Genomic DNA, 271424 nt, shown 5'->3' with positions numbered 1-271424 from the left:
TCACAGCCAGCAGCCCCGTAACTCACACCTGATGAAGCTCATCTCACACATGCATCTCCTCCAAGAGGCGTGTCACAGCCTTCTCGCGCCCAGGAACTCTGGACGGCACCTCGCCACGACGCCTGGGGGCCGTTTACACAGCAAAATCACCCACAAAAACCCCCAAAATGAAAAAACATGGCACCCAATAAGCTGCAAAAAGGACGCTGGTTTCCAGTCTGAGCTGAAACCAGAAGGCGAAGCGTCGCCTGGTCCCGCCTCAGCCACAGTGGGCGCATCGGGAGACCCACACTTTTTGCTGCTCTGCCCACGGCCGCCAATTTCCACAAAAGCGACACAGTATCAATTTATGATACATTGTGCAAATGTGTAAATACATTTCACAAATAAATTGACAAATAGATACAAATAAACTTCAACTTGTAGGCGAATTCGCAAATACGGAATCGGCGAATAACGAGAATCTGCTGTCATTTGAATCTGCACCAATACAGTGGTCCCTGGCCCCGTGTGGCTGTCTAAATTTACGTTGGTTTCAATGAAATGAAACCAAAGGTCAGATTCCCGGTCACGCGGCCAGATCTGAAGTGCTCAGCAGACGCACCCGGCCTGCGGCCGGCCACTCCACCACGAGGCCCAGAGGGCGTTTTGTGGCTGCAGGAAGTTCCCTGGGCCAGGCCGGGGGGACAGCTGTTTGTGTGCATTTCGTTTTGCTGGACTTCTTCGCAGGAGCCGGAGGCTGGCCTCCCCGGATCGAATGCCCCTTGCCGCTTCTTGAGTCCCCACGTGCGCAGGCGGCTGGGTGGCGTCAGCGCAGAGCTGAGATGCGGCCACACCGTGGGCATCTGGCTGCTGTTGGACGTGTGTGTCGGCGAGACGGGGCGGAGGACAGAGCAGGGCCCCGCAGGGGCTGCAGAGGGGACCAGGGAGGGCTTCCCGGCGGAGGTGTGTCCACGTGGTCCCGAAGAGGTAAGCAGAGGGAATAGCAGCCTGGGGCAGGAGAGGGTCTTAGAGGCCTGGCCAGGGCTGGTGGGGCTGGACAAAGGGGTGGGCGGCCACACAGCGGGACATTGACAGTAAGACTCTCGGGGGCGCCCTACGTCCCAGAAGCCACCCCTGGGCGGGGGAACGTCCCAGGGCGGTGCAGGGCACTGAAGACAGCCCAGGCTCAGCAGCCTATATTGTAAAATTCAATGGTTTCTAGTATCTTCACAAGCTGTGCAACATCACCAAAGTGAATTCTAGAACATTCCATCACTCCAAAAAGAAGCCCTGTCCCCGTGAGCAGTCACTCCCATCCCCTCCCCAGCCCCTGACAACCACGAACCCACGTTCTGTCTGTGGATCTGCCTGTTCTGGACATTTCACATCAGTGGACTCACACACCGTGTGTCCTTCTGTGTCTGGTTGTCTCACTGAGCGTCGTGTGTTCAGGTCCGTCCACAGTGTGGCTGTGTCAGGGCCTCACTCCTCTTCATGGCTGCGTCATATTCCAGTGTGTGGGTGGACACGCTGTGTGGATCCGTTCATCTGTGGATGGACACTCAGGTTGTGTCCACTTTTCGGCTGCTGTGGACATGCGTGTGCAGCTTTTTGTGTGGACGTGCGTTCTCATTTCTCCTGGATCAATGCTGTCATTACTTTCCTGTGGCGACCGTATCGAATGACCACAGACGGGGGTGGCTGAAACAACAGAAATTTACTCCCTCTCGGTACTGGGGGCTGGAGGTCCGAGATCCAGGTGCCGGCAGGGCCGGTTCCTCTGAGCCTCTCTCCTTGGGTATAGACAGCCGCCCGCCCCCCAACCCTGTGTCCTCACAGGGTCGTCCCTGTGCCCGTCTGTGTCCTTATCTCCCCTTTTTGTAAGGACACCGGGCGTATGGGACTAGGTCGACCCCATGACCTCGTTCTAACAGATCACCCCTGTAAAGGCTGTTTCCAGGTCCCATTCACGGGCCCCGGGGGTGGGACTTCAGCATATTGTATTTTTTGGGGGGGGGAGTGACACAATCGGCCCATGACAGACCCTGAGCAGTGGAGTCACCGGGGCAAACGGAAGCTCCATGTTTCACCTTTTGAGGAGCCACCAGCCCGTCGTCCGTTCACGCTCCCTCCAGCCGTGTCCAGGACTCCGATTTCTCCCCGTCCTGCCACGTCTGTCTGTGTTGCGGAATTCCCTCAGTTTCCCCTGTCGTCCCTCTCTGTCCCGGGACCCCACATGACACTCAGTCGTCACGTCCCCCGGGCCCCTCGGGGCCGAGACGCTTTCTCTATCTCTCCTCATGTGGATGCCCGGGGCCGTCGTGGGCCGCACCAGCCGGCGTCCTGCGGGACGTCCCCAGCCTGGTTTCCTCAGGTCACACTGAGGGACGTGCCCTGCTCATCACGTCCCATCAGGGGCCTCACTGCCGACGGGGACCTGACCTCCCGGTGGGGGGCTGCTCGGCCCCTGCACTGCGGTCCCTCCTCCCACACCGTCCTCTCGGGTAGGGTCGCCATGTGCAGCCCACGAGGACAGGTGGACCGGGGTCTGTCTATCGATTGGTGGCAGATACACAGGCCACAGGCCCTAAAGGTCCCCGGTCATGTCAGGACTCCGGCCGGGCCCTGGGGTGCGGGCGCCCAGGCCGAGGGGATGACGGACATGAATGCATACACGAGGGCAGCGGCCGTGGCAGCTGTAGTGGGCTCGACAGGAAACGGCCACGGGACAGAAAGGCAGGAAGGGCCGGGGGCAGTGAGGCGACCTCGCTGGGGGGTGGGACGCCGCTTGAACCTCAATGGTGGAGGAGGGCACCGCACAGGCCTCGCTGTGGGTCGAGTCATGTCCCCAAAAGATGCGTCCACGTCCCGACCCCTGGCACCGGGAACACAACCTTATTTGGAAATGGGGTCTTTGCCGATGTGACCAGCTAAGAGGAGGCCACGGTGGAGTGGGTGGCCCTAATGCCGTGGCTGGCGTCCTTATAAGAAGAAAATGTGGACATGGATGCACAGGGAGGCGGGGAACGCTGGAGTGATGCGGCCATACGCTGAGGGACACCGGGGTTGCCGTCCACACCAGAAGGATGCTCCCCTGGAACCTCCAGGAGGAACTAGCAGGCTGACCCCTATGTCTTGGACGTCAACCCTCCCCAGCTGTGTGAGGATGCGTTTGTGTGGTTTGAAGTCACCGTTTGTGGCTCTTGGGGACGGCAGCCGCGGGGACGCGTGGGTGGCGGTGTCAGGTCCTGACCGCTGCCCGGTGACAGGCCACAGCTGGCTGCCTCCACGGCCTTGCAAAGTTGATGAGGGGGCAGACTCTCGAGCTGGCCGGGGAACGTGAGCCGGGTATAAGTGATCTCGCCGCCATCTGCTCAGCCGCGGCCGCCATCCACGGGGTCACGGGCCCGGGACACGGCCGGGACGGGGCGGGCAGGGGTTCCGGGCTCCTGGCCAGGGTGGGGGTGCAGAGGGGACCACAGACCCAACTCCTCGTTCACCGGGGAGTGGACACCCCGGACCCAGCCTGGTTCACTGAGACCCTCCATCCCGCCTCATCCAGACGTGGTGTCTGAGTCCCCGGGTGTCAGGTCTACTCTGAAAATGTGACACAAATCGAAGCCCAGCATCTATGACAATAAAGCAGCCATTCTCACTGGGGGCGATTCTTTCTGCCCCCAGGGGACACTGGGTGGCGTCTGGGGACATCTGTGGTCGTCACACGGTAGGAGCTCCTGGCATCAAGTGGTGGGGCCAGGGATGCTGCTCAACCCCCCACAGCTCCCAGGACGGCCCCACAGAGAGTGACCGGCCCTGAGTGTCCGCTGAGTTAAAGTCCCTGGGGTCGTCTGCAGTTGAGCCCCTGGAGGTCGGGCCTCCACTGCGGGAGGACGTGGGGTCCTGGTAGGAAGTGAGTTCTGGAAGGATCCAGGCACAGAGGAAGGAACGTGCCCCCCGGAGGGCCCTATGGGATGGGGACAGAGGGCCCTCGGGTTTCATGATGCAAAACAGGCCACCTATGGAACCCGAGACGCGAGCCGTGCGGCGGGGACACCGCGGCATCAATAGTTTATAGCGGGAACCGGACACTGGATCTCGAGTCGCGGGCAGCTGGCTCGGGTGGCCTCAGGGCCACTGCCAGGCGAGGCTCCTGGTGACCCACTCAGGGGACTGGACGGGCCCTGTCCCTTCTCTCGGTCTGAACACACCAGCGGGTGTCTGGTGCCCCGGTTTCAGGGAAGCCGCCCCTTCCCAGAATGGAGACACCATGTCACCAACTTGTCCTTGTTTCCACGGGCCGAGGGGTGAGGGCTGCTTGGGCTTGTCCAGAGGGCGGTTTGGACGAAGGCCTGTCTGGCACCGGCCGGGGGTTGGTGACATCTGCTTGGGGCCGCCCAGGAGTACGGGAGGGAGAGGAGAGGGATGGGCCGAGGCCACCGGCTCCAAATCCCTTTGTGGTTCTGGGTAGACATTTCCTCAGAGAAGATGGACAGATGCCCAACAAGCCATGAAAAAATGCTTGACATGATGGATCATCAGGGAAATGTGAATCGAAACCACCCACAAGGATGCCATCGTCCACACAGCAGGCACCAGTGTGGATGAGGACACAGAGAGGTTGGGGCCCCGGCCATGGCTGGAGGGATGTGAAATGGGGCAGCCGCTGTGGGCAACACTGGCCGTTCCTCTAAGGGCAAAGGTAGAGCCCAGATGTCGTCTGGCGTTCGTCTGGAGGGTGGACGGTGGGCATCCCACCCCCTGAAGTGGGCAGCCTGACTACGCCCGGGGACTGGACGGTGCCTGGGAGGACCTGACACGGGCTCCCTGACTCCGAGCCCGGACGGGGCGGTGGGGCCACGACCCCCCACCGGCGCCCGCACACTCGCCCTATTTATAACAGGAACCATGGAAAGTTCTCTGGTTCCACGGAGCGGTTCTCATCAATAAGTCATCGCAGGATAATTATTCCTCCCCCGGGAAAAGCTGAGAGGTGGCCGCCTCACCCTCTTCACGCCCTGGATGCACCTCATCGTGACGTCAGAATTGCTGGTCGGCCGACCCTCAATAGGTCAGACATGGAATCACCGTGTGGCCCAGAAATTCCCCTCCCAGGTGGAAATGGAGGAAAAAACTGAAAATCTATGTTCACACAAAAACCTGTTCACACGTATCCACAGCAGCACAATTCACAACAGGCACAAGGTGGGCACAACCCCGGTGTCCATTGATGGATGAATGACACACACAATGTGGTCCATCCACGCACTGGAATATGACGCAGCCATGAAGAGGAGTGAAGCCCTGACACAGCCACACCGTGGATGGACCCTGAACACACGACGCTCAGTGAGAGAACCAGACACAGAGGGACACACGGTGTGTGATCCCACTGATGGGAAATGTCCAGAACAGGCAGACCCACAGACAGACAGCGGGTCAGTGGTTGTCAGGGAGGGGGTGGGGAGTGACTGCTGATGGGGACGGGGTGGCTTTTTCTCCCTGAGGCTTTTGTACATATTCTTTTTCTTTCTGTGTTTAAAATTTCTATATATGCATACATATATAGAAAATGTTCATTGTACACATTTAGAAAATGTAAAACGTTCATTGTACACAATTAGATAACCACACAGAAGAAAACTAAAAATCGCCTGTAAACCGCACCCGCCCAAGTCAGTGATAACCACATTTAACGTCAGAGGTCTTCCTTTCAGAATATTTCCTGTACTTATTTATCTCGTATGGAAAATAGGCAGGTATGCAAATATAGCTATGTGTACATGTGTATCCACACGTATATATGTATGTATATATAGAGAGATGTATGCTGTATCCATATGCATATCTAGAGATATATACTGTATCCATATGAAAATATGTGTGTATATATACAGATGTATACTGTATCCATATGAATTTATGTATGCATATGTACAGACGTATATTGGATCTATTTGAACATATGTATGCATATATAGAGATATATACTGTATCCATGTGCATATATGTATGTATATAGACAGATGTATACTGTATCCGTATGTATATATATAGAGATACATACTGTATCCATATGAAAATATGTATGTGTATATGGACATATATACTATATATGAATATATGTATGTATATATACAGATGTATACTGTATCCATATGTACATATAGAGATATAAACTGTATCCATATGAAGATACGTATGTATATATACAGATGTATATTGGATCTATTTGAATATATGTATGCATATATAGAGATACATACTGTATCCATATGAATACATGTATGTACATATAGAGATGTATGCTGTATCCATATGAATACATGTATGTCTATAGACAGACATATACTATATACACCTGTCTATATACATATACAAAATACATAACTGGGATCATGCCAACACTTCCTACACGTTGGCTGGAAGTTACTAAGTATCATCGTGACAAATCCGCACGGCCCCAGGACAAGGCAAAATAAACGTGCGAGGCTCCTCTGTCCCGTCCTCGCAGAGCCCTGCTGTTCCACCACGTTTGTCCCGCTTCCAGGCATTTTCCGAGGCCTGTCTTCAACCCTGGAGTCTGTGGGGATAATACAGTCGTCTCTGAGTTTTATCAGGTGCCAGGATGCTCCTAACTGTTACACATCGTCCATGTTTGGTTTTAAATGATCCCCGGGCCTGTTGTAACCATTCTTCCTTAAGAACCGTCCCCGTCTCCCAGGCTCGTGTAGAAAAATGTTTACAAACCGAGCTGAGGGCGGAGGGGAGGCAGACACCGAGCAGCCCCGACCCCGGACACCGGCTGCGCGTTTGGGCCGTTGCGACACTGAGCAGGTTTCTGAACTTTATTTCGTAGCTTTGTCGTGTTAACCAAAGCGAGACGCGTTTCCTGGTCAAGCAGATTCTCGCTTCTCCTTTCCCCTCGTTTTATAAGCTGAAACTTTCCGGGTGATATTAACATTTCTTCTGAAACATCATTTTTAAAAAGTTGTGGTAAAATACACAAAACATAAAATTTACCCTTTTAACCGTTTTGTGCACAGCTCAGGGGCGTGAGGCGCCGTCTCAGTCTTGGGCGCCCGTCCCCGCCGTCTGTCCCCAGAGCTCTCTCATCGCCCCAGACAGAAGCTCCCAGATCATCGTCTCTAACACGTGAGGGGCAGCTGCACGTCCCGCTCCCAGTCAGCCTGGGCCATGGGAGCCGGTGGCCGAGGCCCCATGTCCCCATCACGCCGCCCCCAGCCCCACATGCCTGCCACCCGACCTGGCTTCTCTGAACTCACTCAGGCTCTGCTGGGGACACGGGCGCCCCGTCAGCGTGCACGGGCGTTTCCGGGCATTTCTATCTGGCCCCAACCCCACATTCCAGGAGAGCTGGAGCCTCCCCATCAGCTGCCCAGGACCTGCCGCCTCTCTTGGTCTCGACCTCTGACCCCTGGCTCCTGTGACCTGCCCAATGCCCCCGGGCTTTCCTATGAGAATAGCAGAGCTCAACAAACAACAAGAAAACCCCAGGAAGGCCGAGGCCACACTTTTTCTTTCCCTAAAGTCCAGCATCCTTATCCTTTTAAAGAAAGCCACATATGGCCTTCCCGCGCCCACCCCACGCGTCTCTGTCCGGCCAACAGGGTCTGAATTCCAGGCCATTATCCTGGTGGAAAGTTCTAGAATGAGGGGGGCACCCGCAGGCCCACCCCTTGTTTTCTGGGCGACTTCCCTTTTCTGAAGATAAAACAGGGCCAACAATGAAAACAAACATACCGGGATGCTGTATTTATCTGCAAAGCACGGCCTCTGGGCTCCGGAATGTTCTGGGGTCATTTCCACGTATTGTGCAGGGTTCCGGCCAGGCGGCGGGGGCACGGCCGGGATAGGCCCAGGCCAAGGCTTCCAGCACCCCACCACGTTCACGGTTCTTTCTCCCTGTGAAACTTTCGTTTCCAGAACCTTCCATGGTGTTAACTTTACGCCCTGGACCTGGAAGGATTCCACCTACGAGGGCCACCCCAGACCCCCGACTGGCCCTGACGGGCAGTGGCCGGAGAGCAGGGACTGTTGACCGCAGTCCTGGAAGCAGGATGCCTCGGGCCAGCCCGGCCTCTGATGTCCTCCCCCCTTTCACCGCGCAGCCCGAGACTGGGGGACGCCGGGGGCACTTTCGGTGGAAGCATTTTCCTCATCCCCGTGGAGCCGGGGAGGCCGGAGGCCCAGGTGGCCTCCCATTTCCCTGGTCGCGGCCCCACCCGGCGCGTTCCCGGCATTCCTGCCCTCAGCGTCATTGTTTGTTTGTTTGTTTAAATTCACCGCCAGGAATTCCTGTCCCCGTTGGATTCCGCTGGCCGCCAGCATCTGGGGACGGTCAGCACGTCCTGGAAGCCAGGGAACACTCTGGCACCTCCTCGCCCCGAGCCCCCACCAGGGGCACCCACACTGCGAGACCCCACGGTGCGCCCACGGCTGCCCCGTTGGACACCCAGCTTCCCGCCGTCGGGGCAGGAGGGTGGAGATTTCTGTTCCCGCAGGTCAGGCTGCGTCCTGCTGGACACGAGGCCTGGACCCGGTGGAGGGGACGGAACTGGGGACCGGGTCAGACAGTGACCGGCCAGGCCTCCCCGTGAGGAAACCAAGGGGGTAAAGTCGCCCCGGAGGTCCTCGCCGACCCCACAGCCCCCACCCGTCGTAACCGCGAGTCTGTGCTTCTGTCCCCAGCATCGGGCACACTGTCGCCTCGGAGATGGACAGACTGACCAGGGAGGGTCGGAGGGCGGGCAATTGTGGGGGCTGTCTCACCGCCCCGAGTCTCGAGGGCGTCGTCTCAAAGCGGGGGCCGGGGTGGCCCCTTGAGAAGGTGAGGTGCCCTGGAGATGCCGCCTCGGGCGGAGCCCCTCCTGTGACCTCTGGACGGCTGCGAGCCCTAGCGGGCGCCCGGGACACAGGCACCGTCAGCCACCTCAGCCCCCAACCTCGAGATGAGGTGTTCTCAGGGAATTGGGGATGTGGGGTCGGGGTCAGGCATGCAGTAGGTGCTCAGGCTTCAGGCCTTTATAGTGGGGATGGAGGGGACACAGTAGGGATGGGGGGACACAAAGGGGATGGAGGGGACACGACAGGGATGGAGGGGACACAGAGGGGATGGAGGGGACACGGCAGGGATGGAGGAGACATGGTGGAGATGGGGGGACACAGTGGGGATGGAGGGGACACAGCAGGGATGGAGGGGACACAGTGGGGATGGAGGGGACACAGAGGGGATAGAGGGGACACGGTGGGGATGGAGGGGACATGGTGGAGACGGGGGGACACAGTGGGGATGGGGGGACACAGAGGGGATGGAGGGGACACGGCAGGGATGGAGGGGACATGGTGGAGACGGGGGGACACAGCGGGGATGGGGGACACAGAGGGGATGGAGGGGACACAGCAGAGATGGGGACACAAGGGGGATGGAGGGGACGTGGTGGGGACAGAGGGGACACAGCGGGGACAGGGGGACACAGAGAGGCTATCCCAGCCAATGAACAATGGGCGAGGTCTCATCTGGGGGCACAGCGCTTTGATTCCTTTTCTTTTTTTAATTGAAGTAAAATTCATATAACACAGAATTTACCATTTTTAACTGCACAGTAGCATTTAGTACATTTGCCATGCTGTGCAACCATCGCTTCTACATAATTCCAGAACTTTCCATCACCCTAAGGGAAATCCCGTCCCCATCAGCAGTCACTCCCCAGCCCCTCCCCAGCCCCTGACAACCATGACCCCACGTTCTGTCTGTGGATGCGCCTGTTCTGGACATTTCACATCAATGTACTCACACACCGTGTGTCCTTCTGTGTCTGGTTCTCTCACTGAGCGTCGTGTGTTCAGGTCCGTCCACGGTGTGGCTGTGTCAGGACCTCGCTCCTCTTCACGGCTGCGTCATATTCCAGTGTGTGGGTGGACACATTGTGTGGCTCTGTTCACCTGTCGGCGGGCATCTGGGCTGTTTCCACTCTTGGGCTGTTGTGAACGCGTGCTTGCATTTTCGTGTGAACGCCTATCTTCAGCTCTCTGGGGTGTAGACCTGGGAGGAGACGCTGGCGCGGGTGTGACTTTATCTGATGGTTGAGGACCTGCTGTTCCCGCAGCGGTGGCCCCGTTTTACCTCATTCCCGCCGACAGCAGGATTCTTCCCCGTCTGGATGGAACGCGGAGCCCGGGTTCGAAGCCGCCACGTGGCCTCGAGTCGGGGCGTCTCGAGGGTTCGCGTGGGACCACACGGTGCGTGTTGGTTGTTGGAGAGCCGGGAGCACGGCAGGGAAACTGGGAAGTATGGACGAGTCCGGGCAGCCCCAGGGGGAGTTACCACCCAGGACTCACAGCTGGAAAAACCTGCCGGGGATGTTTGGTGCCGCACCTTCCTGCGTCGGGGCTGATGTCCCTGCAGAGTGAGGAGCCAGGGGGCCGGGACTGTCCATCTGTGGCCGCCCCTGGTGGCTGCTCTCCAGCACTTTCTGCCTGGAGTAGAAGAGGAGGTGGAGGGAAGAGGAGAGGCCTGTACTGGGCCCCGGCTCCCTGCCGTGACTGCAGGAGCAATGGCAGCCTCTTTAGCCCTCCCCTCCAGGCCTCACTGCAGCTGGGGAAACTGAAGCTCAGGGTCAGTCTCCGAGGTCACTTGGCTTGGAGGTGATGGTTCTTGAGTGGGGTCTGCCCGACCCCAACCTCCAGCCGCTCTCGGGGTCAGATCTGGACACAATGGGAGCAGGGAGGCCACTATCCCTGCCTTCCCAGGGTCCCTGGTGGGATGGATGGTCCTGGGGGCGCAGGATTCAGTCAGGGCCCTGCAGCGAGAGGCCCGGGCTCTGAAGAGGTAAAGGCTGGTGGTGTCCACACACGATCCTGCACGCGGACGTGCACAGCGGCTTCATTCGTAACCGCCCAGCCTGGAGCCGCCGAGACGCCCTGCCGTGGGGGATGGACAAACAGACTGTGGTCCGTCCAGACGATGGGACGTTATTCAGCGCTAGAGAGAAATGAGCCTTCAAGCCACGAACAGACACGGAGGAGCCTTAAATGCACGTGACTGAGTGAAGGAAGCCAGGCTGAAAAGGCTGCACTGTGTGATTCCAGCTACGGAACGTTCTGGAAAAGACAAAACTACGGAGACAGAGGAGGATCTGTGGTCCCAGGGGTGGGGGGGATGAATAGTGGGGCACAGGGAATGTTTGGGGCAGTGACACTGCTCTGTGTGACACTGTGACGGTGGACACGTGTCATTACACTTTTGTCCAAACCTGCGGAACGTCCAACACCAGGAGGCGACCCCAGTGTCAACCGTGGACTTTGGTTACTGACAATGTATCATTATCGGCTCATCAGTTGTAACAACATAACACGTAACAACATAACACGCTCGTTGATGCAATGTATTAACAACCGGGAGAAAATAGTGGGGAAGCCACGTGAGGGTCTAGGGAACCTCTGTGCCTTCTGCTCGGCTGTTTTGTGAACCTAAAATGGCTCAAAAAAATAAAATTTATTAAGAAAAAAAAAAGAATGCTGAGGAGGACAGAGCAAGGCCCTCCCAACAGCGAGGTCCAGGTGTGATATCAGGATAATGGACAAGCCAGTCAACAAAAGGGCAGAGGGCACGAACAGACATCTTTCCACAGAAGACACACAGACGGCCAACAGGTGCATGAAAAGATGCTGAACATCACAATCTCCAGGGAAACGCAAATCAGAACCACAGTGAGATATCACCTCACGCCTGTCAGAACGGCTGGTATCAAAAAGACGAGGGAGAACAGGTGTTGGAGAGGACGCGGAGAGAAGGGAACCCATACCCTGTTGGTGGGAGTGCAAACTGGTGCAGCCCCTATGGAAAACAGTACGGAGATTCCTCAAAAAATTAAGAATAGAGATACCATAGGATCCAGCTATCCCACTGCTGGGTATTTATCCAAAGAATATGAAAACACTAATTTCAAGAGATATCTGCACCCACACGTTCACTGCAGCATTATTCACAACAGCCAAGACATGGAAACAACCTAAGGACCCGTTGATGGAAGAATAGATAAAGAAGATGAGCTATATACATACTATGGAATACTACACAGCCAGGAAAAAGAAGGAAATCCTGCTATTTGTGACAACGTGGATGGACCTGGAGGGCATGGTGCTCAGTGAATGTCAGACAGAGAAAGACAAACCGTATGATCTCGCTCATATGTGGAATCTGAAATGTTGGGCTTGTGGGACCAGAGAGGAGAATGGTGGTTCCAGGGCTGGGGAGGGGGAGACGGGGACACTGTCAAAGGCACAGACTTCCAGTTATAGGAGAATAAGTCCTGGGATCTGACGTGCAGCCTGGTGACCGTGGTTCGGACCGTACACTAGAAATGTGCCGGGAGCAGATCTTCAACGTTCTCTCCACGGGAAACGAAGGTCCTACCTGAGGGGACGGGTGTGTTAATAACTTCATTGTGGGGATCATTTCACAATGTGTACATACACTAAACCATCACATTCTTTTCTTTTTTTTTTTTTTTGCTGAGGAAGACTGGCCCTGGGCTAACATCCGTGCCCATCTTCCTCCACTTCATATGGGACGCCGCCACAGCATGGCTTGATGAGCAGTGCATCAGTGCACGCCCGGGATTCCAACCCACAAACCCCGGGCTGCCGAAGCGGAGCGCGCGCACTTAACCGCTGAGCCACCAGCTGGCCCCTGGGCCGGCCTTGACGCCACTCCCAGGTGGCACCCACGTCCCCTCGGTGGCTCCTGGCCAGGGAGCAAGAGATGTTTCTGGGACCAGGCAGCCGAGGCCACTGCCACCCTGGACCCCAAGGGCGCCTCTATGGCCTCAGCTCCTTCCATGAGGCCCGGCCGGCCGGCTCCGCCATCCTGCGGTAATAGGGGCCCTTCCCGCCCGGGGACCACCGCGCTGGCCCCGCATCCCGCAGGTTGACCTTCCGACATAACCGTCCGGCCACACGCCCGCCACCCGGGAGAGCCCAGGCTGGGAGCAGGCGGGAGCGGACTCAGGGTCCAGGGCAGCCGAGGGCCCTGCTCCAACTGGACCTTCTGTCACCTGTCACTGATTTATTTTCTCGCAAATAGAGATATTTTCTGTCCTTGAAAACGAAACAACCAGGGGAAAATGAATGACTTTTTCTCACCAGAACAGTCAGCCTGGGGCCGAGCACAAGTGGATCCCCAAGCTCCCAGAGACTCGGTCTCCCCACCTGCCGCACGGGGTCCGGCGTCACCACCGCCACACGTGGACAGTCCGGTGAGGACGCAATGCGCCAGCATCCTCCGGGTTCTGAGACGCCTCCCTCCACCCCTCCCCCCGGCACAGCGTCCTGCCTCGGTTTCCCCGGGACACACACGTGTATCCAGCGTCCAGTGATGGGCACTCAGGTGGTGTCCACCTTTCGGCCGTGGTGAATCGTGCTGCCGTGGACGCTCACGTCCAGGTTTTTGTGTGGACGCCTAATTTCAGTTCTTTGGGTCATAAACCCAGGAGGACAATTTCGAGACCTCGAATATTTCAGGCCCAGAACGGCCAGCTCTGGTCACCCAGGATGGACGTCCCGCTGCCCACTCAGGCACCTGCCAGTACGCTGCCCCTGGGGAGGACCTAGGAGGACCCGGGAGTGGACGGAGTGGACAGAGGGGCCCGGGGTCAGGGTGCGGCCCGGCGGACGGGACCTCGGGAGCCCCCGCGGGTGGCCGCGTCCTCACTCCACGCCATGTGGTGACAAATGACTGACCCAGTGAGGCAGCCGGCCAGCAGGGACGAGACATAAACAGTGGCCTCCTCGTCCCCAGCCTCTTCCACTGGACTTGGCAGGAAATGAGGTTTTGTAACTCGAAATTGAGGCTTTCATGCCAAATCTGCAGATCTGCCCAGAAACACTCGAATGCGGGCCAGGGGCTGCGTCTTCCCAAACATCTCCCCCAGGCTTCTACCCAAATCTGGGGCAGGAGCACAGAGCCAGGGCTGCCGCCTCAGGTGACCCCAGGACAAGTCAGGGTGCCTCTGGGAACCTCGTTCTCTTTATCTGTGAACGCAGCCAATCTCCTTCCCTCTGCCCTCTTCGAGGGAAAGCTGATGCTGCCGTTGGCAAACTCTCTCCTCGGTGACTCAGATGCCGAGCCTCCCTGCCTGTAAAATTTATTTCCAATTAAAACATTTAGTATTTTGTTTTAAACAAATTGGTTTGTCCAAATACACCACGGGGAGAGTCAAAAGGCAAAGCACAGACTGGGAGAAGATGCCTGCAGCACATAATCCGACAAAGCACTCAGGTCCAGAATATGTAAAGAAGGCTCACAAATCAATGACAAGAAAAAAAAAAAACAGTTTAAGAAAATGGGCCAAAGACTTGATCGGGCAGGTCCCGAAGAAAGACGCCCAATAGCTAATGAAAACATACTCGACGCTCGACGTTGCCAGTCCACGAGGAGGTGCAGATTAAAACCCTGGTGAGGAGCGACCGAGCACCACAAGAACGGCCAAAACCAGAATTAGCAACCACGCCACGTGTCGGCCAGGACCCAGAGCAACGGGGACTCCCCGACATTGCTGACAAGAAGGCAAATTGGGGCAGCCAGTTTTGAGAAAGTTCTGGAAGCATCTTCTTTTAATTGAGATGAAATCACACATCGTACAATTCACGGTTTTAAAGTGGACCACCCAGTGGTTTTTGGTGTATTCACCGAGTTGTGCAACCATCAGCACCATCTGATTCCAGAACATTCTCATCACCCCCAAAAGAAGCACGGTCCCCATCAGCTGTCACTCCCATCCCCTCCCCCAGCCCCTGACAACCACGCACTCACGTTCTGTCTGTGGATGGGCCTGTTCTGGACATTTCACGTCAATGGAATCACACGCCGTGTGTCCTTCTGTGTCTGGTTCTCTCACTGAGCGTCGTGTGTTCAGGGTCCGTCCACGGTGTGGCTGTGTCAGGGCCTCACTCCTCTTCACGGCTGCATTGTATTCCATTGCACGGATGGTCCACACTGCGTTCATTCATTCACATTGGTGGACATTCGGGCATGTCCACCTTCGGCTGTTGTGAGTCCCACTGCCATGAACGTGCGAGCACGAGGGTTGTCCCCACGCCTGTTCTCAGTTCTTTGGGGTGTAGACCTGGAGTGGGATTGCCGGATCGATGGTAACTCATAACTTTGAGGAGACACCGGACAGTTTCCTATCGTCCCCTCTTTACAGAAGAGGAAACCGCAGCTCAGAGAGGCCACGAGATGCCCGGTGGGAACACGGCCCAGGACCCCAGGCCCCTCCGTCTCTGTTGCTGTGCTGATTTGTACCTCGGCCACTGGATGCCCGAAGGCCGGAACGTGGCCCCGACAGGGAACCTGAGGGTGAGGGAGACCACCGAGGAAGGAGGAGCCCTCACCCGGTCCCGCTCGCCTCCCCAGCGGAGGCTTGGTTTTGTAAGAAGCTCCCAGTGGAGAAAGCGACCCCTCGTCCACAGCCCGTGGGACGTAAAATGGCACAGCTGCCGTGGAAAAGAAAGTTACACACAGAATTACCAGATGACCCGGCATTTCACTCCTAGTTATGTGCCTGGGAGACACGCAACACACGTCCACGCAGAAAACCTGTACACACGTGTCCACAGCAGCAGGATCCATGACAGCCAGAGCAGAAACAGCTCCAGTGTCCATCAGTGGGTGATGGATCCACAATGTGCCCACCCACACACTGGAATACGACGCAGCCATGAAGAGGAGTGAAGCCCTGACACAGCCACACCGTGGACGGACCTTGAAGACACGACGCTCAGTGAGAGAACCAGACACAGAAGGACACACGGTGTGTGATCCCATTGATGTGAAACGTCCAGAACAGGCACATCCACAGACAGAAAGTGAGTTCGTGGGTGTCAGGGGCTGGGGAGGGCGGTGGGGGGTGACTGCTGATGGGGACGGGGCTTCCTTTAGGAGTGACAGAATGTTCTGGAACTAGATAGAGATGCTGGTTGCACACCCTGTGAATACACTAAAAACCACTGAATTGTGCACTTTGAGATGGCGAGTGGAGAGTTTTATGTTATGTGAACTTTACGACAATTTTTCTTACTGGGGACGATGAGGTGTCTTGTCAACGGCTGTCAGGACCCCGAGAGCCAGGCTTGTGAACGGGAAGTGCGGGGTTCTCGGCGAGATCTTCCTGGGGGCTGGCAACTCCAGCGTCCTCGTCAGGGTTATGGGGTCGAGGGGGGAGGGAAGGACCCTCATCACTCTCACATCACGGTCGCCCACCCCCTTCCGGGATGAGGAGGCACAGAGAGGCCGAGAGACTTGCCCCGAGCGATCAGCTCATCGGGAGACTCTCGGCTGGAGCCCATGTCCGGGGGTTCACAGAACTTGTCTGCAGAGTGGCTTCCAGGCCCCACCTGGCCGGCTCCGGGGGCAGTGCTGGGTCACCCTGGACCCCGCCAGCCAGGCGTGCAGGGACCCGCCCCGCAGGCTTCACAGGAGCCCCCGCCCTGCCCCCGCTCGGGCTGGAGACCTGGCCCCTGTACACACACCGGGAGGGCAGCCCTTCTCTCCTCCTCCTCACCCGGCCCAGGCAGAGAGGCGGCCCTGGGGAGCCCCCTCCACGCTCCACCCAGCAAACACTTATTCAGCACCTGCTGTGTGCCGGGCCCTGGGCCGGCACGAGATGGGGTGACCTCGTTTTACCAGTGAGGTCGGTGCTGGAGGACCCTGAGCTCAGAGAGGGGCCCCTCCCCGGGTGTCATCCCGATTCGTGAACCATGGGCCCTAGCAGGGTGACACCCATGGCTGCGAGACCTGGGTCCTGCAGGGGCCTCTCTGGGGAACAGGGTGCCACGCAGCGGGCACAGCCTGTGCAAAGGCCCTGGGGCAGGACCGTGCCCAGCGAGTGGGGGGGCAGAGCGAGGAGGGGACAGAGGGGACAGGGCGGCCGTGTAGGGCCCCGCCGGGCGAGGGGACGCGGGCTTCCCCCCCGGGGGACGTGGGAGCCACGCCGGGCGGCGGGCAGAGCAGTGACGGCGACTCGGTGCCCACGGCGCCCTCTGGCGGCCGCGAGGAGAACAGACCGAGGGCGGCGCCGGAGACCCGGGCGAGGAGGGGACGGCGCTGGTCCAGGAGGGACGGTGGGGGGATGGATGGGGGGATGCTGGGGAGGGATGGTGGTGGAGGGATGGCGGGGAGGGGGAGGGGCTGTGGGGGGGAATGGGGACAAAATTACACATTCTGTTTGCAGTATAAATAAAATATATATATTTAGACCTAAAATAAGGCTCTGAGTTTTAATACACTTCCTTTTCAATTTTTTGATTTTTTTCAGCTACTTTATTGTTCTGGAAAAAAACACGTGAAAAGATGTTTAGATCCATGAAAACATGTAGAGAGGGCTTTCCTCTGTCTCATGCGGCTCCGTGAGGCTCTGCCCACCACCGCCCCCCGTTTGTCGCCTCCCCCAGCCTAGGGGCGCTTTGTGGGCCTGGGGCTGCGTTTGCTCCTCTCTGGGCCTCGGGGCTCGGGGGGACCCCGTCTGCCCGTTAGAGAACCGGGAGCCTGGGAGAGGAGGCAGGCAGGTGCTCCGGCCGGAGCGGGAGCTGGTGCCGGGTTGTTGGTGCTCTGCCGCCCTCTGGTGGCAGCGTGCGTGTGTTCTCTTGGCCTCAGTCCAGGACGTTGCCGGCAAGCCCGGGGTCGTCTGGGGAGGATTCATTTCTTTACTTGGTCGATAGTGACAAGAACCAACATCTTTTCAGCATTGACTGTGCACCAGGGGCTTGGGAACCCTCATCATGCTCCCTCTCCCCTGGGGTGGGGTCCGCAAGGCCACCTCTACTTACAGATGAGGAAACTGAGGCTGGGTGAAGGGATCAGCCTTGCCCGTGGTCACTCAGGGGTTAGTGGCAGAGCTCGGACTTGAACCCAGGGCCCTCAACGGTGAAGAGGGACTTGAATATCTTGTGTGGCGCCTGGAACCAGCTGAGCCTGAAGCCAATCCTACTTCGACTGTTCAGTTACTCGAACCAGCAAATTCTGGTTTTGCCAAAGCCGGTTTGAGTTGAGTTTGCTTCAGTCGTTTTTTTCTTGCAATTGAGAGACGCTTGGCCACTGTCGAGTCCAGCTTCTGTCCTAAACCTGGTCTCCCACTGACCGGTCGTATGATCCTTGGTGACTTATTTAACCTCTCTGATCTCTCGTAGCCTCATCGGAGACGTGCCTGATGGAGTGTAGATGGATGAAAAGTGACATCGACCTTCACCAGAGCGAAGTTCTCACGGATTATAAGACCCACCAAAGTTTTAAGCTCTGGGACAAAGCTTTCTTATCACTTAGGATATTCATTTTACGTGAATTGTCCCCTGAGACAATTCACGGGACTGAGACAGCATCCGGGACTATCCGGGTGGCCCTAAATGCCGCCTGAGGGTCCTTATGGGAGTGGAGGGAGACCTGACACACGTGGAGGAAAAGGCTGGTGACCACGGGGCCAAGATGGAGCGATGGGGCCACAACGAGCCCAGGACGCTGGCAGAGGCCGGAAGGACCCTTCCGGGATCCCCCGGAGGGAGCAGCCTGGCCACCGTGGCCTCAGCCCAGGGGTGCCGACCACGGAAGCCTGGCCCCCTTCTGCAGACCCAGAGGCAGGGGGAGGAGTAGGGTGATGAGGGCTCGAATTTTAAAAAGAGGCAAAGGAGGATTATTTTTTTAAAAACGCTCTCAGCAAGGCCCTCACTGATTGTTATCCTATTACGGCGTCCTCTCTCTTTAGGAGGGAACGTGGAGCAACAGGGCTTCCCCCCGAGGATCTGCTCGGAACCCCCCGACTGCGGGGGGCGGCTCTCGACTCGAGGGCCCGCGGGGCCCCGGGGCCTGTTCGAAGGGGTGGACGCTGCTCCTCTCTGCCCAGTGCGGCTCCGTCAGAGCCGGTCCGGCCTGGCCGGGGAATGAGAATTCTCAGGAGACACAAGAAATCCAGATTTTTATAAAGATTTTTAAATGTTGGTAAATTCTTCAAAAGCATTTTTTTAAAAATTTAAAACACGGATCGCCAAGTGAGAGAAGTCTGTGTTCTGAATTTGGCCCCCTGGCCTCCGGTGTGAGACCCCCAGGGCGGGGAACCCTCGTCCCCTTGTTTCAGATGCTCATCAGTCCCGTGGGTGAATGGGTCGTCTCCCCGTTACTCACAGGGAGACTGAGGCTCAGAGGCAGGTTAACTTAAGGTAACCCAATGAGCGGGAGCTGGTCATGAGGTTAGAACCCAGTCTCTCCCACCAGAGCCCATGCCCTAAACCCCACTTTAGGTCCCCCCAAAATGGCCAGAATTCTGAAGTAGCCCCCAGATTCCTGCCCTTGTAGGCATCCTGTGTAACCCCCTTGAGTGCATGGGGGACGTTATTTGGTAAAGGTGAAGAGATTTTTCAGATGTAATTAAGGTCCTCAAATCAGTCGACTTTGAGTTAATCAAAAGGGAGATGGGTGGGCCTGACCTAATCAGGCTGGGTTTTTTCTAAAGGCCCAGGGAGCAGCAAATAGCCGTGTCATAAACTGCTTGTGGAGGGGACTACGTGGCAAGGACCTGGGGGCGGCCGGCAAGAAAACGGGCACCTCCGTCCTATAAGCGTAAGAAAATAATTCCACAAACACCCAAAGGAGCTTGGAAGCAGATCCTTCCCCAGCTGAGCCTTCGGATGAGAGCGCAGCCCAGCTGACACCCAGGCTGCAGCCCTGTGGGGCCCTGAGCAGAGGACCTGGCTACACTGCCCAGACTTCTGACCCTCGGAAACTGGGAGACGATAAACGGGCATCATCGTACACAGCTGAGTGTGTTAATTTGTTACGCAGCGATAGGCGACTGATACAGCCAATTTGTCAATTTTCTGTGATCCTAAATGTCCACTTCTTCAGCGACACACGAACATGTCCTAACTGGTGAAGACTAAATGTCCAGGTCATGCCAAAGAGCCGCTCATCCTTCCCCCTCTCTGAGCTTGGTGGGACTTCAGATACAGTGAGTGATCTTTTTATGTCCCCCATTTTGCGTGGGACAGACTTATACTAAAAAGTCATCCATTGTTTGCTGAAACTCAGATTTAACTGGGCGTCTAGAATTCTGTCTCCCAGCCCTGCCCCTGCACCCCAGCCGACAGCAGCCCTGACTTCAGATGTGTGAGAGGGGTCCCCCCAGACTGAACAGTGTCCCCCATAAATGACCACAGCTGCACGAGCGGGCCCAGCAGAGCCCACAGGACAGCGAGCCCATCAGCAGCTGCCGTCTGGAGCCCGAACGGCCGGGCTGTTGTTACGCAGCTGAAGCTGACGGATGCACACGGCTAGTGGGCAGTCCAGCCTCCGAGGCGTCCCCCCCAAAACCCCACAATCCTGCGGGAGTTCATTAAACAGGAGGGAGGCTCACGGAGGAGGTGGGGGCACCGAGAGATGCTGAGGGGCAGACCTGGGAGGGGGACGGATTCTGGCTTTTTAGCTGGAAACTCGGTTTTTATTTCAGCCTCTTGAATGGCCTGGAAGACAACATTCCTCCCTCCCCAGATCATGATACATGCAGCTTGGAGGAGACCGGGAAAGAACGTCCATGTCCTCACACAGAAGAATGAGCTCCCACAGAGATGGGAGCTAAGGCGTGTGTGCGCCTGGGTCACGTCCGTCTCCCTTTCACCATAAAAGCCAGGTCACGTCCGTCTCCCTTTCACCATAAAAGCCAGGTCACGTCCGTCTCCCTTTCATCCTAAGAGTGTGCTCCGGAGTCCCTCCCCTTCCCAGGCAGACCCTCCCTCCTCGGGGAATTCTCCTAAGAATTCACTTAAACCTCTCACTGAATGCCTTCCCGATGCCTCAGCCTGGCAGGTGGAGAGAAGTCTGTCTCTGTTCCCCGAGGGGACCGCCCCATGGACGGAATTGAACCAAAAGTGACTCATGAAAACGAAACGTCTCCCATGGTCCTGCTCTGACGTCACGAGAACACGCCAGTCAGGGTGAGTCAAGGGTTTCAAAGAGGACATTGCAGTTTTTAGGGCATTTCTAATATTTTTAAGCCGGGAAAATGTAGCCTCCCCTGAATGGTCCCCAAGGGCCTTCCAGAGAATGAGTACTTATTCTCTTTTTTTTTTTTAATTGTGTAATTTTATTGTGTAAAACACACATCACGTAAATTCATCATCTTCACCATTTTAAGCTCACAGCTCAGTGGCATGAAGCACATTCACACTGTTGTGCAACCATCCCCTCCATCCGTCTCCAGGACTTTCTCATCCTCCCAAACTGAGACTCTGTCCCCATGAAACACTGACTCCCCGTCCCCTCCCCCAGCCCCTGGCCCCATCGTCTACTTTCTGTCTCTGTGGATGTGACTCCTCTAGGGGCCTCCTGTGAGGGGATCACACAGTGTCTGTCCTTCTGTGTCTGGCTCATGTCGCTGAGCATCGTGTCCTCAGGGTCCATCCACGCTGGAGCAGGTGTCAGGATTTCCTTCCTTTTCAAGGCTGCGTAATATTCCAGTGTGTGCATGGACCACGTTGTGTTTATCCATCACCCCTCCATGGACACTGGGGGTGTTTCCACTTTTGTCTGTTGTGAGTCAGGCTGCTGTGAACGTGGGTGCTTTCAATTCTTTCAGGTCTATACCCAGAGGGGGGATTACAGGATCACATGGTGACTCTATGTTGAACTCTTTGAGGAATCTCTCTTGGTTTTGTGAAGGTCAGTTAGGGTGAAAACGCAAAGCTGTGCTTTCCCCACCTACATTTAGAGACCCTACACCCAGGCTCGGCCTGGTGAGAGTGGGGGCCGGGGCGGGGGAAGGAGCGAGATGGAGGGGGGTTGCTCAGGGCAGGAGCAGGAGACCAGGGGGGCAGAGGGACCGTGATGGAAGAGGCATCAGAGAAGGGGCTTGCCCTGGAGTCGGGGTCTTGGTGGAGGGAGTCACGGGACCCCATATCTGTGCCTCGTCTCCTCGTCTGGATGGCGGGTGACGGTGGGGTCACGCTGTGGGGCGGGGAGCTCGGACGTGACCTGCGGGCCCTTCTCCCCGAGGCCGCGGCCAGGCAGCTGGGCCAGAGCAGGGCAAGTGTTCCCTGTGCCTGAGGATTCTGTGTGGGGGCAGACGAGAAAATCACGACGGGGCCAGAGCAGGACTGTAGGACGGAGAGGAGCATGGGGGGACAGAGAGACAGCGAGAGACAGAGACAGAGAGACGGAGACGGCAGGAAAAGGAGAGCTGGGTCGGGAGGACCTGCTCCCTTAAGCTCTCTGCCAGCTGGGCTCCAGCCTGGGGTGACCCCGTGTTGGGTGTGGGGTGTGTGGGGGCGTCGTGGTCTCTGAGACGGGACTGGCTCGTGGGGATCGAGGCCATGGCCCAAGCTGGGAGTGGACATGGCTTCTTTGCACTTACTTGTTTTGGGGGAACGTTCAGAAGCTGGTGCCAAGGGGCGTTATGGGGTCAGGGGAGAGTCTACCGAGGCCCCAAGAGTTGGACCCACTATGGCAGGGGGGTGTCTTCCAAACTAGGTGACACCTGAGTTGCCACTGGGTGACGCAGTCCGTCTGGCTAAGAAGAGTGGCCGGGGAAGCTAGAGAAGGGCTGGCCATGGAGGGAGGCTGGCCCTGTGCACCTCGGCCGGGTGTCTGGTGCAGCCCACGACCGGTGCAACAGTCCTGGGCAGCCCTGAGCAGAGGTGACAGAAGATTAATTGAGAAAAGGGACAAGGCCCTCTGTGGTCGGGAGAATAACGGCCTCAGAGACATCCCCGTCCTGGTCCCGGGACCTGAGGACATGTCACCTCACGTGGCAGAGGGGACTTTGCAGATGGATTAACTTGAGGCCCCTGGGATGGGGGTGACCCTGGATCCCCGGAGCCCAGTGTCATCACAGGGTCCTCATCAGAGGGAGGAGGAGGGTCAGAGGCTGTGCGCTGGCTGCGGGCTGTGCAGACGGAGGAAGGGGCCCCGAGCCCAGGACGCGGCCTCTAGAAGCTGGAAAAGGCAGGAGACGGTTCTCCCTGGAGCCTCCGGGAGGACAGCCCTGCCCACACCCGGGTTTAGGACTCCTGACCCCAGAACGTGAGATGACAAGTGTGTGTGGTTGGAAGCCACCAAGTTTGGTGACTTGTCACAGCAGCCACGGGAGACTCGCAGGTCCTGGGAGCAGTGGATGGAGGGACGGTGGTCGGCCTCGGGGAGGATGTGTTGGGAGACGGCAGAGGAGCCACGAGACTCATCACGGGGTTGTGTTTGAGGCCCTGAAGCCGCCTTCCCAGAGCGGGTGTGGGGACCCGCATATGGTTCTCGGGGCTGGGACAGAATTGCCAGAACCCCAGAGAAGAGGTGATTGCAGCCACGAGGGGCCAACTGCAGGCCCAGGCTCTCCCTGTGGACACGGGCCCCACCTCCCGCCTCGGACCCGGGTGTCCTGCGGACCGGGCCCGCCTCCCCGCTCAGACTGTCTCTGTTCCCCGATGCAGCCCCCCACCCCCTCCCTTGGGGACCCTGCTATTTCGGGCCACACCGCCTCCTGAGCACGGCATGGGCCATCTTCAAGATGATTTCCTAAAATAGTGGGTTTTCCCTGCAGCAGCCGTGGATGGAGGGGCTGCGAGGAGGCGACAGGCCTGGGGGCGGCAGGGGCCCGGCCCCCCGGGGTGGTGAGCGGGGCTGCGGGCCCAGAGGCCGAGGCCGGCTGGGCGTCCATCATCGGGTCCTGGACCAGTGCCGGACCTCATTTGCCCGCCCCAGGGGCTTGCCCTATGGTGACCCCGTGTGTGTGGAGGGGAAACTGAGGCACGGGCGGGCGAGGACCCCGCGGCCCGACACGGGCGGCAGCAGAGCTGGGGTTCGGGTCCAGCGCTCTCACCTCTGACAAGAATGACCTCATCGGCCCGGTGCAAGCCTGGTGGACACATGGAGCCCAGTTAACAGGCCTCCAGCCCCTCCTGAGACCATTGGCCAGACCCCGCACGCGCCGACCGGGGGCTCCGAGGACGACGGGGGAACCACATGGCCAGGGCGGTGGGACGGGCTCTGTGGCAGCAGGATGGGGCTGGCCCTACCAAAGACGGCCACTCGCTCACTGGACAAGCATCGAGTGAGCACTGACTGCATACCACATGCCGGGAATGGATGTGAACCCCACAGCCTGGGGGGCGGGGGACAGCGACCAAGAGAAGCAGAAGAGACAGAGGGCGAGGCCAGGGTGGCCCCGCCAGTTTATTTCAGGACACGTGGACAGGCAGTGTGGAGGGGGTGTGGCAGGGGGACCCCCTTAAGCCCCCGAATCGAGCCTTTTTCTCTGCCAGGTGGGGGCCGTGCCCGGAGACCCCAAAACGTGGGAGCCTTGCTGAGTGGCCACGGAGGGGGCCCCAGGGCGGCACAGGGCCCTCAGACCGGGAGGTCCCCTGGGGGTCGGTGTGGGGCAGGTCCCCCCTCACTCTGGGACTTCTCAGACCCGCAGCCCCTCCCGGTCCCAGGACCCCGCCTGCCTCCCTCCCCACCCGCCCCTCCGCCCTCAGACTAGGGGGAACCACTGCATTCGGAGCCGGGGGAGGCGGGGAGCCGGCCTCCCTCTTTCTCGGACCCGACAGCGTTTGGCAAAGTCTCAGAAGCGGAAAGAATCGACAGGGGTCCGTGTCAGCCCCAGCTTTGGACCCAAAAAGCAGAACGATTTCCCAGGAAAATGAAAACAGAAGAGAAAGCCGATGAGTCAGGAAGCATGTCCGCTGGGGGTTGTCGGCCCGGATCCGTGGCTCTTGGTCTGCGGGTTTGAACGGGAACCTATCCTCTAAGGGGGGGGGGCTCGGGGAAGGTCTTGGCAGCTCCCACAGAGTCAGAGCCGGGCGGGGGTGGCGCCCTGTCCCCAGGCTCAGTCCTCGTCCTCACTGGTGTAGATGCCGGCCTCCCAGCGCTCCGCCCTGGCGCTCTTGTGGCGGGTCACCCTCGTGGCTTCCAGGATCTGCAAGAGGGAGGCAGGGGGTCCCCGTCAGGGTCCTAACCCGCCCCCAGGTGTCCCCCCCACTGCCAACTCACAGGAGAGGCCTTGTTCAGGGGTAAAGCAGGACCACCCCCTCCTCTGCTTCAGACCCTATACTCCTCGTGATGGTGCCAGGAATCTAACCCACGCCGAGCAGGGGCCATGCCTGCATCTGGCCTTCTGGACTCAGCTCAGGGAGGCCACAAACGAATTCCACAAACCCACCAAGGTCACTGGCCTTCTGCTCACTCTCAGATGGACCCTGCCCCCCAAAGAAAATGCCCTTGTCTTGGGCCCAATCTGCCACAACCCTTCCCTATCTGGTGAAGAGGTGGCACACGGACCCCTTTCCACAGTCTGTGCCCGTGGTAGGCATCACCAGCCGATCACAGCAAAATCCACCACCATCAATGGAGAAGATACCCAGTGAGGTCCCCATGCCCAGGAGAAGGGCTTCTGGTGGCCAACACCACAAGGCAGGGGACACAGATGGGGGAGGAAGACTCTGGCCCTCTCCCCAGTAGCCGCTCACCTCTGAGTTGACTTCATCGGCGGGGTTGATGCCTGCGTACTGCGAAAAGGAACATACGTCAGCCCCGGGCCCTTCCCGCCCTGCCCAGCCCACAGCCCGCCTGGAACTCAATGCACAGCCCGCTCAGCCACCGTGTGGGGCAGAAGGGAAGGCGACCCTGCCCACAGTGGTCCCCTGAATGCCCCTCGGTCACCTCAACCTCAAAGCCACCCCCCATGCTGTCCCCTCATGCTGTTCCCCTCAGTGAAGCCTCAGTCTGTCCTTTGCAATTTTTTTTTTCTTATAAACGTCATCCAAACAAAGGGGGTTACATTTCTGGAGCTGGGCCTGGCTCTAAGGCTCAGAGGGGGCTGTTCTTACTCTCATGCTCACTTCACAGAGGAAGAGACCAAGGGTCAGAGTCGGGCAGGGACTCGCCCAACATCACACGGCCAGCAAGGGGCAGGGTTGGGACTTGAACCTGGGTCACTGGGCTTCACTCTGTGCCCCAAACTCCTGGGCAGGGCTGCGAGCGCCAGGTGTGAGAGGTTGCGTGGGTGTGATTGTCCCTGACGTCCCCAGTGCCCCACCCAGGGAGGAGCTGGCTTCACAGTTACAAACGTGGGTGTGGGGCCAGGCCTGGGTTCAGGTCGCGGCTCAAGAGGTCACGAGCCTGGTGCCCTTGGGTGTGATAAGATGACCCTCCCAGGCCTGGTGCCTGCAGAGTCCTGGGCACATCACACACAATCATAAATGACAATGACAATAAGCACATTAAATAATAGCGATGATGGGGGCCAGCCCCGTCGCATAGCAGTTAAGTGTGTGTGCTCCGCTGCTGGCGGCCCAGGTTCGGATCCCGGGCGCGCACCGATGCACCGCTTGTCAGGCCATGCTGTGGTGGCGTCCCATATAAAGTGGAGGAAGATGGGCACAGATGTTAGCCCAGGGCCAGTCTTCCTCAGCAAAAAGAGGAGGATTGGCAGATGTTAGCACAGGGCTGATCTTCCTCACAAAAAATAAATAAATAAATAAATAAATAAATAAAAATAAATAATAGCGATGACGATAAGTTTCCTCCTCCAAGCAGAGGTTGTCTGTTAGCCTATGATTGGGGGGACGACCTTGTAGGGGGGCCCTGCGGACGTGGCCTCTGAGAGCAGACCCCCGATGTGAAGAGACGCCTGGTGTGTCCAGTCTACACCTCACATGTTGGGGAGACCGAGGCACAGCCACTCGAGGGGCAGTGAGGGAGACGGGACTCGAAACCGGGTCACACTTGAGTCTCGCTCTCCCCTCGCGGCCCTGACGGGGGTGTCAGACCCCCGGGGGACAGGCTGGGCTCTAGACTCACCCACTGCTCCTTTCTCTTCCTCTGCACAGGGGCGGCCCCGGCTGGGGCCTCCACCGTCCACACCAGGCCCGAGTTCAGGTGGGTGGGGGAGACGTGCACCTCAGACACCGAGTAGCTGCCCGTGATGCCTGTGGGGGCGGGGGGAGGAAGGAGCCTCAGGGAGCGTCCCAGAGTCCCTTGAGGGCAGGACATCTGTCAGACCCCAGCCCTGGAGACACGGAGTCACTGGCCAAGTGGCTGGACCAGGTAAGGGGACGGGCGAATGGACACGCAGACCACTGACAGACAGATTGACCAAAATAGCCAGAAAAAACTGGACGGACACATGCGCCGACTATGCGAGGTGAAAAACATTAAAAGTGACACAGGGCATATTTCAGATTGATGAGAAGGAGCCATCTGCCAAGAGGACACATCTATAAACTTTATGCGCCTAATAACAACCTGTCCAAATCCGTAAAGCAAAAAGCCCCAGGCAAACTTGCGTCTCTCTCCAAAGTCTACAGCCTAAGCAGACAGGCAAACAGACCAGCCAGCTGGGCTCGTGGACGAAAGCCCCCAGATGTGCCCCCACCCTCAGCCCCCCTGACACCCCCAAACTCCACCTCCCCACCCTCCTCCATCCCATCTCTAAGACCTGGAGCAGAGCAGCCATTCCCGGGACCTCTCCTCACCGGATGCCTGGGAGGAGCCCCTGGAGCCGTGGTCACGGTCCTGGTTTGGCGACGTCGGGGAGAAGACCTCGGGGAAGAGAGCGCTCCTCCGCTCCTCGGCCACCTCCCGCTCCCGCCTCAGCACGCTCTCCATCTCCTTCTCCAGCATCTCAGACGACTGGGACTTTTGGAGCCTCAAGGGGGGGGCCCCAGACACCTCCCAGCCCCAGACCCGGGAAACCTCGGCCTTCTGGGGGGCATCCGGGACCCCGAAGCGCAGGGGACGGAGGTGGAAGTTCTCCACTCGCACGACGCCCCCGTTGGCTTGCAGGCATCCCTGCGGGGGCTTCGAGTGTTCCTGCTGTGTGCCTGAGGGTTTTCCAGAGGATTCCAGCAGATGCCTCTGATACCCTACCACCTTCGGGGAGCCCACAGCCTTTGCCTCATCTGCAGAGGGACCGCTGGGCCTGCCGTATGCGTGGAAGGCTGGGAACTCCGGCCGGGGGGTCCCGGAGCCCAGGTACGGCTGGTAAGCATCAGGCGGGATGCGGTTCACCTTCCTCACCTCGGGGGCAGGGTCGGCCGCCCTGGCATCTGGGGCCGGGCCGAGGATGGAGTCCGAGCTGAGTGCTCTCCGGAGCCCGGCCGCCGGGACGCCCTCAGAGGCCCAGTCGGGGGTGGCCGCCCGGCCCACCTGCAGGCCCTCCCGCCGGTGCTCCTGCTCACGCTGCGTCTCCTGCACCAGGTCGCGCTGCACGTAGAGCGACGGGCGCCCCCTCTCCCGCCGCGGCGCCTCGGCCAGGCTCACCTTGGTGAGCAGCGGCCGGGTGAGGACCTCCACCAGCTCCTGGTGGCCGGCCGCCCCCCGCAGCCCCCGCTGCTCCCGCAGGGCGGCCTCGCGCTCCTGGGCCAGCCGGATCTCCCGCTCGATGGGCGTCTCCTTGGGAGCCTCCGGGGCCTCCACTTGGGACCAGGAATCACGCTCGTCCACAGCTTGGACCCCAAACCCGGCGGGCAGACCGCGGACGCTCTTCTCTTCCAGGATCACCTCCTTCACCTGTGGCTTGACTGCGACTACATACCCATTGGCCAGGGGGGGCCTGCTCAAGACCTGGGGGGCCTGGCCGACCCCGGGTGGGGGACGCGTGGGGGCCACCCTGGCCGGGGGTCTCCGAGGGGCCACTGCGTTTGCCTGCTCCAGGTTCAAGAACTGCCTCCTGGCTGCCAGGAAGTCGATCTGCTCCCTGTCGACCGCATCTTCCTCCCAGGGCACGGGCTGAGGTCGGCCGGGGCTCCCCCGCCCCCCGTGGTCAGGGGTGCCATGGAACGTGGCCACCGTGCCACTCTTCTTCACCGCCTGGCCCTGGATGACCACCCAGGGCTCCTGCTCCAGGTCCCGTGGCCGCCTGGGCGGGGCGTCCGTGGCACCCAGGCGGTAGGCCTTCACCTCCTCATCCTCGTCATCCTCCACGTAGAGGGACCGCAGGGACAGCTGGCCCGGGACAGCCTTCGTGTTGGAGGACACTGCCGTCCGCACCACGTTCACCCGCGCCTTGTGGTCAGCGGGCCACCCCTGCAGCTCGTCCCGGTTCCAGCCGCTGGCCAGGGGCCCCACGGTCACCAGCTCGTAGGTATAGCTGTTGTCACCGTCGAAGGCGGGGCCGGTCAAGCGGGGCGGGTGGGGGATGCTCAAGATGGGGTATCTCGTCACACGGTCCATTTTCTGGGGTCTCAGCCTGCCACGGGCTCCCAGGTGAAGAGGTGCTGGGCTCACTGAGGGAGGAGAAGGAAATGACAGCCACCAGGTCAGAGGACGTGGGGACAGGCATAATTTCTAGTCCCTTAAAGGGCAAAGTCTTGGCCACATGATTGGCTGTGATGGGCTCAGGGATGAGTAAGGGACCCAGCCCTGCCAATCAAAGCATTCCATTCCCCTGGCCTCTCTGATTGGTTCTGGGATGGGTAAGGGATCCAGCCCTGCCAATCAAAGCATTCCATTCCCCTGGCCTCTCTGATTGGTTCTGGGATGGGCAAGGGACCCAGCCCTGCCAATCAAAGCATTCCATTCCCCTGGCCTCTCTGATTGGTTCAGGGATGGGTAAGGGACCCAGCCCTGCCAATCAAAGCATTCCATCCCCTGGCCTCTCTGATTGGTTCTGGGATGAGTAAGGGACCCAGCCCTGCCAATCAAAGCATTCCATCCCCTGGCCTCTCTGATTGGTTCAGGGATGGGTACGGGACCCAGCCCTGCCAATCAGAGCATTCCATCCTCTGGCCTGGGTGATTGGTTCAGGGATGGACATGTGACCCAATCTGGCCAATGATGTGAAACCCTGAGACTTTGCAATGAACGTGGAAAATTGGACCTTTTTCCCGCTGGGCTTGTTAGGCTGATGAGATGAGGTTAAGAACTGCTGGAGGCCAGATGCGTCCCCTTGTGGACACAACCTGCTCGAGACCAACACCAACCCCAGCTCAGCATCCTAAAAATGTTTGAGCTCCTGGATCCAGCCACACCTGATTCCCTGGGTACCTCTGTACTGACCCAACAACTCCCCCCTTGTGTGTCTGACATTTGCAGGCGCCTCATCTCCCAGACACCGTGCACCCTGCCTCGGTCAGCCCCCTGCTGCCCATTCCTTCTCCTACTCCTCTCTCCCACCCAGCTTGCCACGTCCAGACCCAACGCCACCCCCTGACAGCCTCCCTGGGCCCCTGCAGTGTGTGTGTCTGCCTCTCTCCCGGGCACGCACATTCTGAGGTCCCTTCTGTGATATTTTTCATCCAACGTTCACAGATGGCCCCAGGGGGCCTGCTCCTCACTGAGGGATGTCAAGTGGGGAAAGTGAGGCCCAGCAAGGGGTGGTGACTTGCAGAGACCCCCGCTTCCCGGCTTCCTGGTTCTCTCCCCTGCACCTGCCCAGCGGGACACCTTGTCCCACCCCAGACAACCGCCCCCGCCCCATCTCAGTGCCGTAAAGCCAGGACGGGCAGGGAACGCCTTGGGCCTTGTCCCGCAGAACCAGGAGACACCTTGACCCAGTGCCCCAGGCGGGCCTGGCCCCCCACCCCGAGTGTCCCAGTTCCCACTGAGCACGGCTCCAGGAGCCTCCTCGAAGGTCACTCCTGACAGCTCCGGGATGCCGTTCCTATGCCCCGCCCCGGGCCCTCAAGGTCCACATCTGGCCTCAGCACAGACCCCCAGACTCTCCCTACCCCGAACCCGACCCTCCTCCTCCTCACACAGCTCCCTCTGCCCACAGCACTCTCCTTTCTGCTCCTCCACAGCCTCCTGAGCTGCAGCCCACAGGACACCTCCTCCAGGGAGTCCCCAGATTGCCCCGCCCTTGGCGCCCGTCGTCTGAGCATCTCCTGTTACGCCAGGAGAGTCGGGCATCTCCTTTTGACAGCTGAGGAAAAGAAGAGGGCTGTCCCTCGGCCTCGGCCTCGGCCCCCTGGTTCCATCGGAGTAACTGCCCACTCACTGCCTTTACGCCAACTTGCTTATAAAAGCTCAACGTGGTTCTAACGAGGAAATCGCAGCCCCGACTGCGGAGGCAGCATCTGGCCACATAAAACCCATCGTGGCAACAATGTCACAGCCGACACGTCATGTATCACACGGTCTCTCGTGTGTATCCAACATTAAAACCAGACTCAGGGAAACAATCTTTAAAAACAAGCAGGATTGGTTAACAGACCCCAGCTGAGTGGGCTGAGCCACCGTCCCGGTGACCACACGGCCCCCGCGAAGACTCTCCGCACAAGTCACTGGCGGGGGTGGAGGGGTGGGACACGTCTCTGGAAGGGGACTGAGCTCACTTAAGGCCTGTCTCCTCCCTCCTGAAGCCATCAGCCCAAGACCTTCTCCTGGGGGCCCAGGTGAGCACCCCCTCCCGCAGCCCTAGAGCCTCGTATACAACAAGCGCTTAATAAAGGCCACTGAACAAGGCACGGCGTCTGCAAACAGCACTCACTGGGGACTAGAGGTGTGAGGGTCGGGCTCGTGTCACCCACAGACCCGGCCCCCCCCCATCCTGAGCCCGCTCTCTGGCGGGGCGCTGACCCCGCCGCTGGGCAGGCCAGTCCGCCTCCGTGCCCACACCCTGGGGCTCCCCGGGGAGGGCGGGCGCGGCCCGGCTGACGCAGGTGTGTTTGCAGAGTGAGTGACCAGCGGGATTTATAAGCCACATGAGACATCAACTCCGGGAAGAAGACCCGCCTGCCCTGGGGGGGGGGGGGACACCGCTTCCTGCTCTGCGGTTCCTCCCGCGTGATTCACGGGGCCAGGGTTTCGAGTCAAGGCTCCGGAGTCCCACTTGCCTGTGGCCTTGAGCGAGTGTTGGCTCCCCTCTGACCTCAGTGTTCACACCCAACCGTAGTGGAGTCCAGAGCACAGAGCTCCACCCTAAAGGGCTGCCATTGCAGATCAGTGCCCTGTGCCTGGTATACAGTAGGCGCTAGATAAATGCTTCCAGTGGTCGTTGCTATTATTATTTAAACCCTGGATCCACCGCTGATCTCAGGGTGACTCTGAGGCAGGCGTGCCCTCTTGCAGAGCCTCAGTCTCCCCATCTGTAACGTGGGTGCCGCTGCTTCCCCAGGGGGCCTGGGGAGGGGCCTGAGTGGAGTGCCTGGCGTGGAGAAACCCCAAGAAGGAAAATCGCTCTCTTCGAGGCCTCAGAGGCTCTGAGCAAACGAGTCACCGTAACAGCCCCAGAGCCTCTCGCCTTCCCAGATGGCTCCTCGTGCACCGAGGACCGAGGACCAGCATCTCATTCTCGTCTCCTAAGAGCCTGTGACGAGGGGACTATTCCTGTACCCAGTTTACAGTGGAGGAAACTGAGGCTCAGAGAGGGGAAGGTGCTCCCCCGAGGTCACACAGTGAGTGCAGAGCAACTGGTTCTGAAGCCTGAGCCCTCCTCCTCCTCCTCCTCCAGGAAGCCCCCTGGATTGCTCCTCCCAGCCCCGCCCTGTAGCATGCAGACACCAAAGTGAAACTGGGTTTATGGCCCCCCGATGCCACACACCTGTGTCCTTGTCATCTGCAAGTGGCCTCCTGCCCTTGGGGCAAAGGCCTGCTGGACGGGCCCGGGGCTGACTGCGTAGGTCACACCGCAGGGAGGGCCTCCTGGGTTCCCCTTCGGTTACTCAGGCTACCGCCCGTCCCCCTGACCCTTGACACATCTGGACACGTCTGAGTCTCTACCCCGGCCCCAAGGGACCCGGGCTGACCTCCGGGGACTGGACAGAGCCTTCGTCCCCACACCCCCACACGCTGAGGCTGTCCAGCCCCACGCCCCTCCTCTGCGCCCCAGCCGGGCCTGGGACCCAGTGGGGGTGTCGTGTGCTGTCTGAGACCCCCGAACAAGGCTCTGGCTGGCACTCAGAAGCATCTTCCCGGAAGCCTCCAGAGTTCCTGGAACCACTGGGGGGGCCTCTCCGGCCTCTGGTCACAGGGGTGCCGATCAGGCCCCTCCCTCGGATGGCCAGGGCCCAAGGTCCCTAGACTTGGGGGCCCAAAGCCCAGAGTCGGGACCGAGGCCCCAGCAAGGATCAGGGACGGGCCTCTGCTCCCCCGGTGGGGACGGGGCGGGAAGGACACAGGCCCCAAAGTAAGAGCCAGCCTGAGGGTGCACAGCGAAAGGAAGCCCCCCAGCCTGAGACCCCAGCAGGGCCTGGAGGGGGACAGGGTGCAGATGAGGGGCTCCCTCCCCGCTCCCCAAGGGCCCCACAGGTGAGCAGACAGTGCCCACCGGCACACGAACCCCCACTCCGAGAACTGACCCCCTACGCGGGAACCCCGCCAGCCTCACCCGCGGCTCCCGGCCCCCAGCAGCCTCCGGGCCCGGCTGCGGCTCCGGCGATGGCACAGAGGCCTCCTGGCGCCGCCCTGCCCGCGGGTTGCCAGGGGACAGGCCCCACCCGGGGGAAGCAGGTGCACCCCTCCTCCCCGGCCCCTCCCGGGCTCAGGAAACAAAGTCCAGAGCAGGAGAGAGAAAGACGGCACCCGACACCCAGGCGGGGCAGAGGGCGGGCGCCAGGGCTTCCAGCCCGGCGCAACCAGAACTCACCCCGAAAACCCCCCCAGCTGCCGTCTGGCTCTCCCGCCACCTCTCAGCAGCGCTCAGAGAGGGGACAGCGCCTGCCCGGGGTCACACAGCAAGGTCACGGACCAGCCATCTGTTTCTCGGTGGGAAGTCTGCGTCCAAGACCCTCACCGTGTCACCTGGCTTGGCCCACCCTTTGGGGCTACCCACCCCCGAGATCCCCTTTCTGGGACAAGCCTGGCTCGCCCAGGGGGTTTCGGCCGGGCTTGGGTTCAAATCCCACTTGATCTCTCTGAACCTCTGTTTCCTCCTCCATGAAGTGGAGCCACCACAGAACTGGGAGAATTCCGCAGGCCACTTCGACGTAAAGGACCTAACGAGGAAGTCAAAAGCGCCAGAAAACGCGGCAGGATGAACAAGGCCCGGCCCCGCTGAGGCTCGAGACGGGCGGCAGGTCCCCCCAGGCACTCGGCTGTCCTGCCCGATTCTTGGTCGAGGTGCAGAGAACCCGCAGGGCCACTGGGCCCAGCTGTCAGTCTATAAGGAAGGGACACAGTGGATCAGGCCTCCACCCCCCAGGCTGGGGCTCTGTCCTGACCTGCCCCTTGGCTGACTGTGGGGTGCCTCTGAACCTCAGTCGCTTCTTTTTGTTTTGTTTTGTTTTGTTTTTTCGGTGGGGATGATCAGCCCTGAGCTAACATCCAATGCCAATCCTTCTCTTTTTTTTTTTTTTTTGCCAAGGAGGATTGGCCTTGGGCTAACATCCGTGCCCATCTTCCTCTACTTTACATGGGATGCCGCCACAGCATGGCTTGACAAGCGGTGCGTCGATGCACACCTGGGCTCCGAACCTGTGAAGCCCGGGCTGCCACAGCGGAGCACGCTCACTTAACCGCTTGCGCCACCGGGCCTGCCCCCTCAGTCTCTTCTTCCATCAAATAGGCCCCCAGCCCTGAATCTGGCTAGGCTGCCCGAGAGGAGGGGACTTAAGACAGGTCTGGATAAAGGACCCAGCCCCGAATCACAGCTTGAGTGTGTAACATGTGCCAGGTCTGTCAAAACCGGGGGTGCACGGCCTCTCCATCTCCTCCCATCACCCCATAGCCCCCGTCTTGCAGATATGGAAACTGAGGCAAAGGAAGCTTCGAGACCTGAGGGCCGAGTATCGGGGGTGGGGCTGAGATCTGAACCTGAGCCCCTACCTTATGCACACACCCTACTCACCAGCCTATTGCTCATGCGGGGAAACTGAGGCCCCAAAAGGGCAGAGAGGGGACCGCCCAGCGTGCTGGGGGCACCGTGGAGACGATGGCCTGACTGTTCTGGCTGCTGAAGCCCATCACACAGATGGGCAAACCGAGGCCCAGAGGGGCAGTGACTTCTCCAGGATCACACAATGGGATGGAAGCAGGCGGGTGGCAGCCCCTGTAGATGCTTCCTCCCCTGTGGTCCCACCATTTCCCAGGGACCAGCTTTTGTGCAGAGCTAGGGGGTGTCTGGGGGGCCCCTCCCATCCACGGGGGGCTGTGAGCCCAGCACAGGGCAGCCTCACAGCCTGAGGGGGGTGGGCTCCACCGGACACAGGAAGTGAGTCCCACCATGGGCGCTGCCCCTTACCTGCTCAGGTGTGCTCAGGTGCAGGTGGGACTCCACCAACTCCCCCACTCACGGCACCAGGGTGAGCCCGAGGGGTGCAGGGTCCACAGGCAAGAGAGGCCAGCTCCCCAGGCCCTGCCTGGCCTCCCTTTATGGCCCAGGTGGGGCCACACCCCCTGGCCGGCCACGCCCTCCCCACCCCGTGAAGTCCAAGAACTCTGGGACCTGGGGCCGTTCACACTGTTTATTTGCTTCTCCGGGAAAGTCAAGAACATCGGGGCCTCGTCACACATCGAAAGCAGAGGGGGCGGCGGTGGCTCACAGCTCGAGGACTCAGGGGACTCGAGGATGGAGAGGGGGCTCCACGGCCACTGCCCAGGGTCACCTCGGGGAGGGCCTCTCCTCCCAGCCACTGAGGGGCAGAGCTGGGATGGGGACCCAGGCTGTGGTCCGAGGTGGCCCCTGGACCTGCCCCGCTGAGGTGGGGGTGGCCTGGGCACCAGGCGGGAGGCCCCTGGGGAGGGGCCGAGATTGGGCCTGGTTGTCCTCCTCCTGCCTGTTAGAGGGTCTGTGAGCACGTGCGCGAATGTGCCTCTGGGGACGAGTGTGGCTGCACCCAGGGGATGTGAGTGCACGTCTGGGTGTTGGCCGCCCCCAAGAGGGCAGCACCCCACCCCTCACCTCTCCTAGCAAGAGGGGGGCAGGCTCACGTTGGGCTGGGTGCCAATGGGGGTCTTCTGGCTTCAACCCTGGAAAAGCTCCCCAGCCCGGGCTGTGTGTCCCCCTCTGCTGCCCAGACATGACACGCCCTGCAGAGCCGGCGGTGGGCCGGATCTCTGGGGTGTGGTGGGGGGGACCCAGGATCCTGGACCCAGCAGGCTGGAGAGGTGGCTGGGGGCAGCCCCTCAGGGTCCCCAATTAGCACCAGGAGGAAGGAGGGCCCAGTGGGGGCAAGAGCTCAGAACCAGAAGGGGCTCACGTGGCCCTGCCTTGTGCAGGGGCAGCTCTGAGACCCCCGTCTGCCCCATCCAGAAGACAGTGCAGTGTTCAAAACCCCTCCCCGGTAGGGGGCGTATCCCCAGGGCTCCCCCTGTCCCAGGTTCCACCCAGAGAGGGCATGCGGGGTGGGACCCATTGGGCTGGAGGTGTCCAGAGGGGCCCAAGCTCAATCCAAGACCTCGACTGAGGTCCCCCCAAGAGACACAGCCTCACCCCGCTGCCCGAGACCCAGATGCCAGCACTTCGGCTGGGAAACCTTGAGGAATCAGCTTCCAGGGGCGGGCGGGGACAGAGCAGGTCCCCCGGACCCAGTGGCTCCCGGGTCTCTCTCTGACAGGACATCCCCTCGGGGACCTCATTGGAGGTGGCAGGAAGGCACAGGCAGGAGGCCCAGAGGGTGGTGGGCTGGCCTGGGGCTGCCCCGAGCCCGAGTCACACCAGCCGGGGCGCTGTGGGTGGGGCCGCGTCTGTGGAGCTGCTGCGACACGGGGGATCCTCGATTCGGGTAGAATGGGTCTGTCGTGTGTCTCTCCGACCAGGTGCACGGCTCAGTGGTTTGGGGCTTGTCGGGGGTGCTGATGGGGTGGGGGACCCCGTCCCTCTCTTTCCAGTGAGAGAAGATTCGGAAGGAACATGTGACAACACGGCGTGTCCAGGGGCCCGTGGCTGTGGGTGGAGGGTGGGCGGGCGCCGGGGGCTGGGCGTGGGTGTCTGGTACTGAGGATGGGGCCGGGGTCTGGGGGCCGGGCGGCTCACATGATGGAGCAGCATTTACAACGCTGCTTCTTCATGTCGAGGTCCTGGGAGCCACTGGTGGGGGCCTCGGGCCCCACCTGATTCTCTTCCCTGGAGCCCGCGGTGGCCGGGGGCTCGGCGGCGCTGCCGTTGGGCGGGGCAGGCTCCTTGGGCTCGGCTGCATCCTCGATGACCACCAGCTCCGCTGTGATGGTGTCCTGTAGCCCCAACACCTTCTGGGTCTCAGCCTCGTCCTCCACGTTCTGGTAGCCCATGAAGATCATGGTCACGGGGGGCTCCTGGCCAGGCTGGATGCCTGGGGGGCCCGAGGTGGCCTCGCCTGGCTGCGCCTGCACTCCGGTGATCTCCCGCCTGGAGGGCGTGGTCCGCACGGCCTCCTCTGAAACCCCCTGGGTTTCTGCTGCCCCAGCTGTAGACCCTGCCTCACTCAGCGTGACCTCGTCTGCCTTGTGGATGAGTTCGTCCACCTCGGAGGAGCTCAGCGGGTGGATCCCATTCATGGCAGTGCCGTCCACGGCATGGACCACTGGCAGGGGCAGGGAGAGAGAGAGGGTGAGTGAGCTGGTTCTCGGACAGGAGGGCAGCCTGGCAAGGCTGCAAGCCACCCTCCAGGCCAACGAGGAAATCATAAAGTAAATTACACACTTAGAACCACTGACAGTCAAGCTCCCTATTGGGATCTGTGGATGCAGCCAATTTGGTGCACAGAGGAAAAGTCATAGCCACCAAAGCATTTGTTAGAAACCAAGAAAGACACGAATCGAATGAACTAGGATTTTACTGTCTTGCATTTTTGAAGCATTTCCATATTCCCCAGGTGACTGACTTCAGTGAGATCACCTTGCAAAGCAGGTGTTTTTTGCCATTGCAAGGATGGTGAAGCTCAGAGAACGGAAGTAACTAGCCCACGGTCACACAGCTGGACCCTGCTCTTTCTCCCAGTCTAGGCCTGTTTCCCTCACACGAGGACTCAGAAGGATCCAGATTTCTTCCTTCCTTGGGTTGCTAGGGTTGATTTTGAATTAAAGTTTAGTTCATTCATTCAATATTTTTTGTTTCCTAATAAACGCCCCAAAGGCTATACATTTTCCCCTGAGTTCTGCTTTGGCTGCATCCCCTGGATTACATTGTGTCCTTCTCTTTTCAAGTGTAAATAGCTTATAATTCCCATTCTGATTGATTGCCTCTTTAAGCCAAGATTTATTTAGAAGGGTGTGTTTAAATTTCAGGGTGTGGGGGGCTGTGGTCCGGGAACACACAGCCTAAGATATAAACTCTGTAATAGTCCTTACAACCCCCTGAGCAGCCCAGGACATGGTCACTTTCTGGAAACGCTCTACCTGTGTTTGAAAAGAATGTGCACTCTCCATTGGGCAGAGTTTTATACGTGCAATCAATTTTCTTAAATGTATTTTCCAAATCTCTCCAGCGTTCCTCATCTGGGTCTCTCTGACCTGTCATTTTCTGAGCTGTGCTGCGGTCTCTAAGGACCAGACTTCAGCACCCGGGAGGAGGCCCAGCCATGGTCTGAGGCCAGCTGCAGATAACAGCCGGGCAAACTCCTTCTAGAAAGACAGCTGCTGGCTGCCTGGGGAGCAGGGAGGGACACTCTGGGCGCCCTGGGACTCGCTTCCTCCCAGGCCAAGGGTCAGGGTTCTGTTCCTGGCTCCTGGCCAGAAGAAAAGTGCTTTCTACTCTCAGTTTCCAAAGCCCCAGGGAGGGGCATCCACTCTTCAAGGCCTGGCAGTGACTCTGGGCGGGAGGCCCAGAGGGTGGGGTGTGTCCCTGTCACGAAGATTCCAGGGAGTATTTCCCAAGATAGGAATCTGAGCCCTCCGTCGCCATGGAAATGGATCACCTTCCCATTGCTAAGCAACCAGAGTCCAGCTTGGCAGGTCCCAGATTCCCAGGGGCTGGGCCAGGCTGGGCGGAGTGGCCGAGCTGAGGGCCCTCTGAGAGGATCTGCCAGGACCACACAGCTGGTGAGAGCTGGAGCTGGCATCCCCCGGGCCGACGCCCCCGATCACGGCAGAGTGGGGTTGCGATGGGACCCCTTTAAACAACCTGAACAACCTTGTGGGAGATCAGGATCTGGCCACCCTGAAATATATCTCTTTACCTTGATTGTTTTCTCTGACGGACATTTGACCTCCCCCACTAACTGCCTAAAGAATTTGACATAGTAACTCCTTCCTGGAACAGATCTTCTATCTGAGGGCTGTAATATAACGTAAAATAGATGTTATAATAGGAAAGGCACCAACAACCCCATCTTATCAGAAGTTCTGTCTCTCTGGCCACATTCTCTGGATGGCCCTGCGAGGAGTTGCCAGACAGACATTTACATTTATAAGGGAAATCTCCATTTGTAAAGGTGTCTCCCTCTCTGTATTGGGAAGAGGGGAGATGACCTCATTTCTAGAAATTTATCAGTGTGGAAGGTGAGGCCTTAAATCTGCATAATAACCTTACTCTTGTTTACTGTGCTTTAGTGGTAATCTCCTGTAACTGACTCCCCCCACCCCCAACATCCTCTTTTGTCTTTAGCTGAAGATGGTATTTAAGACGAGAATTTCTGCTATTGTGTTGAGAAACGCAGTGTCCCGGTTTCTCCCATGTATACATGTTATTAAACTTGGTATTATTTTCTCCTGCTAACCTGTCTTGTTGATTATTTGGCCAGCCAGAAGAACCTCAAGGGAAAGGGCAGAGGGGGATTCTCCCTCTTCCCCCAACAACCTCAAGAACATGAGGCCGCGGGAAACCACAGTGAGACACCACTTCACATCCACCAGGACGGCTATAACACTAATAACAATAAAGTGGATGATAACAAGCGTCGAGGATGCGGAGAAACTGGAACCCTCACACACGGCTGGTGGGAAAGTCACATGGTGCCGCTGCTGCGAAAAACACCCCAGCAGGTCCTCAGAAGGTTAAACAGAGTTACCCTCTGACCCAGCGATTCCACTCCTGGGTGTCGCCCAAGAGGAGTGAAAACATACGCCCACACAAAAACTTATATGGCATTATAAACCAAAGGGTGGAAAAAAACCCAAACGCCCATCAACTGAGGATGGATAAACACAATGTGGTCCGTACAGACAATGGAATCTTATTCGGCCATAAAATATGAACGTGGATGGACCTTGAACACATGACGCTCAGTGAGAGAACCGGACACAGAAGGACACACGGTGTGTGATTCCACTGATGTGAAATGTCCAGAACAGGCCCATCCACAGACAGGAAGTGGGTTTGTGGTTGTCAGGGGCTGGGGAGGGGGTGGGGAGTGACTGCTCATGGGGATGGGGTTAGTTTTGGGGGAACAAAAATGTTCTAGAACTAGACAGTGAGGGTGTACAACATGGTGAATACACCAAACCCCCTGAATCATACACTGAGTTGCCTAGAATTTCCCCCTCCCCAAGGTCACTTATATACCGTCCTAGAGGTCAGGCCCAAAGTAGATAAATTTAAATGCCTAAATGTTTATGAAACTGCTCCCTCGATACCGATGGATTGCACAGTCTAAATAAAAGTTTTCCGTAGTCAAAAGAAAAAAGTACATTTTAAGGTATGTGAATTATATCAAGGAAGAAAGAGAGACTGGACGCCCCCTGGGTTCCCAGCTTCCTTGCGGGTATCCCCCATAGTCCATTCCCCTCCTGGCCGCCAGAGGGAACCCCAAAAACCACACCGGAAATCATTGCAACACCCCTGCCCCCTGGTCCCATCAACTCCCTCCACTCGTCGCTGGCCCCGCAGGCTCCTCTCAGTTCCTCCAGCCCAGCAAACTCCTCCCATCTCAGGGCCTTTGCACGTGCTGTGGCCTCTGCTGCGTGCCCTGTCCCCTGCACCTCGCGGTGTATCCCATGGGCTCCTGCTCATCCGGCCCCTCCCCACCCCGCTAGACCCTCTCACGCCCCCCTCTGCGTCTCTGGAGTTTTTTGTAGCCTTGATCACAGCAGTAACTAATTAAACCGATTATTTGTGAGGTCGGGACTCAAAAGGCTGGCCGGGGGAATCCCACCTGGGACCTGCCAGGCTTCAAGGCAGGTCCCGGAGGGAAGGAGGATCGGGCCACGGCATCCGGTCAGCTCTGGCGCGGAAGGGTCCGGGGCGGGGCGGGGTCGCGTACCTTTGGTCTCGTCCTCGTACACCTTGATGCCCTGGGGGAGCAGCTCCCGGGGGAGCGAGGTGGTGCTGGACAGCACTCGGGTCTCCCCTGTCACCTTGTCCTTCTCCACCGTGATCTCCACGGAGTACATGGCTGGCACGAGATGGACGGGTCACCCGCCGCCCGCCCCGCACCCCCCGGGCGCAGCCAAGCCAGGGAGGGAGCCGGCAGCGCGGAACCAGGCAGCAGGCGCCCCCGCAGCAGCCCCCGGGCAGCTCTGAACCCCTTGCTTGGCCTTCGAGGCCCACCCCTGCCGTCCCGCCCCGTCTGGAAAGCCCTAAACTGTCCCGTGTCCTCAGAGCAGGGGAGGCCGTGCCTCGTCCACGGTCGCCGCCGAGACTCGCACTCCCGCCGGACCCCAGCCGGGCCTGTCTGTGCACCTGCCACTCTGTGCCTCTGTCTCTTTTCAGTCGACTGAACTCACCCTCGTCTATGTCCCGTGCAGAACGCACAATTCCTCCTGGAAATAAATGCACGCCGTCGCCCGCGAGGCCGCAGTTAGGAGCCGCGTCTCGCCTGCCCCGTAGAAATCACCACCACGGAACCACACGGGAGACAGATCCTACCAGCGGCCCCCAGGCGCTGACCCGGCCTCCAGGGCCTCGCCCCCAATTCTAGGATCCCACCCCCTCCTCCACGCCGCCCTGTGGGAGCCCCCGAGTCACCACGTCCCAGACCCCCTCCCGATCTGTCCCTGCACCTGCCCCTCCTGGGTCCCCCCATTTCTCACAGGGACGTCCCCCTTCTCCCTCCTTTGTTTCCCTCTCTCCCCAGGTCTGTCCATCTGCAGATCCTACGAGTTCTGCCCTCAGAACATCCGGAACCTGCCCACTGCTTGGCCCTTTGCAGCCCACCATCCAGGGAGGGGGACCAGCGTCCCTCCCCCACCATCCCTCCCCCCCACCATTCCCCCACTGTCCCCCCGACCAGCGCCCTCCCCTCCTCACCAGGGTCTCCGGCGCCGCCCTCGGTCTGTTTTCCCCGCGGCTGCCAGAGGGCGCCATCGGCACCGAGTCGCCGTCCCTGCTCTGCCCGCCACCTGGCGTGGCTCCCACGTCCCCCGGGGTGGGGGCAGCCCATCTCCCCTCGCCCCGTGGGGCCCTGCGCGGCCGCCCTGTCCCTTCCGTCCTTTCCTCACTCTGCCCCTCACTTTGCTCCGACCATCACAGCCTCCCCACTGCTCCTCCAACCAGCGAGGCACGGTCCAGCCTCAGGGCCTTTGCACGTGCTGTGCCCTCCGCCTGAACACCCTCCCCTAGGTGTCTGCACTCCCTGCTCCCTCACTTCCTTTGGGTCTTTGCTCAAACGTCACCTCCTAACTCAGGCCTCCCCTGAGCTATCTCATTAAAACTGTCCCCCCTCCAGCTCCCCATTCTCTGCCTCATTTTCTCCATAAGTTAACTGTGCAGGCTGTCGCCCCGTCAGGACGTCGGCTCCCCCAGGCTGCGGCCCTCATGCCCGGCTCAACAAGCACTTGAATGAATGAAGGAGTGTTATTTAATCCCACGTCCCTACCCAGCCTGACACCCCCGCCTCCAGACATCTCCGTCCAGGGCTGACCCTGCACAGCTGGGAAGGTCGTGCACTGCACGAGGTCACCGGCTGAGGGGACACGTGGGGGATGTGGCCTCGGTGCTGCTGGGGCTGGTGTAACCGGCACAGAGGCCCTGAAGCACCTCGCCTCTGGGAAACGCCCCTGGGACATGCCGGAGACCCTGGGCCTCCCCGTCTGGCCGCCCCGCCTGAGACGGCCCTCGCCTCCCCCTTCGGTTTCGGGCCTTCCCCCCTCTCTCCAGCAACAGCGGCAGCAGCGATAAGGTCTGCTCTTTGTTAGGACTTGTCATCACTCAGTCTCGGCTTTGTGCCATGAGGTCACTCCAATCTCGCCCTTCCGGCGGGCGGAGGCTCGAGGCCCAGTTGTCAGCAGGGATTTGACCCCTGACCTCAGAGAACACCTAGCACTAACCCCGTCTCCCTGCTTCCTAGAAGCACAGAAATGCCCGAGACCCGGCTTAGTGACCTCCAGGGATGGGGCGCTCACTCCCTCGCCCGAGGCAGCTGAGGAGGGGAGGAGGATGTGCAGCGAGCGTGTGCGGGCGTGTGCGCCGCCCCCATGGGGCCAGGAGTGGGTAGCGAGGCTAAGGCGGTGGAAGCCATGGGGGGTGTCGGGTTAGAGCCGCCATGCGGGGGACCCGTCTTCTCGGGGAAGCTGGGCCAGCGTGGGACGAGGAGCCAAAGCAGAGGGGTGCCCGGGCCCCACCCCAGGCCCACAGCACGACTTCGGTCCAGCCGCCACCCCATGACCACGGCCCCTGCTGAGGGCACAGGGCATGTGACCTCGCCCTGTCCCCCCAGGCCCAGGACAGTGGCTGGACACGGCCCGAGCCTGGGGACCGACCCACCTGCCTTCATCATGGTGGAGCCTTCGAGTGTCCTCACGGGCGTGTGGGAGATGCGCTTCTCTGCGCAGCCGGCGGAGGGTGGAGAGAGAGACAGGGTCAGAGGAGAGATCACACAGACCCCCAGACACCCCCCAGATGCCCGGACCCTTCAAACACACAAGGACACCCCTCCCCCAAAGAGAAAACACAGTTGGCCCCACAATCCATTTCCCGTCTCTTGGCCCCAATGCTTTTCACAAAATCCCTGAGAGGCCTGCGAGGATTTTATTTAATTATTAATTTTTAATTTCACGGTCAGACAAGGAGACACTCTCCCTATAAATAATTAACACACGCAAATCAGGCCACAGATACTTCTGCATCCCAGCCAGGCTGGCCACTCTGCTGCCAGGCTTCCGTTGCAGAAATAGACAAGTTTAATCTGCATTTTTAAAACACAATTTATATTAAATTTTGTATTTATTTATTTATTTATTTTGCGAGGAGGATCAGCCCTGAGCTAACATCCGTGCCAACCCTCCTCATTTTGCTGAGGAAGACCGGCCCTGAGCTAACATCCGTGCCCATCTTCCTCCACTTTATGTGGGACGCCACAGCGTGGCCTGACAAGCGGTGTGTCGGTGCGCGCCCGGGATCCGAACCCAGGCCGCCGGTAGCGGAGCGCGTGTGCTTAACTGGTACGCCACAGGGCCGGCCCCTAATTTATACTAAATTTAATATACTTAATAATAGATTTCATAAACCCGTACATTTACAGCTAAATGTATATATTTAAATGTCATATATAGGTGTGAAATATTTGCAAACGTGTATATTATCGACCTCTAATACTTTTTGGGGGAGGGGCATAAAACGGGTCCCAGAGTTCAGACTTGTTTTTTTTCTTTCTTTTTTTTTTTTTCTGTGACGAAGACTGGCCCTGGGCTAACATCCGTGCCCATCTTCCTCCACTTTATATGGGACGCCGCCACAGCATGGCTTGACTAGCGGTGCATCGTCCATGCTGGGGATCCGAACCTGCGAACCTTCGGCCACTAAGCGGAGCCTGCGCACTTAACCGCTGCGCCACCGGGCCGGCCCCCAGACTTGTTTTTTTTCCTGTTTTCCGGGCGGCAGTCTCCCGCACCTGTGCACCTGGGACCCTCGTCCTTTCAATGGCTGGCGCCCAATCCCCAGAGCGGCCGGGACCCTGATTTCCCGCCCCCCACAGACCCCACTTCACAGACATGAAAACCCGGAGGCCCAGGAGCTCCGAGCAGCTGGGCGTGGGGCAGAGGCGGCCGAGGCCTGGCAGCCCCCAGAGGACATGGACGGACCCCGAGCCTGGGGACTCGGGCAAGACCTCAGCCAGGCGCCATCCCAAGCCTCAGTTTCCCCAGCTGTAACGGGGGGCGGGGCTGCAGAAGCCCCCCAAGGGATGTTGTGAAAATCAAGTGAAACGCGAGGACACTGGGCAGGCTCAAGGAGAAAGTAACAAAGAGAAAGTAACAAGAAGGAGTCATTGTTGCTACTTCCTTCCTTATTAGCAACAATGTTACCCTTCGGGCAACTCCCCACGCCCGCCATCCCCGCTCTGGCCACCAGAGGGCGCCAAGGCCCCGCCCGTCCCTTCCGGAAGCCTACCTTTGGGCGTGCCCACCGGGGTCTGCAAGAGAGAACAGAGGGGTCAGGGGGGCCAGCGTCCCCTCCCAGTGACCGTGCCCACCCGAGGGCGCTGGAGCCTGGGGAGGGCCCGGGGCAGCGGTGACCCCACTGCAGGTGCCATCTCCTCCCGGTGGGTCCCCCCGCCCCGTCCTAGCCTGTGACAGCCAGACCCGCCCCCGCCCTGCTCAGGGCCTCCTGTGGCGCCCAGTGCTCCCAGAGCAAGTCTAGCCCTTCTTGCTGACGTCCAGGGCTGTCAGCAGACCCCTGCCCCCCCGGCCTCTCCTTCCTCCCCGTCTGGCCAGCCTCCTTGCTGTTCCTCCAACTCGTTCCGGTCCCAGGGCCTTTGTGTGCTATGTCCCCTCCACCCGGAAGGCTTTTCCCGGATTTCCACTTGGCTGGCTCCTTGCTCAGCGACTTGACTCCCAATCCAAGGTGGTCCCCCCTCAACATGTCGCTGTCCCTCAAGCTACTATATCATTTACCCAGCCAGTTTCCCTGTGTCCCCCAGGATGTGGGCATCGTGAAGGCAGGGACCACACCAGCACACCGTCTGTGCTCAGTCACCTCACTGAAGGGCCCCTCTCATCTCCCGTGTGCACCTGGAGAACTCCTACTCAACCTTCAAAACCCACCTCCCAGCCTGCCCAGCCGTCCCATAAGTCAGATGCCTCCTTGAGAACTGCACAGTGCCCTGGGCATCCCCACCACCCCCTCTGTGTGCACACGTCCATGTACCCCTCCACGGGAGCTCTGTGAGGCCCGGGCTCTGGTCCACAGCCTCCTGTCTGCCCCAACCAGGCCTGAGCGAGCAGTGAGGGCAGGTCTGCTGGGGTCCTGCAGACGGTACCAGAGGAGCCGTCGGGGGGACCCGGACACACAGCAGGATGCTGGCTTTCCGAGGGCCCTGCCCCCAGGTGGGGGCCGTCTCCCCACTGCAGGTCATGGGGGGGCACAAGGATAGGCAGGGGGATGAGAGGCGTGTCCCACAGGCCCCTTGAGCCCTGGACACAACAAACGTGGCTGGGAGCCTCCTGAATCTGCGTTAACACATTGTGGCGACCACGAGCTTGGGGGCCAGGGTTCCTGGTCATCAGGGCCTGGGGTAGACACCAGACCCTCGAGTCACGGCCGAGTCCAGTGAAGACTACTCCTCAGCTGTGTGGCCTGGAGGCAGCATCTCAACCTCTCTGGGCCTCAGTTTTTGTCTTCCATCAAACGGAGACACCGTTCCCACCCTCAAGGGCGGCCATGAGGTTCAGCCGGGTGAGGCTGGAAACGAGCTCAAGAAACCACCATAACGAGAGGGTGGGGTCGTGGGAAGTTCCCCACGTGTCAGGTCTCGTGTCAGGTGCCCGTCGTCCACGGATCCATTTAACCCCCGTGGACGTCCCCAGCACGCGGCTGCTCACACAGGTGGGGAAACTGAGGCCTGGAGAGCCGAGCCACGTGGTGGGTCACTGGGCTGGGAGGCGGCGGGCTGGGATTCGGATGCAAGTGCCGGCTCTAACGTCTGGGCTGGGATCTGCGGCCGTGGGGACGCTGAGGGGTGGGGCCCGGCTCTGGGGCTGCGGGGACCCGGCCCCTCCTTACCTGCTGGGAATTCACCATCACCTCCGCCTTCCCCTCCTCTGGGGCCGGGCTTGGGGCCGCCGCGTTCTCCCGGGCGGCTGTCGGGAGCGTGTCTGCGTTCTCTAGTGCCTCGATCTCCTTCTCCAGCCTGGGGAGGGCATGGGGGTCCCTTTACCGCCGGCCACTGTGTCCCGCCCGGCCGCCTCCACCCACCCTCTGCTCTTACACTCAAATAGGTTTGTTTTTACGGGAAGCGTTATCTCTCCAGGGAAACTGGAAAAACCGCGTCACTTTCCAAGTTTTAGGAGACGATGGTCCACACAACCCCAGGGAAAACGTCACCAGCGGACGAAATCCCACCCCGGCCGGTGCCCGCCTGAGGCTCGGGGCTGCGGGCGTCCGGGGCACGCTGCACCGCAGGGGACACTCCCCTTGAAGGGTTAGGACAGACGGGGGTGAGTCTGCGGCCCCCCAACAAAGCAAGCCCATGTTGGCAGGCTGGATGTAGCCGGGGGTGGCCTGGGGGGCTTCCCCGAGGAGGTGCCTGGGGGGGCAGCGAGCCAGCAAAATGTGGGCACTGGGGCCACCGAAGGGTGGGGGGCCCCGGAAGAACGCCAGGACCCCCAAGAGCACTCGACATGGGCAGGACACACAGTGGGGATCAAACGAGGCCCCCCATCCAGGCACCCCTCCCCAGAGCTGCCCCCGGCAGGAGGATGAAGAGAAGCCCCCCTCATGCAGCCTTGATGGCTGGTAATTCCCACCCGCCTGTGCCCCCTGCGGGGTCAGTCCCGACCGTCTCCCCGCAGACCTGCCTCCGTCTGAGCCCCCAGCTCCTGCAGGCACACAGTCGGTGCCTAATATCTGTTGGAATCAAGATGCACAAGGAGATTCCAGCCTCCCGGTTCACAGGCCCGGAGAGAAAAATGCCCTCCAAGCCAAACACACCAGGACGAGGTCCCGAGGTCCCCACGGGGGGGCGGGGGGCGGGGGCCGTGCGCTCCGGGACCCAGGCCGGCCTCACGCCTCCGGGCCTCTCTGCGGCCAAGTGCACATCTGGAATTCAGGCCGTCACTTCCCTCCGCCCGGAGCCTGCCGCTGAGCAGAGCTGGGCCTCCCGCCCGCCCGGAAACTCCCGGCCTTTTGTCCCAGCCCCTGGGGACGGTCACTCTCCCTGCCTGCCCCTCCCCCGCTTCCTGCGGACCCAGCTGCCGGCCTCCGCGGCCTCCATCCTCCGTCCGTCCTCCATCAGCACCGGGCGTCCGGCGGGAGGAGCTGGCCAGCTGGGCGGCCGCCAGGAGGCCCCGGGGGAGCCGCTGCCGGCAACTCCCATCCTCAGAGACTCGGGAGCCGCCCGGCTCACATCCCTCACGCACCTGCTCGGCCGGGGTGTCGGGGAGGAAAGGTCACGGGGCCCTCTGTCCCCGCTGCCCGTGTCACCTCTCGCCCAGTTATCGTTCACACCCGCCGGCGCCCCCCGTTAAAGCTCGTTCGGTCCCATCATCCCCATAGAAGCACGAGGAGGGACGGGGAGGGGCAGGGCTCTAGGACCCCCTGGGGCGCCCCCCAGACCACGCGGGCCCCACCTGGAGACGGACTCCTCCAGGAGCCGTGTTCTCTGCTCATCCTCCTGCATCTGCCTCCGCAGAGCCTCGTCCCCCTCCGACGCCGAGGACGGCGTCCCCTCCAGCAGCCAGCGCTCCCGCAGCGCCTTGGACTAGGGGTGGAGGGACCAGGGTCAGAGCAGCATCGGGGTCGGGGTCAGGTCGGGGTCAGGGTTGAGGCTGGGGTCAGGGTCGGGGTTGGGTCATGATCAGGGTCGGGGGTGAGGTTGGGGTTGGGTCATGATCAGGGTCAGGGACGAGCTCAGGGTTGAGGCTGGGATTGAGGTCGGGCTCGGGGTCAGGTCAGGGTCAGGTCGGGGTCAGGGTTGAGGCTGGGGTCAGGGTCGGGGTTGAGGCTGCGATTGAGGTTGGGCTCGGGCTCAGGGTCAGGTCAGGGTCAGGTTGGGGTCAGGGTTGAGGCTGGGGTCAGGTCGGGGTTGAGGCTGGGGTCAGGTCGGGGTCAGGGGTGAGGCTGGGGTCAGGTTGGGGTCAGGGGTGAGGCTGGGGTCAGGTCGGGGTTGGCTCATGATCAGGGTGGGGGTTGAGGCTGGGACTGAGGTCGGGCTCGGGGCCGGGGTGAGATCAGGGGCGCCCCCGTGTCCGGCTGGAACCTTCAGGTGCTGCAGCTGCCGCCGGGCATCCTCCAGCTGCCGCCGCTTGTTCTCCATCTCCGCCTGCCTCTTCCGCTTCTCCTGACGGATGGACGGACGGGTCAGGACCATGCGGGGGGCTGAAACCCCACCAGACCCACGAGGCTGGGCCCCCGTCCCCTCCCCCGGCCTTGGTTTGAAGGGGACACACGACCATGGGGCTCCCGGGGTGGGGGCTCCACCCGCAGAGCCCGTTAGCACAGTGAGGGTGGGGTTCTAGTGAGTGCTGGCCTCAGTTTCCCCCTGCAGAGGGTCCGAGAGCCCACACTCTAAGGACACAGGGGTCTCTCATTCTCAGCTGTGGGGAAGAGCCACCAGACACTCAATTTCCCAGAAAGCATTCGCCCCTCGCCGCCCCCTGGTTCTGAGTCCCAGGGGCCCTGGGCCGGGTGGGGGGACCCGAGACCCCATGCCCCCATCCTCCCCTAACTGGCCACGCCGTCCGAGGGGCGGGGAGGAACTCACTGCGATGGCCTGGAGTCGTTCCTGCTGGGACGTGGTCTCTGCCACCAGGACCCTGGGGGGACAGACAAGGTCAAGCTGGGGTCTACCCCACCAGGGTTCAAATCCCCGCCCTGCAGCTTCCCGCTAGGTGACCTCGGCAAGGCGATTTTGTGTCCTGGGTTTCCCTTCTGTAAAGTGGGGCCCTTCCCTGCCCCCGAGGCCACACCGTCCTCTCCATCCAGCCTTATTAGCTCATTAATTCTCCCAACAGACCCTCCTGCCACCCCTCAGGGCAGGGCCAAGGGACGGGAGGGGTGAGGCTGTCTAAAGACCCGGGAAAGGAGGTTTGGGGAGGAGAGGGCACTGAGGCTGGGCCGTGAAGGATGCATAGGAGTTCGCCGGAAAGCAAAAGCTGAAGAGGAGTTTTCAGGAAGAGCCGTATCACCCCCTTGACCTCCTGGGAGCCTGATTAGGACAGCCCCCCGCTCTCTGCCCCCCAAGCACCTCTTCTCCAGACCGGGAGGGATACACAGAGGACGAAGGACCCGCCAGCCCCACCTCCCAACCCTCGGGCCTGCAAAGTTGACGACGCTGTCCTGGGCCTTCTCGTGCTACTCACACCAACCTCCCCCAGAGTCTCCCAGGAGCCCAAAGGCCCAGAGAGGGCTGTGGGCCTCCCAAGGACACAGAGCAAAGTAGCAAAGCTGGGATTCAACCCGACTCCCTTTCTCATCCAGTCACTGCTTTCTGAGAGCCCATCCAGTGCAGTCTTAGCCTCACACTGGTATGCAGTAGGAGCTGGATAAATGTCAGTGTTGCCAGAAACACTCAAAGGGACAGGGCTTCATGCTGTCAGGGTCGGGCCTTCCATGGAGGGAGCAGGAGGCTCAGGACCCGGAGGACACGTCCTGCCGCCTCGTGTCCCCTCCCCACCTGGCAGGCGGGGTAGGAGCCCCCACACCAGACCCCTCCCTCCCGTCTCTCACTGGGTCCCTTGAAGCTGTACACAGTAGGCGTCAATTAGATGCTCAGACCAGCAAAGCCCTGGACCACGCCTGCAGTGGGCCCGGTGACAACCTCCTGCCTCCACGGCTGTTGTGACAACGCAGGGTGGGGGTGCCTCCCCATTCTCTGCCCCAAACCCCAACGCCCCCTACAGCCACTCGGGGAGGGACGGACAGGCTGGAGGCGGGGCGGGGGGGGCTCTGAGCCAGGGAGCCAGACCCCCCCAGCTGCCCCCCAGCCGCCCCGAGCCCCTTATCTTCACAGGGACTGAAATTACAGACCGTCTGCTGGGTCCACGGCCACCCCACATCCCTGGCCTGGGATCAGGAGCCACCTGGTGGCCTCCGAAGATCCTCCGCCCCTCTGGGCCTCAGTTTCCCGTCCCCGCAAACAGCTGGAGGGGACGCCCGTCTCTAAACCCTCCTGTTACGTGCTCCCTCCCCCTGTGGCTCAGAAGGGAAACAGAGGCCCAAGGTCACACAGCGCTGGGTCCACCCCCAGCCAGAGCCAGAGCCCTGCCCCCACCCAGGAGGCTGCTCGCGGTCAGACCAACACCGGGCTGCCGGGCCCCATCCACCCACCCCGCTCAGGTTAAGTTTCCTGGCCTCCCTGAGACCTGTGAAGTCATGTGGCTCCCACGCCCCAGTCAGGCAACCCCGCCCTGCTCTTCCCTTCCTGCTGGCAGCATCTGCCCCCGCTGTGGCTCCCAGGGGTTCAGCAGCACCAGCCACACCCTCTGCGGCTCCCCTCTCTCCTTCCTCTGGGAGGCTGGGCTCAGGTGGGCAGAGTTCAGGAAAGGCTTGATCCAGCTATCTGGCTGGGATACACTGAATGGCCAGATCAGCTAGAGTTCTGGGTCTGCCCGCTTGCCCTTCGTGATGCAGGCACAGTGCCACCCCGTATGCTCCCCACGTAGGCCCATCCCCTCACTTCCTGCAAACCCCACATTCTCCCTGACCCCAGCCCAGGCTTCTACCATCAGCCCACCACCTCCCTGGCCCCTGACAGCCCTCTCTCCACCCCACAACCAGAGGCAGCTTCTCAAAAGGAGAATCAGACCCTGTCACTCTCCTGCTCTCAAGTCTCTGTGTTTCCCATCACCCCTTTAAAGAAACCACAAGGCCGGCGTAGCCCAGCCCCCATCCACTTCTCTGCACTTCCTCTCGCTCTCTCTGTTCCAGCCACCAGGACCCTCTGGCTGCGCCTCAGCTGCACCAAGCTCATTCCTACCTCGTGGCCTTTGCACCGGCCGTTCCCTCTGCCTGGTAAGCTCTTCCTATGGCTAGAAACGGAGGCCCAGAGGGGGCAAGTCACTTGCCCAAAGTCACACAGCTAGGAAGTGGCAGAGCTGGCAACTGCCCAGCGTGGGCCTCATCCCACGCCTTCCCTGTTCCCAGCTCTAATGCGGCCTGCACGGACCCGCGCAGGAAGGAAGCAGAGCTGGAGGAGGGGACACACACAGCAGAGACCCCAGGGCACCAGGGCCACCGGTGCAGAGGAAACAGCCGGCCGCCGGCTGCCAGGTCCCCACTCCTGCGGGCAGGTGGCCTTGCAGGCCGGACACAGGGACGCTGTGTGGTCAGCCCGCCAGGCTGGAGACAAGGCGGGCAGTGTCCTCGCTAGGGCGGCCTGTCCCCGCCGGGACCAGCCAGGGCAGGGGAAGGTCAGGCGGGCACAGCGAGGAGAGGCGCGGGGCCCAGGAAGAGAATTTCCGTCCCTCCCCATCCGCGTCCCTGTCACAGCCCGAGGGGCGCAGGGCGCGCGCCCCTCCCCAGGCCTGGGGGCCCGAGCCGCCCCGCCCCGGGCGCCACCGCCTCGGGTGATGGATGGCGGGGCCCGCGGGAGGCGGTCGCCCAGGCAACCGCGCCGTCCCCATGGCAACGCGGCCGGCACGCGGGGGCGGGGCCGGCGCCGAGCATCTCCCGCCCCCAGCCCGGAGCTGGGGGGCTGGGGGGCTTCCCATCCCGGGCCTCAGGGGCTGCCTGGAGATGGGGACGCGGAGGGGTCAGGGCGTCTACCCTGCCCCCGCTGCTGGTCTCAGGGGCGCCCACCCGGGGACGGGGACGGGCTCCTCTCGGGAAGGGTCTGGACCCGCCCCTGGCGCGAGGGAGCCAAGATCGAGCCGAGATAACGCTCAACGTCATAAATCCGAAAAACAAAACAAAGTAGGACCACAGAACCCTCACGAAACGGCCATAAAATAAGAACAGCTGCCCCCGCGCTCACCGCCTTCCACGGGCCGCGCTACAGGAGGGGAAACTGAGGCTGGGAAGGAGCGGGGTCCCTCCTCGGGATGGTCCTGCGAGGCACGTGGGGTGACTGCGCCCGTTTTATCAATGAACGGAAGCTGCTCAACGGTGACGCTGGGACCCGGACCCAGGCGGACGGCCCCGGAGCGCGGGGTCTCCCCGAGGTCTGGCGGGGGAGGGGGAGGGAGGGTCCGCGGGGTGATTGACATGCTCACTCGCGCTCAGTCAGGGAACCAGGGGCCAGATCACAAAAGATCTTACACGCTGGGCCGAGAAGCAGAGTTTCTGCTCAAAGGCCTGCGGAGGGGTCAGAGCCGCCCCCGCTGGCTGTGTGACCCCAGGCCAGTCACCCGCGTCTCTGAGCCTCCCCTGGCTCGCTGGGCGATGGGCCACAGCTCGCGGCTGCCCTGCAGGGACACGCCCTCGGCCCGGACGCCCACCCTCCGCGCGATTCTTTTTACGGCGCTCGGCGCTCGGAGCGGATGCCGGGCTCGAGCCGCGAGGTGGGCGGCTCGGGACTCGGCTGTGCGAGCGCGAGATAATCGGGGCTGCAGGAGATGAGCTAATGGGGCCCAACGCCGCGAGCCCCGCAGGGGCCTCGGCCTGGTGGGGCGTTTATTTCTTAAAAGCCCAGAGAGGTTACGCAACCAGCCCAAGGTCACCCAGCGGGCAGGCCGGGGGCGGAGGGGTGGGGTCCGCGCTTGTCCCTCCAGAGCCCCCGCCCGGGCAGCTCCAGCCGGAATGAGGGGGTCCCAGCCCAGGCAGGCGCGGAGCCCAGGGCCGAACATTCCTGCGCTAATTGAAAGGAAACAGCTGACTCGGGCCCTTGGGGTGGGAGTCACGCGGGTGGCGGGGGGAGCAGGGAGCCCGTTGGGCGGGGATGGAGTCGGGGCGGGTCCCCGTTCCACCCGCTGGTTCCCGGCTCCCTGGGGGGCTCCGTCTCCCGGATCCAGCACCTTCCCCGCTCCAGCCCTCCCGCAGCTGGTCACCCCAGTAAACCTCCCTCTCAGTCTCCGGCCTTCCCCTCCCTCCTCCCCCTCCCAGCTCAGCTCCGGCCCAGCTGCCTCTTCCAGGAAGCCCTCCTAGGTCTCCTCCCCTCACCGGGAAGGAATTCTCCTCCTCCAGCCCTCAACGCTGGGCACAGGTGCCCCCCCACCCCCCACCACCAGTACTGTCACAGTGCGATTAACAGTCCCCGAGGCCTGGGCTTTCTAGAAGGTTCAGGGCAGAGAGGCATCCCCTCCTCGGTGGAGACGGAGGTCAGAGGAGGCCACGGACCCACAGGAGCAAATGTGTTGCCTATTAACCGGGGCTGGGGAGGGGAGGAGCTGGACCCTGCCCAGGGGCCCAGGACACGAGGGGCAGTGGGGCACGGACCGTGGCACCATGGGCAGAGGCTTCCTCCAGCCCCAGGCAAGCAGGGTCTTGAGGCAGATCCAGCTGCGGAGACAGGCCCCCCAGACCCAGGGTCCCTCCCACCCCTCACCCTGCTCTGGCCCCAGTCCCCAAACGTTCCACCCCAGGGCCTTTGCACTGGCTGTGCCCCCCGCCTGGTGTGCTCTCTCCCAGGTCTCCACAGCCTCGCTAGCTCCCTCAGGTCTTTCTTCCCATGTCACCTCCTCATCTAGGCCTCCTTTGACCTCCCTAATTAAGTTTCACCCCAAACACCCTCCAGCCCTCAGCACCAGGTGACACCCCGATCATTTCACTTATTGTATTTCTTATTCCCCACGAGGACAGTAACTGTCTCTTTTTGTCCCCGCCACGTCCTCAGCACCCAGTACACAGCAGGTACTCAATGAATGCTCACTGGACCAGCGAGTCAATTAGGGTCTTTCCATCTTCAGAGGAGGCCCCACCCAAGGGTGCCCCCGTTTCCTGCCATACCAAGCACCTGTCCTCCGACCATTTCGCCTTTCTTCTTGTTAAAGAAACACGAGGCCTCAGCTCACATTGATCTAAACCAGGACTAGGGCGCACACATCCGACGGAGGACAAGGGATGAGCCCCAAGCACCTCGAGGCGACTGTACAAATTCATATATAAGACCCCCAAGTGTCCACCAAGGATGAACAGATCCACACAGCGCGTCCACCCACACACTGGAATATGACGCAGCCATGAAGAGGAGTGAGGCCCTGACACAGCCACACCGTGGACGGACCCTCAACACACGATGCTCAGTGAGAGAACCAGACACAGAAGGACACACGGTGTGTGATTCCATTGATGTGAAATGTCCAGAACAGGCGCATCCACAGACAGAAAGCGGGTTCATGGTTGTCAGGGGCTGGAGGAGGGTATGAGGGGTGACTGTTGATGGAACGGGGTTTATTTGGGGAGATGGAATGTTCCGGAACTAGACTGTGGTGCTGGCTGCACAACTCTGTGAATGCACTGAAAACCACTGACTTGTGCACTTTAAAGGGGTGGATTGTGTGGTGGGTGAATTACGTCTCCAAAAAGCTAATCAGAATAAACATACACGCGGACAGCAGAAACGCTGGCCCCCTCTCCACAGGCCAGGCCGGGCTGGGGCCAGAGCTGGGTCCTGTCCACCCCGTAGGGCATTGTGAGGTCCAGCTGGCCCAGCCCGGGGACCCTGCTCTGTCAGAAGGATTTGAACACAAACCAACCGGGGCTTCACCTGCTCGCTCCCTGACCAGTGTTACTAGAAGCCCCCACCCCTCACACAGCCTGAAGCCCCCGCATTGCTGGCCCCCCCCACGCCCTCTGCTCACTAGGCCCGGCCCTGTCCCCCGTCCCACTTCCGTCCATGCAGGGAGTCCCGCCCAGCCTGCCCTGGCTCGGCCTCACCCGCAACCACAAGGCCTGGCCTGGGCTCCCCGTCCTGACTTCCAGCCCAATGCAGACCGTCCCAGGCACGGGATCTGACATCTCTGAACTCCTGCTCTGAGCCCTTGGGACAGGAGACAGCCACCCCCCCCACTTCAGGCCCTCACACACCAAGACCTCGCCCAGCCACCCATCTGCCGGGAGACCCCTGTGCAGTGCAGCCCGGGCGCCCTCCGGCCTCCCCGTGCATCCAGGGACCTGACCGGCCCATCCCGTCCCTGTGGGCAGCTGTGACCACCCCAAAGCTCTGAAGTCAGGTCTACACCCACCCAGACCCTGGGTCCTGCCCCCTCCCTGGCTCTGGCTCTTCTCTCCAGCTCTTCAAGGCCCCCCTCCATGGCCCCTGTCTGTGCTGAACCCTGGCTGGCTCCTCCCTGGTCTGGCATCTCTGCTCCCAGAGCCTCTTGCCAGTGCCCAGGGTCGGCCCTCGCTCCTCTCCTGCTCAGACACCATCCACGGCTCCCCAGGCCCGACAGGACCCAGCCCCACGAGCACAAACCAAACAGTGCTCCCTTCTCCCGACACTTTTCCACCTCCGGGCCTTTGCACAGGCCCGTCTCTCCACCAGGTGCGCCCTTCTGCCTGCCTGAGTAAACCCTTCAACATCTCTCACAGAAAAGGTCTGTGATGGGATGGACCAGGAAACCTCGCCTGCACCTGCAAGAAGACCCTCCAGGGGCTCCCCCGGACCCCTTGGATCCTGCATGGGGCTCCCACCATCAGATGGGAGTGTTTTTTAAATGAACAGACAACAGGCTTCCTGGATGGAAGAAAACAGGATTCCAGACTTGAAAAAGGTGATGTGACTTTTTTAAGATCATCAACCAATTCCCAGCATCAAAATCTGAGACCCTTGAGGACGGGCCTCACCATAGGATGGGGCAGAAGCTCTGTGTGTGGTACTCACGGGTCCAAGTCGGGCAGCACCCACCCCTCCCCTAGTTGTGCCCTGCCCAGGAGGGGTCTGGGTGGGCTCGTGTCCCTGTCACCAGATGAGATGGTGACAGACAGGGACACACTCAAAGTCTCATGGGGACTCAGGACCCCCTCTCCATGCCCCACTGCCAGACCAGCAGTCATGGAGGGCTCCCTGGGAGTCAATGCAGGGCAGATGCCCCCAGGGGGTGCAGACCACGGCCAAGGCCACCTTCTGTGTGGCCCACTAGACAAAGAGGGGTGAAAAGCTGACGTCAGGACACCTCGGAGCCCCCCAGACCACAGCACCTGGGACACAGGAAGGTACAAGACCTCCACGCCCCACCCTGGTGGCTGAGAGAACCGCCAGGAGCAAATCCCAGCCCCGCCCTTTCCACCTGTCTGGCCTTGGGCATGTCATGTCCCCTCTCTGTGCCTCAGTTTCCCCACATCACCAGGCTGCTGTAGGGACAAGCGAGTTCACAGAGAAAAAGCACTCAGAACGGGGCGCCGTATACAGCAAGTGCTCACTAAGTGACTGTTACTTGCATAAGTGACGCTCAGACTTCTCGAGCCCCCTTTCCCTGTTCCTCCACCACCTCCAGCGCTATCGGCACGTTCCCTCCCTTCAGATCCACTCACTTAAAACCAGAGCCGTTTTAGAAGGAATCGTTACATTGTTACCAAGACTGAAAACCAGAAGCCACTGCTGCCGGCAGCGGAGAAATAGTTTCAAAAAAATAGATACAATAAAAACAAAATCTTGTTATTAAATTCAATTATCACTAGCTACTGTAGCCTCTTAACCAGCTCTGCTCTCATTAAAAAGGGAGATTAGCAAGTGCGAACAAGGCGTTAAGGACCGAGTTAGCACCCAATGGAGACTTTCTCCCTGGGGGCGAAAAGACTGGGAAGATCCCGACCCCACTCTGCTCCCCTGCTCCCATCCCAGGGTCCCAGGGTCCCAGCCTCGGCCTCACCCAGGACAGGGTCTGGGCATCTGAGAATGGCCGCTCCCACCTAAAGTTTCCTTATTCTCCCAGCCAGACTCGGAGGTCCACGGAGTCACACAGCAAATCCTCCCTGAGCATGAGTGTCCCCCCAGTGTCTCATCATCCTCCATCCCCCATCCTTGTCCCCCTCTGCAGCGTCACCCAACTCCCCCACCGCCTCGCTGGTTACTTACTCACCAGTTTTTGCTAAACCCTTAAATTCTTAAATTCACGAAGATTAGCTTAATCTTTAAATTAAGGAAATTTTGTCACACTCTTAAATGTATTTTTAAAAGAAACTTCCCAGCACCCCCGTGGGCTGCCACCATCTCCCGCGACTCTGGTGGCAAACTCCATGGAAACGGAAGGAGGGGAGCGAGGCCCCGGCCCTGGAGTGGGCTCTGCCCTAGAGGAAAAGGGCGATGAGTGGGGGGCAGGTGTTCACGCCGGGACGGCACCAGAGGGGGCCTCTCCCTGCCCGTCATCCACCCAAGCTCTGGGGACAGAGCTTTCTTCTCAGGGCTACTTGGGCCAGGAACCACCAAGTCCGTGTCCCACATCTGCACCCGGAAAAGCCAGTGATCCACCTAATGGGTGCCCGTGGGCCCTCCCTGTGCTGTGTGACCCTGGGACAGCAACTGCCCCTCTCTGGGCCTCAGAGCCCCCCCTGAGAATGAAAGGGGTGGCGGGGAAGAAAACAATAGCTCCAACCAGAATATCCCTTCTTTCCTCGCTCTGGGTGGGCGTCTTCCTGGCTTCCCACTCCTCATCCCCCCTGCCCAGAGGCAGCCCCTTCCCCACGGCCACACCCTGCCCGGGGCCTGCTGTCAGGAGGCCCAGAGGCTCCCCTTGGGCCTGGGAGCAGAGCAGATAAACAAGTGGGGGGAACGCGGCGCAGACAAGTCTGGGCCCTGGCTCCCCTGAGCCCCTGGCTGGGCTCCCGGGGCGGGTGGGGGAGCGGCCGGGCCTTTGTCTGGGTTTTCAAAAGCAGAGGACAGCGGGCGTCACCTTCCCGGGGAGGGCGTGGTGCGTCACGGGTGGATCCCCGGAGGAAAGTTGTCAGCTCAGAAAACACACCCAGTGGGAAGGGCAGGGGAGCCAGCCGGACCTCCGTGTCCAGGCCTCGGGCCACGGTGGGGACCTGGCCCAGCGAGGGGCGGCCACCAGCCCTGGCACAGCGGGTCGGCTGCCGGGACCCCAGACTCCCACTTGCCAACCCACTGCCCACATCCACACACCCACAGCCTCCCTGTGCCCACCTGTGGGAGTGGGGGCATGGGGGGCTGTGAGGCCCCGGAAGAGGGGACCCTGTGTCTAGAACGACCGTGCACACTCACTGTGGCACCTGCTCGAGCAGGAACCCTTGCTGCCCACCAGCTCCCCTAACCCCACACAGACCCAGCCGCCCACTCCATTGGCACCCGGCCCCCGGCCCCCGGACTTGGCTACACCATTTGGGGCCCCATGTTGGGGGCACCGTCCCTGGGAGGGGGATCAGACCCCAGGTCCCCCGTTGGACAGCGCCGGGACCTCCCTCCGGTCTCCCATCCCAGACCCGGAAGCCGGGAGGGAAGCCCCCTCCCTCCGGCGGTGACTCGGGACAACATCTGGCGGCTGGACCGCGGCCGGAGCAGGGGCTCTGGACGGCCCTGGAGGCCCCTGCGGAGGGCGGCCTGGCGGGAAGAGGACTGGCCGGTGCGCGCGTCCAGGGCGTAGGGAGCGGCGAGCTCAGGCTGGGAACGGGGGTGGGGTGAGCTCCAGGCCGGCCGGTGCAATAGGAGGGGTCGCCCCATCACCCCGGGGCGCCCACTCGGGGGCCCACAGGTGGCCGAGACCAGCGCAGGGGGCGCGGGTGGAGACTCGGCCTCCCCCTCCCGGCGTCCCGGGCTGCCTCCCGAGTCCCATCAGCGCGTGGGCCGCCGGGTCTGGGAGGGGGAGGCCTCCGGGCGGGCGCGGCCCAGCCCAGTCCTTCCCCGGTCGAGCTGGGGGTCCCGGAAGCCCCTCGCCGCCCCCCTCTCCACGCGGGGACTGCGGCGCCCCTCATGCGGGGCGGGAGTGGGGGCCCCCGCCCTCCGAGCCCCCCGCCCGCGCCCGAGCGCGCCTACTCACTCCATCTCCCCGCCGAGTCCGGGTGGGTCCGCGCTGCGGGGCGGGGGCGCGCGGGCGGGGGGGCCCGGCGGGCTAAGGCCTGGCGGCCGGGGCTGCGCGGCGCGGGGGCGGCGGCACCGGCTCGGGCATCGCCCCGCGCGCGGCTGTTTATTGTCCGGGCGGCGGCGGGCGCGGGGGGGTGGGCTGGGCGCGCGCGTCGCCGCCGCCGCGTTTCTCCTGCGCTCGGCTCCCCGCCCCGCGCCTCCCCCGCCCGCGCCGGCCCGCGCGCGCCTCCTGCCGGCCGCCTCCCACCGCCAGTGCGCCCTCCCCGCGCCCCCGCCGGGCCTGAACCCCGCGCGCCCCCCGCGCCCCAGGGCCCCCGCGCCCCCGCCCGAGTCCTTCACTGATGCTGGCTCCCCGGGCCAGGCGAGGGGTGGGCGCCGGGCTGAGGACACAAGTCCGTCCTTCCCCAGCTCCAGGTCCGAGGGGACAGGGTGGGGACAGATAAGCCAGGCGGAGGGCGAGTGGGACCCCGGGGCAGAAGCCGTTTGTCGAGTATCTGGGAGAAGAGCGTCCAGGTGGGGGACGCCGGGCGCGGAGGCCGGGGACCGGCCAGGCCTGACTGAGGAGCAGCCATAACAACAGAGCGGCTGCTTCTGGGTCCCGGCTGGGCGCCGGCCGGCGCTCCGGGGCCTCCGGGTGCACGAGGGTTGATGGATTTACTCCGCCCGCAGCTCCCCTGGGGCGGACACCGCAGGCCCTGTGGCCGGAGGGAGCAGGCTGTGTCCCGAGCGCGCTGGGGAGCCACAGCGGAGCTTAGAGCTGGGCAGGGGCCAACTCGGGTTGATTCTGTGAGGGCCTCTGGGCCGCCCGGTGGGGAGTGGATAAAGGAGACGTGGAGACTGGGACCCCCTGGGACATGGCGGAGGCTGGACCAGGTTGAGAGGCAGGTGGATTCTGGATCCACCAGGGGGGAGCCGACAGGGTTGCCCTCCTGGGGATGTGGGACAGCAGGCGCCGGGGTCCCCCGTCTGCAGCCTGAGCTCCTGGAAGGACACGCTGACATGGCCAGGGTGACATGGCCAGGGTGGGGGGGACGATACGGGGGAACATGGGTGGGCAGCTGGACGCCCAGGTTTGAGTTGAGGGTGAGGCCTGTCCTGTGGCGTGGGGAAGCCTGGACGAGGCCCCGTGGGGAGCGGGCACAGGCGGATGAGGCAGCACAGTCCCCTGCGGCCCCTCGACTCCCGAGGTCCATCTGGAGTCCTTCACGATGCGTGTGTCACCACGTGGACCCCAGGCCGGGAGTGAGGCAACACGTGGACGGGGGCCCTGACTCCCCGGTTCTTCCTGGCCCCGAGCACACTCACTCACCAGGGTCGGGGGCTCGGAGGTCAGGGGGCGGAGAGGAGATTTGTCCAGACACCTTCGTTTTGTCGTGTTTCTTCTCAGCAGGTGCGCAATAAGGGGGCGCATAAGGGACACGGCCTCTGCTGCGCTCTGGAGGAAGACGCGGCAGGATGCACCGGCCTGGGCAGGGACCCTGCTGCCTTCCTGCCTCTGACAACGAAACACGTGCGTTCATTTAACATTAAAACAATGAGATCAATTAGCAAACAAACAACAAAAAGACCCAGAGACATATCAGGGGCCTGGGTTCAGGGTCCCGGGTCAGCTCCACCTGTGCTGTGTGCCTCTGAGTCTGTTTCTTAACCTCTCTGGGCCTCACGTCCCCGCCTCCCAGGGCCGCTGGGAGGGCGAGCAGGTGAATCCACACGAAGGGCTTGGAAGAGGGCCCGGCACGCGCTGCCTTGGGGTTTGGCAAACTTTTTCTGTCAAGCGCCAGAGAATCAATATTTTCGGCATTGCCGGCCGGACACTGCAGCGCGAAGCAGCCGGAGACAGTTCTGGTCCTCGTCCACGTGGCCGTGTGCCAATAAAACTTTATTTACAAAACAGTTGGTGGGCCGGATCTGACCTGAGGGCCGCGTTTGCCGACCCCACGCCAGCCGCTCACCAGAAGTGAACTCTGGGCAGTTTCATTGTCGCCTCTCGGCCTCTGTGTCCGTTCAGTCCAAAAACATTTATTGAGCGCCTGCTGTGTGCCTGGCCCTGTCAGGCGCCAGGATGCAGAAGACTTGTCCTCAGACAGATGGCGCATTTTGTCTACCAAACGAATGATCCGAGGTTTGAAGGACGGTGGATGCATCTTGTTTAAAAATAGGAGGCAGAGGAGGAGGGTGTGGGAGCCTCCGTCCCCGTCCCCGTAAACCATTCACGTCCTTTCCCACCCTAAGCTCCCCTGGGCGCCTGCCTCCCTCAGATCAGAAGCCAGAGTCCGCCCCGCGGCTCTCAAGGCCCCCACATCCGCACCCCAGCACATACAGGCGGCCGCTTCCAGGGGACCAGCCTGGAGGTGGCGCCACGTGAGCTGGGGAAACGGGGCCGGGCGGAGATGGTGGGTGGTAGGAAGAGCCTGGGCAAAGGCCTGGAGCGGGGGACACGCGGGCGGGGGGTGTAACGGACTCTGACGTAGAGTGGGCTCGAGCTGACCTCTCTCCCTCCCCCAGGGGCGGCCACGCCACCCACGTCCCCCTCCTCTGCCCAGCAGTCTGCGGCTCCATCCCATCTGGGAGGGGCGTCCACTCCCTCGGCCCCGCCCCCTCCTGGACCACCCTCACCCACCGTTTCCATGACGACGACTCTGCTCACCCTGGACGTCCCCGTCCCCAGGGCCCTGCCCAGCACCCCGGCCCCGTCCCAGCCCACCTCGAGGCTCCGGCCGCCCCCCACATCCTGTGGGGCCCTCGGACTCCAGAGGGGTCTCACCCTGGGCTCTGCGTGGACCCCCAAACCCACTCCTCCCCTGTCCCTGAGTCAGAGCCCCCCTTGCCTCCGCCAGCCCCGACTCCAGCTCTGGCCTGTGTCCCCCGCCTCCTGGCCCTCAGCCTCCCGGGTCTCCCCACCCCTCTTTCTCCAGAGGGATCTGCCAGCCTGCCCTGCTCACTCGCCTGCTATGGCTCCCCAGCACCCCAGGCCTGGCCCTCGGGTCCAGCTGAGCCCGGCCGGGCCCGGCCCTGCCTCCATGTCCCCACCCACAGCACAGCCGTCCAGATGTCCAGCTTGGCACCCGCTGTGCCCTCCTCCGGGGACACCCACCCCACTTCCACGTTGTTGGGTCTCCTCGTTGCCCCGTTTTAAAATCCACCCCCTTCCCTCTCCTTCTTTCAAGGCTGGTCGCTCTTTGCCCACTTGGTTCTTGGGGTGGACGATGGCCGCTTATCGTGTGGTCCCCTGCCCACCTCTCCCGCTGCTGCGGCCCCAGGACGGTGCCTGCATACAGCAGGTGCTCAATAAACGCTCATGGGATGAGTGACTTCACATCTCCTGCTGCTTCTCTGACTTTCCCCGCGGGAAGGACGGCGCCAGCGTCCCATGTGCAGAGGAGCAAACAGGCTCTGCCAGGGGCACCCGGGGCACCCAGCACCCTCAGAGGTGCCTTGGGGTCGCTCGTCCCCAGAGGGGGGAGACCGAGGCTCAGAGCCGTGGGGCAGCTCCGGGTACCCCAACAGTGGCCAGGCCGCTTCCCCCTTGACTGTCCCCGGGCGGAAATCCCAGAGGCCGCGAGGGAGGAGGAGGTGGGAGGGGCCGCGAGGCGCTGGTCTGCCGACCTCGGTGTACCTCTCGCTGCAATGGGCCTGCTCAGAGACCCGTCCCTCCTAGGTTCTCCCCGTCCCTCTGACGCGGGTGCAGGAGAGAGTCTGCGAGGGGTGGTCGTGCCATCACGGCCCTGCACTGACCTGGGCGGCGTCCGGTGGTCTGGCTGGGGTGCGGATGGCGCTGGACCGGCCGTGTTTGCTCTGAGGCAGCACCCTCTGTTTGGGGCAAAAGAAGCGGTTTCCCGGGGCGGGCCCCCTGGCTTAGCGGTTGAGTGCGCGCGCTCTGCTACTGGCAGCCAGAGTTCAGATCCCGGGCGCGCACCGACGCGCCGCTTCTCCAGCCTGCTGAGGCCGCGTCCCACATACAGCAACTAGAAGGATGTGCAGCTATGACATACAACTATCTACTGGGGCTTTGGGGGAAAAATAAATAAATAAATAAAATCTTTAAAAAAATGTTCAGGACCTTGTGTTCCCCACCTCCCCTCACTGCTTGAACCTCTGCTGCTGCAGGAGGGGCTATGCACCTACTGAGCGCCGACTGTATACCCCGCGCCAGGCTGAGAGATGAGCGCCGACTGCATGTACTCAGGGCTGGATCCAATGGGACCTGGATAGACACCCTCCGAGCTGCAGTTTCTGCAGCAACAACTGTTTATCCGGGACCCCGGGGCCTGACTCACAGAGTCGCTCAACAAGCATCGTGAGTGAGGAAGAGCTTCAGCAGTGGCACGAGCTGTGTGACCCCAGGAAGGTCACCGGCTTCTCTGTGCCTGTTCCTTCACCTGTCCGGGGGACGATAGCAGCCCCCGTGCTGTGGGGGAGGGTCGGGGAGGCGAGAATCAGTAACAACAAGAATCGTTACTGTTATTGTTATTTACGTCGACACCGCAGGGCGAGCCGGAGCTGACCCATTTCTCAGAAGGGCTGCGAGGGCTCCCCTTCCCGACACCCAAGTGGCCCCGGCTCCCCCACCATGGCCGGCCCCTCGGGAACCGTTGGTGCCGTTACCTCGTGTTTCACAAGCCCCCAGGGGGGCCGGGAAGGACGCCCCGGATGCACAGGGAGCGTATCCCAGAGGGAAGGGACCCCCCAGCCTCATAACCCACAGCCACGGGCCCAGCTCTGTCGGGCCCCGACGGAGCACCATGCCTGGAGCCACCACACCTGCCATCCTCTTGGCCTGCGCCATGGCCCTGGGAGCCCCCGCTTTTGCAGGTAAGGGGGACGGGGACCATTCGGGGTCTGATGGAGCCGTCCAGCTCTGGCTGGATCAGCACTGGGTCCCATGGCCGACCCTCAGAATCCAAACACACTCCCAGGGGGGCTGTGTCCTCTGCACCTGACAGTTGCTCAGGAAAAGAAATTCATATGACCATGAGGTCACGTCCTCAATATGTAAAGAGCTCCAGTAAATCAATAACAAGAGTAATGTTTAGTAAAGAGAGTTACTATTATTCTCATCATTGTGGTCACTGTTCTTGTTGTCCAGTGTTGTCTGACTGGCCCCTGGGGACAAGGAAGCCACCCAAAGCCCCCATGGAGACACCCTTCAAGGATGCAGTCTGGGAGTCCTGGGTTCAGGACTCTCCGCTCTGCAGCCCCAGACAAGCCTGGCTGCCCTCTCTGGGCCTCAGTTGGGGAAGCAGAATCCCAACCCCCACTCGGCCCCTCCTCCCTTCAAAGCTCCACCGTGGGGAGTTGGGTTATTTGGGACCATGATGACGGTTATTGGTTTCACAACTGCTCCCCAGACGGGAAGGAAGCAAGCCTGGCTGTGGGTAGAATCGGCCCCCAGCAGAGGCAATGGGAACGTCCCAGGGCCACAGCCCTGGCTCCACCACTTCCTCGCTGTGCCACCCTGGCCAAGGCACTTAACCTCTCTGTGCCTCAGTTTCCCCATCAGCAACGGGGATAGAAACAATATTGCCATCTTTAGGTATCTCTGCGGCTTTGGGTAATCCTCGTACCAACCCCCAGGGGCGTGTAGCTGGGGACACAGCTGTGACAGGACAGCCCTGGGGGTCCAGAGCAGACAGGAGCCTGCAGAGTCTCCCAGGGGAATGTCCACTACCAGCTGCGACCGGGCTCCAAGTGGCCCTGTGGGGTCCAGCCCAGGCCGAGACCCCAGATTGGATTTTCACGCTGACCTCACGGTTTGCGTTTTCCTCGGGGCCACGTTGGTTTCCCACGGCTGCTACATCGTCACACACTTAGTGACTTAGAATGACGCTCACTGGTCATCTGATCCGCAGGCCTCCCTGGGCTGAAGTCCAGGTGTCGGCGCGTGGGCTGGGCCAGTTCCCTCCACACCAGCTGGTTCCACCTGACCCTGCCACTTTGAGGCTCTGGGCCTCAGTTTCCTCATCTGTAAAATGGGGACGATGACAACACAGTGACCTAATTAACACAGGGAACTGTGGCTGGCTAAATACGGCCCCAGAGATGTCCCCGTCCTGGTCCAGGGATCTGTGAACGTGTCACCTCACATGGCAGAGGGGACTTTGCAGGTGGATTAAGTCGAGGCCCCTGAGATGGGGGATGACCCTGGATCCCTGGGGCCCAGTGTCATCGCAGGGTCCTCATCAGAGGGAGGAGGAGGGTGAGAGGCAGAGAGAGACGGGAGATGCTGTGCTGCGGGCTGTGCAGACGGAGGAAGGGGCCCCAAGCCCAGGACGCGGCCTCTAGAAGCTGGGAAAGGCAGGAGACGGTTCTCCCTGGAGCCTCCGGGAGGACAGCCCTGCCCGAACCTGGATTCAGGACTTCTGACCCCAGAACGTGAGAAGACGAGCGTGTGTGGTCTGAAGCCACATGTTTGTGGCAGTTCCTTGCAGGAGACTCAGGGTCACTAGAAATGCCAGGCACGTGGGGACGGGCAACGTCTGGCGGCACGACCGCAGGCCCCTCACCCGGCTTTGCCCACAGGGACCCTGCGAGCAGCATTGTTGGGGGGCATGAGGTGGTGCCCCACTCGCGGCCCTTCATGGCATCCCTGCAGCTGGGCGGGAAGCACTTCTGCGGGGCTGTGCTGGTGCGGCCACGCTGGGTGCTGACTGCCGCCCACTGCGAGGTGACCTGGTGAGCGGCCGGGGCTGCGCCGGGGGGCAGGCGGGCTGCAGGTCCGGCGTGCTCCACCCTCAGTGCCCCATCCCCGTCCCTCTGAGGCAGGAACCTCAGCGACTTCTGGGTGGTCCTGGGGGCCCACAACCTGCGGGTGCCAGAGCCCACCCGGCAGGTCTTCAACATCACACGGGCCGTGCCCTACCCACTCTACGACACCCAGAGGGACACCTATGACATCCAGCTCCTCAAGGTGGCCGGGCAGGTGGGGCCGGGAGGGGCAGCCCCCCGGGGGGCGGGGGAAGAGTCCACACTCTCGCAGGGGCCGGGACGGAGCCCGCAGCCCGGGGAGGTATCATCACCGTCATCCTCATCGTTATTCTGTTTCTCCCTGTCCCCCCCGTCTCTGTCTCTCTGTCTCTCCCTGTCTCTGCGTCTCCTCCATGTCTCTGCCCCCCGGGTCTCTCCCCGCCTCCAGCTCCACACTGCAGCCAGACGCACTGGCTCCGTCCGCCTCACGCTCCTGCCTGGCCGGAACAGTGATCTGCCCCCTGGGTTGCGATGCCGCGTGTTGGGCTGGGGCGAGACCACGGGCTGCGCCGACCCCTCGGCTGCGCTGCTGGAGGCCCCCGTGGTGGTCCAGCCCCGGGACACCTGCAACGCGTCCTGGAGAGGGGCCCTCATGCGGGACATGCTCTGCGCCTCCACGGGGACCAGGGAGCGCCGCGGCGTGTGCGCGGTGAGCGGGCACCCCGAGGCCCCGTCCCCCTGGGGTGACACGACACGGGGGCGCCGGCCACCAGGCCTCGGTTCCCCCGCCTGCCCGTGACGCCCAGCCGCGCCCGTCCACAGGGCAACTCGGGCGGCCCCCTGCTCTGCCGGGGCCGTCTGCACGGCGTGGTGTCCTTCTCCTCTGCCGTGTGTGGGAGCCCCCACTTCCTGGACGTCTACACCCGCGTGTCCGCCTTCGTGTCCTGGATCAGGGACGTGCTGCAGCACTACTGACGGGGTGGGCGGGGGTCCGACCTCAATAAAGGCTCTCGAAGGCGTCACCGGGCCTCGACTCTGTCCCTGTGGCTCCCCGGTGCCCCCCGGGGGCGCCCCCGCCTCTTGGCCCCTGGTTCACGGCCCTGAACCCAGGTTGCCAGATCCGTGCCCCCCGACCCCGAGAACGTCATCACCTTTGTCACCGTCACGCTCTATCTCCAGCTCCTGCCAGGGGCTGGTATACAGTAGGCGCTCAATAAATGCAGCAATAATCACAGGGCTTTCCAGAAGCCCGGCCCTTATCACCATCCTCACAGCCCTGAGGCCGGTGCTGGGGTTGCAGGTGGGGAAACTGAGGCTCGAGTCAGCGGCAGGCAGGGCCGGGGCTGGACCCCGCTGGGTGAGAGCCGGCACCACGACCCCAGAGAGGCAGCCGCGGGCACCCTGCACATCAGCCGTGTCCCGGCTCCTGAGGGAAGCTCCCTGCACATGGTCCTGGGCAGATGCTGGGTAAACCGAGGCACAGAGAGGGTCGGTGACCTCTGGGGTCACACGGCCTGGCAGAGCCCAGGCAGGCGGCCCCGGGAGCCCTCGTTTCCTGGCCTCTTGTGCAATCGGGGTCCTGACCACCGACCCCGGGCAGGCGGGTCTCCGCTTCCGAGAAGCAGTGGCTCAGGACGAGGCGGGGCCTCCGGCCACAGGCCGCGGCCGGTTCCCCCTTTCGGGGCCGTTGGGTGGGGGTGGGGCCATGGCCGGCAGAGCCCTCGAGGGAGCCGCCAGCCCGTGACACCATGGGGCCCAGGGCAGGGGGCCCAGACCGCCTGCTGCTGGCCGTGGCGACTGCCCTGATGCTGACCTCAAGGCCCCCAGGTGAGGACCCTCGGGTGCCCCGCCCGAGCCTGGTGGACCCCACACAGGCCCCCCAGCACTCGGGGCCTCATCGGGGTCCCGGCCGCCATCTCCTCTCTGCGTCTCTCCATCTGTCTCTCTGCATCTCTCCGTCTCTCTGCATCTCTCCGTCTCTCTACATCTCTGTGTCTCTCTGTCTCTCCTTCCCTCTGCATCTCTCTGTCTCTCTGCATCTCTCTCTGTCTCTCTGCATCTCTCTGTCTCTGTCTCTGTGTTTCTCTGTCTCTCTGCATCTCTCCATTTCTCTGTCTCTCTGTGTCTCTGTCTCTCCGTTTCTGTCTCTCTGTCTCTCTCCATCTCTCTGTCTCTCTGCATCTCTCTGTCTCTCTGTGTCTCTCTGTCTCTCTGCATCTCTGTCTCTGTCCATCTCTGCCTCCTCCTCCCCGCCCCCAACCCTCACCCCGTCAGGTGCCCCGTTAGCCCTTCCTCCCACCCGGCCCCTGACACGGCCCCCACCCTCCTGCAGGCACCTGCGGGGTCCGGATCATCGGGGGCCACGAGGTGAGACCCCACTCCCGGCCCTACATGGCATCCGTGAGGTTCGAGGGCCAGCACCTCTGCGGGGGCTTCCTGCTCCGTGCACGCTGGGTGGTCTCAGCGGCCCACTGCTTCAGCGACAGGTGAGCCCCCGGGAGATGTCACAATCCTCACGTCCGTTCTGAGAACGTCGTTATAACAACGAGCGTGAATATTGACATTACTGCAGTTAACAGTCTAATTCAGGGGGGATTTATAATAAACACAGTCAGTGTGATATTCACTCTCCGTATACTTTTATAATAATTATTAAAATTAATATCACAGCCGTGGGGGGTAATACTCTAATCAGGTGGGAACAGGCATCCGGGGCCAGCGGGAGGCTGGAAGGGGGTTTCGCAGACGGGGAGATCGAGGCTACGACGGCGGCCTCACCCCACTCCCCCCCGCAGAGACCCCCGCACGGGCCTGGTGGTGCTGGGGGCCCATGCCCTGCGCACCTCGGAGACCACACAGCAGGTGCTGGGCATCTCGACCGCCGTCTGTCACCCCGACTATCACCCCACGACCCACGCCAATGACATCTGCCTTCTGCGGGTGAGCGGGGGCCGGGTTGCTGGCCACAGGTCTGGGCTGTCCCCGCCACCCCCGGAATGACCCGCCGGGTCCCCCCAAGTGCGGCAAAATTCAAAACGGAGAGAGCGGGCACGACAGAAACGGGCCCCCGGGAACGGGAGGGTTTGGGGCGCCGTGTTCTGGGTGATGTGCACGGGGGGCAGCGAATGTCCACAGCCAAAGCTCGCCTGTGGAAGTGACTCATCTGTGAGACCCCGAAGCCCGGAACCCGCTGCTCTGGTTCACCCATCGCATCACGCAGACGGGGAAACTGAGGCTGAGGGTGGTCAGGGATGCGCCCGAGCTCAGGGAGCGAGTTCCAAGCCAGGGGCCTGAGTCATTCATTCCACGACCACTGATGGAGCGCCAGCAGCGTGCCATGGACATCAGCCTGGGCTGCCCTCTTAGAGCCCCGGGTCTAATGGGGTGGCAGCTGGGTAAACCCGCCTTGACAGGGGCACACGGGAGCCCAGGGGAGGCACCCGTCCTAGCCTGGGAGTGTGGGAAGGCTTCCAGGAGGAGGCGACGTCCGAGCTGAGACCTGAAGGCTGGGTAGGACAGGTGCTCCGGGCGGGGGCACAGGTGGACCCAGGGTGGGAGTCAGTTCATTCTGGCTGGGGGGAATGGGGATGGCCGAATGGTGACCCAAGGAGTTTTACCCCGAGCGCAGTGGGGAACCGCGGGAGGAACAGGGAAGGAGATGCTGGTGAGAAAGACCCTTTGGGCAGCGGGGGAGGTGAGGCTGGAGGCTGGGGGTCGGGGGAGGCTGGAGTCCTGGTCCGAGGGCCTGAGGCCCGATGGGTGGGGGGCGTGTGGTGGCGAGACCAGCAGGGCCTTCTGACAGCCTCATGTTGGCTGCTGTTGGTTTCTCTCCCCGAGGCCAAGGGGTGGCCAGGGGTCACAGACGGGTAAACCGAGGCAGGCGTGGTGGTGGGTGCTGGGGGCAGTCCTGAACTCTGCCCTCCCCGCAGCTGAACAGCTCTGCCGCCCTGGGTCCGGCCGTGGGGCTGCTGAGGCTGCCGCGGGCGGGCGCCAGGCCACCCAAGGCTGGGACGCTGTGCTACGTGGACGGCTGGGGCTCCACGTCCAACTTTGAGGAGCAGCCCCCGGGGCTGATGGAGGCTGAGGTCTATGTGCTGGCCCTGGACATCTGCAACAGCTCCTGGAAGGGCCAGCTGAGCCCCGCCATGCTCTGCACCCACAGCGGGGACAGCCATCGGCATGGCTTCTGCTCGGTAAGACCCTCACTCTCCGCCCCACCCACTTACTGCGTGGGGAAACCAAGGCCCACAGAGAGGGTCAGACTGGGCAGAGCCTCAGGAACTAAGTCCCAGCTCACCTTCAACCAGAAGGGTTGCACCTGAGGCCCTGGAAGGGCAAGGAGTTGCCCAGGGTCACAGGGCTGCCATGTACAGCTGGGCAGGTTGCTCACTGCACAGAGCTACACATTTGTGCATTTCTAAGCGGTGTCCAGTAGGGAGCAGTAACAGATCTCAAGGAAGGAACTTCTGCTCCTATGACCTTGTAGAGACTAACAGCAACCCAGGCCGTGGTGCCGAGGGAGGAACTTAGCCCAGGGGGACTCTTGTTCCAGGCGAGAGAGTTCAGTGGTTCAGAACATAAATGCAGACGGTGCCACTTCCCAGATGTGTGGCCTTCAAATAGTCACGTTGCTTCTCTGGACCCCACTTTCTCCATCTGTCAAACTGCCAGTTCATAGGGTCAGAGCTGATTTCAGATGATAATTTGGGTAATAGAACCAGGGAGGGGAGGGGAGGAGGGGAGAGAGCAGGAATTTTCGGGGAGTATTCAGGGAGGCCTCTCTGAGGAGAGCACCTCTGAGCCGAGGCTTGAAGTAGCCTTGAAAAGATGCGAGGGAAGGCATGCCAGCCGAGGGACTGGTCGCAGGCGCCGTGTACAGCTGCGCAGGCCGTGCACTGCACAAAAGGCAGCTGACTTGTGTATCTATACGAGTCACGTCCAGTAGGGGACAGTAACAAGTCTCAAGAATATGCAAAGGCCTACAGGCTGGAGCAAGGTTGGTTTGATCCAGGAACAGCAAGGAGGCTGGTGCAGCTGGAACCAGGTGAGTGAAGGGGAGAGGAGGGCAGACAGGTGGGCAGGGGCTGGAGCCTCAGGGCCTTGAAGGCTGAGGTGAGGGGTTTAGTCTTTGCTGTAGGAGCACTAGGGAGCCACGGAGGGGTTCAGAGGCAGAGAGGGTCCCGGTCGGATTTACATGAGAAGCAACTTCGGGGAAAGCGAGGCTCCAGAGAGGGACCCCCGACCTCGCCTTTCCCCCCACCCCCAGGCGGACTCCGGGGGGCCCCTGGTGTGCAAGAACCGGGCCCACGGCCTCGTCTCCTTCTCGGGCCTCTGGTGCGGCGACCCCAAGACCCCCGACGTGTACACGCAGGTGTCCGCCTTCGTGAGCTGGATCTGGGACGTGGTTCGGCGGCGACCCCACCCCGGCCCCCCACCCGGGACCCCTGGGGCCCCTGCGGGAGCTGCCTGAGCCGCGGGAGCGCCGGGTACACAAGGGAGACGGAGAAAGATGAAGATGGGCTGGGGCCTGGAAAGTTCTGCGGCCAGGCAGGAGCTCCAGGGGCCCCCAAACCGGGAGGCCTGGTGTGTGTGGGGTGGGGGGACATCACTTCCAAACAAAAAGGGCCAAAATAACTGAATAAAATGCTGACTGGCTAACCAGACGGGATGGTCCACCTGCAGGGCCCACCCACATTCCTTCCAGCCACTCCTCGGCCCCACCGCGGCCGAGGGTCCCACTCTGCCACTCGCTCCCCGGTGACCCTGGCCACTGTCTCGCTCCCTCTGCTGCAGGACCTCTCCACTTTCCCCCTGCTGACCCCTCTGGATTCACCTACCCCCCACCCGACACTCAGGACGGCCTCCCGGCCTTCGCACCTGCTGTGCCCCCGGCTGGAACGCCATTCCTCCAGTAACGACACCCGCAGACAGACAGAACCGTATGGACGGAACCGAGGCTGGGAGGGGATGGGGTCTCCCGGCCCCCAGTGTGGGGTCTCGGGTGGGCCGGGCTCCTCGCCTCTGAACGGTGCCTGGAGCAGACGGCGCCCGGCCCGCACCATGAGCCAAGTGGGTCCCAGCTGGCGTTACTGCTGCAGTACTATTATTTATAGTGTTATTGCTGTTATTGCACCCCCGAGCCTTCCAGGCCAGGCCTTTGCATCTGGACCCTCAACCAGGTGGCTTCTTGGGGTTGCCCTAAGCCATCTCGACGCCCCTTCCCTCCCCTGCCCCGTAGAGGCCTCCTTTCTCTCCAGCCGCCCCCAGCCCATCTGCCTCAGCCCTCCCCTGCTGCCCAGTGCCCGGAGGTGGACACTGGGACCCAGAGATGGACGGAGGCTGCCCCGAGGACATACGTCCGTGTCAGCCCGCCGGACACCTCCAGAGCCCCCCACTCACCACCCTCACGGCACCCCGGCCCCGGGCTAGTACCTCCTACCAAAAGGGGGTGGCACAGAAAGAGGGGGGCAAACCGAGGCCTGGATGCCCCATGGTGGCTTCTTATACTCTTTATTTCTTTGGTGAGCAGGACCCCAGGGTGGCAGAGGGTGCCTTGTCGGGGGGCTGGGGCGAGCCCACCTCCCCCAGGGCACTTTTCTGGGGGTCACGGGTAAGGCACTTCCTGGGGCTGGAGACGGTGACCACAACGGCCCCTTCGCTCCTCGCCCAAACTCAGGGAAGCTGGGCTCCTGCCCACTGGGCCCCCCTTGGCTGGTCTGAGCCTCTGGTCTGCATGCAGGGACCCGGAGGTGACACTGAGTGACAGCCCAGACGGAATGGAGGGAATCGGCCGAGGCCCCATCTGGCTGGTGTTGAGACCCCCGAGCTGGGCAGGCGGGCGAGGAGGGTCCACCCGGGAACTGGGCCGAGAGGCCTGGCCAGGGATACAGGGGTCCTGCGTCTGGACCTCCCCTGTGCACGGGCAGCAGGCGCCACGGTGTGGCTCAGACACACGGCTCCAGGAGGCCAGGTGTGCAGGGGGCCTTGGGTCTACACCCCACCCTGGGCCAATGGGTGAGCAGGGGCTCCTGAGCCCACCGGGTCCCCACGTAAGTGGACTGGTCACCACTGGACGTGGTGCCCTGTTCTGGGCCGAGGCTGGCCGCTCCATGCCTGAGGCCTGTGTCAGATGATACAGATAGTGTCCCCGCTCCCCGGGGACAAGCTGCTATTTCTCGGAGGTACCTGGGAAATGGAGGCCATGGGGAGGGTAGGCCCTGGAGTTCTCGGGCTGGTAGGAGACAGTGGCTGTTTCCTTGGCCTGTCTGGGTCTGGGCACGTTTTGAGGCTCATCTATACACTCCAGACAGTGGCCTCCCCCATCACCCCCTGTTCCCTGTTCTTGAAGGCGGGGATTCCTCTTAACTAACTGCTCCCCAGCCCTCCTGGTGGCGGCGATAATGCAGAGTTATCCCCCAGGGAGCAGAAACGTGGGGTCCTCCTGGGCAGTAGGGTGGCTAGGGTGGCGTCCCAGGGCTCCTTCCCCCAGTCCTTCCAAGCCATCGTCTGGGCACTCCGGGGCTCCCGAGTGGTCCCGGTCCAGGCTCTGGGGAGTGTCCGTGGGACATAAATTAAACTCTGCTGGGGCAATAAATAACACGGGGAGGCCTTGAACGCCAGGCCCAGGCCACCCCGCAGGCTCACACGAAGTTCTCCTCTTCTGCCTCCTCCTCCTCCTCCTCGTCCTCCTCCTGCTCCGACTCAGCATCTGACGGCTCGGGGGTGCCTGCAGAGGGGGAGGCACGGAAGGAAAGATAAGGGCGCGAAGAGGGGCCGGGGGCTGGACCCCGCCGCTGCCCCCGCCCCGCGCCGCACCTGTGCAGCTGCCCGGGTGGCGCACGCCGATGGAGCGGCCCAGGAAGCAGGTGGCCTGGCGGAGGTGGCACGAGGACATGTAGGTGACGTTGTTGTTGCCGCAGAGCTCCTGGCCGGGGCTGGAGGGCGTGGGGCAGGGCGCCGCGCGACACACCACGCAGTGCGCGCTGCCCGTCTGGTCCACCACGCACGACTGCGGCCGCGGGCACACCACGTGCGCGCACGACTCTGCGGGAAGGCGGGAGGCGGGGGTCAGGGTGGGCGGGGCGCCGCGGCCCAAGACCCGCCCCCGCCGCGAGCCCGCCCAATCCATGCTCTACCCTCCGGCCCCGCCCCACCGCGAGCCCCGCCCACACCTGGGTTCCACCCTCAAGCCCTGCCCCTGCCACGAGCCCCGCCCAACCCATGCCCTACCCTCAGGCCCCGCCTCACGCGAGCCCCGCCCACACCTGGGCTCCACCCTCAAGCCCCACCCCGCCATGAGCCCCACCCACACCCGGGCACCACCGTCAGGCCCCGCCCCTGCCGTGAGCCCCGACCAATCCATGCTCTACCCTCAGGCCCCGCCCCACGCGAGCCCCGCCCACACCTGGGCTCCACCCTCAAGCCCCACCCCACCATGAGCCCCGCCCACACTGGGCTCCACCCTCACGGCGCACCCACGCCCTTGATTCCACCCTCGAGCCACACCCCTCCACAAGCCCCGCCCACGACACCGACTGCACCCTCGAGCTCCGCCCATCTGATTGCACCCACAGGCCCCTCTGAATCACACAACCATCTCTCTCGCCCCACGTGAGCCCCAGAACCTCCCTTTTCGAAACCTCCACTCCACTCCTCATTCTCGACACCACAAAACATCCAATCCAGTGACACTCCCTGAGTTAGGCTCCACCTATTAGCTCGCCGCGTTGGTCCCGCCTACCATAAGCCCCGCCCCAATCTTAGAGATCTACATTGGGCTCGCTGGCCTGGAGACCCCGCCCTCCCGCAAGCCCCGCCCCGAGGTACTGAGGCAGCGGACCCGGTACATGACGCGCAGGTCTGTGTGGCCCCGCCCCGTCCCGCAGGCCCCGCCCCGTCCCGCAGGCCCCGCCCCCACGTACTGAGGCAGCGGCCCCGGTACATGACACGCAGGTCTGGGTGACCCTGCCCCGTCCCGCAGGCCCCGCCCCTCTCAGGCCCCGCCCCTCCCCAGGGGCCGCCCCCACGTACTGCGGCAGCGGCCCCGGTACATGACGCGCAGGTCCGTGTGGCCCCGCCCCGTCCCGCAGGCCCCGCCCTCCCCCAGGGCCCGCCCCCACGTACTGGGGCAGCGGCCCCCGGTACATGACACGCAGGTCCGGGTGGCCCCGCCCCGCCCCGCCCCAGGCCCCGCCCCGTCCTGCAGGCCCCGCCCTCCCCAGGGCCCGCCCCCACGTACTGCGGCAGCGGCCCCGGTACATGACGCGCAGGTCCGGGTGGCCGCGGCAGCGCGCGGCGCGCAGCTCGCACTCGTCGCGGTAGGTGGCGCCGTCCGAGCCGCAGACCTGCAGGCGCGCCGGGAGCCCCGCGCAGTCGGGCGCGCACTCGCAGCGCGGGCGGCCCCCCAGCATGCGGCACGCCTTGCCCGGGCCGCACTCCACGCCCTCGCAGGAATCTGCGGACACAGACGCGCGCGTGGGCGGGGGCGCGGGGCCGGGGGTCCTCGGAGCCCCGCGCCCGCCCCTGCCCTGCGGGGTGGAGGCCGGCCGGGTGGGGCGCACGGGGAGGGTCGGGGCCGGGGTCTGGGCGCGGGGTGCGCTGGAAGCAGATGCAGCCCGGGCCGAGGGCCGGGGATCGGGGCTGCCCTGGGGCGGGGGGCTCTGCCCGGGGGCGCGGCTCGGCGCGGGCGGGCGGGGTCTGCGGGAATCTGGGGTCCGGGAGAGGGCTGCCAGTCCCCAGCCCTGCTGTCGCCCCGCAGCTGGCCGCCCGCTCGGGCTGACGTCTGTTCCCTGATTTACGCGCGTTTCTGGGAAGGCCGGCGGGGGCCCGGCTGCGTCAGCGGGGGAGGGGGGCTCCACCCCGTCCAGGCGCGGGTCTGCGAGGACCGGCAGTGTCTATTCCCGTGCCTGCCAGAACCTCCCCGGAGAGGCTCCGGGAGGGCGCGGCTCACCTCCCGGGGAGGGGGCCTTCCCCGGCCCGGGCCCGCTGATCCAGGGCTCACCCCCACCCCGCAGCTCCATTTCTCGGGTAGGGAAACAGGTCTGGCCAGAGGAAGCCTGTCTTTGGGGCCCCCGCCCCCACTCAGGCCCTGAGACCTTCGGAAATGCAAGTCAGACCCCACTAATGCGCTGCTCACCACCTGGCAGGCCTCCCGGGCTCACTGCAACGTCCCAACCACCCCCACGAGGGGACGCCTATTTGTCGCCATCCCACAAAAGGGGGAAACTGAGGCCCCGTCTCAGATGTGAGTGGAGGAGAGCCAGGGATCCCTCAGCATGAGAACTCCAGGCCACACCCCGGAGAGACCCCCCGCTTCTGTTGCTTGTGGGTCCGGAGTGCGGACTCTGAGCTCACCTTTACGCTCCAGCTTCAGTTTCCCCATGTGTAAAGTGGGGCTGATGGGGGAACCCACGTCCTGGCATAAAGTGGGTGGATGCTCCTAAGAAAATGACCCGCGTCCCCCCACGTTGCCCCTGCCAGGGCATGTGGGTCCCACCTGGGCGCCTCCCCTGCTGCCCGCCCACGCGCACATCTGGAAACGCTCCGCCGGCCCGGGTGGCTTCACGAGCAGGAACGGAAGTGGGGGAGCTGGGTTCCCACCCCCAAGGCCAGATGAGGTGGGGAGGGGGGGTGTCCTGGATCCTCTCCTGCCCTGGCACTTTCTGAGGTCTGTGCTTCTCCCAGAAGGCAGAGAGGTTCTGGAGGGAGCCAGAGCACATGGCAGTGAGTTCAGGACCACCCAGCCAGGCTGATCTGGGAGTGATCACGTCCCAGCCCCAGCGGCCAGCCAGGCTCCTCAGTGTGGCCTTCTGGTCTGCAGTCCTGGCTCCAGCCTCCTCCCTGCTCTCCTGCCCTGACCCCACCCACTGGGGCCTGAGCCCAGGCCGTGGTCTCTGCTGGTGCTCCCCCCAACACCTTCTCCAGCTGGCAGACTCCTAAGCGTGCCCCAACACCCTGGCTGTAATGCCCACCTCCTTCAAGTCCTGCCCCCACGTCCCCTCTGAACCCCTGCAGGTTCAGCCCTGACCACAGGGTCCTGGGAGGGCCCCCAACCCCTTCTCCAGGGCAGAGAATATGTCTGGACTCCTTCCTTCGGTTCCTTCTGCTCTCAAAGAGCTCCTAGTCTGAGGGAGGAGGCAGCATTTCTCAGAACACCGTCCAGAAGGCACGAGCTTGTTCAACACACAGCTGCACCACGGACCCCTGGAATCTGCGGGGCTGAGGGCAGATGAGGACGTGGGGGGAACACTGAGCGTGGGCTCACAGACCAGAATGGCCAGGCAGGAAAACCCACCTTCCCAGGAGTTGGAAAGGCCATCTAGGCAGGGGGCTCAGCCTGAGCAAAGGCCAGGAGACTGGAAACCACGCTGGGGGGGTCCTCAGAGCTTCTTCCTGAATCCTCAACAGAGGGAGGCTGAGGCCTGGGAACCTGGAGGGGCCCCCAGCCCCTCTCAAAGGCGGGGATCCCCTCCTGGCAGCCTCGACCTCCTCTTGCATACCCCCAGAGACAGGGAGCTCACTCCCAGACGTCCCACCTTCGACTGCAGGGACCCTGCCCCGGGTCTCACCTTTGCAGGGCAGGCAGTGGACAAGGCCCAGGAAGCCCAGGAGGCTGATCTTGTTCCCCGGGTGGGTGAAGTTGGACCAGGCGGTGTCGATGTTGCCGGAGGCACAGCACTCAGCCTGGCTGACATCCGTCTTCAGGACCAGGCTGCAGGTGGCCTCCCGGCCCTGCTGGAGCCAGCACACACCACCTGCGGATGAGGGGGCAGTTCCTGTGGGGCCGCCCTCCCGTGCCACTCCTGACGCCCAAGCCCCCAGCCCTTGAGGATGCATACAGTCGGTGTCCAGTAATTGCAGAGGGGACCGTCTGCCCCAGAGCTGGGAAGGAGGGGCAGAGAACCACACAGGTGTCCCCACCTGAGCTCCAGACCTTCTGGGGTCCCTCCTCCCCTCTGAGCTCCACCCCCACCCTGCTCCCCCACAGCCCCCACCCGTCCCAACCCAGGAAGCCCCCCCTTGCTCCAGGCCCAGGCCTGGCATCCTGCCCACCAGCCCAGCGCCCCGTGCCGGACGTGTCAGGGTCCGTGGGCTCCGGAGCAGCCTCTCCCGCCTCTGCCCTCTGTCTAGACAGGGCCCGAGGGCACGTGGAGCCCCCCTCGCTGGCAGGCCCCCCCCTCGCCTGGCCTGCCTCTTACTCACTCCAACTTGGGAACATTCCCCTCGCATGAGCTCACCGTCTCCCCGGGGACGCGGCCTTCGGGGAGGGGGCTCGCTCTCCCCTCCAGCGGAGCCGGGTGGGGCTGCTGGGTGGGGGTGGGGCGGAGGGCCCTCCGTGTCCTCCCCGGGCCTGGGGGCAGGAGTCGCCACGGCCCGGCCCGGAGAACTCACCGGTTCCCCGGCGCCCTGGCGAGTGCCTTCCAGGGCCTGGCCCCGGAACCCAGCGTCTCAGCACCCATCATACCAAGGGGGAAACTGAGGCCAGGGGCCAGGTTGTTGCTTGCCTGGCGTCTCCCCTCAAGCGGCAGAAATGGGATTCCCACCACCCACCTCCCCAAGTGGGCCCCGGGGAAGATCTGAGATCCCGGTGGAGGTCCTGGGTCCAGCCGCCCCGCCCTGCCTCTCCAGGGCCTCAGATGGTCCGGGGTTCGAATCTTGGCTTTACCACTCATGAGCTGTGTGACCCTGTGCCTCAGTTTCCCCACCTGGAGACCAGCCTGCTAAGACTCCCCACACTATCGGGCTGTTGCATGAGTTCAAGGAGGGCAGAGGTAGACAGTAAGCACTCAATAAATGTCCTACTCCTCATAATGACAGGGAGAGAGTCCATCTACTCTGCTGACCTCCTGGTGACCCTGCCTGGGCCCTTGGGGGCGGTGGAGAGGAGCCCCCACCAAGTCAACCTGCGGTGCTCTGGTCACCGCCCGCGCCCCCAGCCGCCCCCGGCGCATTCCGGCCGGCCCACGTGGGTGGCCGCCCCGCCCGCCCCTCCGGCCGCCCCACTCACCGGGCGCGGGGTCCCCCGAGCCCACAGCGCCCACGAAGCCCACGGCCCAGGCCAGGGCCCCCCAGGGCAGCGGCCACAGCGGCCGGGGCGCCCCGGGACGCATGGCGGACGCGGAGACGGCGGGCGGCGGCACCGACTTCCCAGCGGCGGCGGCGGGCGGCCCCTATAAGGTCCGCGCGGGCGGGGCGGGGCCGGGGCGGGGCGCGCGGTGTCCGGGTGGCGCTGGCGCGCGCGGGGTCCCCCCGGGGCCGCGGGGTCATCGGGAGGGTGTGGCCGCGGCCCGGGGAGGGGGCCCGCCTGTGACCCTGGCTTCGACGTGTCACCGCGCTTTTGGGGGTCTCTCGCTGCGGGACTGTGGCTGGGCTCCTGGTGACCCGCGGGGACCCGTACTTTGCATGTGGTCACTCGTGTGGCCCAAGCATGGTCTTGGCCCCCAGCCTCTCCACCAGGCCCTACAACAGCCACACACACCCCGGACCTCAGCCCCAGGCCACCCACCGGGCTACCTGGCCTCAGGAGCCAGCAGACACAGCAGGGTGTGAGCACGTGGGTGGCTGGGGGGGCAGGGAGAGACCCAGAGACACGGATGGTCCCAACAACACCTACAGCAGCAGTAATCATACCAGACTTGCAAAGCGCCCCCCTGTGCTGGTCTCTGCCCCTCAAACCAGGGGAGACATCACCAAACCCCCCCAGACGGCGCCCCCAGGCCACATCAGCAAGGGCCCGCTGGCTTAGAAGGATTTTCTCCTCCCCTCCTGGGCTCTGTGCGCCGCATCTTGGTGGCCCTGGAATCCCCGGTTTCCCACAGTTTGTGACAGCGACATCGGCGTGGGCCTGGGAAGCATCGAGTCCACTGGGGCCTCTGAGCAGCCAGACGCCCTTCCTGTTTCAGAGCTGGTCCCTTCTGTCTCGGAGGCCTCCTTCCACGTGCTCGTGGGTTCTGTGGGGCCCCTCTGTTTGTGTTCCTAGGAAATGGTTAGTGACCATCTCCTGGTGGCAGGGACCATCGGGGGTGCTGGGGTACCAGGGTGACCGAGGCGGACCCAGTCCTGTCATCACCGAGCTCGTGGTCGGTAGACAACAGAATACATAGACAAACAAATTAATGTATAACTTCAAAGAGGAGCAAATGCTTTGAGGAAAGTAAAGATGGAGAGCGATTGGGTACCTCCCGGGGCCACCTACGCCTTGTCACCCCCCATCCTGCACGTGCCCCCTCCCAGGTGTGGAAACAGGATCCCTGCAGCCACACGGCACAGCCCCCATGGGCAGACACCACGCCCAGACCCCTTCCTCCACCCTGGCTGCCCCCCTGCCCAGGCTGTCCAGCCGGTGGCTGAGGGCCACGTTACTGCCCGGCTGTCTCGGCCTGGCCTTGGCCTCTGGCGGTCCGAGAGGATGCTCCCCGGGTTGGGAAATGGGTCAGGGAGGGGATCCCGTGTTCTCACCAAGGGCGTGTGGGGGCTGGACACTGCGGCCTTGGCCGACGCCTGACCCCGCGGTGGCTCGGCCACCCCGGCCTGGGCTGTGGGAATCAAAGCGTCATTGTCAGCCTGGCGTGGGTTCGAAACCCAGGGTAGCTGCCAGTGGCCTCCTGCTCCCCGGCCTGGCGTGCCTCCCCGACCCAGTGGCCGTGCCCTGGGTGACTTCAGGCAACCCGCTGGCCCTCTCTGGGGAGCCCACTTTTCAGTCTCCCGGACTCGTGCCCTCCTCTCCACCCTGACCCGGCCTCAGCCTCCCCCCTGCAGCCCACGTCCCACCCCAGCTCCTCCCCAGGTCAAATGTCCACCATGACTCCCCATGGCCCCTGTGCACCGCCCCAGGCTTCTCTGTCCCCCGGACCCCACAGGGAAACAGGCAGTGACAATGCAGTACAATCAGAACCATGAGAGAGGATTCCGGACCTGACCCGGCCTGGGGGAGACCCAGGCCGGCTTCTCAGAGGAAGTGAACATTTAAATTGCGTTGGACCCAATGGGGTGGGGGGAGGGGGTGTTGAGACAGAAGTGACAGAATGTTTGTGCCACAAGTAAGAGGAAGCCCCGTCAAGGGTGGTCAGCCAGAGACGGCCCCTGCGTCATCCGGGACCCAGTCCCCGGGCCCTGTGAATATGTCACCTTCCATGCAGAGGGGACTTTGCAGACGGGATTAAGTTGAAGACCTTCCTTTGGGGAGAGGACCCCGGGTTATCGGTGGGCCTGATGGTATCACGGGATCCTGAAAAGCAGGCTCTCCCCCTGCGGTCAGCGGTGCAACGTGAGAAGGGCTGGACCTGCGTCCTGGCTTTGAAGACGGAGGAAGGGGCCTCGGGCCAAGGAATGTGGGCGGCTCTGGACGCTGGAAAAGGCCTGGAACAGATTCTCCCCCAGAGCCTCCGGGAAGGAATGTGGCTCTGCCGATTCCTCGACTTGAGCTCCCAAGACCCACTCTGGACGTCCGACCTCCAGACCCAGAAGAGAAGATCTGGGTGGTTTGAAGCCACCGAGTTTGTGTCCATTCGTTACAGCAGCAAAAGGCGACCGGTTCCGGCAGGCACGGCCGATTGGGTTCCTTGCCCCAGCGATCCGGTCCTGGCCTGGCTGGGAGTGAGCAGGAGTGTGAAGACGGAGGCAGGACGGAGGCCCCGGGAGCAGGGAGGCTGTGGGGTCTCCGAGGAGGTGACCCTGAGGCCTGGAGGGAGGAGGCGGCATCTGTGGAGACCAGTCCAGGCTGTGCCGCCATGGCCAGGCCACGCGACCTCTCTGTGCTTAGGTTTTCTCATCTGTGAAATGGCCCTGGGTCCCAGTTCTGCAGATTCCAGCCAGGACGCGAGGGACGGTGCACAGGAGGGCAGGAGGCGCACGCACAAATTCTGCTTAGTTAACGGGCAAGGGTTTGCCCAGCGTGGTGAGTCTTCTTTGCTGCTCACCCCAATGCTGTGAGTCAGACACCCATTTTACAGAGGCGGAAACTGAGGCCAGAGGAAGGAAAGTGACTTTCTGGGAGTCTCAAAGCCCCACAGTCTTGGAACTGGAGTAACTTGGTACTGACTCCAAGGCCTGTGTGCTGCGTCACGCATGAAACAGGGCCCTTCCCTCTCTGGACTGGACAATGAGGGCCAGCACCCAGGTTGTGGCTGGCCTCCCTACTTCTGGTGCCAGCACCAGATTTTCCTTCCCACCAGATCCCAGGGGAATCACCTCCTGCACTCCCAGCCCAGATGACCCCAGGAGTGGGCACCAGCCAATTAGCATCATCTGACTTTCAGCAAACCAGGAGTCAGCCCCGAGACTTTTGCTGGGAAGGGACACCCACTTCCTGCCCGAGCCAGAGGGGTGTGAGCCTGGAGCTGCGGGCGGCTCCCGCTGAAGGCCAAGGAGAGGCCAGGCCAGTGGGACACTGAGCCAAGAGGGGCAGCAGCAATTCCCTGTGCTGTTGTTGGAGGTCCTGGATCCAGCCGTGCCTGAACTCCTTCTCCTCAATAAGGTAAAGCCGGTTTAAGCTGAGTGTCTGTCACTTGCAGCGGACAAAACCAGCTTTCAAGAAGCCCATTTACAATTTACTCAAGTGGGGCCTTTAGGACCCAGAGCAGTGGGTTCTGCAGGGGCTGTAGGAGTCACACACCCCGGATGTGCCAACCTCTGCATCCAGGATGCTGGTCGTGTCCTGGTCCAGGACACTCCCAGGCTCCTCAAGCCAGAAGAATGGTTGGTACAGACTCCACAGCAACTCAGTGTCTGAGACCCTGGGGGCTCCAGGAGGCAGGCCCTGTGGGTTCTCTCATGGGACACATGAAGACTCAGGCATGGCAGACGGTGTGGAGAACTCTGCACAGAGCTGGGCCCTATAACGCCCCCATCACATGTGCCCTTGCCCTCAAATGCCACCCATGGCTCCCCATGGCCCCTGGATGGAGTCCAGACCTGCCCTTCTGAGCCTTCTGGATCCACGCCCCTTCCCACAGCAGCTCTCCCACGCTGCCCCCAGGAATTCCCACCCCATGCCCTTCCCTACAGAGGAACCCGATTTCAGGCAGGAGTCACGCAGCCACTTTGCAACAGGAGGCAGGGCCCACCCTTGGCCCAGAGGTGAATCCTGATTGGCCGATGTCAGCCTCTCCTCTTGCTAGCCATTGGTTCAGACACAACCATGTGACGCAGCTCCAGCCAATGGCAGGAGGGATAGCCTGCTGGGGCGGGGCATCGGGCTGACTCTCTGGACCTGACCCACTGGAGCTTGATGTATTTGTCTCCTGTTTGCTGCTCTGACAAATTACTGCGAATTTAGCTGCTGAAAGTAGCACAAATTTATTACTTTATAGTCCTGGAGATGAGGAGTCCGACATGAGACTCACTGGGCTATAATTAGACGTATTTGGGAACTTTATTGGGGTGGTGGCCGTGCTCAGTACTGTTGAGTGGGTCGCATCCCAGCTGTGTCTCTGCACACAGCCGATCCTCCACCAACGTCATTGAGCGAGTGAATGACGGTCTCGTCCCTGCCAGGGCAAAAGTAGAGGGACCCCACCTCCTTTGCCAGGAGGCAGCCTCGGTCCAGCCCTGATGCTGCCACCTTGGGCGCGTGGCCGCCTCCCGGGCCTCAGTTTCCCCGTCTGTGAAATGGGGAGAGTAGTGGTCGTTTCCTCCAGGGCCGGCTGGGAGGAGAGGATGTGGTGGCGAGCGCGGGTCGACAGCAGCTCCGTTTACTCGTATTATTTCTCGCTGGTTCGGCACAGCGGACCCCCGTGGGGTGTGGTCTCCCAGGGACGTGAGAGCGAGCTGCCATCAGACCCCTGTGCCACGCTGTTCCCCGGTAGCTCCTCCAGCTGTCCTGACTCACACGGCGAGGGCCCTGCGGAGGGCGGGCGAGGGCCGGGCTGTCCCGCGTTCCTTCCTCATTTTATCCCTTCATCTTCGCCGGTGTCCCGGGGACGGACCGTGAACGCGAGCAGGAGGCCTGAGGGCTCCCTGGGCGGATCGAGCCCACGGCCTGGACCGAGGAACGTCCCAGGCGGAAGGAAGAAGGCGACAACGGCGTGCAGAACCGAGACCACAGCACGGGGACGAGGCTGTGGACCAGCCGTGGCTTCGTGTCCACAGGCGCTAGTTACCCGACTTGGAGAAGGTGGTCCCGGCTCGGGGACGAGAGCCGCCTGCTGTGGGAAACACGCGGGCGTGTTTGGGATGAGGGCGTGGGGGCCGCACCTTAGCTGGAAATTCCACACGGGCACAGAGAGAGGGAGCTAAGGGGCAGCGTGTTGACCACGGGTGCGTCTGGGTCCGGGCGCACGGCCCCCTTGTGCTGATGCTGAAGGTTTTCTGCAGGTCAGAACTCATGTCACAAAAAGTTAGCAGAGCTCAAAGGCCTCGATCGGGTGACAGGATGGAGGCTTCCCCGTCCCCACGGGCCCCGTCCCGCTCTGACGTCTTATCCTGAGGGATTCCGCAGCAGGCCAGGAACGCGGACACTTATCCCCAGGTTTGGTCCATCAGGATGGTGGCTGTCCCCAGTGGGCAATGGCCTCGGGGCCTTGGAGGCTCTGGGGCCATGGCGTCTTGGCTCTTGGTCTGGGTGTGGGTGACTTGAGAGCCACATTCACAAAAGGCCATTTGAACAGAACTCTGAGGGCTGGTGGACTCGACACCCCTTACTGTGTGTTTACATCCAAACGGGAAAAACAGTGAATGACAAAAAACAACAAATATCAACAAGAAAGTTGAGCAACAAACCAATACCACGAACCAAAATATAAGAAATAAAAAGTGAAAAATAAAGAAAAGACACAACTCAAAAAGTATTCGTAAAATCAAACACAAAACGTGCCAACAGGAATAGAAGTTAAAAATACAAACCAAAAAATATAAATAAAATGGAAAAATATATAAGTAAAAGATTAAAACGCCAACCGAAAATGCTTAAGCAGGTGGTGGTATATTCACTCCTGTGGGAATATTCACCTGTAGGGATACCGACTCCTGTGGGAATACTCACACCTGTGGGAATATTCACACCTACGGGAATATTCACTCCCGTGGGAATACTAACACCTGTGGGAATACTCACGCCTGTGAGAATACTCATTCCAGTGGGAATATTCACACCTATGGGAATACTCACTCCTGTGGGAATTCTAACATCTGTGGGAATACCCGCGTGGGAATACTCACCCCCATGGGAATACTCACACCTGTGGGAATATTCACTCCTGTGTGAATACTCACACCTGTGGGAATACTCACATCTCTGTGAACACTCACTTCTGTGTGAATACTCACTCCTGTGGGAGTACTCACATCAGTGTGAATACTCACGCCTGTGGGAGTACTTACACCTGTGTTAATACTGACAACTGTGGGAACACTCAACCCTGTGGGAATACTCACAGCTGCGGGACTATTCACTCCTGTGGGCATATTCACTACTGTGGGAATATACAAACATGTGGGAATACTCACTCCGGTGTGAATACTCACCCCTGTGGGAATACTCACATCTCTGTGAGTACTCACTCCTGTGGAAAACTCACAACTGTGTGAATACTCATGCCTGTGGGAGTACTCACACCTGTGTTAATACTCACAACTGTGTGAATACTCCTGTGGGAGTACTCACACCTGTGGGAATACTCACACATGTTGGAATATTCACACCTGTGGAAATATTTGCTCCTGTAGGAGTGTTCACACCAGCAGGAACATTTGCTCCTATAGGAGTATTCACACCTGTCGGAATACTTATTCCTCTAGGAATATTCACTCCTGCGGGAATACTCACCCCTGTGGGAATATTCACCCCTGTGGGGATACTCACCCCTGTGGGAATACTCAACCCTGTGGGAATACTCACTCCTGTGGGAATATTCACCCCTGTAGGGATACTCACTCCTGTGGGGATACTCACACCTGTGGGAATATTCACCCCTGTAGGGATACTCACTCCTGTGGGGATACTCACACCTGTGGGGATACTCACTCCTGTGGGAATATTCACCACTGTGGGGATACTCACTTCTGTGGGAATACTCACTCCTGTGGCAATACTCACTGCTGTGGGAATGTTCACTCCTGTGTGAATACTCACCCCTGTGGGAATACTCACCGCTGTGGGAATACTTGCCCCTGTGGAAATACTCGCTCCTGTGGGAATACTCACGCTGTAGGAATACCTCTGGGAGGGGCAGTGGCCTTGCTCCAGCCCCACAGGCCGCAGAGGCCCTTCCCCAAGGCCTGAGTGGAACCCAAGCCTGTGAACACGCGGAGCCTCCAGGCGCACAATGCCACCAGCCCACCACATTCCACGCAGATCCATCATAATCCCCACAGGATCTCCCACCAGAGAGAATGAAACAACAATATTCTACAGCTCATCCTGAAAAATAAATGAGACAGAAAAGAAGCTGAAAGAGGGGCCACTTGTCCAAAACCAAATTCAACACATGCTACAGAGCCACAAAAGCAAGCAGGGGAGCCTGGCAGGCGATTAGGGGAGGAGTGCCCTCCAGGGTCCTCCCGAGGCAGAGGATGGAGCTGCTGTGCCCCATGTGACCAGCAGGGAAACCGAGGCAGGAGCAGAAGTCGCCTGCTCCAGGTGCTTCCTCTCCACACGTGAGGCCCTGGTTCAGCACGGCAGCCACAGCAGGAAGAAGTATCCAGGCAGAGGGGAAGGGCCCGTGCAAAGGTCCTGAGGCTGGAGAGAGCTGGGACCACAATCACAGCCGCCATCCACGGGGGTGGCCTCCCTGGGGGTCCTCTGGGTGGGGGTGCGAGACCTGGAGAGGGCTGTCTGTTCTTGTCCTGCGGTGTCTGAAGGGGACGTCTGAGGGGGGAGGCACGGACCTGCCTTGGGGGTCTGGGGGGCCAGGCCCCACTGCCCCTCCATGATCCCCCTTCAGAGCCTTTCCAGGGAGATGCTGAGAAACCCTCAGAGGCACCTGCATCTGTCTGAGCCCGGCGGTCAGAGCTGCGGGGGTGCCCCGTGCTCCCCTCCCCCTCTGTCCCACGCAGCAGCCAGGCGCCCCCGGGTCACAGATGGATGCTCTAGGGCCCTGGAGCCTTGGGGCCGCCGGTCACATGCTGACGACAGCCCGGGTGCCTGGGTTCCGGTGCCGTGGTCCCAGGGTGGCTGGGGGGCTCAGCCTCCCCATCCGTGAGATGGGCGTCTTAATTGACCCCATGTCATGGTGCTTGTGTGAGGATTCAGTGTCAGGCCTGGCACACAGCAGGCACTCGCTAATGGTTCAATCATTCAAGAATCTATTGAGCACCGACTGTATGTATGCTGGGTGTTGGCCTCACGCGTGGGGAGCCACCATGGATAACTCCTGGATCTGGGGGTGGCCGTGGGGGAAGGAAGAGGGCGCTGGGCAGTGGGGTTCAGTAGGGGAGGGGGCTCCCCCAGGAAGAGGCCGGGCATCCTCCTGAGACGCAGGGGAAAGAGAGGGGCAGTGGGAAGAGTATTCCCAGCAGAGGGCATGGCCCACCCAAGGGGGCCAACGAGGCTGGGCTGGGGAGGGGCGGGCGAAGGGTGATGAACTTCGGGCAGGCAGCAGGGCCGAGTGAGGTCTGAGGAGGTGCCAGGGGTGCCCAAGCCTCATCCAGTCCTAAAACCCTGGCAGGCAGTTTCTGCCACCTGCTCAGAGAGGTTAAGTTTCTTGCCCAGGGTCACACAGCCAGTGGGGCTTGTTGGGATTTGAACATGAAATGAGCCAGGGGCTGGGCATGAGGGGCCTGAGGCAAAGGACCTGGGGATTCCTGGGTTCCCAGTGATGGGGCCGGCATGGTGGTCAGAGAAGGAATGGCTTGGACGCACTCCTGAGCCTTGACAGGGGAGCACACTGTGCCTGGCAGACCAGTCCCTGCCCGTAGCCTCTTGGCATTCAAGACCCGTTATACACAAGCTCCAGTTTTTAATTCCTCAACATCCTGGCTCCAATGCTCCCTTCTGCAGGAGGCCCAACTGCAACTAACTCCTATTCATTCCTCAAAGCCCTGGCTTCAATGCCCCCTCCCCTAGGAAGCCCTGTCTGTCTCCCCAGGCCACCCTAGGGACTCACCCCCTGGCTCGACCTCATACTGCTGGGAGTGTCTGATCCAGCTGTCCCCCCCAAGCCCTGGAGGATTTCAGACCAAAGTGATTGCCCGCTGAGTCTGTCGTTCCCCCTGCTGTGTCCTGGCGCCCAGCATGGGGTCTGGCATGCAGCAGGTGCTCAATGGATGTCTGTTGAGTGGATAAAGACATAAATGCGTGGCTGGTCAGAGATGATCCAGGCCTGCGTTGGGTGATAATGCGGTTTCTGCTGATTAATTTTTTTTGGGGGGGGGGTAGGTTTCCTGCCCTCTCCCCACCCCAGGGGCCCCCTGGGCTGTCAGACCCCAGAGCACCATGGAAACGAGGCCACACTCGCAGGCCTCCGACTGTCTTATCCATTGGTCACTCTGCGGCTCGGAGGGCAGCCGTCCCTCGACCCAGGAAGGGGTCTCCCGTCGGCATTCGCTCAACGCGCGTTCACCGAATGCCTGAGTCCAGCCAGGAACAAGACACAAAATGCCTTCTGCCGTGCAGCTGACCCTACATCCACCAGGTGGAAACAAGTGCTATCGAGATGAGCTGCTCAACGGGTGAGACGTTTGAGCAGACTTGAAAGACGCGAAGAAGAAAGCCATGCGAGTGTCTGGGGACGGTGCACCCCGCAGGGGCACAGCCAGTGCAAACGCCCGGGGGTGAGAGCCCGCCGGGCGACCCAGGAGCAGTGAGGACAGAGAGGGCAGAGAACGGTGGGACCAGACGTAGGAGAAGTAATGAGGGCAATACGGGCCTTTGCAGGTATTGGAGGAGCTGGGGACGACCCCGCCCCGCGCAAGCCTCGCCCCTCAGCCCTCTCCGCAGCCTCCGGGCCTGGCCCCACCCCCAGCTCCAACCGTACGCCCTGATCCAGGTTGCCAGGGAGACTCGGCCCCGCCCCCGCAGGCTCCGCCCCTCGGCCTCTTCCGCGTTCTCCGTACCGGGCCCCTCCCCCAGCTCCACCCTCAGGCCCCGACCCAGGTTGCCAAGGAGACTGGGCCCCGCCCCTCTCAGGCTCCGCCCTTCGGCGTCTTCCGCATTCTCCGGGCCTGGCCCCGCCCCCAGCTCCTCCACCACTCCCTCCTCTAGGTTGCCAAGGAGACTAGGCCCCGCCCCCTCGGGCTCCACCTCTCGGCCCCTTCCGCACCCTCCAGGCTTGGCCCCGCCCCCAGATCAACGCCACGCCCTGATCCAGGTTGCCAAGGAGACTGGGTCCCGCCCCTCTCAGGCTCCGCCCCTCGGCCTCCTCCGCACCCTCTGGGCCTGGCCCCGCCCCCTGCCCGGCGCCCCGCTAGAGAGGCGCCCGCGCCTCGTTTGCTCCTCGGCGGCCACCGTCGCCGGGGCCGCCGCCTGCCGCGCGCCCGCGCTCCCCGACCCACGCCGTGCCTGGCGTGCGTGCCGTGCGTGAGCGTGCGCGGGCGCGTCGGCCGGCGAGGGAGCAGCAAACGGCCGGCGGCTGGCGCCGCGCGGGGGGCGGGCGGCGCGGAGGAGGCGGCGGTGGCCATGGCCGAGGCGTCGCCGCAGCCCGGACGGTACTTCTGCCACTGCTGCTCGGTGGAGATCGTGCCGCGCCTGCCGGTGAGGCCCGGCGGGGGCGCGGGGCCGCGGGGGCCCCGGCGGGAAACTGAGGCCCGCGGGCGCGCGTGACCCGGGGCGGCGGGCGCGTGGCCGGGCTGCGTTCCCGAGCCGGCCTGATGGCGCCGGCGGGCGGCGGGCCGCTGTCCCCCGCCCGGTGCAGGGCCGGCGGCGGTGCCGGCCGTCCTCCGGCCGTGCGCGCGGGGAACTGGGGGACGAGGAGGTGGCACCGGAGCGCCCCGCACACGCCCGCCCGCCGACGGGGAAGGGGCCGCGGGTCACGGAGCCCGCAGTCTCCGGCCGGTGGGCGGCGGAGGCTGCTCCGATTTCGGAGCCGGACTCCTAGTCCTGCGCTTTCCCGCTGCGGAGTCCCTGGGAGGAGGGCTTGCTGCTGCTGGGGGGTCTGGGGGGGGCAGGAGGAGTCGGTGGGCGTCATCCCAGCCGCGGGCGAGAGCGAGCTGCAGGCGGGGTTTGGGGTGCAGAGCGGGGCCTGCGCCCCGGAGGAGGGAAGGGGCAGGTGGTGGGGCTCCCGGAGGCGAGGGGCTTCCCCTCCCGGAAGGAGGGAAAATGAAAGATCTGGGGCGTGCGAGCGCGCACTTGGGGGAGCCGGGGCTGGCCCCGCTCCCCGCTGCAGCCTCCCGGAAGTCCTGCTTCTGTCTCTTCCGGCTTCCTGCGCCCCAGCTCTGGGTCTGTCTCGACGGTGGCAGGAGGGGGCCAGACGGCCCGCCAGCCCGGGTCGGTGCGTGCAGCCCGTCGCAGCTGCTGTGAGCCCGTGACAGGCCCCAGGCCCCAGGCTCGCCCCGGAGCGGCCTGTCGAGAGCCGGGGGAGGCCCGGGCTGTGGCCCTGTGCGGGGCTGGGCAGTCTGCATGCGCGGGGAGCTGCTCTGGGCCTGCACAGAGCCTGAGTCCTGGCCAGGTGTGGCCACCGCCTGGCCATATGGCCTTGGACCAGGAGGACCCTGACCTCTTCTGAGTGTCACTGGGCTGGGGAGGACCTTCCTGGTCACAGAATCCCATGGCGACAAGGTAGCCTTGACCTTTGCCTCCAGAGTTCATAGGCTGGTCAGAGAGCTGCCTAGAACAAGTGGTGGCAAACGTTTGGTTGGGAACGTTGGTAAACCGGGTCAGAGCAAACACAGGCAGGAGGGGCGCCTGCCTGCGGGTTTGGAGCGGGATTCGGGGAGGCCCCGTAGACCGAGTGGCCTTATTAATAGGGGGCACACCTAGTGTCCTGGGGAGGGAAGGTTGGCTGTTAACTAGGGCGGTGGAGGGTCCCTGCCAGCACTCATGCCCCTGAGACGGGGACTTCTGTTGATGGGAAACCTGCCCCATTTGAGTCGCTAGGACGGCGTGTGGTCGGGTTTTTATGCAGCTGCTCCTCCCGACCACGGGGGGACTGGCTGTGGTCGGGCACCTTCTCAGGCCCCTGGACTACGGCAGGTGGGATGGGACGGAGACCGCCCCAGCTCGGCGCTTCCCTCCCGTGCATCTCCGGGTGAGGTGCTCAACCTGCCTGGGCCTCGGTGTCCCCGCCTGTCGGACGGGCATAGTGAGATGATCCGCGTGCGCTCCATGGGGCCCAGGGGGAGCGCACGTGGGACTCCCTGAGCGGCAGGGGCAGGCAGGCGGCCAGCTGAGCGGGCGTGTGGGAGCAGGAACCAGACGGGCCGCTGGCGCACAGGCCTGGACTCGATCCTCCCAGAAGCGCTGGAGACACGGCCCGCCTGCTGGTTTGGGGGCCATGACAGCAGGGCGTGGACGTGGAGCGTCAGCGGGCAGGGACCTGCCGCGCTCTGTCCCCAGGGCTCGCCCAGGCGTCAGGCCTCCGTCAGCGCAGGTTCCCGCAGAGGACTGAGCGGTGGCTGTCTGGGGTCCTCACGCCCAAGCTCCTCGTCACAGGCTGGTCCTCGGGTGGCCCTGCTTCCGTCCCTGTGGGTGCAGGGTCCCTGAGCGCGTGATCAGGCGGGGCTGGGAGGCTGTGGGGGGCGAGGCCGTGGGACCCCCCCCAGCCGCACGGGTCGCCTGCCTTGCTCACTCCACACCCCCGTCCACCCATCCTCTGTCCTTGCCCCTGTGGCCTCAGGCGGGGCTCTCTGGCCAGCTGACCGCTCTGTGTGCCCACGTTGTGCTGGACGCCTCGTGTGGCCCCTTCACGAGGCGCGCGCTCTGCGGCTGCAGAAGCAGTCCACGGGGAAGTCGGGACAGGGCCGGCTGCAGCCGCTCCAAGGCGGAAGGGCAGAGCCCGGAGCTGAGGTCGGGCCCTGGGGACGCCAGGGAGCCCAGAGACACGGGTGCCGTGGGGTCTGGGGGCAGTGGTGGGCAGAGGTGGGCCGAGCCCAGAGAGGTGGCTGGATGGGGCACGGGGCAGAGCCATGCCTGGGGGCACTGGGGCTGTGCCTCTGGGCCTCGTGCGCTCGGGAGGCCGAGGCGAGGCGGGGCCGCAGCATGGCAGGCTCGCCCGTGGCAGCTTGACGGCGGAGGAAGGTGGGGTCAGGCGCTGGGTCTGTGTGTGTGACGGACACGTTGGTGGCACGTGGCGGGCCTCAGGTGACACACGGTCCCTGCAGCTCTGCACACGGCCCCCAGCAGTGTGCGTGGCGCCACAGATGCCTGGGGGGACAGACCGGCGTGAATGTGCCGCGTATGGCACCTGCCGAAACGAGAGAAAGCGCAGTGCGGTGGGGACAGTGATGGCTGGGCAGCTCTTCCCACGGTCAGGGCAGGCGTCTCCCCAGTGACATCTGAGGGGGCCCGCGGGGGTCGGCTGTGGGCGTCCCGTCACGTCCGTGGTCCCTGATGCAGCCCCGCCTCCCCGAGGGGCCTGGGCCCACGGAGGCCGAGGACACCGTGGAGCGGGCAGTCGTCTCTCCAGCTCCTGCCTCGGTTTCCCCGACTTCACCTGGCTGTGGGCCCCCCGTCCGCGTGGCGTGAGGAGCATGGGAATGAGGGTGGTGCCTGTCCCGAGGGCCGCCCCAGCTGGCCTGGGTGACCTGGGCAGGTCCCTGCCCTTCAGAGCCCCGTGTCCTCCGTCACCCAGGAGGGGCTGGATTGCACTCGCCACGTGCGTCCTGGGGGCTGAGTGCTCAGTGACTTTAGTGTCCGTCTATTTGTGCGTCCATCCTCGGTGCTCTGGCCCCGTTGTTGTCATTGTAATGGTGCTGGGGCGGTCCCCTTCCCTTTCGTCTCCTCCGAGGACGGGCAGAGCCAACGGCCAGGGACGGGCGCCCACCAGTCAGGCCCAGCGAGAGGGGTGGTCCCCCACCCGGGAGGCGGGCTCTGCCCCCGTGGGGCTCACACTCCGCCCCAGGGCCCCCTTGCTGGGACGCGGGTTTCTGCCATTGGCCACCCCCACCTAAGAAGCCCTCTGGGCCGTGCCCTCGGAGGACCGCACTGGGAGATGTCCATCCAGTCCCTTCCCCACTGCCCGCGCGCTGGGGCCGCCTGGCATTTGAGGGGGGGTCTCGCGTGGGGACGGGAGCACGGGGCCGGCGCTGACCACCCAGCAGTGGAGCCACAGCCCTCGGGGCCGCGGCTGAGGCCGTCCTCCGTTTGCAGGTGGGGAGACCGAGGCTGGCAGCCGGCAGGTGACGGTTGAGCAGAGACCCGACTTCCGCGAGGGGGCGACAAGGTAGATATGGGGACAACGCTCTGCAGAGGGACGTGTGCAGGCCCAGGTGGGCGGAGGGCGGGGACCCATGGGCGCGGAGCGGCCGGCCGGTCGTCCTGGAGCTGACCGTGCAGGGGGAGCAGAGACGGGGACGTAGGGCGGTCGGGTTCCAGGAGGGGACCCGGAGGGCGACGACGCAACAGGCAGGAAGCCTTGATGGTGGAGGAGGAGCCACACTCTCCAGCAGGGCCAACCGAGGGCCGGCCGGGAGGGCGGAGGCCTGGGTGCAGACACGGCTCCTCCCGAGGCCCTGCCTTCCGGGACCCTGAGCCGGGGCGGTCAGGACCACCCTGGTGTTGGAGACGGGCAGACTTCAGGTTTCTCCGTGACCTCGTCCCTCAGGGTTAGGGGTCTGATTCCCGGTGTCCTCACCGTGGCCTCACCTGTGGCCGCGTCTGCCCGTGTCTGTCGCTCTCTCCCGGCTCCCCAATGCAGCAGGAATGCGGGCCCGTTCACGGCCTCGTGCGGCTGCCTTGTGCCCTGTGAGACGAGAACAACAGGCTGGGGCCAGTGGGAGGGCGTCAGGGGGAGCGACCAGCTGGGGAGCCCCACACCCCTCTCAGGGGAGCGATGGCCGCTGGCCTCAATGTTTCTTGTGACGGCTTTATTGACAGACGACCCACCCGCTTAAGGTGTTTTCAGTTCACTCAGGGCCCTGCCCCTGTTCCCTCTGCCTAATTCCAGGACATTCCGTCCCCTCCCCAGCTCCTGACAACCATGAACCCGCTTTCTGTCTGTGGATGTGCCTGTTCTGGACATTTCACATCAATGGAATCACACACCGTGCATCCTTCCGTGTCTGGTTTTCTCACTGAGCATCGTGTGTTCAGGGTCCATCCACAGTGTGGTTGTGTCAGGGCCTCACTCCTTTTCATGGCTGCGTCATATTCCAGTGTGTGGGTGTGCACATTGTGTGGATCCATCACCTGCTGATGGACGCTGGGGTTATGTCCACTATTGACTGTCATGAGTCGTGTTTCTGTGGACACGTGCAGGTCTGTGGGCGTGTGTGTGCATTTCCCTCAGGCACGGGCCCTAGGAGCGAAACTGCAAGGTCACGTGGTGACTGTTTAGTTTCCTGAGGACCTGCCGACTGTCCCCAGAGAGGCTGCCTGCTCCCCGTCCCCACCTCCTCGCTCCTCCGACCCTGGTGACCAGGTCTGAGCCCGGCCGCCCAGCAGGTGTGGACTGGGGTTGGGCTCACGGTGCTGAGCTCTGCTGTCGGCTCGCTGCCGTCTTGTGTCTTTGGAAAAAAGTCTACTTTCGTAGATGTTTTATAACCGGCTGTTTCGTCTTCCCGTTGTTGGGCTGTGAGGTTGCTTTACATTCTGGACTAGAGTCCCGGCGCCACGTGCGGCTCCCACCCGCCCCCCCCACTCGGCTCAGACGGGGGCCTTTGACCCCGACCCCCCTTTGCTTTGGCAGCAGGAGCAGGTGGGGGCCGTGGCGTGCACTGTCGTGACGGAGGTGCCAGGCGCTGCCCCAGGAGTCTGCAGGGAAGGCCCACGTGTGCCACCTCTGGTGTGGCTCCCTGCTGAGGGTGGGCCGCAGTCCCTGCGCCTGGCCCTGACTGTAAACAGCACCACCTTCTTCCTCTCAGCACTCGGGGGGTAAGCAGGCCTTGGACTAGTGTCCCACCCCGTTTGTGGGGTCTCAGGGACGCCCGGGCGGCCCCAACTGACACATGTGGGCGTGGTTTTGGTGCTGATGTTCCTCCCCATCCCCGTCCCGGGTCTTTTGCTCTCCGTCTTTGCTGGCCGGCGGGCCTGGGGAGGGCGGAGGGCCTCGAAGGGGCATAGTCAGTGCGCCTGGGGTCGCAGGCCGTGTGCTGGGGCTGCCAGAAGGTTCTAGAAGTGCCGCCATGGGGCGTCCATAGGCCGGTTCCTCTGCCTGGTGGTGCTTCCTGCCCTCGGTGGCCGCCGTCCTGGGAGCTGAGCTGTCTGAGGCCCGGAGAGCCCCACAGACAGCGCTCGCGCCCCGTCTCCCGGGGCCACGTCTCCTTCACGAGCGTGGGGGTCACTCGGAACGTCCTCGGGTCCCCGTCAGTCGGGGACCGCTTGCCGGCCTGTTTGCTGCAGGACTGTTAGAGCCCTCGCCGGCAGGCGTGGCCCAGGGCAGCCCTGAAACCGCGTCTGCCGCCGAGGGGCGCACAGGCTGCCAGACCCGGGGCGCGGGGGCGGGGCGGTCACACCTGTCCCTGCCGCTCGCCACGCCGCGCCAGGCAGGCTCCACGGGCTGCGTCCCTCACCTGCCTCTCCTCCGCAGGACTACATTTGCCCGAGATGCGAGTCCGGCTTCATCGAGGAGCTTCCGGAAGAGACCAGGTAACACGGCCCCCGGGGGCGAGGGGCTGGCGGGGGTCTCCGCCGTGAGACTCTCCTGAGCGGGTGGGGGCCTTGAGGGAGGCCCGCCGCTGACCGCCGCGTCCCCCAGGAGTGCCGAGAGCAGCTCCGCCCCCTCCGCGGCCCCCTCGGACCAGGCCAGGCAGCCGTTCGAGGTGAGTGTGCGGCCGCCCAGACCACGGCGGCGCCCCTTGTTCGCGGGGGCACGGCGCGGCCCCTTGTCTTGCGGCCTCCCTCTGAGGGGCTGGTGCCGGGCTCCCCACGGGGTTTCTCTCGCCCGCCCGGCCCGGGGTGGGGGGCTGCCCCTTCTCCGCGTCCCCCGCGCCGGGACCCCCGTGTCTCGCGTCTCCTTGGGCCCGGCAGGTGGGGCGGTGCCGGGCTCCTGCCCGCGGTCACGGCGCCCCTGCTCCCCCAGAACGTGGACCAGCACCTCTTCACGCTGCCGCAGGGCTACGGGCAGTTCGCCTTCGGCATCTTTGACGACAGCTTTGAGCTGCCCACGCTGCCGCCCGGGGCGCAGCCGGACGACGGCCGGGACCCCGAGGGCCGTCGCGACAGGGAGCAGCCCTCGCGGCACCGCTATGGCGCCCGGCAGCCCCGCGCCCGCCTCACTGCGCGGCGGGCCCCCGGCCGGCACGAGGGCGTCCCCACGCTGGAAGGGTGAGCGAGGCGCTCGCGGCCGCCGGCCTGCCCACCCCTGCTTGGGCAGAGCGGCATCCACCTTCCAGAAGGTTCTGTGAGCTCAGGATGTGGCGCTGGCTCCTGGCCATCCTCTGGGCAGAACGGGTCCCGGGGGTGCGAGCAGGGCTGCCCGAACCCACCATGTGGGGTGGGGTACAGGTGGGGGCGTGGGCCCGAAGTGGGGCTGGAACTGGACAGGGCGGGTTCTCGTGTCCGCTGGGTGCCCCCTCGTCCCGCTGAGAGGGGTCTGCACCCCCCAACGCCCCTGGCTCCACAGAGCCACAGCTCCCGCCCGTGTGCGGGATCGGCGCCGGGACGGCCTCTCTAACTGGGGACACAGGAGGGGCCGCCGTCCACCAGAACGTGAATAACCGAGCGCACGTCCGCCAGGAGACAGGGTCTCGCTCAGCTCTTTGGATGGACTGTGGCCTGACCGGCCCCAGAGAGGCCCCCGCCCCCACCTGCCTCGGGCTCACCACACGGAACCCCCTGCTCGGTACCCTCTCTCAGAGCGGGAGGACTTTCTGGCTCAGGCCACGGCCCATCCCTGATGCCTGGGCGTCCGCGGCCCCCACGCCACCCGGCTCAGGCTCTGGGTCCACTGTGACCTCCCAGTTACCTTGGCCGGCGTGTTGTGGGGCCGCTGTGAACAGCGGGGCTGACCCCAGGGCTCGCGGCCCCTCCGGGTGCCCAGAACGCTCCTGTCGTGAGGGGGCGTCGGGGTGGTGACAGGCGAGGGGCCTCCCCGGTCCTCTTGTCGATCCCACTCCTCGCGGTGTCTTACGGTTGAGAACACGGCCTCTGGATGCGAGAGTCTGCATGCAGACGCACGTCCTGCCTCTGCCCGGGCTTGACCGCCGCACACTCTGTTCCAGGATCATCCAGCAGCTGGTCAACGGCATCATCACTCCGGCTGCCGTCCCCAGCCTGGGCCTGGGCCCCTGGTGAGTAGGGGGTCACCCGCCCGCCCAGTCCTCCGCCCCTGAACCCCGACCTCCCACCTCTCTGCCCAGGGGCGTCCTGCACTCGAACCCGATGGACTACGCCTGGGGGGCCAACGGCCTGGACGCCATCATCACGCAGGTATGGGGGGGGCCGCCCCCTTCCTGGGACCCAGCTCATGGCCGCGTCCCCCGAGGGCTGGATGGACGGGGCCCCCGCTCGTCCCCGCTCCCCTCACTCCCTCCCACGGGTCTTCAGGCATGTGTTCCTTGTGACCTCGGTGACACTTGTGAGGCGGGATATCGCCCATCAGGGTCCTTTGCCACCGAACCCATGGAGTGTTGTCCCTGGGACACGGCCCCTGGGTGTGGCTGAGCCCCAGGTGGGACCACCCCCCGGAGGGCTGTGCCGTCCCCCAGGCTGCGGGCCCCGGCTGCGAGGTGACCCTGATGAGAGGGGCAGGATGGCAGGAGCTGAGGGGGCCCTGGGAGTGCTGACCTCTGAGCCCAGGTCGTCTGGGGACCAGGACGAAGGGCCTCGGTGCTCCCACAGGGGGCGCGCCCGCCCAGCCCGTCTCTTGTCTTTTAGCTGCTCAACCAGTTTGAGAACACGGGCCCCCCGCCCGCCGACAAGGAGAAGATCCAGGCCCTCCCCACCGTCCCCGTCACCGAGGAGCACGTAGGTGGGTGCCCGCGGCGGACGAGGGTGGCCTGGGGGAGGCTCCTGTCGCCTGTCGTGTCCCCCCCGGGGACTTCGGGTGGGGCTGCGTGCGGGTCCCGGGCTCACCCCCCCCCCTCCCCCCGCAGGCTGTGGACTGGAGTGCCCGGTGTGCAAGGACGACTACCGGCTGGGCGAGCGCGTGCGCCAGCTGCCCTGCAACCACCTCTTCCACGACGGCTGCATCGTGCCCTGGCTGGAGCAGGTGAGCCGGCGGGCGGGCGCGCCCCCCCCCGCCCCGCCGCCGCTGACCCCCCGTCCCCCCTGTCCCCCTGAAGCACGACAGCTGCCCCGTCTGCCGGAAGAGCCTCACAGGACAGAACACGGCCACCAACCCGCCGGGCCTGGGCGGCGTGGGCTTCTCCTCGTCCTCCTCCTCATCCTCCTCCAGCTCTCCGGGCAGTGAGAACCCAGCCGGCAGTGCCTGAGCCTGCCCCACGCGCGCACAGGGCCTCAGCCCGCGCCCGGGAGGCCCCGTGGCCCCAGGACTGTGGGGCCGGCCGCGCCCAGCCACGGGCGGAGGCTGGAGGACCCGCCGCCTCCTGCTGCGGGGTGCTCAGCCTCCCAGGATGTCCTGAGGCCAGCAGAGGGGCGGGCACGTGTGGCCCCCGTGTCCCCGCTTCCCCGTCCCGTGGCCGCTCATCCCACCCCTACGTGTCCCGCGGTGGAAAGGTTTTTATAATTTTAAATTATTACTGCTTTGAAATAAATGGACGTTGAGCTCACTCGCGGCCCTGCATGGTGTGTGCAAGGACGGGGGATGCCGCCCGCGGGCCTCGGCCACCCCGAGCGAGTGCGGGGGATCGGACCTGAGGTCGGCCAGCAGAACCAGGAGGAGGAGGAGGAGAACCGCACGCTCCGAGGGGCACTGTCTAAAGGAAACAGTTCGTGTATCTCGAAAGCTGTTTAAAAATACACCTTCTCAGAAAGAGAAGCCGGCGGTCGGCGTCTTCCTTCTGCGCCAGCCCACACCGTCCCCACCGCTGTCCCCGCCGCGCCTGGGTGCGGGCCAGTGCCGGTCAACCCCCTGCCTCGCAGACATGAGGCCGGAAACCCCGTCTGCGAGGGAACGGGGGCCTGGCGAGGGACCCCATGGCAGCCCACCGCACTCCCGTTCATGGGGGCCATTCCTAAGCACAGGGTCACCAGGGGAACCCTTGGCCCTGACCAAAGTGGGCGTCCAGTCTGCACCCCCAGAGGTGCCCCTGACTCTGCTCTCTGTATGTTAAGTGGGGGGGTGAGGCCAGGACGGGTGGGGTGTCCCACCTGGCTTAGGAGGGGTTCCCCAGTTGGTCCCCACACATTCTGTGTGGTAAATGGTCCCCTTATCCCTGTTTTATAGAAGGGAAACTGAGGCTTGAACGGAATGGCCCAGAGCCGGGGTCTGAACCTGCCTCTTAGCCCCCTATCCTGGCTGCTGGACCCCCCCCCCGGGCCAGGGGCTCGGTGCCAGGCGTCCACCCCTCCCTGGGGGACATGGAGCCCCCAGCCTGCCCCCCGAGGACCCAGCAGCTCTGAAGACATTTTCGTTGGATCTCAGACACTGTCCATGCTTCCCATGGTGGCTGTGATGAGTCACACACATTCGTCACCTCAGAGTCCTGGAGGTCAGGGGGTCCGACAATGTCCCACTGGGCTAAACTCCAGGTGTGCGCAGGGCTGTCCTCCCGGAGGCTCCAGGGAGAACCGTCTCCTGCCTTTTCCAGCTTCTAGAGGCGCCGCATCCTGGGCTCGGGGCCTCTTCCTCCGTCTGCACAGCCCGCAGCCAGCGCACAGCCTCTGACCCTCCTCCTCCCTCTGATGGGGACCCTGTGATGACACTGGGCCCCCGGGGATCCAGGGTCGTCCCCCATCTCAGGGGCCTCAAGTTAATCCATCCGCAAAGTTCCTCGGCCACGTGAGGTGACATGTCCACAGGGCCTGGGACCAGGACCTGTCACTCCGTGGTGTGTCCATGTGGCCCCCTCCCTGGTCCCCAGACCCCTCGCTGCCCCAGCTTCTTCCACCTCCCAGCCTCTGCTCAGTGCGTCCCAGCCGGAGTGCCCTTCTTGGACCTTCCGACAGCCGCATGGCCACATCTTCCGTCTCCAGCCCGGGAGGTGCCCTGTCGGGGCTGCCTCGCCCTCCAGCTCAGGACTGGACACCTATGGCCCTGCTCAGCTCGGTGTCCAACTCCCCGCAGACTCAGACGGCAGCTCCCTGGGCCAGGCTGCATCTGTGGGGGTCCCGCACACAGCAGGCACTCCATTAATGCTTGTGAGAGAAACAAGTGACTGCACACGTGCTCGGCCACAGCCTGGGCCTCCTCCGGCCTTCCGCCCTGGCTGTTCAGCTCCAGCGTTTTCTGGAACCTCCATCAGGCCATTCCCCATGGCCCCTTGGGGCCTCAGGACACCAGGATGGGCAGGAAGTGGGTGGATGGGTGGTGCCGCCGTGTCTGGCCACCGCACCGCGGGGCCCCCTGCCCGTCCAGTGCCAGGAACATGGGCCGGGCGCGGCGGTGCCAGCGGACTGAGGCGTACGTGTTGTAGCCGTTCTCCTCGATGCGCTCCCGGAACCTGCAGTGGACGGTGCAGACCCGCTGTGGGGCGGGCGGGTGAGCGGGCGCCAGACACCCCTCCCGCCCGCCAGATACCCCTCCCAGGACACCGGACACCCCTCCCACCCGCCAGACACCCCTCCCAGGACACCGGACACCCCTCCCACCCGCCAGACACCCCTCCCAGGACACCGGACACCCCTCCCGCCCGCCGGACACCCCTCCCCGCCTTCACACTCACCGACCCGTAGAGGCAGCCCCGGCGGCTCATGGCCACGTAGAAGCCGCTGTGCACAGCCTTGAGGGCCACGACGCCCACTCGGAGGGAGCGGATCTCCAGGACACCTGTGGGGAGGGGCTGTTGGCCTGGCTGCCACCGCGTGCCCTCTGATCCATCCATCCATCCAGAGAGCATTTCCCACGCACCCACCTTGTGTCCGGCCTGTGCTGAGCCTACATTTCCTGTCTGGCGAAGCAGAGCTGGGGGACGGGCCGCTGCCCACACTCTCGGCTCCACCCGTGCACTGGGGCTGCATCTGGAGCCCAGGCCTTGCCCTCTGGTCTTCAGGCGGGACTTGGATGCCAGAGGCAACGGGGAGCTCACCCCATGCCCCACGGGGCCTCTGCATTTCCTTGGCCAGGCACCCAGCTCCTCCTGTGCACGGCCAGCTCCTCTCCATATGAGGCTCAACCCAGGCCCACCTCCTCGGAGAGGGCCCCGGACCTCCTGAACGTCGGCCCGTAACATATGCCGCGTCTGTTACCATCTTGCTCGTTCCCTCGGGTGACTGCCTTTCTCTCTGCTCTGGGAGCCCTGATATGGGCTGTCCCGGTCACCGCTATGTCCCTCCCCAGTGCAGCCCAGCTCACAACCACCGAATCGAGGAAGGAGGCAGCACTCCAAGCCCCACCCACGCGGAGCCGCCATCGTCGGTTCCCCCTACTGCGGCCTTGATGGAGAAACCGAGGCTCGGAGAGAAGCAGCCACTGTCCCAGGTCACCTGGCAGAGCCAGGCCCCCCCAGCCCCAGGCCACCCTACCTGGCCGTGCCCACCACCGATGGACAGGCCCAGCCAGTCCCCAGTCATCGCCCTCGTCGGGCGAGCCTAATGAGGGCTTTGGGAGCCTCAGCTGCAAGCAGCTGGGACAGGAAGGGTGATTATCTGCCCTGACGGTGGAGATTTGGGGGCCGTCAGCGATGAGCTTGGCCCCCCAGCTCGCCTACCCTGGCCTCAGAGCTGTGAGGAGACTGGGGGGCCCGTGGGGTCGCTGACTGTCCTGGTCTCCCAGCGGTCCCCAACCGCCCCTCTCTTTGCTCCTGTGTCCTCTTGCCTCATACATTCCACAAACACTTGCTGAGCGCCTACTGTTTGCTGGGCGGGGCAGCAGGGACAATGACTCCAACTCTATGGGGTTCTGGGCATCGAGGAGCTCCAGCAACCCCACGCCCCTGGCCGTGTCAGCTGGGCAGGTCATATCTCCTCCCTGTGCCTCAGTGTTCTCATCTGCCAAATGGGTGTCTAGGAGGAAGTTGAGGGGTCTCCAGTGCAGGCAGGAGCTGAGCTGGGTTTTGCAGGCAGGGAGTCCAGGGTTCAGCTCCCGGCTCTGCCTCCTCCGGGGCCCCTCCTGCAGTCTCAATTTCCCCTCTGTGGTGGGCCCAGTGACCCCAACCTCAGCTCTTCCAGAAAGCCCCTTCTCTGCTGCTGCGCCGGGGCTGGAGCTGGGGGCTTCCTCCGGGCCTCCACCTCCACCGTCCAAGCCTCGCACCATGTGGGTTGGGCCCGGCCCATCGTTATCATTACTGCTGCCGTGGTTGTTACTGCCCGCCTATCTGCCCTGTACCCCCTCCCCGGTCCCCGGGCAGACCCAGCGACTCACTGTCCGGGCTGTGGCGCCAGCGGGTGCCCTGCACGCGGCCGCCGGGGTCCACGCGCAGGAAGAAGTGGGTGGCGGAGAAGAGGCGCCGCCAGCGCACGTCGCCCTCCAGGTGCGGGTAGCTGCGCGGTCTCCGCGGCCCGCCTGCGGTCCCCGCGGCGCCGGGCGCCCGCGCCAGCAGGAGCCACGCCAGGCCCAGCCACAGGCGGCCGCGCATGGCCCGCGCGCCGCTCGCCGCCCGCTCCTGCCGCCCCGCGCGGCCGCGGCTCTGCCGCTCGCGGCCGGGGGGCGGGGCGCCCGAGCCACAGCCCGCGCGGGCCAATAGGGAGCCGCGTGGGCGGGGCCGGCACCGAAGGGGGCGGGTCGGGGTGCGGGGTGGGGCGGGGTCAGGGAGCCGACCAATGGAGAGTCCGGCCCCGGCCAATGGGGCTCCTCGGGGGCGGGGCCAGGGCTCGGGGGCGGGGCCGCGGGGCGGGGCGGGGCCGCGGGGCGGGGCGGGGCCAGAGTCACTGGGTCGCCTGCGGGGGGCGGGCCGGGGGTGAGGGGACGGGAAGGGGTACGGGGTCCAGAGAGAGAGAGAGACAGAGAGAGGAACAGAGATGGAGACAGGGAGACAGAGATAGAGACAGAGATGGAGACAGGGAGACAGGTGGAGAGACAGAGACGGATGGAGAGACAGTGACATAGAGAGACAGATACAGACAGAGATGGAGAGACAAAGAAAGAGACAGACAGAGAGAGACAGAGATAGAGAGAGACACAGAGATGGAGACAGAGACAGAGAGTCACGGGGAGAGAGACTGTGATGGAGAGACAGAGACTACAGGACGCAGGGAAAGACGGCTGAGACAGACAGAGATACAGAGAGAGAGAGAGAGATGTGTGAGAGACAGAGAGACAAGGAGACATGGAGATGCTCCGGGGTTGGAGGTTGCAATGGAAGTTCTGGCCCAAGTGTCCAGGCCAGCCGGGGCCCCTGGATGGGGATGCCCAGACGGGACTTGTCCGCCCTCCAGACTGAAGCTTCTGAGAGCCAGGCACCCAGGCAGGGGCTTCATGGGGTGGGCTGGGGGACTATGGGGGGAGCAGATGGGCAGCTGGGGGCCGTGTGCACACAGGTGTCTGGGCAGGTGGGTGGATGGGGCGGGAATGTGGCCAGCAGGAGGATGGACACGTGGGCGTGTCCGTGGCCGGCAGATGGGGACAGGGATGATGACCAAGGCCAGCACCCTGTCCCCGGCGTCCTGAGCTGCACGTCCGAGGTGGCAGGAATGGGGCGGCCCCATGTGACACCCACACTCGTCGTTTACAGACACACCCGAGCCCCGCTGGGCACCAGGCGGTGCCCCAGACAGAGAGGGGAGCACAGCGAGCCTTCAGACTCAGAGCCAAGAGGCGTCACTGATAGGCGGAGAAACTGAGGCCCGAGAGGGGCAGCAACTTGCCCAGGGCCCCCCCAGGCCACCTCCCAGGGCTCCCCGCCCACCTGCTCCCATCGGCCCGTCCTACGGCCACGGCCCCAGGCGGCACCTTTAAACAGCCTCCGGTGAACACAAGGAGACCAGCCGGCCCTAGTGGAGCGCTGGGGGCGTAACCGGTCCGGCCAGACACGGATGCCTTCCTGGGGGCCCCAGGGATTCCCCATCCCTCTTCCCAGCCCAGGACGACCACCTGGGGGTGTGGCAGACACCCGAGCCCCAGGACCCACGACTGAGACAGGGGTGTCCCCACAGCCCGTCTCCCCACACGCGGGCCCTGAGGCCAGCACCTGGGGGACCCTGTGTGTCATCGGCTCCTCCTCTGGAAAGTGGGCCAGGCAGGGAAAGCTGGAGGACGGCGTGAGATCACGCACGACCTCACGGGGCGGAGGGCGCGGCTCGCAGACTCGGAACAGCATCCTTGCTGCCACGGGGCCTGTGGGGCGGGATGGGACCCATGCCTGGGAACCTGCCTGGTGTTGTTGGAGTTTGTTTAATAACAGCTTCACTGAGGTGTAATTCACGCACCACACAACTCGCCCACGTGAGCGTACAACCCAGTGTTTTCAGGGCAGAGTTGTCAACCAGCGCCTCTGTCTAGTTCCAGAACATCCCATCACCCCAAAAGAAGCCCTGTCCCCATCAGCAGTCACTCCCACCCCTCCCCAAGCCCCTGACAACCACGAACCCACGTTCTGTCTGTGGATGGGCCTGTTCTGGACATTTCACATCAATGGGAACACACCGTGTGTCCTTCTGTGTCTGGTTCTTTCACTGAGCGTCGTGTGTTCAGGGTCCGTCCACGGTGTGGCTGTGTCAGGGTCTCACTCCTCTTCATGGCTGCGTCATGTTCCAGTGGGTGGGTGGACACACTGTGTATTTCCACCTTTTGGCTGTTGTGAACCACGTTGCTGTGGACACGTGTGAACAGGTTTTTGTGTGAACACGTGTTCTCGTTCCTCTCGTCTACATATCTAGGAGTAGAATTGCTGGGTCGTATGATAATTCTGTGTCTAGCATTTTGAGGACCTGCCAGACTGTTCTCCAGAGCGGCTGCACCATTTACATTCCCACCAGCAATGCCCGAGGCTTCCAATCTCTCCACGTCCTCACTGACACTTGTGGTTGTTCTTCGTTTTGATTATATCCATCCTCATAGGGCAAAGTGGGTCTCACTGTGGATTTTTTGAAAGAGTTGAGCCTACAGAAAGGTTGTAAGAACAGCACAATGAACACCCTATTCCTGGATTCATTCCTCTTTCCATATGTTCTTTTTGCTGTCCGTGAGCAGGAGAATGGGTCAATACACTGAGCAAATTCACACGAGGGAATACCATGCAGCCATGAGAAAGAACAAACCCCTGAAACACACAATGACGTGGATGAATTTCAGACACAACAGAGAGTAGAAGCAGCCAGGCACAAAAGGGGTCCCTTTGTGTGACATTCTAGAACAGGTAAAACCGTGTGATCTTTTTCCGTGAGTGGATATTTGAGAGTGAGCCACAGAGATGGTGCCACTTCACCTTGAAGCACATTGGAGGCACCTCCTAAAGGCACGGTCCTCCGTCAGAACCGAGCTGCAGTCTAACCCACCATCCACGCTCAAGTGTCCCCTACTGTCCCCATAGCGTCCTCAAATGGCTTTCTACCCTGGGCCCTAAAGGCAGTCACTTATAAGAGGGAGACAGAGGGAGAATTGACACAGACACAGGGCAGAGAAGGAGGGATGCAGCTACAAGCCCAGGACACCTGGAGCCCCCAGAGGCTGGCAGAGGCAGGAAGGACCCTCCCCTGGAGCCTCTGGGGGGAGCGCGGCCCTTCCCACCGTGATCTCAGCCCACTGATGCCGATTTTGGACGTCTGGTCTCCGGAAACGTGAGAAAATAAATTTCTGTTGTTGAAGGCTCCGAGTCTGTGGTCATTTGTCACAGCAGCCCTGGGAATCTGACACCATCCCCCTCCATCGGGAGACCCCACCTTCCCGACCTTTCTCATCACCGACGCTTCCGACGTCTCCCAGGGGGTCCCACGACCCGGGATCACCCGAACGTCCCGTGGCTCAATTAGGATGAAGCGTTCTGGGTGAGAAGCTAACATCTGCGAAGTTTCCGAAACACAGTGTCGCCCGAACTCCAGCCTCTTGATGCCGCGTCCCCTCCAGTATCACCCGCATCCACCGTCCCGTGTGTGATGGATATTTTTCTTGCCCTGGTTTTGCACGGAAACTCGAGGTCACTATCAGGAGCGGAAAGCCAGCGCCACGTACGGACACACTGACGAGGAGCCGTAGAAAGAAATACAAGGAGAAGACGACACGGTGACGGATTCTCAGGTCACAGCCAGGGGGCTGAGACGGGAGTCAGTGCCGGGGGGCGCGAAGGGAGACCCCCGCGTCCGAGGGGGAACTGAAGGAATCGCTTTGTCGCCACCCAGCCCCCGGACCCCAGCTCTCGGGGAAATTCCGACGGCCACTGGAGACAGGAGGAAACCGAGGCACAAGGCGAGGAGAAAGAGTTCACGAGTCTTGGCTTTCAGCCCAGCTTCCTTTCCCCGAGACTGCAGGGTGTGAGGGGGCGTCTCTCCGTCCTGGGGAACAGGCCTGGCGGATTCAGACCCCTGGGGCCAGCAGGGCACCCCCAGGTGTGAGTCAGGTCTGAGGTCACAGCCCCTGGGCATCTCGAGGTGGCTGGGGCACGTTCCGGAGGACGCCGCAGCGTGTGGAAGACATTCCCAGCCGGTGGCATCAGCACACAGGCCGCGTGGGCAGCCGCGTCTGGAATGTGCTGTCAGGAGGCCTGCTGGGGAGTCTGGCCTCTCTGGACACGGGTCCTGCCTCCACTCTGGGGAAACCGAGGCCCCGGCATCTGGGGACGGGAGGCAGCTGGAGCCCAGGCCCCTAAGGCCCGCTGTGGTCGTGTCTACTCCCTCTCCCCACCCCTGCTCTGCTCAAGCTCCTGCCGCGGGGCCTTTGCACCTGCTCTGAACTCCGCCTGGAACACAGTTACCCCAGATATTCTTATTCTTATCCTTCTCATGCCGGCTAATCCCAGACCAGCTGCTCCCCTCCCTTGGCCTCAGTTTCCCCAGCTGAACGAGATAGGTGGGCATGGCTTCCAGGCCCGATTCTAAACCTCTGGCCCTGCATGTTCTTAAGTGGGATCACCCTGGATGCCGGGGCTGGGAAGCTCCAAGCTCCAGGGATTATTCCATCTGTCATCATCTTAATTTAATAGGTTAGTCGGATCCTCCTGCCCCACTCTGCCCCGCCCCTGGGAGCTTGGGAATTAGCGGGCCAACTCAGGCCAGAGGAGTGGATGAGGGAAATGTCCAGGGAAATAGCCCAAAAACATCCGTCTGGGAGTCAGACAGATCTGGGCTTTCATCCCAGTCTCCCTAATGTTTATGCTGTGTGTCTTTGGGTGACTTGATTGACCTCTCTGGACCTCAGCTGCTTCTACAATCAACTGGGGATAATAATAGTTCTGGCCCCAAAGTTGGCGTTCGATCCATGAAGATCGCGCACAGGAATCTCTAAATTGCAGAACGCTGTCCTAATTATTAGGCGACTGTTCCTTAGGGTGGGGAAAAAAAATTCCAGGTTCCGGATCCTCCCAAAGCCGACTTAGAGTCACCCCGTGTTGCCCAAGCAACAGCTCTATCCCGCCCTTCCTTGACAGAGGGAAGAGCCAATCAGAGGGCCGCGTTTGCGCATGCCCTCGCGCTTCCGAGGCCCCGCTGCCTGCTGGGAGTTGTGGTTCCGGCGGCGCCATTCTGGCCGCGCGGTCCCTTCGCAGCCGCCGTAGGCCGTGGAACTACAACTCCCGGCAGGCGCGGACGGCGCACGCGTGGTGCGGGTGGACGGCGGGTCCGCGTGCGGGGGGATGTCGGCCCTGCGCTGGGGCCGCGGTGCGGCCGGGCTCGGGCGGGCCCTGTGGCCGGCGGGCCACCCTGGCCTCCTGGCCGAGGAAGGTAACGCAGGGGAGGCCCGGGGGAGACGCCGCGGCCGCTGCCCACGCCCTCCACTAGTGGCGGTGACCTTTGGCTTCTCGGCCCCCGGGATCCAGCCACCCCGACCTTTGCCCTTTGCCCTGTGGGTTTCTGGGGAGCCCACTGACTCGACCCCGCGTTCACTCGCCCTTGGCCCGCTCTCCTGACGGGAGTCGGCAGGGCACTTTGACCTTTGACTCTTGGTTTCTCTTGGAGCCGCCGACCCCCTATTTGGGGTTTAGGGCTGTTGGCCTTTTAACTCCCTGTACCTTTAGTTCGAGGAACCCCTTATTCCTGATCCCACGCCCCAGTTTTCTTAGCGCGTGGGGTCCCCTTCACCTTTGACTTCTTAGTTTCTTTCCAGTAAGAGACCTGAGACCACGGACAGTTTCCACTGAATTCAGGGCTGCTTTGCCCGCGGACCCTGCGATTTCTGTCCATATGAGGATCCGCCAGCCCCCCTAGACTCCAGACCCCCTTCAACCCCCTCCTCTCCTGCAGGGGCGCTGGGAGGCGTCTGGGGCCGCCGAAGGAGCTCGTCCGCCAGCCCTTGTGAGCAAGACCGCGGGAAGGACTGGGGCCACGCGGAGCTGCTGGAGGGTGAGCCCGGACCCCTTCCTCCCTGTCTCCCCCTCGCCGCTCCGCTGGGGGTCACCTCCCCAGCTCCTCGCTGTGACCCCACGAGAAGGGATGTCCGTCTGTAAAACAGGGTTACTGACGGTGGTCCCCACGTTTCTGGTGGCCCCGAGGGCCCGCTGAGCTGATGACAGCCAGCGCTTGTGATTCCCTGCACCCCAGACCCGCCAGGTGCTCCCACTTTCTAGACGAGGCAGTCGATTATGGCTGCAGAGGTTCACCCAAGGCCACACGCGGCTGGTCGTGCAGAGCCGGGATTCGAACCGTGAGCTGCCCCGCGTATGCCCTGGCTCAGCTCTCTGGGGTTGGGTGCCCATGGGACCCAGTCCAAGTCCTTCTGGTCTTTGTAACCTGGAAGGACAGCCCAGCCCTGGCAGCCTCCAGAGGGAGGTGGGGCGTGTATCCTTCCTCACCACATTGCGTCCTCTCCCTTTCGGTGTCCAGCGTCTCCCCTTCCCCTCCCGCCCCACGTCCAATGCGTGTCCAGCAGCCAGGGGTGAGGTGGGGGAGCCTTTGAAAAGAGAAAGTTTATTTTAGAGAATTCGGTATACACAGACATAAAGACACAAGTGCTACCAGCTTGAACGGCAATCTTCTTTCATTTCTTACTCGCCTAATTATTCTAAAGCAAAGCCCAGATATATCATTCAGCCAGGGGAAGGTTCTGGAAATCTAAGTCACATCATCACTTCGCTCTCCAGCCTAAAACCCTCCAACTGTTTCCTTTGTGCAGAGTAAACTCTAAACCCCCACAGAGGGCCACATACTCCCATGGCCTCCGCCTGCCTCCTCAGCCTCTGCCAGGAGGAGCCATGGCTGCCTCAGGGCCTTTGCACCTGCCAGTCTCCCAGTCTCTGCAGAGCTGGTGCCTTCTCACCTCCCAGCTCAGCTCCGATGTCGCCGCCTGGGGGAGGAGACCTGTACCCACATCCTGGCTCCCTCCCACTGTTGTCTCGTTTCCTTCTCCACACGTTCCAGCCTGCAAGTCCCTCGTGTGCATTCCAGTGTTTTGGCCCGCTCTGAGGGCCAAGTTCACACCTGCCTTTTCACTTTATTTCAGCAAGTCTTTCCTGAGCCCCCGCTGTGTGCCAGCCCTCAGCTGGGAACGAGGCCAGCCCTTCTCTCGGGGCTGATGTTCTAGAGAGGGGCACAGGCAGGAGACAGATATGGCTCATCCTTGTTATCCGTGCATCCCATATTTGCAGTGTCGCCTCGTAGCTAAAATTTATTTGTAACCCGAAAATCAGTACTCGAGGCGAGGTCATTTGTAGACGAGCACAGAGCAGCAGGACTTGGAGTTGCCTGGTGCCCAGGCGATGCACTGCCCTCTCGTCTTAGTGGTTGCTGTAGACGAGTGTCCTTTCTGGGGTATACTTGCTGCCACGTTTTTGCGTTCTTGTGCTTTTTGTGGGTGATTTTGCTGTTTAAAACAGCCCCCAAGCGTAGTGCTGAGGTGCTGTCCGGTGTTCCTGAGCACAGACAGGCTGCGACATGCCTCTTGGAGAAAATGCGTGTGTGAGATGAGCTTCATCAAGTGTGAGTTATAGGGCTGCTGGCCGTGAATTCGGGGTGAACAAGTCAACAATGTATGTGAAGTAAAGTGTCAGAAGGGAACACACAGAACACAAGGCTGTGTTGATCACTTGGCGAGAGTGTGACGAGAGGCTCGCAGGAACCCTGTGTTTCCCCAGGAGCACTGGTTGGGTGTTTGCTAGCCTGGTGTTGTGGCAACTGTGGAACAGAACTGCCACAGATAGTGAGAGGTGCCTGTGTGACTGGCTGCTGATTGTGCTCAGGAACAGCAGAGCAGGAGTGGGCTGTGGATTGTGGGTGTTGAAGGAGTGGGCTGTGAATCGTCAGGTGCTGTGAGGAGAGTGGGCTGTGGATTGTCAGGTGTTGTGAGGAGAGTGGGCTGTGGATTGTCAGGTGTTGAGGGAGTGGGCTGTGAATCGTCAGGTGCTGTGAGGAGAGTGGGCTGTGGATTGTCAGGTGTTGTGAGGAGAGTGGGCTGTGGATTGTCAGGTGTTGAGGGAGTGGGCTGTGAATCGTCAGGTGCTGTGAGGAGAGTGGGCTGTGGATTGTCAGGTGTTGTGAGGAGAGTGGGCTGTGGATTGTCAGGTGTTGAGGGAGTGGGCTGTGAATCGTCAGGTGCTGTGAGGAGAGTGGGCTGTGGATTGTCAGGTGCTGTGAGGAGAGTGGGCTGTGGATTGTCAGGTGTTGTGAGGAGAGTGGGCTATGGATTGTCAGGTGTTGAGGGAGTGGGCTGTGAATCGTCAGGTGCTGTGAGGAGAGTGGGCTGTGGATTGTCAGGTGTTGTGAGGAGAGTGGGCTGTGAATTGACAGGTGTTGTGAGGAGAGTGGGCTGTGGATTGTCAGGTGTTGAGGGAGTGGGCTGTGAATCGTCAAGTGCTGTGAGGAGAGTGGGCTGTGGATTGTCAGGTGTTGTGAGGAGAGTAGGCTGTGGATTGTCAGGTGTTGTGAGGATAGTGAGCTGTGAATTGTCAGGTGTTGTGAGGAGAGTGGGCTGTGGATTGTCAGGTGTTGTGAGGAGAGTGGGCTGTGAATTGTTGGGTGTTGTGAGCAGAGTGGGCTGTGAATTGTTGGGTGTTGTGAGGAGAGTGGGCTGTGAATTGTCAGGTGTTGAGGGGGGTGGGCTGTGAATTGTCAGGTGTTGTGAGGAGAGTGGGCTGTGAATTGTCAGGTGTTGAGAGAGGTGGGCTGTGAATCATCAGGTGTTGTGAGGAGAGTGGGCTGTGAATTGTCAGGTGTTGAGGAGGATGGTCTGTGAATTGTGAGGTGTTGTGAGGAGGTGGGCTGTGACTTGTCAGGTGTTGTGAGAAGAGTGGGCTGTGAACTGTCAAGTGTTGAGGGGGATGGGCTGTGAATTGTTGGGTGTTGAGGGGGTGGGCTGTGGATTGTCAAGTTAGTGTCTTCCAGGCTGCAGGAACAGCACATACAAAGGCCCTGAGGCCATTATGGCTGGAGGAGAGTGTGCGAGGGGGGGAGTGGGAGGACGTGAGGGCTGGGAGGTGCCTGGGGCCCCTGGATCGTTTTTTTTTTTTTTTATAATTTTATTTTTTATTTTATTTTTTCCCCCCAAAGCCCCAGTAGATAGTTGTATGTCATAGCTGCACATCCTTCTAGTTGCTGTATGTGGGACGTGGCCTCAGCGTGGCCGGAGAAGCAGTGTGTCGGTGTGCGCCCGGGATCCGAACCCAGGCTGCCAGCAGTGGAGCACGCGCACCTAACCGCTAAGCCACGGGGCCGGCCCCCCTGGATTGGTTTTGAAGGCAGAGCCCTGAGGATATGCCGAGGGACTCGATGTGGAGGGAGAGAGTTGTAGACAATCCCGGGGTTCTCGGCTGAGCACTTGGAAGGGCAGAGCTGCCAGTAACTGGGGAAGAAGTGGAGGAGCAGTTTTGGGGGACACGAGGAGCTTGTCTGGGGCATTGAGTGGAGAGGTTCAGGTGGAGAGTGGTGAGTGGGTGAGGGGTGTGCCCACCCGAGAACCCAGGACATTCGGGAGTTGTCAGCGGATACATAGAACTGAGACCTCAGGACCAGGCAAGACCAGCGCCTCCCCGCTCCAAGCCCAGTGGGGTCTGGAGAGACCGGTGCTTATGTGTGGTCCCCTGACGTCCTCGCCCTTTGCCCCCACAGTGCTCGAGGCGCGGGTGCGGCAGCTGCAGGCCGACTGTGTGTCAGAGGTGACGGTGAAGAGGGTGGACGTGGCTCGACTCCCAGAGGCTGGTGGCTTCCAGCTCCCCCGGAAGGCACAGCCGGGGGCCGAGGGGGCTGCTCCGGGGCTCAGCGGCCGCTGGGCGGAGAAGCTGGACAAGGAGAAGTGGACGATGCAGAAGCGCCGGCAGCGGCTGGAGGTGAAGCTGCAGGAGCGGGCCCAGAAGCTGGCCCGCAAGCAGCAGCTGCGGGTGGAGCCCCGCCTGCTGAACGGGCAGCTGGCAGCGTGCCTACAGCGCTGGGAGCAGGGGAGCCCCTGCAACCCCTGGGAGGAGCAGCTGGCCTGGCTGCTGCAGGAGGCCCCCCAGAGGCTGAGCGGCGAGGCGCAGCAGGCCCCGGCAGACAGCGGGGCCAGGGCACAGCTGGAGAGCCAGCAGCAGAGGCTCCTTGCCTTCTTTGAGTGCTGCCTGCTCACGGGCCACCTGCCCCTCGCGCACCACGTGCTGGTCATCCAGCACAGCAAGTCCCGGCCGCCACGGCTGCTCACGCTCGCCATGTACAACACCGTCATGCTCGGCTGGGCTCGCAAGGTGAGCGGCGGCCGGCCCGGCCTGGGGAGAGAGGTGTCCCTGCGGGAGGCCCACCCTGCCTGTCAGGGGTGGAAGCTAAGGCCAGAGAGGGCAGGACTTACCTGCGGCTCCCAGCCACCAATGGAACACTCAGATTGAGACCTTTGTCTTTTAGCCCCAAAGTTCACGTTCTCTGTCTGTTACTGTTTTAATAATTGTTTGAGGCTTGTCAAATATAAATCGCCTGTAGCCCTCAAAGGGAAATTTGAGAATGACCAGAAAAGAAGGGAGAAATTTTGCTAATGTTTTGGTGCATTTCCTTCCGGTTTGCTGGACCAGGCTTCCCGACATCTGGTGCAGGGGGCACTCTTGGCATCCAGGGCGGCCTGCAGACCCTCCTCAGGATAACGACCTGGGTGCTTTTGGTTTAGTTGCTGCTTTTTTTCCTAGTTTCCTAAGGTAGGAGGTTAGGTTGTTATTTCGAGATCCTCTTTTTTGGATGCAGGCATTCACGGCTATGAATTTCCCTCTGGGCGCTGCCTTAGCTGCATCCTGCGTCTTTCTGTTTTCCTCATTTCCAAGTGTTGGACAGTTTCCCCTGCGATTTCCTCTGTGACCTGTGGTTGTTGAGGAGAGTGTTACTTACATGACCTTGCGAGGGAGGAACATCCCCAACATCCTCCCTCCCTGTGGATCTGCAGCCCTAATTTGAGGAGCCGCAGGAAAAGCTGCTAATAGGCAAACAAAGGAAGCAGTTACATGAAATCACAGGTGCTGACACATGAGGACAGACTCGTGGCAGAGATGTGACGTGCGTTTCTGATGCACTAACAACAAGGCCCAGGAGCAGCCTCGTGACGGCCATCATGTTTCCGTCTGTGTCACCGCGACGTGGCGTGGAGATGCGCGAGGTCCCCACGGGCGACGGGCACAGGTGGTTTCCTGCCTGTGTTCGTCCCTGTGGGGAGCATATTAAAGTCAGGGAGTTGGGGGAGACGAAAGGTCGTGTGCTCCCACCCAAGGTCACGGGCCCTCAGGTTCCCCAGCAAAGAGCAGGACATTCTGTGACGGGCCCATGGGCAAGCTTCCTGGGGCCGCTGCTTCCTGGCACCACAAACCAGGCGGCTTAAAACAACAGAAATTAATTCTCTCTCAGTCCTGGAGACCAGACATCCGAGGTCAAGGTGTGGCGGGGCTGTGCTCCCTCCGGAGGCTCCAGGGGAGGGTCCCTCCTGCCTCTTACAGCCTCTGGGGGCTCTGGCGTCCCTGAGCTGTGGCCGCCTCATTTTACTCACTGCCTCCATGGTCACTTGGCTATCTTACAAGACAGCCTAATCCAGATGACCTCGTCTTAACTAATTAGGTCTGAAGACCCTGTTACATCTGTGAGACCCTATTTCACTTGAGGAACCAGGTGAATTTACGGGGCACCAGTCAACCCAGGACAGACCCTGCACTGTTCTGTGTCATGCGGGGGCGTCATGGGCATCGTTGGCTTCGTAAGTCATTGTTTCCCAGCAGCCGTCGTGTGTAGGAGGGGGCTCGGCTGTCACCAACCTGAGTGTGAGTCCTGTGTCTGCCACTTGCTGTGTGGCCCACGCCACTCACTCCTCCTCTCTACAGATGGGGAGCCTTGGTTTCCCCATCTGTAAGACGGAGGACCCTGCCAGATTCTTGGGAGGAGTGAGGGACCTAATCCAGAGCTTCGAGCTACACGTGTGTGTTTAGGAGAGGGAGTGAGAATAGGTGAAATTTAAAATGTGTGTTTTCATATCGACAATGATATTACTAAAAACAATTTTTTAAGGTGGGATAGACACGCTTTTTCTAGGCCAGCACCGTCCAGTGGAACTTTCTACAGTGCTGGAGAGGTCTTTTTATCTGCACCAGCCCATGTAGCTACCACACACGTGAAGAACTAAGTGTTTAATTTAAATGTAAACTAAATGATGTGTGTTGCTGCTGACTGCTGAATTGGGCAGCCCGTCCAAGGTCGTTCAGATGAGCGCCTCGAAGCCGGAGTCACCGGCACCGTGGTCCCCAATCTGACAGCACGTCTCAAATAAGGGCCGCAGGACTGTGGAGGAGGATGCTTGGAATTCCTTCCCTTCGGAGGGTCTGTGACAGCTCTCCTAACCCACAACGGGTCAGAGAACTTGCAGGGAGATGAGCAGACACTTGGAGATGAGAACAGTGTACCTCAGTCACGGGAGCAGCCAAGGCCGTGCCCAGAGGGACATGGATGCCGAAACGCCTGCCTGGGGAGAGGAGGCAGGTCTGGGGTTGGCGACACAGCATCCCCCTCAGGAGACTAGGGAGAGGAGCCTGCCAACCCCAAGCAGGCAGATGAAGGAAGTGAAAGGAGTGGACAGAGCCCAGGCGCCCCACGTAGTCCTCTGAACAGGACAGCACTGGGGAGCATCTCGTGGCCAGGCTGACCTCGAGGGGGCCCCCTTTTACACCCCGAAATTGTGTGTGTTTGTATCCACAAAACCAAAAAGTATTAACACCCCCCCAAACCCAAACCTCCCGTGTGACCGGCCGTGGTGTCGCCACCATGCCAGCATCTCTGCTACCACAGAAGCGACAGGTGGACCGTCTGTTACCCACTAGCAGCCCTCCCCTGCCCATTCGACGGCTGCAGAGGGGTCTGGAGGGGGCAGGGGGCAGCCGGGCCCCCCCAGCCCCTCACCCCGGTGTGGTCTCCCCAGGGCTCCTTCAGAGAGCTGGTGTACGTGCTCTTCATGGTGAAGGACGCCGGCCTGGCCCCGGACCTGCTGTCCTATGCAGCTGCCCTGCAGTGCCTGGGCCGGCTGGACCGGGACGCCAGCACCATCCAAAGGTGGGTGGGTGTGGGTGGTCCTGCGGGGGACACAGCAACGGGTCAGGGGCTGGGGCTGGGACCCCCTGCAGCCCTGATGGCCACCTGGCACTGAGACCTGCAGGGTGGTTGGGCCGCCCGTCCCTCAGATGGGTCCCTGCCTACCGTGTGCCCCCCATGCCCCCGCAGGTGCCTGCAGCAGATGGCCCAGGACGGGCTGCCGCTGCACGGGCTCTTCTCCGGCTTGCCGCTGTGCGAGGAGGACCAGGCGGTGCTGCTGAGGGCCGTGTGCAAGGCCCAGCCCGGCTTCAGGCCCCCGCCGCAGCCCCGGCCCCCGCCCCAGGTCAGCAGTTCACCTCTGCTCAGGGACATCTACGAGAAGGTGAGCTGGGGCTGCCGCGTCCCCACGGGGTCTCCCTTGATTGCTCCTCAAGGAGCCTCCCTGCTGCCTGGAGGCTGAACAAGCCGGGCTTGGCGAGCCTGGCCCTAAGCTTGCAGCTGGGAGGGGCCACGAGGGGGAGAAGGCCGCCATGTGCGTCTCGGGGGCCACGGCCACGCTGTCGTCCATTTCCCACCTGGACACTCGGCTGTAGGCAGAGCCCAGGAGTCGTGCAGAGTGGGTGTGACTACCCAAAACTGGACAGCCGCGGCAGGGGCCGGACCCCAGCACCTGCGTGCGTCCCAGGCAGGGGGAGCAGGGAGGGTGGGGGGCAGCCACCCCATCTGTTGGGCTTTTGTTTTTATTGGGATATAATTCATCTACCATACAGTTCACCTTTTAAAGTATAATTGTGTTTCTTAGTATATTCACATCTAGTTCTAGAACATCCCATCACCCCAGAAGAAGCCCCATCCCCATGAGCAGTCACTCCCCATCCCCCTCCCCACCCCCTGACAACCATGAACCCACTTCCTATCTGTGGATGTGCCTGTTCTGGACATTTCACATCAATGGGATCACACACCGTGTGTCCTTCTGTGTCTGGTTCTCTCACTGAGCGTCGTGTGTTCAAGGTCCATCCACGGTGTGGCTGTGTCAGGGCCTCCTTCATGGCTGCGTCATATTCCAGTGTGTGGGTGGGCCGTGTTGTGTATCCATTCACCCATCTGTGGACACTCAAGTTGTTCCCCTTTTTAGCCCTTAGAATCATGCTGCTGTGGACGTGTGCACAAGTCTGTGTGGATGTATATTTTTGATTCTCAATGCGTTCGGTTTTGCCCTTGTTGATTTCTCTGTTTTGGACGAGTCACCTGTTCCAAATTTAAAGAGGAAAGAACAGCGTCCAGGTCCTTGAACTGTCTTCCTGCCCTGCCCAGTGAAGACAGGCAGATTCTATGTTGTTTTAGACCTGCCGAGCCGTTGTACCTGCCGTTCTGGCCTCTGCTTTTCCCCTGACGATCGGAGCGGCGGGTGTGATTCTGCGGGGCGGGTGGGGGTCCTGGGAAGCGCAGGGTGGGCAGCTGCTCTTCCCGACCTCCGGTGTGGCCGAGTGTCCCCGGGAGCGCCCGGGGCCTCACCACCCGCCTGTGCCCACCGCAGGACCTGCCCGTGTCCTACCCGCGGCTGCACCTGCCCCAGAAGGAGCTGGAGCGTCTCTTCCAGGAGCAGCTCCGCGTCGAGATGGCCACCACCGTCACCGTGGAGTCGGTGGAGAAGGCCCCGCGGCTGACCCCGGAGGTCCTGCGTGCGGTGAGGCGCTCGGCTGAACCGGGGTCCCCTGGTTGGCGGGGCGCGCGGGGTGGCCGCCCCTCTCCCCGCCCCGCCGCCGGCCCCTTCCTTCCTCCCGGTGCCCACCCACCGCTGGGGACAGGGCCAGTCCCTGAGTAGCCACTGGGTTCCCGAGGCCCCTCCCCCGCACGGCCCCTTCCTCCCGGGGGTCCCACCTCCAGGCCTGGGCGCCTCGAGTGCTGCTGGGGCCGGAGGGCGCGGTGCTGACCCCGCGTCTGTGCCCCGCCTCCGCCCCCGCAGCGGAAGACCCTGAAGGGGCTGCGCGCCCGGTGGGAGGCGGCGCTGTGCCGGGCGCTGCAGGAGAGCAAGGCCAGCGAGGCCCAGGCCGCGCGCGAGGGCCGCCCCACGCTCCTCCCGTACCTGTGTCTGCTCGGCGAGCGCGAGTGCGCGCAGCTGCTGCTGCAGGTGGGCGAGGCGGGGCCTGGAGCGACGGGCGGGGCTTGGGATGATGGGCGGGGCTTGGTCGGCGGACGCAGGGGGCGGGGACCGTGTCGGGGGGCGGGGCTCGGCTGATGGGTCCTGAGAATAGGCAGTGGGCGGGGCTTGGGGCAGACGTGGGCCCTCGGGGTGATGGGGGCGGAGCCTGGGCGGTGGGCGGGGCTTGGGCGGATAGGGACCGCGCGGGGGCGGGGCTTGGAGCGGCGGGCGGGGCCCGGCATGATGGGCCGGGCTTGGGGTGGCGGGGGGCCGGGGCGGGGGCTCACGGCGCCGCCCCCCAGACGCTGCAGGCGCTGCCCCCGCAGGGGGAGTCGCTCCTCTCGCTGGCGCAGCAGCTGGGCCTGCGCGCCTTCAACCGGCACGTCGTGCAGAGGAAGCTGCTCAGCAACCAGGTGCGCGACCTGGAGAAGCGCTACTCGCAGTACCTGCACCTGCTGGCCTCCGACGGCCAGGTGAGGCCTGGGATGGGGCGGGGAGCTACCTCTGGGGCCTGGGATCCGGGGTCCCTCGGGGCTGGGGAGCCCAGGTGGGTTTCCAGGTGGGGAAACCGAGGCCCTGAGCGGAGGTCACGTTCCCACTCCCCTCCCTCCCCGGGGCAGCCGATCTGCCCCCTGACCCAGCCACTTTCTGCTTCCGCCACCCTCAGTTCCCTCATCTGTAAACCAAGATAGCAGTCTTCCACCGCGGGGGCGGCGGGGCGCGCAGCTGTGCGCCCGGCCTCTGACGCGCCCTGCCCCACAGGTGGCGGAGCCCTGCCTGCCGCGGCAGCACTGGGAGGCGCTGGGGGCGCCCGAGGCCCCCCACGAGCAGCCCTGGCCCTTGCCTGTGCTGGTGCAGCTGGGCAAGCAGCTGGCCGAGTTGCTGGTGCGGGCCGTGCACATGCCCAGCAGCCTGGCCGCGCCCCAGGGCCCCCCCAAGCTCATCCCCGTGCTCTACCACGTGTACTCCTTCCGCAGCTTCCGCCAGGTGGGCGGGGCCCCGGCCGGGACACTCACCTGGCTCCCCGGGGGAGGAGCCCAGAGCGTGGGGGCTGAGAAGGCGGGGGCGCAGCTGGTGGGGCGCCTCCTGGAACGTGGCGGGGTCCTGTGCAAGTCCCGCTGGGGTCATGGACCCAGTCTCAGGGTCAGGGCGTGTGAGGGGGTCCTGGGGCTGCCCGCCCGCCGTGTGCCTTTGGGGGTTCGTCCCCGTGACCGGTTTCCACCCGCCCCGTCCCAGATCGGGATCCTGAAGCCGCACCCGGCCTTCACGCAGCTGCTGGCGGCCGCGGCGGAGCGCACGCTGACCTTCGAGGCGGCTGAGGTGCCCATGCTGTGCCCGCCGCTGCCCTGGACGTCGCCGCACTCGGGCGCCTTCCTGCTGAGCCCCACGAAGCTCATGCGCTCGGTGGAGGGCACAACGCAGCACCAGCGCTTGCTGGAGCGCTGCCCGCCCGCCGAGCTGCACGGCGCCCTGGACGCCCTCACCCAGCTGGGCAACTGCGCCTGGCGCGTCAATGGGCGCGTGCTCGACCTGGTGCTGGAGCTCTTCACCGCCAAGGGCTGCCCCCGCCTGGGCGTGCCCGCGCCGCTCTCCGAGGCGCCCCGCGCCCCCGAGGGCCGCCTGCCGCGCGACGCCCCGCCGGCGCGCAAGGCCGAGCTGCGGCGCGAGCTGGCGCGCTGCCTGAAGGCGGCCCGTGAGATGCACAGCCTGCGCGCCGACGCGCTCTACCGCCTCTCGCTGGCGCAGCACCTGCGGCGACGCGTCTTCTGGCTGCCGCACAACATGGACTTCCGCGGCCGCGCCTACCCCTGCCCGCCGCACTTCAACCACCTGGGCAGCGACCTGGCGCGCGCCCTGCTGGAGTTCGCCCAGGGCCGCCCGCTCGGCCCGCACGGCCTCGACTGGCTCAAGATCCACTTGGTCAACCTCACGGGGCTCAAGAAGCGCGAGTCGCTGCGCGCGCGCCTGGCCTTCGCGGACGAGGTGCTGGAGCACGTCCTGGACTCGGCCGACCGGCCCATGACGGTAGGGGGGGAGGCGGGCCCTTCTCCCCTTCCCCGCCCGTGTCCTCCCCACTCCCCGCCCGTGTCCTCCCCCCTCCCCGCCCGTGTCCTCCCCCCTCCCCGCCCGTGTCCTCCCCACTCCCCGCCCGTGTCCTCCCCACTCCCCGCCCGTGTCCTCCCCACTCCCCGCCCGTGTCCTCCCCCTTCCCCGCCCGTGTCCTCCCACTCCCCGCCCGTGTCCTCCCCACTCCCCGCCCGTGTCCTCCCCCTTCCCCGCCCGTGTTTCCCCCCTTCCCCGCCCGTGTTCTCCCCACTCCCCGCCCGTGTCCTCCCCCTTCCCCGCCCGTGTCCTCCCCACTCCCCGCCCGTGTCCTCCCCACTCCCCGCCCGTGTCCTCCCCCCTCCCCGCCCGTGTCCTCCCCCCTCCCCGCCCGTGTCCTCCCCACTCCCCGCCCGTGTCCTCCCCACTCCCCGCCCGTGTCCTCCCCACTCCCCGCCCGTGTCCTCCCCCTTCCCCGCCCGTGTCCTCCCCACTCCCCGCCCGTGTCCTCCCCCTTCCCCGCCCGTGTTCCCCCCCTTCCCCGCCCGTGTTCTCCCCACTCCCCGCCCGTGTCCTCCCCCTTCCCCGCCCGTGTCTTCCCCACTCCCCGCCTGTGTCCTCCCCACTCCCCGCCTGTGTCCTCCTCCTTCCCTGCCTGTGTCCCGGCCTGTTCCTCGCTCTGGTCCTGCCACCTCAGCACCCCCTCGGACGTCCTCCGGGCGTCCCCTCAGTTCCCTACTGGGTTCTTTTCAGGGCAGACGCGTGGCGTCGCCTTTTTTCTGGTCTTTTCTCTGTTCGCCTGGCAGCAGCTCCGCTGCCTCTTCACTCCAGGGTGGCCCCCCTCCAGACCCGTGCCTGCTCCCTCGGGCCCACGTCCGCCTCCCCCAGTCCCGGGGGCTCTGTCCCCGCCTCCCTGTGTCCTCACTGGGTGCCCAGGAAGCCCGCCCGGCCATGCCGGCCCGAGCCCCACTCTGACCGCCCTCCCGCAGGGCCGGAAGTGGTGGATGGAAGCAGACGAGCCCTGGCAAGCCCTGGCCTGCTGCATGGAGATTGCCCAGGCTGTTCGTGCCCCTGACCCCGCTGCCCACATCTCCCACTTCCCGGTTCACCAGGTGAGCTGGGGGGCCCGGGGTGCAGGGGGCCCGGCCCATGGGGGGCCTGGCTAAGGCGTCTCGGGTCTGAGGTTCCATGGGATGGTGTGGGTGTCCAGCTCCTGCACATCCCGCTGTGTCTGCTGGTGTCCGTGTGTGGGGTCCAGCCCCAGTATGGCCCCGTGCAGGCTCATCCTCTGCCTCTCTGTGCCTCGGTTTCCCCTTTGTGGCGGGGGAACCCTCTTAGGATCAGGGTCCAGCAACCTGGTGATGTGAGCAGAGTGCCAGGGAGGCGCAGGGCTGGGATCCGTGCCCGTGGACGTGCCTATCTGCCCTGTCTCGCCCCTCACGGCCCCCTCGCCCCAGGACGGCTCCTGTAACGGCCTGCAGCACTACGCCGCCCTGGGCCGGGACAGCGTGGGCGCCGCCTCCGTCAACCTGATGCCCTCCGACCTGCCGCAGGACGTGTACAGCGGGGTGGCTGCGCAGGTGGGCACGCCAGGCCCCAGCCGTTCTCATCCCCACAGCCCGCCGGGGTCGCTGTCCTGCAGACCCCTGGGCATTGCAGACCCCTGGGGTATAGTCACCCGTGATGTGACTGGGCAATCCAGGTGGGTTGCTGGGGGAGGTGTCGGGAGAACAGTGAGGGTCACAAGAGAAGGGGCCTCAGGGCTGCTGGACAGGGCGGAAGACGGGGTGCGTGTGCCCCACCTACTACTGACCCCCGCCAACCCCACGCCTGCCCAGGTGGAGGTGTTCCGCCAGCAGGACGCCGAGCAGGGCGTGCGGGTGGCCCAGGTGCTGGAGGGCTTCATCGGCCGCAAGGTGGTGAAGCAGACGGTGATGACCGTGGTGTACGGGGTCACCCGCTACGGCGGCCGCCTGCAGATCGAGAAGCGGCTGCGGGAGCTCAGCGACTTCCCCCAGGTGCGCCGGGGCGAGGACGTCTCACAAAACGAGACACTTTCGCCCCAGACCCAGCCTGCCACGGACCTTGAACGGCGGCCGCCAGGCAGCAGGCAGCTCTGAGGAGGGGGCTCGTGCCGCCCCTCGGGCCCGGCCTCAGTTTCTTTGTCTGGAACGTGGGGGCGAGGGCGTCAGGATCCCGGGTCAGTCTGGGAGGTGGCCGCGCCTGGGCTGCTGGGGGCAGGCGTGGAGGCCCCGCCGCTCACCCCGCACCCCCCCCAGGAGTTCGTGTGGGAGGCCTCCCACTACCTCGTGCGCCAGGTGTTCCACAGTCTCCAGGAGATGTTCTCGGGCACCCGGGCCATCCAGGTGCGCCCCCCATCCCAGGCTCGGGTCCCCTCGGGCCCCTGGCTACCCCGGCCGGAGCCCAGTCCTGAGCCTGTGCTCCTCCCCCGCCCCCCGCCTCCCCGCAGCGCTGGCTGACCGAGAGTGCCCGGCTCATCGCCCACACGGGCTCAGCCGTGGAGTGGGTGACGCCTCTGGGCATCCCCATCATCCAGCCGTACCACCACGAGTCCAAGATCCTGGTACGTGCAGCTCCCCCGCCCCCCACCCGCCCCCTCACGGCCTCAGGGCCGGACTCACGCCTCCGCCCCCACCCCACCCCACCCCACCCCGCCACGCAGATCAACGGCGGGATCCAGAGCCTCACCTTCAGCAGCAGCGGGGACACCAGCCAGTGAGTGTGGGGGCCGGGGCGCCAGGGAGGAGTCTGGTGAGGATTGGGGGGGCCGGGGTGCTGGGGCGCCAAGGGGGACTCTGGTGAGGACTAGGGGGCTGGGGCACCAGGGGGAGGGGTCTGGTGAGGGCTGGGGGGCGCCAGGGCTGGGGCAAGGAGTTGGGGGGGCCGGGGCTGTGGAGCCACCTCCGTCGCCCTGGGAAAGGCATCGAGTGCCCCGCCCCCAGGAAGCCCAACACGCTGAAGCAGAAGAACGGCTTCCCGCCCAACTTCATCCACTCGCTGGACTCCTCGCACATGATGCTCACGGCCCTGCACTGCTACAGGTGGACCCGCACCGCTCCCCCGCGTTCAGTAACCCAGGACATGGTGGGGACCCACATAGTGGGGACAGGCTGTGAGGCCAGGCCCTGCGGGGGGGTGCTGTGTCCCTGAGAGACAGGGTCAGGGGCCGGGGCAGAGGCCTGCAGCCGGCAAGGACCCCAGCCGTGTGGGTCTGTGCCACCTGGTGCCCAGGAGAGGACTGTAAGCAGGTGCGAAGGCCCTGAGGCAGCCAGGTGTGAGTGATGGGGAAGCGGCTGGTGGGCAGGGAGGGAAGGGGCGGTCACTCTGAGTGTAACTGGCCCTTGGTGGTCCCCGTGGCCCCAGCTCCGGAGGCTCCACCCCATCCAGGGGCGTGCCGGTAGTGCAGTGTGCGGCTAAACCTGGGGGCACGAGCCTCGTGGGGCTGGCGGAGGCGTCTGGGTTTCCGTCCTGAGCCCCCAGAGGCGCCCAGCGGCAGAGCTGCCCCTACAGGGCGCTGAGGATCAGTCGGGCAGCGGGTGGGGGGCGGGGCAGGACGGGCGTGGGCAGAGGGGTTTCCTCCCAAGATGAGAACTCTTAACCCGCACGCGGAGGGGACGTGGCCGACAGACAGATGCGGAGCGCGCAGGGGGGGGGGCGGGGGGGGGGCCGCGTGGTGGGCCCGAGCCCCCAGCCCGGCGGTGGGGAGCTGGGCGGCGCCTGGGGAGGGTGTCGGTGGTGGGGGCCGGAGGGGCGGCCCCCTCACCGGAGCCCCCGCCCCGCCGCAGGAAGGGCCTGACTTTCGTGTCCGTGCACGACTGCTTCTGGACACACGCGGCCGACGTCGCCGTCATGAACCAGGTGCCGCCCCGGCCCCGGCCCCTCCCCATGAGGGCGGAGGTCCCTGGCCCCGTGGCCCGCCCCACGCGGGACCTCAGTCCGGCCATCATCTGGGCCCCTACCCCTGAGCACCGCCTGACCTCCGAGCCCACCCCTCCTGCCCCTCGGCCCGGGTCACGGCTCCCGACACCCGCTCCCCTCCCCCCGCCCCCCGCCAGGTGTGCCGCGAGCAGTTCGTCCGCCTGCACAGCCAGCCCATCCTGCACGACCTCTCCAGGTTCCTGGTGAAGCGGTTCTGCTCCGGCCCCAGGTGAGGTCCCCCCCGCCCCGCCCCAGCGCGGCCGCGACCGCCACTCCGCGTCCCGCCGGCCTCACCCCCGCCCTGCGCTCGGCTTCAGGTCCCCGAAGCCGTCCAAGAACGTGTGGGTCTCCAGGCTGCTGGACACGCTGCTGTCGGTGCCCAAGACAGGTAGGGCGCAGGCGGGGCTTCCCAGGGCCCCTCCCCTCCCCAGACACCCCGCTCCTCCCCGTGCTCCGGCCCTCCCGGGAGCCTCCCCGGGGTCTGTCCCCGGACCCCGCCCCTCCCCGGGCCCCGCTCCTCCTCGGGCCCCTCCCCGGGGTCTGTCCCCGCCCCGCCGACGTCCCCTCTCTCCCCGCAGGGGCTTTCAACCTGGAGCAGGTGAAGGGCTCCACCTACTTCTTCAGCTGACGTCGGGCGTCCCCGCGGCGCCCTGTGCCACCGTGTAAATAAAGCTCTGTCGCCACCCACGGGAGCCGCTGCCTTCTGGGGGTCCCGGGGCGCCCGCCCACCTGGGGTCGCCAGAGCAATGAGACGCGGGCAGGCGGGGCGCCAATGCGGTCGTTTATTGCGCGGAATGTGGGCGTGGGGGTTAGTGGGCGTGGGGGCGCAGGGGGCGCTGCGGCCTCGGCTGTCAGTACATTCATCACGACGGCGGGGGCCCCGGCACCGCCCCACGCCCAGGCGCGGCCGGACCCCGGGCCCGGCCCGGAGGGGCCGCCGTCCCTCTCCGGGAGGTCGCGGCGTGCGCGCGGGGACGGGGCCGGCCGGTTATTGCGTGAGCGCGGTGGGGGCGGCGGGGAGCCGGCGGGCCGAGTATTGCACTTAAAAATCGGAATCCTCCTCGGACGGACGGCGGTCCCCTGCGGGGCGGGGCGGGGCGGGGTCACCACGGCCGCCGCCCCTGCCCCGGGCCGCCCATTCACAGTTGGGGGGACTGAGGCACCGAGGTGAAGGGAGCCGCCGCCGGGGCGGGGGCGATGTGGGTGGGCGCGGGGCGATGGGGGCGCGGGAGCGGGGGCCGCCCCGCCGGCCCGGCCGCCCGTCCGGCTACAACTACCTACGTCTCCTCTATGGCTTCGGCGGCGGGCGGCGGGCGGCGGAAGGGCATGGCTTTGGTCTGGGTGAGGGCCCGCCCCGGCCCCGGGCCCGCGGGGCGGCGCGCGAGGGTCACAAGTTGGACGAGAGGCGCGAGCGCGCGGAGTCCGGCGGCTCGAGGGCGCCGGGCGAGGCCGAGTCCCTGCGGTCCGGGCTGGGCGCGGCGGCCCGGGCGGCGGGCGCGGGCGCGGGCCCCAGGCGCGGCGTGGAGCTGCTGGCCGGGCGCGCCGAGGCCGCGGGCCCGGGCCCGGGCGCGCCGTGGGGCAGCGAGGGCTGCGAGGCGGACAGCGGGCGCGACGCGCGGCTCAGGCGGCGCGCGGGCAGCGCGGGCCCGGCGCGGGGCGCGGCGGGCGAGCCGGGCGCGCCGTAGGGCGAGGTCCGCGGCGCCCGGGGGCTGGCGGGCGCGCCCGGGGGGCTGGCGGCGGGCGCGGGCCCCGGGCGGCGCGCCAGGCGCGGCGAGCCGAGCGCCAGCGGGCCCACGAGCGGGCGCGCCGCCTGCGGGCAGAAGCTCATGGCCACGGCCTGCTGCAGCGTGGCGATGGCCGAGGTGGCCGGCGGCGGCGGCGGCGGCGCGAGGAGGCCGCGCGGGCCCAGCTCCGCCTGCTGCGCCATCTGGCGGTCGTACTTGACGATCTCCTGGATGATGGCGTTCTCCTGGTTGTTGAACACGCCCGAGCTCAGGTCGTGCTGCACCTTGTGCAGCAGCAGCGAGTTCTTCTTGCCTGCGGGGGGCGGGCGCGGTCAGCGGGCCGGGCGGGGCGGGCGCCTGCTGTGTGCGGGGGCGCTCCTGCACAGTGAGCGGGTGTGGGTGTCTGCTGTATGTAGGGGAGCTCCTACACAGGGCGAGCGGGTGTGGGTGCCTGCTGTATGCACGGGAGCTCCTACACACGGCAAGTGTGTGTGGGCGCTCCTACACACAGTGAGCAGGTGTGGGCGCCTGCTGTATGCACGGGAGCTCCTACACACAGTGAGCAGGTGTGGGCGCCTGCTGTATGCAGCGCGCGGGGGGCAGCTTCTGCATACAGGGCACACGCAGGGGAGCTCCTCCTACATACAGCTGGGAGGTATGGGCGCCTGTTGTATACAGCGTGCAGATGTGGGTCCCTACTGTCTACAGTGAGCACGTGTGGGAGCTCTTACATACAGCCAGCAGGTATGGAGTACTGGGCACAGCAAGCATGTATTGAGCACCTGCTGTGCACAGCAAGCACATGGAGAGCTCACTGTATACACAAAGCAGGTGTCAGAGGCTGTGCACAGCATGCATTGCACGTCCCGTGCACAGTAGTCATGCATTGAGCACCTGCAGCGTACAGCAACACACCCAGAAAATCTGCCTGTACACAGCCAGAGTGCTGAGTGCCTACCATATACACAGCAAGCATGTGCTGAGCACCTACTGTTTACAGCGAATCGTTGAGCGCCTATTATATATAAACATGTTGAGCGCTTTCTGTATACTGGGACATCTTCCCTCTAACGGCCATCAGCCCTGTTTCTCCAGCTGGCATTTTTATTACCACAGACAGCACCAAGGGCCACATCTCTCTGGTCCTGCGTCTTGTCATCATCAAGTCCTGAGGGCTCCACCACCCAACCCTTCCTGTGATCCGCCCCCACCTCTCCCTACACCCAAGGGCCCCCCTTCCAGTATAGTTCCCACCTTTGCAGAATGCAACTCAGATGGGCTGCTCCCCTGCCTAGCATCGCCTGTGGCTCCCTACTGCTCCCAATTTACAGTCCAAACTCCTCCCCACGGCCCACGAGGCCTCTCCTGCCTCCCTAGCCACCCTGGCCTCTCTCCTACCTCAGGGCCTTTGCACACACTGTGTCCACTCCTAGAACACGCCTCTCCCTTTCTGCCCAGCCACACCTCCTCCTGGCCTCCACTGGGCACCACAAAGGTCCCCCCCATCCCTCCTCTAGGACAGAAGCCTCCTGAGGGCGGCCCCGAGCCAGCCCCTGGGCCCACCGTCTATACCTCCTGGCACACTAGGTGCTCAGCAGACATTTGCAGAGAGAGTGAAAGTTCTGACAACTGGGGGCACCCACACTTCCTGGGAAACTGTGGCTGCGTTGGGCCAGGGGAGAAAGCACGTCAGGGCCTCGGCCTGGGGACCAGAGGGTCAGCTCGGCCACGCCACTCCCGCCCCAGCCCTGGCCCCTCACTTGCCACTCACCGATGCGGTCCAGGCGGTCGATGGCCACGGTCTCGAAGGCCCGCCGCATCATGGGGTACTCCTCCAGGACCTCGTTGAAGTGGTCCACGCTCAGCGAGTACAGGCGGCAGTAGGTGTCAGCCCGCACGCTGGCCGTGCGCCGGCCCCGCGTCAGCAGGCAGATCTCTGCGTGCGGCCGGGGGTGCGCTCAGCGGCCAGTGACACGCGGCCACCCCCGGCCCACGCTGCGCCCGGGGCCCACCCCCCCATCCCAGGGCCCTGCAGAAGCTCACCCCCGAAGTAGGAGCCGTCGGACAGCTTCATCTCCTTGTTGCCCTTGGTGAGCACGCTGACCACGCCGTGCTGGATGAAGTACATCTTCTTCCCCACGGTGCCCTCGCGGATGATGTAGTCGCCCGGCTGGAAGACCTCGAATTTAAGCTTGGTCAGCATGGCCGTGACGAAGTTGGGGTCGGCGTTGGCAAACAGCGGCATCGAGGCCACCAGCTTCCGGCAGTTGAAGTTGACGATCTCCTGTGGGGGCGGGAGGCAGGGTGACGCCAGCGCACGCGCCCCCTCCCGCCTCCGTCTCACCCTCCCTTGGGGACCGTGGCACCCCTCAGACCCCCAGTTTCTTCGTCCGTGAAAGGCGTTCAGCACTGGAGCCTGAGAGCCAGCCTCTCACTTAACGGGCAGACACTGCAGGTCTTGCCACCAGAGGCGGGAGCGAGAACAGACGTGCACCAGTTCTGTACACGTAACTGGACTGGCGACGCTGGCCAACGCAATCAGACGAGAAAAGGCCATCCAGACGCAAGAAAGGGGACGGAAAAAGTAAAACTGTCTCTGCTCATATCACTACCTGGAAACCCAAAAAGCTGTCTCTGCTAACGTCACTACCTAGAAACCCAAGAAAGAATCAATGGAAAACTGGAATAATGAGTCAAAATAGCAAATAATAAGAAAAATCAACATAAAAAACAAGAACCTCAAAACAAACCAGTGGTGGGGGACGTCGGGGTGACGGGCGCCCTTGGCAAAGAGGCTCTTGGGGGTGGAGACGTGCCGTGTTTGGTCTGGGGGGTGGTTACGTGAGGACTCCACTTTGTGGGACATTGTCAAGGGCCCTGTGACGTGGGCACTTTGCTGTAGGATACCTTTTTTTTTTTTTTTTTTGGTGAGGAAGATCGGCCCTGAGCTAACAGTTGATGCCAATCCTTCTCTTTCTGCTGAGGAAGACTGGCTCTGAGCTAACATCTGTGCCCATCTTCCTCCACTTTATATGGGATGCCGCCAGGACACCGCCACAGCATGGCTTGATGAGCAGTGGGTCGGTCCACGCCGGGATCTGAACCTGCAAACCCCGGGCCACCGAAGTGGAGCACGCGCACGTACCCCCTGCACCACCGGGCCGGCCCGTATAAGATACATTTGAATCAGAAGGAAAGCTGACCTCAAGGAGGAAATCAAGACCTTTCGTACATACAAAAAAGCCCATCAGTAGAAGGTGGAACGGATGCGAAGGCCCCACTCACACGGCGTAGAGAGCTACGTAAAAAGGCGTGGCGTGCATGTTACAAGAAACGTCCCAACTCGTATGGAGAAAACTCAGAAACGCTCCAGAAAGGCACAGGAGGAGACTGGAACACGCGGTGCCCGCAGACAGAACGCACCCCGTCACGAGGACGAGAGGCGTCCACCCTCCCCGTCCACTCACGACTGGACACAACCCCACTGAGGTGCCAGCAGGTCTGCTGTGTAACGACGGGGCCAGTCTGGTCCCTACAGAGCAAACGAGCAAAAATAGCAAACAGCCAAAGTCAGAGCTCAAAGAGCAGGAAGCCGCGAGGGAGGAGAGCCGGGAGGGGCCGGCCTCCCAGACATGAAAACGCACGGGGCCTCTGATTCGGGCCGCGGGGGCTCGGCGCCCTCGAGCACACAGGCCAGGGGCGAGGCGAAGCCCAGAAATAGACCCGTGCACAGCGGGCTGGAGTCTAAAGTACAAGGGGCCCCGTCACGGGGCAAAGCCAGACGCGTCCGCCCCCCGCAGGAGATGAGCTCGAACCCCGTCCTCACGTCGCCATCCGGGGTGAGGAGAAAACGTGGATGAAGGCCCTCATAACCTGGGGGGGCATCGTGCATGTATTGTGCACCTGCTGTATACAGCAAGCAGGTATTGGGGCCCCCGCTGTACAGCAAGTATGTATTAAATGTCCACTGTCTATGGAAAGAAGGTATTGAACACCTACTCTGTACAGGAAGCATACATTCAGCACCTACTGTGTAGAGCAAGCATACATGGAGCACGTGTTGTACACAGCATAAAAATCCTCTGTGGCCACAAAACAAGCAAAGTTAAAAGGCACATGGCCATCGGGATAGAAATCTGTATCACAAGGAGTTGAGGTCCTCCATATATAAAGAATTTCTAAAAACAATGAAAAGACCCAAAATCCTGCAGAAAACCAAGCAGAAGTTAGGGGCAGAAAGAGAAACGCAAACAAAACTGCCCTGTTCACAGTGAAGGCTCAGCCCCCCTCAGAGTGAGATGCCCCTGGCGCCCCCCACCTCGCATTGCGGGACTGTCCCTGCAGCCTGGCGTCTGGAGTTCGCATCCCAGGAAGGGAGCAGAGCGAGTGCGCCCCAGACACCCGCAAGCCTTGGTTTTGTATTAAAAAGGAAACGAGGGGCCGGCCGGGTGGTGCAGTGGTTAAGAGCACGCGCTCCACTTCGGCCGCCCGGGGTTCAAAGGTTCGAATCCTGGGTGCGGACCTACGCACCGCTCGTCAGGCCATGCTGTGGCGGCGTCCCACATATAAGATAGAGGAGAATGAGCACAGACGTTAGCTCAGGGACAATTTTCCTCAGCAAAAAAAAAAAAAAACAGAAAAAGAAACAAGATACAGCTGGGATAGCAGCTGGAAACTTCTGAACACGTGTGGTTTTGTAAATTCGAAGTCAGAACCGTGTGAACTGTTAAGTGATGATCACAAACAAAGTGACGGCCCACGGGCACGGTGTCCTTTTGGGGGGACGGGCGTGTTGTGGGATCAGACGGTGGTGATGGCGGCACACCTCTGAATATGCAAACCCGTATGCAGAGAATTGAGTGAGTTTTGTGCACTTTGTGGTCTGTGTATAAACGAATGAATGAAAATAATTATCAAATACAAGGAAACACAGTGGCGTACACCACGGCGCCTGCCCTCTGGGAGGCAATGGTGTGAATGCCCCCCCCAGAAGCCCCAGTGCCCCCGCAGACCCCAGGCCCCGAGCAGAGGCCCATCAGCCCCCTCTCCCCCACCTCACGCACGTCTTCTCTCCCTCCTCGGGGCCTGTGCCCCCCCCAGGACACTGCAGGCTCACCCCACAGCCCCCTCCCCGCTCCCGTCCCTCCTAGAGCTTCTCCCTCTGGCACCACTGTGGTCACAGCCTCACTCCCTGAGAACAGGGCACACAGTCGGCACTCTATAACTACTCAGTGAGTGTCATGGGTTGAATCGTGTCCCCTAAAGAAATGTTGAAGTCCTGACCCCTGGGAACAGGACCTGGAAATAGGGCCTTTGCGGATACAACTAGATGAGATGAGACCAACCTGGAGCAGGGCAGCCCTGCGTCCAAAGACTGGTGTCCGTCTAAGAGGAGGGACACAGACACACGGCGGACGGCCACGTGACCACGGAGGCAGAGACCAAGGGGAGGCATCCACAAGCCAAGGGGCACCGGGGACGGCCGGCTATGCTGGACGCTGGGAGAGGCAGGAAGGACCCTCCCCTGGAGCCTCCAGAGCCTGACGACAGCTCGGTCCCGGGCCTCCGGCCTCCAGAACGTGACGGGGGCGATTTCCGTTGTCTGAAGCCCCGGCTCATGGGGGCTTACTCCGGCAGCCCCAGGAACCCTGCCCGGCCTCCCCCGGCCTGCCCTCCCTCCTCTGTCCAGCACTGACGGGGCTGAGGGGGGAGCGGCGGCCTGGGGACCAGGCCTGGGGCGGCGCATCGAGAGGCTCAGGGTGTGCACACAAGTCTAGCTCGAGTCCCTCCTGCTGCGGCGGGCCCGCCTCCAGGGCCGAGTCCCCGCGTGGGCCGCCCCCGCTCACCTCCCGCAGGGGCCCGCTCAGCTCGCCCAGGATGTTCTCCTCATCGAACATCTTGCCCTGGTAGCGGTGCTCGTAGTAGTCGTGGATCTTCTGGCGGAAGTCGGCGGGCAGCTTGTGGAAGGACATGTACTGCTCCACTTGTTTGTACTGTAACGGGGGGCACGGGGGGGTCAGCGCAACCCTTAGCGGGAGTCCACCCCGCGCGGCCTCGGACGTGCTTAGAAGAACCATCATTCCCGGCTCCTGGGTTTTGCAACCCCGCCCCTTGACCCCAGGCTGGACCAGGCCCCCAGAGATGCTGGGCCCCGTCCCGGAGGACCCCTCCCGATGACCCTTCTAGAAGCCACTGGCTCAGCCCCTCCGAGCAGGGCTGTGGGCACAGGCGGGGGTGCCAGGCCCTGCCGTCCCTGGGACAGCGCCCCCGGGGGCGCCCCGGCCCGGCTTCCGCCCCGCCCTGCCCGCCGCAGCTGCCCTGAGCTCAGCGGAACCCGTGACGGCGGGCGGGTGGCGGCACCAGCTTCTGTTTGGGTGCGAGGCCCGCGGCTTCCGGACAGCCGGGGCGCCTGGCGCCCGGCCCAGCTGACCCGGCCGACCCGGCCGGCACCGCAGGGGGGCTCGCAGCTGCCCAGAGGGACGCCTGGGGCAGCGTCTGGCAGGGGAGCCCGAGCTCACCCTGGGCCTTAGGGGAGAAACTGAGGCACTGAGTGGAGAGCGAGGCTGGACCCAATGCCCGCTGTCCCTTGACCCTTCCCAGACCCCCGGCCCTGGACTAGCCCCGTGGAGGTTCCCCCCACCTGGAGGACAGGCCCAGTGGCCAGGCATCCTTGCCCCCCTGGAGACCCCCCAGGGGCCCGGCCACCCGGCATGTCATCGAGGGACCCTGCTCCGTCCTTCCCCACCCCAACCCCTCCCGAGCCGGCCCAGAGACCCCGCAAGAGCCCCACCTCCCAGAGAGGACCCCCAGCCCAGGGAGCTCCCTGACTCCCCCTGGACTGGCCCTGCCCCATTCAGACCCCACCTCGCTCCCGTCCCCTCCTCGGCCTGTATCCCCTCCATCTCTCCAGCCACGTCCCCTCCAGGATCCATGTCCCTCCTCCTGAAGGGCCTGGGCTTTCTCACCATCTCTGGGAGCTGCTCCCTCTGCTGAGGGGCGTCCATGCCTCCTGGTCAGAGCCACAGACCACCCAGGTCCCCATGGCCCCCCACTGCCCTCCGGCCCCATCCCGAGCCCACCACGTGGAGCTGGGAGGATGGTGTGGCGGGCGCACACAGATCCCTAGACCCCCAGGGTGCGCCTCCTCCGCAAACCCCAGGCAGGGCCCCCTCCCCCCCAGAGCCGGGCAGGGCCCCCTCCCCCCGCAGACCCCAGGCAGGGCCCCCTCCCCTCCAGACCCGGGCAGGGCCGCCCCCAGCAGACCTTCTCCTGGTACTGGCGCCGCGAGGAGTCCAGCGACTGGATAAGGGCGGTGGCGTGGCCGATGAACATGGCGTAGCAGGTGGCGCCCACGATCATGCTGAGCATCGTCAGCCAGATGTCCGTCATGCTCTCGGGCGCCTGGCGCCCGTACCCGATGCAGAGCATGTGGCTCATCGCCTTGAAGAGCGCGAAGGAGTAGAGCTCGCTCCACGAGTGGTTCTGCAAGGCCAGGGGGGGCGGGTGGGTGGGCGCTCACGCCCCGGGAGCCCCTCGACCCCAAGCACCCCACCTGCCCATCCTCCCCAGGCACCCCAGGGGGTGAGCTCCCTGTGTCCAAAGGGAACCAAGAGAAAGTGAGACCCAGGCAGGTGACCTGATGTGCACGCGGGTCACAGCACATGAGCGGCAGGAGTTGGTCTGAAGCTGCCTCCCCACTTCGCTCCTGGGGAAACTGAGGCTCAGAGGGGCCAGAGTGTGGCCCTGGGGGCTCAGGAGCCCCCACCCCCTTGCAGCCTCTGATCAGAGTGTCTGTGAGGCCGAGAGGATGTGAAAGTTCCAGGGACCCCAGGAACGGTCAGCTGGGGACACAGGAATCTGGTCAGAGGAGCAGGGAGGGTGGAGGCCTCAGGCAGGGCCAGGAGGCCCCCCTGCCCGTCCTCAGCTGACCCGGCTGAGGGAGGGGGCAGCGGGGCCCATTCAGGAAACAGGACAGCAGGCCCGGGTGTCCACCAGACAATGAGCTGCCTCAGCACGCAGCTGTGCCAGGCGCCGGGTGGGCGCCCTCTGCCGCTCCTCACCCACCAGCGCCCACCCCCCACCCCGTACGCGCCCAGGGGCGGCCAGGAGAAAGGCTCGCCATGGTGCCAACCCAACTTTAACACCTGCCCACACCCAAAACTCGCCCTTTGTAACAGGTGCTGGGTGCCCTTCATGGATTTTATTTAAGGCCCATTATGCACCTTCCCATGGGAGGTCACGACGTAAAATGGTCTTTTAAAAGAATGTATGTAAATAAAAAAGTGAAATCACTTGGGAAAACCAGTAAGCACACCATGTTATCTCTGGTGACACAGTTGTCACGGTCAAGGTGCTGCGTCTCAATAGTCTGGGGTCTGAAAGGCTGAAAGTGGGGACAGGAGCCCAGAGGGGCCCTAACGGGGGGCGGAGGGGTGTGGGTTTCAGGCATGGTGTGCTCCAGCAGCAGCGCTGGGTTCTGAGCCCTGGCACGCCGCCGGGCCTCAGTTCCCCGTCCATGTGGCGATGACAGCTGGCGGGGGGCTCACCACCATGCCGTTGATGGACACCCAGCAGTTGCGCGGGAAGTCCTGCAGCATGGGCACCAGGAACTGCAGGCAGCCGTCCCAGTGGCACAGCAGCAACATCATGCTGATAAGGTTGCAGATGCGCATCACTGCGCTCGCCAGGTCGTAGGTCATGTGGAAGATCTGGGGGCGGAGGCGGGCGTGAGGGTCCCGCAGACCACCCCCACCGCCCGACAGTGGGAGGAAGAAGCCCCTGACCACTCCGAGGGGCGCCTCCATCGTGCCGCGCCTCCCACGCAGCCCGTGCGCCCCGCTCCCGGAGGCCCCGCTGCCTCTCCCTAATGGACCGTCGGAGGCGCGCTCGGCCCCTGCACAGCCCGCCGCCCCGGGCGCCCACCCCCTCTCCTGGGACCACCCTGTCCCCGCCCCTTCCCCCGGAGCCTTGTCCCACACTAGAAACTGGCCCCGCAGGATCGTCACGGGTGGCAGGAAGCGGGTCCCGACTTGGGGGAGAGGAGATAACTTCACTTCCCTGAGCCTCAGTTTCCCCATTGCCAATGGGGCTGTGGATTCCTCCTCTCAAGGGCAGGATGAAAGGAAGGGGCCCGGATGTGTCGAGGGTCCGCGCTGCGCTCTTGGTGACCCCACCCTGAGACCCCGCCCCGTAGGGCCCCCTGTGACCTGCTGATGACCACGCTCCTGGGCCTGTAACCGGGCCTGTCTTCTCTCCACCGGCCCCTAGACCCTCATAGCCCCGCCCAGAGCCTCCATCATGGCCCCACTCCCACATCCAAGGCCACGCCCCTGTATCTATGGCCCCGCCTCCTCTCACGGCCCCTTGCGCCCATCACAGCCCCGCCCCTGCATCCCTGGCCCGACCCCCGGGCACGCGGCCCCGCCCCCGCATCCACTGCCCCGCCCCTGCACCCGTGGACCCTCCCCATCCCACGGCCCGCCCCGCCCCCACATCCACCGACACGTCCCTGCATCTATGGCCCCGCCCCCTCTCATGGACCCACGTCCATCACAGCCCCGCCTGTGCATCCCTGGCCCGGGTCCCCGGGCACGCGGCCCCGCCCCCACATCCACGGCCCCGCCCCTGCACCCGGGGCCCCGCCCCGCCCCACGGCCCGCCCCGCCCCCATCCGCGCCCTGCCCCACGGCCCGCCCCGCCCCCATCCACGGCCCCGCCCCTGCACCCGGGGCCCCGCCCCGCCCCCATCCGCGCCCCGCACCCGCACCCGGGGCCCCGTCCCGCCCCCATCCGCGCCCCGCACCCGCACCCGGGGCCCCGCCCCGCCCCCATCCGCGCCCCGCACCCGCACCCGGGGCCCCGTCCCGCCCCCATCCGCGCCCCGCACCCGCACCCGGGGCCCCGTCCCGCCCCACGGCCCGCCCCGCCGTCACCTCCTCCCACTGGTGGATGTAGCGGATGAGGCGCGACAGGCGCAGGAGGCGCAGCAGGCTGAGGATCTTGGTGAAGCGCACGATGCGCAGGGCGCGCGCCGTCTTGTAGACCTCGGAGTCGATGCCCTTCTCCACGATGAGGAAGATGTAGTCCACGGGGATGGAGGACACGAAGTCCACGACGAACCACGTGCGCAGGTACTTCCTCTTGATCTTCTCAGGGTCCAGGATGATCTCCGTGTTGTCCTCGATCACGATGCCCGTGCGGAAGTTCAGCACCAGATCCATGAGGAAGAACGTGTCCGAGACCACGTTGAACACGATCCACGGCGCCGTGGTCTCATCCTTGAAGAAGGTGATGCCCACTGGGATTATGATGAGGTTGCCCACCATGAAGAGGAGCATGGTGAAGTCCCAGTAGAACCTGCGGCAAGGCGGCCGTCTGTCACACCTCCCAGCCTTGGTCCCTGCCGTCCCCCCCTCCCCCCAGGACGTGTGCCTTCCAGGACCAGCCCCCATCTCACCTCCTCCTGCAAAGCCCAGACTTCGGCCTGCGTCATGGCCAGTGTGGACCTCGCCTCCAGGAAGCCCTCCCACCCCCCAGACTGCACCCAACTCACCCCACTGTCCACTGGGCGCCCCCAGCCCGGGTCCCTCCCGCTGGCCCAGCCCTGGCACAAGGTTGGCATCCAGAAAACATTAGGGACGAGAAAGGAGAAAGGAGACGGCAGAGAGAAGCTGGGGCGGCGGGAGTGGGGGGTCTGGAGCAAGGAGTGTCGGGCCTGCTGGGTGGCAGGCATGGTGGGGACGTTGGGGCCAGAGAGGGCAGGGTGGGAGCTGGACTTGCGCCGCCCGATGTCTGGGGCTGCAGGGCTCCAACGCGCTCCCAAGCCGCTGGGCTTCCACGTGGGGCCCTGGAAGGCTGAGAGGCGGGGCGCCGGCTGGCTTCCACTTCAGGAGGCAATCCTGGGGGCCGAGACAGGAGGAGGAGGGGGCGCCTGTCCAGCAGGGAGGAAGAGGCCAGGGTTGGGCGCGCCGGAGCGGAGGGCGGAGTGGGTGGGGGAACCTGAGCGACAGGACTTGCGGCCGCTCGGACGTGTAACGTGATAAATACGCCTGAAAAAGTGGTGACCGGTCGGGTCCACTCCCAGATACACCAGGACGATAGAGTCCCCGAGGTCGACTCCAAAATTCCCCCTGGGAAGCGCTCTCAGAGAAAGGCCCGGCCACTCAAAGAATATCTACTGATGGCGGGCACAGTGTTCTGAATAAGGCATGTTCCCACGAGGACACACAGACGCAGCAAAAGCCCACGTGGACCAATGCCTGGCCCCATAGCAATCGAGAAAACGCAAATCAAACCCACTCCGAGGGAAAACTGTCTGTCGGTTCCTCAAAAAGTTAAACAGAATCACCATCTCACCAGCAGTTCCGGTGTGACTCATCGATGCCACACGGTGGACACACCCGAAGGTCCCTCAGTGGGTGAACAGATCCACACAACGTGTCCACCCACACAGTGGAATATGATGCAGCCACGAAGAGGAGTGAGGCCCTGACACAGCCACACCATAGATGGACCCTGAACACACGACGCTCAGTGAGAGAACCAGACACAGAAGGACACACGGTGTGTGAGTCCATTGATGTGAAATGTTCAGAACAGGCACAGCCACAGACAGAACGTGGGTTCATGGTTGTCAGGGGATGGGAGTTTCCGTTTGGGAAGGTGAGAAAGTTCTGGAAATGGATGGGATGATGGCTGCACAACAACATGACTGTACTTAATGTCACTCAACTGTGCACTTTTAAATGGCTAAACACCAAATTTTATGTTATATATATGTTAACACTACAAAAAAAAAAAAAAAAAAAAACCCGAGGATCTGAGCCCACACGCCCCATCTGGATTCAGGCAAAGGAGGGTCCTGAACTCCGAACAGAGTCATTTACTTGATTTTGCCCCTAACTTCGCAGGGAGAGACACCCACCCCAGATCACGTCAGCTGGTTTAGTGCTCTCGAGGTCTTCGTCCTCCTGTAGGCCCAGCTCCCGCCTCGTCATGGCCGGAGTCCCCACTCCACTTAGAGAAGGCTCATCACATGTGGGCCCATGCGGCCCAGAGTGACCCTCAAAGGCTGCCACTCCCCGGGCCCCTCCTCTCAGATGGATAGAAGAAGAGACTGAGGTTCCGAGGGGTTGGAGGGACTTGCCCGAATTAGCACAAATAAATAAAAAGCAGTAAGCCCCAGGGCTGGCACAGTCAGCTCCCTATTTCGGGAGCCGCTGTCATTGGCTCCCTTCTGGACGGCCCTGCGAGGGAAGAGCTACTAACACCACGCCTGCTGGGTGACCCGGCCGTTCCACTTGGGGGAACTGATCCCAAGGAAGCTGTCCAAGAGGAAGAGGGAAAAAATTACAAAGTGATTTGTACCAAGATGTTCACAGCAGCTCGGTCTGCGACAGCCAGAGTCTGGAAGGGACCCAGCGTCTGACACCATGGAGGCGGCAGCCAGACTGGGCTGTCACCCAGCTTTCTCTGCCCGCTGGCTGGTGTGACCTTGGGCGAGTCCCTCCAGCCCCTGGGAACCTCAGGCTCTTCTTCTGTCCACCGGGAGAAGGCCAGGGAGTGGCAGCCTTGGAGGGTCCTCCTGGGCACGGTCCTGCCACACGTGGTGGAGCCTTCTCTGAGCGGACTCGGGGCCTCCGCCACGAGGGGAAGGGAGCTGCACAAACCCGCCTGGGGTGGAGGTGAAGACCTTGAGAGCTAAAAGGGCCGACAGGATCTGGGGGTGCGTGTGAAGGGCAAAATCGAATGACCGCTCGAAAATCGAGACCCTCCTTTGCCTGAATCTGGGCAAGGTGGGGGCTCAGACTCCAGATTTGGGGCATCTGCTCATCCTCAAGATCCCCAGGGCCCAGCACCCAACAGGATTGGGGGCCCGACCTGCCTGCTGCCCCTGCTCCACATCCCCCACCCCCAGAGCATCCTCCGTAGAACTGATCCCACCCAAGTCCTCTCTGGACTGAGACCTGACCCCCCGTACACACTTCATGGCACACAAAGCAAGCAGGAAGGAGCAACTGAGGCCAAGGGGCCTAGAAATCACCAGGGGGCCGAGAAACCAAAGGGAGGGGCCTAAAAACCACAGGGGGAGGGCCGGCCCTGTGGCTTAGCGGTTGAGTGCGCGCGCTCTGCTGCTGGCGGCCCGGGTTCGGATCCCCGGCGTGCACCAACGCACCGCTTCTCCGGCCACGCTGAGGCCACGTCCCACATACAGCAACTAGAAGGATGTGCAGCTATGACGTACAACTATCTACTGGGGCTTTGTGGAAAAAAGGAGGAGGATTGGCAATAGATGTTAGCTCAGGGCCAGTCTTCCTCAGCAAAAAGAGGAGGATTAGCACGGATGTTAGCTCAGGGCTGATCTTCCTCACAAAAAAAAAAAGATGTTAAAAAAAAAAAAACACAGGGGGAGGTGGCTAGAAACCACTGGGGGGCCTAGAAACCACCACGGGGCCGAGAAACCACCGGGGTGCCTAGAAACCATGGGGGGCTGAGAAACCAAGGGGGGGTGCCCTAAAAACCACAGGGGGAGGTGGCCAGAAACCACCAGGCAGCCTAGAAACCACCCAGGGGCCTAGAAATCACCAGGGAGGTGTCTAGAAACCACCAGGAGGCCTAGAAACAACCTAAATGGTCATAGAGCACGAGGGCATCCTTGACAGGTGACTCTCCCCAGACAGTCTCTCCTTTTATTCTTGAGGTGGGCGGGGGTGGGGGTGGGGGCAGGCACCACACTTGCTGGCTGACAGACCAGAGGTGGCCCAGCCAAGGAGCGGGGGGCAGAGAATTGAGACCCAGGCCTCACGCCCAGACTGTCTTCCAGGCTGGGTGGCACCCCCTGGGCTCATGAGCGGTCGGAGCAGAGGGCAGGCGACTGGGGAGGGGCTGAGGGGCAGGAGGCCGAGCGCCACCCCCAGGGCACCCCGCCTGCTCCAACGGGGAGGCCCCACCCGGCCTGGGGCCCCGACCTTGTCTCTCCACCAGCCTGGTCCCCCCGGAAGGGGGCAGGAGGGGGAAGAGGGGCCTCCCACCTACCGAGGGGAAACTGAGGCCTGGGGCAGAGGATCCAGCTGGGGGACAGAGCAGCCCTCCAGGGACCAGGGGGACCCAGGGACCACGGGGACATGGTCAGGCAGCCAGCGGGCGCCTGGTGCACAGTCAGCCCTCGGCCACCCAGGGTCCTCCTCGTCACACCCCAGCTGGGACCAGGGACCAGCCAGCTCGGCTGTCGCGGGGGATTTCCAGGAAGAACATCAATGACCACAATTAAATCCCATAGTTTAAAATCTTCCTAACGAATAACAGGGCAGCCCGACGGGGCCCTGCATCTGCGGAAACACCCAGATCCCTGTGTGTCCGTCCTGCCGGACGGGCCATTTCACATCTTGTTCACAGAAAGAAGCTCGGCCCCCAGAGGCGCAGGGACGAGTCAGGGTCTCAGGGAGCCGAGGGCCCAGTGGCAGTGACCCCGGCCCCAGGCCTGGGCTTCTCAGCTCTGGTGCCCCGTGGATGAGGGACAGCCTGGAGCCCACTCACCCCACGGGCTGTGATCTCCTGGGGTGACAAGTGCCCTGTCCTGCCAGGACCATGCAGGGCAGGGGCCAGACAAGGGCCAGGGGGTCTTTGCCCCCGGTCCCCCCTGCAGGGACGTCCTGGGAGCTCAGCCCAGGTCCCATGGCCGCTGGTCGGGGACACAGCTCCCCCCTGCAGGACCCGAGAACCAGAACCAAGAACCCGGCGGCGGCAGCGCGGGAATTACAGATCCGGCAAATCCGAGGGGATTAGGGACCGGGCTCGGCGATTAAGGGCCAGCAGGGGACCGAGGATTAGGGGCCTGAGCCCTCAGATGTGAGTCACGGATCCGAGGCAGGTGTCAGAGATTATGAAAGGGACACTCTATCGGGGGAAGAGGCCAGATTCCCAGGGGATCCCACGACGGGGCAGACTGTGGCGCCGACTGTATGCCGGGCCCGGGGGACACACAGTGACCAGACAGAACCGGCCCTCCCTGGGGGTCCCAGCCCGGTGGGGGAGACGGGCGTCCCACACAGACAGATAAACGGACGGGATGCGTCAGAGGGGCCCCTTTAGCCAGGGTGGGCACGGAGGGCTCCTCGGAGGAGGCGGCATTGGGTGGAAGATGGAGAAGGAGCCGCCTGGCGGACTTCGGGTGCAAAGGTTCCGTGGCTGCAGGGGGGCATCCCCTTCCAAGGCCAGCGGGGGCCGGGGCTGGGGCACCGGGGGTGAACGGAGGTGAGGGAGCAGGCTCTGTGGGGCCTCGGGGGCCACGGCGGGGAAGGTGTTAAGCGAGAGAGAAGGACAGACAGATGTGCACGTTGAGAAGCCCAGCTGGCCGCCGGGGGGGCCAGGAAGCGGGCGGAGGGCAGCGTCCACGTGGGAGACGGGGCAGCCTCCGCGGGCTGGACTTGGGGTGGGTTTGCTGATGGGGGACGTGAGGTGGGGTCTGGCCTGAGCAAGTGGGCGCCCGAGGAAGGGCCCCCAGAGCAACCCCTGGACCCCAGGGCCATGCCGGGCGCTGGGGGATGTGAAGCTCTTCAAGCAGGAAATTCAGGGACCAGAAATTCCCGATTCTGGCAGGAAGCCCCTGGAGAGGGAGGCCTCAGCCACCCGCCCGACCCCTTCACCCCGACCACGGAGCTCCCTTCCCCCAGCCAGAGGGCCTGGGCCTCAGTCCTCCCACCTGGGAAATGCGTTTGTCCACGGCCCCTGCTCGGACTCGTGCTGGGCTCGGAGCCAGGAAACCCTCGCCTCCGGCCCCCTGGATAACGCAGGTTTATTCCAGAGAGCTGATGCACGGATTTGCAGAGTCCCCCCCCCCCCCCCATCTCCCACTGATCCGCCGGGCCATCTGGGGCGGGGACGGGGCTTCCCGTCCCGACAGGTTCTTCCAGCCAGCCCCCTCTGCCACCCCAGACCTCGGTGCCCCAGCGGATGTGACAAGATGCAGGTCAGCACCCGCTGGTCCCGGCTTTGTCTAAACCCCTCCGAGGGCCAGAAAAGCAACCAGCTCACCCCTCCGCCCTCAGGCCCAGCCTCCCAGCGGAGACAATCCAGGAACACAGACCCAAAGTCAGCAGCAGCAGGAGAGACTCTAGTCAGACCTCAGAGGCACTTACAGACCCAAGAGCGGGATGAAGGCCACACGTCCACACTCTCCCTCTGGGGATATGGTGGAGCTCCTGAGGGACAAACCCCAGACCCTCCCAGGCCCCACCCCGCCCGCCAGGGCTGCCTCAGTCACCGAGTGACAACATGGGAAGGGATGGCGGGAAGAGCCGACAACCCAGAACCAGAAATGGGGGTCCCGGCAGGGCTGCACAGGGGCCATCCCTTTCTAGGGCCCCCAGGCACCTCCGAGATTTCCCTCTTCACACGTCTCAGACATTCCATGTTTCAGCCTGCCTGGTCTCTAGAATCAGGGGCGGTCGGGGTGAAGGGAACAGGAATTAACCTTATTTATTTTTTATATTATTTTGGGGGGGAGGGGCAGAAGGCCCTGCCAAGGCCCCGGGAACTCTTCGAGGCACTGACCCGTGGCTGTGGCCTGTGGACCTCTATGGTGGCCTGTGGCCGTGGCCCGTGGCCCTCCACGCTGGCCTGCAGCTGTGGCCTGTGGCACTCTATGGTGGCCTGTGGCCCTCAATGCTGGCCTGTGGTCATGGCCTGTGGCTGTGGCTCGTGGCCCTCTATGGTGGCCTGTGGCCGTGGCCCGTGGCCCTCCACGCTGGCCTGCAGTTGTGGCCCGTGGCACTCTATGGTGGCCTGTGGCCCTCAATGCTGGCCTGTGGTCATGGCCCGTGGCCTGTGGCCCTCCACGCTGGCTTGTGGCCGTGGCCCGTGGCCGTGGCTGTGGCCCGTGGCCCTCTGTGGTGGCCTGTGGCCCTCCACGCTGGCCTGTGGCCGTGGCCCATGGCCGTGGCTGTGGCCCGTGGCCCTCTGTGGTGGCCTGTGGCCCTCCACACTGGCCTGTGGCCATGGCCCGTGGCCATGGCCCTCCACACGGGCCCCGCAGCTGCCCTCCTTCCTTCAACCGCCTGTTTTCACGTTTGTTCCGACTCAAGCACGGACCTCAGGGCGCAAAGAAGGAAAATCAAACCTCCTGAACCCAACCCTCCCCTCTGTCCCTTGAACTCGCGTCCCCACCGCCCGCCCTGGGGGAGCTCCTGGGGCGTCTCTCGGGCTCCTGCGTGCGGGCACCCGCTCTCCCGTGGGCCACGGTACCCACTGTGCAGCTGCAGAAACAGCCTCGGGGGACCCAGGGCTGCTCCACAGCTGCCCGGGAAATGAAGCCACGAGCTGACCGGCCTCTGCCCGGGACCCCGCGTGCCCCTTGGCCGGTTCCCACGTACGTCCTGGGCTCCCCGTGTGGCCCGGCCCCGGACGGGACGGGGACCTCGACAGACCCTCAGCCCGTGGCGGGGCCGGGAGGCAGCCGAGCAGCACTAAGGAGAAAGGCCGCCGCTGAGGGGGGCACGGACAGCGGGCGGGCGGTGCAGACACTGCGAGTGGGGCGCGTGCTGAGCGGGGAGGGCGGGGCGGGCCCTGGGAGGCGACCTGGGAGCCGGAGGCCAAGGGTCAGAAGAAGGGGGTGAGGGCAGGCAAGGCTGGAGACCAACCGTGTGGAGGCTGTTGCTCCCCAAGAGGGGAGCAGAAAGAGGGTGAGATTCCAGGCCCAGGGAGACTGGCATGCAACCCCTTTCCCCTCACACTGCCACATTTGGGGAAACCAAGGCAGGGAGGCCCAGCGAGGACTGGAGGCCAGGCCCAGCGCAGCACAGGGCTACCTGCAGATTCTCCACGGCACGGCCGGCCCCAACGCCCCGCTCCTGCCTCCTGGCTGTTGCTCAGCTGTCCCCTGCCCCCCAGGACACCTTCTTCCACCATGTCCACTCATCAAGAGCCTCCCTCCCGGGCCTCTGCAAATGCCCCTCCTCCCTGGAAGCTCCCAGTGGCCCAGGCGGAGCGCGGCACAGCCTGGGCTGTTCTGGTCCACCAAACATTAATCGTCACGTTCTCCGTGCCAGGCAGGTGCCAGGCCAGGGCGCACGGGGCGGGCTCCACTGGCAACAGAGTCACAGCTCAGGGCAGCGGAGCCACGGTGGCCCTGGGTGGGACCAGGGGGCTAGGGGGCTCCTTCTCCATCCCCCTTCCCTTTTCAATTGCGTGCGGTGTGCAGACACGGGCACACACGGGATAGCGGTGGGGACTAGAGGGGGCAGTTGTGGAGACGCAGACCCAAAAGGGCCCGGGATCGGTTTTTAAACACGAACACACACAGCCCACCCCCGGGTGCCCCCGACATCTCAAACAACCCCCAGAATGCCTATTTCCTCCCGTTCTTCTTGGCCTGGACAGGACACGGCCAGAGGCCGGGCTGCCCAGGTGTGAATCCCTGATCGGCCCCTGGCTAGCGGTGTGGCTGTGGGCAGGTGACCACCTCTCTGTGCCCCCTTGCCTGACGTGAGAATTAACTGACACCCGTAGGAGCTCCGACGGCACCCGGCCCAGGAGGGCTCAGGAGGCGTTGCTCTCGTCGGGAGCATGGGGTCTCCCCGTGTTGACTGGAGGGTCTGGAAGGGGCACAGTTCCCCACACACAGGGGGTGTGCAGGCCTCGCTGCACCCCAGCTTGGCGATACCCTAAGTTTTTAAATTTGACTGTGGGTCCCCTAGTCCCGGCCACAGCACAGTCGTCCCCTGCCCCCGCTCGCTCACCTCCACTTTACAGTTTATCTGCCCAGCCGGACCGCATGGCCTGCCCAGGGTCCCAGGGCGACCGCTCAGTGGGGCCCAAGATGGGGAGGCCCAACGCCTCCTCCTGGTACCCCTCACCCCTCAGAAGCCCGTCTGCAGCCAAGAGAGGCCCAGGGCCTCCCACCGCCTGGGGGGGGGTGACGCTGCAGGCAGACTTGCTGGAAGGGACGGGGGGGGAAGGCTACTTTCTGCAGCCACCTCCCCCTGCCCATCATGTCACCAAAGTCCTTTCCCAGCCAGCTGGCACGAGCCCTCCATTCACAGTGGGGCCAGGCAGGCCGGAGGCCTAGAAGTCAAGTCCATCCCCGTCTCACAGGCCGAGACACTGACCCAAGCTCTCCGGGCCCGGACCATCGACGGGGGAACGCTGAGCCCCACTCAGGTTGGGACCATCAGATGCACCCCCTCCGTGCCCCCTGGGGTTCCCTGACCCCTGGCCTCTCCAAAAACCCCAGCCACTGGGGGTTTTTGGGCCAAGGCTGTCTAGAGGCCACCTCCCAGGTAAGGTCTGAGGGCGAGGGGTTGGACTCCCGGACTTTCAGCCTCTGTCCCCAACTGTGTGCCCCTGGGCCTCAGTTTCCCTAGAGGTCAAGCACTGGGGCTTCGGGAAGGGCAAGGGAAAGGAAAGCCCCACAGCCCCCCTTTGCCAGCCTGGGGACCCAGCAGCCAGCGCAGACGCGACCCCGGGACTCGGAGAAGACGTGGCGGCTGTCCGTGGTGCTGAAACCGTGCGGCCCCGAGAGCCGGGCTGGGAAGCTGGGCGGGTCCCACTGGACCCTCTGCACCCCAACTCTCGGGACACACGCATACCCCACATATACACAGCTCACCTCCACTGCCCGCCGATGCACACTCACCTGGGCACACACACGCACATACACCCCATCTCTCCCAACACACACCAGTGACCCACCCCGCAGACACACCCCTAGCGACACACCCCCAGGACCCCAGCCCCCCGCAGTTACATGCTCGTGACCACACACGCGGCCCGCAGTGACACGCATCGTCCACACTCGCAGGTCACACAGCGCACGCCCAGGAGCCAGAACCACAAACATACACGGCCTGTGACCTGCGCCGGGCCTCGCTCTGCGCCCTTCCACGTATCCACCGGCTTAATCCATACCGCCACCCACACCCCCACCGACACCTGGGCACACCACCGGCGCTAGGGCTGGTGCAGCTCAGAGAGGACACAGCGCGGGGCCCTCAGCACGCTCGGCGCCCCTCCTCACGCGGTGACCAGGCCCGCGGACCCGGGACACGCCTCGCTGCGGCGCGGGGCGCAGGTGGCGACCCTGGGAGTGGGCAGTGGCCGCTTAACCCCTTCTCCGCCAGCCTCTCCGGGCGCCCTTTCTTGCCTCCTCCCTCCTTCCGGGCGCTCACGTTCCCCTCTATTCGTCCTCTCCGCCCCTGCGCGCTCAGACCCCGGTGCTGCGGCCCGTGACGCGCGCCCACCCCGCGCGGGGGCTGTCAGGTGCGTGGGCTGGGGCGCGCCAGGGTCACAGCGGGAACCCGCGCGCCTCCCGGCGCCCCTCCAAGGGCGGAGCCTCGAGCGCCCAGGTCACTCCGGGGCGGGTCCCGGACGCGCCCGAGGTCACCGGGGGGCCCCGAGGTCACCCGCGGGGCGCGCCGCCCCGCCCTCCCCGGCGCTCCAAGGACGGCCCCGCGCGCGTCCGCACCTGAAGTCGCTGTACGGGTGGATGATCCAGGCCCCCGCCGACTTCACGCGCTCCTGCTCGCGCTCCACGGCCTTCTGGCTGCCGAACATCCGCAGCGAGAACTTGTTGACGCCGGGCTGCAGGAGCGCGCCGAACTGCCGCTGCATGAAGCTGGCCTGGCTGCCGCACGGCCCCCCCGCCGGGCCCGCCTCCTCGCTGCCCGCCTCGTCCGCCGGCCCCGGCGCCGCGCCCGCCCCCGCGGCACGAGAACGACACCTTGGGGCCCCGCGCCGGGCCCTCGGGCCCCGCGGGGCTGCACTGCGGCTCGCCGCGCCCGCACTCGCCGTTCGGGCTGCCCTTGGCCGTGCTGGCCGCGCCCGGGGTGCCGGGCCGGCCGCACGAGCTGTCGCGGCTGCGGAGCCGGGCCCGCGGGCCGCCCTCGTCCGCCGCCTCCGGGGGCGCCGGCTCGGCGCGGGGCGGCTGCTGGGGGGGCGCGGGCCCGGGGCCCGGGGGCGGCGCGGGAGGCGGCGGCGGCGGCGGCTGCGGCTGAGGGGGCGCGGGCGGCGGCGGCGGCCCCGGCGCGGGGGTCGCGCCCGGGCTCTCCCCGGGCCGCCCGCCGCCCCCGCGCGCGTCCATGGCGAGGCGGCGCCGGGCAGTGCGGAGGAGCCGCCGCCGCCGCCGCCGCCGGCCGAGCCCGAGGGAGGGGGGCGCGAGGGCGGAGCCGCGGGGCGGGGCCTGACGCGGGGCGGGAGGGAGCCCCGGAGCCCCGCCTCCGCCCGCGCGCCCGTTCCGCCCCGCCCGCGCGCCCGGGAAACTGAGGCCGGGCCGGGGACGGCCCAAGGTCACGCGGCCCGGGCCTCGGAGACCCGCGCAAGCCTCGCCCCGGGAGGGGAAACTGAGGCCCGCGAAGCGAAAGGACGCGCGCAAGGTCAGCAGGCCCGTCCCCTGCGCGCGTCCTTGGCGAGGGGCCCGTCCCCGCGCTCGTCGCCTGGGTCCGGAGGGCGCAGCGGGCGGTGCGCTGACGCCGGGCTTGGAGGCGCGGGGCCGCCCCCGCCGGCCTCCTTCTTTTCTATAGGTTTGAGCATTTCCATAATAAAAGGGCGTTTTTAGAGGCCGCCGGAGTGCTGGCTCTGTCCCTTGAAGGCCCTGGACAAAAGCCCTGTGTGGGGAGGGGCGGAGCGGGGTCAGTGCGAGTCTCCACGTCCCAGGGTCGCCCACCCTTCCCACCTGCATATGGGGAAACTGAGGCCGACAGGAAGAGCCCCCCAAGGGTGCCCGGGACCCCCACCCCCAAACAGTGGGGGCCTGGGGTGACAGGGGGACCCAGAGCCTGCTGCCACATTTCTCTGTCCCTTGGGCTCGGGCGCTGGCTGGCCCCTCGGCCCCCAGCTCTGGGAAGACCCCTCAGGCCCTGTTTCTGGGCAGGAGCCAGCTTGGGGTGATTCTCAGTGTCAGGTGACAGGGGAGACTCTGTCCCTAGCCCCGGTCACCTCCCCAGGGAGGTGTCACTAGAGGAGGGTGATGGAGACAGAGGAGAGAGCAGGGGCCTTGAGGACTGTGGGAGGAACCCCTCTCCTGGGACCCTCCAGCCGCCGCAACACTTCCCATTCTGTGGTGCTGGGTCCCCCACCCGCCAGGTGTCGGGCCGTGAGGGCGGAGAGGCCGTGCACACAGTAGGTGCTCAATAACAACTGAGGGATGGGCCCATCTGGACAATGGGGGCTGAGCGGGATCACCTCCCACCCCTCCACACAGGCTGCCCTCAGCCCTGGGGATTCAGTGCCCCCACCAGGCGGGTCTGGCCTCCCAGAGGGCCACCTCCATGCCGCCCTCGGCCAGACTGGCAGCCAGATGGGCGCAGGGCCGCCGTCTGTCCCGCGGCGGCGAGAGGCTGGGCGGCAGCGCTGTCTGTACCAGGCCGGGCCCGCCCCAGGCAGATGTGTGCTCCAGCTGAAGGGGGACCTTTTATGCTCACCCGGGAAGATGTCGCTCCGGGCACGCCGCCAGGGCCCCGGGACTCGCGGCTGAGGGCGGGAGGTGGACCCTTGGCCCAGCCTTAGGACCCCTCGCGCCTGGCAGCTCCTCCCCCAGGGACTGGCCTGGACCTCGGGGCAGAGGACTCGGGGACACGGGGTCCCAGCCCACTCTGAGCCTCGAGGCCTAGTCCCCGGTCCTGAGGACTCCTGCCCACCCACAGGCTGCGCCCCATCTCTCCCACCCACTCTCCCCTCACCCAGGCCAGTCGTTCATCCAACAAGGACTTACTAGCACTTCCCCAGGGCCTGGGATTCAGAAGTGAACCTAGCGGGCCCCCGCCTGGTGGGCCTGGGCAGAGCAGACAGACAGACAGATGACCAGCATGGCACCTGTGACGTTTAGTAGGTGGTACGTCATCCGTTAGAAGATGGTAAGAGCTACACGACTCAGAGCCAGGGAAGTGGACGAGAGAGGTGCTAGGGGTGAAGTCCGGAGGCCTCTCGGAGGAGGAGACATGAAGACCTGAAAGTGGGGAGGGACGGTGTCCTGCGGACATTTGCCAGAAGAGCGTCCGGCAGGTGGCACAGCCCGTGCAAAGGCCCTGAGGCAGGCTGGTGCCCGGCTTGTGCGAGAAGAAGGGATACTGAGAACCCAGGGGTGGGTGGGGGAGAGGAGGGCACCCAGAGACGGCAGGTGGGCCTGGACCATGTGGATGGGTTAAAACTGAGTCAGTTCACAATGGTCTGCGGCCTAAAACGGCTCTTCACCCCCCACGGCCTTTGGGAGGACACCCCATTCCTCCCACCGTCTGGCCTGCCCCCAACTCTTCCTCAGCATCATTGGGCTCCAGGCACGGCCTCCCGCACTGACCCTCCCACCCTGTCCACACGGGCCTGCAAGCCCGGCCCGACCTCCCAGCCTCCCCAGCCGAGGCACCGAAGCCCCGTTTCCTCCTCAGTCGGGCAGGTCCTGGCAGAGCCCTGAGCCTGCAGGGTGGGGACCCTCCAGGTGAGCATTGTGTCAGACCAGGAAGGCAGGACCAGGCCAGCTCTCGGCCGCCTGGACCATCGAGGGGCCCAGAAGACCCACTGCCATGAAGATCCTGAACATGCCATCCGCCGCGGGGGGCGGGACGGGGCCCCCGTTTACCGCCGGCTTGGGAAGGGGCGTGGCACGCAAACGCCACTGTGCAGGGCAGAGCCCTGGTGTCCGGCCCCGAAGCCGGGCGACCTTCAGCAGAGCGTCTGTCCCCTGGGCCTCAGTTTCCCCAGTATCTGCAGTTCTGACCTGGATCCACCTGGATTTTCCTTTCCCTGCCGAGCCCACCCTCCCAGGCCCGTGGTGGGGGCAGGGGGGGGTGACCACCCCCACATCCCTGCCCCACTCCGTTTCAGCTCTGCCCTCTGCCTCCAGGGGAGGCCCCCACGTAAGGCGGAGGCGTTCTTAGGGCGCCGGGGTGGGGGCGGGGCTGGGCTCGGGGAGGCCCCCGGGGCCCTCACTGCAGCCCTGGCCTCTCGGGGCCCCAGCCCAGTGCCGTGTGCCCAGGGAGGGGACGGGCAGCCCTGTCCGGCAGCCCAGAGGAGCAGATGGGGCGTTTCCAAGTGGGCCCGGGAAGGCGCCCTTGCTCCTCCGATGGCCCCCAGCGGGGCCCCTCTGCCCTCGGCCGCCTGGACCTGAGACCCCGGTTCCTGAACCCCAGGCACCTGCCAGATGACCTCACTGGACCCTGTGACTCCTCCGTCCCACCCCTGGGGAAACTGAGGCAGGGTTCAGCGGGCTGTCGCCTGGAACACTCCCCAGTGGCACGGGCCCTGTACTGCTGGTGCCCATTTAACGCGTGCTGGATGGAGGGATGAACAAGGATTCTAGTGCTGAGGAATGTAGGAAGCCGCCTGCCGTGTGGCCGTACTTTTGTCGTCAGCTTGATTCTCCACGTGCAGGGCTGGAGGGCCGCACGCGAGAGCCGAGTGCCTCGGGGGGAGGGTCCCGGGTGAACCAACCACAGGTCGGCCGTCCGCTGTCCACCTCCAGGGCCCTCTGCTGCCGACGAGGAGCCCAGTGCAGCCGCTCACACTGCCCGAGCCCCAAGCCGCTGGGTCCTGGGGGTCCAGGGCGCAGGAAGCAAGATGGGGGGCCCGCCTCCTGCAGGGACACAGACCCCAGCAGGGGAAGGCCACACACACGCCCTCCGATGTCGAGGCCGCCATCGGGGAGGGGCAGAGCTGGGCCAGGGCGCCCGGCGGTGTTCCTGGGGAGTCTGTTTCTCTCTCAGCCCCGGTGAACCATCGGCGCTGTCAGTGTGGCCGAGTGAAGGAGCAGGACGTGCATCCTCCCGCCAGGGGAGGGGAGGGGTGGGCGCCCGGGACCCGGGGCTCAGGGAGCTGGGGGCTCGCAGGGCCAGGCGGGTGCCCCCAGGCCCCTCTGTGGGGAGGGGCGCCCGTGGCCACAAGTCCCCCCCACTCCCCCTGGTGTGTGCGTGGCGCCCTCTGGCGGCGGCTGGGGAAGGGCCTGGCTCCTCCCAGGCTGTGGGGTGCAGGACACACCAGGCGCCGGGCCCTGTAAAGAACTCCTCCTCCCGCAGGAGCTGACTGCTGGGGCCTCGGGGCCCCCGCTGCAGCGTCTGGTCAGCCAGCAGGGCGCCCTGGTCCACCGCGTCCAGGGGCCGGGCATCTGCGGCTTCTGCGGGTTGTGAGGCTGGATTGTTTGCCGACGTTGAAAAGAGCCGACTTCATGACCTGACGTCCGGCTGCTCTGGACACTGGGGCAGAGCTGCCCACGCCCCCCAGACCCACCTCCTCCCACCCCGCCAGCAGCAGTTCACAGAGGGGGCGCCCTGGACAAGCCCGTTCCCCTCTCTGGGACTCAGTTACCCCACCTGTACCAGGTGGGAGGCCTAAATGGTTCCTGCTGGGTGCCGGGCTTTGGTGAGGGCGTGCCTGACGAGGCTGCCCGTGACCTCCTGCCCCAGAGTGCCCCCCTGCAGGCTGTCTGTCCCCCTCCTCCCTCCTCCACGCGGCCCTGCCCTGGGGGCTCTCGGGCCCCGATTCCAGGCACCCCCACCCCCCCGCACTCGCACCCAGGCCTGACAGACTCCGGGACCATTCCCCGGCTCCATCAGAATGAAGCCCCGGCCCCTCGCTGACCACCCCGGCCATGGGGAGCCTTCTGTCCAGGACAGCAGGGCGAGGACGGCTGAGGGCGGGGCTGCCTGGCCCGTCAGGGATGCCCGGGCCTCGTCCAGGCCCTTCTTGGGGGCACTTGCAGGAATCCCCTCTTCATCCTTCGTCCTGGGAACAGCCCCCCAGCACCCAGCCTCCCTCAGGGGCTTCGCCCGCCAGCTGCCCCACCAGCTCCCCCGCTGAGACCCAGGCCTGGCGCAGACAGGACAAAGCGAGGACGAGGTGGTCAGCCTTTATTGTGAGTCAGGACGTGTGGAGAGAAGCCTTGGGCCAGCTGGAGGGGGACCGTGGGAACGGCCCCCCCCCCGGGGGGCATGCAGTGAGGGGGTCTGCAGTGAGGGGGCAAGGAGGGGCACTGCGGGGCCGGTAGCTGGGGGTCAGAGCCGACCCGGTCACAGCACCGACCACGTGACCGAAAGCTCTGGCTTCAGTCCGCAGGATGCTCGCACTGCCCGACCTGTGACCTTCTACAAAGGACAGTGACTGGACGCCGGCCCGCCCGGCCGCAGCCTCGGGAGGTGGACGGGCCGGAGCTGGGGAAGGCCAGCCTGCCCTCCGCCCGGCCCAGCGGGAGGGAAACACAGGGGGACACGAGGGGTGGGCGGGGGCGGGGACGAGGCCTCGCTGGGCACTCGGGCTCCCTGGGCCACGAGATGCTGCCGTGGGAAAATAAGACTCTGGGAACTGAACTCTACACGCGGGAAACTCGGGTTTGGCTCTTCAAACAGGAGCGTGTGGGCTGAGCCGGGCGCGTTTCCTTTCAGAAGTGGACGTGGAGCTGGGGACGGGGACACGGGGCTCCCGACGCACGCGGCTCGGCCTCTGCGGACTCCTCCTCGGCTGCCTGCAAGGAGGGGGCGCTCAGAGCCCGGCCCGCCCGCCCGCGGCCCGCCCACCGCCCTCGGAGCAGGAGCCCCCCCCGCGGCTCACCGCCGCTCAGCTGGCGTTCCTCTGGCGCACGTTCTTGTCTTTGTCGTTCACGTGGTGCCCGCTGCTCTTCCTGGGGTCACGAGGGGGGCTCTCGGTGCTCAGAGGACAAACAGCCATCCCCCGTGCCACCACGCGCCGGGGACCCCCCGCCCGCCCACCCCCTGCACGGCCAGGACTTACAGCGGAGCGGAGCCCGCGTCCTCATCTGTCAGACACAGCCGCGTGCAAAACAAAAGCAGACCGTCAGCAGTGCCCCCGGACCGGGACCTCGCGGCAGTCTGTCCTGCCCGTCCCCCCGCCCTCGGCCCCCGCCCTGGGACTTGCACCTCCTGAGAGCTGTCTGGGGCCCCCACCCCAGGATGAGGCCGGGAGCGCGGGCTCGAGCTCACCGTCCAGGACCTCGTCCGGCTTCCGCCGCTTCTCATAGATGAAGATGATGGTGACCAGCACGAGGACCTCGGCCACGATGCCCAGGAAGGGCCAGAGGGCGGCGAAGCGGTCGCGCACGCGCAGAGAGATGACGGCCCGGCCGCTGCCGGCCGCACTCGTGCCGTTGCAGGCGTACTGGCCGGGGTCCACCTCCTGGTCCAGGTCAGAGATGCGCAGCTCTGTCCTGGTCCCCGAGTCCACCACCAGGAACCTGCCCTGGGAGTCGTTGGCGATGACCTGCGGGCGGGCGGGCGGACCCTGTAGGACCGGGCGGGGGGCCCGGCCCGGCCCCTGTCCGCGGGCATCCCCTCACCTGGTCCCCGGACTCGCTCAGCTTGTACCACACCCAGCTGGTGACCGGCGGGGACGAGTCCGACTTGCAGGCCAGCACGACCGTCTCCCCCTCGGTGGCGTGCTCCGACTTCTTCACGGCCTTAATATTGGGGGGCCCTGCGGGCGGGGCAGAGGCATCCCTCTCTGTGCCAGGCTCCCCACCCGGAAGGGACGAGCCCGCCCCCGCCCCGCCAGGCCCCGCCCCCGCCCGCCCCTGGCCCGCGGCCCACCCTGCAGGCTGATGCTGGCCCTGCCCAGCCGCTCCGGGAGGAAGAGGCAGGAGTAGTCCCCCGGGCGGTCCTCCGCGTCCACGTCCACCCTGCAAGCAGACGCGGGGTGAGGGGCGCGCGTCCAAGCCATGCTCAAACCGCTGCCACCGGGGCTGAGCGAGGCGGCGCCGGGGTCGGGTCAGGAGACGCTGGCTGCGTGGGGGCAGGAGGGCTGCGCCGCCCACTCCACCGAGGGGGCACGGGGACAGGGGAGGGCTGGCCGCCTCAATGACCCGGGCCACGTGGAGCCGCGGCTCCCAGCAGCCCTCAGGGCCGAGGACAACATGGCTCTGTGCCCAGGACCCGCTCGGCCCAATGAGGACCAGGGCTCAGAGGGGGCGGCTGCGAGCGCCCGAGGCCTTCATGAGCTGGGGACGCGGGACTCGAGGCGGTGCCCGCCCGCACCCCGGGAAGGAGGGAGGGTCTCGGAGGCCGTGGCGTCCAGCAGCCCCCGGGCCCTCGGCGTCTGACCCCCTCCCCGGCTTCTGCAGCCCAGGGTCTGAGCAGAGCTTGCGTCCAACGTCTGTCCGCAGCGAGTCGGCTGACCACAGCCTTTGTTCTCGCCCACCTCGGAGGCCGTCACCAGGAAAAGTCCCAGCACGAGGGGCAGCGGGGAGGGGCCCACAGTGGCAGCCACGGCCGAGGCCCGGTGCCCCCCACCGGGACAGCTGTGAGCGGGGTCCGCACTCACTCGTACACCGTGCTCAGCCCCGACAGCGCGTCCTCCTTCAGCACCCGGCCGCCCTTCAGCCAGCGGTGGCCGGTGACCTCTGTGGAGCTGCTGTTCAGCGTGCAGTTGAGCTGGGTCTTGGAGCCCACCTCAGCGACGGAAGTCGTGATCCTGCTCTCTGGGGGCGGAGGCGGGGAGGTCACCAGGGTCGGGGAAGACCGCAGCCCCCGCAAACCTGCAGCAGCCCCGCGTCCCCCACGGCCAGGGCCTCCTGGGAGAGGAGCACGGCCCCGCTGGACCGTCCACAATCGCAATGGAAGGTCACTTTCCCCTGAGTCCGCGCCTCGGTCTGAGGAGTGAGCACGCGGACACAGGGCGGGACTCGGTGTCGGGAAGCGTTTTAAGTGGCCGGGTCTCAGGTGTGGGGACAGAAGCTAGTGCCCATCCTGGGCCCCGGACCAGGACCAGGACGTGGACCACTGGTCCAGCCCAGCGCCGACCAGAAACTCCTTCAATCTACCCCTGCCCGGGTCCCCAGTCCGACTGGACGGTCCTGCAGGTCCCGCCTGCCCCCGCAGAGTAAGGCCGCCGGGGGTGGGACACGTGCTCGGGCATGGGCATGGCAGGTCAAGGGGTCCAGCCGCCCCGTCGTGGAAGGTCGAGGGCTCCCATAGTCCTCACACTCGCCACACAGCCACCGCACAGATGACACTCTGCCCGGACGCCGAGGGTGGACTCCAGCGGGCCCTCTGGTCAGGCTCCAACGATGCAACCCCCCCATTAGCATGAGCCATTCTCCCAGGAATCGAAGGTGAAAACCTCAGAGCCGGAAGGGGAGGGCGGCCTGCAGGCTCTGGGAGCGTCCTCTCTGGGGCCCAGACCTGCGGGCACTCGACGGGGCGGAGTGGAGAGCAGAGGAAGGGGACGGAGCAGAACCAGGACCCTCTGCTGGTCTAGGGCCACCCCGGCCAGGCCACCCCTGACCATCGGGGTCACAGCGAGCCAACCATGTCCACATTGAGCCCCATCCTGGGCTGGAGCAGGTGTCGTGGGGACCCCTCACCCCTGGGACAGAGCCGGCTCCTCGAGGCAGAGCGATCAGCGCCGTGGTCAATTCACTCAGAAGCGGCTGTCTCTCCGGCTCGTCACCCACGCTCATGCCCCAAGGGCGGGCGTCCCTCCTGAAGGCCAGGCCCCCAGGACAGCACTGAGAGGCTACCCAGGGCCCTCCCCTCTGTGGGGAGAAGCCCCCGGCATGGCTCAGGTGACCAGCGGAACACGAGACTGTGCGAACGACTCGGCCACACAGGCAGCCTCCTCCTGGACCCTGGGACCCCCCCATCCTCCCGGCTCACCCGATGGTTTCTGCTGGCACATCTGGTGAACCACACAACCCACACGTGGAACCAGGCAGTGCTCAGAGCTCATGACCCCACCTGGCTGGTCACCTCAGCACCAGTGTAAACTGGACCCACAGACAGCAAACCTCCACTTATGCCCCACACCCCCGATCCGGAGTGAAAACACCCCGACAGCACGAGGAGGCCCCCCACCCCACAGCCAGGGGCCACCAGCCTGACTCATGGCGGGCAGGGCCCCTGAGACCCGGCCAGTCGTTAGGAAACCTGAACCTCAAACCCAGAAGAGCAGCAGTCTCTCTGAGAGGCTTGTTCTAGAACGACAGCACTCTGAGGTCCTGGCATTGCAGCCCCGACCCTGTCCCTTCTGGACTGCCTGTAGAGAGCCCTCGCTCCCTGGCTGCATGTCCAGTCGGGGAGAGGGTGGCCTCCTCGTGTAGACAGGGCTCACTGGAGGCCAGTCCTCAGCCCCACCCCTGCCCACCTGCCAGCCTTTCCTTTAAAACAGGACACGGAGGGGCCGGCCCTGTGGCTTAGCGGTTGAGTGCGCGCGCTCCGCTGCTGGCGGCCCGGGTTCGGATCCCGGGCGCGCACTGACACACCACTTCTCCGGCCATGCTGAGGCCGCGTCCCACATACAGCAACTAGAAGGATGTGCAGCTATGACATCCAACTATCTACTGGGGCTTTGGGGGAAAAATAAATAAATAAAATCTTTAAAAAAAAACACAAAAAACAAGACACGGAGACACGAGTCCCAGGACCCCAGCGAGCCAGCAGGAAGGGCAGGGAGGCTCCTCTGCCGCTCCCGGGCATGCACATGCACGCACACATGCAGACGGCACACATGTGCACGTCTTCGCACACACAGGGCACACAGCACAGCACAGCAGGCTGCCGGCCCCGGGCCCCAGGGCCGGGGGTGGACTCAGGACAGGCCCAGGGCGCGAGGCTGGGAGCTTCTGTGGCTGCGCCGTGTTCACAGGAGGATCTGCCTCCATGTTGCTCAGGACCCAAGATTTCCCGAGAGCAAAACCAGCACCGCAGGCGGTGACTCAGGGCAGGAAGAAGGCCGGGGCCTCCTCCCCAAGCGGCCGCCTCGACGCGACTGCGCTCCCATCCCTCACCCGGGCTGCCCTCACCTGGGGCTGCCAGACAGGAGCTGGGGCAGATCCCGTCCCAGCCGCCCCCAGGGCGGGCCCCCACCCCTCCTCCCTCCCCGGGGGTCAGAGGACCCACAGGCCCACACCCCGGCCCGGCCTGAGGGCCACACGCTGCAGGGGACCGTGCCAGGCCCCACCTGGGCCACCTGGCCGCCCGTCCCACCACAGCGCCCTCTCTGTGGACTGGGCACAGGCAGCCACGTCTGCTGTGTCCCCAAGGGGCACCTCAGGCGTTACAACAGTGGTGGCCCTCACTGGGATCACCACACAGACACTTGCCGCTACAGGTAACGTTATATCTGTGATGTGGAAACACCGCTGGGACAAGGCCAGCGGGGGTCACAATGGAAAAGGCTTGGAACAACGCCCTCCAGCCCCCTCGGCCCCGCCCACCTCGGGGAGCACCCCCCAGAATCTACAGGGAGCCTCCACCCCCAGAGCCGGGAGCAGGGCGGGCGCCTGGCCCTCCGCCACCCTGGAGACGTGAGAACTCGACTCGGGCCACATGACCAGAGCCCACGTTCTCAGTAAAGTCACCTTCATCTAAAAACAGCCACCCCTCCCGTGTGTCCGCTCGGGGCAGGGCCGGGCTTGGGCAGGAGGCCTCGTGGCAAACAGCCCCGGAGCGCTCAGGACGGCCGTCGGGCGCCCCTCCACCCCACCCGCCGCAGAGCGGGAGCCCAGACGGGAGGGGACGCCAGCCAGGCTCTTCCCCTCCATGCCTCACCTGAGGACCAGAGAGACCACGGCACCGGCCCGCAGGACCCAGCTAGCAAACCGCTGCCCGCCCCAGCAGGACGACGGCACCCTGGACAGGCCCGGGCAGGGCCAGGGTCTCCCGGCAGGGCGTGAGAAGCCGAGTGCCAGCCTCTCGGCACCCGATGCTCGAATGGAGGAAACCGCCCCTGGCAGAGGCCCCGAAGAAAGCTCCTAGGACTGACCCGTCCAGGAGAGGCGAACACTCCACTAAGCCCCTCACCCACCCCGGGAGAAGAGGCCGGCACCCCGACTCTCAGATCCCCCCTGAAGCCCCTGGGAACGGTGGAGCCGTCACAGGGAGAAGGGGAGGCCCGGGCGCAGCCCTGGGAGAAGCAGGAGGCCCGAGGCCTTCCCACCCGCTGGGCCATCGAGGGCCTCGTCCAGAGGGCTGAGGGGCCTATCTCCCGCGCGCACCTTGCCCGCAGGCTCCTATCTGCCCGCAGGCTCCTATCTGCCCGCAGGCTCCTATCTGCAGGCAGACAGCGGGCAGGCTGGCCGCAGGCCAAAGGCCCCGGCCCGGAGGCGGTCAATAAATGGTCATTCTGATCATAAGGAAGGAGGCGTGGACCGAGACCTTAAAGTGGGTCAGGGGTAACCGGGTGAAGCGTGTGCCACAGCAGCCCCTCCCAGCCCTGCTCGGGACAGCCGCCGGAGCCCGGACCCTTCTGGGCTGCACTTTGTCCCCTCCACGCCGGGCACCATAAATCTTTAACCCAGAACCGCAGAACGAGTCTCGGCACAGGAAGGAGTCATCCCTCTCCGTCGTGCTTTCTTCTGGAAAAACGGTCTTATCACACGTTCCCAGCCGCTTCCTCCACACCAGACGTCTGGCCGCCCCCACCTCGGCCCACGCCCGTGAGGGCCCGGGGCCCAGCCCGCCTGAGTCTGCAAGCAGCCCTCTGCGCTCCGGCAGCACACGGCGACCTTGAACATCTCCCCTCTCGACCCAGGCTCAGTTTCCACGCCGCAACAAGAGTAAGGGGCACCAACACCACCTCGTTCTGGGCCCCGAAATCAGACAAGACCAGAAGAAGCAGAGCGTGCGGGCCCCTGCAAGGGGTCAGTGTTGGGGCGGACACGGGGCAGGTCCCAGCGCGGCCCACGGGACCTAATCCCGGGAGGAATGACAATCCCTTCCAGCTCCCGGGAGCGGCCGCTTCCTGAGCATGTGGCTCCTGCACCCACTTGGGGACAATACCCACTTTCCAAATGAGAGCCAAAAGCCCCGGGGTGGGGGTGGGGCTCTCCACTGCACCCCTCCCCAACACTCCCAGGGCAGGGGCCCCACTCCCTAGCTGCCTCCCCAGGCCACCAGGCTCCAGCTGCTCAAGGACGGGGGGTGGGGGGGGGTGGGGGGGGGTGTCCCTTCCCTGGAGAGATGCGTGGGGGTGCCTCCAGATCCTCTCCCCAGGAGTCCTCATCAGGGGGTCAGGCCAGTTCAGGGCTCCTCCCCTCCCCCAATCAAGAAAATCAGACTTCACTCCAGTTCTTCCCTAGTCAGGCCCGTGGGGCCCCCTAAGCACAGATATCCCCCTAGCACTGCGCCCAAGGAGCCCCCGGGGTCCCCCCAAACCCCAGGGAGCCCACCCAGCACTGCTCCCCCCAGAACTTTCCGCAGCCTCTCCTGAGCCCCCTCAAACCCTGGGACCCCCTGCAACACCCCAAGTCCCCCCGAACCACGGGAACCCACAACACTGCGACACCCAGAACTGCCCCCAAGCCCCCCACAGTACCTCAGTGGGCACCCCCACATCCACACTACCACTCCTGGGATCTTTCTGGTCCCCTCAAAACCCAGAATTCCCCCAGAACTGCCACACCGGGTAACCCGCTGGGTCCTCCCAAACCACAGAAACTCCCCCGGCACTGGGATCCCCCGGAACCCGCTTGAGCCCCCCAAACCACGGGGACGCCCACATGCCGCCCCCGGGGAACCCGCCGCGTGCCCCCACTCCCCGGCCACCCCCTGCACTGCCGCCCCCGGGCATTCCTCGGGTCCCCACAAACCCCGGGACCACCCCCCACACTGCTGACCCCGGGAACCCCCCAGGTCCCCACAAACCCCGAGGACCCCCCGGCATGCCGTTCCCGGGAACCCCTCGGGTCCCCACGAACGCCGGGGAACCCCCCCGTATGCCGCCCGTGGGATCTCCCCGGGTCCTCCCAAACCCCGGGGACCCCCTCCATGCCGCTCCCGGAAACCCCCCGGGTCCCCCCAAACCCCAGGGACCCCCTCCCCAACTGCCGCCCCCGGGAACTCTCAGGGTCCCCCCAAACCCCGGGAAGCCCCCCGCATGCCGCCCCCGGGAATCTCCCGAGTCCCCACAAACCGCGGGGACCACCCGGACTCCGCAGGCCCCGAGCCCGCCTCCCCGCACCCGCTGGCCTCACCTTGCCCGGAGCCACCCTCGCCGCCCAGCAGCACGAGCCCCAACACGACCACCAGAGCGGCCGCCATGTCACCGCCGTCCCCGCCGCAACCGCCGCCGGCGGCGCTATAAGAACCGGGCGGCCGGCCGGGCGCGCGCACGCAGGGCGGCGCCGGGGGCGGGGCGGGGTGCGCAGGCACGTCGGCCGCCGTCTGCGCACGCGCACGGGTGCACGTACGCACGCGCTGGCCCGGGCAGGCTCGCGCTACGGAAGCCGGGGCGGCAGCACCACGTGACCCGGGCAGGCCACGCCCCGCGGCCTGGGGCGTGGCCGCGTTGCTAGGAAACAGGGGGGGCCCGCGCGGGCGGGGCTGGGAGCCTGGTTTCCCTTCGTTCTTTCGGAAACGTTGTTGGAACGGAGCTGTGCACCCAAAAGGGGCTAAAATGCTCCATTTATACTATGTGTGTTCTGTCACGACACGAAAGAGAAAGAAGCATTAGAGGAGGCGATAGAGATCCCTGTGAACAGGTGCACGTGTGCCCTGGGGCGGGGGGCTGCCAGATTTAGCAAAAAAAACACCCGGACGCAGTTAAGTTTTAAGTTTAAGACAGAGAACGAGTGACTTCTTAGTGTAAGTACCCGTGCAATATTGGGACATACTTATTCAAGGGAAGTATGGCTATTTATCTGAAATTCAGGTGTAACCGGCTGTCCTATATTTGCCTGGAAGACCTACCCTGGGGTTTGTCTTACAACAAATACTTTAAAAAACGACAATTTCAAGCAAAAACAGGATCATGTAATCTTCGTGACCCTGGGCTAGGCAGTGGTTTCTTAGACGTGACACCAAAAGCGCAAGCAACAAAGGAAAAAATAAATAGGACTTCATCAACATTACAAACTTTTGTGCCTCAAAGAATACTAAGAAGAAAGTGAAAAGCCAACACACAGAACGGGAGAAAATATCGGTGAATCGTATCTGATAGGGACTTATATCTATAATACATAAAGAACGCTGACAACTGGATAAAAAAAAAGACGCACGACCCTGTTAAAAAACGGACGAAGGATCAGAATATACGCTTCTCCAAAGAAGACACAGAAACGGACGACAAGTACATGAAGAAGGGCTCAGCATCCTGAGCCATCAGGGGAATGCAAACCACAACCACAGTGAGACAGCAGTTCACACCCGCTGGGACAGCTCGCAGCGAGAACGCGGAAGACAGCAAGTGCTGGTGAGAAGTGGAGACACCGGAGCCCTGTGCACAGGTGGCGGGATGGAAGATGGTGCAGCCCCTGCGCAGAACATGGGCAGGGCCTCAGAAGGGTAAACCAGAGTTACCATCTGACCTGGTAATTCCACTCCCCACAAGAACTGAAAATCCACGTCCACGTGGAAACTTGTACGTAAGTGTTCACAGCAGCATGATTCGTAACGGCCAAAAAGCAGAACAGCCCAAATGCCCATCGATGGATGAATGGATCCACACAACGGATCCATCCACACACTCGAATACGACACAGCCATCAAAAGGAGTGAAGCCCTGACACAGCTATACTGTGGACGGACCTTGAACACACGATGCTCAGTGAGAGAACCAGACACAGAAGACCACACGGTGTGTGATTCCATTGATGTGAAACGTCCAGAACAGGCACATCCACAGACAGAGAGTGGGTTCATGGTTGCCAGGGGCTGGGGGATATGGGTGAGGAGTTACTGCTGATTGGGTGGGATTGCTTTCTAGGGTGATGAAAATGTTCTGAAATTGAATGTGGTGATGGGTGCACAACTCTGAAATGTACTAAACCCACTGAGCTACAGACTTTACTTGTGTGAATTGTATGGTGTGTGAATTATCTCAATTAAATATAGGGTAATGTGCTTTAGATAAGGGGTCAGGGACGCGAAGACATACAAGGTGACAAGAACAAGGAAACAGTGGCCACAGTAAGGGGTGAGCGGTGTGTCTGGGAACAGCCTGTCTGGCCCGGGGAGGCAGGTCCAGGGAGGAGGGTGGGCAGAGCCGGCAGAGTCCCAGCTTTGGGGGGCTTTGGAGGAAAACGTGGGAAGGATGTGGCAGAGGGGCCGGGACTTGCTGATGAAGGGGTTGTGGGTGAGGACCTCACTCCTGGGGCCTGGAGCCTCAGAACCGCCCGGGAGCCAACCAGAAGCCCCAGCCCCAGGCCCATCCGGCTTGTTGAGGCCGCACGCAGGGGGGTTGAGAGCTACGTGCAGAATGGGGGAGGAAGGCCGCCAGCTGGCTTCAAAGCCCCTGGCCTGGGCAGGATTTCTGGCCCCCGCCCCGCCCTCGCTGGGCTGGGCTGCGGACAGATCTCATGGGAAATATCAGGGCTGCCGGGAAGCCTTTGTTTACGGAACAAAGCTGTGCCTCCTTGAAGACCCAGTTTTCTGTCCCCCTCCCCGATCCCCGCTCTGTTCTGTCCTGGCCTCACCCTGGGGCAGGCGGCTCCCTGTCCCCCTCTGCCTCCACGGAGAGGCCAGCCAGGGCCACGCGGGCTGGGTGGCCAGATTTACCAAACGGAAATACAGGACACCCAGTTACATTTGAAGTTCAGATAAAAAAAAAAAAAAATCAGTACCTTTTTAAGTTATCAGTAGGTCCCACGCAGTATCTGGGATATACTGATCCCCAAAATTGCCTGTCCTACGTCTGAAATTCAAATGTAACTGAATTTGGCGTCTTCCATCGGCATCTCTGACCCGGTCCCCTCACCCTTGTAACTCCCCTCATCGCACAGGTCACTCTCTGACCTCACGTCCATCCCGGGCCCCTTGCCTGCTGTCCGCCTGCCCGTGTGCAGGGCAGGGACAGCCAGCCTGGCCTGGGCCCTGTGCCGGGCCGCCATCTGCCCCCTGCGGGTGCCCCTAATTGGCTGTGGGCGAGTGGACATCCAGGACCCTCGCTGTCTCCCACCCTGGCCTCCGGGGCCTGCACCCCCTCTGGGAGGGCCCGGATTTCAGATCTGGCGGCTTCCTCTGACAGCAGGAGAAGGAGGCAGCTGTCTCCTCTGGCCTGGATCTCCCTCGTTCCAGCAGCTCTTGCAATCGAGGCCGAACCCCTCCCTCGGCCTCGCCCCCACTGACCCCTTCGGCCTCGGCGCCCTCCACCCACCACGCCTTTGGCCCCAGCCTCACTGGCAGTGTTTCCTGCCTCTGAGCCTTTGCCCAGGCTGTGCCCTTTCCAGGTCACTGCCTCGCCCCTTCCCTCCCTGGCAGAGGCCGTCTTGTCCCGAGGGCCTCACACTTGAGACACCGGCCGCTGTCCCATCGCTGGGTATCTGCCCTGGTTTGCTCACCTTGTGCTTTTTCTTATAAAACCTTTCAACTCACAGATGGGAGGAGAGACGACGACGTAGGATTTTCATTCTCTGTCACACCTCTGTCCCTTGCTCGAATGTTCCAGCTAGTTCTCCAGGCGTATTCTTCTGGGAGCTTGGAGATGCAGCCCGGCCCCAGGCGGTGACGGCTGGGAGAAGGTGGATTTCATTCCTGGGCCCCAGGGAGCCCGGGGAGGGATGTGAGCAGGGAGGGTCGTCCTCTCCTCTGACCTGTGTCATCGGGGGATGTCTCGGCCGCCAGGGGAGAGGCCCTGGGGGTGGGAGTGGACATGGGCAGGGGACAACAAGGCAGCTCCCAGACCCTGTGAATGGGACTTTATTTGGAAAAAGGGTCTTTGCAGATGTAATTAAGAGTCTTGATATGAAGTCCTCGTGGATAAGGGTGGCCCTAAATCCAATGACAACGTCCTTATAAGAGACAGAAGAGGAGCGACAGACACAGAGAAGCCATGTGATGACAGAGGCCGAGACTGGGGTGATGCGGCCACAAGCCCAGGACGCCGGGGCCCCCAGAGGCTGGACGAAGCAGGAAGGACCCTCCCCTGGAGCCTCTGGAGGGAGCCCGGCCCTGCCACACCGTGATCTTGGATTTCTGCCCCCAGAACCATGAGGGTGTAATTTCTGTTGTCTTAAGCCACCCAGTTGTGCTGTTTTGTTACGGCCCAGGAGTGCCCGCAGGCGGGGACCCGGGAGACACCCGGCCAGCCAGCCTGGCACTGGCGTTAAGGGCGGGCGCGTCCGTCCACCGAGTGCCACCACCACCGCCGCCCTGCGAGGGGGTCACGGGAGCCACCGCCCTCCCCACCCCCGTCCATCACCGGTATCTTCCCCAGAAAATGCAGACAGTCCCTCTAGATGAGCCTTTGGGCTTTGGACTTCTGCGCCCGTGGGTTTGTAGTCTTTTCTAGCGATGCACTCCAAAAAATAAAGATAAGACAAGACAAAGATAAATCCGTATAAGAAAGGAAGATAACCAGTCTTTCCCCAGCCTGGTCCACCAGGCTGATAACCGAGGGTTTCTTTTCGTTGACGGTTATTCATGAGTGTCAGGGACCCTTGTCGACCTCTGGTCGCTGAGCTGTAGGATTTCCTGGTTGATTTCAAGGTTTCCTCCCCAGTGTGTCCATATCTTTGTCGTAGCGGGATAAGAGGAAGATTTTTTGTTTTACAATTTTTTTTTTTTTTTTGCTGAGGAAGATTAACGCTGAGCTAACATCTGTGCCCATCTTCCTCTATTTTGTACGTGGGACGCTGCGTCAGCATGGCTGATGGGTGGTATAGGTCCGCACCTGAGATCCGAACCCGTGAACCTGGGCCACCAAAGCGGAGAGCCCCAAACTCAACCACTCAGCCACCAGGCCGGCCCCCTCAATGTTTTATTTTGAAAAGTCCTCAAACTTCAGTGAAGTTCTAAGGATAATAACCCCCCTCACCTGCATGCCCAGCCGGGGACATCTGCTCCCTCCCCCCTCTCTCCGTCTCTCCGTGTCTCTCTGTGTCTGTATCTCTGTCTCTGTCTGTCCCTGTCTCTGTCTCTCTCCCTCTCTGTCTCTGCTCTCTATCTCTGTCTCTCTCCCTCTCTCTCTGTCTCTGTATGTCTCTCTATCTCTTTCTGTCTCTCTCTCTTTCTCTGTCTCTGTCTCTGTCTCTCTCTCCTTCTCACATGTTCCCCCTAGACTTGCCGGCACCACCTTCAACCCTAAGATGTGAGAGAGAGGATCATATTTGAGAAGCTGAGTATTTCTGCAAATAAACGCTGGGTCCACGCCCCTGAGTGCCCGGCATTTTCCCCAGCTCTCCGGCCAGCCCAGCCCTGCGCTCGCCGCGTGAGCTGTGCTGTTGTCCTCTGTCCTTTGTTCTGGGACAGACCCCAGGCTGGCCAGTCTCTCCACGTGCCTGTCCCATTGTCCATTTCCCCAGTGTCATGTTGGGGGACCCGGGCCCGAGGCCCCCCCGACTCCCCCGCCTCTCAGGGACGTGGGACGTGGCTTCGCCCAGAGCCACGGTCTCCTTGTCAGTCGCTGGGGTGAGAACAGCCTTCCATCGCAGGGCAACAAGTGTCCCCGTCTGTCCCGGGGCGAGTGGTGTCCCCTCCAGAATTCACATCACTGAACCTCAAAACGGGGCCTCATTTGGGAACGGGGTCACTGGAGGCAGATTAGTTAGGCTGCGGTCACGCTGGGGCAGGGCAAGCCCTAAATGTGAGTGTTGTCCTTATAGGAGGGAAATGTAGACACAGACACGGGGGAGGCCACGTGGCCACGGAGGCAGAGATGGAGGGACGCGCCCACAAGCCCAGGACGCCGGGGCCCCCCGAGGCTGGGAGGGGCGGGAGAGGCAGGAGCTCGCCCCTGGAGCCCTGGCGGGGAGCACAGCCCTGCCCACCGTGATCTCGGACCTCTGGTCTCCAAGACTGTGGGGGACAAATTCCTGTTGTTCCGAGCCCCCCGGTTTGTGGTGCCCGGGACCCTCGCTCAGTGGCATCCTCACAGCCCCCCTGAGATCCACCCAGTGAGACCCTCAGACCAGGTGTGGACCCCATTCAGCCGCCCCCTTCGACACCAGCAGAAACTGCGAGGCCGGGTGGCGTGGAGTCCCCAGGCTGGACAGGGTGCTGGGGGCCAGGCCTTCCGGACCCTCCTGCCTCGCGGGGGAGAGCGACGGCATCTCGTCGGTGCTGGGGCCGCCCTGCTTCAAGCCCCGGCCTCGCTCAGCTGGGGTGGGGAAGGTGGGGCCCCAGGGGCAGGAAGCAGCAGCTGAGGAGCCGAGATAAGCATCTCCGGGAGGGGGGCACAGCCCCCACTGATCTCCATCCAGCCGGAGCCGCCCCAGGGAGGGGGGCGCAGCCCCCACTGATCTCCATCCAGCCGGAGCCGCCCCAGGGAGGGGGGCGCAGCCCCCACTGATCTCCATCCAGCCGGAGCCGCCCCAGGACCTGCCGCGGGGACGGCCCTCCGACCTCTGGGGAGGCCGGGAGGAAGGGGCCTGGCGTCTCCCGCACCCCCTGTCCACCGCCCTCGTCCACCCTCCTCGCCTCTAAGTAGGGGTTCCCACAACCCCCTCCTCGGGGTTGATTAATGTGCTAGGAGCTCACAGAGCTCAGGAAACGCTTGTGTTTAGTTTCTCCAAAGGACACAGAGGGACAGCAGGTGAGGGGGCACACGGGGCGGGGTCCGCGCGGGAGCGTTTGTCCCCCAGGACTGGGGCACTGGGACGCTCTCACCTCCTCGACCTCATCAGACCTCTGTCTGCAGCCCCCGCTTCCCTCGGTCCTTCCGGCCCCATCCCAGGGGGGTTCCCCAGATCACTGTTGTCCTAAGCTCGGTGTGGCTGAAAGGGGCTGGTTACAAATAACAGAAGACCCCGTATCTCCGTTATCTCATAGGAAACTCCCGGGGTTTTGGGGGCTCCGTGCCAGGAACGAGGACTAGACCAAACACACGTTTCTTATTGCAGATCACATCACAGTTTGGTTTGTGGGAAGTCCTCAGGCCGTTGGAAGCTGGGCCTGTTCTGGATGGAGGTGACGCCTCATTATAAAGCTCAAGGTTAAACACGCACCTGCCCCTCCCCACACCCGTCGGCCTTGAGGGGGGGTCAGAGGAATCCCCAAAACCGGGAGCGTCTGAGAAGCCGTCTCAGCCCAGTGGGGCCCGAGGAGACGGGGGTCTGAATGTCACGTGGGGTCCTGGACAGAGAAGGGACATCAGGGGAAACTGAGGCAATCCGAATCAAGTGTGACTTTGGTGAATGACACGTATCAATATCGGTTCATTAATTGTGACAAATGCACCCCCCTGAGGCCGGACGTCAGCGGGGGGGGGGCTGGGTACATGGGAACACGGCAGTCTTCACTTTTCTGTAAATCTAAAACTCTTGTAGAAATAAGTCCCTTAAAAAAAAAGATAAAGAACGCTTCAGCAATTCATCAAAGAAAAAAAGAGAGACAGAGAGACTCTGCACCTTCTCCCTCCCCCTCGTCCCCCTCATGCCCCTCGTCCTCTCGTCCAGAAGTCCTGGAACTGAGAAGAAATCCTGCAGCATGACCAAGATGAAAAAAATGCTTGACTTTTGCTCTGCAAACCCCGATTCTGGGCTGGGCGCCCACGGACACACCCGGGGCCTTGTGGGGGAGGATGGGAGGGAACCTCCTCGTAAAAGATTATGATCCGGAGGGGGTGGGGCAGGCGGGTTGAGGCAGCCCGGCGGGGGTCACCTCCAAGGCCGTCACCGTCACAGGGCACTGTGTGTACCCCTTTCCCTGGGTATCAAACCTGCGCCCAGAGCACCCTTGGAGGAGACAGGGGACGAGGTGGGGCGAGGTGGGGGACGGGACCTTTCATCCCTTTGACTTATTTCCCGTGCGTGGTGATAACTATGCAGAAGCTCAGCTGAAGACCAGGCTGCGAGGGCCGAGGGGTCCACGCTTTTGTCAAAACAGCAGATCAGCCGCTGAGCTGTGTGCATTTCCACATGAGACAGAGACAGAGAGAGAGAGAGACAGAGAGACGGCTCTAAATGCACCCCGAGACCCCAGCATCGTGCACACCCAAGTGTCTGGGGAGCCGTCTCCAGTCTGCACCTCACTCGGAGATGCATTAGCCGCTCAGCTGGACCCCCGGACGGACAGACGGGCAGAGGGACAGTGGACGAAGAGACAGAGACACCCCACTGCTCACGGCTGAGCCCGCAGGGTGGGGACCTCCGAGCCCACCGGGGAGTTCTTTCCACTCTGCTGTGTGTTTGAGAGTTTTCATAATAAAATGGAACAATCCTGCTGGACGGCAGCAGGTCCTCAGTTAAACGTAGAGTCACCACACGGCCTGGCTGACCCAGTCGCACGTGGGTCCTAGGAAATGAAACGTGCGTCCACACGAGTGTCTGCACACATGTCCACAGCAGCAGATGCACAGCACCCAAGAGGTGGACACAGCCCGAGTGTCCATCACGAACAAGTGTGTCCACCCACACACTGGAATATGACGCGGCCATGAAGAGGAGTGAGGCCCTGACACAGCCACACTGTGGCCGGACCCTGAACACACGATGCTCAGTGAGAGAACCAGACACAGAAGGACACACGGTGTGTGAGTCCATTGATGTGAAATGTCCAGAACAGGCCCATCCACAGACAGAGAGTGGGTTCCTGGTTATCAGGGGCTGGGGTGCCCACTGCTAATGGGGTGATGGAATTTGGGGTGATGGAATGTTCTGGAATTAGATCATGGCGCTGGCTGCACAACCCCATGAATACACTAAAAACCACTGATTCATACACTTCAGAAGGGTGAGTTACGTGGCGTGTGACTTACACCTCTATAAAGATGTTGCCAAACAACAAGAGAGAGAAGATTCTGGATGTTTCTGTTCCTGTCTCCCCACCCGCTCCGGGTCCAGCGCCCATACACCGGCCTCACTGCGGGCCGGACGAGCAGGGCCCCGCCCGCCCCCTGCCCGCCAGGCTCCCGCTGCCGCTCCAGCGTGGTCAATGCCGCCCCCTGGTGTCCCCTCTGGTGTCCCCGCCCTGGAGCCGCTGCTGGCCCCCGAGCGGCCTCAGTCGTGCAACCTCTGCCTCCCAAGCAGGGAAACTGAGGCCACTCGGCCAGCGCGGGGCGGGGGTGGGCTCAGAGTCCAGGCAGCCCCGCGGTTTCCCGGTGACAATTTATTGTTCCTCTGAGATGGGGCGGTCCCCTTCCAGCCCTCCCACAGCCCCGCAGGGAACGGGCCCCACCACGGGGACGCGGTCCCCCTGGCGCATCAGGCCTGCGGCGGGGACCGATGGCGGCTGAGGACCTTCCGGATCCAGGGCATGTAGGGGGCCACGGCGGTGGCCACCGGAGGTTTGAAGACGTCCGTGCAGGCCTTGGAGCTGAAGGACAGGATCCCTGCCACCCGGCCCTTGCACACCACGGGCCCGCCGGAGTCCCCCTGCAGAGGCCACAGGGCAAGGTCACTCCCTGTGCCCGCGGGAGGGGGCGCAATGATCCTGGGGCGGGGGACTGATTCCTCCCCCGACAGGGGTTATAGGGCCGCATCCCACATCGCCCTCCCTCTCCTTCAATTCCCTTCCTTCCTCCTGTCCTGTTAACATTCTCTGCTCCTTCCTCCCGCCCCAGACTCTTTGCACTTGCTGTGTCTATGCCCTGATTATCTCTGGGGCTGGAGATCAAACCCCAGCTGCGCCGCTCGCTCCCCGACTGTGTGACCGTGGGCGAGTCACTTAACCTCTCTGTGCCTCGGTTTCTGTGTCTGAGAAGTGGGCTGATGCTGGTACCAACCTCCGCGACCCCCTCCCCGCCCGCCAGGAGAACGGAGAGAGCTGGGCCCGGCCAGAGGCTGACCCCCCACCCCCGCTGTCACCTTGCAGGGGGCCTGGTCCTTGGCGGGGGCCTGCAGGCAGAGCATCCAGGGGGTGACGTTACCGTCCCAGAAGCGACTGTTGTTGCACATCCGGGCGTCCAGCACGCGCAGGTCCAGCTCCCGCAGCGCCCGGGCCAGATGCCCACCCTGCTGGGTCAGCCCCCAGCCGGCCAAGCTGCACTGAGCTCCGGCTGCCACCACGTGGCGCCCTCGGGGCAAGGCCAGGGGCTGGATGGTCTTGCTGCGCCTCACCTTCCCGTCCAGCTGCAGGGGGCGAGGGGGCGAGGGGGCGAGGGGGCGGTGAGGGGGGGGCGGGGCGGTGGGGGAGGGGAGGCAGTGGGGGACAGGAGGGGGCGGCCCAGAGGACAGTAGGGAGGGGAGAGTGGGGGGGCGGTAGGAGGGGCGGTGGGGGAGGGGCAGTGGGGCTGGGAAGGGGCGTTGGGGGCGGGGGAGGGGTCGTGGGGGTGGGGAGGGGCGGTGAGGGTGGGGGTCGGGATCGGGTGGGGGGGTGGGGGAGCGGCGGCGGGGGTGTGGAGGGGCAGGGGCGGTGGGGGGCGGCGGAAGAAGGGTTGGGGGAGAGGCGGCGGGGTGGGGGCGGTAGGGGAGCGGCGGTGGGGGTGGGGGACAGGGCGGAAGAGGGGGCGGGGGAGGGGCAGTGGGGCTGGGAAGGGGCGGTGAGGGTGGGGGTCGGGATCGGGTGGGGGGGTGGGGGAGCGGCGGTGGGGGTGGGGGACAGGGCGGAAGAGGGGGTGGGGGAGCGGCGGTGGGAGGGGGCGGTGGGGGGCGGTAACGGGGACGCGGGGGCGGCCTGGGGTCGAGCTGCCCTTCCTCCCGCCCCTGCGTCCCCCAACCTTGAGCAGCGCGAGGTCGTTCCGAAGATGGGGCGGCGGCTGGTAGTCGGGGTGCCGGACCACCGTCCTGATGCGGCCGGTGAGGCCGGGCTGTCCGAGCGCGTGGAGCCCGAGCGCCAGCCTCAGCCGCGCCATCCTGCGGGCGGCAGGGTCGGGCGTGGGCGGCCGCAGCCCGCGGACCCCCGCGCCCCCGCCCGCCCCCCGGTCAGCTGCATTCCAGGCCCCTCGCTCGCTGTCCCCCCCCCCCGCGGCCCTCCCCCGGCCTCTCCGTGGGCGGTCCTCCCCCTGCTCCTTCTCTGTCCGCCTCCTCCGGGAAGCTGTCCCTGCTCTCACTCCTGCCCAAGACGCCAGCCCAGCCCTGGCGAGGGGAGGGGGCTGTGTGTGTCCAAAAATGTGGACCCCCAGCCTGGGGCTCCCCTCAGCGGGGCTCCAGCCTCACCCCGTGCGTATGTTATGCCTCAACCACAGCGATTTGTTCAGAGGCTGGCACACCACCTAGGCTGGGCCCATCAGTACCTGTCCTCATAACTTTGCCCAAACTATAGAGAAGCCAGCTCTTCCCCCAGGACTTGAGGGCCCATCCTTGCCACCAGGTGAGACAGCCTTCCTGATAATGCCGCCAAGGGGCAAGACAGCAGAGCTCAGACACAGGCAGGCTCTTGAGGGCCTCATGTGAGCACCTGGATCAAGCCCTGCCTGAAGCTTATAGCCCCCTAGACTTTTCAGTTACATGAGCCAACAGATCCTCTTTGGTTACCTCCGCCACTTTGATCTGGGATCTTTATTACTGGCCAATCCAGAGTAAACTTTGTAGCGAGTAAACCTTCCCCAGGAATCCGTAATGTCACATATGCATGGCTCAGCAATCACCCGAGAGTGAAGGGGACCCCCCCACAACCCTACAATTGGCTTAAATCTGCCAGGACCCACCCCCTGGTGAGAATGGGGGACCTAGGGATAGATTCAGGGACGCCTGGGGTGACAGAGGGGGTGGGGCGAGGCAGGGTCACTCACGGCTGGATCAGGCAGTGGGCAGCTGTCAACACCCACTTCGGGTGCACGAGGACACCCCCACACAGGTGGGTGCCCGCCTGCTGCAGCGAGACCATGTACGGGCGGGAGTGGGGGGCTGCCTCACGACCCCCGATGATGCGGGTCTCAGACGCGTTGCCTCCTGGTGAGGGGACAGAGAGTGCCACGTTAGGGCTGCTGCCCCACCCCGGCCGTGACCCTCCTTCCCCAGCTCCTGGACAGACTGACCACCCTGACACAGGCCCTTCTGTTCCCCGAGACGAGCAGGTTGACAGGTGGGGCGGTCCCAGTCCCTCCACATCCCTCACCCTCACATCCCGGTCACCAGCAGGTGACCATTCCACATCTACCCCCATCCCTTGCTTCTGGGCCCCACCGGGCCTCCCCCGGACACCACAGCACAGCCTCTACCCTGCAGCCAGAGGAGCTGGTTGAAGAGGAGAGACTGGACTCCTGTACCCGTCGGGCGGGGATGTGAGATGGTGCAGCCGCTGTGCAAACGGTCTGGCAGTTTCTCAGAGGTGAACAGGGTTACCCCCCGACCCAGTGATTCCCCTCCACAAGAAATGAAAACACACGTCCACATGGAACCTGTGCACGCACGTCCACGGCAGCACGATTCACGAGAGACAAAGAGTGGAAAGAGCTCAAATGTCCATCAGTGGATGAATGGACACACACAATTCCACCCACACACTGGAATATGATGCAGCCATGAAAAGGAGTGAAGCCCCAACACAGCCACACCGTGGACGGACCTCAAACACACGATGCTCAATGAGAACCAGACACCGGACACATGGTGTGTGAGTCCATTGATGTGAAATGTCCAGAATAGGCACATCCACAGACAGTGGGTTCGTGGTTGCCAGGGGCTGGGGCACGGAATAGGGGTTCATTTATGGGGATGGAATGTTCTGGAATTAGACTATGGTAATGGTTGCACAACTCTGAATTTACTAAAATTCTCTGACGTGTACACTGTAAATAGGTAAATTGTATAGCATGTGAATTATATCTTAATATGTTTTAAAACCAATCATGAATTTAAAAGGATTGATGTTTTTAAATGTAAATCAGCTCAAAATCTTCCTACAATCCCCCATCATGCTTTAAGCACCCAAACTCCCCACAACCCAGAAGACTCACGTCAGCTGGCCCTGCCTCCTTTGCACTCCCCCTCACTCCACTCCAGCCACCGGGCCTCCCTGCTGTTCCTCCAGGGCGCTGCCCTCATTCCCACCTCAGGGCCTTTGCACGTGCTGTTCCAGCAGCCTGGAGTGCCTTTCCCCAGATATTCCCAAGTCTGCTTCCTCACAGGGTATCTGCTCCAAAGTTGTCTCCTCAAAGACCTCTCCGCAACCGCCTTAATACAACCCTTCTCTGCTCTGTTCTCTTCCCAGGACTTACCCCTCCCTGACGCTGTACCACACACAGTCTTGCTCAGTGCCCGTCTAGCCCCACTAGGCTACAAGCGATGTGAGGGCAGGCCCTGTGCCTGTCTTGTTTACAGCAGGTCTAGGACACTATGTGCTCAGCAAATACTGATGAGTGGATGAAAGGATGGATGATGAATGGATGGATAATGGATGGAGGGATGACGGAGAGATGAATGGATGGATAGATGATGGATGGAAGGATGGATGGATGGATGCATGCATGAAAGGATGGATGGATCAATGGATGGATGGATGGGTGAATGGATGATGGATGATGGATGGATGATGGATGATGGATGGATGATGGATGATGGATGGGTGGATGGATGATGGATGGATGGATGGGTGGATGGATGGATGGATGGACGGATGGGTGGATGGATGATGGATGGACGGATGGGTGGATGGATGATGGATGGACGGATGGGTGGATGGATGATGGATGATGGATGGATGGTTGGATGATGGATGATGGATGGATGGATGATGGATGGGTGGTTGGATGATGGATGATGGATGGATGGATGGTGGATGGGTGGATGGATGGTGGATGATGGATGATGGATGGATAATGGATGATGGATCATGGATGGGTGGATGGATCATGGATGGGTGGATGGGTGGATGGATGATGGATGATGGATGATGGATGGATGGATGGATGATGGATGATGGATGATGGGTGGATGGATGATGGATGGGTGGATGGGTGGATGGATGATGGATGATGGATGATGGATGATGGATGGGTGGTTGGATGATGGATGATGGATGATGGATGGGTGGATGGATGATGGATGATGGATGGATGATGGATGATGGATGATGGATGGGTGGATGATGGATGATGGATGGATGGATGATGGATGGATGGATGGATGGGTGGGTGGGTGGATGGATGATGGATGGGTGGATGGATGATGGATGGATGATGGATGATGGATGATAGATGGATGGATGGATGGTTGGATGATAAATGGATGGGTGGATGATGGATGATGGATGGGTGGATGATGGATGGATGGTTGGATGATAAACGGATGGAAGAAAGAAAAGAAGGAAGGAAGGAAGGGAGAGAGAAAGGATGAGAGATGGCCGGTTGGATGCCCATCCCGCTGGGTCCTCAGGTCATCACAGAGCCATCCTCCTCCAGCCTGGCCATAATTCTGGGATGCCCACCACTCACTCACCTCCTTCCATCTCAAGCTTCCCGGCGCCCAGTCCTGGCCAAGCACACATGGTTTGGGGGGGCAGCCCGCTGGGGCTCAAATTCCAGCCCTGCCCCTCCCCGCTGGGCCATCCTGGGCAGGCTGCCTCATTTGCCGGGCCGTGGTTTCCTGCTCTGCAACTCGGGGGTATGTCTGCGTGTACAGGACAGGCCCTGCCTCCGGGTGCTGCTGGGGGGCACGTGGCCTGCACCCCCCACGGCCCGCCAGCCCAGCTCGGGGTGGGGTGTGAGCGGCACAGGGTTTACCATGGAGAAACCTGGTGAACGTCGGCCTCACCAAGTGATGAAGGCGCTGGCACAGGAAGGGGGTGAGCACAGCCCCCTCCGTGGTCCCTGCTGGAAACCCACAACCTGCACCCGGTCTTGGGGACACAGCAGACAGGCCCGTGCTCGTCACAGGACCCGGGGGGACGGAGAAACCGGACCAAGGAGGGGACCAAGGGAAGTTGGATTTCTGCCCCCACGACGGACGCCGTCGGGACAACGGGCGGATTTGAACAGGTCTGCAGATTAGGGCACGATGCTGAGTCCCACCGTGGTCGCAGAAAACGCCCAGGCATTCAGGGGCGAGGGGCCGGGCGTCCCCAGCTTACTCTCAGATGCCTCAGAAAAATACGAGATCGTAACACCTCTACGAGATACAGCTCACATCCCTAACATCCACCATCCAGAGCTTCCCATGCGTTCACAGTTGTGCAACCATCCCCACTATCCAGTTCCAGAACGTTCTCACCGCCCATCTTTCTGGAGCCGCCATCTCTCCCATCGGTCCTCTTCTGGGGACAGCGGGGTTGTTTCCAGTCTCTGTTCTGACGCCCGGGGCTCTGCCTCCCACCCATGGACCCCTGGACGCCAGACCCCTGGGCCTCAGTTTCCCCCCCCCTCCAGCCCCCGCTCACCTGCCCTCAGGGACCCCAGGGCCGGCAGCAACAGCAGCAGCAGCAGGGACGAGGGGGCCTCCATGGTGCCGGGAGTCAGCGGAGTGCAGGCCCTGGCCCCCAGCACCTCGCCTCACCCCTTCCTGTGGGGGAGGCAACATTCACACCTGCCCCGACCAGTTTATCTCACCCATAAGCATCTCAGAAAGTGTTTCTGGAAGATGTGGATTCTGAAGACCAAACCACACCACCATTATCACACCAGAAAGACGAACAAAAATTCCCCCGTATCATCTAGCACCTTGTCACGTTCACCCCCATCGCAAACACGGGTTTTTTTGTGGTTTTAATGTGTTTTCTTTGCCCTGTTTTTCTTTTATGGCAAAATACACATAACACGAAATTCACCATTTTAACCACTTGAAGTGCACAGCTCAGTGGCATGAAGCACATTCACACCGTTGTGCAACCATCCCCACCATCCACCTCCAGAACTTTCTCATCCTCCCAAACTGAAACTCTGTCCCCATGAAACACTGACTCACCATCCCCCGCCCAGCCCCTGGCCCCACCGTCTACTTTCTGTCTCTGTGGACGTGACTCCTCTAGGGGCCTCCTGTGAGAGGATCACACAGTGTCTGTCCTTCTGTGTCTGCCTCATGTCACTGAGCATCATGTCCTCAAGGTCCATCCACGTTGGAGCAGGTGTCAGAATGTCCTTCCTTTTCATGGCTGAGTAATATTCCAGCATGTGGATGGACCACTCTGTGTGTATCCATCATCCATCCACGGATATGTGAGCTGTGCCTAGTTTTTGGTTGTTATGAATAAAGAGGGTATGAACGCTCGTGGGCTGTGAGCGGTTGGCTCTGCCGTGTGGAGGACTGTGATGGACTAGTGACGCGGGGGGACAGGTGTGCAGGCTTCCTGGGGCTCCCGTCCTGCCTCCCGCACACCCCGGGACCCAGACCCGGTCAGAGCTCCATCCCCGGGCTGCAGGGCTGGTTCAGCGCAGAGGACCACCCTAAGCCGGCTCAGGGAAGACCACGGTCCGGATTTCTTCTACTGGAACTTCTCAGAAACAGCCCTCACTCTCCACGGGACGGGGAGCTGGCAAGATGTCAGCCTGGGGTGGTCCCAAGGCGAGAGGGGTCCACCCGAGAATGAGGCCACGCAGAGAAAGCTGAGCTCGGGGCCTATGCGTTTCCTCCTGCAGCTGTAACAAACTAACAAATCACCACATCTTCACGGCCTGAAACCACACAAACTTCTCTCTCATCCTCCTGGAGGTCAGAAGCCTGACACGTCCCTCACTCTCTGGGGCTGTTATTCTGCTGACCACAGCAAGGGGGAGACAGAGTCTGGACAGAACCAGCGCCTGGATCCAGCTATGCCTGAAACCCCGGGCCTTGTTGGGGGGTTTCAATGAAATTCCTTTTTGCTTGAGTCAGTTTGAGTTGGGTGTCGTGTGTGTCCTTTGCTACTGAAACGGTCATGATAAAGGAAGAAGGGGCTGAAAAAATTGATCAGGAAAGGCAATGAATTCCTCCACGCACTGGGGCCCTGGGAGCACGTCACCGTCCCATCTCTCATCTGACAGCGTCAGGCACGTGAGGCTCTGGAGTTGTGTCTTCACACAGTGGGGTGGCGGGGCCAGGGATGAGTTTAAGAAAAATCAGCATTTATGGAGCCTGTTTGCACGTCTTATCCTGTTTAATCCTAACGGCCCCGGGAGGTGGGTGCCATTAGCGTCAGGGGTCAGATTTAGCCGCTGGAAACAGGGAGCCCGGTTTGAGCTGAATTTCAGACAGACAATGGATAATTTCTCAGTATAAGGATGTCCCCGGTATTACACAGATGTCCTCATAGTAAAAACTGTGTGTTGTTCCCCTGAAATTCAGCTTAACGGGGCGACCCTAATTACCATCCTCACTTTGAGCTCAAAACCCTGAGGTTCTGAGTGTTGAGGCCACTTGTCCACGGCAGGGAGGTTACGGGATTCGAAGCCGGGGCCTCAGACCCGCGTGCAGAAGCAGAAGCTCCTTGGGGGCGTGTGGGGGACGGTCTGAGGGGAGAGGGGATGGGAGAGGGGCAGTGTCTCACCGCGGAGGGGACGAGCCGCCCTGCGCAAGCCGAGCGTGATGAACGGGTGGCCCCGTGTCACCCGCTCGGGGAGGTCTGTCTGGCGGGAACGGTGGAGGAGGAGGCCCCCGGCTCCCGAGCGGCGGGGCCGGCCAGCAGGTTCTGGGACGTGGCAGTCAGGGCCGCGATGCTCCCGGGGTGGGGGTGGGCAAACTCTTCTGTAAACGGCCGGGCGGCAAACGTTTTCGGCTTTTTGGGCCACTCTGTGCAGCGGTTCCTCTGCTGTGACGCTGCCGCTCGGGAGCCATGGACACAGGTGAATGGGCCGGTTCCAGGTAAACTGCACCACGGGCAGTGGCTGGGTCAGCCTGTGGCCCTGTCCTCCCACGGCCACCACCTGCTGGGCCACAGGGACCCGGCCCCAGAATGGAGCAGCCCAGGCGTGGGCGCCACCCGCCCCTCGCTGCCCTCGGTGGAGGGGGAGGAGGAGGAGGGGAGCCTCGCGGCCCGGCCTGGGCAGTGGGAGGCGCCCGCAGGTGAGAAACGGGGGTCGGTCTGGCCTGGCGCCCGCGAGCACTGGGAGGGTCCCTCACCCGGGGCCCCCACGCAGGGGCCTGGGGACACCCTGGTGCTCCGAAGGCTGGGTGGCTGGTCCCATGTGGGGGGCTCAGAGGCAGCTGAGGCCGGGAGGGAGGGCAGGGGAGGCCAGCTCTGCTCCAACTAGCGGAGGGGGAAGCCCCCGGGTCAGGAGGGCGGACGGCGCCCGTCCAGGGGCCCTCGCTGCCCCGTGCCACCCGCTCTCGGGCTTTAAGGAAAGCCAGAAATTAAGACGGCTGGGTGAAACCTTCCACGTTTGAATGTAGGAGAGCCACTCATGTCAGGAAATGCACGGACCCGTGGGGCGTCCAGGGCTGCCGGCGGGTGGGCAGGCCGCCGTGGGGTCTGCCCTGGGAGGGGGGCGTCCGGGCTCCGGCCGCAGAGACGGGTCAGGCAGGCATGGGCCCGGGCTGAGCCACCGGGCTTCCTCCTGACGACGCGGCCGGCCCCGCACCCAGGCCGCTCGGGGCTTCTCGTGACGTGGAAACGGAACAGGGGCCTGGGCAACGGAGTCCCCACCACACAGCCTGTGGGCCTGCGGCCGCGCTGGGCACGGCCTCTCAGGCCGCAGGAGGAGCCGCCCGAACGGGGCTGCACGCTCGGCCTCAAGAACCCCCAGGCCGCTGGGCCCTCCCCCCAGACACGAGGGGCGGCCGCGCGCCCGCCTAACCCGGGTCCCTCGCACGCGGGCTCCGGCCAGGTGCCAGGTGGCGAGTGGCCCTCTGGGGGGCCAAGGGAGAGGGATTCTCCAGCTTCTCGTAAAGTCACTTTATTTAGATTCCAAACAAACCAAACCAGAGAGAAGAGGCAACTGCGAGTCCCTCCGTCCACTCGCAGGCCGGGAGCCCCAGACCCCCGGCTCCAGCCGGCGGGAGCTGCGGAAGGCCGGGTCCCGTCCCTTGGGCCCCGCGGCCCCCGGCCCGCCTGCCCGCCCCGCCCGGCGCCCAGCTCCCGGCCCCCGGGGCTCCTGGGGCCGAGGCAAAGCCGGGCCCGCGGGCGCACGCGGAGCTGGGGGGCCGGGCCCCGCCCGTGAGGTAGTCTCGGCGTCGGGCGGCCAGAGCCACACAGCCGGGCGCTGAGGTAACACCTGGACGTTTATTCGGCCGGCACGCGGGTCAGGACTCCTCGGCGCCCGAGTCGTCCTCGTCGTCCCCGAAGCAGCTGTCGGCCTCGGCCTCGGCGTCCTCGTAGTAGTCATCGTAGAAGAGGTCCGAGCCCTCGTCGGGCGCGGGCGCCCGCGTCTTCACGCAGTACTCGGCCAGCGTGGTGGGCACCTTCACGCCGTCCCGCTCCGCGTCCACCCTGGTCCCCAGGACCTGCTTCCTGCGGAGACACGGCCGGCGTCAGCGTCACCGCCAGGGGCCGGGCCGCCAGCACCCACGGCCGGCGCCTCGGGTGGGGAGGGGGTGACCATGCGCACGGGGCCCATGGCAGGGGCTGCCCACTCCACTCCCGACAGATGGACGCCGCACGGAGGGCCGGGCGGCCCAGGCCCACACCACGGGCACCTCGGGCACCGGGACACTCGGTCCTCTGAGATCCTGAGCACCCCGGGACAGGCCGCCACGCTGGGCAGAGCACTGAGGCCGAGCTGTGCGTGCTCACCCCACTGTCACCGCGGGGGACGGGAACAGGGGACTCGCACTGGTCTCGTGCTTTTGTGAACAGGGAGGGGCGGACGGACAGATGGACAAACCTGGGCCGTGGGGCCCAACGCCTACTCCACCCTCCAGCTGGCTGCCTCCTGTGGACAATGGAACAGGGGTCCCAGGAGAGGACGGGAGCCAAGGGCCACGCCCAGGAAAGCACACGACAGACACCACCCTCTGTCGCCGTGGGCAGAGCCAGCAAACCCATGGCCGGCGTGGAGCACAGCATGGGCCACGGGGGGCACAGTGACACCCGCCCCCACGGGCACGCGCCCACCAGCTCCGCTGCTGCAGCGCGACCCCCAGCGTCCGGCAGGAGCTCCCTCTGAAACAAAGCCACGGAGGGTGGACCACAGACACGGAAGCTCTAACCCCGGCAGGGCACGGGGACACGGTGAGCTGGGCAGATGGGCCGAGAGCAGCCGTCATGCTCACCATGTGGCACGTGTGAGCCAGCCCACTGGGAGGCTCGGGCATAAAAATAGCCTGGGTTTTATTTTGGTACCACGTGGAGGCGGGTGGGAAGAGCTGGGATGGGGAGCGGGCCACGCGGCAGGACCCTCGGGGTGCCCAGCCTGTGCTCACCCCGACCCCAAGGCCGTGCCACGCAGCGCCCCAGGGCTGCAGAGCACCTCTCGGTAGGACAGGCAGCGAGGCAGACGTGACGGGGTCACGGCTGCAGACCTCGCCGCATCGGTGGAGCCTCTTGCTGGCAGCCCACGGGATACAGACAAAGGGGGACTGAGACCTGCCCGGCGCCGCCACCGGAGTCCGAGACCTTCGACCACAAGGATAAAGATGATGGGTGCACCGACAGCACACGCAGAGCCTTCTGCTCTGTGCCTCTAGAAGACGCCGACCTTTCCTTAGTTTACACATGAATTCCACACGCATCCGCCCCCTTCTGTGGGCATGACTGCCAGGACAGTTCCAGAGGGTCCCCGAGAAGGTCGAGAATTCCCCTCCTGACGTGTGGGTGGAGGAAAGACCATTATTGACGGATCACCAGATAACGCTAATTCCCTCTAAACAGTCCAAATAAAAACAAAACTAACCCAGGACTCGGGGCAGGTGCGCTCTCGGGCACAGCCCGCTCCTCACCTGGAGCGTATCTGACCCTTCCTCTAGTCAATCTCTGCTCACTGTTACCGCTGTGTCAGCGTCTGAATTTCTCTCTGACGCTGACCGCCAACCTGAGCGAGCGGACTCTCCGGTCCGGTGACACTGGGACACCCACCACAGCGCTCAGACCCCACAGACAGAAAGCTGTGACGGCCCAGCACGGGGGACGGTGGGGATGCAGAAAGGAGGAAGGGGCTGCTAGGGGCGTGTGGGGTACAGAGCACACGGGCTACTGCACGACATCTCCAAGGTCCCTCAGAAACCCTGCTCCCCTAAGACATGCGGACACCAGCAGACGGGGCGGGGGGCACAAGGGAACTGACGGGATCCACCAGGAGGAGGAGACAGGCAAACAGGACGGGACCCCGCAGAGCACAGGGAGGACCCAAGACGGGACGCGTCAACCCCCTAACAGACGCCCCACATCTGTCCACGTGCTTATCTCCGTCCGTGTGCACGCCTCTGTCCACTTGCGTGCACCTCTGTCCCCGTGTGCATCTGTTTGCATGTGTCTGTCTGCATGTGCGTGGCTGTCCACATGTGTGCACATCTGTCCACGTGCACGCACCTCTGTCCCCGTTAGGACCTCTTTCCATGTGCACATCTCTGCATGGCTGTCCACGTGTGTGCATGTCCACGTGCACACCTCTGTCCACGTGCACATCTGTCTGCATGTGTCTGTCTACATGTGCACGGCTGTCTACGTGGGTGCACCTCTGTCCATGTGTGCATCTCTGCGTGTGTCTGTCTGTATGTGCATGTCTGTCGACATGCACACCTCTGTCCAGGTGTATGCATCTCTATCCACACGTGCACGTCTGTCCACGCATGAGCACATCTGTCCACGTGTGCATGTCCACGGGTGTGCACGGCTGTCCACATGCATACCTCTGTCCACGTGTGCACCTCTGTCCACGTGTGCACACGTGTCCATGGCATGCACGTCTGTCCACACGTGCGTGTCTGTCCACACGTGTACCTCTATGTGTCCACGTCTGTCCACGTGCACACACCTGTCCACACGTGTACCTCTGTCCACACGTGCACATCTGTCCACACGTGCACATCTGTCTGCATACACACATCTATCCACGTGCACACATGTAAGAGGTGGGCACTGGTGCGGCTGCAGGACGTGACGCTCACTGCCGCCACGGGCCGTGTGTGACAGGACGGTGTGGGTGTGCCAGGCCCCACGGACGGGTCTCAGAGGTGAGGAGGTCAGAGCAGTGGCCTCGGAGGCCGTCCTCTGCACGTCTAGACGTGAGGTCAGGGGTTGGGGTGGGGGGTGACTGGGGGCAGGAGGGAAGTTGTGGGGTGGACGTCTGAAAGGAGACACAAGTGTCATCCATCAGCTGTCAGGGTTGTGGGGTTTTCTCCTTGTCTGTACTGAAATCGTGTCTGCTCACACACGGGCTCCCTCTTCCCGCTCGGGTCTGTCTCTGTGGCCTTGTCGCCGGGCACACCCCTGAGCACTGTCCCCACAAACGAGGTGGCCCCACAGGCTCCCCTGTGCCTCTTCAGTGCCACTCCCAACACCGCTGACGCCCTGACGCAGCATGGACAGGCCACGGCTCCCCACCCTCCACCCGTGATGACGTCTGGGCTGTTGTCAGTGTCTGGGGACCAGAGTGTCCTGGGCGTTTGCGTGGGCGCTAGCGTGGGCGGGCCGCCCATCCCTTGCTGGTAAAACGCGGGCCTCACACGGCTGGCTCCTCACAGACGTGCGCCTGGCTTCTTACTGATTTTTGTCATTGAAGGCAGGTAAGAAACAGGATATTTGGGAAAAACCTAATGAAGGGTTAAGTCTGTCGTGAAATGAGCCAGTGAACCCCGCACTGGAGAGGGACGCGGATGTGGACGTCGAGAGCCCGCAGAGCGCGGGGGACGAGCCGGAGGCGGCGGCCTGAGAACCCATGACGTACAGGACTCCTTGGCAAAGACCTTCGCCTGTTTGTTCACGAGGAAAATGCCTGAAACGACTAGAACAACTGGGGTCAAGTTCCGCAAATACCCGAGTGACCTGCCGCTTTTGTACCAGAAAAAACTATTTCTCAGAAAAGAAGGCTGTTCCCTAAACGTGCCGACACCGTGACCACTGTCCGCCTTCTGGAAACAACTGCAGGATCCACGCCCACTGAGGGGAGTGAGGTCCACAGACAACTGTCACGTGGGGACCAGACCTTACACAAAGCACAGCCGCGGTGACTCGAGAAACACCATCCCCGGGAGGAGGAGTGTGAAGCCAAGTCGGGGGACAGAGACAGAGGCACACGCACGCACACATGAACCCACAGACACAGAGACACACGCAGGCCCTGACGTGGCTCAGGTGGCACCAAAACGCCGACAGCAGACCCAGCCCCCAGCGGGACATGCACGCTGGGGCCCCCCCCCGTCCTGAGAGGCGCTGCCCGAGGGGGGGCCGGGGGCGCAGAGGAGGGCAGGAGCTGCGGGCTCCCCTCCCAGGCGAAGGGGCCGTGGGGAACCCTGTGAAGCTGCGTGGACGCCGGGGCGTTAGTGGGTGCCTGGCACACACGTGACACACACCACGTGCGCTGACCCGCACACGCGTGTCTGCGTCACACAAACACGCCGACTACAGCCGGGACGGTGGGAGCTCTCGCTGCAACGGGGAAGGCGATGCCCGTTGTCTGGAACAAGCGGCAGGAGAGACCAGAGAGCGCCCACGCGTTGGGCCTGAGCCCGGCTAACCCCCGCGGCCCGTGCCCGCTGGCCCTCACCGGACGATGTCCGTGTACTCGCGGTCCCGGCCCTCGCTCTCCTTCCACTTGCGGTACATCACCGAGGCATCCACGTTGGCCGGAGAGAAGGTGTTGGGCTCGTTGAGGAGGGAAATGACGCTCAGGAGGATGGTCCTGGGGGAGCAGGGTGTCAGCGGCGGCAGGCGTGGGGGCGTCCAGCCTGGAGTCTGAACCACGCTTCCCGGCCCCTCAGCCTGAGTGACGGGGGCTTCTGGACACGTCCTGAAGCCGGCGTCCGCCCAGGGCCCCCAGCACCCCCGCTCCCCAGGACAGCAGGGGCTGAGCACTGGGCCCGCCCCACCCACCGGGCACCTCCCGTCCTCTGCCACACGCCCAGCTCCGGGGACAAGACGTGGGGGCAGCTGAGGCCGGGACCCCCTTCTTCCCTCCATCCCCATCCCCTAGAGGTCCCGCCTGGGGAGCGGCTCCCTCCGTGCCACCAACTCCCACTACAGCTTGGGCTGGAATAAGGATGAGCAGGCCAGGAGGCAGGGTGCCCACTCAGCCACAGGGGGCCGCCCACTCAGGGCGAGGAGCTCACCCCCAACGTGGCGGGGGCTGGGTCCGGTGGGGGCTGAGCACGGAGGGAGACCCAGGGGAGGCAGATGTGGACACAGCATTCCCAAAGGCCATGCCCGACGGTGGACGGGGCAGGGTGTCAGAGAACGAGGGGGGAGGCCCGCAGAGCCGGCCCTAGGGACCCCAACGTCCTGGCGGGAGGCCAGCCTGGACAGCAGCTGCAGCACCGCCGGGAGCCATGGCCCCGAGGACGACACGGGTGCGTCCCCAGGGCTGGCCGGGCCTGAGCAGGCCCCGCAGGAGCAAGGAGGTCGGGAAGGGGGGGGGCCCCCACCTCACCTGACGTTCTGGGTGGGGTTCCACCGCTCCGAGGGCAGCTCCCCACTCTGGGGGTCGTCGACAGGGGGATGAAGAATGGAGATGCACACGTCCCCCGTCTGCGCGGGACAGAAGGAGGGAGGGCTCAGCGCCTTCACAACACCCCCCACGCCCCCATCACAGAGAGACCTGGAGGCACAGGCTCACCTCGTAGATGTTGGGGTGCCACATCTTGGTCAGGAACCGGAAGGCGGGCGGGGAGTAAGGGTAGTCGATGGGGAACTTAAGGCGTGCCTGTGTTGGGGAGAGCAGGGGCTCAGCCAGGCTGCCTGGCCCCCATTCCCGAGCACAAATTCAGGCCACCGCTTGGGGACTCCGCCCAGGAACACAGGAACAGGACGTCAGCCTGGGACGGACACCCCACCAGGACAGCCGGTGTGCACGACGGACCCTGCCTGCTGCCCATGTCCCCACAGGCCTGGGGTCTGGGGCACGACAAGCTGCCTCAGCTTTCTGGGGTCACTAGCCTGACCACAGCCTCCACTACCACGGGGAGTGTGGGCACCCGCCCAGAGAGCAGGTCCGCCGTTGGCGCCCAGGCCGAAGGAGGGACGGGTGCCCGGGCCCTGGCTCCAGGCCCCAGGCCAGCAGGCAGCTGCACACCAGTCTGGCTCGAGGCCCTGGCCCTGGGAGCTGTGCGCCTTGAGCACGGCCTGGACTCCCGAGCCTCAGTTTCCAGGTTGTAGGGAGGACTAAAATAGCCACATGTTCACTCAGCAACCCCTCCCGACACCTCGGCGGCCGGCCCATGGGAGGAGATGAGTCAGCGCGGGGCAGATGGCGCTCTGCCCACAGGTGTCCACGTGGGGGTCAGGAGACCGAGAGGAAAGTCACGGGCAGATGGGGAGGGCCGCCCGCCAGTGACGGAGCTGCCCGGTCCTCAGTGGGGAAGGGGCTCTGTCTGTCACTGAGGCCCCAGTCCAGGCACCGGACGCCTGGCTGGATCCTGGCACTGCCCGGGCTCTAGGGGACCAGACAGGCCCACTTCTGGAGCATCGCCCTCCTGGGCGGGGCCCTCGGGGGACATCCCTGTGTCCTCGGTGAGCATGCTGAGGCCACAAAGCAATCCTGGGATGCGGTGTCAGGACCCACCCTGCAGCCCCGAGCCCAGGACTGGTTTCCAGGTGACGCCCGAGCTTGGCCGAGACATCCCTGCACCGAGCACCCACTGTTCCCACCACGTCTCACTTCAAGCACCCAGAGACGCCTTCACCACTGAGCAAACAGGCTCAGACATGGAAACCACTGTGCCCAAGGACACACGACAAGCGAGGTGCGGAAGGGGCTCTGGAACCCAGGTCTCCCCGGCAGCCCCCTCACACACCGCACTTCCCAGGGGCCCGTCTATGACTCGCAAAGGAGAAGTGGGTGCAGCCGGGCTGGCCGAGAGGAAGGCGGAAGTGACCCATGGAGGCCCATGGGCACTTCCCACTCCCTGTATTTCCACATCTCCTGCGAAGAGAGTCTTCCCCACCCCCACACACCCGCACGTGGACAGGAGGGCCCAGTCGGCAGCAGAACCACGCTGAGTCTCACGCTGGCTTCTCTGAGGACAGACCCTACGGCAGACGAAATGAAGCCTCCAGTCTTCTCTAGAGCAACAGCATGACTCCCATCGCTAACCTGGCAGTTCTACCCACAACCCCTTGCAACCAGTTACTGGGCAATAGCCAGAGACCCACGTCCTCTCCTCCCAGACAGGCAACCTTGCTCGGAGACCTGGCCTGGCCTCAGGGGGTGACCCCGTTATCCCAGCTCTGAACCCTCATCCTCACAGCCAGCTGTCCCGAAGCACACAAGAGAGGCTGAGGAGGGCACTGGTTACACCAGTGACCAAATCCGCTGCCTGCATGGGGAGGCCAGGTGGCAGACACAGAATTTGGCCCAGGGCGGTCCACACTCGTCCCCTCATCCCACCCAGCACGAGGGAACCTCGACTCAGGGATCACGCCAGCAGACCAGGCTGCTCCATTAGCCCAAAGTGCAAACATAGACATCTACCCAGCAGCACCCGCCCCGCCCTGCAGCAGGCCGGGCTGTGGTTTCTGCTCCCCACCCAGGCCTCCAGCCAAGCAAGACCTGGCAGGACCTGGCAGGGCAGTGTGGGGCTCCTGGCCAGCCGTGACAGGGGGTTCCTGCGCTGAGGGCTCACTCCCCACCTGGCGCACATTAAGACCCCCGCGTTGTCCCTCAGGCTCAAAGAGCAGAGTGCTTCCACATGAGCGGGGTCGCTCCAAGGCCATGGCTGGGCTCAGACCATTAGACCAAGAACGCTGCCCAGATCTGGGCCCGAGTCCCTTCTCACTCCAGACAGAAGTACAGCCTGCCTGGGAAGCACTTGCCCAACAACAGGGAACCCCTAGGAATTAAGACACCGCAGAGGACAGTGGAGAGGACCCAGAGTGTGAGACTCGGGCCCCAAGGAGCCACCTGCTCTGTGGAACCCAGGAAAGGCCCGTTAGGGCGAGAGGAGCGCAGCTTCAGCAGCCAGGACCGGGGTGCTGGCAGGAGCTGGGGCCTGGGGGCGCACTCTGCGCTGGCTGCAGGCACAGGGCGGAGGATGGAGGGGCGGCCTCCACCCCCCCAAAAGAGACACGTTACATAGCCCAGTGATCAAGCAGAGGGCCTGGGCCCTGCTTTCAGCCGGGGGGCCGCTCTCCAAGCGCGTCCTGCTGCCACTTTGTGGGAGCTCGAGCAAGTGGCCAGGCAGTCACCCCACACTGGCCTCGCTCCCTCCCTCCTTCCTCCCCAAAGCTGCGGCCCCCACAGTGCTCCCGCCTCTGGGGAGCTCCCTTTGTCCTCCAGGCAGGCCAGGGGGGCAGTTGGCGGCCGGGTGGGCCACGGCTCCCTTTCCCTCCCTGCAAGGCTAGCCAGGTCGGAGAGACGGGGCACCGGGCCCAGCCTCCCAGCGAGAAGGGAAGCAAAACCCCGCATCCAACAAACAGGGGGCTCCGGCCTCCTCTCTGGGGGCCTGAAGCGGCCTTCAAGGGAACCCGGTTCTCGGGGACTCCTGGGGCCGGACGTCAGGGGACACCAAGGGGTCCCCCAGCCTGACTGAGGTGGGGAGGGCCCTGCCGGGGGAGGAGGGAATCTGGCAGAGAAAGGAGGAAGGTCCAGCTGAGGAAGGAGGAGGTCCAGCCAAAAGAGGGAGGGAGAACGCGATGCAGCTGAGGAAAGGGGAGTCTGGCTGAGGTAGGGGGGTCTGGCCAAGGGAGGAGGGAATCTGGGGCCGGTGAAAGAGGGATGGGACCGAGGGACAGTCACCTCAAGAGAAAAAGGACAGTTCGGTCCCGAGAAAAGGGAGGGGTCGCCCCGACAGGAGGGAAGAGGGGGTCCAGGGCAGAGGAAGGGAGGAGGATCTGGGGCTGAGGGAGGAGAAAGAGGGGCTGGGGCCGGGGGAGGAGGAGGATCCAGGGTCGGGGCAGGAGGGTTGGGGGCAGGGACAGGAGCGACCAAGGCAGGAGAGGAGGGGGGCGGGGGCAGGGGCAGGAGGGACAGGAGCAGGAGGGAGCCCGGGGGTGGAGGAACGGAGGTAGGAGAGGGGGACCGGGACCGGGGGAGGAGGAGGATCCGGGGTCGGGGGAGGAGGGTCCGGGGCAGGGGGAGGAGGAACGGGGGCAGGAGAGGGGGACAGGGGAAGGGGGAGGAGGAAGAGGGTCCGGGGCCGGGGAAGGAGGGTCCGGGACCCGGGCAGGAGGAGGAGGATCCGGGGTCGGGGCAGGGGGGTCGGGGGCAGGGGGAGGAGGACAAGGGTCCGGAGCCAGGGGAGGAGGAGGATTTTGGGTCGGGGGAGGAGGATCCAGGGCAGAAGAGGAAGGGGGCCGGGCGAGGAGGCGCAGGGGCAGGAGGAGGACCAGGAGACGGGGGCCGGGGCAGGGGAACGAGAAAGAGGGGCCGGGGCCGGGGCAGGAGGAGGAGGATCCGGGGCCGGGGGAGGAGGGTCGGGCGAAGGGAGAGAAGGGTCCGGGGCCTGGGTAGGAGGGGGGCCGAGTCCGGCGGCCGCGCACCTTGAAGTAGCCGCCCTCGTAGTAGGTGTTGGGCGGCCCGAAGATGGCCACTTCCCAGTTGTACAGGTCGCCCTCGTCCACCAGCGTCACGCGGAAGCCCTCCACCGGCTCCTCCTGCAGCCCCTTCAGCTCCAGCAGCAGCGCCTTCTGCGAGCTGGGCACCAGCGGCCGGGCCATGGCGGCGGACGGGCCCGGGGCCGCGTCGGGGGCGCGGGACGGGCCGGGGCCGGGGCCGCCTTCCTCCTCCTCTCCGCCGCCGCCGCCCGGGGCCCCGGAGCGCTCCACCCGCTCTGGCGCCGCCGCCGCCCGGCGCTCCCTTGGCCCGCGCCCCGCCCCGCTGCGCCTGCGCGACCCCGCGCCCGCCCGCGCCTGCGCGTCCCCGCCGCCGGGTCCCGACCACGCCTGCGCGCCGCCAACCCAGGCCCCGACCGCGCCTGCGTGCCCACTCGCGGGGCACGCCGGGAAGTGGAGTCCCGCCCCGCGCACGCGAGAGCGGCCGCAGGAGCAGGGGCCGAGTGCGCAGGCGCCTTGCGCTTCCGACCCCCGGAGGCCGCTGCTGCCCGGGCGGACGACTACGGACCTGTGCGCGGGGAGGCGGCGGAGCTGGGCTGAGACCCCCGGCCCGCCCGGCCTTGGGGGCCTTTTTTGTGACGTCCCCACGCGGGGCGGGGCAGGCCGGGGCCGGCCGGGGCGGGGCGGAGGGAAGGGCCGGGGCGGCCGGACCCCGCTGCCCGAGCCTCAGTTTCCCCGTGGGTCCCCGCCGGCCGCTCTGGGCGGGCAGACAGGAAGCCGGGCCGCTGCGGGGAGGCCCGGCCCGCAGACGGCGTCCTGCACGGGCGGTACCTCGGTTTCCCCTCGGAGGGGCGGAGCTCGGCGGGACCCGAGGGTCAGCGGGGAAACCCCAAAGTTACCCCTCGACTTGATTCACCTCGACGAACTGGAATCCCAGGAGATTGACGCTGCTTCCCCGAGAAACTGGAAATTAGTCCTCCTCCCCGTTCGGCGTCCGTTCAGCCCCCATCCCGGCCGAACGCCCAGGCTGAGCCTGACCCGGGCTGCGCCCTGATCTCAGGCTGACCTTTGACCCCAGCTAGCCCTGACCCTGGGCTTCACCGGATCCGCCTGAGCTCTGACCTGGCTGAGGGTGGTCCCAGACACCCCCCCCACCGCGCTAGTACTTTAGGTCAGGAGGGTGGGCGTGGCCACCTGGCCTCCATCCCTCCCATCTGCAGGTGACGGCTCCCCAGGAGGGTGGGCGTGGCCCTGGTGCTGGCAGGTGTCCCGGGCAGCCAACAGCTGCAACACCTGGGCTGGGCTGAGCTGACTCCCTCCCCCAGGTGCCCCAACGCCTGGCCCCTGGCCTCGTCTAGCTGGGGACAGCCAGGCGACCCCGTGTGGGGGAAGGAAAACAATGTCAGCGGTGGGAGGGACGGAGGAGTCTGAGCCAGCCCTGGGCAGAGCAGCAGCTTCCAATGGCTGCCCAGGGCCGGGACCCTGGCTTTCTGATCCATAAAGGGGAGCTGGGCCTCATCTCTTGGCCCTCTGCCCTGCACCCCAGGGACCTGAAGTGGTCCGTCCTCTGTAAGGTGGGCTGTGTGCCCTTTGCCAGATGTTCAGGTGTCTCTGACCCTCATCTCACCCATGGCGCCAGTGTCACAGCGTTGGCATGTGGCAGCTCGTCGATGAATAATAATGATTAATCATGACTCTTCCAGAGAGGTTTCCTGAGATCTTTCCTACAGCACCCCACATCCCAGGGGGGTTGTTGCGTGGGTGGGGTGGAACTGGAGATGTAAACCGGGTTTATGGCCTCTCCAGCTGGTCCCACGTGGGGCCTCGTCCTCCAGGAAAGCCTGCTCCTCAGGCTCGGAAATGTCCCCGGGGTGGTGGACATCTGGGGTCTCTGCCTACCTGTTTTCTGGCCACAGCACCTCGGTTTTCCCTTGGGGGGGGATCCTCACTCTTAGTCTGTAGGGTTGGAATTGGACTGACCCCCAAGCCTGGCTGCAGGGATGGGTCATCCAATCAGAGTTCCCCAGGCCCCCTGGCTGCAGCGGTTGGTTCAGTAACAGCATGACTCAGCCATCCCTGGGACTTTTTCTGGGAACACCGAGCTGGGGTGGCTGAGCTGGTTGGACCTGGGCCTGGAGTTATGGGGCCATCTCATCACCACAAGGCCTGTGAACAAAGTTGACACTCAGGAAAGCTGACTCGACTGACCAGAAAGGCTGATAACCCTGTTTGTGCTCCTGGATCCAGCCATGCCTGACCTCCACTGAATGTGCCAATGATGCAAGCTGATAAATTCTTTTCTTATGAAGCCAGTTTGAGTTGGGCCTTCCACCATGTGCCACAGAAGAGGCCTGCATTCAAATCTGAGTTCGGCTGTGACCTTGAAAACGGTCCTCAAATGCTAAAGCAAGTCTCAGTTTATCTGTAAAATGGGTTTCATGAAATAATATTTGAAAAGCTCTCGGCATAGATACTGAGAATGTTATAGAGACAGAGACGATAGTGTTTTTACTGCAATTATGCCTGTTGGGAAGAAACACATGATCTCACGAGGCGGAGGGGCTGCGGGGGTGAAGTAAAAAGGGATGCACAGGAGAGAATGTGGCCCCTTGAGGGGAGAGGGACGTGGAGTCGAAGACAAAGGCTACGGGGCCGGTGTGCTTTGGATGCTACAGAACCGGCTCCAAAGCCAGCTCTGCCTCTCCCTGGCTGTGCCATCTGTTACTTATTGTGGTGGAGAATAAGGGCCCCCCCAGACGCCACGTCCTAATCCTGGAGCCTGTGGGTACGCTGCCTCACGTGGCTAAAGGAACTTTGCAGATGAGATTAAGAACCTCGAGATGGGGAGAGTACCCTGGTTATCCAAGTGGACCTGTGTAATGCCACGGGAGGCGGGAGGGTCAGAGGCGGAGCAGGCGATGGGACGACGGGGCAGAGATGCACTTCGGAGATGGAGGAAGGGACCTTGAGCCCAGGATGTGGCGCCTCCAGAAGCTGGAAAAGGCAACAAACAGATTCTCTCCTGGAACGTCCAGAGGGAACCAGCCCTACCCACACCTGGATTTTAGGACTCTGCCCCCAGAACTGTGATAGTAAACTCGTGTTCTTTAAGTCACTAACTTTGTGGTAACTTTTGACAACACCCATAGGAATTGAATACACTTATCTCTATGGGCTTCAGATTCCTCCTCTGGAAAATTGATTCAGTCATTAAGTCATTCACTCACTCATGGCCTTCCAAGCACAAATCTAGGCACTGAGGACACAGCAGTGAACAAAAGGAGCAGAAATCCCTGTCCTCGGGGAGGCTGTAAACAAGCTGATGAATAAACAGCAATTTCTGATAGCAATAATTACTATGAAGAAAAATACAGCATGGTAGGTGTTAGCAACGGGGGTGGCACAGGAGGGTTATTTTGAGTGGGTGGTCAGGAGGTGGCATCTGAGCAGAAACTAGAATGCAGTGAGGAAGTGAGCCACGTGGGTCTGGAGGAACAGTGTCACAGGGAGAGGGAACAGCACGTGCAAAGGCCCTGAGGCAGGGCCAAGCCGGACCAGCTAGAGACCAGCGTGCCTGGGGCAGAGTGAGGGGACAGAGGCCAGAAAAGTAGCTGGGAAGTCTCTTGGCTCAGCTTTCCTGAGTGTTGGCTTTGTTTGCAGGCCTCGTGGTGACAAGATGGCTCCAGAATCCGGGCCCGGGTCCTCCCAGCTCAGCCACCCCAGAAAAAAATCCCAGGGCTGCGTCTCATTGGCCAGCCGGGAGTCACATGCTGTTCCTGAACCAATCACTGGGGCCAGGGTGCCGGGAGCACTCCTATTGGCTGGTGGGGTCGCCCAGGTGGATGAGGATGCAGGCTGGACCAGTTCAGAGGAGGAGCAGGCAGGATGGAGTTGAGGCGCAACCGACAGGATGCAGAGCACCGCCAGCTGAGGGTCGGGGGGCATTCAGCCCAGCCCCCCCATCTCCACCTCGGTGTCTGGGCGGACTGGGGGCTTCCTCAGAGACCAGACACCCAGAGGAGCCCCGGGATCAGGGAGGCTGACCAGAGGCTCTGTCCCCGACGTGGCAGGCCTGGGATGCACTTGAGATGTGCCCGAGGAGACGCCCAGCAGGCGATTGGCTCTCGCAGGCTGGAGCAGAGTGGGGCCGGGCCTGAGAGATGAATGTGAGACGCCTTGGCGCCCCCGGGGCCGTAACTGAAGCCGAGGGCCTGGAGAGAGGCCAGGGGATGAGGATGCACGAGGTGAGGACAGGAGAGGCCCCAGACGGAGCCAGGGGACGCCCTCCCTGGGGAGCTGGGAAGAGGAGGAGCCTTCGGGGGCAGCAGAGGGACCACCGCGAGATGGGGCCGGTGGGGGACGGGGAAGTGGGTGTTCCCAGAAGCGGGAGGTTCCATGGTCCACGCTGCTGCGAGGCCAGGCGAGGAGGAGGGGGCGGCTTCCCGGGGCTGCGCCGGCAGAGGTCACGTGGGGATCATGACAACAGGGGGCTTCCGGACCCGCGACCGGGCGTGGCGGTGACTCGGCGACGGTGAGGGGAGCTGGACAAGGCAGGGAGGTGGTCCCGGCTGGGGTCCCCTCAGCCTGATGGGGGGCTGGAGCGTGAGCTGCCCCCCGACAGCTCCACCTGAGGCGACGGGGCCGGCTCTGGTGCCCCCGGTGTCACTCACCGGGGACGTCTGCCCCGGAAGGAGGCATGGACCCTCCTGGGCTGTGTGGCTCCTCCTCCCTCGAGGGGCAGCCGCGACCTGCGATGAGGATGTGGTGGCACCAGCAACACCCACTGCACAGTGCCCTGCCTGGTTCTGATGACCGGGAGGCAGGGGTCGCCCGGGGACCACAGAGCTGACCAGAGGGTGCCCGGGCCGTGAGTCCTGTCCTGGCCTCGGGGACAGTTCGGGACTAACGCAGAAGGTCCACCCGGCCTCACCCACATCTGTCCCCTGCTGCTTCCTGGATGTGCGGTCCCCGGCCCGAGGCCACAGATGCTGATGCTTCGGGCGCGTTCCCGCGCGTGGGCTGGTGACATACTCTAGTACTAACCGCGAACACTTACTGAAGGGCAGCTTTGTTAATTTTCCGGCTACCACTGCTGCGTAACAGACGAGCCCAGAACTCGGGCTTTTATCATAAATCAATAAATCAATCGTTTATTTAGCCCACGAGTCTACCAGGCGGGAACCTCCACGTGGCCGGGGCTTCCCCACAACGTGGCCCTGAGGCCCAGGCCAGCCTCCCGTGGGCGGTGGTGTCACCTTCTGTGACCTAGCCATGGAAGGCATGTGGTGTCACAAAAGCCACTTGAGCTCAGGGGAGGGGACACAGATTCCACCCTGATCTGCCTCTTGACGGGGCGTGGGGGCGGAAATATCCCCGTGGCTGTTTCTGGAAAACCGGCCTGGTGCGCTGGCTCCTAGGTCCACTGAGTGCTGGCCCTACGCCGAAGGCGGATTTGGGGGGGACAAGGGGGTCCCTGCCATTGGCAGCTTGTAAAGGTTTAAATTCTGATCCTGTGGGGGGTCTCCCTCGGTCAGAAGAGGGACCGTCCTCACCTCCCTGACGGAAGAGGAGACCGGGACCGCGTGAAGCCACTGCTGGCGGTGGTTCCGGGCCGGGACTCTGCTCCCTGCGGATTCTCTGTGGTTGGGGGGAGGGGAGGCCAGTGCCTGAACAATGACTGGAGGGTCTCACGGGTGGGCATGGATGCTGGAGGGACTGACAGCAGGCAGGGGAGGCAGTGTAGGGTGTGGGCTCTGGAGCGGGACCCGGGGTTCAAATCCCGGCTCAGCCCCTTGCTGGCAGTGTGACCCTTCACCTCCTTGGGCCTCGGTTTCCCCATCTGCCTGGCGTGGGTAGTGATGTACTTGCTCATGGGCAGTGGTGAGTGCAGTAAGCCCCCCCCCCCCGCCAGGCGCCCCGGTGCCCTCTGCTCCCGTACAGCCCAGTGCAGGGCGTCCTGGCGTTTCCAGGCGGCGAGCCTGGCCTTGGGACAGCGGTGGGACCTGGCGTGCGGCCGGCGTGGACACAGGTGGGGGTGGGGGGGACACAAACACCAGGCCGGACTCGGGGACGGGCTTTATTACTGCCGAGGGGGGGCCGTTGCGGGGGTGCGGGGAGGGGCCCCACTTCCCGGGACCCCCGGGGTCCCCCATGCAGGGGCTGGGGCGTCGCTCCAGGTCCCAAGCTGGTTGGGGGGCTCCCCGCACCCCCCCGCATGCAGGGACACCCCAGTCCTGGTCTCAGACCCGTGTCCAGCCCGGGACACGAAGGAGGCGGCGGCGGGCGTGGGGGGCTCAGCCCACCGGCTTGACCTTGGCGATGAAGAGCGCGGCGGCCTTCTCCAGGAACTCCTCGCGGGTCATGGGGGCGCCGGGCCGCCGGGCCCCCAGCGCGCGGTCCATGGCGAGCGCCAGGCTGTCGGGGCCCAGGCGCGAGCCGGCCTCCAGGTAGCGGGCGGGCGCGGCGGGGCCGTCACCGGCCTGCAGGGCCCCCTCCAAGGTGTCCAGCACGGCCTGGCCCACGCGGCGGTCAGCCACGGCCAGGGCCGGGTCCTCCAGCAGCTGGAAGAGGGCGCCGGCGCGCGCCACGAACTCCAGCAGCACGAAGCACGTGAGCATGCCGGCGCGGAAGACGCCCAGCGGCACGGCCTCGTGGTCGCGGCACTGGATCTTGCGCAGCAGGGGCGCCACCACCTCCTCGGGGGCCTCCCCGTCGCGGCACACGCGCTTCAGCAGCTCGCTGTAGGTGCGCCCGTCCAGCCCCGGCTTCTTCTTGCGCCCGCTGGCGCTCAGGCACTCGTAGGCCACCCCCACGTTGTTGTTGAAGGCCGTCCTGCGGGCAGACGGGGCGTCGGGCCGGCCTGCAGGGCCCAGCACCGCCCGGCCCCAGCCTCCCGCCCCTGCCTCCTGCACACCAGCCCCCGCCTCCCGCCCCGCCCCTGCCTCCCGCACACCAGCCCTGGCGCAGCCTCAGGGCCTTTGCACCGCTGTGCCCTCCGCCCTGCACGCCCTTCCCCTGGTCTCCCCTCGGCTCCTCCCCAGGGCAGCCCCACCGACTCCCTGACCCCTTCCTCCTCCATCCTTCCTCACAGCAGCTCCCACCATCCGACCTAGTGTGCGGCATCCTCGAGACACGGTGTCCCTCCCACCAGGACGTCAGCCCAGGAGCCACGTCAGGGAGTTCGTGTGGGTCACTGCTACAGCCCTAGTGCCTAGAACACGGCCCGGCATACAGCAAGTGCTCAATGTTTGTGAGTCAGCCCACAGGCTTCTGCCCCTTGGGACCCTCCACTGCCCCCATGATGACGGCTGCACTTATGGGGGGTCACCCCTGCCCAAACACTGTGCCTGGCCGACAACGTGGGTCCACTCTTTTCAGTCCACAGTCCCAGGGGCCGAGTCCACAGCTACAGCCGTGGGTCAGACCCCGCCCGCGGCCCGCTTCTGTAAATGAAGTTTTATTGGCACACGGCCCCGACCGTCCCTGACACACTGCCCGTGGCTGCTTTCTGGCTGCAAAGGCAGAGGTGAGTGGTCACAATGGGGAGCGGCCTGCAAAGCCGAGACAGTGACTACCTGCCCTTCACAGGGGAGTCTGTCGACCCGCCGTTGGCCATGCGGGGGTACGAGCCCTCGCCCCACGAGGAACCTGAAGACCCAGCACGTGCCCCGGCCGCGCCGTGAGCCTCACGGGCAGTCGGGCGCACAGTGGTTGTGTGCGTGGTCTGCGGGGTGAGCCTGGCAGCTGGTTAACCCCGTGTCCCACCCCCTTGTGGCACTGACAGCTGAGTGCATGGCCTGTGGCCCAGTGCCAGCGTGGCGGGTGGCCTGTCACCATTTCCACTGTGACAAGTAGGGGTGAGGCTCAGGGCTGCTGGTGGCCCAAGGATCCCACAGAGGAAAGGCCGACCCTGGGGCTTCCATCCATCCTTTCTGGGGCTCAGCTCCGTGGTAAGGGGAGGGGACGCATGGCAGCTCCCTCATCTCCTGTGTGACCTGGGCAGGTCGCCTCACCTTTCTATGGGCCAGCAGGCAGCGGGCGCCCAGTACATGCTGGTCTGTATGCAGTGGGAGCCCAGTACATGCTAGTCTGTATGCAGTGGGCACCCAGTACATGCAGGTCCATATGCAGTGGGAGCCCAGTCCATGCTGGTAGGTATGCAGCAGGCACCCACTACATGCTGGTCCATATGCAGTAGGTGCCCAGTACACGCTGGTCTGTATGCAGCAGGCGCCCAGTACATGCTGATCAGTATGCAGCAGGCGCCCAGTACATGCTGGTCCGTACGCAGTGGGTGCCCAGCACATGCTGGTCCGTACGCAGTGGGCGCCCAGTCCATGCTGGTCGGTATGCAGCAGGCGCCCAGTACTTGCTGGTCCGTACACAGTGGGTGCCCAGCACATACTGGTCCATATGCAGTGGGTGCCCAGTACATGCTGGTCTGTATGCAGTAGGCGCCCAGTACATGCTGATTGGTATGCAGCGGTTGCCCAGTACATGCTGGTCCGTATGTAGCGATTGCCCAGTACATGCTGGTCCGTATGCAATGGGTGCCCAGTACATGCTGGTCTGTATGCAGCAGGCGCCCAGTACATGCTGATCGGTATGCAGCAGGCGCCCAGTTAAATGCTGGCCACTCTAGTCATCGCTCTGCCCCATGGATGGATGTGTGGGCCCAGTGGCTCTGTGGGGCTCCAGTGGCAAAGCCCCATGACAGAGGGGGACACCAAGGCCCAGGGCGAGAGGGCAGAAGCCTGGGGCCTCTCCCAGCTGGGATTTAATCCTTGCCCACCAGACTACAAGCTCCTTTTCTTCCCATCCATTGGGCCCTTCCGCTGTGCTGGAGCTTCGCGGGCAGTGAGACGGCCCTGTCAGGTGCTGAGGGTGGGCCAGACGCAGCGTCGCGCTCATGAACATCCTCCTGTTATAGGACCGTCACCATGTTAGCCGGCGAGGCCTCATGAGAACTTTCGCAAGACCTTCCTTATTAACTTTCCCCAGGAGAGTCCCCGTGGGGGGCGACCCCATGTGAGTGAGGTGTCACCGGTGGCTGCGGAACAAATCACCCCCAAACCCAGCGGCCTGAGATGGCAACGGCGTTTATCACGTCACGCGCTTTCTGTGTCAGAGACTTGGGGGTGCTTGGCTGGGGTCGCAGCTCGGGGTCCTGTGAGGCTGCAGTGAGGCTGCGGCGTGGCACGGCCCTCCAGAGGCTTAGCCGCGGAGGGCTCACCCCTACTCGGCACGCGGGTGCCGCTCGGGCTGGAGCCGCACGGTCCCCTCTCCACGGGGGTTTTAGAGCCATTGCACCCCTCTCCGTGGTCCATGTCCTGCTGCCCCGGCGGTGTGACCCCTGCGACCCTGCGGTGAGGGCAGGTGAACCTCAGCTGTGTCAAGGCTGTGGAGGTTCCGGGGTCATCTGTTCCCGCGTGTGATGCAGCCTGTCCTGTCCGGGTGCCCCGTCCGTCAGCTCTGCCCCGACGCCTTTTCCAGGGACCAGCCGACCCCCCCAGATCTCGAGCTCACTCATGCCCCTGGAGGCGGCAGCTGGGGCGATGTCTGGGGGCCACCCGGTCCCCGGTGCTCACTGGGCACCTCTGTGCCTGGCTGCTCCAGCCTGGCCTCACCACCGCCTGCTCTCCTCGCCCAGAGGAGGGTCCTCCTCCTGTCCCTCACTCCCATGAGAACACAGGGCAGATCTTGTGCCCAGTGCCCGGCCCGCAACTCCACGTGCGCCGTCGTCAGCTGTGACAGGACCGAACGCAGCCGGGCGTCCAGACTTTGCTTCTCTCTGGCTCCCGGCCTCGCGGGCAGGAGGACACGAAAGGGGTCGTTGTCACCCAGTGGGGTCGGGGCTGTGAGAAAGCATCCTCGAGAACCCAGGGGGGTGACACCCAACCTCACCGACACCCTCCCAAGGGGCTCCCCCGCGGTTCTGCGCCACGAGGGGCACCCACGCCACCCGCTGAACCACCAGGGGAGCCCACGGCGGCCGCTCTGCAGGGGGGCGGCCTGCTTCGAGTCTCGGCCCCGCGGGGGATCCTGGGCTCCGGGCCTCCGCTTCCCCATCTGTGAAGTGGGGTCGGGCATTCACAGGGGCTCCATCTGTGCAGCGCCTACAGAGCTCAATCCGTAAACCGCGTGAGCGTTTGTTAAAATAAGAAGGATGCGTGCATGGAATGTCTCCAGAAGAGACACGGACTCATGGCAGACCTGGGCTCACCCAGGGTGACTCTGCCCCGAGGGACACTGGGTGACATCCCGGGACGTCTGTGGTCATCACGCTGGGTGGCGTGGGGCAGGATGTGGCTCAACCCCCTGCGGGGCCCGGGACGGCCCCCAGAGGGGGATCTGAGCTGAGGACTCCGGCCAGACCGGCCGGTGCCTTCTGCAGGCCCCGGGTCACAGGGACCCCGGGGACGGCTCTCCTGCTGCTACCATAGCAACGAAGCGGCTGAGAAGGAAGCCGCACAGCCCCCAGCAAGTCCCAGAACGACTGTGCCCCTGGGGCCTCGAGGCCGGCGGGGGGCGGCCGCCGGGACGTCCTGGAGGCCAGCTCTTCCGATGCCCCGAGACGCCGCAGACAGCAGTTTGGTCGCCTTCTCCCCAAATCCTTTGTGATGACACTCTCAGAACAGCCCAGCACGGCCAGGCAACCCCTCGGCGTCGGGGCGAGGCTGCCCGGCCTCAGAGGGAGCCCCCGTCTCTGCACCCGAGACCCACCCAACGCGCTTCTGCTTCTGGTCCGTCCGTGAGGTTAAGGGGCTCTGACTGAGAGCTCATTTTATTTTTTGCTGAGGAAGATTGTCCCTGAGCTAACGTCTGTGCCAATCTTTCTCTACTTTTTATGTGGGTCACCGCCACAGCAGGGCCGCCAACGAGTGGTGTAGGTCCATGCCAGGGATCCGAACCCACGAACAGACGCTTCTCAGCCCTCATCCATTGGGCTGTCAGATACAGGGCTGCTGCCAGCCCACAAGGCACCTTTGTGTGAATTAGGAAAAAGCTCTGCAAAAAGCCTTCATATAAACATCCTTGTCTGTGCTGTCTATGGGCGAGTGGCTTGTGCAGTGCTCGACCTGAACAACCGTACACGGTCCCGCCACTGACTACTTGTTGTCCTTGGAAGATGTCCTGGATGCCGTTCTCTTCTGGTGCCCCCCTTCATGTCTGCTCTGCCTTCTCATGAGTTTTTGTGGGCTCTTCTCAGCTCTCCCCAGGCCTTCACGACCCCTCCCAGTTGACAACCTCCCATCCCAGATGCAGGTCTCAGCATCCACCTTCCTGCTGCAAGGTCCTCCCAGCCCCTCCCTTAACAGTCCTCAGTGACTCTAGAAACTTCCTCCAAACCAGCGGCCTCCCATCTCAGCAGATGGCTCCAAGGACCACCCTGGACTCTCCCTGCACACGCCCCTCCCACCCTGACCCCAGCACCCCGATCAGCTCGCCCTTCAGAGCACGTCCCACCCACCTGCTCCTCTTCCCAGGTCCCCATGGCAGGGGTGGCCCCTGGGCCCCAGATGCCCCGCGGCTCCTTGTCTGGCTGTCATGTGGACACCCCGCACTCCCTGTCCCCCTGTGGGTGGGGGCGTGGGTGCTGCGCTGAGACGCCCGCCCTCCGCACCGCTTCCCACACCCGGGCTCCGGCCCCAGCCTCTCTGTGCTCCGTGTGACCCTCCGGGAGGGGCGCCCACAGGTGGTGGGTGCTGGAGGCACCTGGGGATTAGGCCGAAACGCTCCCTTGCTTGGCCTCCTCCCCCCTCCTGGGTTCTCCCGGGAGCGCCCCCTTATAAAATCACCCCCACACGAACGTTTGCCTCAGGCTCCGCTTTGCGGCCTTCCCTTCCCCCTGTGGTTCCCACCCTGCAGCTCTGCAGCCTCCAGGCCGGCCACTTGCGCATCACGCAGGCCGCCTCCTGGACGCCCCTCCTGCCGCTGGGAGCCTGGCCCCGGGGTAGCTTTCTGTCTTCAGACCCAACCCTGTAAGCACTCATTTTCTGCCTGAATGGACGGGGATGCTGCCATGCTGGTAACGAGGCAGCTCGGGGGGGGGACCTGGCTCGGACGCCTTGCCCTGCGACCTTGGGCACCACAATTTGCAAAGTGGTGTTGGCTGCAAGGGGAACTCAGCACCTGCAAAGGGGCGTCACAAGGGACGAAGCCGGCCAGAGCAAGCCCATCGCGGCCCGGGCCACCCCGCACCCGGGGGGCGTTGCGGACTACGGTCCCCAGCACGCCCCGCGCGCCGCCGCCAGCGCCGGGGACGGGGAGCCGCGCGGAGCACGCTGGGAGTTGGAGTCCGGCAGACCCCCGCCCGCCCCGGCCCCGCCCCGCACCTCTGGGAGTGGTGAGCCAGGCGCAGGTGCCAGAGCGCGCGGCCGAGGCGCTGCTGCTGCAGCAGGAGCTGGCCCGGGGGCTCCCCGGCGCCGCCGCTGGCCGGCGAGCGCAGGCCCATGTTCTCGAAGTAGTGCGCCAGGAAAGCGATCGGCTCCTCGGGCCGCGCCTCCAACACCTTCAGCAGGGCCGCGCGCAGCATCTCCGTCACGCCGACCTGCCGCAGGAAGTCCTCGTCGCTCTCGGGCGTTGTCGCCGCCTGGGACACCGCCGGCCGGCCGCTGTCCGGGAAACTGGCCGCCGGGGCCACGGCCGGCCGCCGCTTGTCCACTGCCGCCATCTTCGCTGAGGGCAGCGGGACCGGAAGCGCCGCCATATTCCACTGCGCTGGCGCCGCGTGGCGGCCATCTTCGTTGAGGGCAGAGGGCTCCGGGATCCCGCGGGGAGAGTCTGGGAAGTGATTAGCGCAGGACGCCCTTTCTTGGGTTCTAATTGGCACTCTCTCTCTCGGGTTTCCTCTTTGCGCGTATCGGTTGGCTTTTCTGGCTCAGGCCCGGAACCTGAATTTTGCCCGACTCCAAAATGGCTCCTCAGGAAGGGCTTGGTTCCTGGCATGAAGCCGCATTGTCTGCCATCTTGGTAGTGGGCGAGTCCTTCATTAGCATGGTCCCCTAGCAACCAGTCTCCTTGGTTACCAGAGAAGCCGGTCCAGCGCGGGCGGGGAGGGATGCGCCCAGACTCCAGGACGGAGCGCCGCCCCCGCCCTCTTTTCTTTTTCATCTTTGAGCCTTTGTGCGAAGCCTGGCCGTAAACCTAACCCAATCTCCGTCGGAGTTTATAGATCAACTCGTGGGGAAAGGCCCCCTCTCCCCCCAGCCACCCACCAGGGTGGGCTTGGGGTCTGCTCTGGGCTCCCGCGGCGCCCAGTCCCCAGCACGTGTTCGCGGAATGAGTGGCCCTCCCACGGTCCCCACGGTCCCAGGCTGTTACCTTTCCTCACCATTAGAGGGATCTTTCTCACACTGCATCCTCTGTAGCTCAAGAGTCTCCCGTCGCTCCCCAGTGCCCGGCACCTACAGCCCTTCATCTGCTGATCTCATCTCCAGCCTCTCTCGCCTCTCCCCCATCCTCAGCCCCCAGCCACCCCAAAAGAGATGCTGTTTCCCTTAATAAGCCACCTCTCTTCTGTGGCTTTGGCCACGCCATTCCTCCGCCAAATACTTTCCCCTACTTCTTTTGAGGAGTCCTAGTTATTCTTTAGGCTCCAGTGTCCCGGAATCCAGGGAAGGGATCTCCCACCCCCAGCTGTCCTCTCTCCCCAGCCCTGGCCAAGTGTGGCTGGGGAGTCGCCCAGTTCAGAGGGGCTGTGCAGAGGATTCCAGCATCCTCGTACCATGACAGGGACCAGTGAAGTCAGACCAGATCTTTATTCTCTAGCTGTGGACGTGGCGGGTGGCTCCCCAGGGGCCCCACCCAGGGGAAACCCAGCCAGCTGGGCAGCCTGGATGCTGGCCATCAGGGTGAGGGACCTGCGGTCAGTCCTCATGCCGTCCAGACCCTGCAGACGTCCTTCAGTCGCAGCTGAGTGAAGGAGTGGCAGGTCACTTCAGAAGTGACCTCCTGAATCCCGCCCGCTCAGTCCGGTGCAGGCGGGGCAGGGGGCCCAGAGGAGCTGGTGGGCGTGGTGGTCAGTGGCCGGCCGGCAGCATTTCCACAGGCGATAGGCGAGGAACACCAGGAGGAGCAGCCCCAGGGCCACGCTGCCCATGCACAGGGCTGCGGACGACGCCGGGGAGCCTGGAGAGAGAAGCACCAGGAGCCCTGAGCCCGCCTCTGCAGGTTTTGGGGAGAAGCCTGCTGAGTCTGCTCAGGGCTTCCAAATTTCCTGCGTTCCCTGAAATTTCACAAAGGACTTGACCGTTTGGAACGTCTTTTGAAATGTACAAATCCCCCAGAACATCCAGAGGACTTTAGAGTGAATCTCTCAAAAGGTCCATGGGACGCAACAGCGGGAAGTGGGCGGTCCACTGAGGCGGCCACGCACCACGTCTGCATGGAAACGTGGCCCGTCAGAGCAGAAAAGTGCCCTCGGTGTAAACACACATCGCGTTTTGAAGACGTGTATTTCTTCAAATAAAAAAAATGTCAAATATGTCATTCGTACGTTTTTACAGGTTGCATGTTGAACTGATAATATTTGAGATATATTGGGTTTGGTAAAATATATTATCCAACTTATTTTCCTTTTTTTTTCTGAATGTGGCTACTAGAGAATGTGAAATTCCCTAAGTGGCTGTAATCCTAGTTTCATTTCTCTCCCACAGGCTGTTGGGGTCTGTATTATAAAGTGTAGTTTACAAAGTGGTGTGACATCTACACGGTCCCTGAAATTTACGGCCATCGGTCATGCCAGGCCACTGTCATCTCACGATGTCGGGGAAGCCCGCTATCTGCTGAGGCCGGGCAGGGCGCCTCCTGGTCTGGGATCTGATGCAAAGCATCCCTCCCCCCAGGGACTCCCAGGGCTCCCCCGCCAGAACTCACAGATTTCTGGGACCAGGTACAGGCTGGCCACCTGGCCCCCTGGGTCCAGGCAACACTGGAACCAGCCCTCGGGGTTGCACTCGGCCCACGGCACGCTCAGCCACGCCCGGGCTCCGGCCTCCCGCCTGTTGTAGGCCTCCAGACCGCCAGGAGCCTGGGTCCAGTGCACGGCCACGCCAGAGCTGCAGACCACCTCACACAGCAGCTCCAGACCCCCTGGCGTTGTCAACCGGCGGATCACAGGGCGACAGGGCCTGGTGGAGCTGTTCCCAGGTGTGGGGCCACGACTCCTGGGGCCAGGACCGGTGGGGTGAGGACTCGTGGGGCCACGACTCGTGGGGCGAAGGCTCTCAGATCCAGGACTCTCAGGACCAGGACTCGAGGGGCTGTGGGTGGAGCCCTGCTTGGGGGTCGCCTCCGGGGAGGTCACGATGGGGGGCTCCCGGGAGGTCAGGCTGTGCAGGACTGGAAAACAAGGTGGCCATTTGTTCTCCCTGCTGCCCCAGCCTCCCTCCTGCCTCAGTCTTTCCATCTGGACCATGGAGTTGGACCAGAACCGCTCCCAGCCCATCCCTGGCCACTTGGGTGAGTCGCAGGGTGTCTCAGTGGGTGGGAGCGGGCTCGGAGTCCGTCACAGCCCTCCATGCCCTGAGCGAGCTGCTGAATCTCCGGGTCTCACTTTCCCCCACTGTAGAGGGGGCGATGGCCACTGCCCCTGGGGGGCTGCCATGGAGAGCGCCCTGGTTCACGGGTGCCCGGGTTACAGGGTCCGTGAATACCGGGTTTATTGTTACAGAACTCGGAGATGGAGAGAGGGGAGAATGGTCCCCCTGGAGTCAGGGGGTCCTTGAGCTTCGCGATCATCACCCTGGGGTGCAGGCGGGGAGACTGAGGCCCCAGGAGAGGCTCTGCACATCCTCCTACAAAATCTCTCCAATCCAGCGGCCTCCCTGCGTGCCACACCCCGCCCCAGCTCCTGTTTCCACTTGATCAAACTCTTCCTGATGCTCATGACCCCAAGCACATTAATGTGAGTTTCCAGGTGCCCCGTCAGAGAGTGAGTCAGTGCTTTTTTAGCGAGAGGCTGCCCGGGGGCTTCATGACGTGAGCAGGGCGTGTCCCGGATCAGACACACGTCAGTTAAATTAATAACAACATCTGGCACAAATTGAGCACCTACTGTGTGCTGGCCTCCAGGTGAAATGCTTTCATCTGATTGTTCACCCCTCAAGTATTTATTGCGCACCTACTCCATGCTGTGCACAGTGAGAACATTCATTCATCCATTCACTCATTCGTTCAGAACGTACGTGGCGCACACCTACTGTGCGCCGGGCACTGTTCAGCCCCTGGGGACACAGCCGTGAACAAGACAGACACATTCCTACCCTGGTGAAGCCGGCAGCAGGGGAGACAGGTAACGGAAAGAGAACTTACAGGACGTCGGGTGTTGATAAAAAGGCGTCAGAAACAATCAACAGGGAAGAGAAAGGGCTCTCCCGTGTGTGTGGGGGGGGGGTGGGTCAGGGGAAGCCTCACTCGGAAGGTGACCTGAGGGAGTGAGTGAGAGAGCCAGGGAGAGATGCCGGGGAAGTACATTCTGGGTGGAGGGCACAGCAGTGCAAAGGCCCTGGGGTAGGACGTGGCAATTTTCCCACCAGCTGTGGGTACTGTGACCACCCAGATGGGGACACAGCGGGCGAGGTGTGGAACCAGGGTTCCAGAGCTGGGCACCCAGTGTCGAGACTTTGTCTAATCCCCGGGGCACTGATTCGCAGGCCGGGCAGCCCTGCACTCACCTGGAATGGGCCGGCTGTGGTTCAGCTCCAAGCCGGGCAGCGTCATGGTCGCCTGGCAGTGGAGGGTGAGTGGGGCGAGGGTCCCCAGGGGGGGCAGCAGCCAGCGCTCTGTCACTCGGAACAGCGAGTCCTCGCCATCCTGGGCCTCCTCCTCCACATCCCGGCCCAAAGCCTGCACCCCCTCCAGCTCCTGGCCCCCCAGGAGCAGGGACAAGGAGAGGGTGTCCGAGCTGGCAGGCGAGACGTTGTGGGCGGTGCAGGCCACCTCCTGGGCAGACCCGGCCACCAGGGCCCCTGGAGAGACGGTCAGCTGGTCCGGGAAGGCTGCGGACGGAGGGTCGGAGGGGGTGGGTTGAGTCCAGAGGGTCCGGACTGGGCCCTGAGGGGGCGGACGGGGTCAAGGGGTGCACAGGGACAGGGAAAACCCAGCGGCCGCGCCCTGTGTGGCTACAATATAAGGTGCTGGAGAGGGATCCAGAGCAGAAAGGGCAGGCGGAGTGAAGGCCGGGAGGCCGCCGAGAGGAGGCGGTGCGGAGAGGAGGGAACGGATTGCAGAGAGACTCGGAGGAGCTGCGAGCAGGCTTCGAGCTGGGGCGGGGCGGGCAATCCGGGAAGCCTCCCGGGAGGCGGCGGCAAAGAGACGGAGGTGAAGCAGCGCTGCTGATGTGGGGGGCGGGAGGAGCGGCGGCGCTCACCGAACACCAGGAGCTGCACGGTCCGCTGGAAGGTGAGGTTCCCGCAGGAGCCCACGCACACGCGGGTCCCCGCCGCCGCCAGGGACGCGTTGCGCACGGAGAGGACGCTGATGCCCGCGCCCGTCTGCACGGCGCCCAGGGTGGTGTCCAGGCCGCGCCACTGCACCGGGGCGGCCCCGGGGCCCGCGCAGGCCAGGCGGCAGGTCAGCTCCCGCCACCCGCCCACGGGCACCGCCACCACGCTCTCGGGGGGCTCCACCTCCAGGGCACCTGCGGGCAGAGGGCGCGCTCAGCTCGGCCGCGCGCCCCCGACACCGGGACCCCAGCCCCAGAACCGGTCCTGGGCTCCGCCTCCGCCCGGACCCCAGCCCCTGCCAGCCCCGCCCCCGCGAAGGCCCTCCTCCTAGGACCCTCTCACCTCCCGGAACCAGCCCACTGGCCTACTCTTCCAGCCCCCTCCCCTCCCGGAGCCCCCTCCCCTCCAGGAGACTCCTCCCCTCTTGGAGACCCCTCCTCTCCCGGAGACCCCTCCCCTCCAGGAGACTCCTCCCCTCTTGGAGACCCCTCCTCTCCCGGAGACCCCTCCCCTCCCGGAGCCCCCTCCCCTCCAGGAGACCCCTCCCCTCCAGGAGACTCCTCCCCTCTTGGAGACCCCTCCTCTCCCGGAGACCCCTCCCCTCCCGGAGCCCCCTCCCCTCCAGGAGACCCCTCCCCTCCAGGAGACTCCTCCCCTCTTGGAGACCCCTCCTCTCCCGGAGACCCCTCCCCTCCCGGAGCCCCCTCCCCTCCAGGAGACCCCTCCCCTCCAGGAGACTCCTCCCCTCTTGGAGACCCCTCCTCTCCCGGAGACCCCTCCCCTCCCGGAGCCCCCTCCCCTCCAGGAGACTCCTCCCCTCCAGGAGACCCCTCCTCTCCCGGAGCCCCCTCCCCTCCCTGAGCCCCCTCCCCCCCGGAGCCCCCTCCCCCCTGGGAGCCCCCTCCCCTCTCCTAAGCCCCCTACTCTCCCGGAACCCCTCCTCTCCCGGAGCCCCCTCTCTTCCAGGAGCCCCTCCCTGCCGGAACCACGCTCCCTTCGCGGAGCCCCCTCCCCTCCCAGAGCCCCCTCCTCTTTCGGAGCACCCTCCCCTCTCCTAAGCTGTCCCCTCCCGGAGTCCCCTCCTCTCCCTGAGCCCCCTCCCCCTCGGACCCCCCTCACCGCGGCCCCGCTGCAGGAGCCCCACGAGGAGGGGCAGCAGGAGGCCGAGGCCCCGCTCCATGCCGTCCCCTGCGTGTCCCCGGCCCGCGGGGAGGCGGCTTAAATAGAGGCGCCCCGAGCTCCTTCCCGCCGCCCCCTCCCCCAGCGGCTCCCCGGGGGTTTCCCGAGGGGGTTTCCCGCCCTGACCCCCGACCCCGGAGGCGACAGAGAGGCAGGGGCTGGGGGCCAAGACGGGGGCGGGGCCGAGGTAACAGCAGCCGGGGCGGCGGCGCTGGGCCGATTCCAAGTCTCACTTTTAGAAACGGGAAGATCGGAAAATGCGGGCCGGAGGGGGGTGACCCTCGAGGTCAGTTGAAGGGAAATCGGAAGCAGGCCCAGGGTCCGCGCCGCCCCCGCCGGTCCCCCGTCGGCCCGAATCTCGGCTCCACTGCCCGGAGCGGCCGCGCGGGGGCGACAGAGAGCAGCCTCCTCCGGGCGCGGGGTGCGGGCTGGGGGACATCCTGGGGGTGGGGTCACCTGGGGCTGAGAGTCTCTGGAGGTGGAGGTCACCTAGGGGTGGAACCTCCTGGAGGAAGGGGTCCTTGGGGGTGGGGTCACCTGGGGATGAGGGTCTTGTGGGGGTGTTGGGGACTCCTGGGGCTGATGGGGCTGAGGCCCTGTGGACCCCACCAGGGCCTGGGACATGTCACCACCCGCTTCTGACGTTGTCTCCCCCCCCCATCAAACAGGAGGCCTGATGGAACCTGGGAGCCCCGGGCATGGGGCCGCCTCTGGGCTCCGTTCCACACGGGGACCTGGGTCTGGGGTCCACAGGGTCCCCCCACACAGGCCCCCCACTCACAGCGGTTGTCAGAGAGTCCTTCTCTTGTGAACACCTGAATCTGCCCCCATCTCCTGTACCCCTCAGCCTGCTCCCCTCTTCCTGTCTGCCCTGCGTGGCCGGTCCCCACCCAGCACCCAGAGCGGTTTAGAAACACCCTTCTGAGCACGCCGACACCCCAAGGCTGCCTGTGGCCTAAAGCAAAAAATCCAGACTGCTGGCTGTAGCCGGAGCCCTGCAGGACTGGGCAGCCTCAGGGCCTTTGCATGGCTGTGCCTTCACCCTGCTCGGTCTCTGCCCAGGCATTGCCTCCCCAGTGCTCCCCAGCCACCTTCCTGCCACCTCCTCCTCTGTGGAACTTTCTTCTGGAGCGTTTTCCCTGCAGACTTAACGAGGTCGTGTAGCCAGTCACATCTCCCCTGTCCAAGGAGATCTTGTCTGCTGTGGCCCCTGCTGTGACCCCAGACCCCAGGCACAGCAGGCACGCAGGAGGAGAAGCACGGAGGGGTCCTGGTTTGCCCCCGACCGGCCTCAGAGTGTGGCTTGTGCCTCAGTTTCCCTGGCTTTGGGATAAGAGATGGGGCAGCCAGGCCATGGGGCTTCTAAGCACCACCTGCTCTGCTCAGCTGTCTTCTCAGCCTCCTGATTGTCAGAGGCAGAAACTGAGGAGGGGCAGGGAGCAGAGGGGGAATCTGAGGCCTCTGCGGGGCGAGGGTCCAGGTGCATGAACTCTGAGTTGGTCTTTCTTGGTCCCATCCCCCTCTGGCCCCGGGTGCCGGGAAAGGCCACACAGGAAGGTGGACGCCAAGGTGCGGCCCTCCCCGGGCCGGAGGTGTGGGCCCTCCGCGGGAAGCTGGGCACTTGACCTGGGCGGGGGGCAGCGGGCCTGATGAATGGCCTTCTTCCCAGCCCCTGACCCCACTTCCTGCCACCCTCCAAGCTGAGGCCCTTGCAGGGTGTGACCCAGCTCTCCGGCCACTGACTCCCCATGGCCTGGCCCTCACCGGTGATCCCTGATGCTCAGGCAGAGCTATGATGCTCTGCCCGTGTGAAGGAGGAACCTTTGGACAAATGATGGGGAGGCGGCCAGCGGCCACCCTGAAGGTTCTGGGCAGAGGTGGGGAAGAGCGGGAGCCTGGGGGCGCAGAGAGAGAGAGAAATGGGGGGCGAGGAGAAGAGAGGGATGGGGTGGGGGCCTGGACGGAGGGTCCGAGTGGACCCCTGGGAGCCTGAGGCCAGCACCAGTGGGGACGGGACACGTTTCCTGCCTGCACCTGGGACGCTGGTCTTGTACCTGGGAGACTGAGCCCACGGGAGCCAGTGGTGGGTGCTGGGGTTCTCCTCTGCCCCCCAGCCTGGGCTTCCTGAGGGCCGGCTGGCCGATCACCTCTTCCCGGCATGGTCCCCGCCTGGAGGAAGTCCTCGGAGGCCCCGCAGGAAGCCACTTTCCCTTGGAGGGTCCCAGCCCCCCAGCCTCGACATCCTGGCCTCCCCGTACACCTTCCCTCGACAGCAGCGGGGTTCTGCCAGGGAAAGAGCCTCAGGCCTCGGAGGGTGTCCAGGAGGGGCCAGTGCGCCCCCCGGCCCAGGAAACACCTGCTCCCTCCCTTCCCGCCTCAGCTGCCCTTGCTCACACCACTGGTCCACTGGGGGCCTCACGGCCCTTTCTTCGGGGTGGGCTCGAGCCGCTAAGTCCCCATTGGGTGCCCTGCCAGCTTGGGTGCTGGAGGACCCTAGATCCGACGTCACTCCTGCCTCTGTGGGTCTCGGGGATGCCAGGGAGGAGAGAGATGAGGCTGTGAGTGGTCGTTTAATAAATGACTGCCAGAAGGTTCTAGAGCGGGAAGAAGCTGTCAGTTCACTGGGCCTTCAATGGCCCACTGGTCCCCGAAATCAGCCGGCTGAGCTGGGCCGAGGAGCGTGGTGGGAAGGTGACACCAAGGGCACCACGGCGGGGGGCCAGGACCCCAAATGAACAACCAACACGGAAAGCCCGCGAGGACAGGTCGCTTAGTGAGTCTCTTTCTCCGAAGCTGAACCGAGTCTGGCAAAACGGGAGGTGGCCGGGCGGCTGACCCAGGGCTGTCTGAGCTGTCAGAGCTGGCGGTCTGCGGCTGCCGGGCCCCCCGGGCCGTCCGAGGGCCTGAGACTTGAGTCGTCAGGAGCGTCAAGGCAGGCAGAGGCTTCGAGCGGTGACGTCTGGGTTCAGACGGGTAGAAGCCCCCAGTGGAGGTGGGGGTCCTCAACGGCCCTGCAGGCGGGCCCAGCTCCCCGGGGACTGTGGCTTGTTCCCCCGGGATGGACGAGGCTGTGCTGTCCCCCGACAGTGGCTCTTGCTCACGGGGGGCTCTGGACCAAGGGCTGTGGGGCGGCTCAGGTCCCACCACCCAGCTTGTGGTGCTCAGGGCCAGGGGACTGTGCTGGGGGATGGAAAGGGCCCCTGGGGCCACAGGCCACCGCCTCGCTCAGCTCTAAGAGGAACAGGTGGAGGACGAAGCCGTGGAGGTGGGGACCCAGCCCGCTGCACAGGCCACGGAGGCCGGTGACCACGCCCTGCACCTCTCCTGGGGACAGGACAGCAGGTAAGTCACCTCCCTCCTGGACACCCCCCAGGGCGGGGGCAGAACAGGCCCAAACTGGCCTTAGGAGATGCAGGCAGACCAGGGGGCAGCTCTGGGGTCATCATCTGTCTGTCTAACCAGAGAGCTGCCCGTCCAACACCCACCCACCTGTCCATCTGGCCGTCCACCCATCGTCCATCTATCCATCATCCACCCACCCGTCTGTCCATTGTAGGGGAGGAAGACCAATCCTCTACCCTCTGGGTCCTTCTGGCTGGGCTACGAGTTAAATTGACATGAGTCGGCGTAACAGGAGAAAATCACACAGCTTTATAACACGTATACACGGGAGAGATCCAGAAAAACGGGGAACTCGCCAGGATGGCAGAGGGCGCCACCTTACATACTAGCTTCGGCTCAAGACAAAGGCGGATGTTGAGGGTGGGGGGCTCAGTTACGGGGAGATTACCAGAAAGGCACAGTCAACAAGAACAAGGTTATCATGCAGATTTAAGTCCTCTTCCGCATTGACAAGAGTTTCTAGAAATGAGGTCATCCCCCCTTCTTCCGGGTAACGGAGACACCTTTACAAATAGAAACTTCCCTAAGTGTCCCTTACAAAGGGTCACTTCTAGTGGTTTTCAGAGCTTTTTCTGTCTACAGTTTTTTAAAAAATAAAGACAGGCTGGCCCCGTGGTGTAGTAGTTAAATTTGGCAGTGACCCTTGTTCTCGGGTTCAGATTCCGGGTGTGGACCTACACCACTTGTCAGCCATGCTGTGGCAGCAACCCACGTACAAAATAGAGGAAGATTGGCACACATGTTAGCTTAGGGCTAATCTTCCTCAGCAAAAAAAAAAAAAAAACAGCCAAAAATAAAATAATCCTCACGCCAAAAAGACAGGTCTTTTTTTTTTTTTGAGGAAGATTGGCCCTGCCTTAACATCTGTTGCCAATCTGCCTCTTTTTTTTCTTTTTTCTCCCCAAAGCCCCAGTAATAGTTGTGTATCATAGTTGTGGAGTTGTAGCTCTTCTGTGTGGGACGCCGCCTCAGCATGGCTTCATGAGCGGTGAGTAGGTCCTCGCCAGGGAGCAGAACCGGAGAACCCCGGGCCGCAGAAGCAGAGCTCGTGAACTTAACCACTACACCACGGGGCCGGCCCCCAAGACACACCTGTTGAGGTGGCAAATTCTGCTCCTCTCGCCCCCCGAATCTACTTTTTCAGCTATGCTTTTAGGAAATCTTAAATACAGATGAGATACTTCCAATGAAAATGAAGTGTTAGATTCAGGATTCTGAGGATTTAGTATGAAGGAAGAATGTGAAAAATCTCCATATTTACTAAATATTGATCACACGTTGAAACAGCAATATTTTGGACATAGTGGTTAAATACAGTACATTTTATGAAACTCATTTTGTTTGGTTTATGCCGCCCATTTCTCTCTCCGTTTCTCAGCATGGCGGCTGGAGACGGTGGGTGACCTGAGTGGCTAGCTCTGTGTCCCGTGGGTGGGGGCTCTGGCCTCTGTCTGGACCACAGAACAGAAATGTCCTGTTAGGTGAGGAGCTGCCCGTCTCCCTCTCCACCAGAGTCCAGGCTGGGACCCGGGAACCTGCTGTTCTAAGGGTTAGGACGGTGGTTCTCACCCGGGGCCACGTCTGGGGACATCTGTGGTTGTCACACTGGGGGTGCTCCTAGCATCGAGGGGTGGGGGCCAGGCATGCTGCTCCAGACCCCACAGCGCCCTGAGAACAATCCAGCCGACGCCAACAGGGTGGGATGTCAGAGGCTGGGAAACCCCGGGTGGGGGACCCAGGAGAATCGGGGACCTGTGGAGGGGGTGGGGCTGGGGGACCCGGGAGAATAGGGGACCTGCGGAGGGGGAGGGGCTGGGGGACCTGGGAGAATCGGGGACCTGCAGAGGGGGAGGGGCTGGTGGGGGACCCGGGAGAATCGGGGACCTGTGGAGGGGGGCGGGGCTGGGGACCCGGGAGAATAGGGGACCTGCGGAGGGGGAGGGGCTGGGGGACCCGGGAGAATCGGGGACCTGCGGAGGGGAGGGGCTGGTGGGGGACCCGGGAGAATCGGGGACCTGTGGAGGGGGCGGGGCTGGGGGACTCGGGAGAATCGGGGACCTGCGGAGGGGGAGGGGCTGGGGGACCCGGGAGAATCGGGGACCTGCGGAGGGGGAGGGCCTGGGGGACCCGGGAGAATCGGGGACCTACGGAGGGGGCGGGGCTGGGGCGCAGTCAGCGCCGGACCAGACCCCTCGGGGAAATTTCCTGCGCAAGGGGCTTCCTCCAGGCGCAGGGACGGGAGTGGGGCCGGATGGGGGCCTGGCACCCGGGTCGGGGTGATGCGGTGGGGCCAGTTCAGAGCCCCCCACTATCAAGGTGGAGTTGGGGCCTCCTGCAGGGAGGTGGGGAACCAGGTTGCAGAACTGTGCCTGGTGTCCGGGGCAGGGGTCTGGGTGGACAGGCTGGCTCTGGGGGTCCCGGGTAGGGAACGGGGCCGGGGTTCAGCGGCCGAGGCGGAGACTGGAGAACCAGCCGGTCCAGGTGGGCTGTGGGTGACCAGGACAGTCAGGAGAAGGGGCGATGTCCAGGGTGGGCCGGCGCTGAGGGTCGGGGTCAGTGCGGCATCTGGGGTCTGATCAGTGCCGAGGGTCAGGGTCCGGCCGGTCCTGAAGGTCCGGGTCGGGGTTGGGGTCCGGGGTCTGGCCGGCGCTGAGAGTCACGTCAGGCGGGGCTCGGCACTCACGGCACCGCCGTCCTTGCTGACCGTCCTCCTTTCCAGCCGGACGCTGCGGTCCAGCCGCTACTTCTTCTCGCCGGTCATGCTTGGCCCTGTGCGGCGCCCCATCCTGCAGCCGAGGCCCTAGGGGACCTCCAGCCGCGGTCAGCTCCCCGCCCGCCGGGCTGGGCAGCCGCACGCGCACCGGCCCCGCCCACAAGTCCCGGCAGCCCCCGCGCCCGCCCGCCCCGCCGGACTACAACTCCCGGCATGCCGCGGGCGCCGAAGGACCGCGGCCCGGGGCTGCGTTTCCCACCAGGCCGCGCGCCGCAGGCCTCTCTAGCCCGGAGCCCCCGAGTCGCCTGCCGACATGGCGCCGCCCCGCGGGTCCCGCTGGCTGCTCGGGACCGAGCGTGCGGGGCCGCCGCTCGTGTGGAGCGGGGCTGACGGGACGTCGTGCTTGTCTAGCCCCGCGCCCCGCCCCGGCTCGCTGGGGGCCCGGGGAGGCCCAGGGGCGGGTGGCTGTGGGCGGGTCTGGGGGCGCGGCGGGAGGGCCGGGGTCCCCGGTTCCCGGGGCCGCAGGCGCTCAGGACGCAGGTGCGGAATGAATGAAGGGATGAACGGATGAATGAGCGCACACGGGAACGCGGCTGGGACAGCCGGGCGGCTCGGCGTTCCCGCGGGCTGGGGTCGCGACGCCGGGGCCCGCGGGGGCGGGGGTCACGTGTCGCCCGGATGGCGTCTCACGGCCCGGCCTGCGGTCCGGTGCTCGGGAGCTCAGCGTCTCATCTGAGGGTCGGGGGACGTTCGTGGGGCCAGAGAGGGGTCACGGGGCCTGATGTCAGGGTCAGAGCGGTCGCTGGGGTGAGGTCCCTCTTGTTGGTTCAGCAGATGTGTGTTGAGTGCCTGCTAGACCGAGAGCCCAGCGTCCTAGGTGCCGGGGTGACGGCGCAGAGACCCCCGCCCCAGGGAGCTGGTGGGAGGCGGGGAAGGAAACGGACCGCAGATGCGGAACGGCGGGCCCTCCAGGTGCAGCCCCTGCTGGTCCCCGTGGTGTAGACACTCCCGTCGCGGCTGATTTCAAGCCACACGAGGACGCCCCCAGCTCAGGGACCTCCCGCAGGCTGAAGTCAGCTCTCAGGGACTCCGGCCACCACCGCGCGGCCGGCCAGCGCTGTGCGCGGTCTTAGCTGGTGACCAAGCTGTGGGAAAACGAGAAAGGCTGGAGGGGGCTGGCGCGTGGAGACGGGCAGGTTTAGAATAAGTCGGGTCAGAGGAAGACTCGGTCAGACGGAGGGGTGAGGGAGGCGAAGGGAAGGAGCATCCACGTGGGAAAGGCCCCGCGGCTGGAGCTGCCCAGAGTGTTCTAGAAAATCGGGAGGCCGGAGGGCCAGGTGGACCAGAGAGGGGAGAGGGCCTGGGCGGTGGGACTTTGCAGGGTCCAGGGAAGCCTGCCGGGACCCCCGTCCAGCCCCCCGTCCTCCGAATGCCAGCCCTTCCTCCTCTGAGCCTCGGTGTCCTCATCTGCAGAACGGGGACTCGGCGGACACGCAGCTGGGAGCCACAGACACGGGAGCCCGTCCGTCCCCGCTCTGTCCCACGTGGGGAGCCGCTCTTTCAGGATGGAGGCGGGAGGGGAGCCCGGCGGGTGCGCGGCGTCCTCGTCCTCGGGGAGGACAAGGCTCCCTTGTTAGAGTCCCTGCCGGACAAAGGGGCAGGCGGCCACAGAGGCGCGTGCGTCTGAGTCAGGGGCCTGCCGCTGGACGAGGGACAATCGCGAGGGCCCCGGGGAGGCGGGAAGTGACAGATGGTGGCGGCCGGGAGGACAGAGCGTGAGGTGACACTGGGTGGGGCGGCGGCCCCCGTGAACACCTGGCCTGCTGCCACCCGTGTGCCAGGGACAGAGAACAAGAGGTCATGCAGTAAACCTGGCTTCCGGGGCGTCCTCGCCTTCACCCCCGACAATTTCAGAACGAGGTGGGGGGAGCAGCTCCTGCCTCTTCCTGTGCGTGTACATGCGTGTTACATACGTGGAGGAACGTGGGAGAAGCGGACAGTAAACTGAAGAAATCAGCTGGGCCCCTTGTCTGGGTTGGCGTCAAATCTGTCCTTCAGGAGATTCAGGTCAAGCCCATCCTCACTCCGCCTGACCACGCCCCTCCTCTGCTCCAAACCCTCCAGGGCTCCCACCTCCCTCAGGGTGACAGCCAAGTCCTCCCTGCCCCCCCCACCCCGATCCCCTCCCCCCCTCCCCTCCTCCCCCCCCTCCCCTCCTCCCCCCCTCCTCTCTCTCTCCCCCGGCTCCCTTTCCTCCACCCACACTGGCCTCCTCGCTGTTCCTCCAACATGCCAGGCACGGTCCTGCCCCCGGGCCTTTGCATGTGCTCTGCCCCCCCACCCAGAATGCTCTGAACACTCTTATTTGCAGTAGCCCCAAATGGAAACACCCTAGAAGCTCATTGAATAAAGTGTGGTGTCTTCAGGCAGTGGAATATCACACCCATCGATATGGCACCCCACAACAGGGTGAGTCACACACGAGGTCGAGGGAAAGAGGCCTCGTGAGAATGCAGCACACAGGTCCGCTTACATAGAGCGAAAAGGGGCAAAACAGCCCTGCTTCAGAAGTCAGGGCCGTGTCGAGGTGGAGGGAAGGAAACAGTGGAAGGGGGCACTGTGCTGTCACCAGCCACACGTGGTCACTGGGTACTCAAACCGAGATGTGCCATGAGTGCAAAACACCAGGGTGTGAAGACACAGCACGATGAAAAGAATGCAAAATATCTCATCCGTAATGTTTGTATGCTGAAACGATAATTTGGATATTTGGGGTCAAATAAAATGTATTATTAAAGTTAATTTCTCTACTTTTTGACATGGCCACTAGGAAACTTGAAATGACGCCTGTGGTTTGCGTTGTGTCACGTGGGCTGTCTTGCTTGCCCCTGAGTCCCCGACACCCAGCTCAGAGCCTGGCACACAGTAGGTGCCCAATAAATGCAGTCCCTGCCCTCACGGCCGGAACCCAGAGGCCAGGTTAGGAGTGTGGGTTTGTTCGTGGCACATCGGGAGCCGGGGGACGGTCTTGTAGGCAGGACGCGGGTGTGAGGTGACTTCTGATTTCAAAAGATCATTTGGTCGCCGCGTGGAAAGTGGGTTACAGGGGAGGGAGGGAGACGGGGAGTTTTGGGGGCAGAGATATGTTTTCAGCGACTGAAGAAGGAACCCATAGGTCCAGGCGGAGACGGAGGGAGCTGAGAGGGACGTGCTGGAGTTCCTGGCTGGGGTTCCTCATAGTAACGTCAGCTCCAGACCTGCCTGTCGGCCCAGACCTTCTTCTTTGCTGACTCTGAAGAACAAAGCGGCCACGCCACGATGCACGTGAGGAGGCCACGTGGCCAGAAACTGAGAGTGGCTTCCAGCCAACGGCCAGCGGGAAGGGGGCGCCCAGTGCTAGAACAACAACTAAATTCCACAACAGCCCGAGGGAGCTGGGAGCAGACCCTTCCCCAGTCGAGCCACCAGACGAGGCCCCAGCCCTGGCCGACACGGTCAGTGCAGCCTGAGCAGAGAGCCAGCTCTGCCACCCGGAAACCGGGGCATAATAAACGCATGTGCTGTTTTAAGCCGCTGTGTTTGGGGGAATATGTTACTGGGGACAGACAGACAGCCATCAACCCAGAGCTGTACGGCCGGCTGCCCATCAGGTGTCCACGAGTGTCTCCCACGAGAGCCCCAAACCCACAATTCCAAAACCGAACTCTTGATCTTCTGAGAGCTGCCCCTGCCGCATCCCCCTCCACGTCCCTGGTTACCGGTTCTCAGGCCCCAGTCCTGGAGGCGGCTCAACACCCGTAGTTCCCTCAGCCCCACATCACATCGGGCTGTTGGTCCTGGTTTTAAAACAGACCCAGAACCGGCCTGCTTCTCGGCCCCTCCTCCACCCCCCCTAGAGCCGGCTTCACCATCACCCCCCATTCCTCTCCCCATCCCCCCCATTACTCCCCCATCCCCCCACCGTCCCTCCACCACCATCCCATCCCCCATCCATCCCCCCACCGTCCCTCCTGGACCAGCGCCGTCCCCTCCTCGCCCGGGTCTCCGGCGCCGCCCTCGGTCTGTTCTCCCCGCGGCCGCCAGAGGGCGCCGTGGGCACCGAGTCGCCGTCCCTGCTCTGCCCGCCGCCCCCCGCGGGGCCCTGCCCCTCCGTCCCCTCCTCCCCCTCCCCCTCACTCACTGCGGCCTCAGGGCCTTGCACGCGCTGTGCCCTCCGCCCGGGCCTCTCCCCAGATCTCCCCGCGCTCCCTTCTCACCTTCAGGCCTCTGCTCCAGCGGCACCTCCCCAGTGAGGCGCCGACCTGCCCGCTTCAAACTGCAGACCCGACACGCGCAGGACCTCCTGCCCTGACTTCCCCGCGGCCCGCTGGCCTTTAAAGGAACGGAAGGCTCGCATTTGTCTGCCTCTCTCGGCAAAAAGGCGAGGCCGGGAGTTGGTGTGTTTTGTTCACGCCTGGCACACAGACGCACACCGGCTGAATTAACAATGGTGATAAGGGCTGTAACTGAGGAGCGTCCACCGTCTCGGTGCTGCCAGCTCAGCCCCTGCAGCCTCCTCCCCGGATCCCAGGCCCCGGGTGCTGTATCCATCACTGCCCACAGCTGGGCTCCTATGCGGGCGGGAGCTGCACCCTCACTCCCCATCCAGCCTCTTTTTCCCTTCTATTTTTTTTGCTGAGGAAGATTGGCCCTGAGCTAACATCTGTGCCCGTCTTCCTCTATTTTGTATGTGGGACGCCGCCACAGCATGGCTTGATGAGCAGTGTGTAGGTCCATGCCTTGGATCCAAATCCGTGAAACCCAGGCCACCGAAGCAGAGTGCACAAACTTAACTACTACACCACCTGGCTGGCCCCGGGGTTGGGGGGGTGGCCTGGCCAGCTGGAGGGGGCGGAGCTCAGTCTGGTGAGGTTGCTGGGCTCCCGAGGTCCCCAAAGCCACCTTTCGCAGGCTTGGCGGCTGTTCCAGTCTGTCCTCCCTGGGTCAGCTCTTGGCTCCTTCCCACGTCACAATGGGGAAACCGAGGCAGTTGGGGCCGAGTTCTGGATGGCGTCTGAATGTAGGGTCTTGTCCCTGGGAGGGAGGCCAGGGGTAGTATCCATGACACGGAGGGGAAACCGAGCCAGTGGGGGCCAAGCCTGGGCTGGAACCAGTGTGTCCAGCTGTCTGCCCCGCAGGGCTGGTTGATGTAGCCTGGGCGGGGGCCGAGGCATGGGGCGGGACGGGTTTGGGAACGACCTCCACGGGACACTTGTCCTTTCTCTGCCTGGCCCTCCTGCCCTCTGTCCACCTGCCCTCCGTCCACCCGGGTCCTCGAGGCCGGCCTCAGTGGAGCTGTCTCTGGGCTCCTGCACTTCCGGGGGGGCACTGACGAGCAGGAGGAGAGAGGGTGGGGTATTCATCTCCCGGCTCCCTCCTCAGTGCCCGGTTCTGTCCACAGCTCTGCAGTTTGTGCTGCTTCTGGAAAGAAGCAAATGGCTCATCCAATGTCGGGGGGCCCACAGGTGACTGAGGACGAAGCCAGCTGTGGGCGGACTTGATGGCCAGGGCATCCGAGGTGGGGGGAGGGCAGGGGGAGGAGGGACAGGGGGTGGGGGGCACAGGGAGGGAGGGCAGGGGGAGGGGGTCACGGGGAGGGGGAGCAGGGGGAGGGAGGGCAGGAGGGGGCCCCGCGGTGGGCTCCAGCTTAGTGGCTCAAGGAATAGCCGGCTGGCTGACGTGGCCGGAGTGGAGACAGCAAGGACTGAGGGCCGGGTGCGAGGGCAGAGGGGCGGGGCAGGCCGGTGGGGCCTGGTGTGACATCTGGACACAGGTTTCTCCTCAGGGCCGTGGGAGCCACAGAGGGTTCTTGGCTCTCCCAGGAGGCTGAGCCGGGATCAGAACCCAGAAGCCTTGACCCTGAGCTTCGATCTAAAACCTGCGTCGGAGAGTACCGGGGTTGAGTCCCGGCTCTGCCGATGACTTAGTTCCCGAGGGACCTGCGCCCGTCACCTCCCCCCTCTGCGCCTCAGTTTCCCCCCCTGCAGCCACAGATGAGGGCCAGCAGCAGCCCCTCCTCGGTGAGACGCTGTGACCATGGAACAAGGTGACGCCGTGGAGAAGGCCCCTGAGCTCCGGATGGTGGGAGGCGGGCACAGCAGACGCTCGTTGGGAGATCTCGTTTGCGCCAGAGTCGGGACCTTTTCTGTCCGTGGCTGCACAGGCCCCGCGTTCTCCCTGTAACGTCCCCTTCCCCTCCTGATCTCCAGGATTCGTGTCCGTGACCCGTCCGGCTGGAGGCTAACAAATCCCTTGATCCCATTAAAGAAGCGGCCTCTGGGGCCTTTGCTAATTCCTCCCCATCTTCTCTTCTCTGCTACGTCCCTTCACCTCCTTCCTTCTCTGACTCTTCTCGCTTCCTAAGGCAGACCCTTCGGTCACCGATTTTAAGATCTTCCTTCTTTTCTAAGAGAAGCGTTTAAAGCTCGATTTACGATCTTTTACACAGACCGTGACATTTTGATGAAAAAGTTTTAGAAAGGGCGGAATGCAGCCCGTGCATGACACGGCGGAGTGAATTGTGTGGTGTGTGAATTATAACGCAATCAAGCTGTTGAAACATGACGGCGCAAGAGGGCCGCGAGCCAGCAACCGACGGGGACACCATGAAGGATGGGAATCTGAATCCGAGTGTCCCTCAGCCCCTCCTCAGAGCCTGGCACCGCCGAAGCCTCGGTGCGGCCAGGGAAGTGAACTCTGTATTGGGCCGGAGTAAATCCTGGCGGCTTCTGGGAGGCGGCGGGCTGTCTTGGAGGACCACCATCGCCTCCCGCCCCAGGGCCTTTGCATGGCCATTCCCTTATCCTGCAACGCTCTTCTCTCACCTTCTCAGTGCCGTGACTTCTCACCCGGCTATAACCCTTGGCCTCACCCACACTCCCAACTGGTTTGTGTTTTCCAGAACCTTTAACACCTTCTAATATCCTGTGCGTTCATTTACTAATTTATTGTTTATTGTCTCTCTCTCCTCCTGAGAACATCGGCTCCTGTCTGTTCCTGTCCTGTCCCCACCAACCCAAACAGAACCTGGTACACAGTCGGTGCTCAATAAGTGCTGATTGGACGAATGAAGGCAGGCAGGCTTCTGGGCCCAAGTTGCTATTCCCAGACTGGCGAACTTGCTGTATGAGCTCAGGCCGTGCCTCAGTTTCCCCACCGTAGCAATGGGACCCTGCCACCCACGACCTCCCCAGTCCCTCCGGCTGCAAGGCTGTGGGTGTCACGTTCGCGGCTCCGGCTCCCTGGGGACCTGCTCTGCCGACACCGGATTCGTTCCCGGGCCGTCCAGCCGCCCGGCCGACACTCGATCCCGGCCCCACTTCCAGGCAGCGTCCGCCCGACCGGCCGGCCAGGGCCAGGGCCCCAGACTCCGCGCTGAGGGACAAGGTGCTGTCTGTGCCGTCCCCGTCCCTGGGAGGGTGTGGCGAGGCCAGGGCTCTGCCAGCACCGGCAGAAGCCGTAGGACCGGGGATGGGCCAGGACCTGCGGCCGCTCACCTGCTCACCATGGGGACCCTCAGCTGCGACCCCGCCCTGCGGCCGACCACCGCACCCCTGGGCCGGCGGGCCCCCCAGTGCCAGATCCCAGAGACTGGCCTGAGGAAGTCCTGCCGGACGGCCACCATGGAGAACGGTACGCGCCGGCGGTGGGGCAGGGGCCATGGCGGGGGGACATTTCCTGCTCCATCCTCCCAATCTCCGGGGCTTCTGGCATGTTTCGGGAGCCCAGCGGAGGCAGCAGCCTCTGAGGAGTCCCTGCCCTTCATCAGGCCTCAGTTTCCCATCCGGGAGGAGAGGCGTGAACAGGGCATTTCTGCTGGCTCTTGTGGGTGCCTCCCCCCAAGAGGACCTGAGCGTTTACGGGCCGGCACCTTTCCAGGGCTGAGGGTTCAGCAGAGGATGAGGGTCCCGGGGGGAGACAGACATGAGGTTTGTAGGGTCTTATCGGAGATAAGAGCCTTGGAGAAGATACAGGAGCAGGAGAGAGAGGGAGCCTGTGTGGACAGGGGACACTGTGGCGGCCGGGGGGCCAACATCCCGGCTCTGTTAACTGTGGGACCTCGCTGAGGGCCGGGCCCTGCCTCAGCGTCTCCATCTGTCACAGAGCAGCTGCAGTCACGTTCTGTGGCCCTTGTGGCCCTGACCTCTTTGCAGAGTTCACCAGACATTGTCCCACGACAGCGTGTCTGTGTCTGGGCCTCACTTTCCCCTCCTGGGGCTGCGTGTCTGTGTCCGGGCCTCAGTTTCCCTTCCCGGGACGGCGTGTCCGTGTCCGGGCCTCGATTTCCCCTCCTGGGACAGCGTGTCTGTGTCTGGCCCTGCAGCCCCTCACCTGTGACTCACAATGCCCGTGTCACACCCTTTGCCCCCTGCACAGAGGCAGCCCCCCACCCCCTGCACTGGACTGTGGTTGGGGGCCAGGGGGCGGCTCAGGGGCTGGGCCCCGGGATCCCCCCCTCTCAGGCCCTGACCCAGGGCTCTGGTCACAGGCTCCGGGCCCGGCTTGTACGTCCTGCCGTCCACTGTTGGCTACACCAACCACGACTGCACCAAGGTGGCTGGTCCTGCCTACTCGCTCTTCCCGAGGCCCAGTGAGGGTAAGGTGGCGGGTGGGGGAATGAGGGTGGTGGGAGAGGGGCCTCCCCAGCTTCCGGTATCCCCCGGGGAGCGTTCCCTCCCTCTGCTAGCTCCAGGCCCCCACTGAGTGCGGCAGGAAGCTGGGAGGGCTGCCCGAACCCTGGCTTGCTGTGTGACCTCGGAGAAGATGCTGTGCCTCTCTGGTCCTATGTTTTCTTATTGAGGGAGAGAATGGAGGGAGGAGTGTGTGGTGGCGAGGGTGGTATGAGAATTCTTTGTGGTTCGGACAGGCAGGGGCCTGGCAGGTCAGCAGGTGACCTGCCTCTCTGACGTCCACTTTTCTCGGCCCAGCGTGGGGGCAGTGGGGTAGGAGCTGGCATCGGATGCAGGGATGAGGCCGACACGGCGGCCCTGCCACAGCACGCCATCCATCCCTGTTCGTGGTGTTCCCTCCATGTTCCGGCAGGCCTGTGCCCTGCACATTGGTGCCTGCAAATCCCACCTCCCCATTTTCCGGAGCTGCTCTGAGGTGCCATGGGGGCCGGGGTGGGGACGGGTCCTGTGTGGGGAGTCTGATCCACGCAGACGGAGGCTCGTTGGGAGTGGGTGGCTGGGACAGCAGCCTCTTCTCAGCCTTCAGGCCCAAACGAAGCTGAAACGAACTCGGGAAGCTGCAGGGGCCCCGGAAGGTAATGAGGGCTCAGCCTCGCGTCTGTCCCTAGGAGAGGTTGTGAACTTAGCTGGTGGCCCAGAGCCAGCTGGGATCCCAGGTCCCAATGCTGTCACAGGATACATCCTGGGACAGAGGGACAGACAGGTTGGGGAGTCGGGGGGTGGAGGCCAGTGTAGACATTGCTGAATGTCCAGGGAGGACCTCTTGGATGTGGAGGCATGGGATCTGGGCTTTGTAGGATGAGTAGGAGTTCGGTGGAGCCCCCAGGAGAAGAAGGGGACTCCGGTAGAGGTTGCAGCATAGGAAAAGGCCTCGAGGTGGGAAACGGCCTGAGTTGGGCCACGCTCATTTGTCACGAACGTGCGTGCACGGTGTCACGTGTGTGCACATACACAGAAGATGTAAACCGATTAATCCTTGCCAAATCTATACAGAGACGCACCCACTTAACAATAGCGGTGACGGCCATCACAGTAATGGACAGGTGCCCAGGACACTGCGCAGAGGCCTCCTTAGAGCCCCTCCCCTCAGCATGTCATGTGCCACCCGCCCGAGCACAGAGGAGGACCCCCAGACCCCACTCAGAGCCTAGTCAGAACAGAATCCTGTACAGTCCTAACCATCCCCCCACCCTGGTCCCTGGTCCGCGGTGAGGAGAGGCTGAGGGCTGGGATGGCTTTGGTCACAAGGGCACCGTCCAAGCAGAGACCCGGGGCCCCGGGGCAGGGCTACCCCACCTCCGTGGTCTGAGGTCCCCGCTGGGGGTGGCCGGAGGGTGGAGGTGCCCAGGCCACCCAAGGGTAATGAGCGGGCTGCTCTCCCAGCGTCTCCGCAGGACACCAGCCCCGGGCCCATCTACTTCCTGGACCCGAGCGTCACCCGGTTTGGCCGAAGCTGCACCCCTGCGTTCTCCATGCAGGGCCGGGGCAAGTGTCGGGGTGAGTGACCCGCGCTGCCCATGGGACCCTGCCCTTTCAGCGACTCTCCCGTCCCCGAGTTCTTAGAACCTCAGGGTCTCTGGACCGACGAAATCCACGGGATTCAGAGGAGGGGCCGGGACGGTGAGAGAGCCTGAGTGAGTGAGGCAGGCCAGGGAGACTCTGCATGCGTGGCGACCCACTGTGGCAGCGGGGTGCAGGGGGGACTGTGCAAACATAGCAGTCCCCGTTACGGGCTCCACCAGCTCACTTTCACACAAAGCACCTGATTCAATTACCTGATTGCGGTCTCCCAGCCACCCACCCTTTCATCTATTGACCCATCACCCATCTACTCATTCACCCACAGACCCATCAGCTCATCCATGCATCATCCATCCACCCACCCACCCATCATCCATCCATCCACCCACCCATCCATCATCCATCCATCCACCCACCCATCCATCGATCCATCCATCCACCGATCCATCCATCCAACCATCCACCCATCCATCCACTGATCCATCCATCCAACCATCCACCCATCCATCAACCACCCACTCACCCACCCACCCATCCATCATCCATCCATCCACCCATGGACCCATCCATCTATCCAGCCACTGATCCATTGATCCATCATCCATCCTTCTATCCATCCACCCATCCATCATCCATCCATCCATCCATCCATCATCCAACCATCCATCCATCTACCCATCCATCCATCCATCCACTGATCCACCCACCCATCCACCCACCCATCCATCCCTGATCCATCCATCCATCCAACCATCCATCCATCCACCCATCCACCCACCCATCCACCCACCCATCCATCCCTGATCCATCCATCCATCCACCCACCCATCCATCATCCATCATCCATCATCCATCATCCCTCCATCCATCATCCATCATCCATCATCCATCATCCATCATCCATCCATTCACCCATCCACCGATCCATCCATCCACCCACCCACCATCCATCCACCCACCCATCCGTCCCTGATCCATCATCCATCCATCCATCCATCCATCCATCCATCATCCATCATCCATCCATCCATCCATCCATGATCCATCATCTATCCATCTGTCCGTGATCCATCCATCCATCCATCCATGATCCATCATCCATGACTCATCATGATCCCCCTACATATCCATGGATCCATTCATCTACTCATTCACTCCTCATCCAACCACTCACCACCCATCCTTCTACTCACCCATCCACTCAAACACGCGTGAGGCCAGCTGCTGGGGAATTGAAGTAGATTCGACATGTCTTTGCTTTTTATGAGACCCCAGTCTGCTGTGGAGTTAGACCCAGGGGGGGCCATCCCCCCTCAGCGTGGCCATGTCTGGAGAGAGGGGAAGACCCAGGCTGGGGATCCCGGGCAGGGCTGTGAGGGCTCTGCCTAGGAGGAGGGTGTGGGGAGGCAGTAGGGAGGCGACTTGGAGGCTGCCGTGAAGAGTGCGGTGGAAGGCGGGAGTGGAAGTGGAAGGCATGCTTGGCAGAGGGCTGAGCCTGGGCCAAGGCCTGGGGGCTTGAAAGAGAGCAGACTGTGCCGGGAGGTCGGGGAAGGGGCTGCTCGCAGAGTGGTCTGAGCTCCAGGAACCTTGTGGACCAAGGGCAGGTGGGACTCTGTCCATCCCAACCCTCCTGCCCCGTCCTCACAGGTGTGGAGGTGACGCCGGGCCCCGGGGCCTACAGCCCAGAGAAGGTGGCCCCTGTGCGCCAACGGACGCCCCCAGCTTTCACCCTGGGTGGGCGTCTGCACCCGCAGCCCCTGGACACCTCAGCCCCCGCCCCCAACACCTACACCCTGCCCTCCCTCTGGGGCTCCCAGATCTTCACCAAGCCGAGGAGCCCCAGCTACTCCGTGGTGGGCCGCACGCCCCCCGCCCGCCCCCCGCAGGACCCCGCCGAGATACCGGGCCCGGGCCATTATGACAGCCCGGACCCCAACGCCTACCGTCCGCGCCGGCCCGCCTTCACCATGCTGGGGCGGCCCCGGGCCCCGCGCCCCCCGGACGAGACGCCCGGCCCGGGCACCCACAGCCCCGAGCATGTCACTGTCACCAAAGCCAGGGCCCCGGCGTTCACCATGGGCATCCGCCGCGCCTGACGGGCCGCCACCGTGGCGGCTGACACCACGCCCTGACGCCCAGGCCGAGCCCCGGGGTCCTAGCTGTGAAGTGGGGTGCGGGCGGCCCCTCCTGGGGGGGTGCCTCCTTCTCCTCTTCTGAGCTGTCTGAGGTCCTTCTGGGCTGCCTGCTCCCCCCAGTCCCTGGGGGCTGTGACCCCGTGGCCCCGGGCAGGGAGCCTCTTCCCAGCGCCCCAGTTTCTTCTGTCCTGGTCACGCCAGGCCAGGTGGAGAAAGGGACACCCTTGGCCCCCCCACTGCGGCTGGCCGGACAGGGAGCTTCCTGTGTCCTGGAACTCGGCGTCCGCCCCGCCAGGGCCTGGGTCCCCGACACGGTTCGGGTTTCTGCCAAACTTGGGCTCATCCTTGCTTCTCCTGGAGCACGGCTGCCCGCCCGGGCCCAGCCCTAAATCAGGCTGGAAGCTGCCCCGACGCCCCCCTCCCCGCCTCCTCTAACTGCTGGCCAATAAATCTCTGTGTGGCACCAAGAGCTGTCACCATCACACACACGCGTGCTTTTAACCCACTTTCTGTTCACGGCACATGGAGATCTGAACACTGCTCTCAGGATCCAGACCCCACTTCTGCCGCCCCTGGGGGTCTGGATGGGCCCAGAGGAGGGATCGAGAGCTGGGGGAGGCCAGAAGTGGGGCCAGGGTTCTGAGTCGGGGGAGCCGGATAGGTTTCTTGAAGAGGGGACATTGAAGCTGAGTTTTGAAGGATGTGTAGGAGTTTGATGTGTTCTAATCTGCCATCAGTAGGCGCACACCACGTTCTAGATATTGATAATGATCATCAAGCTTCACAGCAGCTCAGGAGGCAGGTGATGCTCACTGAGGAAATGGGGTCGCAGAGACGGACACTGGTCTGAGGACAGCCCGCTGTGAGCCCTGCATCCATCTGACGCCAGGATCTGAATCCCGGCCCCTGGGGTCTGTTTCTGCCCTTCTTTCCCAGGGACAGGAAGGAAACACACGGACGGTGCCATGTGACCGAGTCCTCTGTGTGACAACACCTGGGCCCAGGCCTTAGACCTCTGACCCAGGAGCTCGGGAGGGGTGGACTGCCACCTGTCTCTGGGGGAGAGGGACCCGGGCGTCACCACAGGCAGCACGCAGAGGGTCCTGGGGTGGGTGTCAGCCCTCTCCTTACTCTGTCCCCTCCCTCAGCCTGGGGGTGCTGAACCTGAACACACACCCCTTACAGACTAGGGGGACACAGCAGGACTCTACACACACACACACACACCTGGACACACACCAGGACCCATACACACACACACACACCTGGATGCACACCAGGACCCATACACACACACACACACACCTGGATGCACACCAGGACCCATACGCACACACACACACCTGGACACACACCAGGACTCCTACACATGCACACATACATGTTTACGTCTGCACGCAATATACTACAACCCACCCCTCACACAGTCCGCACGGGTGTGGACCACACAGACACACAGGGACACACAAGTGCAGACGGGGGCTCCGGGCTTGACAAACGCCGCGCCTACACTGGCCCGAAGCCACGCCCTCCACACCCCCCGGCTCACCGCGGGACCGCAGCACAATGTGACGCGGCGTGACGCTTCGGCCTCACGCTTCGGCCTCGGGCAGCATCGCCGACCCCCCGCCCCCACCGCCGGCCAATCGCGGCCGCGCGCGCCTCCCGCCGCGGCCTCCTCCCCCTCCCCCTCCCCCCCTCCCCCTCCCCCGGGCGCGGTGATCTCATTTCTCTGATTTATTGATCCGACTCCGGGCCTCGCCCCGCCTCCCCACCTGCCCGCGCCCGGCCCCTCCTTTGTTTCCCGGCAGTCGGCCCAGCCGGGAGGGGGAGGGGGTGGCCGAGACTGCGGCCGGGGCCCTGGGGCCTGGGTGACCGCGCGTCCCATCCCCGGCGCAGAAGGAATCGACCCAGGAGGCCTGGAGGGGGGCCGGCGGGGCCGGCGGGCCTGGGAGCCTGAGGCCCAAGAGTTCAGCTGGTTGATGCCGGACAGTGCTGCCCAGAAACGGAGGAACCCGTGACCCTCCAGGCTGGGAAACTGAGGCCCAGAGAAAGGCAGCAGACGGGGACTCGGCTTCGCCCTGAGTCCCCCTCCCCCTCCCAGACCCAGGCAGCCCAGCCCGGCGCTCCTGGGTCCGCGTCTCCGCCGTGCGCCCTCGGGCACGCCCCTCCCCCCTCTGGGCCTCAGTTTCCCCCTTAGGAAATAAAGCAGGGCGTGGTTTTCAAGTACCTTCTGGCTGGGACCGTGGGTAGGGAAGGGGCTGACCTTAGGGTTTGGGGATCTCTCCCTCCCAGACCACGCCTCTGCCCCTCTCCAGGCCTCAGTTTCCCCATCAGTCAAAAAGGGAAGAACAGAGGTGATTTCTAAGTCTCTCCCACTTCTGTCCTTCTAGGAACTTGGGCGACGGGTGGGGGGCGGAGTAGGGGGTCACCGCCCGGGTCCTGGGTTGGAAACATCGCTCCCTCCCCGGCTGCCGGCTCCGTGTCAGCGCGCGCGCCCTCGGCGGGCCTCAGTTTCCCCAGGCGCCCCGCCAGGCGCCGGGACGCCGAGGGCCGGGGTCCCAGGGGCGCAGCCCCCCGCGGCTGCGCGCTGGCCCGGGCGGATGACATCACCGGGCCGGGGGCGGGGAGGCAGCGGGAGGGAGCGGGAGGGCCGCCTCCGCGCCAGGCGCAGCGCCCGGTCGGGCTCGGTCGGGCGGCCGCGGCCATGACGCAGGGTCCGGGCGGGCGCGCGCCCCCCGCGCCCCCCGAGCCCGAGGCGCCCACCACCTTCTGCGCGCTGCTGCCGCGCATGCCGCAGTGGAAGTTCGCGGCCCCCGCCGGCTTCCTGGGCCGCAGCCCGGCGGCGGCGCGGGCGGCGGGGGGCGCCGACCCCCAGCCCGAGCCGGCCGGCCCCGCGAGCGTCCCGGCGCTGGCGGCCGCCGTCCTGGGCGCCTGCGAGCCGCGCTGCGCCGCGCCCTGCCCGCTGCCGGCGCTCAGCCGCTGCCGGACCCCCGGGGCGCGCGGGCCGCGGGGCGCGCGGGGGGCGGCCGCGCCCCCAGACGCCGCCGCCGACGAGTGGATCCGCAAAGGCAGCTTCATCCACAAGCCGGCGCACGGCTGGCTCCACCCAGACGCCAGGGTCCTGGGGCCCGGGGTCTCCTACATCGTGCGGGTGAGTGCGCCGGCCGGGTCCCCCAGATCGCATCCTCCCCGGACCCCCAGCCTGGGGACTGGGCTTCCCTCCCCCACTTCTGTGCCTTGGACACCCGGGACCCGAGAGCCTGGTCTCTCCTCTCCATCCTTCCTCCTCTCCCCGCACCCGGGCCCCCATCTCCACCCGAACCCAGCGGAGGGGTCGGGGTTCCCACGGCGTCACGTGGGGAGGGGCGGGGAGAGGGCGGCAGGTGGGTGGGGGACGCGCATGCGCAGGTTAGGCGTCGCCCCGGTTCTGGATGGGCGGGAGTCTGGGGGCTGAACCCGCATTGAAAGCTCTTTGGCAGACGACAGAATCGGAACGTGCAGAGACCGTGGCCTGAGGTGGGGGCGCGGGGAGGGGCGTCCGGAACGGGGCCAGACCTCAGGATTCGGGATGCGACCGTCCGGGGACTTGGAATGTGGTGTAAAGAAACGGGTCTTCGGTTATCCCGGCTTTTTATTACGAACCTTTCAAACGCACAGAGAAGTTGGCGTGAACCCGCGTCCCCGCGCCTGCGCCTGTGAGCACGTTCCCTCTGCTCGGTACCTCTGTCCCTGCGTGTGGTTTCGGATGACGCTCGCCGTCAAGTCTTCCGAGGTGGGCGTCCTCCTTCGCCCGCAGCGCACTGTACATCCGAGAAAAGTGTCAGGGGTTCCGAGATGTCCTCCAGCCCCCTGCAGGATTCCCATCTCCTCAGTCGGCTATTGGGGACCAGGATGCGGGAAGTTTGTGTTTGCATCTGGTCAAGTCGTTGCCTCCTTTACAACAGACCCCACACCTCTTGTCCCCCTTCCCCAGGGACTCGGCTAGTAGTGTCCCCCCAAACTCACGTCCATGGGAACCTGTGAATGTGGCCATACTTGGAAACAGGGTCTTTGTAGGTGTAATCCAGTTAAGATGAGGCCGTCCTGGAGTAGGGTGGTAATGGTTGGTGGCCTTATAAGAAGAGGGGAATTTGGACACGGGCATGGGGTGACGGCCACGTAAAGAGGGAGACAGAGTGATGTTCTGCAAGCCAAGGATTGCCGGCCGCCAGAAGCTGGAAGAGACGAGAAGGACCCTCCCCTCGAGCTGTTGGCCGGAGCCCCCCAGCCAACACTTTGATTCTGGACGTCCAGCCAGCAGAACGGAGAGAATAAACTCCTGATCTTTCAAGCCGCCGTCTGTGTTGCTTTGTTTCGGGAGACTGACACCCTTGGTTAAGGTGACGTCTCTCCCTGGTGAGGGTCCCGTTTGTTTCCTTTACCATTTATAAGGATCTGTGGGGTGCACTGTTTTTTTTTGGTTGGACCTTTAAAATTGAGGGATGACGTAGGTGAGGCATGTAAGGAAGTCTCCAGTGCATGCGCCCCAGCGCAGCCTCGTCCGGCCCGAGCTGCCCAGTCCCCCGGCCGGCACCGCCCGCACCACCCGCCGTCCCAGCCCGGTCACCACCATCTGGTTTGTCTATTCTTGACCCTCAGCTGGGACGGAGACTCAGATTCTGCTCACATCCTCGTTCCTGACAAACTTTCACTAACTTCTTTTAGCAAAAAGCGAGGATTCTTGCCTGGGTGGATGCTTTTCATTTTGATAATTTTATGATTATTTTAATGGCTCTTAGGAAAACACGGTTGGGCATCAAACCCGGGGGTGATGGTAGCCATGTACAGTTTCCTTGTACAAACTTTAAAAAATTGAGATATCATTCAATACCACAAAATTTACCCATTTAAACTGTACAATTCAGAAGTTTTTAGTGCATTCACAGAGTTGTGAAACCCTCACCATGATCTAACTCCAGAACATTTCATTGCCCAAAAAAGCAACCCCGTCCCCATGAGCAGTCACTCCCCATCCCCCTCCCCAGCCCCTGACAACCACAAACTCACTTTCTGTCTGTGGATCTGCCTGTTCTGGACATTTCACGTCAATGGAATCACACGCCGTGTGTCCTTCTGTGTCTGGTTCTCTCACTGAGCGTTGTGTGTTCAGGGTCCATCCACGGTGTGGCTGTGTCAGGGCCTCACTCCTCTTCATGGCTGCGTCGTATTCCAGTGTGTGGATGGACACGTTGCATGGATCCATTCATCAGCTGATGGACGTCTGAGTCATTTCCTGCAGTCTCCTTTAAAAATAAGCACAGTTATGTTAAAAATGGAGTTTATTTAAAATAAAAGTATTAAGTAAATAATAGTCCGAGCCCTCTGGCACAACTTGGGAAGGTGGGCTGGAGTGGAGGAGAGCCTCCCTCACTGGGAGTGCGGCGTGCCAGGTGCTCACTCTCTATCCGCCCTGGCTCGCTGTGTGAGCTTGGCCCGGTCCCCTCCCCTCTCTGGGCCTCAGTTTCCCCACTTGTAAACTGATTCCTTCCCTGCAACATCCCAGGGTGGGCTCTGGGGTGCCTCAGTTTCTACATCTGCAGAGCGGAGGGTGGGTACAAAGCCGCCTGGGTCTCCCCTGACCTTCTCTCGTAGTTTCCTGTGGCCACTGTCACAAATGACCATGAACTGGGGGCTTACCAACAGAAGTTATTCTCTCCGGGTCCTGGAGGCTGGAAGTCCGACATGGAGGTGTCAATGGCTGGTTCCCCCTGAGGCTCTGGGAGAACGTTCCAGGCTTTCTCAGCCCTCGGCTGGTGGCTGCATGTCCCTCTGCTCTTCTCTTATCAGGACCGGTCTTATAAGGGCCCATCCTGATCTCGTCTCGGGGTGTCCATCTCGTCTGCAGAGATTCCCTTTCCAAATAAGGCCCCGTTCGCAGGTTCTGGGGCCGAGGACGTGGACGGACCCTTTTGGGGGCTGCTGTTTAACCCACGACAGTGTTTGGAGAGTTTGTGATTCTGGGTCGGAGGTCATCTGGCTGGTCCAAGGCTGATTTGACCTTTGACCTTCTTTTTTCTGCCCTTCTATTTAAAAATAAAAAGTCCATTTCTGGTCACCATTCACAATTTGGGGGGTTTCACACAGAAGCCCCAGATTTCTGGTCCTTTGGATACAATCGGGTGGTCTGGCAACATCGGCCCCTCTGGCCGTGGAGTATGGGGTTGGCCGCAGCCCCCACCGCATCCTGTACTGTGGTAGTGAGACTCCGGGCCCGAGGGTATGGGTTCAAATTCTGCCTCTGCCGCCTACAAGCTCCGAGTTACAGCAGGTTCCCTAACCTCCCGGGTCTGTTTCCTGAGAGGTGACAGTTGTTGCTGTGGCCTGGGGTTTGGGGGGCGGGTTAAGAGGTCACATCTGGAGAGGCTTGGAGCAGGGCGTGGCGTGTGGCGTGTTAGTGACTGACCAGTGTCTCCCTAACTGGACCACTCAGCCGCTGTCCACCTGCCCCGCCTGGGCCTGTGGGCTCCGAGTTTGCTGTCGCTGTTCTCAGCCCTGCAGGGTGGTGACACCCCACCGCCTCCTCTCGTGTGGACCCCTGCCTCTCCCGTGCCTCCCATCAGGGCCCACGCTTCATCCAGGGAGGGGCTCACGGGAGGATTTCCCACATGACGAGAGTGGGCTGTGCATTGATTAGGGTGAGTCGGGGGCAGGCACGTGACTTAGACCCCCTCACCCCGGGCCCATCGACACCCACCCCACAGACGCACGCTCTGCTGGAGGGAAGATACCGTTGAGCAGCCAGCGCCCATCACCGCTGTCTACTCAGAGGGAGAACCACTCCTGGGGGCAGGGACCACAGCTAATGCCCTGTGAGGTCCCACGTGTCTAACATGTGCCTAGCATGTAGTCCATGCTGGTCCGTCTGTCCATCCATCCACCTGTCCATCCATCTATCTGTCCATCCATCCATCCATCTACCTGCTCATCCATCCGTCCATCCATCCATCCATCCATCCATCCATCCATCCATCCATCCACCCACCCATCCATCCACCCATCCATCCATCCATCCATCCACCTATCCATCCATCCACCCATCCATCCATCCATCCATCCACCCATCCATCCACCCATCCATCCATCCACCCATCCATCCATCCATCCATCCACCTATCCATCCATCCACCTGTCCATCCATCCACCTGTCCATCCATCCATCTATCCATGTGTCTATCCATCCATCCACCTGTCCATCCATCCACCTGTCCATCCATCCATCTATCTATGTGTCCATCCAGCTATCCATCTGTCCATCCGTCCATCCATCCACCTATCCATCCATCCACCCATCCATCCATCCATCCATCCACCCATCCATCCATCCATCCATCCATCCACCCATCCATCCATCCATCCATCCATCCATCCACCTATCCATCCATCCACCTGTCCATCCATCCACCTGTCCATCCATCCATCTATCCATGTGTCTATCCATCCATCCAACTGTCCATCCATCCATCCATCCATCTATCCATCCATCCATCTGTCTATCCATCCACCTGTCCATCCATCCATCTATCCATGTGTCTATCCATCCATCCACCTGTCCATCCATCCATCTATCTATGTGTCTATCCAGCTATCCATCTGTCCATCCGTCCATCCATCCACCTGTCCATCTGTCTATCCATTCACCTATCCATCCACCCATCCGTCCATCCATCCATCCGCCCGTCTATCCATCATCCATGTGTTCATCCATCCAACTGTCCATCCATTCATCCATCTGTCTGTCCATCCATCCATCTGTGCTTCCATATATCCACCCATCCATCCATCCATCCGCCCATCCTTCATCCATCTATCCATCTCTCTATCCGTCTATCATCCATCCATTCATCATCCATCCATCCAACCAAAAAAAGGTGAGATGAATCAGTTCACTCCTCTGCTTAAAACTCCCCCGTGGCTCCCCAACTCGCTCAGAATGAAACCCCACCCCTCGTCACAGCCCCGGGTCCTGCAACCTCTGCCTCCTGGCCTCCGTCCTCTCATCTCTCTCTGCTCCGGTCTCTCCGGAGACCATGGTCTCTCCGAGCTTCTTCCACCTCTGGGCTTGTTCTTGTGTTTGGATCTTCGTCTGACTTGCTCCTTCTCTTCCCAAGTCACTGTCTCAGTCAGGTTTTGCTGTGGAACAAACAACCCCACCATCTAGTGCATGAAAACAATGAACATTTTTTGTTTCCTGTGGTTCTGTGGGTTGGCTGGGGCTGAGCGGTGTCCTCGTCCACGTGGCGACGGGCCCCATGTCAGCTGGGGTGATAGGGACGGGCCCCGTGTCTCATCGTCAGGCAGGCTGGCCCAGCAGGTCGCAGGGTCCTGAGGGCGGCAAGGGAGGGAGCCCCGGAGCACAAGTGCCCTTTAGGCCTCTGCTTGTGTCACCTCTGCTGACCCAAACAAGTCACGTGGCCGAGAGCCCGGACGGGGGAGGGGCAACCTGTGGCCATTAGACAGTTGGCCAACGGCGTCCTGTCCCTCTCCCCAGAAGCAGCGCCCTGTCCTGCCAGAACCATTCCTCCACACACATGCACACGTGCAAACACGCCTGTGCACACACACGCTCCTCTGTGACCTCATCTGCACGAACGGTGACTCCGCGCCTCCGTTCTGCGCCTCACTCTGCTGCTTAGCGCCGTATCTCGAAGATAATTTCACACCAATACATAAAACATTTCTCGTTTCTTTTTACAACCGCACACTCTTCCATCCCGAGTACCGTGATTTGTTTAGATTTTGTGAAAATACGGGACGCCCGGTTAAACGTAAAGTTGCAGTGAACACAGGTAATTTTCAGTGTAAGGATGTCCCGTGCGTGCCTGAGGGGAGACCGAGGGACTCAGGACTCGCGGAGGAGAGGAGGAGGGCCGGTGTCGGAACCAGCCTGGACGCAGGGCGTCCCGGGGCCGCTCGAGGGGCCGCTCGAGGGGCAGCTCGGGGGGCAGAGGGAATCAGCAGGCATTGGGACTGTCTCTGAGGGGCTGGAGGCCGCCTGTTCCCCAGCCCAGCCCAGCGGAGAAGGGTGGGGTATGCCCCCCCACAGAGTAACTTGCACACACGTCGATGGCCCACGGCTGGTGGTCTGTGGGGTAGAGTCCTAAAAATGGAATTTCAAGGTCACCGCATGCGTGCATTTATCATTTTTTAAAAATTGAACTAAATTCACATAACAAAATGAACCATGAATCCTTTTCAAGTGTAGAATTCAGTGCCATTTAGTGCATGCACAAGGTCGTGCAACCATCAACACTATCTAATTCCAGAACATTCCATCGCCCTGGTAGGAAACCCCGTCCCCATCAGCAGTCACGCCTATCCCCCTCCCCAGCCCCTGACACCCACGGATCCACTCTCTGTCTCCGCGGATTTGCCTGTTCTGGACGTTTCATCTAAATGGGATCGTAGGAGAGATGCTGTCACGTGGCCCCCCGTCCACGTGGCCCCGTCACCCTCCCAGAGGCACGGACGCCGTGATGGGGGGACCCTCGAGGCCGTCGTCTGGTCCTCGCTCCCCCTCCTTGGCGGCGGCTGAAGCCACTGGGAGCTCTGCTGGCTGTTTCGCCTCCTCTGTCTCCCGGAGACTCTGAATTACTTTCCGTGGAAACGGTGGTCTAGGCCAGAGTCGGCGCACTTTTCCTTAAAGGGTCAGAGGGTCAATGCTCTGGGCTCCGTGGGCCAGAGGGTCTCGTCCGTCTGCTTGCAGGCCCTGTGCTGGGCTCTGGGGATGCGGGAGTGAGCAAGACCGCCACCATCCCACTCCTGGGCTCACGTTCTCGAGGAACAGAAAGAGAGAGTCAACAGCAGACCGTTCAACCAACAGCCTGGAGGAAACAACCAGCTTCTGTGGAACAACTTACAGGCGGGGCAGGTGGCTCCGGGGAGGGGACGTGGTGCCTTGAGATGAGGAAGGAACCAGTCCGCAAATAGTTGGGGGAAGGGACAGCAGGTGCAAAGGCCCTGGGGCAACAAGGCCAGCCGTCATCGAGGACGGAGGAAAGGGCTAGAACCCAGTGGGTGCAGGAGAGGAGAGTGGAGAGCTGGCTGGGGGATGGACCGGATTCGACCGCCAGTCCCCGGCTGGGCTCTACTGGGCTGCGCGCGGGCCACCTGCTCACGCCTGTCCTCTCTCCCCTCAGTACATGGGCTGCATCGAAGTCCTCCGCTCCATGCGCTCCCTGGACTTCAACACTCGCACCCAGGTCACCAGGTGAGCCTCTGTGGCTGGGCTGCTGGGGGCCTCGGGACGGGCAGCTGGGGCTCGGCTCGGCGAGCGGCAGCAGCATCTGGGAATGACACACGTCCCCCCTCGCAGGGTGTGCGGTTTCCATGGGGGTGTTGGGAGACGCCCTGGCACCTCGGGGGATGGGTGGGTGCTGGCTCGTTCCTGACGTGAGTCGGGTCAGGGCTGGGGGGCTGGGGGCCCGTCCAGGGTGGGAACCGCATCTCTGTCGCCCTTGATGTTTTCAATGCAGAGAAGGTACGCCGCTCTCCTGATGCTCTGAGCCGCCTGGAACGGAGTCACGGAGTCAGGAGACAAGCAGGGCTCAGGCAGGAGGGACCAGCATCTTTTCTCGCATATGGAAATGCATTAAAAAAACTCTTGTTTTATATTCATATATCAAATTATATATATTCATATATCAAATTCATATATCATATTATAATTCATATATCAAACAATTCACCCACTGAAAGTGCACAATTCAATGGTTTTTGGTATCTTCACAGAGTTATGCAAACACCTCTCTCTAGTTCCAGAACATTCCATCACCCATAAAGGAAGCCCCGTTCCCATCAGCAGTCACTCCCACCCCTCCCCAGCCCCTGAAAACCACAAACCCACGTTCTGTCTGTGGATGCGCCTGTTCTGGACATTTCACATCAATGGGATCACACACCGTGTGTCCTTCTGTGTCTGATTCTCTCACTGAGCGTCGTGTGTTCAAGGTCCATCCACGGTGTGGCTGTGTCAGGGCCTCACTCCTCTTCATGGCCGAGTAATATTCCATCTTGTGGGTGGACACGTGTGGATCCATCATCAGTTGATGGACATTTGGGTGTTTCCACCTTTTGACAGTTACTGTGAATCGTGCTGCCGTGAACACGCGTGTGCAGGTTTTGTGTGGATGTGTGTTTTCATTTTTCTTGGGTGTGTGCCGGCAGTGGACGGCTGGGCTGTGTGGTGACTCTGTTAACCTTTCGAGGACCTGCTGGGCCCTTTCCACAGCGGCTGCACCATTTTACCTTCCCGCCCGCTGGGTGTGAGGGTCTAGTTTCTCCTTTTGGCACCAGCATCTTTGAGAGCCTGTTGTTTGACCTTCTGACCTTCAGGATCCTGTAACAGTCCTGGCCGCTCCCGGGGGATTAGCAGTTCTGCAGGGGTCTCTCCCATGTTCTCTGGGGGTCATTTCCTGCCGCCGCCTGGGGGAGCTCAGAGCAGAGGTCGACCTCTCCTGCCACCAATGGGAATCTTGACCGGCCTGTGGCCACACAGAACTTGGGGTCCAGACTCAGGGGGAGAGGGCTGAGGGTGGGGTACCTGCCGGATGCAAACGGGGTGGGGGCCGGGTGCCCGAGGAGCCCCATTCATGCCTCCCCCTCTCTCCAGGCAGCCCAGCATCCCTCCCTCCCTCATCCCCTCCTTGCTCTGAGCTCCCGCCCCCCAGCCCCTCCCCTCCGAGCTCTCTAAGCCCCTCCGCCCTCCCCCCACAGGGAAGCCATCAACAGGCTCCACGAGGTGGTGCCCGGCGTCCGGGGCTCCTGGAAGAAGAAGGTGGGTAAGGGGCTCGTGGTCCCCGAGTGGGGCTGGTGGGCGCGGCTGGAGCCTGTGGGGGGGCGCTCTGGCCGTCCTCAGACCCTGCCCCGGGCGGAGCCCCTCTGCAGCCCCAGCCAGCAGGCCCCCACTGCCCTCTGCCCGCCCCCCCAGGCACCCAACAAGGCGCTGGCCTCCATTCTGGGCAAGAGCAACCTTCGCTTCGCCGGCATGAGCATCGCCGTCAGCATCTCTATCGACGGGCTCAACCTCTCCGTGCCTGCCACGCGCCAGGTGAGTGCTGCCCCAGCTCCCCAGACCCCTCGCAGGGCAGCGTCTGTGAGGCCTGGAGGGATGGTGGGTGCAGGGCTGCCTGTGACCTGTGGGTACTGGTGTGAACGTGTTCACCTGGAGACCTGCTGGGGCCCCGCCTGGAGCCAGCAGAGGACGGATGCAGCCCCACAGCTGTCATGACTGGGGGCGCTCCTGGCATCGAGTGGGTGGGGGCCAGGGACGCTGCTCAGCACCCCACAGTGCCCAGGACGGCCTCCCACAGAGAATGACCCGGCCCCAATGTCAGCAGTGCCGAGGGGGAGAGACCCTGGCTTGGAATCTTCTGGTGGAAACAAGCAATCAAAATATAATTGCGGAAATGAGGGAATGATTACAAATTCTGAGAAGCATTGTGAGGCCAGGCAGGGGTTGTTGTGAGCATGCACAGGGCACTGTGACCTAGCAGGGGCGTCATGGAGGGCTTCCTGGAGGCGGTGATGCCGGCGCTGAGTGAGGAGGCGAGGAGAGGGTGTCCCTGGCAGAGGTCAGCTTTTGGGAGGACGGAGCTGGAGAGGTTAGTGAGGATCACGGTGAGGAGCTGGGATTTGTCCAGAGGGCACTGCGATCTTGGGGAGTTTGAGGCAAGGAAGTGCTGTGATGTGTGGTCTGGTATGAGCTTGGCTGCTGTGGGCGCACACAGGAGGGGAGCTGAAAAAGCCAGGGCCCTGGGGAGGAGGGCGTGGACCGGCCCTGGGGAAGAAGCTGTGTGTGGGGCAGCTGCCAGCACGGTCAGCCCCTCCCCATCTCCACAGTGACTCTGCCTGCAGACCAGGACACAGGGGCTGAGAGGGGAGTGACGTGCCCACCGGCTGGGTCCTCCGTGGGGTGGGGTCTAGCAAGGGGGGAGCCCTGAGGATCCCTGTGGGCGAGACTGGCTGGGTGATCTGTGGGGGACCCAGGGAGGTGCCTGGTGCTTTGACTGAGCCCTGCCTGGCCCCATCGCTGCTGGTCACTGGGTCGTGGAGGGATGTGAGCACTCAGGAATGCGATGAGCGGCAGCCATTGGATGCAAATGAGTATGCAAACGAGGGAATGGATGTAAGTGAGCATGCGAATTAGCACGCAAATGAGCACATGGATGTAAGCGAGCATGCAAATGAGGGAATGGCTGTGAGTGACTATGCAAATGAGTATACAAATAAGCACATAGATGCAGTGAACAGGCAAATGTGGGAATGGAAGAGATTATGCAAATGAGTATGCAAATGAGCACATGGATGTAAGTGAGCATGCAAATGAGGGAATGGGTGAGTATGCAAATGAGTGCATGGGTGTAGTGAACAGGCAAATGAGGGAATGGATGTGAGTATGCAAATGAGCATGCAAATGAGTGCATGGATGTAGGTGAGCATGCAAACGAGCATGCAGGTGATGCTGATGGGGTGATAGCGCAGAGTCAGGAGCCTGCAGTGGGTCCTGCTCGTGTCCCCTCAGCACCTCCAGGGCTGCATAAGGTGTGTGTGTGTGTGAGTGTGTGTGAGTGTGCGAGTGCCAGCCTGGGCATCTGTGTGGGAGGCTGTGAGGGCGAGTCTGTGATGTGTCGGGGTGTGAAGGTGGGCTTGAGTGCGTCTGAGTGGTTGTGTCTGGACATGATGACGTTCGAGCATCTGTGTGTGGGAGAGTGTGTGCCGGCAAATGAAGTGTGTCTGTGAGTGTGCTTGTGGTGTGGTTTGTGTGAGGATTGTGTGTGTCTCCGTGTGTTAGTGTGTGTCTATGCGTCTCCGTGTCAGAGGTACGTCTGTGTGTCCGTGTGTATCTGTGTGTGTCCGTGTATATCTGTGTGTTGGGACGTGTCAGCGTGTCCGTGTCTGGGCTCCGCTGTGTGAACGTGAGAGGGTGTCCACCAGTGAGGGGCAGGTGTGTCCGTTCACATATGTGGCTGTGTGGCTGTGGCCCCTGCATCCCGCCCTGGCTGGGGGGCTCCTGTCCCGCTGGAGTCTCGGTCATCTCTGCCCAGTCAAGGGGGCGTCTTCATTCCCACACCCCTGCCTTTCCCGGTCCCCTCCCGTGGCCCCGGTCCAGCGACTCACCTGAGCCCCAGGGCCCCTGACCCTGGAACCACGGCCCCCGTGACTGCGTGTGTCTCTCTCCGGCCAGATCATCGCCAACCACCACATGCAGTCCATCTCCTTTGCGTCGGGCGGCGACACGGTAAGGCCCCGGACGGGGGAGGTGGACTTCTGGCCTCTCTGTCCCCTGCAGCCTGGAGACCCTCCACCCAGACCCTCGCTGGAGGCGGGCGGCCGGGCATCCTGGCTGGGGTGGTCCAGGCAGGTCCAGCTGACCCTCCCACCCATCATCCCCTGTGTCCGCAGGACATGACGGACTATGTGGCCTACGTCGCTAAGGACCCCATCAACCAGAGAGGTGAGGCCCAGTGGGGTCGGGTGGGGCCCTGTAGGCCGAGGTTTGTCAGCCGGCTGAGGCCACGCTGCCGCCTTGTCACAAAACCGCCGTCCGCAGCCTGCCACATCCTGGAGTGCTGCGAGGGCCTCGCCCAGAGCGTCATCAGCACCGTGGGCCAAGCCTTCGAGCTGCGCTTCAAGCAGTATGTGCACAGCCCGCCCAAGGTGGTCGTCCCCCCGGAAAGGTACCAGGCCCGCCTCCTCCCGTCCCCGGGGACCCCGGTCGGGGCAGCTCCCAGCTCTCCCCTCCTCCCCCTGGCCTGTCCCTCCTCCTTCTGGGCTCCTCCGTGGGAACACGGCTCAGCCACCGGGACCCCCCTTCCTCGTCTGTCAAACCGGGATCAGAACAGCCCCCTCCCCGGCTGAGACAGGGATTCAGGGAGCGGCTGCCGTCATTACCGCCGTCCTCAGTCAGACGGGGGCGGCCGACACCTCCGCACGGGGCCAGCCGGTCAGTGTTCTTGGCTCTGCGGGCCAGACCGCCTGTCTCAGCCATCGTAGTGAGAAGGCAGCTGGGGAGACACGTCACAGGATGGACTGGCCGTCTGCCAGCAAAACTTTATTTATAGACACGAAAACTTGAATTTCACGTAACTTGCACGTGTCGCCAAACATTGCTCTTTGATGTTTTCTTAACCGTTTGAAAGTGTAGAAGCCGTTCTTAGCTCCCGGGCTGCACGGATACAGGCGGCGGCCGATTCGCCGACCCCCTCGTCGCCAACTTAAAGATCTTAATAGAAGTTCGTTAGAACAGATAACAAGTAAATGAGTTTCGAGAAACTCAAATATGCACGTGATGAGAGACAGGAGCGGTGGGCACAAGTACACACCCCCACGTGGGCCTCCTCCCCACCACCCTCCCCACTGGCACGCCTCCACGGTCTTGCACATGGGTTGGCACGCCTGTGTGCATCACACACGCGCTGGCTTCCCCCTCCCGTAGCTGGGCGCCCGGAGCTGCCCCGTCCTCTCGGGCTGCATGGCCCCCCTCCGGTGCCGCATGTAACCTGCTGTCCCTCCCGACTGGGGGGCACACGGGACTCCCCGTGTTGCTCTGAGGAACCACGCCCGCCTGATTGAGCTCCCATGGGATGGATTTCCACGGGGCCAGAGGGCGAGGGCGTTTTCAATGCCGAGGGTGTTGCCACCTAACCCGGCTCTGGTGCAAGCCTGGGGTTGCGCCCCGGCTGCCTGGCCGGCCGGAGGTGGGCAGGAAGGAGTGGGGACCGCTCATCTGAGGACATGCCGTAGTTTAGCCCAGCTCGTGGTTGGGGGGTCAGAGACCCTGGGGCCTGGCTCGTCCCACCCGCCGGGAAGCTCAGACGCCAGGCCTTGGTGGCCCCGGGAGCCCCGTTCTTTCTGCCCCCGCGCTGGGCCCGGCCTGGGCTCCTGCCTGCTGTCTGTCCGCAGGCTGACCGGGCCGGAGGAGTCGGCCTGGGGGGACGAGGAGGAGACGGAGCACAATTACTACAACAGCATCCCTGGGAAGGAGCCGCCCCTGGGCGGGCTGGTGGACTCCAGGCTCGCCCTGACGCAGCCCTGCGCCCTCGGGGCCGTCGGCCAGGTCAGCCTCTGCGGACTCGGGGGAGCAACGGCCAGGAGGGTCCCTCACGCCCCACCCGTCCCTCTCCCCTTCCCCAAGCTGCACAGAGCCGCTCGGCCTTAGACACTTCAGACTTGATTCCTGCCCTCAGACATCGTGTAACAATCACACCAGCAATTTAATGAGGGCCGTGAAAGGGCTTCCGAGGAAGGTTACCCGAACGTTCAACTAGAGACTGACTTTGTCTGTGGTTGGGAGGCCTTCCCGGAGGAAGCAGCGTTGGGCTGGGCCCTGACGGGTGAATAGGAGTTGCTCAGGCGAGCAGTGCAGGGAAGGGTGTCTGGGTGGAGGGAACAGCATGTGCCAGGCGGCAGGAGGGTGCAGACCGCCTTCCGGAGGGAGAGGGCAGATGAGGAGCAGGGGGTGGGCCCGTGGGCAGTTTGAGAGTTGGGGGGGCAGGGGAAGAGTTTAGGTGGCTCAGAGCCGAGCTTCCCCTCTGACTGACGTCTCCAGCCATTTAGGAGGGTCGGGGCGGGAAGATCGGGGGCGCTCGGCTCAAAATTGGGGTTCGCGCATCACAGGAGGACCCCTCGCTCTCTTTTTCAGGGAGCATCTCCTGCTCGAAGAGACGCCCGTGGCCTGCAGTGGGACCTGGGCCCCTCAGGTACGGGTAGGATGCCCTCGGGGCCACGGGGGCGCCCCAGCTGCTCCCGCCGGAGGCCTGGGTCCCCCACTGCCTCCCCCTCACGGTTCCGGGACTGTGTTCACTCCCAAGCTCTTATGAGGTTGGCCTGCCTCAGTTTCTATTTTTTTCTGTACAGATGAGTTTCATTGCATTTTGGGGCAGATCCTGCGTTCACATGGTTCAAACACACACCAAAAAGCACTCCCTGAAAAGTCACTCTCTCGTCCCTGCCCCAACCTGCTTTAGCCACCTCCCTGTCGGGTCGGTAGTTAGGAGCGTCCATTATTTTTCCAGAATTTTCCATGTATAGTCAAGCCAATTCAGGTTATATCACTGTCCGTGTTTTTACAGATGGGGGTTCCCGTGTACGTGCCCGCCTTGCTTTCTTTGCCCCAGGAGCTCTTTCCATATCAGTGCCCGCCAGACACCCTCCCTCGTTTTCATCACTGCATAATACTCCATCACACGAGGGACCGTCTTTTATTCTGCCCGCCCCGCACTCACAGACACCGGGCAGTTCCCAGGCGTTTGCTGTGACGACAGGGGTGCGACGCTTGTCATTCAGCCGTGGTCAAGGATTTCAACAGGGTCCATCCCCAGGAGGGCGGCTGCTCCAGCCATTTTGACAGAAATCACAAAATCACCCTCTTGATTTAAATTCACACCTGGTGCTGCGAGCTTTTATTTTAAGAAAATGATTAAGTTTTCAGCCCACGAGCATTTCATCCTGTTAAACAAAATTAAAAATGACAGAGAAGGCTCGAATGCCCTTGGCCCCGGCTCCCAGGCTGGGAGCTCACCCCCCAGCACCTCTGCGTCTGCTTTCAGACTTTATAGGGAGAGGCCCCCAAAGGAACGACGACCCTCGGGCCTGCCACGGTCACCCTCGGTCACTCCAGGGTCCTTGCTACGTCCGTGCGGTCTTTTGAACAGCTGCGTGCTGCTCCCCGGACCCCTCTCCATGGGCATTAGGCTCTTTCAGCTCCCCGTTTAGACACACAGCGGCCGACGTCCCTTAGGCCCACCCGTGTGTTCCTCCCGCGTATGCTGAGCTGTGGCACTGCTGGTACCGGGGTGCAGACCTCAGTCACGTTCCTGGAGGCTGCCAGACGGCTCGCCGACATGGCCGTGCCAGCTGGTTCGCCCACCAGCTCTGCCGTGTACTCACAGCCTTGCTCACATCTGTGGGGGCCTTTTTTTAGATCTTCCCAAATAATCTGGGCATTTTACTGCCAACCATCAGAACCGCCACTGGCTCCTAGAGCCTGTGGTTAAAGAACACTCATGTCGTCGGACGCCCACCCACCAGGCGCCAAGCTGTAATCAGGCCCTGGTCTACTGTTTCTCGGGGACTAGGGCTGCTCACCCCTGACTGCCAGCCTTTCACCAGCATTTCCTACCCCTGAGCCTCTGCACATGCTGTGATTGCTTGTCATGCCTTTCTCAGTTCTCTGGCCAAGAACTCCTACCAATACGTCAATGCCCCAGCTCCAATGTCCAGGAATCTCTCTCACTCTGGATTCCTGCAACCTGGGTTTCTTCCCTCTCACCCAGACCTGACTGTAAGAGGCTGGGAAAATCTGAGCCTCTTTTGGGCAGACTAGGAAGCCTCTGCCCCCATCACCACCCAGGGCTAGCACAGCGTGAGCAGTTGTATTGAATCATAGCTTTTGCCAGACACTGTTCTGAGGTTTTAATTCTCACCTCTGCTTATGAAGAAGACCCTCCTGTTCTCCCCGTCTGACGGAGGAGGAGACCGAGACCGAGGCGCAGAGGTTACTAACTTGCCCCCGCCCACCTCCGGCGGAGCTGGCACGAAAGCTCAGGTGTCCAGGAGGATTAACCATATAATTGCCCTAAAATAGAGACTGCAAACTGCAGGCCCTCGGGCTGCATCTGGCTACGTGGGGTATTAAGAGATTGTCATTTCCCTGCCAAGGATTAAAAATGGAGACGTTTAGAAATGAATAGATAGTTCTGAGAAGATAGAGGCATGCCCTTCGAACCTGGGAGAAGATGCCCCACCTTGCTCAAAATTAGAGAAATGGGAGTTACTGTCCCCCAGGACGCCATTTGTGCCCTTCTAGGTCAGCAAAAACCAAGAAGTCTGATAATACACTGGGGGGAGGCCAGGGGCCCCGGGCAGGGCCCAGCAGAGCCGGGTGAGTGAGTGGACCCAGCCAGGACGTCCTCCAAGGATACCTTTCAATGTGGCTTTTGAACCATGTAAATGCTTTACACATTCAGAACGAGATTCAAAAGAGAAAAGAAAGCGAATCCTAAAATAGAACGCAAACAAGCAGATGACCTATGCATCATGTTGATAACGTAATTACAGGGAGAGCAGAGTTTATTGTTATTATCTTTTAAATGTGGAGATTGAACGTAAACATCGGATTTCTGGCTTCTTTGGAAGCTGGGCCGCCTTCCTGCCTGGGTGGGTGGCTGCCCCCTCCCCAGGCGTGGACCTCGGTGCCCCCCAGCCGCTGGGTGGGCATTTATGGGGTTTTTCACTCCCATAAATGGTGTGGCACAAAAAGGCATGTGGCTTCCTTCCTGGAGGGAGACAGATGCGCGGGGGAGGGGGCTCCCGGGGGGGTCTTGCCTGCTCCCATCTGACCCTCCACCCCTCCTGCCCTCCCAGCCCCGCCCGGAGACGGCTACGTGCAAGCAGACGCCCGGGGCCCCCAAGACTACGAGGACCACCTGTACGTCAACACACAGGGTCTGGACGCCCCGGAGCCCCTGCAGCCCGAGGACAGCCCCAAGAAAGACTTGTTCGACATGCGTATGTGGGGGCAAGCCAGCCCGGGGAGGGGGGGCACGACTGGGCCACCTGTGGTCCAGGGGGGCAGCCCAGCTTTCTCCCCTGGGGACTTTCTGAGTGGGCGGGGGTGGGGACATCTGTTTCCTATGGGACTCCCTAGTCTGATGGGGTGGCTCACCTGTCTTTTGAGGGTAACCCAGCTTCCTCTCCAGGGGAGTCCCCAGTCTGACAGGAGAGGCCTAGTTCATACCTTGAAAGAGTGGGCGGTGTGATGGGGGAGGCTCAGGCTGTTGGGGGAGGCCTTCCGCAATCCCTGCCTCTGGGTCTCCCCAGTCTGGTGAGGGCGTTGAAGCTTCCTCCTCCTGTGACTCCCTGGTCTGAGGGAGGAGGCTCCAACCTCTTCTGTGGGAATCCCAGCCTAAGAGGGGGCACCATCTGCTCTCTGGGGGACCCCCAGGCTGATGAGGGAGGCCGAATCCACATGTTGATGGAGCCCCTTCCTTCCCGCCCTGGGGGAAGCCCCAGCCTGGGGACGGCTCGGTTAGAGGGAGAAGGCTTGTGTCCAAATGCTCTCATCTCCCACCACATCGGTTCCGCCCTCTCCCACGGGCACTGTGGGGCCCGGGCGGGGGCGTCGCCCTCCCTCGGGACGCCTCCCTAGTTGGAGAGCCCCCAGAACCTCCCCAGCCAGCTGCACGTCGCTTCCTTCACAAAGTCTGCAAAGCTCCCTCCCCTGCCACCTGACAGCTGGATTTCTTGTCACAGCGATAAGGACAGGAGCTGGTATCTGCTGGGCGCCTACTGTGCGCAGGGCACTGGGCGACGAGCCCGGCCCCACGGCTCACAGTCCCCAGGTGGGAGCGGAGGGGCTCCAGGTGCGGGCGCCTTCCGAGACAGGCTGTCCCCCGGGGCACCAGTCGGCCCAGCCACCCGGGTGAAGAAGCAGACGCTCCCTGCAGGCTCCCCTTAAATAGCCTGGGGTTGCCTCTGATTCGCCCACTCTGGGTCATGTACTCACCCCCCAGCCAATCACCGGCCAGGAGGGTGAGCTTAATATGCTGATTGGCCAGGCTCGGTCACGTGTCCTGGGCGCTGGAGGCTGGCTGGGCCTCACCCCGGCCACTGGAGGAGTCAGGGAGGAGGGGTCCCAAGGGACCAGAAGTGGGGACCAAAGCATAGATGCACCGGAGGAGGGGTCAGGGCTGAGCTGTGCCACCTCACATCCCCACTTTACAACCAGGGCACTGAGGCTCAGAGGGGGCCAGTGGATTGTCCAGTGTCACACTGGTGCCTGTTGGGGGCCTTAGCAAACCTCTGCAAACCAGCAGAAGCTTTTCTGTGAAAGTCTGGGGAAGGAGGGGGTGCCTGCTGCCCCGTGCCCCCGAGATGGAGTGTTGTATGGGGGGTGTGGCCAGTGTGGTCAGACAGGATAACGGAACACCAGGCACAAACAGTGGGCAGGACGCCAATGTAACAAGACACGAAAAAGAAATACTGTCCACATTGGGGAGAGAGAAATGCTGCCGTTCTCTGCACACACAGTGCTTGGAAACCCAGCAGAGAACGGTCAATAAGGGCCAGAGCCAATGAGGCTGGGAAGACGTGACCGGGTACAAGGTTGGTACCACACAGTGCACACACAGCACACACACAGCACACAGGACGTACACCCAGCACACACACAGTATATATCCAGCTCACACCCAGTGCACACACCACACACTGAGTTCACACACAGCACTCAGTGCACACACAGCAACTCAGCACACTCAGTGCACACATAGTGCACTTAGTGCACACTCAGAGCACACACAGCACATTCAGAGCACGCACAGCACACTCAGTGCACAGGACACTCAGCCCACACTCAGCGCATACTCAACGCACACACAGCACACTCAGCACACACACTACACTTAGTGCACACACAGCAACTCAGCCCACACTCAGTGCACACACTGCACAGTGCACACATAGCACACTCAGTGCACACACCACACACTCAGCCTACACTCAGCGCACACACAGCACACTCAGCACACACACTGCACACTCAGAGCACACATAGCACACTCGGTGCACACACCACACACTCAGCCCACACACAGCACCACTCAGCACACTCAGTGCACACTCAGCCCACACACTGCACACAGCACACACACAGCACACTCAGCACACTCAGCCCACACTCAGCGCACACACTGCACACTCAGCCCACACTCAGCGCACACACAGCACACTCAGTGCACACTCAGCCCACACTCAATGCACACACAGCACACTCAGTGCACACTGCACACTCAGCACACACAGCACAGTTGGCGCACAGCCAAGGACGCACTGGGGCGGGCTCTCTGCAAGGTCTGCTGCACAGCGGGTGGTCCGTCAGTGCTGCCCAGTCCCCCAGGGGGGGTTTTTCCTCCCAGCCCAGCCCCCCCTTCCCAGCAGGAGGCAGCTGCCGGCCCCTGCCTCCCACCGCGTCCTCCCCGCAGGACCCTTTGAGGACGCCCTGAAGCTGCACGAGTGCTCCGTGGCGGCGGGCGCGGCGGCAGCCCCCCTCCCCGTGGAGGACCAGTGGCCCAGCCCGCCGACCCGCCGGGCGCCCATCGCCCCCACGGAGGAGCAGCTGCGGCAGGAGCCCTGGTACCACGGCCAGATGAGCCGGCGGGCGGCCGAGAAGCTGCTGCGAGCCGACGGGGACTTCCTCGTGCGCGACAGCGTCACCAACCCCGGGCAGTACGTCCTCACCGGCATGCACGCGGGGCAGCCCAAGCACCTGCTGCTGGTGGACCCCGAGGGCGTGGTAAGGTGGGCGCGGGGGCGGTGGATGGTGCCGGGAGGGGCAGGGAGGGCGTGGGGAGGGGCTGGAGGCGGGGCGGAGAGCCTGTGGGGAGGGGGCGGGTAGGGGCGGGGCCGAGAGAGGTGGGGGCGGGCCTGATGGGGCGGGGCTTGGACCAAAGAGGGCGTGGCCAAGGAGGGCGAGGAGAGGGCTGGGCGGGGCCGAGAGGGGTGGGGGCGGGCCTGATGGGGCGGGGCTTGGACCAAAGAGGGCGTGGCCAAGGAGGGCGAGGAGAGGGCGGGGCGGGGCCGAGAGGGGTGGGGGCGGGCCTGATGGGGCGGGGCTTGGACCAAAGAGGGCGTGGCCAAGGAGGGCGAGGCGGGCGGGGCGGGGGCGGGGCGGGGAGAGGGCGGGGCGGGGCCGAGAGGGGTGGGTGCGGGCCTGATGGGGCGGGGCTTGGATCGAAGAGGGCGTGGCCCGGGGGCGTGGCCAAAGAGGGCGAGGCGGGGCCGGGAGGGGAGGGGGCGAGGCAGGGCGGGGAGAGGCGAGGCGGGGAGGGGCGGGGAGGCGCCCAGGGCCTAGGGCGCCCACCGTCTTAGCGTCCTTTAGGTTTAAGGAAGTATTTTCTGGGTTACAAAGCCCTTTATGTTTACAGATTCTATTCCCGTTTACCAGGTACTCTAGAATTACAAAGTACTTTCCAGTTGAAGAAGAATTTTAGGGTTTACAAAGGATTTCTCAGTCTATAAAGCATTTTGGGAGTTACAAAACCTTTTCCAATTTCAAGGCCTTTCATGCTTTCATACAAAGTGCCCTATTTCATCAGTTGTAAGATGCACTTCCCCCCCTACATTCTGTCACTGCTAAAGCATCTTACAAGGAGTGATATCTTGGAGTGATAAATACGGTATTTTGGGTTTCTGATGTATTTTAGGGCTCACAAAGCACGTTTCAGTTTACGAGTTGTGGGGGCGAGTTACTGAATTGCTTCAAGCCTCTGGGCCACAGCTTTCTTGCCTCTCATTTTGACATCTCTGAAGTCTGGATTTTTTTTAACCATAATTGCGTCTTTGAACTGCATCACTGTTTAATGGGGATTTTTTTTTTGTCTCCTTGTGGTGCATAAAATAGTGATGCATCTTACAGTTGCTGTAGAATACCAAATCTCATCAAATACTTGGTGAAAATGCAGGCACCCAGGTCCCATCCCCAGTGCCGTGGAAATAGAGGGTTTGCCATCAGGCCCAGGAATGTGCATTTTAAGCCTCCTCCCCGGGTGGTGTGTCTATTGAGCCCAGCAGCGTCCAGGAGCATCTGCAGACAGCGTTGCATCCGGTTCCGCTCACAGTGGTGCCGAGGGTTTCTCATTCTAAGACACACGTGGCTTTTGGATCTGGTGATTCTGATTTCCGGACCTGTGTGTCCAAGATTCCAGGGGTGTATTCATCTCCTAAGGCTGCCCCACCAAATGACCACAAACTGGGCAGCCTAAAGCAACAGATGTATTCTCTCCCAGTTCTGAGGCCAGGGGTCTGAGTGGAGGGTGTCTCAGGGCTGCTTCCTTGTGAGGCCGTGAGGGAGGGTGTGTTCCATCTCTCCTGGCTTCTCGTGGCTGCCACGATCCTTGCTGATCCTTGCTGTTCTCCCGGCTTGTTGCCGCATCGCTCCAGTCGCGGCCTCTGCCTTCTCGCGGTGTCCTCCTTGTGTCTCTGCGTCCACGTTTACTCTTGTTACACAGACAGTCATTGGATTTGGGGCCACTTAGGTAACCCAGGATGAGCTCATCTCAAGACCCTTCCCTTAAACGTGTCTGCAGGGGCTGGCCTGGTGGCGCAAGCGGTTAAGTGCCTGTGCTCCGCTGCAGTGGCCCGGGGTTCGCTGGTTCGGATCCCGGGTGCACACCGACGCACTGCTTGTCAAGCCATGCTGTGGTGGCGTCCCATATAAAGTGGAGGAAGATGGGCACGGATGTTAACCCAGGGCCAGTCTTCCCCAGCAAAAAAAGCGAGGATTGGCAGATGTTAGCACAGGGCTGATCTCCTCACATACACAAAAAAAAAACCCACGTCTGCAAAGACACTTTTTCCAAACAGGTCCCATTCGCAGGTTCCAGTGGTTAAGACGTAGACATCATTTGGGGGCCACGATTCAAACCCCTGTAGGAAGTGTGGCCCCAGGATCCTAGTGGTTTTGGAGCCTGTGTCCATACATGGTTCTGGAATCCTGAGGCTGGTTCTGGAGTTGGGGTCCTGGCAGGCTCTGATCCGGTGGTTCTAGACGTGAGCGTGCGTGGGAGCCACCGTAGGACTGGTGAGAACGCCGAACCCGCCTCAGAGGTCTGGGGCTGGCCCGAGTGACTGCCTCTCTGACCGGCCCCCGTGGTGCTGATGCGGAGCCTCTGGTCCCGCAGGTGCGGACGAAGGACGTGCTGTTCGAGAGCATCAGCCACCTGATCGACTACCACCTGCAGAACGGGCAGCCCATCGTGGCCGCCGAGAGCGAGCTGCACCTGCGCGGCGTGGTCAAGCGGGAGCCCTGAGCCAGGTGTGCGGTCGGCCCGCGGCTCCCGGCGTCTGCCCTGTCGCCGGGATTTTTTCTCATTTTAAAAATTGGGAAGGAATTCACATACCACACAACTCACCCATTTAGACGGTACAACTCAGTGTCTTTTAGCATCTTTACAGAGTTGTGCAACCATCGCCCATCTAATTCCGGAACATTCCAGCACCCCAAAAGCAACCCCGTCCCCATCAGCAGTCACTCCCCATCCCCTCCCCAGCCCCTGACAACCACAAACCCACGTTCTGTCTGGGGATGTCCCTGTTCTGGACATTTCACATCAATGGACTCACACACTGTGTGTCCTTCCGTGTCTGGTTCTCTCACTGAGCATCGTGTGTTCAAGGTCCGTCCACGGTGTGGCTGTGTCAGGGCCTCACTCCTCTTCACGGCTGCGTCATATTCCAGTGTGTGGGTGGACACGTCGTGTGTATCCATTCACCTGTTGATAGGCATTTGGGTGTTCCTACTTTCTGGCCGTTATGGACGATGCCGCTGTGAATGATGCCGCTGTGAACGTGTGTGTGCAGGTTTTGTGCCGATGTGTGTTTTCGTTGCCCTTGGGGTGTAACTGCTGAGTTGTTATGGTAACTCTGTGACTGACTGCTGGTAAAAATCTCCTGGAGGAGGGGCCGGCGGGGCCTGGCCCGGGGGTCCTGGTGCTGAGATGGACAAGTGCCCCTTTCACTTTGGGTGACGGGAGCCACGGGAGGGTTTTGTGGGGGGGTAGGCAGCTCTGGGCGACTCCAGGACGTCTCTGGTGAGGGGGGGGCTGTGGGGTGAGGATGCGTCTGAACTGGGTGCAGAGGGGTGGGGGGGGGCAGAGCAGACTTTGAGGGGAGGAACAGGACCTGGATACGGTGAAGCCAGGAGCTGGGGAGGAGGGGCTGCAGGGGAAGGGGCTGTGGAATTTCCCCAGGGGCTGAGCCAGAGGAGCTTCTGGGCCTGGCTGGGCTGCTCTCCGGTCCCCATGACAACGGTCTCCTTCCTGTCTCCTCCCCGACTCGCCCGGCCTCCTCCCTGCCCCCAGCCAGGCCTCACGAAGGCAGAGAAGGGGTTCCCAATCTGGGGAACGGCTTCGGGGGTGGGGGCGGTCCCACGGAACACCCAGATGACCCGCAGCGCTGTGGCGCTGTGGGTACCGCCTGCTCCCCTCCTGTCCCCAGAGGGATTTCTGAACCGAGAAATAATAGCGACGGCAGTAATGATAGCTGCCAACGCAGCTGTGTCCAGGCCCCGTGCCTTCCCCTCCCTGAATCTTCACTGACCCCCACGCAGTTCTGAGACAGGCACTGTTATTAGCATTCTTGTTTTGCAGAAGAAGAAACAGCACAGAGAAGTTCGGGGCACGACCCTAGGTCACACAGCAAGAACTGGGACTCGAACCCAGGCCCCTGGGCCTGAGGCCCCTCACTGTAGCTGAGGTTCCGAGCCTGGGACCCAGGGGTCTGGTTGCTGTCTCAGCTGACCCCTGACCTCTCCTTTGCTTTCTCCCCAGGTGATGGTTCTCAGCCCTGGCTTGTGTCCAGCGCCCCAGACGCCCCTGTCGTGGCCTTGTGGGCTCCTCAGCCTTTCTCTGGACCCTGGTCAGGCCGGAATGCCGCTGTCTCTCCTTCCTCCGCGTGGGCTTCTGGAATCTTCCTCCTCCAGCCGGCCCTGGCTGGGCTGGGTCAACCAGGCCAGGAGACGGGGCCCAGGACCCCTTTCTCCGAGCCCCCTGCTTGCCTCTGCCCTCCGCCTGGAGCGGGGGTGTACATACCAAAGACAGGGCCTCTTCTTGCCTTTAAAGAAAATGTATCGAAAAGCAGCGCTGGCCGAGGTCCCCGATGGGCCAGCAGGCCCCGTCCCTTCCTGGCTGGACTTCAGCGTCTCTCCCTGGAATGGGGGGTAGGGGGTTCCCCATTCTCTGGTGGACATGGATTCCTGTCCTGCCCGGGCTCAGTTTTTCCACCTGAAAAATTGGTGCACAGTTGTCTTTTTGGGGGAGAATTGAGGTGGTTTGCGTCCTCAGGCCGGGGTACGTGCTGATTGGAAGTGAGGGGCGACCTCGGGGCACCCCTGGGATGAGGGGGGCATCCAGGCAACTCCAAGACAACTGACACATGTCAGGGGGTGGTGAGGCCCCCGCCCTCCCGGCTGTCAGCCTGGACCGGACATTTGGAATCTGTTTGTAATTAAATCTGGGAATGACCGAGAGGAGCGTGAGCCCCCTGCACACAAGGGCCCCCCGGGCTGGGGCGCCGGGTCAGTCTCCGCGGGAAAGCCGAGGGCGCCCAGGTTTGGCCTCCCCGGGGCTGGAGGAGGCGGGGACGAGGGCGGGAGATGGAGACGAGGAGCTGGGCCTGTGGGTGCGTCCACGCTCTCCCGAGTCCCCCCGTCTCTCAGGCACCCCCGTTTCTATCCCGAGAGAAAGCACACCCCGACTTCTCTATGAAACACCGTAGTTTATCTCCAAATGCCGCAAAACTCTTAAGACTCTCCGATGTATCTGGCAAGAAGCCTCTTGTTTTCTTCTCCAAACTGCTCCTGACTTACCCCAAATATGGCCGACTTCTTTCTGCCCCGTTTTCTCCAGACGTCGCCCTCAAAGCCCCTACTTGTCCCCGATGCCCGACTTCTCCTCCAGACCTTCCCCCACGTGACCTCTGAGACCCGCCCTCCCAGAGGGACCCCCGTGTCTCCCCAGGACCCTCCTCCAACTCCTCCCACAAGCATGGAGGCATCTCTCCCTCCATGGGGGGCCTCTGAGGGCCCCCACCCCTCCCCGCACCCCTGCCCCAGGGTCTGGATCTCTGAGTCTGGATCTCTCTGCGGTCAGCAGGCCCCACTCCATGCCCTGGGGGGCCCGAGAAGTGTGGGGAATAAAAGCCACTCAGGTCTGCCCGTAATGAGGGATGAAGCTGTCAAAGGTACACCCGGGAGGGGACTTGGATGCCGTGTCTCTTACTTCAGAGACGTGGAGACTGAGACACCAGGCCATCCATCCATCCGTCCATCCATCCACTCATCCATCTAACTACCCATCTATCATTCATTCCATTCATTGGCCCATCCATCCACAGTCCTCCATCCTGATGCCCTTTAACATGCCTGCGTTGAGTTCCTCTTCTCTGCCAAGCCCTCTGCTGGGTAACGGGGGTGCAACAGTGAGCAGGGCGGACCTGCCTTCGTGGACTTGACAGTCAAATGACCTCAGTCAGCAGGTCACCGCTCAGTGTATAATGTCGGCTGTGGAACGGAGATCCCTGCAGCTTAGGGATCCGGGAAATCCTGGAGGGCTTCCCTGTGGGGACGACACAAGACTGTGATCTGGAGGGTGAGTGGGAGAGCCCCGCTGAGGAGGACAGGGTCCTGGGCGGAGGAATGGCACGTGCAAGGGCCCCGTGGTGTGTGGAGCACAGCACATTCAGGAGATGGAAGGATGGACGGAAGGATGTGGCTGGAGGTGAGATGGGGGTGGGGGGTGCAGTGGAGTGGAGGACACGGCCGGGGCAAAGCTTGGTGTCCGGGAGAGCTGAGGGCTCTTTGAAGGACAGAGGTGACGAGCCTCCCAAGAGGGACATACACTGTTGGGGGCAAGATGGGGACAGGGGCCTGGGGGTGCTGGGAGGGTGCACTGGGGTCAGGAAGTGTCAGGTTCTGGAGATCTGTAGGCCAGAGAGGGGTCTAAATGCACTTTATTCATTCATTCATTCATTCATAGCCCTGGGTCCCCCGAGGCCCAGGCACCCCGCCAAAGTCCCTGTTTATCTAGCACTCCGCTGGGGCCTGTGCTGAGACCCCACACACTCGGGGTGCCCGACTTCTCCACGCTTCACAGATGAGGAAACGGAGGCTCAGAGGGGCGAGGCGGCTTGCTCAAGGCCTCACCACTGGGAGGTGGCAGAGCCGGGATCTGCCAATCACCTCCCCCGTCCTGCTCCCTGAGCTGGGAAAGCCGGGTCCAGGGTGTCACCCCGCCAGCGGTGACACCCCACACCTGTCTCCTGCCCCACTCTACCTTCAATTATTCAGTCAACAAACGCTCCTTGCCCCAGCCTCGCCCTCAGGGAGCCTTGGGGTGGGAGGCAGTAGAGACATGGGTTCAAATTCCCTTCCCTGAACTGAGCGCCCTGCAGAACCGGGCTCCTCCCCCGTGCCTCAGTTTCCTTACCTGGAAACCGGGGATAACGGCCCTCCCCTGGGCCCTGTCGGCCCGGGTCCCTCCTGGGAGCTCGTGGACAGGCCTTCGCTCCCCTTTTCCAGGGGACAACACAGCTCAGAGGGAACCTGCAGGGGCACAAGGCCGCTCCTGGATCTCAGGCCCTTTTCTCCGAGCCACCTCCCTGTGCCTCCTCCTGCTGGACGCCGCGGCGGGCAGCCTACGACTCAGCCCGGCCCCTGCCTGGACCGGCCACTCCCGCTCCCCATACAGCGGGTCCCTAGGGGTGTTGAGGCCCGAGGTCACCGGCATGAGGCTGCATGACTCGGGGGGGGGGGGCAGGAGGGGCTGGTGGATACCACCGGGGCCCCCTCCCCGGTGTGCGCCTAGGCCTGCAGCCTCCCAGCTCTGATTCCGGGAAGGCTGCAGCTCAGGGTGTGGGGGAGTCCTGGGGGCCCTGCCACAGTGCTCCGCAGAGGAGGCAGAAGGTTTTGTTGACGGGAGAGGTTCCCGTTTACGGACCACGGAGCCAGCTCAGCAGCTGTGAGGACCAGCCTCCCCGCCCCCGCTCCTCCCGGGGTGTCGTCTGCAGGGGCCCACAGGACAGGCATCCGTCCCCAGGTACCTCACCCCTCTGGGCCTCAGTTTCCCCAGCCCCCAATGTGATGGGGTGGGGCATCTCGCTGAGCTAGGCTGTGGTGGGGTCAGGGGTCTGGGGTTCGATTCTGGGCCTGGCAAGGCCTCCCCCGGCTGGGCCCCCTTCCTCACGGGGAGCAGCGTCGGAAATGAAGTCCACCAGCACTCACGCGGCACGTGTTCTAGGCCCCTGCTCTAAGCGCTCTGCACGTGTAACCTGTTAAGTCCTCCCTCCGATGCCGTGATGCAGGGACGGTTTTTATGCCCATGGACCACAAGGCGACGGAGGCACAGAGAGGTCGGGACACTTGCCAGAAGTCACACAGCAGGAAGGGCCGGCCCCAGGATTCGAACCCCGAATCCAGATTAGAGTCCCCAGTTGCTTAGCACAGGAACCAGCACACAATCAATTCACTGCCTCTTCCCCCAACCCATCAGGGAGGAGAGACCTTGCCCCCAGCCGCGCAGACGTGAACGGGGAGGGAGGCCCCAGTACCCAGGCTGGCCTGTCCCTCCTCGAAGACCTGAGCTGGTCACTTCCCCTTCCTGGACCCCATTGTCACTGTCTCTGCTGTGGAGGACGGTGGCCCGTGGTCCCCGAGGCCCCCCTCATGCCTGCTGCAGGAGAGAGCACTGTTCCAGGAGTTGCCCTTCCTCCCACACCTCCAGGCCCAGCAGGGGCCACGGACGGCAGCCTCGCTCTCCCCATCTGGATAGTGGGACCCTAAACCCCACCCCAGGCTGACGTCGAGTGGAGATGTTGGAGGGCTGGGGCTTCCCTCCGGGGCCCCCCTGCACCACGTTCTGCTGTTGAACCCGTGGTCACTCCAGATCAGCCCCATCCCAGCTCGGGCCATGACGAGGCTTGGGGACATTCTGGGCACACAGGAGGCTCCTGCCCAATCACGATGTAATGAAGCCCAGGCTCCCCGAGTCCGCCTCAGTCCTGGTCGTACTCTGTCTCGGTGGCTCCTCAAATACCGAGACTGGACTCGGACCGGTCGGCCTTGGGTTCCAGAAGGGGAAACTGAGGGGTCGGCCCAGTGGTGCAAGCAGTTAGGTGCGCACGTTCTGCTGCGGTGGCCCGGGGTTTGCCGGTTTGGATCCCGGGCACGCACCGACGCATTGCTTGTCAGGCCATGCTGTGGCGGCGTCCCATATAAAGTAGAGGAAGATGGGCATAGATGTTAGCCCAGGACCAATCTTCCTCACAAAAAAAAAAAAGGAAGGGGAAACTGAGGCTGAGAGGGAGGGCAAGGAGTGAGGGAGCAGGGAAGTCTGGGCTGGCGGATCACGAGACAGAAGGGGTGGAAATCCGAGGGACCCCGTGGTCCCAGGAGCTGCCAGGCCGGGGTTGCGTCCCAGGCTTGTCCCTCGTGGGCTTCCTGATCTGGGAACAGCACGTGCGTGCCCTGTCCTCTCTCCAGGCACAGCTTCCTGTTACATTTTTGTCACTAGACCTACAATGGTCTCGTGCCTGTGTGCCTCTCTGTCAGGTCCCTCCCACTGGGAGCATCAGAAAGCCGGGAGCTGCGTCCCTCGTCACAGCCGTGTCCCCAGCGTCGAGGTCACCGTCCAGTGTCCAGTCAGTAAACACTGTCAGTGAAATGAAGGGGCAGCTCCCTGCCGGCTTCTTGGGAGGTTGCACTGAGCAGATGCCCGGTCCTTACTTCTAGAAGGAAACTCTCACCTTCCTGGTCTACAGACTGGGGCAGCAAGGCCCCCCCCACCCCCAGAGTTAGGGGGAGGACGTTAAGAGCTGGCACAGACAAAGCTCAATAATAAATTCAGCTGCGTTATTGCTACTATCATTTTACTCATCGTTGTAATGCGGAACGCTGCTCAGCAGAGAAACGGCCCCAGCAGGCGTGGGTCCGTGCCCCCCATGAACGGAAGCAGGGGTCGGGGTTCCTGTGGTCCCCGGCTCCGCGGGTGCGCAGACACGGCGCTACGGGGGTATCAGGGACCGCCTGCGCCCCTCCCCCCCGGTCCTCGGTGCCCCCCCCCGTGGGGGCGGATGCTGCAGGGACGCGGCGCGGGCGGGGCAGCGGCGCGCGGCTCTACTCGGAGGAATACGGCGGCCTGGGCGGCTTCCCGCCGGTGAATGAGCCGCCGCGCTGCGCCGTATTGAACGCGGCCGGAGCCTCGGCGCCCAGACCCCGGAGTGTCCGCCGGACAGCATCCAGCCTCCGGCCGCCCCAACCCGGGCAGGTGCGTGCAGGGCCCCCAGGTCCCGCGGGGGCTGCCGGGACCCCACCCCGCCCCAGGCTGAGTCCGGGGGCGAGGGGCAGGGAGAGGGGGACGGGGATGGGGGATGGGGGATGGGGGAGGGTCGGCTGGCCGCGCCGTCAGCCCCACACTCACCCCCCCTCCCCTCCCCCCCGGATGCCTGGACCCTCAACTCGGGAGAAGCCACAGGTGGGTGGGAGCTGGGGGGCGGAGCTGGGACAGCGGGGGTCCACCTGCGCCCTGGGGCGTCTTCCCTCTGCGGACGGAGCGGGACCCTTTAGAAAGGGCTTTGAGGTCCGGGACATGGGGGTCGGGGGTGGGGGCGGAGGGGCTGCTGTCCCCCGGGGCTGCCCGGGAGTCGGCGCCGCCCCCACCTCCCGGGCTCCGCTTCGGTGCTGGGAAGTTGAGAGGGTCCCTCCGGGGAGGGAGGGAGGGGAGGGGAGGGGGGGAGGGGAGGGCCCGCCCCCGCCCCGCCCCGCCCCGCCCCCGGCCTGGGCTGCAGCGCCCGGCGACACCCCAGAGTGACCCTGCTGGCCCCCTGCGGCCGGGCCCTGTCCAGGTGCCCCCCCAGGTGCCCGGAGCCCCCTTTCAGCCCCCGTGCGTGGGGCCTGCAGCTCTGATCCTTGTTTCTCTTCCCAGACCCTGCAGACCCCTCCTGGCCTCCGCCCGCCGCCCCCATGAAGAAAACCAACATGTGGTTCCTGGAGCGGCTCCGGGGGTCCGGGGAGAACGGCCCCGCGGGCGCCGAGGGGGGCGACAAGGCCTCCAGGGGGCCCCTGTACAGCAACGTGCTCACGCCGGACAAGATCCCGGACTTCTTCATCCCCCCCAAGCTGCCCGCCGGCCCCGCGGAGCCCGAGGCGCAGGCCGAGCCGGGCGCCGCGCCGTCGGAGCAGACCCCGGCCCCGGCCGCGCCCCGCCGCGCCCCCCGGAGCCCCCGGCTGCCCGCCAAGCTGGCAGCCGAGAGCAAGAGCCTGCTGAAGGCGGCCACGCGGCACGTGATCCAGGTCGAGAGCGCCGAGGACTGGCCGGCGGAGGAGGCCGCCGACGCCGCCCCCCAGGCGCAGGGCGCCATGGCGCTGCCCTCGGTGCCCAAGGCGCAGACGGCCTACGGCTTCGCCACGCTGGCCGAGAGCCCGCACACGCGGCGCAAGGAGTCCCTGTTCCACAGCGAGCACGGGGCCCTGGCCCAGGTGGGCTCCCCGCGCGCCGGGCGCCGGCCGGGGGGCGACGGGGCCCTCGGGAGCCCCAGCCGCTGCGTCAGCGGCGGGGAGAGCGACACGGGGTCCTCGGCCGAGTCCTCCCCCTTCGGGTCGCCCCTGCTCTCGCGCTCCGTGTCGCTGCTCAAAGGCTTCGCCCAGGACAGCCAGGCCAAGGTGAGCCAGCTCAAGCACTCGGTGGGCCGGCACGGCTCCCTCTCCGCCGACGACAGCACGCCGGACACCAGCCCCGGCGCGCGGCGCCGCCTGACCCGCAGGGCCGCCCCCGAGCCCGGCGCCGAGCCCGGCGCGCCCCGCGCGGAGCACGCGGTGAGGATGGGCCTGCGGGGCAGCGTGCGGCTGCTGGCCGAGTACGAGGCGGCCCAGGCCCGCCTGCGGGTGCGCCTGCTGGCCGCCGAGGGCCTCTACGACCGGCTCTGCGACGCGCGCAGCATCAACTGCTGCGTGGGCCTCTGCCTCGTGCCCGGGAAGCTGCAGAAGCAACGCAGCACCGTCATCAAGAACAGCCGCCACCCGGTGTTCAACGAAGACTTCTTCTTCGACGGCCTGGGCCCCGCCAGCGTGCGCAAGCTGGCTCTCAGGATCAAGGTGGTCAACAAAGGCGGCAGCCTCAAGCGAGACACCCTGCTGGGGGAGAAGGAGCTGCCCCTGACCGCGCTGCTCCCCTTCTTGTGAAAGCCCCCTGCCCCCTCCTCCCCGCCTCCGTCCCCACCGAGGCCTGACCGGGAGCCGGGTGTAGACTCGGCGGCGGTCCTGATGCTGCAGCCATGCTGGGCTGTCCTCGGTTGCCCACGGTGACCGGGATGCTGCCTTTCATGGATTCACTTTTTCCGGAGGAGGAAGAGAGGGGCTACTTTGCAGGGCCGAGTGTCCCCCTGCGCCCGAGTCCTTCGCCCCGGACCCCGGTTCACCCTCTCAGAGCCCTGGGACCTGAGCCAGGAGGCGGCCGTGCCACAGGCCTGGAGGTGGCCAGCCTGAGCTGAGCCGAATCTTCTCTGCTGCACGAGCGTCCTCCTCCCCCAGGCGGCCAGGCACCCCTCAGAGGGCAGGGCCAGGCCAGTGTCACCCCACGGGGCTGCGGGAGGCACCCCCTCCCGGGTTAGGCTGGCTCGAGGCAGCCCTCAGTCCTCCAGGCTCGGGAGGCGAGAGCCGGTCAGAGGGCGGCGGGCTCCGCGTCTGAGAGCCGCTGCTGGTGAAAGTCTCGTGGAGAAGGCGGCTCGCGATGGGGGAAGTCCCCTAGCTCCTCTCCCGTCCCCCGAGCCACACAGCCCTGCTGTCAGCGCTTTCCTCCTGCCCCTTCTTTGCTTGATTTTTGGGCATGGACTTGCCTGGCCAGTCCACTGGCGCCTGCTGGGGCCCCTGCGGCCCTGCTGGGGGGTCCGGAGCCTCCCTCCCCTGGAGGGCGTTGCTCAGAAGGTGCCTAGAGAGCAGCCCCAGCCCGTGGCCCCCGCTCCTCCCCATCCCTCCATGCTGGGGGCCGCCGCCCCGCCACCCCCTGCGCAGCATCCATGGCAGCTGGATGCCAGGGAGGGGTGCCTGGTGACTGGCGGCCGTGGCTTTTACCCCACGTGTGTAAATAAGTCTTGGTGGGGTGGGTGGGACACAGGAGTGGGATGGGGGACCCTGGCTGTGGCTTTTCATGCTGCTAACTGTTGTGTCATATGTGGTCCGTGAATGTCTTTTTGGCGGTTTCCCAGCTCGACGAGACAGAAACGATACAGTTGGAAGTAGGGGCCGGGCCAGCTCTGCTCCTCCGCCTCTCCTGGCCTGCGCGTTGGGCACCGATGGACCAGGGCAGCCCGTGGGGGACCTGGGGTGCCCGTCCCTGCTCCAACATTGTCCCCCCTCACTCCGGGTCCCCCCCCACGGGAGGGGTGAAGGCACAGAGCCTCCAGAGCGGGGGGAGCACCTTCCCCTCTGCACGTCCCGGAGAAGCACCAGATGTGCACCTGAGGCTGGGAAGGAGGCCTGTGGAGCGGGGTCCCTCCCCATGACTCCCCGGTCTCCGTCCTGGGCCTGCTCCTCCGTGCTCCCTGCCCCCCTCCCCTCTGGACCTGGGCATCACCAGGGCCAGGCCCTTGGGCCGGAGGCGGCAGAGGCCCCTGCATGGAGTTAGATGCTTGGAGCTCGCCCCCTCCCTTCTCTCTGACCCTGACCGCTCCCGTCCCCGCTCTCCCTCGGGGGGGGGGCCCTCATTTTATAGCCCCCGCAGTGTTTGATATCTTTGTGTTCTGAGTTGACTGGGTAAACCTTTAAGATGCCCTCCCCCAACGTGTTTGTTTATAAATGCTGTTTTTAGTGCAATAAAGGTGTTTCGAGAATGCGGGGGTGCAGAGCTGCCTGCTTTGCAGAGCTGCCTGCTTTGCTGTTTAATAACAGGAGGGGAATTCTGCCTTGAATTCCGGGCAGGATGGTGTGGTCCTCTCCACCTGTTCGGCCCCAGGGGTCTGTCCTCCATGTGGTGGGGGCAGGAGGCAGGGTCTCGGGGACCCCAGGGCCTGTTATGAGGAGCGCTGCTGCCGTTATTCAGCAGATCTGGGTGGGGGCCCGTCCTCCTGCTCCGTCCCTGTTACAACTCACAAGGCAGAGGCCGCTCTCGTCCCGTCTCATGGGCGGCAAGAGTGGTCAGTCATTCGCCCAGGGTGGCCTCGCTCACCAGAGCCAGGACTCGAGCCTGCGCCCTCCCTGTGGCTGCCAGGGGGAGAGATGCTGGGGTCTGCCCCTTCCGGGCTCTGTCCGCTTGGGGACGAAGACTGGACGTGTGGTGCCATCACCGACGGGGACCTCTCGGATGCCGTCGGCTGCCATTGTGGGGGCGCCCCCGCTGACCTGCCCTTCGTCCTCATTTGTCTGCCCTGGGCCCTGTGGTCAGACAGAATCAGAAAGCAAGTGTTGCAGCCAGGAGGCCGGCCCCTCCCCTTGTCCATGACTTGGAGACCCCCGGGGCCAGGGGGCAGCAGGGGAGCCCGCTCCAGGCTGTTCCCGTCTGTGTCTGCACACAGGCTGTGCCTCCACCCCCAGCTTCTCTGCTTTCAGGCTTCAGCTGCGATGGCACCTCCTCCGAGAAGCCTTCCCGGTCCTCTCGGCCAGCCGGGGAAGGGGCCTTGTCTCTGTGCGGCCATGTCTGCTCCAAGATCTGGGATAGGTTTATCCCTCTCCAAGACGTCCCCAGCTGGGGACCCACGCTGGGCACCCAGGAGGCACTTGACCAGTGGGGGAATAAATGCAGAGGCAGGGCCTGACCCTGGCTCTGGGCTCCTGTGGGGGTGCTGCTGGGACCTGGGTGCCGGCAGTGGAGGCCAAGGGTCCCCTGCTGCCCGCTCTCACTTAAGGAACTGCCACGTCTGCTTCAGCGGAGGGTTGATTTGGGGGAAGTGTGGTGGGAAGTGGGGTCCGTTGAGCTGGGGGATCTGGGGGACAGGGCCCCCTCATGGCCGGGTGGACATCGTGAGGACGGGAGCAGGTCTGGGCCGCACAGGATGTCTCTGCCTTCAGGAGCTGGAGCCGTGTGGACTCTGCCTGCTCTGGGCCCGGTTCCTTTGACAGGTGGGGAAACCGAGGCCCGGAGACGGGAATCGGATCAGCCGCGCCTTCCTGACTCACTCAGCAGGGATGTGGCCCTTCTCACTCTACGGACGCCAGCTCTGAGTAAGAGGCGGACACGGCAGTGACCGCCCCCAGGGCTTTGGGGAGTAAGCACAGAATCATTCCGTCCAGTCTGGGGGAGATGGGTCCCCAGACGTGGGCCCCCAGCCTGGCACGGGCCCCCCGACGTGGGCCCCCAGCCGGGCACAGCAGCACCGGCCGTGGCAGATGGGTGGATTTCGGGCGGCCAAGAGAGCAAATACACCTGAGTGTCAAGTCCCTTTGCCAATGGGCATTTATTAAGCTCCCGCTGTATGCTGGAGACAAGGCCTCCTCGGTGAGCCTCAGGAAAGCCCAGCCTGGAAGCCCCACGTCACCTGGTGGAGAAACCAGGAGCTGGGACGGGAGGGTCGGGACGTGGCCCTACTGTGCACAGCTGCTGCTCCCGGGCTGTGCCCGCGGTTATCCGCTCCTGGGCCCCTGTGTGCGCATCGTCCACGGCCGGGGCAACGAGGGTGCAGACGGGTCCAGCAAGGAGTTGGCCGGAACCTGCACCACAGGACAGGAGTGCGGCCAAGGCCGGGGCGGGTTCCCCTTGACTCTGGCTCAGTGCCGGGGGCCCCTCGGACCCCATAGTGGAGCTGGGTTCCTCTGGGGTTCTGGGGTAGGCCGTGGGCGCCTTGTCCCCCGGGCGGGGCCTTGCTGTGCCCCCTCACACGCCCCGGGGCAGGTGGTCTCTCCCCACAGATCCCCTCTTCCGGGCTCATCTCCTGTGCCGACCCCGGGCCTGGCTCCTTCCTCTCCCCTTGCCCCCACGAGGCCCAGCCCCTCAGGCCATCAGGAAGCCCCCAGGAGCCTCTGTGCGGGGTCAGGGTCCCGAGCAGCCTTCCCCCTGCTGCCAGCGCCAGAGGAGCCGCGCTGACGAGGCTGCGGGTCCCAGGATGTGTTGCCAGGGCAACCGGGCCCCTTCTCCTCCTCCCCACCCGCCACGCGCCGCTGGGCAACCTGCGTGTGTGATTACGTGTGTGTGCACCATGCCTGCGTGCGTGCACACAGCCACTTCCCTCTGTGCATGCATGCAACTGCAGTGTGTGCCGTGTGCACACAAGTGTGCGTGTTAATGGAGCCACGTGCATGAGTGCAGTTGTGTGTTTGTGCACATGTACCACAGTGCGGGTGTAAACACATGAGTGCATTATGCACAGTGTAGCTCTGTGTGTTAACAAGCGTGTGCTTGTGTGTCTGCATAGGCCGTGCACGTGTTTCTCTGTGTGCACCCATGTGCGCGCATGTAACCATGTCGCGCGTGTGTGAGTGTGGCTATGTAACATGTACCTGTGCACACTCGTGTGTGCGCGTGTGTGCCATGGCTGCCCTGTGCCTCAGGACGCCCCAGAGGACATAAGGGGACCCTGGGCTGGAGAAGGCCCCTCCCTCCACTCCCCATGCTGGTTCCCTGGTGGGAGCACTCCCCTCCCCCATGTTCCCTCACTTTGCCTTCAGGTCTCCCCCCACCGCCCTGACCTCAGGGCAGCACCCCCACGAGGTCGGACCCCCTTTCATATCCCTCCCTAGTGTCACACGCTGCCTTGTAATGTCTTCCTGATCAGAACCATCTGCCATTCCAGCTGCAGCCCAGTGCTCAGCCCAGGGTGCAGGAGAAGGAGGCGTCGGCACTCTCTCCTTTGAGCCTGGCCGCCATCCTGAGTCTTTCTTCTCTCAGGAGGGCTGTGGGCATCCAGAGCCACCACCAGCAGAAGGCACCTGATTTGTGCAAATCATAAAATGGTGCCCCTTTCTCAGAGTGGAGTCAGCACAGGGGGCAGTAGAGCCAAGAGACGAGGAATCTGATGCCTGGTGAGCTTGTGGGCACCTGGATCCAGCCGTGCCTGAAGTCCATAACTGCACACCATGTTAGTTCAGAGGGCTAATCAAGTCCCTTCTTGGCTTAAGCCAGTTTGACGTTTTTTTCCTCCAAAACACTGACACCGCGAGTCACCATTCTGAGGAAGGAGAAGCAGCGCTGACCTGGCGGTGCCCAGTCTGACACCGGAAGGGAAGGAAGGGGAGGAAGGCAGCACCCGGAGGCCCGAGATGTGTACATCTCTCAGAGCGGGGGAAGGTGGCCCTGGAGTGAGGGAGAGAGCTTGCGTCAGCGCATTAGTCAAGACGGGTTGTGCAAAAGGAGCAGGATCCAAGAGTGGGAAGGAGATGGGGGCAGCAGGGACGTCCAGAGCTGGAGGGGAGGGGCTCAGAAACCCAGCCCACCCCACCACAGCCTGGCCCCACTTTCCCCCCGCCCCAGTCCGCCCCGCCTTCACCTCTGCCCCTGCTCCGAAACCTTGCATAGCTCGCCGCGGCCCCGCACCCCGTGCACCCCGCACTGCAGCCTGCGCATCCTGCCCGCCTCCCCTGCACCCCACAGCTGTGGGGCTGGAAATGTGAACCCGGCATGCGCGGGGAGCTGCCGCAGTGGACTTCAGCCGGCCGGCGGCGTAGCCCAGCCGGTCACGTGGTCGTCTGGTCTCGGCGCCCCGCGCGGGTCACTGGCCGGGATGAGACCAGCTCGCGCGGAGGGAGCTCAGCGCGCGCGCCCCGCGGCAGCAGGCACCGCGCAGCCACGATGGTGGCTGTAATCACGTTAGGGTGGCGATCACAGGCTCCTCCTGCTCCGCCCCCGCCCCTCCGCGCGATTCAATTAGGGTTTGTTTTCCTCTCGGTTCCTCCGCGGGCGGGAGCAGAAAAATGACTTCAATAGAGAGGAACCGGCGAGAGCAGACCCGCTGTGCGCACCTCCCGCCCACCCACCTCGCCACGCGGGGTCCGAGCCTGGGGCGGGCGTCTGGCTGCAGGGGCTGCAGTCCTGGCTCTCCGGGCCTCAGTTTACCCTCCCTCCCCCGGACGATGGAGATGTCACCAGCACGTCCCCCCAGAGTCACATAAGATAGGCGCGGGGCCCTTTTATTGAGCCCATACTGGGTGAGACGACCAGCTGAATCCTCACCAAGACCCTGCCGACCCCATTCACACGTGGGGAAACTGAGGCACGGGGAAGCAGAGCCGCCCAGCTGGCAGGTGGCAGGACGGTGATCCGAACCAGTGCTGGGCGGACCCCAAGCCTCGCCTCAGGCCCGCTGCCTTCCCGCGTCCCCACGTCCCCGCAGGCTCCTCCTCCCCCCCCCCCAGAGGCGCGGACGCCCCCTCCCTCCCGCCAGGACCACACGGCCTGAGTGTGAATTCTGACAGCTCACGCCCTTCTCTGTGAGTCAGTTTCCTCTCCAGCACCCTGTGTCCTGCCGGGTGCTGGTGGGGTGGGGACAGGGCTGGCCGGGCACAGGCGGGGCGTGGAGGCTGTGGGTGAGGCACCGCCTTACGTCTGTGACTGTAGACAGTTTAACTTCGCCCAGAGGGGTCTGGGGGGGGGTCATCCGTGTCACCCCTGACAGGAGCCGGCCAGGCCAGACGGACCAGCCTGTGGTTTAGGGTCACAGAGTCAGTGGCCCTGGAGACTGAGATGCCCTGGGGGCAATGCGTCCATGACGCCTGTGACGGAGCCCCGGTGACACGCATGACGGAGGGGACGTGTAGGGGCCGTGGGAGGCCGGTTAGGGGTTTCTGCTGACTCTGTTGCGTGCGCTCCGCGCGGCTGGGGTGGACGTGACTCCGCCCCGTGCGCCCCGCGCGGCTGGGGTGGACCTAGAGCCATTCTTCTGGGTTGGGGAGTCCTGCGAGTCCCTATGGAGCCTGGGGGTGGTTCTGGGGACCCCCGAACGTGCAGCTGGTGTCAGCAGTGGAGACGGATGCCTTGGACTTGGATCTTTTCAGCTTGGCTCACCCCGTGCACTCCCACCCCAGCCTCCAGCCCTCCCTGGGAGCCCACGGCTTGGTGGCCGTGGTGACGCAGGAAGGGCCCCAGCCACCTGACCGCTGCCAGTCTCCCCTCCTTGTCACCTCTCCAGTCCCCACGTCCCCAGAAAAGGCGGCCCAGGCCCCCCACAACCCACGCTCTGCCCCCAGCAGTTCCTCGGCTCCCCCGGCCAAGCCACAGAAGCTCGCTCCTTCTTCCTCGAGGTCGGAGAGGCAGCGTGGATCCTGGACTGCGGCCCTGGCTCCCACGCTCCCTGCAGAGGACCAGGGGCAAGCCCCGCCCCTCAGCCTCAGTTTCCCCACGTGTGAGATGAGGTGCTGATCTCGTGCTCAACTCTGGGGGCTGGGGAGTTTTCGAGATGTTGACGACATAAACCGCGTTCCAACATCAGCGACCACGCGAGTCAGAGGTTCATGCGAGGGCGAGCTGAGCGCCGGGGCGCAGAGCGTCTGCACGGAGACCAGGGCTCTACAGATTCTGAGTCGAAGGCGGAGCAGACCTGGTCAGCGCCTTCCCGGGCCGTGAGGACAGAGCCCCTTTGTTCCCCGGTCGTCGTCCTCAGGTTAACATGTGACCCCACGAGCCTGGACATCAGCAAGAGCAAAGAATAAGTGACAGAGTGCCTTCCCTGGGCCACGTCTGGGGACATCTGTGGGTGTCACAGCGGGGGTGCTCCTGGCATCGAGTGGGTGGGGCCAGGGATGCTGCTCCACCCCCCACAGCACCCAGGACGGCCCCCCAGAGAGTCACGTGGCCTGAATGTCCCCAGTGCCCGGGGGAGACTGTGGTCTGGGACGATCTTTTTGCCCCTTTCCCGGTTCTGGATGATTTTTCCCGCCACGCGGTGGACACGAGAGGAGGCGTGGGGCGTGGCTCGCGCAGTGGCTGGCTCGCACGCGCGCTCAACATCCACGGTTCCTTTCTCGTGTGGCAGATGCTGACCCAGTGTCTGTGCCCTCCGAGCCCCGAGCGGGGAGCTGGGGACCCCCCGGCTGCAGACGCGGCTTCTAAAGGGGCCACTAGGCGGTATTTCTGGTCCCTCGTGCTCTCCCAGACCTGTCCTGTCCCCGCGGAGGCGTGTCTGTGTGTCCTGCCCTGGAACTCGAGTGGGCTGTCTGCTCGGAGCAGCAGGACGTGGCTGCAGGGACGCCGTGTGACTCCGAGACCAGGCCGTAGGAAGGATTGAGTCGGCCTGGATTTCTCTCTCGGGACGGTCACCTTCGTGCTGGGAGGAAGCCAGGCCACGTGGAGGGTCCGAGGAGGGTCCTGCCAGCCATCCCAGTGAAGGTTCCAGACCCGGGGCAAGTGAGCGCCTGGCCTCCCTGTCATCTGGCCGCGTTCCTGAGATCACAGAGCAGGGACAGGCACGACCACCACGCTTACCTCCCCGAGGTCATGACCTCAGAATCCACACGCTTGGGAAGTGGTGGTTTCACAGCGCTAGGTTTTGGGGTCCTGACCCAGTCTGAGCTCCTGGAGCCTCTGCCCTTGGGGAGATTCTTAGAGGAGGAGACAGGACACGGAGGAGGAGGAGAGCTGCGTGGAGCCCGAGGTCGGGACGCGCTCGGCACCCGGGCACGTCGAGGAGGCCGGAGGCCCGAGAGGTGGACCCTGTGAGGAGTGGACTTTATCCCTGGGCGATGGGGAGCCACGGGGGCAACATGTTTTGAGTAATGTTTTAGAAAGACCTTCCGGTGTCTGGGAGGGAGGGTCCTGCAGGGCAGCACAGAGACCAGGGGGGGCTGGGCAGTGTCAGACAAGGGGGCGGGTGTGGACTGGGGCGGGCAGAAGTGGATGGGACATGATTGAGAGAGGCTGCGGATGTAAAACCTCTGGGATGTGCTCGGATTGGATGTGGGGGATGCGGATGGGGGGGTCCCGCTGGACCTCCCCACTCTCGGCCCCACTCAGTCCCGCCCACCAGCAAACCCAGAGGCTCTGCCCTCCAGACTCCCAGGACCGTCCCCGAGAAGATGAGCTGCTACACACGACACCACCGCGACCCTCGACTGAGTGTTGACCGAAGAAGCCAGACACAGAAGGGCACGCTGTGCAGTTCCGTGTGTAAGACGTTCCAGAACGGGCAACAGGAATCTACAAGGTAGAGTCAGGACGGTGTCCCCTGGGGGGTGGTGAGAGGAGACGGTGACGATGGCCTGGGGGAGCTGTCACTGTCGATAGTTTCATCCGGGTGGTGGTTGCTGTGGTGAGTTTGTTTATAAGTGTTCGCTGAGCTCACGAGGGTCAAGTACCCAGAATATATTTTAAAAATCCTTAAAATTCAGCAACAAAAAGACAAATGACCCGATTAAAGAATGGGCCAAGGATCCAAATAGACACTTGTCCAAAGAGGATACACGAGTGACCAATGAGCCCATGAATAGACGCTCAACATCGCTAGTCATCAGGGAGATGCGAATAAGAACCACAAGGAGGGACCACTTCCCACCCATAGGATGGCTCCCGTCAAGAGAAAGGAAGATGCGTGTTGGTGAGGACGTGGAGAAATCTGGACCCTCCGCACGGTGGTGGGATGTAACGTGGTGCAGCTGCCGTGGAAAGGACTGGCATCTCCTCAAAAAGTTACACGTGGAATTACCACATGACCCAGCAATGCCCCTCCTTGGTGTGCCCAAAGAATTGAAAACTTCTCAAACAAAAACTTGTACATTAATGTTCATACAGCACGATTCACAAGAGCCAAAGAGTGGAAACAGCTCAAATGTCCCTCAGTGGATGATGGACCCACACAACGTGTCCACCCACACACTGGAATATGACGCAGCCATGAAGAGGAGTGAGGCCCTGACACAGCCACACCGTGGATGGACCCTGAACACACGCTGCTCAGTGAGAGAACCAGACACAGAAGGACACACGGTGTGTGATTCCACTGCTGTGAAATGTCCAGAACAGGCACATCCACAGACAGAACGTGGGTTCACGGTTGTCAGGGGCTGGGGAGAGGGTGGGGGTGACTGCTGATGGAGATGAGGTTTATTCTGGGGTAATGGAAGGTTCTGGATCCACATTGTGAATGTAGTAAATGACACTGAATCGTTCACTTAAAAATATTTTATTTTATGTGACTTCCATTTCAATTTTTAAAAAATTGAGCTTTCACTGGGCTTGATACACTTCGGATTTTTGTGCTTTGCTATATATAAGCTGTATGTCAATAAAAAGGATATGAAAACATTTCCCAGAAGCTGCCCATTTCTTGATCCCTCTTTGGCCCCCCTCACCCCTCCCCACCATCCCCCCATACCCCCACCCCACACCATCCCCCTCAATCCCCTCTGCCATCCCCCATCCATCCCCCCACCGTCCCTCCTGGACCAGCGCCATCCCCTCCTCGCCCGGGTCTCCGGCGCTGCCCTCGGTCTGTTCTCCCCGCGACCGCCAGAGGGCGCTGTGGGCGCCGAGTCTCGGTCCCTGCTCTGCCCGCCGCCCGGCATGGCTCCCATGTCCCCCAGCCCCGCTGGGCCCTGCGTGGCCGCCCTGTCCCCTTTGTCCCCTCCTCAGTCTCACCCAAGGGGGTGAGGGATCCCACGGCCACCTCCTGCCCGAGGTGCCCTCTGTCATCTCCTGGGCTCTGTCCCACTGACCACACACTGGAGGCTTAAACCATAGGAACCTATTCTCTCAGCTCTGGGGGCCGGACGTCTGCAGTCACGGTGTCGGCAGGGCTGGTTCCCTTGGGGGCTCTGGGAGAACCTGTCCCATCTCTCCCAGCTCTGGGGGCACCTGCAGCCCTTGGCTTGTAGACACATGGCTCCTGTCTCCACCTGTGCTCCGTGACTCCCCCTGTGCGTCTGTGCCCGTATGTCCCTCTACCCGTAAGGTCGCCAGTCACTGGGTTTAGGGCCCACCCTACTCCAGCACGACCCGTCTTCACTGGATCCCATTTGCAAACCCCCTATTTTCAGACGAGGTCGTGTTCACAGGTGCCTGAGTCTGGACTTGAACATATCAGTTTTGGGGGACACAGTTCAACCCATGACACCCTTCTCATCCTCAGCCACCGCTTAAATTGGATTCTGGGCCCCCTCGACCTGCAGAGTCGACTCTCCGGGGGCCCAAAACTCTGCACTTTGGGTATTGTTTGCATAACGTTTAATTCGAGTGTAATTTCAAACTTGCCGACAATTTCATGGTTAGTGCCAGAATCTCCCACAGACTCTGCCCAGAGTCGCCGGTAGCCGCATCTCGCGCATTTGCGTTGTCCGGCTGTGTCTACATCTGTCTACACCTATAGCTGCGTCTGTCTGTACTTACACGCACATACGCAGATTTATGTGCATTTTCTGAGCCATTGAGGACCACGTGGGAGGGGCGATGCCCCCTCCCCCATAAACACATCACCAGGATTCTCTTTTGTAACCCGGGGCAGTTGTCAAGATCGGGAAATTTCACATTGGCATCGATACAATACTCGCATCTAAGCCACTGTCTGTATTCAGATGTCACCAGCTGGTCCGATGATGTCCCACTGGGGGGCCCTTGGTACCCGAGCAGGTTGCCGTGGCAACAGATGCTGGCAGCCAGGTCAGCAGGCAATGGCTCAGGGAGCCTGGGCTGGGCCTCCTGGGAGCCAGCCTGGGGGAGGGGGCCCCCTCACCAAGCAGGGAGGTGTCCTGGCCTGGGGTCAGGGTTAATGGCGCCTTGGGCCTCTATCGAGTGAAGTTCCTCCTGGTCCTCTCAGATCGCTGGGGTGTGGGTAGGACTAGACCGTGTCTTTTGGGGGAGACGCAATTCAACCCAGCTCAAGTGGAGTCCAAGCTCCTGGGGGCACAGGCTTTAGATATTGGCCAAGGATTGCCGGGCGAGGCGGTGGGCATCTGGTCTCCAGTTATAATTGGTCCGCGTTGGGCGTCTCCCCCGTCCCTCGCCCTCCAGGCCCTCCACTGCTGCAGGACGGTGCCTCCCCTTGTCCCCGTCCCTCTGCTCCTGGGGCAGACGCTGCCGGCCATCGTCTGCCCGCCAGCCTCCTTCTTCCTTGTGGACGGAGCCCGGATGCTGTGTGGGTGTCCACTCCCCACCTTGTGGACTTGGGGAGATCTGTCCTGCCTGGGTCCTGCTGCACGTCCTCATCAGTGCCCCACCCCATTGCTGGGGATCGGTTTATGCATGGACATGTGGCCCCCTTCCGGCCAATGAGATGTGAGGGGGGTCCTGGGGGGGCAGCCTCTAGAAGCCACCGCCCACGACCCCTTCAGCAACGCAGACTGACTGCTCACACTGCCCTCTGTCTGGTTCTCTCTCTCTTGCCTCCTGGTCCCACTTATAAGGGCCCTTATGGTTGCATTGAGCCCACCCGGATAATCCAGGACAGTCTCCCTGTCTCAAGGTCAGTGGATCAGCAACCTTAATTCCATCTGCAACCTCAACTCACCCTTGCCATGCAACATAACATATTTGCAGGTTCTGGGGATTTGGACGTGGACATCTTTGGGGCTGTTGCTCTGCTGACCACAGAAAGTCCTTGCTCTTAAGAGGGAGGCCCAGGAAAATGGTCCCTTATTGCCTGTGGCCATTGCGGCTTCATGATGAGATGTCTGGAGCAGCTGCAGTCATATTGGTGTCCATCTGAGTGCAAATACAACGCAGAAGGAGGCAGAGCCAGGAGAACCACAGGGCAGCAGAGCGGAGAAAAGTCCAGGGGCCCGTTTCTGGAGGAGATAACATGTTGCCTTGTTGCTGAGGTGCATCTGAGGCAGGGTTTTTGGTTGCTTATTGCTGAAGGCATCTCAGAGGGGAATGCCACCTGCCCCTCAGACGCCCTGGACGCAGCACCTTGTCTTTATCTGGGTGCATCTCAGAAAGCCTGCATTTCCCAGCCTCCCTTGCAGCCAAGTAGGGGTGTGCAAGATTGGCCGTGCCTTCCACAGTCAGGAGCCAAGCGAGACCGGGAACTACTCCTGTCCCGTCGACAGCAGATTGGACAAGTG

The 271424-nt window shown here is 63.2% G+C and overlaps 15 protein-coding genes across 32 annotated transcripts; 6 read left to right on the top strand and 9 right to left on the bottom strand.

The window, feature by feature from the left end:
* Positions 1-24497: 24497 nt before the first annotated feature.
* Positions 24498-29283, bottom strand: MISP (mitotic spindle positioning). Its single transcript, XM_058537747.1, has 4 exons — positions 27505-29283; positions 26831-26958; positions 25498-25536; positions 24498-24947 (listed from the first exon to the last, which is right to left on the bottom strand). Exons 1-4 carry the CDS (start codon positions 29201-29203, stop codon positions 24858-24860), a joined length of 1956 nt encoding a protein of 651 aa, XP_058393730.1. The 5' UTR covers positions 29204-29283; the 3' UTR covers positions 24498-24857.
* Positions 29284-35362: 6079 nt separating this feature from the next.
* Positions 35363-79340, bottom strand: PALM (paralemmin). Of its 4 annotated transcripts, XM_058537748.1 has the most exons (13): positions 79238-79340; positions 77799-77984; positions 75470-75685; positions 74047-74274; positions 73876-73957; positions 49399-49450; positions 48895-48975; positions 48266-48396; positions 46701-46827; positions 45090-45111; positions 43467-43526; positions 41026-41157; positions 35363-37410 (listed from the first exon to the last, which is right to left on the bottom strand). In XM_058537748.1, the coding sequence occupies exons 1-13, from the start codon at positions 79338-79340 to the stop codon at positions 36881-36883; spliced, it is 1950 nt and encodes a 649-aa protein (XP_058393731.1). In that variant the 3' UTR covers positions 35363-36880. The 4 variants fall into 4 exon arrangements, with proteins under 4 accessions (XP_058393731.1, XP_058393735.1, XP_058393732.1 ...); XM_058537752.1 differs by lacking the exon at positions 75470-75685 and having other exon boundaries at positions 79238-79338; XM_058537749.1 differs by lacking the exons at positions 75470-75685; positions 77799-77984; positions 79238-79340 and adding an exon at positions 75262-75304.
* Positions 66808-159639, bottom strand: BSG (basigin (Ok blood group)). Of its 3 annotated transcripts, XM_058537776.1 has the most exons (8): positions 159537-159638; positions 153887-154043; positions 153157-153245; positions 152907-153043; positions 152554-152830; positions 152345-152369; positions 152165-152234; positions 66808-66817 (listed from the first exon to the last, which is right to left on the bottom strand). In XM_058537776.1, exons 1-7 carry the CDS (start codon positions 159601-159603, stop codon positions 152171-152173), a joined length of 816 nt encoding a protein of 271 aa, XP_058393759.1. In that variant the 5' UTR covers positions 159604-159638; the 3' UTR covers positions 66808-66817; positions 152165-152170. The 3 variants fall into 3 exon arrangements, with proteins under 3 accessions (XP_058393759.1, XP_058393760.1, XP_058393758.1); XM_058537777.1 differs by lacking the exon at positions 66808-66817 and having other exon boundaries at positions 152153-152234; positions 153893-154043; positions 159537-159639; XM_058537775.1 differs by lacking the exon at positions 66808-66817 and having other exon boundaries at positions 152153-152234.
* On the top strand, positions 67941-71701 carry PRSS57 (serine protease 57). The gene is made up of 5 exons (XM_058537811.1): positions 67941-68058; positions 68564-68717; positions 69027-69171; positions 70161-70424; positions 71498-71701. The coding sequence occupies exons 1-5, from the start codon at positions 67980-67982 to the stop codon at positions 71699-71701; spliced, it is 846 nt and encodes a 281-aa protein (XP_058393794.1). The 5' UTR covers positions 67941-67979.
* Positions 89732-98928, top strand: RNF126 (ring finger protein 126). Of its 2 annotated transcripts, none has more exons than XM_058537771.1 (9): positions 89732-89857; positions 95787-95845; positions 95955-96018; positions 96312-96523; positions 97420-97488; positions 97558-97627; positions 98075-98168; positions 98293-98408; positions 98482-98928. In XM_058537771.1, exons 1-9 carry the CDS (start codon positions 89783-89785, stop codon positions 98629-98631), a joined length of 909 nt encoding a protein of 302 aa, XP_058393754.1. In that variant the 5' UTR covers positions 89732-89782; the 3' UTR covers positions 98632-98928. The 2 variants fall into 2 exon arrangements, with proteins under 2 accessions (XP_058393754.1, XP_058393753.1); XM_058537770.1 differs by having other exon boundaries at positions 89734-89857; positions 96279-96523.
* FGF22 (fibroblast growth factor 22) lies at positions 100190-102834 on the bottom strand. Of its 3 annotated transcripts, none has more exons than XM_058537786.1 (3): positions 102621-102834; positions 100984-101087; positions 100190-100761 (listed from the first exon to the last, which is right to left on the bottom strand). In XM_058537786.1, exons 1-3 carry the CDS (start codon positions 102832-102834, stop codon positions 100360-100362), a joined length of 720 nt encoding a protein of 239 aa, XP_058393769.1. In that variant the 3' UTR covers positions 100190-100359. The 3 variants fall into 3 exon arrangements, with proteins under 3 accessions (XP_058393769.1, XP_058393768.1, XP_058393767.1); XM_058537785.1 differs by having other exon boundaries at positions 100529-100784; XM_058537784.1 differs by lacking the exon at positions 102621-102834 and having other exon boundaries at positions 100529-100784; positions 100984-102545.
* POLRMT (RNA polymerase mitochondrial) lies at positions 107951-124713 on the top strand. 4 transcript variants are annotated; one of them, XM_058537732.1, is made up of 21 exons: positions 107951-108067; positions 108587-108685; positions 112382-112989; positions 115680-115810; positions 115979-116171; positions 117330-117479; positions 117759-117923; positions 118238-118408; positions 118698-118922; positions 119172-119960; positions 120968-121090; positions 121436-121558; positions 121817-121996; positions 122258-122344; positions 122449-122562; positions 122662-122714; positions 122942-123040; positions 123785-123857; positions 124055-124146; positions 124235-124305; positions 124496-124713. In XM_058537732.1, exons 1-21 carry the CDS (start codon positions 107980-107982, stop codon positions 124543-124545), a joined length of 3684 nt encoding a protein of 1227 aa, XP_058393715.1. In that variant the 5' UTR covers positions 107951-107979; the 3' UTR covers positions 124546-124713. The 4 variants fall into 4 exon arrangements, with proteins under 4 accessions (XP_058393715.1, XP_058393714.1, XP_058393716.1 ...); XM_058537731.1 differs by having other exon boundaries at positions 122920-123040; XM_058537733.1 differs by lacking the exon at positions 123785-123857 and having other exon boundaries at positions 122920-123040.
* On the bottom strand, positions 124686-146714 carry HCN2 (hyperpolarization activated cyclic nucleotide gated potassium and sodium channel 2). Its single transcript, XM_058537736.1, is given in 9 exon segments — positions 124686-125954; positions 127413-127577; positions 127685-127925; positions 131488-131634; positions 132905-133123; positions 134188-134349; positions 135574-135997; positions 146100-146321; positions 146323-146714. Coding segments are annotated over 9 exon segments (2622 nt in total). The 3' UTR covers positions 124686-125304.
* An 8869-nt stretch (positions 159640-168508) lies between the features above and the next one.
* Positions 168509-174929, bottom strand: GZMM (granzyme M). The gene is made up of 5 exons (XM_058537778.1): positions 174691-174929; positions 171107-171266; positions 170093-170228; positions 169242-169505; positions 168509-168809 (listed from the first exon to the last, which is right to left on the bottom strand). Exons 1-5 carry the CDS (start codon positions 174752-174754, stop codon positions 168639-168641), a joined length of 795 nt encoding a protein of 264 aa, XP_058393761.1. The 5' UTR covers positions 174755-174929; the 3' UTR covers positions 168509-168638.
* Positions 174930-178101: 3172 nt separating this feature from the next.
* Positions 178102-188078, bottom strand: CDC34 (cell division cycle 34, ubiqiutin conjugating enzyme). 2 transcript variants are annotated; one of them, XM_058537782.1, is made up of 5 exons: positions 187789-188070; positions 183929-184015; positions 183743-183840; positions 182864-182998; positions 178102-178671 (listed from the first exon to the last, which is right to left on the bottom strand). In XM_058537782.1, the coding sequence occupies exons 1-5, from the start codon at positions 187963-187965 to the stop codon at positions 178464-178466; spliced, it is 705 nt and encodes a 234-aa protein (XP_058393765.1). In that variant the 5' UTR covers positions 187966-188070; the 3' UTR covers positions 178102-178463. The 2 variants fall into 2 exon arrangements, with proteins under 2 accessions (XP_058393765.1, XP_058393766.1); XM_058537783.1 differs by lacking the exon at positions 182864-182998 and having other exon boundaries at positions 187789-188078.
* Positions 188079-193896: 5818 nt separating this feature from the next.
* TPGS1 (tubulin polyglutamylase complex subunit 1) lies at positions 193897-200488 on the bottom strand. Its single transcript, XM_058537772.1, has 2 exons — positions 200136-200488; positions 193897-194631 (listed from the first exon to the last, which is right to left on the bottom strand). The coding sequence occupies exons 1-2, from the start codon at positions 200471-200473 to the stop codon at positions 194094-194096; spliced, it is 876 nt and encodes a 291-aa protein (XP_058393755.1). The 5' UTR covers positions 200474-200488; the 3' UTR covers positions 193897-194093.
* A 1056-nt stretch (positions 200489-201544) lies between these two features.
* MADCAM1 (mucosal vascular addressin cell adhesion molecule 1) lies at positions 201545-206736 on the bottom strand. The gene is made up of 5 exons (XM_058537767.1): positions 206367-206736; positions 205172-205441; positions 204477-204800; positions 202678-203142; positions 201545-201930 (listed from the first exon to the last, which is right to left on the bottom strand). Exons 1-5 carry the CDS (start codon positions 206425-206427, stop codon positions 201740-201742), a joined length of 1311 nt encoding a protein of 436 aa, XP_058393750.1. The 5' UTR covers positions 206428-206736; the 3' UTR covers positions 201545-201739.
* Positions 206737-220085: 13349 nt separating this feature from the next.
* Positions 220086-224887, top strand: CIMAP1D (CIMAP1 family member D). 2 transcript variants are annotated; one of them, XM_058537780.1, is made up of 4 exons: positions 220086-220212; positions 221069-221176; positions 222654-222767; positions 224439-224887. In XM_058537780.1, exons 1-4 carry the CDS (start codon positions 220086-220088, stop codon positions 224885-224887), a joined length of 798 nt encoding a protein of 265 aa, XP_058393763.1. The 2 variants fall into 2 exon arrangements, with proteins under 2 accessions (XP_058393763.1, XP_058393764.1); XM_058537781.1 differs by lacking the exon at positions 221069-221176.
* A 2727-nt stretch (positions 224888-227614) lies between these two features.
* On the top strand, positions 227615-251988 carry SHC2 (SHC adaptor protein 2). 5 transcript variants are annotated; one of them, XM_058537745.1, is made up of 13 exons: positions 227615-228080; positions 235105-235175; positions 236681-236741; positions 236895-237014; positions 239151-239204; positions 239369-239420; positions 239517-239643; positions 240869-241022; positions 241608-241665; positions 244331-244474; positions 246949-247259; positions 249646-249779; positions 251293-251355. In XM_058537745.1, exons 1-12 carry the CDS (start codon positions 227634-227636, stop codon positions 249772-249774), a joined length of 1728 nt encoding a protein of 575 aa, XP_058393728.1. In that variant the 5' UTR covers positions 227615-227633; the 3' UTR covers positions 249775-249779; positions 251293-251355. The 5 variants fall into 5 exon arrangements, with proteins under 5 accessions (XP_058393728.1, XP_058393727.1, XP_058393726.1 ...); XM_058537744.1 differs by having other exon boundaries at positions 241608-241671; XM_058537743.1 differs by lacking the exon at positions 249646-249779 and having other exon boundaries at positions 251293-251988.
* Positions 251989-256737: 4749 nt separating this feature from the next.
* On the top strand, positions 256738-260341 carry C2CD4C (C2 calcium dependent domain containing 4C). The gene is made up of 2 exons (XM_058537768.1): positions 256738-256782; positions 257440-260341. The coding sequence occupies exon 2, from the start codon at positions 257478-257480 to the stop codon at positions 258693-258695; it is 1218 nt and encodes a 405-aa protein (XP_058393751.1). The 5' UTR covers positions 256738-256782; positions 257440-257477; the 3' UTR covers positions 258696-260341.
* Positions 260342-271424: the final 11083 nt, after the last annotated feature.

Source organism: Diceros bicornis, unplaced genomic scaffold, assembly GCF_020826845.1.
Source record: "Diceros bicornis minor isolate mBicDic1 unplaced genomic scaffold, mDicBic1.mat.cur scaffold_67_ctg1, whole genome shotgun sequence".
In the NCBI taxonomy this organism is placed as follows: domain Eukaryota; kingdom Metazoa; phylum Chordata; class Mammalia; order Perissodactyla; family Rhinocerotidae; genus Diceros; species Diceros bicornis.
The sequence above is the reverse complement of the archived record's forward strand: the minus strand, read 5'-3'. Positions and strand labels throughout refer to the sequence as shown.

Excerpts from the sequence above, each read along its gene's own strand:
- PALM (XM_058537748.1), bottom strand. The coding sequence starts at position 79,340 with ATGCGTCCCGGGGCGCCCCGGCCGCTGTGGCCGCTGCCCTGGGGGGCC. Across the intron at positions 49,451-73,875 it reads GCAGAAGAGGAGAACTTCGT|GGTCCTGGTGGCAGAGACCA; the intron begins GTGAGCCTGCGG and ends CTGTCCCCCCAG. Across the intron at positions 37,411-41,025 it reads GTACGAGGACGAGACCAAAG|TGGTCCATGCCGTGGACGGC; the intron begins GTACGCGACCCC and ends TGCCCCTGCCAG.
- GZMM (XM_058537778.1), bottom strand. The coding sequence starts at position 174,754 with ATGGAGGCCCCCTCGTCCCTGCTGCTGCTGCTGTTGCTGCCGGCCCTG. Across the intron at positions 171,267-174,690 it reads CCTGGGGTCCCTGAGGGCAG|GAGGCAACGCGTCTGAGACC; the intron begins GTGAGCGGGGGC and ends TCCCCTCACCAG. Across the intron at positions 169,506-170,092 it reads ACGACCTCGCGCTGCTCAAG|CTGGACGGGAAGGTGAGGCG; the intron begins GTTGGGGGACGC and ends CGCCCCCTGCAG.
- BSG (XM_058537776.1), bottom strand. The coding sequence starts at position 159,603 with ATGGCGGCCGCTCTGGTGGTCGTGTTGGGGCTCGTGCTGCTGGGCGGC. Across the intron at positions 154,044-159,536 it reads CGAGGGTGGCTCCGGGCAAG|AGAGCAGGATCACGACTTCC; the intron begins GTGAGGCCAGCG and ends CTCCGCCCCCAG. Across the intron at positions 153,246-153,886 it reads GGGCTGAGCACGGTGTACGA|GGTGGACGTGGACGCGGAGG; the intron begins GTGAGTGCGGAC and ends GTCTGCTTGCAG.
- RNF126 (XM_058537770.1), top strand. The coding sequence starts at position 89,783 with ATGGCCGAGGCGTCGCCGCAGCCCGGACGGTACTTCTGCCACTGCTGC. Across the intron at positions 89,858-95,786 it reads AGATCGTGCCGCGCCTGCCG|GACTACATTTGCCCGAGATG; the intron begins GTGAGGCCCGGC and ends TCTCCTCCGCAG. Across the intron at positions 97,489-97,557 it reads AGCCTGGGCCTGGGCCCCTG|GGGCGTCCTGCACTCGAACC; the intron begins GTGAGTAGGGGG and ends CTCTCTGCCCAG.
- POLRMT (XM_058537731.1), top strand. The coding sequence starts at position 107,980 with ATGTCGGCCCTGCGCTGGGGCCGCGGTGCGGCCGGGCTCGGGCGGGCC. Across the intron at positions 119,961-120,967 it reads CGGCCGACCGGCCCATGACG|GGCCGGAAGTGGTGGATGGA; the intron begins GTAGGGGGGGAG and ends GCCCTCCCGCAG. Across the intron at positions 124,306-124,495 it reads GCTGTCGGTGCCCAAGACAG|GGGCTTTCAACCTGGAGCAG; the intron begins GTAGGGCGCAGG and ends CTCTCCCCGCAG.
- CDC34 (XM_058537782.1), bottom strand. The coding sequence starts at position 187,965 with ATGGCCCGGCCGCTGGTGCCCAGCTCGCAGAAGGCGCTGCTGCTGGAG. Across the intron at positions 183,841-183,928 it reads GGCACCCCAACATCTACGAG|ACGGGGGACGTGTGCATCTC; the intron begins GTGAGCCTGTGC and ends TGTCCCGCGCAG. Across the intron at positions 182,999-183,742 it reads AACCCCACCCAGAACGTCAG|GACCATCCTCCTGAGCGTCA; the intron begins GTGAGGTGGGGG and ends CTGCTCCCCCAG.
- C2CD4C (XM_058537768.1), top strand. The coding sequence starts at position 257,478 with ATGAAGAAAACCAACATGTGGTTCCTGGAGCGGCTCCGGGGGTCCGGG.
- TPGS1 (XM_058537772.1), bottom strand. The coding sequence starts at position 200,473 with ATGGCGGCAGTGGACAAGCGGCGGCCGGCCGTGGCCCCGGCGGCCAGT. Across the intron at positions 194,632-200,135 it reads CTGGCTCACCACTCCCAGAG|GACGGCCTTCAACAACAACG; the intron begins GTGCGGGGCGGG and ends GTCTGCCCGCAG.
- SHC2 (XM_058537742.1), top strand. The coding sequence starts at position 227,634 with ATGACGCAGGGTCCGGGCGGGCGCGCGCCCCCCGCGCCCCCCGAGCCC. Across the intron at positions 239,421-239,516 it reads GGACCCCATCAACCAGAGAG|CCTGCCACATCCTGGAGTGC; the intron begins GTGAGGCCCAGT and ends CGCCGTCCGCAG. Across the intron at positions 241,023-241,607 it reads CCCTCGGGGCCGTCGGCCAG|GGAGCATCTCCTGCTCGAAG; the intron begins GTCAGCCTCTGC and ends TCTCTTTTTCAG.
- FGF22 (XM_058537786.1), bottom strand. The coding sequence starts at position 102,834 with ATGCGCGGCCGCCTGTGGCTGGGCCTGGCGTGGCTCCTGCTGGCGCGG. Across the intron at positions 101,088-102,620 it reads CTGGCGCCACAGCCCGGACA|GTGTCCTGGAGATCCGCTCC; the intron begins GTGAGTCGCTGG and ends CCCTCCCCACAG. Across the intron at positions 100,762-100,983 it reads GGGGCTGCCTCTACGGGTCG|GTTCCGGGAGCGCATCGAGG; the intron begins GTGAGTGTGAAG and ends CGTCCACTGCAG.
- MADCAM1 (XM_058537767.1), bottom strand. The coding sequence starts at position 206,427 with ATGGAGCGGGGCCTCGGCCTCCTGCTGCCCCTCCTCGTGGGGCTCCTG. Across the intron at positions 204,801-205,171 it reads CGTGCAGCTCCTGGTGTTCG|CCTTCCCGGACCAGCTGACC; the intron begins GTGAGCGCCGCC and ends CTCCGTCCGCAG. Across the intron at positions 203,143-204,476 it reads CCACAGCCGGCCCATTCCAG|TCCTGCACAGCCTGACCTCC; the intron begins GTGAGTGCAGGG and ends CTTGTTTTCCAG.
- MISP (XM_058537747.1), bottom strand. The coding sequence starts at position 29,203 with ATGGACCGTGTGACGAGATACCCCATCTTGAGCATCCCCCACCCGCCC. Across the intron at positions 26,959-27,504 it reads GGGCTCCTCCCAGGCATCCG|GCATCACGGGCAGCTACTCG; the intron begins GTGAGGAGAGGT and ends CCGCCCCCACAG. Across the intron at positions 24,948-25,497 it reads CCGATGAAGTCAACTCAGAG|ATCCTGGAAGCCACGAGGGT; the intron begins GTGAGCGGCTAC and ends TCCCTCTTGCAG.
- CIMAP1D (XM_058537780.1), top strand. The coding sequence starts at position 220,086 with ATGGGGACCCTCAGCTGCGACCCCGCCCTGCGGCCGACCACCGCACCC. Across the intron at positions 220,213-221,068 it reads GACGGCCACCATGGAGAACG|GCTCCGGGCCCGGCTTGTAC; the intron begins GTACGCGCCGGC and ends CTCTGGTCACAG. Across the intron at positions 221,177-222,653 it reads CTTCCCGAGGCCCAGTGAGG|CGTCTCCGCAGGACACCAGC; the intron begins GTAAGGTGGCGG and ends CTGCTCTCCCAG.
- PRSS57 (XM_058537811.1), top strand. The coding sequence starts at position 67,980 with ATGGGGCCCAGGGCAGGGGGCCCAGACCGCCTGCTGCTGGCCGTGGCG. Across the intron at positions 69,172-70,160 it reads ATGACATCTGCCTTCTGCGG|CTGAACAGCTCTGCCGCCCT; the intron begins GTGAGCGGGGGC and ends CCCTCCCCGCAG. Across the intron at positions 70,425-71,497 it reads ATCGGCATGGCTTCTGCTCG|GCGGACTCCGGGGGGCCCCT; the intron begins GTAAGACCCTCA and ends CCCCACCCCCAG.